This window comes from Bos indicus x Bos taurus, chromosome 23 (genome assembly GCF_003369695.1).
Source record: "Bos indicus x Bos taurus breed Angus x Brahman F1 hybrid chromosome 23, Bos_hybrid_MaternalHap_v2.0, whole genome shotgun sequence".
NCBI classification, from domain to species: domain Eukaryota; kingdom Metazoa; phylum Chordata; class Mammalia; order Artiodactyla; family Bovidae; genus Bos; species Bos indicus x Bos taurus.
Genome location: NC_040098.1, coordinates 21,072,855 through 21,361,212, shown reverse-complemented (window position 1 = coordinate 21,361,212; position 288,358 = coordinate 21,072,855). Strand labels below are relative to the sequence as shown.

The 288,358-nt window shown below is 42.6% G+C and overlaps 3 protein-coding genes and 1 pseudogene across 11 annotated transcripts; 3 read left to right on the top strand and 1 right to left on the bottom strand.

Moving 5' to 3' along the window:
* The first annotated feature begins 49,671 nt into the window (after positions 1–49,671).
* Positions 49,672–95,816, top strand: ADGRF1 (adhesion G protein-coupled receptor F1). Of its 4 annotated transcripts, XM_027525081.1 has the most exons (17): positions 49,672–50,042; positions 51,239–51,314; positions 65,739–65,816; positions 66,293–66,421; positions 67,823–67,880; positions 70,716–70,865; positions 72,219–72,392; positions 76,532–76,632; positions 77,466–77,524; positions 80,532–80,683; positions 82,071–82,234; positions 84,347–84,535; positions 86,268–87,632; positions 89,685–89,726; positions 90,701–90,760; positions 94,870–94,936; positions 95,597–95,816. In XM_027525081.1, the coding sequence occupies exons 3-17, from the start codon at positions 65,787–65,789 to the stop codon at positions 95,683–95,685; spliced, it is 2,829 nt and encodes a 942-aa protein (XP_027380882.1). In that variant the 5' UTR covers positions 49,672–50,042; positions 51,239–51,314; positions 65,739–65,786; the 3' UTR covers positions 95,686–95,816. The 4 variants fall into 4 exon arrangements, with proteins under 4 accessions (XP_027380882.1, XP_027380885.1, XP_027380883.1 ...); XM_027525084.1 differs by lacking the exon at positions 49,672–50,042 and having other exon boundaries at positions 51,184–51,314; positions 66,331–66,421; XM_027525082.1 differs by lacking the exon at positions 49,672–50,042 and having other exon boundaries at positions 51,184–51,314.
* Positions 95,817–135,194: 39,378 nt separating this feature from the next.
* On the top strand, positions 135,195–248,271 carry ADGRF5 (adhesion G protein-coupled receptor F5). Of its 6 annotated transcripts, XM_027523974.1 has the most exons (23): positions 172,682–173,096; positions 190,435–190,560; positions 198,137–198,191; positions 208,358–208,528; positions 210,793–210,969; positions 211,099–211,208; positions 213,781–213,839; positions 215,084–215,229; positions 218,214–218,435; positions 219,419–219,622; positions 225,604–225,774; positions 226,902–227,021; positions 227,173–227,382; positions 230,884–231,096; positions 233,768–233,920; positions 235,838–236,046; positions 236,882–237,061; positions 240,235–241,620; positions 243,023–243,064; positions 243,940–243,999; positions 244,836–244,920; positions 246,331–246,397; positions 247,006–247,720. In XM_027523974.1, exons 2-22 carry the CDS (start codon positions 190,459–190,461, stop codon positions 246,393–246,395), a joined length of 4,140 nt encoding a protein of 1,379 aa, XP_027379775.1. In that variant the 5' UTR covers positions 172,682–173,096; positions 190,435–190,458; the 3' UTR covers positions 246,396–246,397; positions 247,006–247,720. The 6 variants fall into 6 exon arrangements, with proteins under 6 accessions (XP_027379773.1, XP_027379775.1, XP_027379772.1 ...); XM_027523972.1 differs by lacking the exons at positions 172,682–173,096; positions 246,331–246,397 and adding an exon at positions 135,195–135,674 and having other exon boundaries at positions 247,006–248,271; XM_027523971.1 differs by lacking the exon at positions 246,331–246,397 and having other exon boundaries at positions 247,006–248,271.
* LOC113882334 lies at positions 183,899–184,071 on the top strand (annotated as a pseudogene).
* Positions 248,272–259,743: 11,472 nt separating the features above from the next.
* On the bottom strand, positions 259,744–286,434 carry MEP1A (meprin A subunit alpha). Its single transcript, XM_027525041.1, is given in 15 exon segments — positions 259,744–260,601; positions 261,939–262,239; positions 263,159–263,332; positions 264,791–265,264; positions 267,062–267,277; positions 270,919–271,068; positions 271,835–272,056; positions 277,449–277,624; positions 281,006–281,123; positions 283,927–284,002; positions 285,049–285,089; positions 286,116–286,166; positions 286,255–286,285; positions 286,287–286,343; positions 286,345–286,434. Coding segments are annotated over 15 exon segments (2,334 nt in total). The 3' UTR covers positions 259,744–260,444.
* Between the last annotated feature and the right edge of the window lie 1,924 nt (positions 286,435–288,358).

The window sequence follows — 288,358 nt, the reverse complement described above, 5'->3', positions numbered from 1 at the left end:
ACTGGCTCCTGGGCCAAGAAGTTTCTTTCAGCTTCTGATGTTGTTACTCACTGTGACCAGGAAATGTTGGGTTCTTTGCAGAGAAAGCCTGCGAGACACCTGGACCTAACACTGAGGAGGTAAGTGACCCTAAAAGGCAGACATGAAACCATGGTGTTGTGATTTCCTTCTATTATTTGGGGGAAGACAGGTAAGTGCTAATAAAACCTCTGTTTCAATCTCACCAATATCAGTTATTCACAGAGAATTAACCACTGCTGGGGCTCTTCCTTTCCTGTAGGGAGCACAGCTGGTGATCTATAGAACCTGGCCTCTGTGTTGTGCTTTAGTCCTTTGATTATCAGTGCCCTCTGGAGGTTGAACTCAGAGAAGCAAAGGTGAGAGGGAAGCACAGTTGGAGTTTTCTGCCCCTGCTCCTTATCGAAGTCCCTGCCTCCAAGCGCAAAGGCTGGGGGACTTTGAAGGAATGTCTTTCCTGGTGTGACCCTCAAGTGTGAAACATCAAGGAACCACTGGGCTAGTAGGAAATCACTTGGTTCCTCAGATCCATGTCCAAGGTTCTGGTTTGTCCCCCATGATGGATCTTCCTGCATGGTCTATCCTGTTTACCTGTCTCAAGGTAAAGGGTTTCCAGCAACACCTTTCACCAAGAGGGAGGGATTCCCAGTGAGAAGACAGTATCACTATACACACAGTGTGTCCGCATAAAGGGTCACTGTCTGTGTTTTCTTGGTTAAGATACAAGCAGGCCCAGAGAGCACATGTGGATTCTCTCTATGGCTCTGTTCCTGCCTGGCAGTCCTAAGGCTGTGATGGTAGGGGCTGGAAAGAAACCAGCCTAATGTTTGTTGAGCACCTACTGTGTGCCGGCCCCTACTTTAACTTGCTGATTTTCTTAAGAAGACTATCCTTTCCTTTGGTTCTTCTTCTTCTTTTAAATTTTCTGACCACAGTGACATGTGGGATCTTTTAGTTTCCTGAGCAAGGATCCAACCCACATCCCTTGCATTGGAAGCTCAGAGTTTTAACCAATGGACCACCAGGGAAGTCTTTCCTTTGGTTCTTTTAAAGCCCTAGGTTGAGTTTATTTTTAAATGATAGACTTGTCCCTTAGATAGGATGCCCATAGTAGGGTTGCTCAGATGACAGCCAGCAGCAAGGAAATAAGGCGATACTACAGTCTCAACAGGGTGAGCCTGGTGAATCTCATGCCTGTGGTTAGGACTGATGAAGAGAAAGGGGATTCCTAGACTCTAAGCTTCCTCTTTTTACCCCAGAAAGTGTGATTTGGGAAGTTTAGGCCTAAGAAGTCTTTGCTATAGTCTGTATTTGATTTGTTTGGATAGCTGGGCTTGGACTGTGTTCCTAAGTGTCAGAAACCAGCTTGTAGTAATGATTCTGTGTCTTTCTGCTGTGGCCAAGGCCTTGACTTGGTAACGCACCCACATCCTCTCAACCCATATCATTACTGAGCTCACTGGTTCAACTTGCATCCATCCTCAGGCACCTGTGTCCACCAGCAGCTGTCTTTCTTTGGAGGTAGGAACCCACTCTGGCCACATGCAAAGCAAGCCAGAAATGCCAGGGAATTGATGTCTATCTCATCAGTAGCCTTCAACCTTTAACTGTAAGAAATTCAATATATCATCTACAGAACATAAGGATAACGTGAACCCTATAATGTAAGATCATGCTCAGAGGTGATGCCCAGAAGATTCTTCCTTTAGAATGCCCACAAGTCTCTTAAAGGCAAAGACTAGGACTTTATTAGGATTCTAAAACCCAGTGCCAATTTCAGTCAATGTGTGTGTGCTCCATTGCTCAGTCTTGTCTGACTCTCTGTGACTCCATGTACTGTAGCCCACTGGGCTCCTCTGTCCATGGAATTTTCCAGGCAAGGATACTGGAGTAGGTTGCTATTCCTTCTCCAGAGGATCTTCCAGATGCCGGGATTGAACTCACATCTCTTGTGTCTCCTGCATTGGCAGGTGGGTTCTTTACCATTAGAGGCACCAACTTCAATTTCAGTGAATAATTCTCTAAAAATCACTGGTGTGGTGCTGGGCAAGATGGGACAGCATTTATCAGAATTTAGTGCTCAATCTAAAGAGATTTCAGTCTGGTGGGTTTAGCAGACTGTAGTCTTTTCCATTCAATCCTAGTACTTTAGAATAACTTTTGTATTAGTTATCTCTTGTTTTGTAACAGATTGCCCCAAACTTAATAGCTCAAAACAAGAATCATGTATTATCTCTTACAGTGAGTGTGGATCAGGAATTCAGGATTGGCTTCTCTGGGTCTCTCACGAGGTTGCAGGGCTGTAGTCACTGGAAGGCTCCACTGGGGGTGAGGATCCACTTCCAAGGTTCCTTACTCACTTGCCTGGCTATGAGTGCAATGCTGTAGCTGCTTTTCACGTGAGCCTCGCTGCAGAGCTGCATGAGTATCTCTATGGCATGGTGGCTTAGGGGGCCATCCAAGGAGTCAAGCTGTAATGCCTTTTCTGACCTAGTGTTAGTCGCTCAGTCGTGTCTGGCTCTTTACAATTCCACAGCCCACAGCCCACCCAGGCTTCTCTGTCCAAGGGAGTCTCTAGGCAAGAATACTGGAGTGGATTGCCATTCCCTTCTCTAGAGGATCTTCCCGACCCAGGGATCGAACCCAGGTCTCCTACGTTGCAGGCAGATCCTTTACCGTTTGAGCTACAGGGAAGACCTTTTTCTGACCTGGCCTCTGAAATTACATACTGTCGTTTTTACTTTATCTCATTGGTCACACCAGTCAGTCCTGGTTCATTGTGGAGGAGGCCACACAGGGAGTGACTAGCAGGTGGTGGTCATCTTGGAGGCTGGTTACTGTGGGTTTCTACAGAAAAGTTCATGCCCTGTAGGGGTTTATGGGAAAAATGCATAGAAAAACAATAGTTTCAAATTACACTGGGAAGCACCTATTGATGGGACAAGCAGAAATGTTTAAAATGTTCTTATTTGGCAATTTCCCATAATGCTCTCTATGGGTAGTGGTCTGTAACCTTTTTGTCAAACATTCTCCAACCCACAGGAAAGCTTTGCTTTGATATTGAGGTGGAAACTCCTTACAAATGTGTAAATCAAGTCACACTTGAGCACCACATTTGAGAGCTCTGCTTTTGATGTGGAAGAGTCAGCTCTCAGATGACTGGTTTTCTTCTAAAACCTAAAATCCCCCAACTTCTGAGAGATGTAAGTCAGAACCTTAATCCCCAGAGTCAGGTCAGGCCACAGTGTGGGTATGGCTACTTGCCGGTGTTCTCTGATCCGGGATAAGACTACACAGAGGAGCCCTTTGTTGAGCTCCGGGCAGAGGGCGTCCCTTGGCCCGATTGCTTTGGGGCTTGTTTCCTGACCGGGAAGGTTTCACCACCTGGAGGACAGATCGCTCCAAAACAAACAGGCCTCCCCGCCTCCCAGATTTGAGCTCTGTGCTGAGCCCTGAACTTCAGGCAAAAGAAATGAACTGTGGACTTATCATCAGTAGCAGTAAATACCAGTGCTCCAAAGAAGTTTTTACATTTTTTTAGGTCCTTGCTACAGAGGTCAAGTTCCCACTGCAGCAATGGTGGGGTCGGGGGTTGGGGAGGGAGCAAATCTGAGGAGATGGCATTGAAAGAAACCAGGAGAAAGGAAACGGAAGCAACCGACATGCTGAACTTTATTTCTCATAGCCCGGGAACCCCACTCTTATCTTATGGGAAGTAGTTCTTTTAGCCATTCAAAAAAAAAAAAAAAAAGAAATAAAATTACAGTGCTATGGTATGTTCAAAAATACCAGTGCTATGCACAGGGAACTCTGCTCAATGTTATGTGGCAGCCTGGATGGGAAGAGAGTTTGGGGGAGAATGGATTCATATACACATATGGCTGAGTCTGTTTGCTGTCCACCTGAAATAATCACAGCATTGTTAATTGGCTATGCTGCTGGTGCTGCTAAGTTGTTTCCGTCATGTCAGACTCTTTGTGATCCAATGACTGCAACCTGCTAGGCTCCTCTGTCCATGGGATTCTCCAGGCAAGAATACTGGAGTAGGTAGCCATTCCCTCCTCTGAGTTCGGTTCAGTTCAATTGCTCAGTTGTGTCCGACTGTTTGCAACCCAATGGACTGCACCACGTCAGGCCTCCCTGTCCATCACCAGCTCCTGGAGTTTACTCAAACTCTTGTCCATTGAGTCGGTGATGCCATCCAACCATCTCATCCTCTGTCGTCCCCTTCTCCTCCCGCCTTCAGTCTTTCCCCACATCAGGGTTTTTCAAATGAGTCAGTTCTTCGCATCAGGTGGCCAACGTATTGGAGTTTCAACTTCAACATCAGTCCTCCCAATGAATATTCAGGACTGATTTCCTTTAGGACGGACTGGTTGGATCTCCTTGCAGTCCAAGCATCAATTCTTTGGCACTCAGCTTTATTTATAGTCCAACTCTCACGTCCATACATGACTACTGGAAAAACCATAGCCTGACTAGATGGACCTTTGTTGGCAAAGTAATGTCTCTGCTTTTTAATATGCTGTCTAGGTTGGTCATAACTTTCCTTCCAAGGAGTAAGCGCCTTTTACTTCCCTCCTCTAATCGGGTATTTTACATTTTTTTATATTTTAAAGTTGCTCAGTCATGTCTGACTCTTTGCAACCCCATGGACTATACAGTTCATGGAATCCTCCAGGCAAGAATACTGGAGTGGGTAGCCTTTCCCTTCTCCAGGGGATTTTCCCAACCCAGGGATCCAACACAGGTCTCCTGCATTACAGGGGGATTCTTTACCAACTGAGCTATCAGGAAAGCCAAAAATATGACACCTGTAGCTTGTTTCCTCCTGCCCCTTAAGAGAGAAATAAAAACGTCTGACACTTGCAGCCTCCATTTGGAGACCTCTAACCTTCCTGCCTGTTACCCTCTCATTCTTCGCTTTTCTTTTAGGAGAATTATGCTGCCTAGGGAAAGGGGCTTCGTTTTCATTCCATAACTGATTCTGAGCTGATAAGGGGAGTCGTCTCTAAATTTGTGAAGCAGCATATTCTCCTAACCCTCGTATTGAGGGTCTCTGATCCAGGGGGCCCAAGTAGTAGTTGGAAGAAGCTGCCACAGTGGCAGGAATTTGAGCAACCATTTGTGACTTAAAAGCTTTCATGTGGCTAGAAACAAATCCAGTTACACAGTTACAGATGCAGGGAGCAAACAGCAAAAACAGAACAATCAGCAAGGTTAAAAGTCACATTATGTCCACAGTTAAGGTACAAAGTGTTGCACCAGTCCATTTTAGGATTATTAGATGTCATCGGCTATACTCAATTGGCTATACTCCAACATGAAATTAAAAGTAAAAAGAAAAAAATCATACACTAGTAAAAAAAAAATAGCAATGCTATGGTATGTTTGCTTCATGATAGAATATGTTAATATACATTCTCTTTTAGCTTTCTCACAATAACTGTTTGAGGTTGGTGTTTTTGCCTCTAGCCATTCTAATGAAAATGGCAAAACCTCCCCTCTTTATCCTGCTTTATTTTTTCCATAGAGCTTATTACTCTCTGGCATTATATCCCATATCTTTATATTTATTTACTTTCCTATTATCTAGCTGCTTCTCTTAACAGGTAAGGTCCATCAAAACCTTACCTTCCTAGAAGGGAATGGGTTTGTTTCACTCTTTGCCACATTCCCAGAGCCTGGTTAATGCTCCGTACACAATTATTGGCAAATAATTTTGCCCTGACTCAGCTATGAGAGATTAAATAACTTCCTACAGGCCTTCGGAGTCTAAATTTGATGCCCTTTTCATGCCTGTGTTTTCTGTATCAAGAATCCAAGGAAACTGAGGCCAGAAAGTTGCAAAGCTGCAGAATGGAAGTTCTCGCATCACAGCCCAGGGCTTCGGGAATTTACTCAGCCTTGTTCTTGCTGCAATAGTGTGTTAGTTGCTCAGTCGTGGCCGACTCTTTGCGACCCCATGGACTGCAGCCCACCAGGCTCCACTGTCCATGAGATTTTCCGGACAAGGATACTGGAGTGGGTTGTCATTTCCTTTTCCAATCTTGTGCTTGCAATAGGCAAGCACAAGATTTTGCCCCAGGATATAAGATTAATGCTTAAGCTGGTAAACATTCTTCCTGTGCTCTCCAGCGTGGTTCACTGGCCTCCTGGTTCCTGGGCCTGGAAATGCACTTTGGGTGAAACTCAGCACAATTACCTCCCACCCCCATGCCCATTCCACCCTTATTATCAAAATGGCCCATAAGAAAATGGCTTGAACACAGTTACACATGGCAACTCAGATGTATATATGTAAATTTCTACATGGGAAGAGCTTGTGTCCAAAGCTCTGAGCAAAACATCTGAATCAGTACTAGGGTGAAGCCCCATGGAAGTTCAGAAGAGATTTTGTCATGATTATGTATTTTTAGGGTCATTGTACAATTCCTTCTCCATCTTCCGCTTGAAATAGGTTTTCTTCTTTGCTTGCCACCTGGCCTTCCTCTCTGCTTCTCTGCCTTTATCTCTCCTGAGAGGTGAAAGAGGCTGTCAGGATTGAACATGCCCAGTAAATGACCGAGGAGCTGTGGTTGCCAAGCTGGGGAAGCCGCAGCAACCACTCCCTTATGGCCATGTGCTTGGAGAGCCAAGAACAACCAAAATACATCAGCTGGGAGTCGACCCTCACAAGCAAACAGATTGGTCCAGCTTCCATCACTAAAACAGCTTGTTGGAGGAGTCTGGTTCTACTGAGCGGAACCACATGTTTATACCCAATGACTCAGTTCAGTGTGTTCCTCCTGAAAATAGGATTGGTGCCCATGAGCCATTGGCCCCGGTTTGGTGGATTTGTTACACAAGACCTACCTTGCCCATTACTCCTGGGGTGAACTGCCTTTCCAAGCCCACTCTCTTCTTTGCATCTCAGGGGTAGACAAAAACAGCACTGCTTGATAAACTACTTGCAAACTACAGCAATCAGGCAGGAAAAAAAATTTTTTTTTGTTCCTGAATACATCGCATCATGGGCTTTCCTGGTAGCTCAGCTGGTAAAGAATCCACCTGCAATGCAGAAGACCCCAGTTCAATTCCTGGATTGAGAAGATCTACTGGAGAAGGGATAGGCTACCCACTCTAGTATTCTTGGACTTTCTTTGTGGCTCAGCTGGTAAAAAATCCGCCTGCAATGTGGGAGACCTGGGTTCAATCTGTGGGTTTGGAAGATCCCCTGGAGAAGGGAAAGGCTACCCACTCCAGTATTCTGGCCTGGAGAATTCCATGGATTGTATAGTCCATGGGGTTGCAAAGAGTTGGACACAACTGAGTGACTTTCACTCACATCACATCAAGTGGTTGCACAGTGTAAAAATTTCCCAATAATTTGTCGTGTATCAGCAGTATTTTTTCCTTTGGAAAGATAGCATAAAGGGAAAAGAACCAGTGGAAAGATGACAGGTATTGTGGTGTGGGTTCAAATTCCAGACCTGCCATTTATGGTCTGTAGGCCCTGGATTGAGTGAGCTAACTTTTCAAAATATCCTGTTTGTTGTTTCCATCTATAAACCAAGTACAGGGTGCAGGGTTATTGTTAATGCTTGGAGTATAGAAATTGTCAGAGCCTGGCAGATAGTAGCGTCTTCATGGCACGGAATATTATTACTATCATTTGTTAAATATCTACTGTGGGTCAGGATTTGGGCAGTCACAGTCTGAGAGGTGGTGAAGAGGAAGTAAGGGGGCATTTTTGTCACTGCCAAGTTTTGAGTTCCTTGGACAAATGGGGCCTTTGCTTTCACATCTTAAAAAATAGGAGAAAATGCTATTCTCATGGACAGAAGAGCCTGGCAGGCTACAGTCCATGGGGTCGCAAAAGTCGGACACGACTTAGCGACCAAACCGCCACCACCGCCGCCTCACTTAAAAACCAACAAATTCTTATTTTGAAGAGCATGCTATACACAGACACTGTACTAGGTTTTCCTTAAAATGTACCTTTGCTTTTCCCAACCCTTGATTATTGCTTGCTCAGACTATGCATAAGAAAACGGAACCCCAGAGGGGTGAGGAAATTTGGCCCAAATCCTGACATTAGTGAGTGGCAGAGTTGTCATCCTGAACCTGAATTTTTTGCCATTTGTTTATACACCATGTATGGAATGAGATATTGTATTGAAACTTGTAAACATGAGGTTTATTATGATTATTATTTTTGTCAAGGGCTGATTACATTATAAATACACAGCTGGATGATTGGGAAACAGAGAAAATAGTGGGAAACCATCCCTGACATTGAGGGACGAGAATCTTTTTGGGATCTTATGTTCTTTGGCATATAAAAATTGTCTTCCTAAAATAGAAACAATGTTCTGGTTTTTAAAAAAGACATTAAAAAATGTAATTAGAAGTCTTTCCCTTGGAAAAGGAGAAAGGGAAATGGGAGGGTAACTCCAAAGTACTGTGTGGATCAAATGCAATAATGACTCAAAAAGAAGCCTGGAAAGTAAAAGACACACTTTAGATGTAAGGCATTTTTGTTATGCGTATTATTTATTTGTTATTATTAGAAACCATTGGTCATATAGGTTGCTTCAATCCTTGCAGAGAGAAAACTGAAAGATCACGCATCCTCAAAGGCAGTGGGTGAGAAATATTGAGTAAGGGGTAGGGTAGGAATCACAGGAGTTCAAGGACACCACCAAAGGTAATGTTTGTAGATGGTCTGGAACTCAGAGATGTCTAGATTAAAATCAGATACCTTGGAGGTGATTCATGCTGAAGTATTTGAAATGTTGTTGCTTAGTCGCTAAGTCATGTCTGACTCTGCGACCTCCTAGACTCTAGCCCACCAGGCTCCTCTGTCCATGGGATTTCCCAGGCAAAAATTCTGGAATGGGTTGCCATTTCCTTCACCAGGGAATCTTCCTGACCCAGGGATCAAACCTGCATCTCTTGCATCTCCGGCATTGGCAGGTGGATTCCTTACCACTGAGCTACGAGGGAAGCCCAGCTGAAGTGTAGACCTGAGTGATTGAAGGGTCCTTAAATCATCTGACTGGTCTTCGTATTTGGTGCCAAGAGCACATGTGCATTTTATCTTTACAGACAAGTAATCCAAAGTTTCCTGATGTGTTCGGACAAATGGAAAGAGTGCGGTAGAGACCAGGTATTTCCAAATTTGGTTAAGGGAAGTAGAAAGAAACCAGAACTTGGAGCCAATTCCTCCCTTATCCTGTGATGTGAATTCAGACAAGTTACACTGAAACTTTCAGAACCTCATTTTTTTTTCCCCATCTGTAAGAGAAAGGCAAAGAACAAAACAACAACGACATCATTGGGGTTAGGATGGGACAAAATTGAACAGCACAGGTGAGCATACAGCTGGTACAGAAATGTATTCCTCTCTACCCATCTCCGTCAGTCGTTGTAATGAATTTAACCCCTTTCTTTTCCCAGCAGAATCCAATAGAGAGCTCACATTTTCCAGGCCAGTAGGAAAGGATGGTTTACTACCCCCTTAACTGAAATGAAAGTGTAAACTGCTTCAAAAGCAGGGTTAGTGGACTTTATTTTTGTATTCTCAGTCACTGTTACAGTGCCTAGAACTTGGAAGGCACCCCAAAAATGTTTACGAAGCTGAAAATATCACCAGGTTGTTAATAAAACTTCAGATTATCCCTCCTCCTCCCCCAGCCCATTTTTACCTTAGAAGAAACATCATGTGAGACAGTTCTGATTTTGGCTGAGTCAAATAGTCCCCATTGAGCCAACCCTCTTAAAGTGTGTATAAAATGTGGATAAAACCTACTGAAATATCCAATTACTTGAAGGCAGTAGAAAGTGAATAAAAGCAGATACTAGAGGAAAGTTGATTTGTGCACAAAATGGATGGCACTGGGTACACTTCCCTTTATTTTTCTATTTTTATTTTTTTAAATATTTATTTTTATTTATTTATTTGGCTCTGCCAGTTCTTAGTAGTGGCATGTGGGATCTAGTTCCCCGACCAGTGATCCAACCTGGACCCCCTACATTGAGAGCACAGAGTTTTAGCCACTGAACTGCCAGGGAAGTCTCACCCTTTATTTTCTTGAAATATTTACAGCTTTCAACCTGAGGACAGGCCCCAAATTGTGGTCTGGGAAGGTTAATAAAGCAAGTGGAAAATTGTATCCTTTTGGCTTAAAGAGTCAAAAGATGGAATCCAGGGAAACCAAAGCTGCTGGAAAGTGAAGAGAAAATCCTGAAAAGGAAAGAATCAGAGAGGAAAAGCCTCAGACTCTGTTTCTAGACTCTGCCTAAACTGCTAAATCATCTCTGAATCATGCATGCCCCAGAAATTGACCTTTTAAAAAAATCAATATTCTTCAGTGAAACATAACAGAATCTAGAGTTTCTATAAAATATTCTTCATAATGACTGAAATAAAATCCAAAATTGATTGATGTATGAAGAAATAGGAAAACATCATCTACAAATGTGTGTTGTGCTTACATGTCCATTTCTTTGGTGACCCCATGGACTGCAGCCCACCAGGCTCCTCTGTCCATGGGGATTCTCCAGGCAAGAATACTGCAGTGGGTTGCTATTTCCTCCTCCAGGGTATCTTCCTGACCCAGGAATCAAACCCAGGTCTCCTGCTTCTCCTGCCTTGGCAGGCAGGTTCTTTTACCACTGAGCTACCTGAGAAACCCTAAGTACAGCTTGTGTGTGTGTGAAAGTCCCTCAGTCGTGTCTCTTTGTGACCTCAAGGACTGTAGCCCACCAGGCTCCTCTATCCATGGGGATTCTCCAGGCAATAATACTGGAGTGGGTTGCCATGCCCTCCTCCAAGAGATCTTCCCAACCCAGGGGACTGAATCCAGGTCTCCCACCTTGCAGGTGGATTCTTTACCATCTGAGCCACCAGGGACGTTAATAAATAAAATTCCAAATTATCTTCGTTTGATTCCTGCCTCTCAGCTATGCTTTCCATTGCAGATTTTCAGGCCCACCCAACAGCAGTCTAAAATCTTAGACAGCAAAACGAAAAGGGGCCCCCCAGTGACCTGACCCCTTCCAGCCTCCCTGAGTACAAGAAGGAATGAAATAGAATTCAGAAGGGACATCCCAGATTTAGGAATGAGCAAGGCTAGGGGCCCGTAAACAAAAAGTACAGAGTCACTGGAGTGGAAGGATGGGAGATGTGTAAGAAGCTTAGGGCGCTTTTGTTTCGAGCCGGCTTCCTGCAGCTAGTTGCCCCAGGCCTGAGAGAGGGAGGTGAGTACCAGCCACAACCAACCACAGCCAGCCCTTTGGATGAATTGGAGTAAACAAGTGGCTAAGTAGGTTGCTAACTATACTTCCAAGATATTGCAGAAGGAAGGGAAAGAGCGAAACAACATGTTGTCTCTTCAACCTGGTGTTTTTGCACCTGTCTTGGTGTGTCACCGTGTAGGGGAAATTGTAGAACTCAGTCGCCATCCATCCATCCATCTGTCCGAGTATCGAATACTCCCTTGGGATACGATTTCCAAGTCGGTGTTGGCTCTTTCAAAATCAACAGCTGTGGGGGAAGGAAAGTATCAGAGAAGTCCATACTAAGCCAGTCCCTGATTCTACATTGCTGCTGCTGCTGCTGCTAAGTTGCTTCAGTCGTGTCCGACTCTGTGTGACCCCATAGATGGCAGCCCACCAGGCCCTGCCATCCCTGGGATTCTCCAGGCAAGAACACTGGAGTGGGTTGCCATTTCCTCTTCCAATGCATGAAAGTGAAAAGTGAAAATGAAGTCACTCAGTCGTGTCCGACTCTTAGTGACCCCACTGACTGCAGCCTACCAGGCTCTTCCATCCATGGGATTTTCCAGGCAAGAGTACTGGAGTGGGTTGCCATTGCCTCCTCTGTGATTCTACATTACTTTTGTCTAAATGAGGAATTACAAAGAAGGAAGAAACTTAGGGATACAAGTTAAATAGGAAAATGCCAACCCATCTACGAATGTACTGGATATGTCTTCGTATGGTTTTCTGGAATCTGCAGGTCTGACTTAGTTCTAATGATAACCAAGTCTGGCCCTGGTTCTGATTCAGTATCCATAGGAAAAGGAGTTGAGAGAATGAATAAAAGTAGGTCCCTCTCTAAAGGGAATTATTATTTAAAAGAGAATTCTTGATGTGAACCTGATGGAGGGAGAAGGCTGAGATAAATAGTAAAGTAACGTGGGTCTTTGGGATTTTTAAGGGGGACGCAAGAGGTAAAATACTTGCTGGCCATATAGGTATTATATTTTGGGGTTCTGTAAATGACTGGGAAGCCCTGCAGTGAGGAGGAGTTGCCAGGCTACACAAGTGAATGGTGGCACTGGGAGTAGGGTCAGGCAAGTGAGGGAGAAAATTTAAGGGAGCACCAAAAAACCCTCGGTAATCAAGAACCAAGCAATCAAGATTTTTTTCCATCAAAAATAAGCATTGAATGCCATACTTAATAAAAATTCATGTAAAAATCCATATGAACAAAATATCAAACTTTTACATAAAAATAAGCTGCTACGAGTTGGTTTTCTTTTTAAATGATCTTACTACTGTGCAGTGGATTCCCCTGGTGGCTCAGAGGTATAAAAATCTGCCTGCCAAGGCAGGAGACGGGTTCAAGTCGTGAGTCAGGGAGATCCCCTGGAGAAGGGAAAGGCTACCCACTCCAGAATTCTTGCCGGGAGAAACCCATGGACAGAGGAGCTTGGCGGGCTACAGTCTGTGGGGTCACAAAGATTTGGACACAACTGAGTGACTAAACAACAGCAACTGTGCAGAAGGGACAATCTGCCCTTGGTTCCTCGGTCTATATGGCTGTTGCATCCACTTGGGTTCATAATGGTGAGCAAACCAACTGGCTAGCCTAAGCTATCCTTATATACAGATAAGTTTTTTTTAATTGTAGCACTTTCACTAATGTTTTCCAGTGGTTCAAAATCTGGGAGCAGATTTTGGTAAGTATACATAGGTGCATACCATTTTCCTTTGCCTCAGGATCCAACAGAGCTCAAACTGGTACTCAACGGAGCAAGATGTGCCATGAGTTGGACTGAGTAGAGAAAAGCCTGAAAGCTTGCTTCTCAGAATGGCTTTTGAGAATCTTGGGTGTGTTGATTCACAACTGAGGGGCTGGGGAATAGCTGGCTGCAAATTCATAGGAATAAGAGCCCAGAACAAAGGAGACAGGAGGACTCAGGGTGGTGATGGAGCCCAGATAGCGGGGAGAGCTTTGGCCCAGGAACCAGCTGCTCAGCCCAGACTTCCCTATAACTGACCACGGTCTGGCCTCAGCAAACACTTTGTGAGCCTCAGTTTCTATACCAGTAAAAGTGGTTTTCCAACTTGTTGTAGCTGGAAGCCCTGCAAATAAATGTAACGTGGCAGCTACAGTTAGAACTCTGGTCTATGTGGTTGAACTTGGGGTGTGAAACCAAGACCCTGACTTGTTCAGCTTTTCCTGGTCCCCCAAGAGGCCCCTGTGGAGACCTCCTCGGCCATTTCAGGGCTCCTCAGAACACAATCTGAAATAGTGTGTTAGGTGGGTTTTTTAAAAAATATACATAAGCTTTTTTTTATTAGAGTATAATTGCTCTATAATGTTGTGTTAGTTTCTGCTGCTCGACAACGTGAATCTGCTGTGCATGCTCAGCCGCTCCAGTCGTGTCTGATTTTTTGTGACCCTATAGACTGTAGCCCGCCAGGCTCTTCTGTCCATGGGATTCTCTTCTCTCTTGAGGCTCCCTCCCACCCTACCCTCATCTCACCCTTCCAGGTCATCACAGAGCAGCAAGCTGAGTTCCCTGTGCTATACAGCAGGTTCTCACTATTTCACACATGGTAGTATATATGTGTCAATGCCACCCTCTCAAATTGTCCCACCCTCTCCTTCCCACCTTGTATCCACAAGTCTGTTCCCTACATCTGTGTCTCTATTCCTGGCCTGCAAACAGGTTACTTAGTACTGTTTTTCTAGATTCCGTGTACAGGTGATCATTGATGTCAGTTTCAGTCCTAGCATTCCATTCAAGCCTAAAACCCTGCCTGTAATTTGCAAGATGACATTTTGACAATGTAAGTTCACTTACATTAAAAAAAAAAAAATACTGAGGAGCCTCCAGCCTTTGGATTGCACCTCTGGGCGAGCCGTGTTCTGTTTCCAGGCTCATCAAGCCTGCAGGGCTCATAGAATTAGCAGAAGCATCAAGAGAATTTAGTCAGCCTTCCCATGGCCAGTGCAATTATACAGGGGAAAGAGGCATACCGCCAGGATTTTAACATGAAGCAGGCACCCTTGGGGAACATTGACAAGTGACCAGCGATTGTCTACATGTGGCCAGAAGCCAGAGGCAGCCAGCTGGGCTTGACTAGAATTCTGATAAATATGACAGTTCCAGACCTGTAAATATTCCAGGACTGGAGGAGAATGAATTCTAGTGGTATTCAAAACAAGGTCCTTGTCATCTTTTTAACAATTGTCATCCTCTAAATTACTGTGGCTGTTATTCAATTGCTATGGGTCTTCAAGGATGTAACAGCCTGCTTTTAAGACATAGATGGGAGACTTCCGTGGTGATCCAGTGGTCGAGAATCCTCCTTGCAATGCAGATTCAATTCCTGGTTGGGGAACTAAGATCCCATGAACAATGGCATGGCCAGAAAAAAAAAAAAAAGTAGGTGGCAAGGAGGCAACAGGAGCTGTAGAAACAGAAGGAACTTCAGGGTCTGAGAGATCCAAGCTGGAACTCTCCAATTAGTAGCTGTGTGATTTTTTTTTTTTTTTTTTTTGACTTGTCTAAGCGTCAAGTTTCTTAGTGCTACATCAGCAATAAAGTGCCAGCAGAACTGCAGTTCACTCTACCAATTGAAAAAACATGCACAACCCAAAGTTTGAAGTTAAGTTTTATTTAGGGAGCTTACTGAGGACCATAGCCCAGGAGACAGTCTATCAGATAGCTCTGAGGATCTGTTCCAAAGGGGAAAAGGAAGAACCAGGGTATATAGGAGTTTTTGCTGGGAAAAAAACACACACAAAAACCAAAAACCAAGAAATTACCCACGTAATCAAACATCAAAAGACAACTGTTAATAAAAAAACGCCAGGCATAGCTCAGCGCTCTGTGATGACTTAGAGGGTGGGGATGGGGGTGGGGGCACTGGGCAGTGGGAGGGAGACTCAGAGAGAAGGGATATATGTATACTTATGGATGATTCATGTCGTGGTACAGCAGAAACCAACACAACATTGTAAAGCAATTATCCTCCAATTAAAAGTAAATTAAATAAAAATGGCAGGTACTTTCTCCTTTCCTCTTGGGATGCTTACTCTTGGAATCCAGACTGAGGAGGAAGTCCAGCAGCCTCACAGAGAAGCCAAAGGGCAGGTCGTTCCAGGCAACAGCCAGTACCAATTGCCAGTCAGGATGAGACTACAGATGGCTCTGGCCCCTAGTCAGGTCACTTCGTTTCCTGGCTACCCCAGCTGATACCATGTAACCCAAACTGTTCCAGAGAAACCCTGCTCAGACTGTAGATTTGTCAGAGAAATAAATGTTTTCTGCTACTAGGTTTGGGGCAGTTTGTTACATGAAGCCTGAATTCCCCTCCCTGGCTATGGTGGTATCCCCAGCTGGAGGTAGCTTCCTCCAGCTACGGTGAGGGTGTGCTGCCAACAGTCTACGACCCTTCCCTTCCACCCAGAATTGCCCTGGGCTGGCTGAAGCCACAGGAAGGTTATGTCCAGCATCCCCACTCTGCAGCCAAAGACTGTCACGGAAGGTGGTCCCCTGTCTTTTGGACTCTGTGGGAGAGGGCGAGGGTGGTATGGTTAGGGAGAATGGCATTGAAACATATATATTATCATATGTGAAACGAATCGCCAGTCCGGGTTCAATGCATGATACAGGATGCTCGGGGCTGGTGCACTGGGATGACCCAGAGGGTTGGTACAGGGAGGGACGTGGGAGGGGGATTCAGGATAGGGAACACATATACACCCGTGGCAGATTCATGCTGATGTATGGCAAAACCAATATAATATTGTAAAGTAATTAGCCTTCAATTAAAATAAATAAATTTATATTAAAAAAAAAGAAGGTGGTCCCCTGGCCTCAAGGCAGGATTGGACCTCTGGTACAGTTCACATTCCAGCGCCCCTTGTGGGATTAGGCTAAGGCTAGAATAGTCATTGGAAGGACTGATGCTGAAGTTCCAATACTTTGGCCACGTCACGCAAAAAGCGAACTCATTGGAAAAGACCCTGATGCTGGGAAAGATTGAGGGCAGGAGGAGAAGGGGGTGACAGAGAATGAGATGGTTGAATGGCATCATTGACTCAAAGGACATGAATTTCAGCAAACTCCAGGAGACAGCAAAGTATAAGGAAGCTTGGTGTGCTGCAGTCTATGCGGTCGCAGAGTCAGACACAACTGAGTGACTGAAAAACAGGTCCCCAGTGAGGCCACATCCTAGTCTAGCTCTTTCCCTGCCCCAGCCCCTTCTCTCTGTCCCTTTTTCCTGGGGGTTCCTCAAGATTTCACATGTGTTAGAATTTCTGTCTCAAGCACTGTATCCAGGTACCTGACGGAGAACAGGCACTAATGGATGTTTCAAGTAGTCTGGGGAGAAATCTACCTACTTCATGTGTAACTCTGTCTTCACAACAATCCTATCTAGTGGACACTACCGTGAAAAATGAAGCGAGTGATTATAAATCAACTCCCCAGGGATCGAACCCAGGTCTCCCACATTGCAAGCAGAGTCTTTACCAGCTGAGCCACAAGGGAAGCCCTTGCTTCAATAAAGAAAAGTCAATATTAAAAACAAAACAAAATGAGGCAACTGAGGCTCAGAGAGGTTGACTAACTGATCCAAAGATACACAGCAAATACACGACCAAGCTGGATGAGTGCTCTGTCTGCCTTGTATTTTAATGATCGTATCTGTGATTACCTCTTGGTGGTGGATTGCTTCAGTGTGAGGCTGGAGCTGCGCCTTTGCTGCATTGTAAAGGATGTAAGTATGCATAGTAATTCACCCCAGCACTGACTCTCTCCTCCTTGTCCTGGGAAGTACTCTGCTTGTCAAATCAGATGGGTCTTCGTTCCTGGAATGGTCGCACCTCTTCTCTTTATTTTATTTTTTTTTTAAATTTTATTTTATTTTTAAACTTTACATAATTGTATTAGTTTTGCCATATATCAAAATGAATCCATCACAGGTATACATGTGCTCCCCATCCTGAACCTTCCTCCCTCCTCCCTCCCCATACCATCCCTCTGGGTCGTCCCAGTGCACCAGCCCCAAGCATCCAGTATCATGCATCGAACCTGGACTGGCATCTCGTTTCATACATGATATTTTACATGTTTCAATGCCATTTTCCCAAATCTTCCCACCCTCTCCCTCTCCCACAGAGTCCATAAGACTGTTCCATACATCAGTGTCTCTTTTGCTGTCTCGTACACAGGGTTATTGTTATCATCTTTCTAAATTCCATATATATGCGTTAGTATACTGTATTGGTGTTTTTCCTTCTGGCTTACTTCACTCTGTATAATAGGCTCCAGTTTCATCCACCTCATTAGAACTGATTCAAATGTATTCTTTTTAATGGCTGAGTAATACTCCATTGTGTATATGTACCACTGCTTTCTTATCCATTCATCTGCTGATGGACATCTAGGTTGCTTCCATGTCCTGGCTATTATAAACAGTGCTGCGATGAACATTGGGGTACACGTGTCTCTTTCCCTTCTGGTTTCCTCAGTGTGTATGCCCAGCAGTGGGATTGCTGGATCATAAGGCAGTTCTATTTCCAGTTTTTTAAGGAATCTCCACACTGTTCTCCATAGTGGCTGTACTAGTTTGCATTCCCACCAACAGTGTAAGAGGGTTCCCTTTTCTCCACACCCTCTCCAGCATTTATTATTTGTAGACTTTTGGATTGCAGCCATTCTGACTGGTGTGAAATGGTACCTCATAGTGGTCTTGATTTGCATTTCTCTGATAATGAGTGATGTTGAGCATCTTTTCATGTGTTTGTTAGCCATCTGTATGTCTTCTTTGGAGAAATGTCTATTTAGTTCTTTGGCCCATTTTTTGATTGGGTCATTTATTTTTCTGGAGTTGAGCTGTAGGAGTTGCTTGTATATTTTTGAGATTAGTTGTTTGTCAGTTGCTTCATTTGCTATTATTTTCTCCCATTCTGAAGGCTGTCTTTTCACCTTGCTTATAGTTTCCTTTGATGTGCAGAAGCTTTTAAGGTTAATTAGGTCCCATTTGTTTATTTTTGATTTTATTTCCAATATTCTGGGAGGTGGGTCATAGAGGATCCTGCTGTGATGTATGTCAGAGAGTGTTTTGCCTATGTTCTCCTCTAGGAGTTTTATAGTTTCTGGTCTTATGTTTAGATCTTTAATCCATTTTGAGTTTATTTTTGTGTATGGTGTTAGAAAATGTTCTAGTTTCATTCTTTTACAAGTGGTTGACCAGATTTCCCAGCACCACTTGTTAAAGAGATTGTCTTTAATTCATTGTATATTCTTGCCTCCTTTGTCAAAGATAAGGTGTCCATATGTGCATGGATTTATCTCTGGGGTTTCTATTTTGTTCCATTGATCTATATTTCTGTCTTTGTGCCAGTACCATACTGTCTTGGTAACTGTGGCTTTGTAGTAGAGCCTGAAGTCAGGTAGGTTGATTCCTCCAGTTCCATTCTTCTTTCTCAAGATCGCTCTGGCTATTCGAGGTTTTTTGTATTTCCATACAAATTGTGAAATTATTTGTTCTAGCTCTGTGAAGAATACTGTTGGTAGCTTGATAGGGATTGCATTGAATCTATAAATTGCTTTGGGTAGTATACTCATTTTCACTCTTCCAATCCATGAACATGGTATATTTCTCCATCTATTAGTATCCTCTTTGATTTCTTTCACCAGTGTTTTATAGTTTTCTATATATAGGTCTTTAGTTTCTTTAGGTAGATATATTCCTAAGTATTTTATTCTTTCCGTTGCAATGGTGAATGGAATTGTTTCCTTAATTTCTCTTTCTGTTTTCTCATTATTAGTGTATAGGAATGCAAGGGATTTCTGTGTGTTGATTTTATATCCTGCAACTTTACTATAGTCATTGATTAGTTCTAGTAATTTTCTGGTGGAGTCTTTCGGGTTTTCTATGTAGAGGATCATGTCATCTGCAAACAGTGAGAGTTTTACTTCTTCTTTTCCAATTTGGATTCCTTTTATTTCTTTTTCTTCTCTGATTGATGTGGCCAAAACTTCCAAAACTATATTGAATAGTAATGGTGAAAGTGGGCACCCTTGTCTTGTTCCTGACTTTAGAGGAAATGCTTTCAATTTTTCACCATTGAGGATAATGTTTGCTGTGGGTTTGTCATATATAGCTTTTATTATGTTGAGGTATGTTCCTTCTATTCCTGCTTTCTGGAGAGTTTTTATCATAAATGGGTGTTGAATTTTGTCAAAGGCTTTCTCTGCATCTATTGAGATAATCATATGGTTTTTATTTTTCAATTTGTTAATGTGGTGTATTACATTGATTGATTTGCGGATATTGAAGAATCCTTGCATCCCTGGGATAAAGCCTACTTGGTCATGGTGTATGATCTTTTTAATGTGTTGTTGGATTTGGATTGCTAGAATTTTGTTAAGGATTTTTGCATGTATGTTCATCAGTGATATTGGCCTGTAGTTTTCTTTTTTTGTGGGATCTTTGTCAGGTTTTGGTATTAGGGTGATGGTGGCCTCATAGAATGAGTTTGGAAGTTTACCTTCCTCTGCAATTTTCTGGAAGAGTTTGAGCAGGATAGGTGTTAGCTCTTCTCTAAATTTTTGGTAGAATTCAGCTGTGAAGCCATCTGGACCTGGGCTTTTGTTTGCTGGAAGATTTTTGATTACAGTTTCAATTTCCGTGCTTGTGATGGGTCTGTTAAGGTTTTCTATTTCTTCCTGGTCGAGTTTTGGAAAGTTGTACTTTTCTAAGAATTTGTCCATTTCTTCCACGTTGTCCATTTTATTGGCATATAATTGTTGATAGTAGTCTCTTATGATCCTTTGTATTTCTGTGTTGTCTGTTGTGATCTCTCCATTTTCATTTCTAATTTTATTGATTTGATTTTTCTCCCTTTGTTTCTTGATGAGTCTGGCTAATGGTTTGTCAATTTTATTTATCCTTTCAAAGAACCAGCTTTTGGTTTTGTTGATTTTTGCTATGGTCTCTTTTGTTTCTTTTGCATTTATTTCTGCTCTAATTTTTAAGATTTCTTTCTTTCTACTAACCCTGGGGTTCTTCATTTCTTCCTTTTCTAGTTGCTTTAGGTGTAGAGTTAGGTTATTTATTTGACTTTTTTCTTGTTTCTTGAGGTGTGCCTGTATTGCTATGAACTTTCCCCTTAGGACTGCTTTTACCGTGTCCCACAGGTTTTGAGTTGTTGTGTTTTCATTTTCATTCGTTTCTATGCAAATTTTGATTTCTTTTTTGATTTCTTCTGTGATTTGTTGGTTATTCAGCAGCGTGTTGTTCAGCCTCCATATGTTGGAATTTTTAATAGTTTTTCTCCTGTAATTGAGATCTAATCTTACTGCATTGTGGTCAGAAAAGATGCTTGGAATGATTTCTATTTATTTGAATTTACCAAGGCTAGCTTTATGGCCCAGGATGTGATCTATCCTGGAGAAGGTTCCATGTGTGCTTGAGAAAAAGGTGAAATTCATTGTTTTGGGATGAAATGTCCTATAGATATCAATTAGGTCTAACTGGTCTATTGTATCATTTAAAGTTTGTGTTTCCTTGTTAATTTTCTGTTTAGTTGATCTATCCATAGGTGTGAGTGGGGTATTAAAGTCTCCCACTATTATTGTGTTATTGTTAATTTCTCCTTTCATACTTGTTAGCATTTGTCTTACATACTGCGGTGCTCCCGTGTTGGATGCATATATATTTATAATTGTTATATCTTCTTCTTGGATTGATCCTTTGATCATTATGTAGTGACCTTCTTTGTCTCTTTTCACAGCCTTTGTTTTAAAGCCTATTTTATCTGATATGAGTATTGCTACTCCTGCTTTCTTTTGGTCCCTATTTGCATGGAAAATCTTTTTCCAGCCCTTCACTTTCAGTCTGTATGTGTCCCCTGTTTTGAGGTGGGTCTCTTGTAGACAACATATGTAGGGGTCTTGTTTTTTTTTTTTTTAGAGTTGCAAATTAAGCTTTATTTGGGGCAAAATGAAGACTGCAGCCTAGGAGACAGAGCCTCAGATAGCTCTGAGAAACTGCTCTGAAGAGGTAGAGAGGGAAGAACAGTATATATGTGATTTTGGTGAAGGGAGAGTACATGTAGTCAAGCACATATTTTTCCAGAAGCTTCTGCTGTGCATGAAAGAGAATCACCACCGTGAAGGATTTTGGTGTTTTTCTAGATATGAAGTGATACAAGAATTGCACTCATAAATTGACTCTTGAAATTATCTTGCTATCTGAAGACATGTTTTGCCAGTTCCCCCACCCCCAGCACAGAGTGCCTCATTTCTGCTCTCCATCCTGAGCTCCTTTCAGGGAGTGTTGAAAATCAGCAGTTGCAGCAGCACATAATTTAATTTTTGTAGAAGTAAGTGGCAAGTGCCAGTTTGTTGTTCAGTTGCTGAGTCATGTCTGATTCTTTGTGACCCCATGGACTATAGCATGCCAGGCTCCTCTGTCTTTCACATCCATATCCTGGAGTGTGCACAAATACTTGTCCATTCAGTCAGTAATGCTGTCTAACCATGTCATCCTCTGCCACCCCCTTCTCCTTTAGCCTTCGAGCATTAGGGTCTTTTCCAATGAGTCTGCTCTCCCCATCAGATGGCCAAAATATTGGAGCTTCAGCTTTAGCATCAGTTCTTCCAATGACTTTTCCAGTTCAACTTTGAATTGATTTCTTAAAGGAAACCAATATTGATTTCCTTTAAGATTGACTGATTTGTTCTCCTTGCAGTCCAAGGGACTCTCAGGAATCTTTTCCAACACCCCAATTTGAAAGCATCAGTTCTTCAGCATTCAGTCTTATTTATGGTCCAACTGTCACATTCGTACATGACTAGTGGAAAAACCATAGCTTTGACTATATGGACCTTTATCGGCAAAGTGATGCCTCTGCTTTTTAATATCTTGTCTAGGTTTGTCAAAGCTTTCCTTCCAAGGAGTATCTTTTAAATTCATGGCTGCACTTACCATCTGTGGTGATTTTATGTGCTCAGTTGTTCAGTCATGTCTGACTCTGTGACCCCATGGGCCATAGCCTGCCAGGCTCATCTGTCCACAGGATTTTCCTGGCAGGAATACTGAAGTTGGTTGCCATGCCGTCCTCCAGGGGATCTTGCTGACCCAGGAATCAATGGATGTCTCCTGCATAGCAGGCTGATTATTTACTGCTAAGCCTCCAGGGAAGCCTTCTAGTGATTTTGGACCCCGAGAAAATAAAATGTCACTGTTTCCACTTTTACTTCTTCTATTTGCCATTGTTTTTGTATCCATTCTGCCAGTCTTTGTCTTTTGGTTGGGGCATTCAACCCATTTACGTTTAAGGTAATTACTGATAAGTATGATCCCGTTGCCACTTACTTTATTGTTTTGGGTTCGAACTTATACACCGTTTTTGTGTTTCCTGTCTAGAGAATATCCTTTAGTATTTGTTGGAGAGCTGGTTTGGTGGTGCTGAATTCTCTCAGCTTTTCTTGTCTGTAAAGCTTTTGATTTCTCCTTCATACTTGAATGAAATCCTTGCTGGGTACAATAATCTGGGCTGTAGGTTATTTTCTTTCATCACTTTAAGTATGTCTTGCCATTCCCTCCTGGCTTGAAGAGTTTCTATTGAAAGATCAGCTGTTATCCTTATGGGAATTCCCTTGTGTGTTATTTGTTTTTCCCTTGCTGCGTTTAATATTTGTTCTTTGTGTTTGATCTTTGTTAATTTGATTAATATGTGTCTTGGGGTGTTTCGCCTTGGGTTTATCCTGTTTAGGACTCTCTGGGTTTCTTGGACTTGGGTGATTATTTCCTTCCCCATTTTAGGGAAGTTTTCAACTATTATCTCCTCAAGTATTTTCTCATGGTCTTTCTTTTTGTCTTCTTCTGGAACCCCTATGATTCGAATGTTGTAGCGTTTAATATTGTCCTGGAGGTCTCTGAGATTGTCCTCATTTCTTTTAATTCATTTTTATTTTATTCTCTCTGATTCATTTATTTCTACCATTCTATCTTCTAATTCACTAATCCTATCTTCTGCCTCTGTTATTTTACTATTTGTTGCCTCCAGAGTGTTTTTAATTTCATTTATTGCATTATTCATTATATATTGACTCTTTTTTATTTCTTCTAGGTCCTTGTTAAACCTTTCTTGCATCTTCTCAATCCTTGTCTCCAGGCTATTTATCTGTGATTCCATTTTAATTTCAAGATTTTGGATCAATTTCACTATCATTATTCGGAATTCTTTATCAGGTAGATTCCCTATCTCCTCCTCTTTTGTTTGGTTTTGTGGGCATTTATCCTGTTCCTTTATCTGCTGGGTATTCCTCTGTCTCTTCATCTTGTTTAAATTGCTGATTTTGGGGTGTCCTTTCTGTATTCTGGCAGTTTGTGGAGTTCTCTTTATTGTGGCATTTTCTTGCTGTGTGTGGGTTTGTACAGGTGGCTTGTCAAGGTTTCCTGGTTAGGGAAGCTTGTGTCGGTGTTCTGGTAGGTGGAGCTGTATTTCTTCTCTCTGGAGTGCAATGAAATGTCCAGTAATGAGTTATGAGATGTCTATGGTTTTGGGGTGACTTCGGGCAGCTTGTATCTTGAAGCTCAGCGCTGTGCTCCTTTGTTGCTGGAGAATTTGCTTGGTATGTCTTGCCCTGGAACTTGTTGGCCCTTGTGTGGTGCTTGGTTTCAGTGTCGGTATGGAGGCGTTTGATGAGGTCCTGTCAATTAATGTTCCTTGGAGTCAGGAGTTCCCTGGAGTCAGGGTTTGGACTTAAGCCTCCTGCTTCCAGTTGTCGGTCTTATTTTTACAGTAGTTTCAAAACTTCTCCTTCTATACAGCACCATTGATAAAACATCTACGTTAAAGATGAAAAGTTTCTCTACTGTGAGGGTCACTCAGAGAGGTTCACAGCGTTACATGGAAAAGAGAAGAGGGAGGAGGGAGTTAGAGGTGACCCAAATGAGATGAGGTGGAATCAATAGTGGAGAGAGTGGGGTAGCCAGTAGTCACTTCCTTATGTGCACTCCACAACTGGACCACTCAGAGATGTTCACGGAGTTATACAGAGAAGAGAAGAAGAAGAAGAAAGGAGACAGAGGTGGCCAGAGGGATAATAGGGGGGAATGAAAAGGAGGGAGACAGATCCAGCCAGTAATCAGTTCCCTAAGTGTTCTCCACCATCTGGAACACACATAAACTCACAGAGTTGGGTAGAGTAGAGAGGGGTTAGGGAGGAGACACAGGCGACCTGGTGGAGAAAAAGGAGAGTCCAAAGGGAGAGAGAGCAGTCAAGCCAGTAATCTCGCTCCCTAGTGAAAAATGGGTCCTGAAGATTGGGTTCTTAAAGGTACAAAATTGGTAACAAATACATAAAAGCAAAAATTAAAGATCTAGAGTAGAGTTTGGAATTTCAAAAATACAATGTTAAAGAAAAGAAGAAGGAAAAGAAAGAGAGAAAAAACGAACAAAGAAGAACAAACAAGGTTGCGAAAATTATAAAGAAAATACAGGTACAAAATTGATAACTAATACCAAAAAGCAAAAATTAAAAATCTAGAGTAGAGTTTGGAATTTCAAAAATACAATGTTAAAAAAAAGGAAGAAGAAACATAAAGAGAGAAAACAAACAAACAAAAACAAACAGTGTCACAAAAATTGTAAAGAAAATACAGGTACAAATTTGATATCAAATACCAAAAAGCATAAATTAAAAATCTAGAGTAGAGTTTGGAATTTCAGATATACAATGTTATATAAAAGAAGAAGAGAATGAAACAGAAAAAAAAAAAGTCACAGAAATTATAAAAAAAAATTGTAGGTACAAAATTGATAACATATACCAAAAAGCTAAAATTAAAAAACTAGAGTAGAGTTTGGAATTTCAAAAATACAATGTTAAAGAAAAGAAGAAGAAAAAACAAAACAAAACAAAACAAGGTCAAAAAATTATAAAATATATATATATGAAGTTTGCTGAAGAAGAAAAAAATAGGATCTTTTTTTTTTTTGCAAAGTAATAGGTTATAAAAGTAAAAATTAAAGGAACAATAGCGGACTTAAAAAAAATTTTTTTTTAATTAAAAAAAAAAGAAAGAAAGAATGATCGTAAAAATAGTAAAAATATATCTAGGACTTTCTCTGGTTTTGTTGTATTGTGGGTTCAGTTCATTTTTGGCTAGTTCCTTGGTCCGACTTATATTTCTCAAGATGTATAGGCCCCTTCCTATGTAGTCTGTAGTAACCACGGGGTTTTAATCTATTGCCCGTAGCTTCCAAGGCATTTCCCTCTGTTATAACTTCTTCTGTTTGCTGGTCTCTTCAGTGTCTGGCTTCCGCCCTGACACAAAGGGGATGGTGGGGGAAACTTTTTTTTTTTTAGGCTCACTTGTTCACACTGGCGTGCGCTCGCAGTGCCTCAGCCACACTGGGTCTGCCCCCACTCATGGCGCGTGTAGCCTCCCTGCCCACACTGCTCGGGCTCTAGGTTCCGCCTGGAACAATCCGAGGCCGGCCCTGGGCTGCATGCACCTCCCAGGTCCAAGCCGCTCAGGTTCAGGCACTCGGGTAGTCCTCAGAGGCGCAGACTCAGTTGGGCCTGCATTTTGTGCTCTTCCCAGGTCCAAGCAGCTCAGGTGATGAGGTGTTTGGTGAACGCCAATGTTGCAACTTATCGCCTCCCTGCCACTCGGTTATCTGGGTGTAAAACCGGCGCACCTTGTCAGGCAGATGTTGACCGTCCAGACCCCCAAGAAGTTTTAGTTAGCAAAGAAGCCTGCTTACAGTTTTATAGATAATGTCTCTCTGGGGCTGCGATTGCCCCCTTCCGGCTCTGGCTGCCTGTCAACGGAGGGGGAAGGTCTGCAGCCGGCTCTGTTCAGTCCTTTGTTCCGTGCGCGGGCCTGGCGGTGTCTTAGGTTAGGGCTGGCTTTTCACGTGGTAGATATCCCACAGTCTGGTTTGCTAGCCCAAATTATTTCGCTCAGATAGCGCTCAGGGTATTCAGGCCAGATTCTTACTCTAAGCGATCCAGCCGGTGCCGCGCCTCCCTGCCCAGCCCCCACTTGCTAATGGCGTGTGCAGGCGTCTGCGCTGCTTCTCCGCTGGGGGAGTTACCATAGGGCTCGCAATCTGCGAGTTTTAATTGTTTATTTTTTCTCCCTGTTATGTTGCCCTCTGTGCTTCCAAAGCTCAGCACAGATTCGGCAGTGAGAAGGTTTCCTGGTGTTTGGAAACTTCTCTCTTTTTAAGACTCCCTTCCCAGGACAGAACTCCGTCCCTCCCTCTTTTGTCTCTTTTTTTGTCTTTTATATTTTTTCCTACCTCCTTTCGAAGAGTTGGGTTGCTTTTCTGGGTGCCTGATGTCCTCTGTCGGCATTCAGAAGTTGTTTTGTGGAATTTACTCGACGTTTAAATGCTCTTTTGATGAATTTGTGGGGGAGAAAGTGTTCTCCCCGTCCTACTCCTCTGCCATCTTGGCTCCTCCTCCTCTCACCTCTTCTCTTTAATAATCCAGATTCTAGCCATCCTTTGAGAGCATGGAGCCTTATACTAGGACAGGCGTGGAGCCCTGTACCAAGGTCACAGAACAAAAATCTCTGAAACTGACTGAGCCTCAGAACAGCTGTTGCCATGAGCCTCTGGGTCTAAACCGACCAATTCCCTGACCCCGTATTAGGTAAAATGCTCTTCCTATTACCCACCCTGCAGTTAACTCCCTACTGCTGCTACTACTGCTAAGTCTCTTCAGTCGTGTCGTGTCCGACCCTGTGTGACCCCATAGACGGCAGCCCACCAGGCTCTCCTGCCCCTGGGATTCTACAGGCAGGAACACTGGAGTGGGTTTCCATTTCCTTCTCCAATGTGTGAAAGTGAAAAAATGAAAGTGAAGTCGCTCAGTCGTGTCCTACTCTTAGCGACCCCATGGACTGCCGCCCACCAGGCTCCTCCATCCATGGGATTTTCCAGGCAAGAGTACTGGAGTGGGGTGCCATTGCCTTCTCCAATTATCAGGTTGATACGAAGTCAAATGCAGTATGGAAGACGATTTGAATAATCATGTACCCCCCTAACCAAATACCTAATACTACCCTTCCAGTTGAAATTCTCTGTGACTTGAGAAAACTGGCTATCAGTTCATGAAAGGGGTTGGCTCTTCCTTGAGCTGGCCAGCTGTTCTAAGAGTGTCTCCAACTCTAATAAATTTTATTCTCCTTTCATTCTGTCTCAAGTCTGGAAATTCTTTTCCACCCCGTGCACCGACCACGACAGAGTGATATCAAATCTAATCTCTCCATGTAGTTTTTCCTAATCTCTTGCTATCCTTCACCACTTCAGGAACAAATTCCTACAGCTTTTATTGTATGACCAAGTCATTTCAGCCCCTAACAATTTCCTGCCACCACAGGCCCTGACACATTTCCTTTCAACAGAGGTTATATTTACAGATAGGTCTGTTTTCATCAGCTACACTGTAAGCCTTTTAACGACAGAATCAAGACTTATTTGCGCTTTCACTAATATCTTGTGTAGTGTCTGGCTCAAAGGAGATTCTTCACAGAAATCTGTTGATTGGATGAATGAATCAACAAACTAGTTTGGGTGTGAGTGTGCTTTCTGTCTTTTTGTCTGGATTGTAAGGTCCGTAAGACCCAGATCTGGTTTCCCAGTTCTTTTAAGATCCTCATCTTTAGCAAATGGTAGAATCAGCACAGAAATATTCATGGAACTGAATCGTAATGGTCTGTCCTAAAAGACGGGTCACACTATGTCCTTGTTCTGAGAAGAGGCAGCCCTCTATCAAAGGGAAGCAGTCCCATGTGAAATCTCACATGAAAATTAGAGAAATTTTTAATCTCTGAGTTTGTTGCTTGTCCAACCCTCTGTGTGCTGTTTTCCATAACTCTGCATGTGACCAAACGTCCTTGACTTGACCTTATGGGAATATGTAAACCGTGAGTTTCAAGTGGGGGTGTTCGTGGGAGGAGGGTATCATAGGATGTGGAGCAAATTTTATTTGCAGTTCCCTGACTCAGGAGTGACTTCTGGTAAGTAACAAGAGGTGACTCCACAAGGAGTCTTGTCTGCTTCTTTAAACACGAGACTTTTTATTGGGATGGCACCCTGCCAATCTGACAGGAAGTACGCAACAAAGAGGCAGCTGCCTCTAGGTCCCATACTGACCAGCACTAACTTTTTTGAGGCTAGTTTTTAGCATGAAGTTTCTCCTTCAGGAGGGAAAAGCTGAACTCAAAGAATACAGGTGACGTGTCCCTTTGTCCTGGTAGAGCAAATGCATTTACTTCTATAAACAAAAAATAATTTTTAAAATGCATCAAAGAGCTTGCAACTCTAAGTACCCCATACTTTTCTGACATGAATCATCTGACCATCCCCACTTCCCAAGTTTACCTATTTTGCAAGCATGCATGATCTATATTGGGGCTTTTTCAAAGACATATAAATTTATCCAGAGAACAGGGGGAAGGCAGTGAAGTACAGGAGGTTAGGAAAACTCATTACACTTTGGAACATGTTTTAAACTTGACCTCAAAGCAGTGACCCGAAAGCTTGCAGTTCAACCTCAAGGTCACTCTGTGTCCCACGCCGCTGTCAGCCAGGAAAGGCGAGAGTTCCTCAGGTTGGGGTCAGGGTGGGGATAGGGTCAGGGTGGGGATAGGGTCAGGAGAAGTTCTGGGCATTCACAACCTTAGGAAGTGCTTGTTCTCTCTTCATTGTGTTTGCTTAAGAAGAGAAAAGAAGCCCACACGTCTCTTTGAAGCCCCGTGGGGCTGTTTTCACTGTGAGAGCAAAGCTCATGATTGTTCCTGGAATGCTGGTCCTACCATTTATTGTCCTTGGATTTAATGCCTGCCTTGCATTTGGAATAAAGATCCATTCATTCCTGTGCCAAGAAATAAAGAATTCTATTGTTTCCCTGCCCGAATTGTTCCAAGACCATCTTTTTTTTTTTTTTCTGAGGCTAACAGGCCAGATAGCATCTCGTTTGGCCCCATGATCTGGTCTCCAGAGGAGATGTTGTGCTCATTTTTGGTCTGAGCTTCTCAGCCACAATACTGTCACACAGAGCAGTTCTGTCCCCTTGGTACCAGGAACTTCGCCCCTTTCACAAGGACCCTTAGCAACCTCTGTGGATTGCCAAACCAGACTTACTCTAATTCTCCACGATAAGGACGGTTGTGTCACTCAAATTAGCCGAACCTTGGGTGGCTGCTAATTCCATCCCTGGGGAGAAATGAGTATAGCTGATTTGCATTCTGTGACATGCTCCATCCCAGAATATTCCTTGATGATTCACCAGAATAAAGGGCAATTTAATTAAAACAAACACAAAAGTGTGAAAAAACAAAGGGCAAAAGAAGTTCAAAGGAAGTTGGTTATCACTTCAGAGGAAAACTACCTCCAGGGGCTGTAGTCTAAACAGTTCCTAACAGAAGGTTCTTATTCATTTAGGAGGTTTACTTCCAGCACATCTGCCCTCCTAAAGCTTCCGCTTTCCTCTTCAGCCTCCTTTGCCAGCAGACCTCCTGGCCTCCAGCCTGGGAGAGAAGATGAATCCCCTCCCCACCTTATACTTGTTTCCTCTAGTTTCAGACAAAGGCGACCTTTCTCCAATTTACTGCTTGTCCTTCCTGTTGAGTTCTTCATCCAAATGTCTTCTTCCGGAGCTGGTTCCAAGTTATGTCTGCTCTGCATTGTAGCGTCCTTTTTCTTACTTAGCTGACTCCATTGCTTAGCCTATAAAAATGCTCAAGTGTCTTTAATCTTTTGAAAACATCCTCTCTTAACCTGTGTCTTTCTGCCCATCTCCCCTCCAATCACTTCCCTTTCTCTTTTCTTCCCAGATAAGATCCTTCAAAGCATAGCGTATATTTAACATCTCCACTTCTATCTGCACTTGGCCTGCTTCACTTTTCATCACTGTGGTTTCCTCTTTTTTTTTTTTTTTTAATTTGCTTATTTATTTTTGGCTGCGCTGGGTCTTCATGGCTACATGGGCTTTCTCTAGTGCGGTCCGCAAGCTTCTCTTTGAGGCGCCTCCTCTTGTTGAGGAGTGGTGGCTCTGGGGCGCACAGGCTCAGTAGTTGTGGCTCACGGGCTTTCTTGCTCCATGGCATGTGGTATCTTCCCAGATCAGGGATCGAACTAGTGTCCCCTTGTCTTGCATTGGCAGACAAGTTATCAATCAATGAACCACCAAGGAAGTCCCTTTGATTTCCTCTTTAAGCTCTCTACCTCCCTGACAGCAACTTTACTATTTCCAGCCGCCAAAGCCAGGAAAATGATTGAAATAAGACATGAAGGACCTACTTGTCAGAGGCAAAGGACTCTATGCTCAACTTGTTTGACTTTTATGTAGCACTTGCCTCCGTGGTCAGTCCTTGCTTCTTGAGATTCTATTCTGGATTTTTAAGAAACCGCCCCCTCTTAATTCTCCTTCTTCTCTCTCTGCTAATTCCTCTCCACCTCCACCCTCAAATGCTGATGTTCCTCGAGGCCCTTGGATCTTGTCCCTCTTGCTTTCTCCTGGTAATTTCTCCCTTGTCCATGGTTCTTACCTGTGTACTGCTGGTGCCTATATTTGTATTTCCATTCCATGTTTTCCCCTAAGTTCCAACTGCTTCTTTCCAGATCTCTTCTCCCGGACACCACATAGGCAACTCAAACTCAACATACTCAAAATTGCATATATCTTTCCTGTAGAACCTGGTCTTCCTCCTGTATCCCATCCAGGAAATAATGTTACCATTCATCTACTCACCCAAGTCAGAAACCTGGGTGGTTATCCTAACTTTCTCTCTTTCCCTCAGCTCCTACGCCCCATCTGTTACCATGTCTTGTAGACCCGACCACCACAGCATCTCTGATATGTATCTACTCCCCTCTTTTTCCCCATCCCTGACTTTTCTCCTAGATTATTAAAATACTCCTCTTACCTCCAGTTTTTTCATCTGCAGTCTACCTCCCACAAAGCAGCTAGAATGACCTGCCTTCAGTGGTGCCCTCTTGCTTGTGAGATGAGGCCCATACTCTTTAGTGGGATCCGTAAATCGAGCAGCCCCAGCCTGCCTTTCAGTTCACCGGTTTCATCTCTCACCTAAACCTCACACACTCTACACCCCACAGAGACACAAATTAATCATGCTCCCTCTTTTCACCTTTCCAAGAATGGTGCTTTTCCTTTTCTGACTTTCTTTACTTGCTATTGCTCCATTTTCCTTCAAACTAAAGCCACTGCAGCATCACATAATCTATATATCTGTTTTAAGACCCAATTCTAGAGTTATTTCACTTCTAATCACTAGGAGACTTTTCCTGAATAATAACCCATCCCTTACCTCCAGGTACAACCACAAGTCTATTCCTCTGAGTCTCATGGTAGTCTGTACTTTCTTTAACACGGACTTGATAGCCCTTTATTACCATTGTAGTTGCTCATTTTTGTTTAGCATTTATCACAGTGCCAAAACTGAATAAATTTTTCTCTGAGTAAATGAATGACTAGGCTCTCAACCGTTTGCAAATGTAACTTGCAAATCGCAAGTATTAACCACTGAGGAATTTTGCTCCTAGAGGACATCTGCTATGAGAAAGGAGATAAAGCCATTTTGCTTTCCCAATGTTTTTAATAATCGAGAATATGATGGTGATTAATACCATTTTAAAAATAATAAAATAGCATCTTTTTTGTATTACCTTTTATTTTTATCTTATTTTATTTCAATTTTTTCCCCTTCGGCTATACCATGTAGCATGTGGGATCTTAGTTCCCTGACCAGGGATAGAACCTGCACCCCCTGCAGTGGAAGTATAGTTTCTTAAGCACTGGACCAAAGAGAATTCCCTGATTAACATCATTCTCTTTGTGATAGATTGTATTTCCCAAATATATCTCCCCTTCCACACACTTTTTTTAATGTGACCTTGTGATGCCCCCATCCACACATGGAATCTACTCCCCCTCTCTTTGAGTGTGGAATAGTGTTATAACTCATTTGGAGCCCACAGAACTGGGTAATAGTCAGTGTGCAAAACTTTTGTTGTTCGTTTTCTTAAAAATTCGATACTACATTTACTTTGCATAGTTGCATGTTATATACACTTGCATTTTTAAATTAACCTCCTTTTTTGAGATAATTATAGGATCATGTAGGTTGTATGAAATAGTACAGAATGATCCAGTATACTGCTGCCCATGCTACCCAAGGGTAACATCTTGCAAAACTATAGTTCAATATCATAACCAAGATATTGATATGGATATAGTCAAAACGTAAAGCACTTCTAGTGCTACAAGGATCACTAATGATCCTTGAAATTGTGTCATTTCAAGTCAGTCGCTTAGTCATGTCTGACTGTTTGCGACCCCATGAATTGCAGCACACCAGGCCTCCCTGTCCATCACCAACTCCCAGAGTTCACCCAAACTCATATCCATCGAGTCAGCGATGCCATCCAGCCATCTCATCCTCTGGCGTCCCCTTCTCCTCCTGCCCCCAATCCCTCCCAGTATCAGTCTTTTCCAATGAGTCAACTCTTCGCATGAGGTGACCAAAGTATTGGAGTTTCAGCTTCAACATCAGTCCTTCCAATGAACACCCAGGACTGACCTCCTTTAGGATGGACTGGTTGGATCTCCTTGCAGTCCAAGGGACTCTCAAGAGTCTTCTCCAACACCACAGTTCAAAAGCATCAATTCTTTGGCATTCAACTTTCTTCACAGTCCAACTCTCACATCCATACATGACTACTGGAAAAACCATAGCCTTGACTAGACGGACCTTTGTTGGCAAAGTAATATCTCTGCTTTTGAATATGCTATCTAGGTTGGTCATAACTTTCCTTCCAAGGAGTAAGCGTCTTTTAATTTCATGGCTGCAATTACCATCTGCAGTGATTTTGGAACCCCTCAAAATAAAGTCTGATATAGTGTGTAATTTTTATTGGCTTTTTTAGCTCAGCATAATTCCTAGAGATTCATTCAGGGATTGTCACATGTTTCAGTAGTTTTTTTCATGGCTGAATAGTATTCCATGATATGGGTATATCAATTTGTTTAACCAGTTACCTATTGAAGGACATTTGACTTGTGTTCAGCTTGAAACTGTTATGAATAAATCTGCTATGAACATTCATACATAGCTTTTTTTTTGACCATGTGATTACATAAGTGTTTAGGGATACAACTGCTAGCATGTGGAAATACAACTGATTTTGCGTGATGATGCTACAACTTGCTAAACTCACTTATAATAAGTGAGTTTAACTGGAGGGGTGTGTGTGTGTGTGTGTGTATTAGCTTCCTTGGGATGATTTTATGTAGACGATCACGTTATCTGCAAAGAGGGACAGTTTTGGTTCTTACTTTCTGATCTGTATACCTTTTATTTCTTTTCTTGCCTTTTTGCATTAGAGAGAACTTCTGGCAACACACTGAATAAGTGTGATAAAGTGGATGTCCTTGCCGTGTTCTGACCACAGGAGAAAAGCATTCAGTCTTACACTACTAAGCATAATATTAGCTGTAGGCAGTTTATCAAGTGGAGGAAGTTCCTCTTTATTCCTAGTTTTCTGAGACACCCTTTAAAAATCATAAATAGATGTTGAATTTTGATGTTTTCTTTACATCAGTTAAAACGATCATATGATTTTTCTTCTTTCAACTTATCAAGGAAAAATTAATCAGTCAATCTAAGAAATAAATGGAAAAGTTTATTTGCACTAGGGTTATAACCCAGGAAGAGCATCTCAGAAAGCTCTGAGAACCATTCTGCCCCTTAGAAGTCAAAGCATATTTCTACAACTTTTTTAAGACAGAAAGCTGTACATCAAATAATCTATAACTGACAGCTTACATCATCCTGATCTAAGTGCCATTGCGGTGGGTCATGTGACCCCTTATGAAATCCAGAAAACATGCTATCTTTAAGGAGTTGTCTTATTGATGCTAGGAGAATGCTGCTTTTCATGGCTGAGCAGGTATTTCTGCTGATGGGGAGGTTTGGTTGATGCCAAATGCAGATGCACAGTGAACTTTAGCGGGGAGAGGAAAGAAGGGCAGAGAAAATTTTTGTTTAAATTTTTCTTGTCTGGCCATAAAAATGTTAATTTTGACTGCTGGTCACTGTCACCATGGACCTTCTCCTGCAGTGTCTAGGGGAGATCTGAAGGCAGATAGAACTTGTCTGGTTATAGATTGGGTAGGGACTCTTTTTAAAAAAAAAATTTTTATTTATTTAGCTTCACTGGGTCTTAGTTGCAACATGTGGGATCTAGTTCCCTGACTGGGGATCGAACCCAGGCCTGCATCAGGGGTGCAGAATGGCCACTGGACCACCAGGGAAGTCCCTGGATCAGGACTCTGATCACAAATCTCCCCCTCTTCCCCATCCCAAAGAACTCTCTGATCACCTCTTCTTACTGTGTCTTATTCCTCCTTGAGAGTTATCACCAGGTCTCCATTAAAGGAAGCAGAGAACCCGGCTGTCTCTCCCAGCATCCTTTCCATTTACAAGAAGTCTAAATGGCAGGGGCTGTTCAGACCTTGCTAGGTATTTCCTTTGAGACATCGGCCAGAGGAAGGGGTGGGAGTCAAGGCAGGCAGGAAGAAAAATGTTGTTGAACACGGCTGGGCTTAGCAGATGAAAGCCTGCAGGCCTTTGGCTGAAGACAGCACACAAAGGGACAGGCAGAGCCAAACTTCAATCATTCCACCTCGGTGTTTACATCAGCCAGCCCTGGGCACTGCCCTGCTGGCAGCCTGGGTGTTAGTAGCTGTTGGCTTCTGGCCTGATTGGAAAGAGAGTCCCGATTTTGGAGGGAGTGGAGGGAAATAAGAACAACATGTCCTGTTTATTCAGAGGATGTGGAGGCCTCAAGAGTGGCTGGATGCACAGGGCACCTGGCTGCAGGGTGATACCCCTCTGCCCTCCATGCAAGGCCACACACCTTGGGAGAATCCCAGATCTGAAGCTGGAGGAGGTCTTACATTAAGAAGTGGTTCAACTCTCTGATCTCAGCATGGGAAAATGGGAACCCACCCAGCTGACAGATAAAGCAACCAAGGCCTGGCCTTATCTTAGGATACGCAGCTAGTAGGTGGATTGAGTGGGGAGAGGGGCAAAGTAGAAATGCAATCTCTGGTCCCCTCTGTCTCATCCCCTCTTGGGGACACTCTGGCAGCCTAGCCAACCTGGGCCACCATGAGTGACATTTTGCTAACAGTGCTTTCCTGTTTGCTGAATACTTACCCCAACCCATCCACAAGCCACCACTTCCTTTCTGGGAGTTGCTAGCATCTGATCAGCCTATTATCCAAGGCTTAAGTGTGTGGTGTGGTTTATTTAAAGGGATTCCCAGGTGGCTTAGCAGTAAAGAATCTGCCTGCTAATGCAGGAGATGCAGTTCAGTCCTTGAGTTGGGAAGATCCCCTGAAGGAAAAAATGGCAACACACTTCAGTATTCTTGCCTGAGAAATCCCATGGACAGAAGAGCCTGGAGGGCTACGGTCTACGGGGTCACAAAGATTTGGACACAATCAAGCATGCACACACATGGGTTTTTTAAGGGAAGTCATTCCCATAAGAGCTGGAGCAGTCAGGGAGTAGAGAACTTGTTTCAAGATTTAAAGTCTCATTTGAAAAAAAAGCTTATAGCCTAAAAGTTGAGAATTATGTTTTATTCGCATACTTGGACTTGCTGAGGACCTAAGCCCTAGAAGCAACCCCTTAGATAGCTCCAAGGGACTGTTCAAAAGAGGTAGGGGAAAAGCCAGGATACACAGGAGTTTTTTGCAACAAAAACCAGATAGTTGGAACATCAAAAATTATTGTTAATGAGAGAAAACCACACATCTCAAGTTAATGAATTTAGCACTTTTCTGTGTACAGGAAAGATATGAGTCTGGGCTTGTTGAGATCATTCCTTTGATATTCGCCTTAATTATCTAAGGTCTGCATCCTGTTTTTCTCCATCCTGAATCCCCTTAGAGTACACAGTCCAGGGTGCCTGCAGTGGCTGATGGCTTGATGGCTGCAACATCCTTTGTTTACTGTCAGGCAATATTAATTTACAAAAGTCTCCATAGGATTTGATGAGACAGAAAAGAGGGAAATGGGCATTTCAGGAAGCCACTTTTTAAAGCGTTTTATTAAATGCTTATTATTGTTGTTCTTTAGTCGCTCAGTTGTGCCCAACTCTTTGTGACCCCATCAACTGTAGCCTACCAGGCTTTTCTGTCCATGGGATTTCCCAGGCAAGAATATTGGAGTGGGTTGCCATTTCCTTCTCCAGGGGATCTTCCCGACCCAGGGACCTCATCTCCAGCACTGCAGGTGGTCTCCCGCATTGCAGAGGTAAAACGCTAGTCATTAGCAAAGCACTCTACCCACATTATCTCATTTAATCTTCACAACAACCCTACAAGGGAGGCATGAAATGCTCTAGGTTTATGGATGAGGCTGAGGGAGGGGGCAGTGAAATACTTCATTCAGTGTCATCTGATGGTTAGCCCAACAGTTGTCTCCCTGAGCCCTTATTCTTAACCCCTGCGCTATATGCTTCTCATGGTGGAGCAGGAGAGACAAGTGGAAAAGAAATGGAGAGTGGAGATTTATTGGCAGAGTGGGTGCAACTGACATGTTTTCTGTGGTCAGGCATGGGTTAGGTGTTCAGTACTGTCTTGAACATCTGCTGATCTAATATTGAGCCATTATATTAATGCTGTAGAAAATCCTGCCATCACAATGTGAATGGCAACCCCCAAATTTGGGTTCCTATAATATAGGATCAATTCATGGGTAGGCTAATGAAATGATCTGGAGGAATCCGTTCATCATCACTCCTACTAGACCCAAATTCCTATTAGTATAGGTGACGTGGTTTCACTCTGACTATATGTCCATGTCCTTTATCAATTTGTATGTTCCCTAAGGATGAGGATTGTTAGTACTTTAATCAGTAAGTCTGTCCGTCAGTAATTGAAGGAACTCTCTCCAATTCCCTTGGTCTTCTCTGTTGGCTTTCTAGTTGAATTAATGAAATTAGATTATTTAGTGATAATCGTTTCACAATATATACATATTGAACACCCTCAACTTACACAATTATATCTCAATAAGATTGCGAAAAAGAAAACTTTTATCTTCAGCCATATGATTCTGAGTAGAGTTACAAAGAAAGCAGATTCAAAGCCTCCATTGCCTCATTCTCAAATGGTTGAACCCTTTTAAGAATCTAAACCAGCAATTTAAATTTATATTCTGGGACCCAAATAAAACCTCTGAAATGACATTTCTTTTAACCAGTAGGTCCAGAAAATGTTATTCATTGCACATATTGGAGGGGAACTTCATCCACTGAAATGTCTCAAGACTTCTTGTAAAGTTTGCTTTTAACCATGTATTTAAGGTCTTGTGATTTCTAAATTTGGACAGAGGGGCACTAAGGCATGATTTCAAGATCAATGATGAATAACTCAGCAACCTAAGATAGACAAATGACTTCCAGATTCAGCTTTTCCATTGATGGTGTGACCTTGGGTGAACTGGCTAGCCTTTCAAAGCCTGAGTTTCATCCTTGTACAGGAGAAGAAAAAATAGAACCCATCATAGATAATTGTTGTGAAATTTAATTGAGTAAATATATCCACAGGATTCCCTGGCACTAGGCAGTGTTCCATAAATGTGAAATTAGAAGGTGAAGTAAATTAGTGGTACTGCCTCAGCTATTTTTGTTCAGAGGCTATTTCTGTCTCTTAGAAAGGAGCAGGTGGTAAAGAGGATGGGTGGGTGGAGGAAGTGTTGTGGCATGTTTGTTGTGGGACAACGGAATGGAAAACCACTTGAACAGGTTGCATGAGTCAGTGCGGGAAATGCACAGGTGTTGTTATGCCTAAAGAAATTCACTGCCTGCCCCCACCCCGACCCCCAGTCTTGGAGAAAGGGAAACACCTCACATTTTTTCTGAAAAGCAATTCTCCTTGTTTCTTAGTATAGAAACCTGTTCTATGAGTCATTACACATTTTTCCCAAAGGCCACCCAAGGTGGCCCACCCTCAGCCAAAAGCTTCTCTTCTTTTCCTTGGATGTTGTTTCTTGTATCTTGTCTGCAAGTCAACGCCTGAAAGCGCTCTAATGATTAGAAGAATTGATATGAGTACCTCTCAGGATATTCCCCATGCCTAAGAGGTCACCCTGATAAGATGTTGCCCTTGAAGACCCCTTGGGATCTTGGGTCACAGTGACCAACACAGTAACGATGCTTGTTGCATGTACATGAAGAGCCCAGAGTTTAACTAGTCAAGAGTTGTTGGGGGTAGTTGGACTTAGTATTGGGCTCTTCATGGGATGTATCCTGGCATCTACTGAGGTTGTAGGTGTCATCTGTGGGATCAGGGTTGCTAAGGTGACTCAACTGAAGTGCCTGAAACTCTCTCTACCATCAACAAAGGATAGCAGGGTCTTGATCTGTGCAATGCCTATAATTCAGTGATTTGATCAATTTCTGATGGGTTAAATACAAGAGTCTCAACAGAAGAGTATACTTTCATGATTTTTAAAGAACGCAATAGAAATTATGTGAGCCTTAAAGAGCAGCATGAAAAATCTAGAATCACAGACTCTAGGCTGGACAGTTCATTTTATGTGTCAAGTCAAAAGAGCCCCCAGATATTTGGTTAAACATTATCCTGGGTGTTAGTGAAGGTGTTTTGGGATGGGATTAACCTTTGAATTGATAGACTAGACAAGGCAGATTGCCCTCCCTAATAAGATATGCAGATATCTTATCAGTTGATCAGTCAAATGAAGATCTAAATAGAATAAAAGGGTAACCCTCCTGTGAACAGAGGGAATCAATCCTGCCTGACTGAGATGGGATGTTGGTCTTTTCCAGCCTTCAGGCTTGGACTGAAACATCTGCTTTTCTGGGATCCTGAGCCTGCTGGATTTCAGATCTTTCATTTCTGATTCTTTGACCTTTGGATTCAGTCTGGAGCTACATGCTCTTGGGTTTCTGGTTTGCCAACAGTCTGTCATGGACTTCTCAGTCTCCATAATCACATGTGGTGAGCTAAATCTTTACAGTAAATTTCTTTCTACCTATATAGATGTACTGTTGTTGTCGTTCAGTTGCTAAGTCATGTCCAACTTTCTGCAACCCCTTGGTTTATAGCCTGCCAGGATCCTCTGTTTCCATGGGGTTTTTCCAGACAAGAATACTGGAGTAGCTTGTCATTTCCTTCTCCAGGGGATCTTCCTGGACCAGGGATTGAATCTGAGTCTCCTGCACTGGCAGGGGGACTCTTTACCACTTAGTCACCAGGAAAGTCCCATATTGATATATATGTATAACCTATTGGTCCTGTTTCTGTGGGGAACTCTATTACACTTGGTAAATTAAACATGTGTTTGTTTGGCTGTTTTAGTATGTTCAGGCTTTCAATGGGCCGCTTAAATTTCCCACATTTAAGTATCTGCACTCCAAACCCTGGCCTGCTGCCTAACAGTGAGCTGCTTTATAAAGATAAATTTAGATCTCCTCCTGAAAGCTTCTAAATTTATGTGGGTTTTTTGGCTGCACTGGGGCTTCCTTGCTGTGTGTGTGCTTTCTCTAGTTTCTGTGAGTAGGCATTATTCTTTAGTTGGGGTGCAAGAGCTTCCCTTTGTGGTGGCTTCCTTGGTTGCTGAGCATGGGCTCTAGGTGTGTGGGATCAGTAGTTGTGGCACACAGGGCTTAGTAGCCCCCAGGTATGTGGGATCTTCCGAGACTAGGGATCGAATCCGTGTCCCCTGGATTGGCAGGTGGATTCTCAACCACTAGACCACCAGGGAAGTCCTCAAGTGGATTTTCTTTTAAGTTTTTGTTACAAAGTTTTACATATGACAAATTACAAATTACGTCCCCAGTTTGTGAAGTGTAAGCTTGAGAATATGTCCAATCAAATATATGAATAAATATATAGAATATATGAAAGAAGCACTAAGTTTGAGCTTACTCTGTATAAGAATGTGCTTTGAGGTCTAAAAATTAAAGTTAAGGCAAATTAAAGGGACTCTTTTAAGAGGGGTTAGAATAACTTCCATGAGATAACTTCAACCACATGCCAAAGACAAATTAAGTTCAACGAAGGGTGAACAATTTCATGTATGATAACACCGTGATGGTTTATTGAAAAGCCAAAAACAGGAAAGCCAAAAGTTAGAGCCTCAGTCCATGGAAAATGATGTCATAAGAAAAATTGGCTGTCCCACCAGTGGAAGTGAGAGAGAATCTGTGAGTGTGGCATAGCTTAAGGTGTTAAGTTTTTATGATACTAAGGTTATTCTTCTGCTTGTTGCTTTTATTGAATGTAAGCAGGTAAGAGGCATTGGAAATGTTTATTGTGATGCCTAATATTGTTCTCAAGTTTTTTTTTTTAATTAATTAGTGCTGTTTCCCATGCAAAACTGTCACCTCCTTTCTTATATCCTGGGACCCAGTTTACTTCTAATTGTGTCTCTGACAGTACTTAGGTATTAGTACTTAGTGCTGGGCTCCGTGCATAGAGGGTCTTGGTATATACTTTTTGAATAGAATGGAAGTTATCATCCACTCAAACAGTCGTGGAAACACTATAATCCAAAGTAGGCAAAGAGTGGTGAAGTTCATCAGGATGAGTACAGTTTAAAACCAAGAAAGGCAACACCTTGTATTTGCCTTTAAAAAAAAAAAAAGGCTTTTTTTTTTTTTTTTTTGGTGGCTGCATTGTGCAGCTTGCAGGATCTTAGTTTCCCAACCAGGGATGGAACCTGTGCCCCCTGCGGTGGAAGCACAGAGTTCTAACCACTAGACAACCAGGGAATTCCCAATATCTTATACCTTATACCTTGTACAGCATTGTTCTTGCACAGAACACAACTTCCTTACTATAGCTTACACACCCAGATATCATGCTAAGAACATTACACATCTTCTGAGTAGTAATCCATTGTATGGCTATGTCTGAATTTGTTTGTCCCTCTGCCTGTTGATAGAAATTTGGATTATTCCCAGATTTGGGCTATTATAAATAAAGCTGCTATGAACATTGCATAGAGCTCTTTGTGTGGATAGATTATTTTCATTTCCCTTGAGTAAGTATCTAGAAGTATATTATGAAGCTATAGCAAATAATGCCAAGCTGGTTTTTGGGTAGATACTGATGAATGAAGAGAATGTGAAGTCCACAAAGAAATAAGGGAATTTCATATTTAATACAGGTGGTATGTCAAATCAATGAGGAAAAATGGATTATTCAATCAACAGTGTTGGAACAAATGGGTAGATAACTGAAAAAAAAAAACAAACCATGCTTTAATTGTTTTGCTGGTTTAGACTACATATTGTAAGAAAAGGATAGCTGTTCTTAAGGAGGAATGAAAAGAAAAAAAGAAGTCCTGAAACTCCAGGACCTGGTCAGACATAAGCTGTAACTAATTCCCGTTTCTAACTAGAAAAAATTAAAACTGAGATGGCCTTTGAGTGATTAAGACCAATTACAACTAAGCCTCATGACAAGGAGCAAGTCAAGAGTATGATGATCAAATCTTTTGCTTAAATATCTGGAATAATTAAAGTGGGTCTAGGTAAATCCTTGCAGTTGGACAAAATTGCTCCAGGATTATAGACCAAAGGTACAGTTCTCCCATCAAAGCCCGATACCTGCTGGGAAAAGAACTGGGGCATAGTGACTGGCACATTGAGCTAATTGGAATAAAATAGATTAAAAGCCAATTATGTTTTGGAGTTACACTGTCTAGAGAGCCAATAGCTGTGTTAAAAGGGATTCTAACTTCTTAACCTAAGACCATGAGCTTATTCAGCATGTTATTATTCTCTAGACAAGTTCTCACAACTATTTCATAGCATTACACGGATTGCCTTTAGTTCAGTCTCCTGGAAACAGTTTCTTTGCTGCACATTAGGCAGACCAGAAGCAAAAGCCATTAATTTTTCAGGTTTCTCTTATGGGTAGCTTTTGTCCCACTCTTGAACTGATTTCTTTACTAGCCAGTGGAATCACATGGTGGTAACAATTTCAGAATTTCAGTTGCTTAAAACAAAAGAGGTTTATATTGTGCGGACGTTTTAAATAAAAACAATCTCCACACCTTACTGGTGGACTTTTATATTGCTTCCAATTGTCACATGTCACAAATAATTCTGCACTGGACATATTTATATCAATATCATTTTGCACATGAGCAAGTATACCTGCAGTTTTTATATCTAGAAAATGGAATTGCTAGGTTAAAGAATATGTGCATTTTAAAATTTGACAGAGACTTACTGATTTATACTCCCACTAGCTATATATGAGACTGCTTATTTCCTCCTACTAGCAACAGTATTATCAACCCTTTTGATCTTTGCCCCACCTGAGAAGGGAAACATAATATTTCATTAACGTTTTGTGTTTCACTTTTCAGATTATGTTAGACTTCTCCTTGCTTTTCATATATTTATGTGAAAAAATAAAATAATAGAATTATTTTAATTTTTGTTTTGTTTTTTTCACATCATTTTGTCCACTTCTCACTCTGGTTGTGGTAAAAATGATTAAAGAACACAATTCAGTTGATACAAACAAGCTTTATTTAACACTTCATGAAGCAGAAAGTCTCCATTCAAAGAAGTGCAAAATGGGGCAGAAGGCAGGAAGCTTTACCAGGTAAAGAACAAGGAATAAGGAAGAGCAAAGAGAAAATATCTGATTGACCCAGGCTGCAGAGTCTGCTTGCCTGCTTGGGGTGAGAAAGAACAAGGAAACGAGTATAGAGCCCAGAGCTGGCTCGCTGTTTGGCTGACCGGATAGACTGCATTTCAGGTCAAGTGGAGCATTTACAAGGACACAAAAGTTACCCGGGTTGGAGTTTGTTAATCAGCGACATCCCAGGCAACAGTGGGCCATCTTGGGCCCAGAAAGTAATTCAACATATGTAACTTTTTCTTACAGGTTTATGAGAACTATTTACATATTCAAGGAAAGAGTCACTTAAGATATACACTGAAAGTATTTTCCCAAATATTTTTATTTCTTTATTTCACTTCTTAAGACTCAGCTTTATTCATTTATTTTTATTTTTGGCCGCCCTGGGTCTTTGCTGTTGCGTGAAGGCTTTCTCTAGTTGCAGTGGGCAGGCTTCTTACTGAGGCGCTTCTCTTGTGGAGCCCAAGCGCTAGGGCGCACAGGCTTCAGTAATTGTGACGCACTGGCTTAGTTGCCCCTCAGCATGTGGGGTCTTCCCAGACCAGGGACTGAACCGGTGGCCCCCTGCATTGCAAGGTGGATTCTTAACCACTAGACCACCAGAGAGGCCCAATTATTTATATGTAGATGCTATTTTTTGTATTTTTTTGCCATGAAGCATCTTCCCCCCGCCCCCGTCCCCATCTTTTTTATATAGTTGAATACCTATTGTTCCTTTGGGTCATGTCTGGGTTAGGGTTTTACTTTGGGAAGATTTTGTCATTAAATCAACAAAGTAAGGGATACAAGAGCAACATCTTCCTTTTTTCTTCTAGTATCTTTATAATTTCATATTTTGTTTTGACATATTTAACCCAGATGAAATGAATTCCAGTGTAAGTTGCAAGGGGGGATACATATTTATACACTGTTTAACTGGTGAGAGTGTGTGCTTTTGTAGATGAGGATCTGTGGGCTGTGAAACACAAGTTGTTGGAAACTAATTTTCCAATGAATATATTTTTCTAAGTTTGAGTTTTTTACCCTGTTCATGCGAAACTTACCAAAAATTCACTGAAACAGTACATTCTCAGCAGTGATGAAAGAAAGCTACAAGAATATGGGCAGCCTGTACTCAGCTCCAATTAAATGTCACCAAGGCAGGAATAGCAAAACAGTATTGTCAGACATGCCCATTTCAAAAAATGCCGGAATTCAAAAATCTGAATTTGCATCTGAAATCCCCTGATGTTTAAATGTTAGCAACTAAATCAATAGTTTTAAAAACATTGCCTGGGCCAAGCAAAACACATCTGTGAGCCAGATGGGGCCCTGAGGGTGCCAGTATGAGACCTGTGGTTTAGACTTGCTTCCTCCTAATTCTCAAAGATGCAAGTACCTCTTCTAGGGGCTGCTGTAGTGTGGGTAGCCCTTATCACAATAGATTTTAATTGATTGTTGGTGGCCTAGTTTTTCTATTAGGCTCAAGCTTTTATATTAAGTGATAAAGTTATAAATAGAAGTATTCACAGATTTTGAGGTCCCCAGAACCACAGCATCTTTCACCTAGTAGACATTTAGTATGAACGTTTGTTGAATGAATTTTAAGTAGATGAATGAGTGAACTCTACTGCAAGTACCTGCTGCTGCAGCTGCTGCTAAGTCGCTTCAGTCGTGTCTGACTCTGTGCAACCCCACAGATGGCAGCCCACCAGGCTCCCCCGTCCCTGGGATTCTCCAGGCAAGAACACTGGGGTGGGTTGTCATTTCCTTCTCCAATGCAGGAAAGTGAAAAGTGAAAGTGAAGTCGCTCAGTCGTGTCCGACTCTTCACAACCCCATGGACTGCAGCCCACCAGGCTCCTCCATCCATGGGATTTTCCAGGCAAGAGTACTGGAGTCGGGTGTCATCGCCTTCTCCGTGCCAAACTTCTGGACAGAACAGCTCAGATTCTCGGAGGTTAGACCACGCCCTCCCCTCCCCTCACCTCCCCTGGGCGCTCCCGCTCCAGGCAACCTGAGCAGTTGTACCGGATTTTGTTAACAGGTGGCTTCTTGCACGTTGTGACTCTTGGCCGCTAGATGTCTCCCTATGCTTAAAGGACATTCTGAAGCCTTGGGGTCAACTTGTGTGCTCAGTAGCTCTGTCGTGTCCGACTGTTTGCGACCCCTTGGACTGTAGCCAGCCAAGCCCCTCTGTCATGGGATTTCCCAGGCAAGAATACTCCAGTGGGTTTCCATCTCCTACTTTAGAGGACCTTCCCAACCCAGGGATTGAACCTGTGTCTCATGCTTCACAGGCAGGTGGCTTCTTTACCACTGAGCCACCTGGGAAGGCCTGGAGTCAACCTATGGTTTGGTAAAAAGAAGCAATTCTTAAGTAAAAAAGAATGCCTTAATCTCAGGTCACAGCTTCTACAGATATTTGTTCTCTTGAGGAAGCCGAAGACAGCCACAATGTCAAAGAAAAAGTCCCCAGGGACAGAATCAGATTTATTTTGTTCTGGGAGAACTTTTCATCCTCAGAAATGCATCCCTGGGGGCAATGAAACGACAGTCTGTTGGATTTTTTGCCTCTAATCTAACAGATTCACAACTGTTCTCCATCTCTGTGGTGTTACTTTACTCTGCTGCTTCAGCGGGTGGAGAAATACATCTTACTGTTAAGGGTTTGAACTCTAGAACCTGTGTAGTAAAAGCAGAATTCAACTTGGAAAATGTATTAAGGCTTCCCAGGTGGAGCTAAAGGCAAAGAAACCACCTGCCAGTGCAGGAGACATAAGAGATGGGGTTTGATCCCTGAGTCAGGAAGATCCCCTGGAGGAGGGCATGGCAACCCACACCAGTATTCTTGCCTGGAGAATCCCATGGAGGAAGGAGCCTGGTGGCTATTGACCATCGGGTCACAGAGACAACTGAAGTGACTTAGCATACACACTTGTGTTAGTAGGAACTTCTTCACTGAGCCTGCCAGGTGCTCGTGTGAATTCCTGAGCATCACATGAACACAAAGGATATGTTTTGGTGCCTGTGGTTGTATTTTTCATGTGCCTCATGAGGGTCTGTGGGGTCCAGTAAGGTGGGAGTACTTTCTTATTTTATTTTATTATTCTTTCTGCTGGCCGCACAGCTTGCCGGATCTTAGTTCCCTGACTAGAGATTGAACCCCGGCCCTGGGAGTGAAAGCCCCAAGTCCTAACCACTGGCCTCTCAGGGAATTCCTTTCTTTTTTTTTTGGTGCTGCATAATTCTCACTGTAAAGACAGGCTGAGTAGGGGGTAAAAAGCTCAATACTTTTACAGTCCATGGCTCTCTCTTCTCAGTGTTATCTCTGACATTCAAATATAGTACATTCTGAACTGATTAAGGGCAGTGGTTAGAAGATTTCCTGACTGTTGAATTTACCCAGGGCCTTGAATTTAATGACTCTTGAAGCTACTTGAATAAAATGAAACTGTGGATTCTGTGGGGTCTTGGTGGCTCTCCAACTGATTGTGGAAAGTTCGGATGGTAAGAACGCTGTGTCTCGTTAGTACCTGAGACAACCTTGCCTTTACCTTTCGTTGGGTTCTTTTGCAAGCGTTGGGCACCTCTCTGTGTATTTCTCGTATGTCTTTAAGAAGCAATAGAGGTTCAGAAAATAGACTCTGAAGTCAGGTTGTGTTCCTCTCGTAGCCCATCATTTCCTTAACTGCTCTGTGCCTCTGTTTCCTCATCTGTAAAATGGGGATGTTAGTGGTTCCTGCCTCACAGAGTGCTGAGGATATAAAAGCACGTGGAAATGACTCAGAAGAGTCCTTGGAATATGATTAGTGTGCAGTAAAAACAGCTGATTCTCAACGCTTGACAGTTCATCTCATTTTCTCCTTTGCTGTCTAGGTCAATTTCCAGGTTTTTGATTGTTACACTTGTCTCTTATGTGATTGGGAGAAGTTCCTATAGTTGTTCAAACTCTTTCCTTGTTTACTTCAATGTTTTTTTTAAAAAAATTGTATTTGTTTGGCTGTGTCCAGTCTTAGTTGCAGCACGTGGGGTCTTCACTGAGTCACTGAAGATCTTTCCATGCAGTGTGCAGGCTCTCTAGTTGTGGCGTGCGGGCGCAGTAGATGTGACTCACAGGCTTAGTTGCTTCAAGGCAAGTGGGATCTTCCCAACCAGGGAAGGAACCCTGGTCCCTTGCACTGCAAGCCAGATTCTTAACTACTGGACCATCAGGGAAGTCCAAATGTCCTTTATATTAATGCTAAATAGCAATACTATTATTTTGCAATAACACCACCTCCCACAACAGTTTCTCATAAGTCACATTGACCAAGTTTTGTCCTCAGACAGTCTAATAAGTCCCCATCTGCCTCTCTTTAAGTCCTAGTTCTGAGTGGTAAGAGACTACATCCGTTTTGATTGTTTTGCCATATTTGTAAGAATTACCATATTACTCACTGTAATTTACATTTTATAATCAACTCTTCCCTTATTTACTCCTCCTTTCAGTTTTTTTTGTATAATTATACCTGAATCTTTTTTTAATTGCATTTAACCCTTTCACAATTATGGAATAAAGCCACGGGAAACAGTTCAGGCCCTCTCCCTCCCTTGAATCACCATATCATTTAAGGTGGCCCATTTAAGCTCTGCCCCTGGATCAGAGCTTCTCAGAAACCAAGTTCAAAGGATATCCAGCATATCAGATGGATGGACGCTGCTTGGCATGGGTTCATATCCTTCGTGGGTCCACCTGCTGATTCAATTAAGATACTGTCTCAGACTCACAACTGCCTCTCCAGGAAGGTTTGTTGAGGTCAGAAGAATTAGATAACTAGTTCTGATAACACGATTCTGTTTGCCATTTCCTTTTTCCCAGACTTCAGGTTTACTGCTGTTTATTCCTGTGACTCTGCTCTTTTGCTGGAAATGAAGCCATCAGACTGTTCAGGAAACCAACACAAATAGATGGAGTTAGAAGGCCTGATGCTCTTCCTCAGCCCCCTGTCTTCCTTCTTGCTCTTCTTCAGCATTTGTAAGATGCTTGAGCCAGCCTCGCCAAGGAAGCTCTGTGGTCAAGACCACCAGAGAAAAGGAAAATGGAGAGTTGACCAAATGGACCAAACCACATTTGTTTAGCTGCCTTTGTAGCATCAGGTGAACAACCTTGTTTCTGCTTCATAGGTTAGTGTGTGAGATTTGGGGGCAGAAGGAGCATTGCAGTCACACCAGAGCAGCAGTGTTTTCATGACTCTGCCTTTGAAGAGGGTGGCTCTTCTTGGGTTCATAACAAAGACGTGTCATACATGTCACCTCAAGGCTCACACTATGCTTCTTCCATTTTCTTTTTGTTCTCTGCAGTGACAGAGGCACCCCATCCCCTAACCAGGAAATATTGAAAAATTCAGCATCGCGTGTGTTAACAAATTATTAGGAGGAAGCTACAAGGGGTGATTAAATGGTTTGGTGGTGAGTCATTGTAGTGAGAAGCACACCCTCTTTTGACATGCCCGAGTGCCCAGTTGCTTAGTCATGTCTAATTCTTTGCGACCCCATGGACTGTAGCCCACCAGACTCCTCTGTTCATGGGATTTTCCAGGCAAGAATACTGGAATGGGTTGCCCTTTCCTCCTCCAGAGGATCCTCCTGACCCAGGGATCAAACTTGAATCTTCTGGAGCTCCTGCGTTGGCTGGCGGATTCTTTTGATACAACCTAAATATTGGGCCTCCTATGATCACCTTCTATCAAATATAGAATTGCCTATTAAACACATTCATTTATTTGGATTCAGAGTTTCACCAGAATCAATGTACTCGTGAAACCACTGGTGTTTACTAGATGCTTAATTTTCTTGAAACAGTAAGCCCCCTGTATAGTGAAGCTTCTACTTGCAGATTTTCAAAGATGCATTGAAATGTAGGTTTCATCAACATCAGATGTGAGTGAAATTACAGCTTGCCCTCTGTTTCCTATTGCTGACGATCCTTCAGCTCTACCATCTCCCACCTCCCCTTCCTCCTCCAGTCAGTAATTCTTCTTGCCCGTTCACTTGACACCAGCCCATGTATGCCAGCTGTTGTTCTGTATTACTGTGTTTTTCCAAGATACAATACTGTAAGACTAAAAGTGTTTTCTTAATTTGTTTTATGCATTATTTGTGTGAAAAGCATTATAAACCTATTACAGCACAGTACTGTATAGTCAGCTGTGTTAGCTGGGGACCTAAGCTAACTTTGTTGGACTTACAAATGCATGCTTGGAATGGAACTCATTCGTATGTAGGAGACTTACTGTATCTGCTAAATGATACCATTTCTTTGCTCTAAGAAACAGTAGGGGTCCTTTTGGTTGTGGGGCTACGCACCAGTGCCTAGGAAGTTGCTGGGCTTCGTGGCACAAAGAGCTGGAGGTGAATAACAGCTGTCATCGGAGCCACCAGCCCTCACCATGCCAAGTTCCATGCTGATTGATCGCTTTTTATCTGTTCACTCTGCCACTGTTTCCTTACCTCTTCCCCTCCCCCTCCACCCAATTCTACTGCTACTTTCTCCCTAAGTAATTAGTAAATATTAGCCTCATTTTATAAACACTGAGATATCAGTGACATAAGTGTGCCTACAAGCTCTTGCATTTTAATACAGACAAAAGGAAAAGGCAGCACTGAACTGAAAAGATGGCATCTGATCCTAGAACGTTAGGCATTGGATTAACCAAAGGAGTGCATACAGGTCTAGAAGACCTTGACTCTTTGTATTCAATGAATATTTGGTCTCCACTTACCATTGATGCATCTCCAAAACAGGCAAAACCCTGCTGAAAAGGCATGTGAAGAGAAGGGGATTAACTTGACTATTATGACATCAGCTCTATTCCACCCAGGCTAGTGGGTGACACAGGAGGGATGGTTGATGCCCTTGAAAAACTGGGGGTTGGCAGAATGGCTTCGTTCTCTTGTCAACTCTTCCACTGGACCAGATCCAGGCCCGGTCATGAAGAGCAAGGATGTGGACCAAGTGGCCAAGCTGTTGTTGGAAACGAGAAGATCACATTGAGGTTCAGCCTGCTTGGCACTGAAGGTCAGTCTTCAACTTGAAATTATGGACCTTGATAATTTGGGGAATATTGTTCTCTCTAAAAAAAAGAGATTTCTATTAGATTTTAGTGCTCCAAAGACCTTTTTGTTCTTCCTGAGAAAGTATATATTTCCTCTCTTCTGATAATAAGAGCAGTCTACCAGACTAGCTTCCTCTTTTCCTTGCTAGGAAGCTCTGTTCATAGAGTTAAGCTTTCAATTTACAAAACACAGCAACTACCTAGTAAGTTTTTATTTACATTCTTTCTCTTAGTTGATGCTCTACTTTTATAGTTTCTCTTTTGAATATTCCATATACATATATATATATATATAGTTTGTGTATAGAACTATTACAGTTTAAATTTCTTTATGTCTATTCTAATGTAATTTTATTTTAAGTGTTAGTATTGTAAGCTGCCTCAAATCATTTGTAAGTTACAGAGTGACTTAGAGTCACCTACCTCAAATTATTGGTAATTGTGAAGTGTTAGTTTTCAACTTGGATGGGAAAAAGAAACTTATGAAAGAAGTTAACAAGGTTTAGCATGAGGTTTTCTAAGGGCAAACAACATACTGAAAGCATTTGCCCTGTGCGTACATGCCAGGGCTCTCCTTTGCCCACCTTCATTCTGTAGTATTTCAAAGAGAAGTCTGAGGTGGCTTCATCTGGGAAAGTAGCAGGCCAATTATTCAGTGTTGCGCAAGAAAATCAGAAAAGGAGAAATAATATCTGTCTCTCTCCATACCCCACTGGTATGACCCACCTCTTCCCACCTGAAATTTACACACGGAGGGCTGCATTCCTTCCGCTTTAAGAGGTATGACCCTGGGTGTCCGGAGGCTGGTTGTGGAAGCTGGACAGAGTGACACTGTGAAACACACCAATCGAGGACAGAAGTGTCCTGCATTGCCCTGGAGCATTTTCCTCCCGTTTCCCCTCCATGATTTCTGTCTGCTGGGAGAATTGTTAGGTCATGGGCTCTGATTTCCTTCCTCTTACCAGGCCTGATAGGGACTCTAAGTGGGAGGAAGAGTCAACAGAAAGGTATTTTTCTCTTCCTTATTGAAGCGGGTGTGTTCTGGGCTTGTCTGCCTACAGGGTAGCAATGTGCTACAGGAGTTACCAGTAAATCAGTGGCCTGTACACATGCCAGCGAGCTGCTGTGGCTCAGCTATTTCGATTGTCTTTCCAAACAGAACAAGAAGTGATCAAGCCACGATTACCCCAGAGGAAGGGCTCCCGGGGGCTGTGATGTGAAGAGTGGAATCACAGGTAAGCCCCAATGCTGTGATTTGATTCCTTAGAACGTGTCTTAGCATCATCCTTACCACCTGTTAATCTGATTAGTTTTCAATAATTGAAACCCATATTTCAATATCCTGTTTCCTGAAGAAGGGTAACTAAAGGAATGGAGAGTGGAGAAAACAAGGAACAGATACAATCGAGTTCAGTTTCTTGGTAACTGTATAAATTGAGATGTTATGTGAGTCTCAGGCTCAAGGTTGTTGATTCAAAGCATAACCTTCTCTCTATCGATTTCAAGACAGTACCCCTTCTTCTTGGGGGGTGGTGTCTGGGAGGTGGATTGACTGAAATAAAGAAAGCTTCACCAAGGGTAATCGTACAAACACAGTCCATTGTGCCATCTAAGAAGATCAAGTTTATTTTCACTTTAGGATGAATTAGTTTAAGATTTGACCTAATTGGTATATTTCCAGGAAGTATTTCCCAATTTAACTTCTTCTTTGGGCCCTGAAAAATCCACAAACTGATGTTTTTAATTACTTCCTGGTCTCTCTCCCTCAAATAAGTACAAAGTGACCCGTTATATTTTCTGACAAGCCTTGAAACGTAGTCATTTTTCTCTTCCTTTTTCTTCTTTTTCATGAAGAATCCATGTATGAAAGCCTGCTAGTCTATGTAATTCATCCATGCCAGAGACTAAATCATGGGAAGTTACCAAAGGAGGTATGGAAGGAAGGTCAGGCTGCAGAGGTGCAGGGAAATGATAACTTTGGCATTTCCATGGACAAATCCATTAAATCAAACCTGGTAATAACACACGGTAGGCTGCAGATTACAGAGTCAAGGGAAGTAACAAAAAAAGATTAAAATACATTTTGTAATTTATCAGAGTACTAACACAAACCTTTTGCTATGTTTTTAATAAAACACCATTAATTACTCAAACATAACCCAAATTTAAAAGGATCGTATGTTATATGACCACATAGAGTACTTTGTTCAACCATCGGTGGTTTAATCACTAAGTTGTGTCTGACTCTTGCAACCCCATATTGTAGCCTGCCAGGCTCTTTTTCCCATGGGATCCTCCAGGCAAGAAAACTGGAGTGGGTTGCCATTACCAAGCGGCATAATCTTGAGCAAATTATTCAGCTTTTCTTGTTCTAGTTATTTAATGTGAAAATAGTAGCCATGAGCATAAAGTGTTAAAATTGGAGCATGAACATGTTGAGTCTAAGAGGCTTGACTTGCACAGACTCCTATTTAATGCATGACCATAAGTTGATGTAAATTTTTGCTGACATGCCTCATAGGTACATATATCTTGCTTCTCTACAAACACAGTGTATTCCTTTACTCTTTTTTAAAAACAGGGGCAGGGTTCTCATGAAAGGTTTATGTCTTGTGCTGAGGGCGAGGGGGCTCGGTACTTTGGTATCTATGTGCCCTCTGATGTCATTCATTCTGCAATTAAAGAGACAGACATATCCTCTTAGGAAAAGTAAATGAACACATTCATTCAAACTAGGGTGTCAGTGACTTTTTTGAGCACTTTCAGTTCAGTCAGTTCAGTTGCTCAGTCGTGTCCGACTCTTTGTGACCCCATGGACTGCAGCACGCCAGGCCTCCCTGTCCATCACCAACTCCTGGAGTTCACCCAAACTCATGTCCATTGAGTTGGTGATGCCATCCAACCATCTCATCCTCTGTTGTCCCCTTCTCCTCCCACCTTCAACCTCTCCCAACATCAGGGTCTTTTCAAATGAGTCAGCCCTTCGCATCAGGTGGCCAAAGTATTGGAGTTTCAGCTTCAACATCAGTCCTTCCAATGAACATTCTCCTTTAGGATGGACTGGTTGGATCTCCTTGCAGTCCAAGGGACTCTCAAGAGTCTTCTCCAACACCACAGTTCAAAAGCATCAATTCTTCAGTGCTCAGCTTTCTTCACAGTCCAACTCTCACATCCATACATGACTACTGGAAAAACCATAGCCTTAACTAGATGGACCTTCGTTGGCAAAGTAATGTCTCTGTTTTTTAATATGCTGTCTAACTTGATCATAACTTTTCTTCCAAGGAGTAAGCATCTTTTAATTTCATGGCTTCAGTAACCATCTGCAGTGATTTTGGAGCCCCCCTCAAAAATAAAGTCTGTCACTGTTTCCACTGTTTACCCTTCTATTTCCCATGAAGTGATGGGACCAGATGCCATGATCTTAGTTTTCTGAATGTTGAGCTTTAAGCCAACTTTTTCACTCTCCTCTTTCACTTTCATCAAAAGGCTCTTTAGTTCTTCTTTGCTTTCTGCTATAAGTATGGTGTCATCTGCATATCTGAGGTTATTGATATTTCTCCTGGCAATCTTGATTCCAGCTGGTGCTTCTTCCAGCCCAATGTTTCTCATGATGTACTCTGCATAGAAGTTAAATAGGCAGGGTGACAATATACAGACTTGACATACTCCTTTCCCTGTTTGGAACCAGTCTGTTGTTCCATGTCCAGTTCTAACTGTTGCTTCCTGACCTGCATACAGATTTCTCAAGAGGCAGGTCAGGTGTTCCCATCTCTTGAAGAATTTTCCACAGTTTGTGGTGATCCACACAGTCAAAGGCTTTGGCATGGTCAATAAAGAAGAAATAGATGTTTTTTCTGGAACTCTCTTGCTTTTTTGATAATCCAACAGATGTTGGCAATTTGACCTCTGGTTCCTCTGCCTTTTCTAAAATGAGCTTAAACATCTGGAAATTCACAATTCACGTATTGCTGAAGCCTGGCTTTGAGAATTTTGAGCATTACTTTACTAGCGTGTGAGGTGAGCGCAATTGTGCGGTAGTTTGAGCATTCTTTGGCAATGTCTTTCTTAGAGATTAGAATGAAAACTGACCATTTCCAGTCCTGTGGCCACTGCTGAGTTTTCCAAATTTGCTGACATATTGAGTGCAGCACTTTCACAGCATCATCTTTTAGGATTTGAAATAGTTCAACTGGAATTCCATCACCTCCACTAGCTTTGTTTGTAGCGATGCTTCCTAAGGTCCAACTAACTTCGCATTCCAGGATGTCTGGCTCTAGGTGAGTGATCATACCATCCTGATTAGCTGGGTTGTGAAGATCTGTTTTGTATATAGTTCTTCTGTGTATTCTTGCCACCTCTTCTTAATATCTTCTGCTTCTGTTAGGTCCATACCATTTCTGTCCTTCATTGAGCCCATCTTTGCATGAAATGTTCCCTTGGTATCTCTAATTTTCTTGAAGAGACCCCAAGTCTATCCCATTATAATGTTTTCCTCTTTCTTTGCACTGATTACTGAGGAAGGCTTTCCGAGCACTTTGGTTTGGTGCAAGCATGAACTGGAAGAAGCAATAGGGTACCGGGTATGGAAGGATGTGAGCCATGGCTGGGGTGTGTCCCCAGGGTGAACAACTCAGAAAGTAGAGGAACGGCTTCTCCACAACAATGTCATTGAATTCACAGTTTTGCATAAGGCCACTCATGTGGGCTTCCCTGGTGACTCAGTGGTAAAGAATCCACTTGCCAATGCAGGAGATGGGGGTTGGATCTGTGAGTTGGGAAGATCCCCTGGAGAAGAAAATGACAACCCATTCCATTATTTTTGCCTGGCATATCCCATGGACAAAGGAACCTATAGTCCATGGAGTCACAAAAGTCCATGGGATCACAAAAGAATCGAATATGACTTAGTGACTAAACAAACGAGAACACCTTATGAAACCACAATCTACCCAATCTAAACATATGTCTTTGCAATTTTCAAAATATTGTTCTCTTTCAAATTATCGTTCTCTTTCTAAAGATTTTTGGCGGGGAATACCCATAGTTACATAGATTGTGTTTGAGCAGAGATGTGCTCACAGGATGTCAAGGCCTTCAAAGTTCTGGACTGGCTACATGTTTTTAATAGCTGTGAAAATAATCTAGGAACCTAGAAGGATGGTGCAAAAGATGTAAAGCATCACCCTCTCTCCCATGCCCAGCTGGTTCTAGTCTTGCTGAATTCCACCACTGCAGTACAGAAAACCAGAGGAAATGTGGGGAAGGGGGCCTCTTACAGCACCCCACTCCCCAGCAAGCCACAGAGAATCTCATAGAAGCTCCAGTTCAGCTTCCACAGACAAAACCTGGGCTCAGGCATATCAGGACAAATATCCATAAGAATTAACAAGTGTGAAATTGCCCTAGCATTTTATAGAGTTATTGTAAATCTCCTGTGCATGGTCAGTTAAGTGAATAAAATCCAAAAAGGCGAACAGACATGAAAAAAATGCAAAATATAGTTAAATTTTGTTGATGAGGATGATCTAGTCCTCATAGTCTCTGGGTTCTCAGTGCAAATGTCAGTTTTTAATCTTCAGAGGCCCACAGACAGTGGAAATTGTTGTTTTGCTTTAAAGAAGGTCTTTTGGAACAAAGACTTTATTTAAATAAAGTCTTGAAAATAATTTCTTTATCATTTGCCTCTTCCTCATAAGATAAAATTTTAAAAAAATCTGGTCATAAGGGTTCCTCTATTATTTAGGGATAAGCAGACATTTACTATAAAAATGTGGTATTAGGACTGGTTCACACCTGCAGCGTTTTGGGTAAAGAGACTTTGGATTAAGCAGATTATATTTTCCATGAAAACCTTTCAGACTTTTTGTTTGTACTTTAGCCCAGTTTTGCTTGATGACATTCCTGTGCTTAATTGCGTAAGAGTATCAGGTTAATTCTTCCTAATAAGACACTTAACGATACAGTTCTTAGGCATATAACATAACACTCTTCTATGCTGTTGACCAAGATGCCAATTAAGCAAGTAACTAGCAAAAGAAAAGACAAAGACAGCATAGAATTTTAAAAATATTCAGGTTAGAGTTTTATGATGACAGTATGTACCTTTAAAACGGATAAAGATTTTTCCAGGTGGTCTTAATAAAGAATGGTTCCGTCGAGAAATGTAGCTGGGATAGCTAACTATTCATTTAGAGGAAAAGGAAAGGAAAGCCCTTGTTGTTGTTTAGTCGCAAAGTCATGTCCGACTCTTTCGTGACCCCATGGATTGTAGCCCACCAGGCTCCTCTGTCCATGGGATTTCCCAGGCAAGAATCTTAGAGTGGGTCACCATTTCCTCTTCATGGGGATCTTCCTGACCCAGGAATTGTACCCTTGTCTTCCACTTGGCAGGCGGATTCTTTACCACTGAGCCACCTGGGAAGCCCCAAAGCCCTATTTTATACCAAAACCTAAAATAACTTCAGGAAGGTTGAAGATGTAAATGTGTATAACAAACAAACAAACGAACTTGCCTAAAGAAGTGTGAGAAGTAAATATAAGAGGATATTTTTTTTTACCATATTTGCATAGAAAAATTTTTTTAGCATGACCCCAGGTTTAAAATCCATAATGGAAGAGATTGACAGATGTGATTCCATGAATGTTTTAAACTTTTGTGCTGAACAGGACAACATAAAAAGTTATGAGACCACAGACAAATGATGGGCAAATGTTTATAACATGAGTGACAAAGAGCTGATATCCATGCTATGATGAGCTCCTAAAAGCAGCTGTTAAGATAAAAGTGAACATTTCAATAGAAACACTTGATATAAAGACTTAAATAGTCAAACCAGAAAAATACATATAAATGGCCAATGAACATCTGAAAAAATGTTTTATTTTATTAATAATCAAAAGCCTAGAAATTAAAACAATTAGAGTAAAATTTGCCAATTAGTTTGGCAAGCATTATAACCATGTTGGGGCCAGTGTGACGAAACAGGCATTTCTACACTGTACCAGGGACTATAACTGGGTACAAATGAGAAGGCTCATTTGGCCATGTCTATCAAAACTCAAAATAATCTGGAATGAAGGATGAACAAGAAAAAGGTTAATAGAAGTGACGTTTAAGACAGATTATAGGAGTCTAAATAACAAATTTACCATGATAATGTGTTTGCTTTTCATCTGTACATAATGTGAAGGTGTTTTAGTTTTGAATTGGCATGGTATTTGCAGGATAGGCAGAATGCCAGGCAACTGGTTTTATTTCTAGAAAAATCATTTGAGGAAATATAATTGTAAAATAGGCTTTTACTTACTAGGAAATTGTGATGAAAATACTGTTAATACGGTTAGGGAAACTTATAGAATGAGTATTTTTTGGTAGATTTGAAACAAGGTTTATCAATGTGAGCACTGAATGAGAAGTCAGATATTGTTTTACTCATTTAAAAACAGATCACACAAGAACAGTTTGTAAAATCTTTAATCTGACCTTTCACCCTTGAAGACCCCACAAAGCCTGTTCTGTAGGTTCTTCCCAGTAGGCCTGATGAATTGTGTTTTCACTCTTGAAGAGTTAGGTTTCCTTGGATACAAAATGACATTCACATTTGTTAGGAACATAGCTTTGAAACATACATTCTTCTTTTTCTTGTACAAAGAGAGCTTAACTGAGCTACCTGTGAAAACAGCACAGTCATCTCTAACAGCCATCTTCAAATTGGTCATCAGTGGTCTGACCAACATCGTCTCAGTTGTTTGGGGTATGGTTAATCTTTAGTTCCAGGTCCATTTGTTTCCATTTCCTTGCAGCCAGTTACTGAAACTGTGGCAGCTCATGTCCTGGGTACAGTCTGGTCATCATGTAGTTAACTTCTCCCACCCCGTGTTTTAATATCTATGAGACAGCTCACAGGATATGCCTCTGAATATTATCTATAGACCTTGAGAAAGAACTAAAGGTCTTTGCCTATGCTTAATGACTGTATTATTATTATTATTTAGTCTCCTTTGACTCTTTTTCTTTGTTTCAGCATTTCTCTCTTTTATGATTATTCTTTGACTAAAGTTTTCCACAGACAAAAAGCAGGCAGAGAACATGCAGGGCAAGGACCATAGGGTCCTGCTCCGTTTCACAGGGAGCTCAGCTCGGTATTCTGTTTTGACCTAGATGAGTGGATGGGGGAGAAACGGAAATGGGTTTCAGGAGGGAGGGGATATATGTGTACATATGGCTGAGTCACTTCGTTGTACAGCAGAAATTAACACAACATTGTAAAGCAATTACACTCAAATTTTAGAAAAACCATGGCCCAAGCAATAAAATGAACCGGGCCCAGAGTCTAAGAGAAATATGAGGTTCTTTAGGGAGAGAAATTTAAGGAAATCAAAGATAGTCTTTTTATTTAGAATTTAGGTTTACTCTTCTCATTTTATACAAGTGTGAAGCCAAAATAATTCCCACTTAATCGCCAAAATAATCAAAGACATACATATGAAAGCTTTTTGTAAATTAGAAAGAATTATCCTTACTTCTTCTTATGTAACTATCCCCTCCCTTGAGTGTTATTCAGGTACTTTTTTTCAAGTAAACAGTCCAAGAGGAAGCTCAAGTTTTCTGGGCTTTACTGATTGTCAGTAGGCAAAATCAAGCGGGAGAAGATGGCAAATAATGACCGGGGGATTCCAGGAGGGCTGGGTCCCCATTGCTAAGCTTAAGTCTTGGCTGCAAGAAAGAGCTTGGCACCTCCTCTGGAATGCCATTAATCATGTTTTAAGGGCTTGGTGGTAACTTGTGCGCTACTGAACCATGAGTGACAGGAGAAAATCTTCAGTTACGGGGGGTTGGAATAGATCCAACCCTTGAGGCTGGCAGTCAGGCTTTTTACAGCAGAATAGAGCTAGACTTGTCTATGAGAAATAAACTAGAAGTATTGGGTGATGAGAACAACAAGTCATTCTGTATCTCTTTGCCAATGCAGGCAATGTAGGAGACTCGGGTTCGATCCCAGTGTTTGGAACATGCCCTGGAGGAGGAAATGGCAACCCACTGCAGTAGTCTTGCCTGGAAAATTCCATGGACAGAGGAGCCTGGTGGGCTACAGTCCATGGGGTCACATAGAGTCTGACAAGACTGAGCACTCTCGCAACTCTTTTAAGATGTAAAGTGGAGACAAATGAATTAAGAAAAACAAAACACCAGAATCCATGTAAGGAGGGAGCAGACAGCTGAGCTATGATGACAGCATCAGCAACAGGAGAAATGCTCTCTGGTCGAAGTTCCAGAGAACTACACAGGGACTTGTAAAAAAAATGTTTCTTAATTTTTGAAGGAACAAGGATCAGGGAAGAAATAGGGTCTTAAGCTGGACTCTGAAAGGAGATCCATTCAGTGAGCCATCGGAAATTTAAATAGGGACGTTGGAGGAGAGAAACTCAAGCGACGCAGCAGCTGTTTTCAAAAGTAGATCTGATCATGGTTCTTGGAGTTTCCCCAAGGGGGTGGAGCTACGATGAGCAAACTCCCTGCCTAGGAAATTGGGGGGAGCGATTGGACAAATTAAAGCTTTGCAGATTGGTGAAGTGTCCCAAGGGAAAGGCCAGCTTAGCTAAGTAGGTTCTTTTATCTCTTCCAGCCTTGGGAGTTCTTAAAACACCCCACTGCTATTCTCATCCTAAGAACTTAATTATAAGTAGATTCTCAGCTCACCTTAAAAGATGTTCAGGAATGATAATAACTAGAGAAAATAGGACTGCTGCTACTGCTGCTGCTAAGTCACTTCAGTCGTGTCAGACTCTGTGTGACCCCATAGACAGCAGCCCACTAGGCTCCTCTGTCCCTGGGATTCTCCAGGCAAGATTACTGGAGTGGGTTGCCATTTCCTTCTCCAATGCATGAAAGTGAAGTCGCTCAGTCGTGCCCGACTCTTAGCGACCCCATGGACTGCAGCCTACCTAGAGTCCAGTAAAAAAAAAAAAATTAATCTCTCCAAGCTCAGATTCAGTTACTGATAGGCACTAATGTAAAGAATAACTACATAAATGGTATATACATAGAAACTGTGAAATGCGCATATAATAATGAAATCTGAATGAGAACAGTTCTGAGTGCATCTTATTTTCTTGCTTACTTTAGGGAAGAGGAAACTGAGTCCAGCAAGAGTTCTTTTTAGCTTGCACAAATTCTAGCAGAAAAAGGACAAAGTTGAGGTTAGGGTCTAATTCATCTAGGTTTTTTCCAACCAAGTTTATTAAATATTAACATACTAAAAACATGCTAATATATAAAATATGTGTTTAAATTGTACTGGGGAGACAACACAGACACTCACTGAAATTTTAAATATCTTTATAGTCCTTCCAGAAGTTAGTCTAGCTCAAAAAAAATGACCAAACCACCAAATATTTTTCCAAGTGTGATGCATTGGTTATCTTTTTTGTTTCCTGCCTATATTTCCACCTGGCTTCTCTACTGTATCTGCCTATTGAAAAACACGAAGACATTCTCAAAGGCAAATGGCTCAGGGATTCCTATACAAAGGCAGATCCCAATGAAAACATGACTGAAAACTCATAAAAAAAGAATAAAATGAAAACAAGGTTTGGCAAGTTCTCACCTATTAACCAGTTCTATTTGAATCATAATTTTTTTCATATCCCAGTTAGAGATCTGCTCTTCCCGTGTGTGTGTGTGTGTGTGTGTGTGTGCACGCGCGTGCACAGGCGCATATGTGTGCATGCACATGAGTTCAAGGCAGAGAGGAGGATGACGATTCTACTGGGAATTCTTTTATTTATAGAGGGAGAAACACAATCCCATAAATACTGATGCCAGGAAAGCCGCCCGAGTTCAGTTCTGCCTAAGAATAGATTATTGCTAAAAATTCTGGAAACTGTAGGTGAGAGCAGTCCCAGTTCAGCACCACTGTTGATAAGGAGACAGCTGTTGACATAAATAAATGAAATCTGATCCATAAATATATAACTGGAAGACTGAGAAGACAATGGGCAGCTGTCTCCAGAAGCATAATAGCAAATGCTAATGATTGTTCTCCAAAAACTGAAGGACAAGGATTATCAGGAATGAATTCAGTTGAATGAATTCAAGGAAGTGAAGGGGGTCCCACTATGGCCAAGCCTTCGCATGGATGCCAGGGCCGACACAGCTGTAGGTCAGGTATCACTGACCCCCAGCGAGGTGTGATGTAAACAAACACATACACGCTGATGACAACAACAGCTCCTCATCTGTGGCAAGGACACGTGGATTCTGAGAACTTTTCTTTTTTTTTAAATAATCAAGACACTTCCAACTGAGAAGGAAGTGCTGAAAATACCATAGGGCTTGCCTCTAGTGAGGGCAAATTTAAGTAGGATTTAAGATTACGCCTCCTCAACACATGGAGAAGGAAATGGCAGCCCACTCCAGTACTCTTGCCTGGGAAAATCCCACAGACAGAGGAGCATGGTGGGCTATAGTCCATGGGATCGCAAAAGAGTCACACACGACTTAGTGACTAAACAACAACTCCTCAACACACACACACACACAATTAAACATCTTTAGAATCAGTTAACTCAGTTATTGTAAACAAGTATTTTTACTTCCTTGAAGCTTGAATCCCTCCATTGATACCGTGCTGGGCATCAGGAGTACCAGGAGTACCTTTTATTTGCTTAGTTAATTTGACTCAGATTGAAGTCAAATTCTGAAATAATCCAACAAGTTACTATGGAAACTGGTGGTGAGATTGAAATGCTAGTTGTGCTAATATTAGCACCTATCAATCACTGAGGCTCACCATCTGCTGGGCATTGCTCTAGGTTTTCTATATGCAATTACTCATTCAATTCTCTAAAGAATCTCTGAATTTTATTCAACTTTCCCCATCTTATAGATGAGCAAACTGAGGCATAGAAAGACTAAGAAAGTGTCAAAGGGCATCCAGTTAATAAATGTCAAAGCCGGGATCTGAATCCTAGGCAGGCTAACCACAGAGCCTGTTTTGACCCATGCACCTTGAGATATCCATATCTACGATTACTTGTCAAATATAGGATGCCCAGTTAAATTTTTAAAAATTTTTATTTATTTTTGGCTGTTCCAAGTCTTAGTTGCAGCACACAAAATCTTGAGTTGCGGGATGTGGGATCTAGTTCCCTGACTAGGGATCACACCTGGGCCCTTGCATTGGGAGTGTGGCGTCTTAACCACTGGACTACCAGGGAAGTCCCTTAGTTAAATTTGAATTTCGAAAAAACAACAGTCATCCTGGACAATGAATAGTGTCCTAAATATTGTGTGGCCCATACCTAATACTAAAAAATTATTCCCTATTTATCTGTAAGTCTTCCAACCCTACCCCAGAGGAAGCTGAGTGTACCAAGGAAGCAAAGAAACCATTTTGGTAAGTTGAAACTTTGGTCTCACACTCCAAAAGGAGAATTCAGATAACAGTATTAGCCTCAATTGTGGTTGTTCAGTCGCTCAGTTGTATCTGACTCTTTGAGACCCCATGAACTGCAGCAGGCCAGGCTTCCCCATCCTTCAATACCTTCCAGAGTTTGCTCAAACTCTTGTCCATTGAGTCGGTAATGCCATCCAACCATCTCATCCTCTGACACCCTCTTCTCCTCCTGCCCTCAATCTTTCCCAGCATCAAGATCTTTTCCAATGAGTCCGGTCTTTGCATCAGCTTCAGCTTCAGTCTTTCCAAATAGCCTTGGAATAGAACCTTTTTTTCTTCTCCTAGAAGTAGTTTAGCAAAACAGCTCTCAGAGCTGCCTAGGGGTCAGCCTCACTTGGGAAGCTTTAATAACACACATGGCAGAGCCTGGTCTGTGTAAGATTTAGTAGATTTATGGTGGAATGGGGGTGCCTGTGTTTTCAAATTGGCCCTGAAGTGTTTCCTTTTCTCCTTCTCAATGCCTCCCTCTCCTTTTCATAGTCTGGCTATTCATGATTGGCCTCTGGACCAGTGACTGGGAATCCCTGGTCTGAAATCCTGATTAAAGTTTCAGTTTACCATTTCTAACAAGTCCAAGGAGACAGAAAGCCCATGTTCCACCCTCCAGTGGGGGAAGAAGAGAGAATAAACAGGCCAAGAGGATAAGAGAGTTTCCTCACAACACTTGGAACTAATAACCCAGGCCTCCTCATGTTGGGTTTGCAGCCTCAGGCCTGGGTGCCATATGCGAGAAAGAGATTTTTCAGAGAGAGAGAGAGAGAAATGGAGAGAAAGAGCCATGTGAGTGCCAAGCCTCCCACATGGAAGCAGGCCCTGGCACAAGAGAACAAGAGGAGATCATGTTAAAAATCATCCCTGGAAGTGGAGAAAAAGTGGGAAAGGAGCTAGAAAGAGCACCAGCTCCCTCTGCAATGTGACTTCACTTCAGGAAGGTACCGGAAAATTGGCTTAGCAGGATGTGGTAAATTGGAACTTAGGATCAGGGTTTCAGTTTAGCACGATGTGGCAGTTCACCAACAAATAAGCAATAACAACATGTGTATAAATAAAAACAAATAGAAAATATCCAAAGGACATAGGAAAAGGAGTTCTGTTTCACAAAACTGTTCAGCTATTTTACATCTATATGAAATTTCATTATGTATGAGTGTGTATATACACATAATACAGATATAGATAGACACGTTTTATTATGTATGTGTGTATCTATGTTAACATCCATATTTTTCTTTCTTTCTTTTTTTTAGTTGCTCAGTATGTCCAACTGCTTGCAATCCCCATAGACAGTAGCCCGCCAGGCTCCTCTGTCCATGGAATTCCCCAGGCAAGAATACTGGAGTGCGTAGACATTCCTTTCTCCAGGGGATCTTCCCGACCTAGGGATCAAACCTGGGTCTCCCGAATTGCAAGTAGATTCTTTACCATCTAAGCCACTGGTGAAGCCCCAATATAAATATGCATGCATGCTGCTGCTGCTGCGACTAAGTCGCTTCAGTTGTGTCCGACTCTGTGCAAGCCTACGGATCATAGCCTGCCAGGCTCCTCAGTCCATGGGATTCTCCAGGCAAGAATACTGGCATGGGTTGCCATGCCATCCTCCAGGGGATATGCCTGACCCAGGGATCGAACCCACGTCTCTTACGTCTCCTGCATTGGCAGGCGGGTTCTTTACCACTAGCGCCACCTGGGGAGCCCCCATGTACATATACTCATGTTATAAAATATGTCTATTTTTATGGAGTCATTTAAAAAAATTTTTTTAATTTCATTTTAAATTTTAATTTTATTTATTTTTTACAAATTGAATTAAAAATTTATTATTGGAATAATTGCTTTACATTGTTGTATTAGTTTGTGATATACAACAACATGAATCAGTTATATATATATACACACACATACACACACACATATATTCCCTTCCTCTTGAGCCTCCCTCTCATCCCCTCCATCCTACCCCTCCGGGTCATCACAGAGCACCAGGTTGAGCTCCCTGTGCTAGACAACAGCTTCCTACTAGCTATCTATTTTACGCATGATGGTGTATATGCATAGTGTATATCTGAAAAAACAACCACCCCAGAGACAAAAACCTATCACTTTCAGAAAGCAAAAAGCATGAGTCAGAGGGACCAGGACTCAGAGCAGATAGGTTTGGGGAAGCAAGATGGAGAAGAATGATCTGGAGTCTGGATTGTTGCCCAAAGAAAGTTAAAGCAGTCTATTTAGGGGGAATCTTGGCAGGCAGGGGATGGGGGCATGTGAGCACCATTCACTAAGGGGAGCAGGTAAATACAAAAGGGGTGTGTGTCCCATGGCTTATTTTTCATGCTGCCCTAGAAAGCCCTAGAAAGACTCTCTACTAACATATAGGCCATATCGGTGGCAGTAGTTGCACTGTCTTTAATGTCTTTTTTCTTTATTTAATCAATATTTTAAGAAACATTTATTCATTTATTTGGCTGCATTGGGTCTTAGTTGCAGAATTCAAATCTTTGATTTTCAATGTGGCATGCAGGATCTTTAGTAGTGGCATGTGGGATCTTAGTTGCTTGACCAGGGATCAAGCCCTGGGCCCCCTCTGTTGGGAGTGTGAAGTCTTGGTCACTGGGAAGCCAAGGAAGTCCCTTAATTGTATTTTTTTTAACTGAAGTATAGCTGATTTGTAATGTTGTATTAATTTCTGCTGAATAAGAAAGTGATTTAGGGATTATACTTATATATACATTCTCTCTTCTTTTCCATTATGCTTTGTCACAGGACAATGAATATAGCTCTCTGCGCTATGCAACGCAGGAGACCCCGGTTTAATTCATGGGTGGGAAAGATCCCCTGGAGAAGGGATAGGCTATTCACTCCAGTACTCTTGGACTTCCCTGGTGGCTCAGATGGTTAAAGAATCTGCCTGCAATGTAGGGGACCTGGGCTTGATCCCTGGGTTGGGAAGATTCCCCTGGAGGAGGGCATGGCAACCCACTCCAGTATTCTTGCCTGGAGAATCCCCGTGGACAGAGGAGCCTGGCGGCTACAGTCCATGAGGTCGCAGAGTTGGACAGGACTAAGTGACCAAGCACACACAGCACAGCCCTGTGCTATACAGTAGGACTTTGTTGTTTATCTACTATCTATATAAAAGCTTACATCTGCTAACTCCAACCTCCTCTTCCATCCCTCCCCAACTGTTCTATTTTCATGTAGATCACAGAGCAAAGCACAGGGCAGTGCTGTTGGGATGACAAAGCGTGCATGAAGTTCAAAGCGCACCCAGAGAGGAAGGTAAGTGCTGGACTGATCTTCTGTGCTGCTGACTCCAGGCACTGATTCCAATGCTGGGGAATCAGCTCTTCATCTTTTCCCATGGAGCTGTAAAGGGCATTTTATCGCCATGACTGTGGGCTGAGTTGTGTCTAAATTATTCTGAGATAACCATGAACTGGAGGACAATTTGTTGCTAACCGCATGAACTATGAAGAAGGAAATCTGATTGGTTCATGACTATTTTAATGCTAAAACACTCTGATTCTATCTTAATATTAGTGTTTCTAGGGTCCTTGGTTATTTGAGTGTTTGTCTTTACTGAGATGAAAAGAAAACTTCAGTGAAATATAAAAGGCTGGATGTTAAATGCGCTCAGTTGCAAAGTGAAGCAAGTCAAGATTTGCTCCCCACCCCCACCCCCACCAATGCATTTTAAAATTTTGGTTTGAATGACTTGTCTTCATGTCTCATCCTTGCATGGCACACACGTCTAGTCACAGACTGTGACTCCAGCTGTTTGTGTCCTGTCCAGGACTAGGAGGGACCAGCAGAAGATGAGATTTCTTCCTCTCTGGCTCTTCTCCTTCCTCACGATCACCGAGGGCCGAGATGGCTTCCTAGAGGTTAGCTGGTGTATGTCCTGTTTTCCTTTCTGTCTTTCTGCCACTATGAGTTCCCATCACTCTCCAGGCAACTGAAATGACATAATTTCATAGACTTGGAATCAGAAGTGCTGGGTTCTTGTCTCAACATTACCTGCCTTAGTTGTGTGGCCTTAGACGAGTCATTTTATCCCCTGGAGCTTAGATGACTTGACAGCAAAACCAGCATCTTGGACTAAGCCATCCTAGAGATCACATCTAACTCAGCACATCCTCTCCTATGGCCTCTTTGATGGAGAAAAAGCATATAAATCCACATTAATCGAGGTTAGCAATCCTTGGACTCTTCCCTATTCTCACTTTGTTTTTTTTCCAATAGTCATTTTAAAAATAAGAAGTCGTCTATTTTTAAAATTTACTTATTTGGCCATGTCAGGTTTTAATTGCAGCTCACAGGCTTAGCTGCCATGCTGCAGGTGGGATCTTAAATCTTCAAGCAGGGATAGAACCTGTGTTCCCCACATTAGAAGATGGCTTTGTAACTGCTGGACTACCAGGGAAGTTCCCATGTTTTTAAATTGAAGTAATAATTTACATATTTTAGTTTAGCTAACATAGTTAATTTACAATTGTGTTAGATTCAGGTATACAGCAAAGTGATTGAGTTGTTTAGTTGCTAAGTCATCTCCAACTCTTTTGCGACTCGATAGACTGTAGCCTGCCGGATTCCTCTGTCCATGGGATTTTCCAGGCAAGAATATAGTGACCCGGTAGACTGTAGCCCACCAGGCTCCTCTGTCCATGGGATTTCCCAGGCAAGAATACTGGAGTGGGTTGCTATTTCCTTCTGCAGGAGTTCTTCCCAATCCAGGGATCGAACCCATGGCTCTTGCATTGCAGGCAGATTCTTTACCACTGAGGCACCAGGAAAGCCCAATATATACACATATGTATTCTTTTTCAGACTCTTTTCCATTATAGGTGATTATAAGACATCGAGTATAGTTCCCTGTCCTGTACACCCCTTGCCACAGCCCAGAAAGATCCACAGGACCTGCCTCCCTAGAGATACTCTCTGACCTCACTTCTGCCCCCTCCCCCACAGCACATAGCTACTCTGGCCTTCACGTGCCAGGCATGTTCTTATCCCGTGGCCTTTGCACGTGCTGTTCCCTCCTCTTGGAAAGTTCTTTCTTGGAGATCCTCACTTTCCCACCTCCTTCAGATCTGTGCTCAAAAGGTGTCTCAGCCATGTCTTGTCTTGTACCCACTCACCATCTCGCTAGGTTTTAGATACATAATTTTAATTTATCTGGGAAATCCAACAACATGAAATACAGCATGTTGTACGAAACAGCTTTATGAAATACAACATGACAAACCCTTGTTGTAATTCTTTTTTTTTTTTTTTCTTTTTAACAGAGGGATGAAGGCATCAAAACAAAACAAGAACTCATTGTGAATAAGGAAAAGCCTCTAGGTAAGACTCTTAGACTGGAAGCATACACTGGAACCAGGAGTGATAGTAAAGGTATTAGTCACCCAATCATGTCTGACTCTTTTAGACCCAAGGACTGTAGCCTGCCAGGCTCCTCCGTCCATGGAATTCTGCAGGCAAGAATACTGAAGTGGGTAGCCATTCCCTTCTCCAGGGGTTCTTCCTGACCCAGGGATCAAACCCAGGCTTCCTGCACTGCAGTCAGATTCTTTACCCTCTGAGTCACTGGAGCCAGGAGAGCAGGGTTTAAGTCCTAGGAGTGCTTCTGATGGGTTGTATGATCTTGGGCATGTCGTTATATACCTCAAATCTGTAGAATGATAATAATAGTAATTCCTTGTGAGGATGAAATAATATAATAGAGGCATAGTATCCTACCCCGTGCCCAGCCAGTAACTGCCCATATTCTTCCTTTCCTTCCTCATCTTGATCCCAATAATGTAATTAAAGGCACAGACTTCAATCTAGAAATGAGTCGTGGTCTGAAATTTGATTTGTAAGTGTGGTGTCTCAAGCATTGTGTATATTTCCCCATGGAAGCAATACACACAGATGGTTGTTAGATTCCTGGGTCAGACCACTAAAGCTTTATTACGGTGCAGTAAATCTTTCACCCCAATCCATCTGGGCCTCCCTCGTAGTTCAGTTGGTAAAGAATCTGCCTGCAGTGCAGGAGACCCGGGTTTGATTCCTGGGTTGGGAAGATCCCTTGGAGAAGGAAATGGAAACCCACTCCAGTATTCTTGCCTGGAGAATCCCATGGACAGAGGAGCCTGGCGGGCTATACAGTCCATGGGGTCGCAAAAGTTGGACACTATTTAGCGACTGAACGATGACAGTAAATTTGCCACCTGACAATATATTCACAGGGCCATAGACCTTCCCACACTGTAGCAAGGCCATAATTCTTTGGGAAAATGAAATCAGAATTTCAACTTGGAATGCTGTAAAATGGTAAATGCACACATACACATTGAACTGCTGCAAATGCCAGGCACTATTTTAGGTGTGTTAGATGAATTAAATTCCCACACGGATCCTATCAGTTAGGTTCAATCACCATCTTTATTTTAGAGAGTGTGAAACTGACACAGCCCAGGGAGGGGCGGCGGCGGGTGGAGGCTTGATTCAACCCCAGTCCGTGTGGTTCCAGAACAAGAAGCATTAACCCCTGACAGTGTGGCCAGGGTCAGCCTTTCCGCAGTTTCCCACCTCTTACCTGTCTGAGCCATGGGAGTGGATATCTCCTTAGCCCTCATCACTGGGGGTAATTCCCAAGGCTGGGATAGAGTTTCCGGCCTGAAGGAGGCAGGGGAGAGGTGAGTAGGTGGCAACCATGACAGACAGGAGTCTCCTGTTAATGTCCCAGGACAGGCTGCAACCTCTGGATTTCCTTCCAAGAAGCCTAGGGATTTTCCTCTGTGTGTGTTCAGTCACTTCAGTCATGTCCCACTCTTTGCCATCCTGTGGACCATAGCCCACCAGGCACCTCTGTCCATGGGATTCTCCAGGCAAGAACACTGGAATGGGTTGTCATGCCCTCCTTGCCTAGGGATTGATTCAGCTGCTTTTCTTCCCTATAAATCTTCCAACTCCCCAGGGCAGTTTCATAGGAGCCCTCTCCATCTCATCTGTGCCCGGAGAAAGCAGGGTGGTGTCCTGAGAAATCTACAGGATTCTTAGAGGTTTCTTTGTCAATGGCAATGAAATGAAACTCGGGGGAAAAAGATACTCATCTTTTGCCTCTTTGTCTCTGAAGTCCTTGACATTCTCAGTCTGGGGTCCACAGAGGATATTAAGACCCCACAGAATTTGATACCAAATTTCATGTGAATGTGTCTAAGTAAATTCTGGGTGGGGTTCCTCTTCTCTCCCAGTGCAAAGCACCTAATGGCCTCTCCTTAAGGAAACGAGAAGTGCTGCTCAGAAACGATAAGGTGGAGGTGAGAGTGCGTTAAGGTTCAAGTAAGGTTTGCTTTGTTTTTTACTTTGGCATTTCATCTCAGTATCAAACTCAGCTAACTAGTGGAACATTTGTGCATAAGAGGGAAAGGCTCTTTGGAGAGGAAAGAGGGGACTGGGGGTTTTATTTATTTATTTATTTTTTAAAGATTTTTCTGGTGTGAATCATTTTTAAAGTCTTTATTGAATTTGCAATATTACTTCTTTTATTTAATTTCAAATTTATTTTTATTAATTGAAGGATGACTACTTTACAGAATTGTGTTGGTTTCTGTGAAACATCAACATGAGTCAGCCATAGGTATACATATTATTGCTTTTTTTTTGGTTTTCTGGCCTGAAGGCATGTGGGATCTCAGCTCCCTGACCAGGGATTGAAACCACGCCTCCTGCATTGGAAAGCGAAGTCTTAACCACTGGACCACCAGAGAAGTCTGAACTGGGGGTTTAGTATCAGAGATGCTTTCAGAAGACCAGAACTGAGGGAGCAGGAGGGGAGAGTGCCTAAGACTTCCTCACCTCTTTTCCCTTCAGTCTTGACCCTGAAGCTTGACTCTAGATGTGACCTGAGAAGTAGGGACAATCAGGACATCGGAGCTGAGCTGGATTGGAGAGCACGGAGCAGCTAATCTGGCAGAAGTCAGAGAAGAGATGTGTCTTGGGCCTGTGTGGGCAGTCTGCATGCTTTACTCTGGAGGTTTATTTTCAGTCCATGACTGGATGAGCGGAAGTGAATACCAAGCAGCGTCCACGAGCCCCACGCTGAACCTGACCTCTCTTCTGCCCTCACTTGCTCTGCAGTATCTCCCTCCCAGCCCGAGAAAGGATGCCTCTGACTGTCTCTCTTTTTCCTAGGCTCAATCCAGGAATATGAGCTGCTGCTTCAGGTGCACTATCGAAATTCCAAGGAGAAAAGAGAGCTGAAGGAATTTCTGAAGTTCTGTGCGCTTTCCTCATTTTTCTTACCTGAGCCAGTGAAGATAATCAGAGCAAAGGCCACCACGTGTGAGTCCATCTCTGTTGACTGGGACTAGAAATGGGGAATATGATGCCTGAGTCGGGTAGAGCTTAGGCTATCCTGTGGAATCCGTCACCCCTACAATAGCTATGACTGAAAAGAATGTTGTTGCTATTGTTTAGTTGCTAAGTTGTGTCCAACTCTTTGTGACCCATGGATGTCACCTGCCAGGCTCCTCTGTCCATGGAATTCTCCAGGCAAGAATACTGGAGTGGGTTGCCATTTCCTTCTTCAGGGGATCTTTCCGACCCAGGGATGGAACTCGCATCTCCTGCTTGGCAGGAGGATTCTTTACCACTGAGCCACCTGGGAAGCCCCACTAACAACCACCACAGTGGGGTTAGGAGAAATTAAGAAATTTTATAAAACAAAAGTTCTCAGGGTGTGGTACCCAGACTGGTGGTAGCAGCAACAGAGAATGTAAAAAAAATGCAAATCCCAGACTTTGCCTCCTAAACTTTGAAATGAGACCCCTCGCAGAAGATTCTGTTGCATGATCAAGTTAGAGAACCACTTCCTGGGCACAGTTGTGTGTAATTTCACAACAGTGTCTGGTGACTTGGCCCCAGGGTTTTGTTTTTGTTTTTGGGTTTTTTTTTTTTTGGTCTGTTAAAAAGGAAGGATTTTTGGTGGGAGTTTTAGGTCAAATAGAAACATACAGGATTGGTTAATAGAATTTTTCCTTATGACTCTCAACAGAAAGGTCCCTCTGTCTTTGCCATATGGCTAACAGGGACTTTGGGGGAGTGATGCTAGGCTGATGAGAGCCTCCAATAAGACAGTGGACAAATACCTTCTAGAATCCTTCAAATAACTCTCAGGTTGACAAACCTTCTTCTGCTTCTTTCTCCATTCAAAGGGTATCAATGAACATACATCCTTCTTTTGGATGCTAGTAGCTCAAATGGTAAAGAATCTGTCTGAAATATGGGAGACCTGGGTTTGATCCCTGGATTGAGAAGATTCCCCTGGGGAAGGGAACAGCTACTCACTCCAGTATTCTTGCCTGGAGAATTCCATGGACAGAGGAACCTGGGGGCTACAGTCTACGGGGTTGAGAAGAGTCAGACATGACTGAGAGACTAACCCTTTCACTTTCACTTTCCAAGATACTTGATTGTTGTTCGCTGGATTTCTGATCCAACCTCAGTATCTATTGAGCAGGATGCTTCCTTAACTTTAAACATGCTTGTTTCCATTTTGGTTTCATTCTTCTAGCTTTTGGAGAGAGATACCTCTAGCTTTTGATTCAGATTCGGTGTCAAAGCCAAGGATGAGAACTCAGCTATAGCCCGTTTATGAAAAAGGCCCGGTAAGACCAAGCTCTGTTTTTCCTGCAGACTGTGGCTACCAGAACAGGGCCCTGCGCTGTGCCTGTGAAGACAGCTACTCCTGGTTTCCTCCCCAGTGCCTCGATCCCCAGAACTGCTCCCTTCTCAAGGCAGGATCACCCCAGACCTGTGACTGTCATTCCAGCAACCTCACCCAGAGCGTCTATTTCTGTGAGAGAACAAGTAAGCATCTACGGATACCCAGAGGGGAGCCAGGGCGCCTCCTGCCTCCACATGTGACAGAGAGAAAAAGGACTCTTAGCTCTGCACCCCGATGTTTCTCTTTGCCTTCCAGAGGAGAGCTAGTGTTTACAGGGAGATGGAAAGGCAGAGATGACATGCCATGTTAGGCTTGGCTGGACACACTGAGAAATTTGGAAGTGCAGAAAATTCAGATATGCAAGTTGGTGTTTGGGTGCCAGTTTATCCTGGAGGTACATCTAGTTCACCTCAACAATTCTATGATTCTTCTGAAATTTAGGGAGATTCCTTGGGAACAGCCTGAGTAAATAATGTTTTCTTTCCACTTCTTGGGCCAACATCAATTTCCAGAAAATAAAAATTCAGAGGGATAAAACAGGGAGGGTTATCTAGTAATTATAGTGAAAGAAATGCTCTAAATTGCCAACAAATACATGTACTGGATGAATTGCCAAAACTAAACGGAAGTTGAAAGTCTAGCTTAGGAAACCAGTGGATGCTGAGGGAGCTACTGCCAGCTTAGGTTGATGTTCAGTGTATGATAAGGTGACCCAGATGATATGGGCCCCCAACAGACTGAATAACTTTAGGAAATGTCCCCAGTGACTAGTCCAGTTGTCTTGAAGCCCCAGAGTTTGGTAAAGTGGAGCAGAGAGTAAAGGAGGACCTGAAATAGCCCAGCTTCCCTGGGTATCCCGTGGTCCCTTTCTCAGGACCACAGCAATTCAGGTTAAGGTGATGCTTATTTATTTACTTTTTTATTTTTAAAACTGTATTGAAATACAGTTGATTTACAATGTTGTGTTTAATTTCTGCTATACAGCAAAGAGATTCAGATACACACACACACACACACACACACACACACACGTATGCATCTGTGCATGCCAAGTTGCTTCAGTTGTGTTTGACTCTTTGCAGCCCAATGGACTGTAGCCCGCCAGGCTCCTCTGTCCATGGGATTCTCCAGGCAAGAATACTGGAGTGGGTTGCTATGCCCTCCTCCAGAGGATCTTCCCAGCCCAAAGAGTGAACCCATGTTTCTTATGTCTCCTGCATTGGCAGGAGTGTTCTTTACCACTAGCACCACCTGGGAAGTCCATATACATATGTATATGTATATATACATGTATTCTTTCAATATTCTTTTCCATTATGGTTTATCAAAGGATATTGGATATAGTTCCCCGTGCTATACAGTAGGACCTATTGATTATCTATCCTATATATCATACTTTGCATCTATTAATCCCAAATGACCAATCCTTTCCTCCCTAAATAACATGTAATTATTAAGCACCATCTTTATACCCAGATCTGGAGCAAATTCTGGGAGGTCACTATAAGGCATTTCTCTTGCTGTTGATGCATTAGCAAGCTGCTTGGGTAGGCCAGATTGTTAACACATGTAAAAAGACAATGTCATATTTTCAATAGATTTTGATGGAATCCTACTCTTTGAAAAGTGATCCATTTCTGATCCATCTTTGGAGGAATACAAGCATGAATCAGAAAGGGATTACATTCACAAGGGTCTTTCCCAAATAGAGTAGGAATGTATATACATGAGGTGTGTTCACAGATAGATGTGTAGATGAAAAGGCTGGAAGGGAGGTATGGATAAAGTACTGTAGGAATTTAAAGGAGGGAAAGACTCTTTTCATATGGGACCTAGGGAAGGCCTTGCAAAAGAGGTGCATTTAACCAAGTCCTGAATGAAAGACACAGGATTTGTCCATCCAGAGGTAGGGAACAGCCTGTCCCAGAGCAGAAAGGCACCAGTGTTAGGTAAGCAAGGGTTAAGTTGGAATTAGCAAATAGTGATTTTTTAAAAAGTTTTTTTTTTTTTTTTTTAATAGGGACAACGTTTAAGCTCAGTGCCTAAATTGAGATATACTTCATTGCTAGTGACTGTTGTTTGTAACCACATATGAGTGCCTACTTGCTTACCTGCTTATAAGGTCATCCCCTTCGTCAGCTTTACCATTGCAAAGGGCTTATGTAACTCAATGAAGTCATGACCCATGCCACTGGAGGAGGAAATAGCACCCCACTCCAGTAAAGGGGGAAGGGAAAAATACACGCATCTGAACAGAGTTCCAAGGAAGAGCAAGGAGAGATAAGAAAGGCTTCTTAAGTGAACAATGCAAAGAAATAGAGAGAAACAATACAATGGGAAAGACTTGGGATCTCTTCAAGAAAATTAGAGATACGAAGGGAACATTTCATGCAAAGATGGATACAATAAAGGACAGAAACACTATGGACCTAACAGAAGCAGAGGTGGTAAGAATACAGAGAAGAACTATACCAAAAAGGTCTTAATGACCCAGATAACCATGATGGTGTGATCACTCACCTAGAGCCAGACATCCTGGAGTGTGAAGTCAAGTGGGACTTAAGTACCATCACTACGAACAAAGTTAGTGGAGGTGATAGAATTGCAGCTGAGCTATGTCAAATCCTAAAAGATGATGTTGTTAAAGTGCTACACTCTACATGCCAGCAAATTTGGAAAGTTTAGCAGTGGTTGGAGGACTGGAAAAGGTCAGTTTTCATTCCAATCCCAAAGAAAGGCAATGCCAAAGAATGTTCAAACTACTCTACTATACAATTGCGCTCAGTTCACTTGCAAGCAAAGTAATGCTCAAAATCCTTCAATCTAAGTTTCAGAAGTATGTGAATGGAGAACTTCCAGCTGGAAGTACAAGCTGGATTTTAAAAAGGCAAAGGAACCAGAGATCAAATTGCCAACATCTGTTAGATCATAGAAAAAGCAAGGGAATTTCAGAAAAGCATCTACTTCATTGACTACACTAACCCCTTTGACTGTGTGGATCACAGTACACTGTGGAAAATTCTTAAAGGGATGAGAACACTAGACCACCTTACCTGTCTCCTGAGAAACCTGTATGCAGGTCAAGAATCAACAGCTAGAACAGGACATGGAACAATGGGCTGGTTCAAAATTGGGAAAGGAGCATGTCAAGTCTGTATATTGTCACCATGCTTATTTAACTTTTATTCAGAGTTTATCACATGAAATGCAGGGCTGGATGAGTTACCAGCTGGAATCAAGATTGCCAGGAGAAATATCAACAACCTCAGATATGTAGATGATGCCCTCTTATGGCAGAAAGTGAAGAGGAACTAAACAGTCTCTTGATAAAGGTGAAAGAGGAGAGTGGAAAAGCTAGCTTGAAACTCAACATTCAAAAAACCAAGTTCATGGCATCTGGTCCCATCACTTTATGGCAAATAGAAAGGGAAAAAGTGGAAACAATGAGAGACTTTATTTTCTTGGGCTCCAAAATCACTGTGGATGGTGACTGCAGCCATGATATTAAAAGATGCTTGCTCCTTGGAAGGAAAGCTATGACAAACTTAGACAGTGTGTTAAAAACTAAAGACATCTCTTTGCTGACAAAGGCCCATAGAGTCAAAGCTAAGTTTTTTCTAGTTGTCATGTACCGATGTGTGATTTGGACCGTAAAGAAGGCTGAGCACCAAAGAATTGAAGCTTTCAAATTGTGTTGCTGGAGGAAACTCTTGAGAGTCCTTTGGACTGCAAGAAGTTCAAACTAATCAATCCTAAGGAATCAACCTTGAACTTTCATTGGACTGATGCTGAAGCTGAAGCTGTAATACTTTGGCCACCTGATGCAAAGAGCTGTCTCATTGGAAAAGTCCCTGAAGCTGAGGAAGATTGAAGGCAAAAGGAGAAGGAGCAGCAGAGGATGAGATGGATAGATAGCACAACTGACTCACTGAACACGAATCTGAGCAAGTTCTAGGAGATAGTGAAGGCCAAGGAAGTCTGAAGTGCTGCGGTCCTTGCAATATCAGAGAGTCAACCGTGACTTAGCCACTGAGCAACAACAAAAGGCAGTCTTGATTACTGCAATTTCCCATATGTTCCAAAACCACAAAAGAGAATTATTTTTCTTCCTGTGTTACTTACTTTAGGGGAACATTCATCATAAAAAGAAATTGACCAAAAAAATAAAAATAAAAAAAATTGAAGTACCACTGTCAAATAGATAGGCTGAATTAGACCTTTGTAATTTTATGCTATATCCAGTGAGTAATTTTTATCTCTGTAAATTTCTTATTTTCCATAGAGGTTTGGGGTACTTTCAAAATTAATGAGAAATTTACAGAAGACCTTTTGGACTCATCTTCTGCCAAGTACGCCAAATATACCACTGGAATTGAAATGCAGGTAAGCATTTTCCTCTTATTACATAAGAACTTGTTGGTTAAACATAACTTCAGATGTTTTCTAATTCAACATGTGTATTTAACACATATTCTTTATTCATTTTTCAATTAGTTCTTACCCAGCAGTTAATCACTCTGCCCACAAGGAATATATTTTAAACATATTCTTTCAAGGAGTGTTAAGCAGCTGACCTCTTCTCATTCCTTTAGTGCTTGGTTTTGCTCATTCATTAGGGTATTATTAAATCAAGCCTTATTATTTTCTGATTTTTATTTGTCTAAAGAAAGTTTTCATGATCTGAGTGCAATTGTTAACATTTGGGATTTTTTTTTTCCTTAAAGAAGCCTCTCTTGTTAGAGGCTAAAGAGAGTACTCTCCAGAATTCTGGACTTCATACTGAAGTCACATAAAACTACCTCTGTCTAGGCTGGTGGTTCACGTGTGGTCGTAACTGAAGACATGCACAAATACTTCACAAGTAGATTCAGTTTAGAAATAAATGGCTTATTTAGGGGAAGGAAAAGATAGGTTTGGGGTGAATTTATTATACTATCTGGCACCAAATTCATCCTCTAATCTAAGCAATTGCTTCTACGTTCTTTATTAGCCACCTCAAGATTAAACTGTATGTGTGTGCACAGGCGTGTGGGTGTCCATTCTCTGCTGTCATTTTAATAGTATTTCTGTAACACACAATTACCTCCTGCCAAGTCTCTTTCCTTTGCTCAGGGCTTCAGTTGGTTTATTTATTGTCTGCATCCATTTTTTTGCTCAAATGTCTTTCTTGTGTGGGGACAAAGATCAACACATTGCCCTTTGCTCTCTTTGTAAAGCTAAAGGAAGCATACAAAGGAATCCAAGGTTTTGAATCTGTTCGAGTCATCCAGTTTCGGTAAGTACCACAGTGGTCTTAGAAGGGCCTCCCCAGAGCCAAGTAGGATGTCTCATGCTGTTTCCAAGTGATCACAACAGAAAATAGGTCAGAACTGGTCTTTGACGTAGGATTCTTACTAAAGCTGGATAAAAGTCTGTGATGCTTGCAAAAGTCTGAAGAAGAAGGCCTATATTCTCACTTAAATGTTTTTGCAAGCATAAATATTAAATGTCATTCTCAAAACTATGGATCAGAAACTAGAATCAGAAACCCAGATGGCAGAGTAGAGCTTGGAAAGAAGCAGGAAGGCATGAATAGGAAGGGGCAAGGAGTGGGGATGAGGCTCGTGGATTGTGAAGGAATGGGTTTGCTCCTCAGCAGAGAGGGTGTAATGTTGTATAACTGGGAGCCAGAAGGGGCTCCTTGGGTAAAATATTAAATTTTTTGTGTAGATATCATTTATGTACCATGCTTCAAAGCCCAGTAGTCATTGTCTACAGCAAATAGAGAGGTATTTAGTAAATTATCCTTTTGTTGATACTTTAATTCAAAAGCTATTTGGTTAGTTATCCATGTGTGTATTGATTACCAGCTATTTATAGTCTGTTAGAGGAAGTAATGACTTAGAGGTCAGAGAATTTAGCTTCTTATATTTTTTTTTCACAGTTAAAGAGTAGTTATAGGAAATTTTCAATAACATTTGTTACAAATATACTGTTTTGAACATTACCCTTTAAGTCTTCTCATGTACTTACAAAAAGGATCACATGTATAATATTCTTTAAAATTTAGTGCTAGGAAAAACTCTGCTTCCTTTTCCTTATATCAAGGTCTATATAATTCATGTAACTTCTGCTTCTGACTATGTCGTTATTAAATTCATAGACAAAATTGAAAATCAGTCAACAGTTTTGTATTCAATATTCACATTTTTCTTTTCCTTGGTCCTGGTTTTCTATTTATATTTCTAATTTATGTTCCATCAAATTATCTATTTATCTTACAAATTGTCCTCAATAATTCATAGACAAAATCACAGTAAAAGTGGACTTGTCTATAAAATGCAACTATTTTGGTCTTGCTCTTTACATATATGACCTAAAGTAAATCTTAATCTTTCACTTTCTCTATTTATCTGTCAGACAGAACTATTAATAGCTATGGAATCTGACTGAAGCTCAATTACATAAAATGAAATAATAGGCAGAAAAATACTTTTCAAACACTATAGAAGAGCCATATCAATGAAACGACATTGTGACCATTACAACCTAAAAAGGTATTTGGGTTTATTTATTGTGAGTTCAGTGTAGCTCAATGTTAGTTCAATGAAGTGATTAAGAATTTGACCTTTGGAATAATCTTTGTTTAAATCTAAAAAAAAGAAAAGAAAAAAAAATTGAGCTTCAGAGAGCCAAAGGTTCTTATCCATCAACTAATAACTTTTAAGAAATATTACTTTATTTGGCTACACCAGGTCTAGTGTGGCCCACAGGATCTTTTTAGCTGTGGCATGGAAACTCTTTGTTGCAGCATATGGGATCTAGTTCCCCAACCAGGGACCAAACGCCAGGCCCCCTACACTGGGAGGCTGGAGTCTTAGCCATCGGACCATCAGGGAAGTCCCCATCAATTAATAATTAATGACCTGACCCAACTTCTCTTTAAGACTTTGTTCCCTTATCTATAAAATGAGAATAACCCTAAAGCCTAACCCTCACTGAATCGCAGGATTAAATTAATATATATTATCTCACTGGCTTTCATAACGTCAAATACCGTCTGTATGCAGGTGGGTTCTAAACATGTTACGTGACTTCAGCCTCTCCCTTAAATTCCAAACTCAAATATCCAATGCCTATTAACATCTCCAGTTGATTTTCTAGCAGACATGTCAAATGTAACATGTCCAAAATGGGGGTCCTCCATCTCCCCCCATCATAACCTTTCACATTCTTTTCCTGCCATCTTCCCCATCTCAGTTCCAGAGATGCTGTTCTCCTAGGACCCAGGGTCCTAAGATCTAGAACCCAGATCTTACAGCTCTCCGTGCTTATTCTAGGGACTTTTTCTGGCTGTGTCATGTCTTAGTTATAGCACATGGGATCTTTCACTGCAGCACACGGATTTTCAAGCTGTGGCACGTGGGCTCCATTGCTCCACAGCATGTGGGATCTTAGTTCTCTGACCAGGGATGGAAACTGCATCCCCTGCGTTGCAGGGTGGGCTCTTAATCCCTGGACCACCAGGGAAGTTCCAATATGCTTTTAAAAAGATCTATATGAAGAAACTTTATTTTGAAATTTTTATAGGATATAGTTGATTTACAATGTTGTCTTAGTTTCAAGTATACAACCAAGTGAATTAGTTCTACATACACATTTATCCACCCTTTTTTAGATTATTTTCCCATATAGGTGATTACAGTGTATGGAGTAGACTTCCCTGTGCTATACAGTAGGTGCTTATTAGTTACTTATTTTATATATCAGTTCAGTTCAGTCACATAGTCCCGTCTGACTTTTTGCAACCCCATGGACCGCAGCACGCCAGGCTTCCCTGTGCATCACCAACTCCCCAAGCTTGCTCAAACTCATGTCCATCAAGTCGGTGATGCCATCCAACCGTCTCATCCTCTGTTGTCCCCTTCTCCTCCAGCCTTCAATCTTTTCCTAAAATCTGGGAAAGATTTTATATATAGTGGTGTGTACATGTCAATTCCAGGCTTCCAATTTATCCCTGCCCTCATGTTAAACCCTGGTAACCATGTTTGTTTTCTATATCTGTAACTCTATCCCTGAGCTTGTCTATCATAACACTTAACAAAATTTAGAATTATATGTATTTATATATAGTGGTTATTTGTTTCTATTTTCCTTGCCTTCTCTATCAGCATGTAAGCTCCATGTAGGCAAAAATCAAATCTGTTTGATCTATTCCTACAGACCTAATGTCACCCCCACAGAGTAAGCTCTGAGTGACTGAACAAATATATCTCATTTTTCTTTCCACATCATCACTGTAGAGATGGAAGCATCGTTGTTGGGTATGAAGTTGTTGGTTCCAGTGGCACATCTGAGCTCCTGTCGGGCATTGAGCAGATGGTTGAGAAAGCTAAGACATATCTGCGCCAGCTGTATACACTTGAAGAAAATTCTTTCAGAGTGTTCGGAGAAGGTAATGCTGAATTCTGTAGAATTAGGTTACCTGTATATGGGCTCAGATCCTCAGTCATGTGGGACTCTTTGTGCCCCAGTGGACTGTAGCCCGCCAGGTCCCTCTGTACATGGGATTTTCCAGGCAAGAATAATGGAATGGGCTGCCATTTCCTCCTCCAGGAGATCTTCCCAGAGCAAGGATTGAACCTGTATCTCCTTCGTCTCCTGTATCAGCAGGTGGATTCTTTATCACTGAGCCACCTGGGAAGCTCCAGGGAAGTAGGTTGTGGGAGCCTAATGAGTAGATTATGTATTGGAGATGTTCCCAAAACAGAATTGTTCTAAGACTGACTTTATCAAGCAGCTGTTCCCTCCCCCGCCCAACTCCCGCCAGGATGAAACTCAATTTCAGCTGACTATTTCAGACTATTTCAGACTCTTGCTCATGGGTGATCTGACCTCTTATTCTTAATGTAAATGTCATGCAAGACTGATTCACTGCAGGCTCTGTTGGAAATGACTCAGCAATAGTTTACTGGTGTCCATGTTGAAAGAGCCCTGGGGCTGATGACATTCCTAAATTATAATCCAAGGGACCCAGGAAAGAATGTTTTTTTTTTTTTTTTCCAGGTCTTTCACATACACAAACACACACAGAAATACACAGGCACACACACCCCACTTCATTTCTTCAAATGTTTGAAAAATTCTTTACATTCAATTTCAATCTCTCTTACCAAGATTTTTGCCACTTTCAACATCTATCTAACAAATATTTACTAAGTGTACAAAGAGCTTAGACACTTACGACAGAACAGTGGGGAAAAGAAACAAAAATCACAGCCCTTGTGGTTCTTTCTTCTCCCAGTCACGATCATGGTAAGAACCTATTATGAAGGGCCTGGTGCAAGGGGAGCTAAGTGGTTGGTCATGATGTGAGGGGAACAGAGTAGGACATGTCACCCCCAAATGGCAACTGCCTATCTTTTAACCTTATCATGCCTACTTTGTCCCATAGTATCTTGAAGCTTATCTGGTATTCTAGCATGCCCTTAAAGAGGGTAAATATTTTCTAGGAGCGATCACACCTTGGCTTGTTTTCAGTGAATACTTACTATTTGATAGCTCACTAAAAGTCAGATTGTTGGCCTAGACTACATACCTGGAGGGAAAGGGGGCCAGCCTTGGGGAGGGCAGAACATCAGGAAAGAAGAAAAGGGACTGATGGGGGTAAAGATGGGCATCAAAAATAAACTTCTTCTACTCCTGAATTTTGCCTAGGTTTGGCTCTGAAAATATGACTTCTAAAGCACTGCTATTAATACATAGTTGATAGAGAGTGTCAAGACATTCTTCTACTGTGTTTCTATTCTTTTCTCTATTTCTCTGTTTCTATTGTTTTCCAGCCCAGTGTAACAGCATTGCCTTTGGATTTGGGTCTGAGAATGACGAGTACACTCTTCCCTGCAGCCTCGGCTACATCGGAAACATCACAGTCAGGTGCCAACCCTCTGGGTGGCATATCCTTGAAGAGATGTGTGTGCTCTCTGAGCTGGAAGAACTGAAGAAGGTAAAACAAAAAAAAGGCATTTCCACTTTGCAGACTTGCCCTGCTTTTGAGTTTCACAGTGGGTGTCTCCAGTGAACCCTCCTGGGGGTAGGTAATATGTATCAGTTTGTCTCATTGGTCAGATGTCGGTGACGTCAGACCCTGGGAAACCCAGGAAGTGTAAGCATGAGTAGTGAGCCTAAGTGGCAGCTGAGAATGTCAGAAATGTCAGACTGGATGGTTTTCAGGGGAGGGTGCTGCAGAGGTGTGAATCAATGTGGTGGAGGGCTACTATAGATGGCAGAACAGCAACTAAATCCAGAAAGCCTGGGAATTAAAGATCTCAGTGAAGGTGTTAAGTCAGAAGCCATAACCTTAGTACAAGTGAAGAGGTACATGTGTTAGAAATGGGGGTAGGGAGTGGGTCAGCAAGAGGTGAACCATATAGAATGAGAGAACTGCAACGGCTCTCCAGGGCCATGCACCTTACCAATTTCCTTCTATAGACTGGAAAAGGAGAGAATAGGGGGCTCATGGTCCCTCAGGTAACAACAATGTTGAACTAGAAATGTGGTCACTGGATTAGGGCTATGACCTTCATATGATGCTCTCTTAGGAAGATTCAAGTACTTAAGACTTGATAAATAGAAAAATGGAAGCAAATGGTGAGGAGTTAAAACTCAGTTAAAAGGGACTCCAAGACCAGTTCACAGATATGGTCCTGCAAATAGACCTTCATAGTGAACAGGGCTTCAGTCCCAGCTAGAGACCCCACTTCAGAAGCAGAGAACCCCCCATGGTATTCACCAAGGGACTGTGGAAGCTTTACCCTCCGTTTCTGGACCTCAGGTTCTTATCTGTAAACTTGGGAGGGAGGTCGGAGCAGATGACTTCTGGGGCTTATCCTTATTCTTGCTGTCTTTGCTTCAGCTCTGGACATAAACCATAGCTGGGACTAGGCCACCCCAGGGTATAAGGACAAGCAGATCCCAGGTGCTGAGGCAGAGTACAGCTCTGTCAACTGAGAAGAGTAAAAATGAAAACAGGGATCTGGGTTCCTGGGTTGACAGGCTTCGAGTAAGGAGAATATCCCTTCTAGGTGCCTTCCAAATTAGCTCAGTGTTGTGGAAGCAGGTAGGAGCCTCAAGGAAAAAGTAAAACCCCAAATCCAGTGACCAAGTGTAGTCAAATCTCCACGTACATCCCTTTAAATCCTCTATAGCAGTGGTCCCTAACCTTTTTGGCACTAGGGACCGATTTGGAAGGCAGTTTTCTCATGAACTGGGAGGTAGAGGAATGGTTTCTGGGTGATTTAAGCACATTACTTTATTGTGCACTTTATTTCTATTATTATTACATCAGCTCCACCTCAGATCACCAGGGATTAGATTCTGGAGGTTGGGGACCCCTGCTCTACAGGGATTTCGCAGCATAGTAAACGGATATAACATTTAGTGCCAAGCAAACCATGCCTTTTCCACTTCCTAGCGGGGTACTGTTTGGAAAGTCACTGACTCTCACTTCAGGTTCTGTATAATTAGGGTAATAATTTATATAAAAATACTTTTTAATGAAACTCTTCAAATTTTAATTTCCTTAATCAAAATGAAAATAATCATGGTACCTCCTTTACAGGGTAGTGTAAGGAAAGCTGAAACTCCAATACTTGGGCCACCTCATGCGAAGAGTTAACTCATTGGAAAAGACTAATGCTGGGAGGGATTGGGGACAGGAGGAGAAGGGGACGACAGAGGATGAGATGGCTGGATGGCATCGCCGACTCGATGGACATGAGTTTGGGTAAACTCCGGGAGTTGATGATGGACAGGGAGGCCTGGCATGCTGCAATTCATGGGGTCGCAAAGAGTCGGACACGACTGAGCGACTGAACTGAACTGAACTGAACTGAAGGATTAAATCAAATCGGTGAATCCCCAGTAAAGCATTTAGAACAGTGTATGGAAAATAGCACTGAATGACAGCCTCCGTAGTGTTAGTGTCATTGTTACATGATTATCCCAGGTTATCATGCACCATACAAATGTTAGTTATATGTGGCCATGAAACTGATGTAAGTCTGATGAAGCACAAGCACTACATTGTTTCCTAGAAGGTAACTGTTTCTGTTGCTAGAATTCACGTGAGCTGGCCCGCAACAGTACTGACGCAGAGGCAGCTGTGTCGTCTCTGGTGCAGAAGCTTTCGATGGTCATCCAGCAAAGCCCATCAACCACAGCTGGGAACCTGGCTTCCGTGGTGTCAATTCTGGGCAATATCTCATCTCTGAGAAAAAGCTTCACGGTGTCCAATTCAACAATGGAGGTAAAGTCTGCGTGAGCTGGAACGGCTCACTTTAAATGCTCGATCGGGTAGGAGGAATGGCAGAAGCCCCAGTTGATGAGATGTTGTTGAAAAGGACCAAAGAGTCATGTAACAGTCTTTGTGTGAGCTTTGCTGCTTCCTCTGCAATGTATAAGAATCCCCAGGATTCAATTGTGTGTGTACAAAGTAAGAGGGAGCTGCCTCCAGGCAGGCCGCCTGGGTGGCACCTGGCTAAGGGAAAGGTGTAAGTCTCTGCCCTACATGACACTGAATGATACAGGTGCCAACTTTTTGATACTTAATATTGAGTCTGTAGTTTTTCCTTCCTGTGGCTATAAACTCTGACTCTAGTATATTATATTTAGTATATTTTAAGAACTCCATTTCTTGAGTGGGGAATTCATGATTTAGTTTGGATATTTTAAAATTAACTTTAAAAAGTCCTCAAATAAGACATGCTCACTATAAGATATGCAAATAAACAAAAAGAAAAATAAGTGATATGTAATCTTGTCACTCTAGAATGGCCAACTGCTTACATTGTAGGTGTTATCTCAGTGCCTAGAAGATTGACAAGGGACGCATAGCAGGTACTCAAGAACTATTTGTTAAATAGGTATCTTTCCAAAAATTTTGGATGTGTGCATTTTATATGTTAAAGCATATAATATTTTACAAAATTGGGTTTTATATTATGTATACTGTTACATAATCACACAATGGTCCTTAACTATATAAGGTGAACATTATATGTCAGAAGTGACATTAAATGTGAATAAGTTAAACTCCCTGAAACAAAGATGCTCAGATTTGTTTTTTTCAAAAAGTCTGACTATGTACTGTTAATGAGACCAAATAAAACAAAATGACACACAAAAAAGCTAAAAATGAAATGAAGGGGAAAATAGAGCTGCAAACACAAACCAAAAGAAAGCAGAGATTGCTGAAAGCAGTAAAAGAAACCCACTATGGGATTTGAGCCAGGAGTCACAGAGGGCTCAGGGTGAGACTCAGCTAGAGTGACAGATGCCCACAGCAGATGCCTGGGGACCAGAGCTGTTAAGAGTGAGTGAGGGTCCTGGGGGAGAAAACATTGCCTTTCAGGGATGTTTGGAAAAGGAATGTCTTAAACTAAGAATGAAAAAAATAAATAAATAAATAAACTAAGAATGACCCTTAAAACCCACAACTCAATTCAAGGCTTCCTTGTTGCATGTCCAGGGTTTAAGAATTTTTGTTTTTTAGTTTCCTCTGTTAATGTCATAAATATACATGAATTAAAGCTTGAACATTTGTGACATGAATTTAGAACTTCTGATGTTAGCAAAATAAACATAATATGGGAAAGGAGTTACAAAGAACGTCTCACTCTTGGACCCTCAGCCTGAGGAGTCGTGCAGTCCTGTTTGCTATCTCAGAAGGAGAAAATGCACATTTTTCAGCCCCCATTGCAGCATTCTCCCCCTTCATGCCTAAACCCTGTTTGGCCTATGCATTCCTGGGAGGTGTTCACCCTGGAACTGACGTGATTCTGTGGATCTTTTTTCCTTAGCCCAAAGCTTTCCCTGTGTGGAGAACCATGCTATATTTCACTGCTAAGTTTTAATGTGTGATCCTTGATTGAGCCAATTCTCTGGGCAATTTTCTTGAGCTTAAGATTAATGACTATTCATCCACAGTCCTCTGACCAGTTTACTCAAAATCCAAATTAACTTTCATCCTTGTATTTTAGAATGTCATCAATATAGCTGATCACATCCTTAATTCAGCTTCGCTAACCAACTGGACAGTGTTACTGAAGAAAGAAAAGAATGCCAGTTCCCAGTTACTAGAATCACTGGAAAACATTAGCACTCTGGTACCTTCGACAGCTCTGCCTCTGCATTTTTCTCGAGACTTCATTAACTGGAAAGGGATTCCAGTATCTGCAAATCTCAGCAATCAAGGTTACAATTATGAAACTGAATTCCCCCCCCAAAATACCCCCAGTCCCATCACAGGCCATGTGTCTATTGGGCCAGGACAATTCAAGAAGCACCTTCCACATACTATCATCAGCATGACCTCCTTGACCCTGGGGAACATTCTACCCATTGCTGAAAATAAAAATGCTCAGGTTAATGGGCCCTTGATATCCATTATTATCCCAAACTCTTCCATCCATGAAATTTCCCTGACTTTTTCTAAGATGAAATTGAATCTGAGTCAACCTCAATGTGTGTTTTGGGATTTCAGTCATTTGCAGTGGACAGATACCGGCTGCCACCTAGAGAATGAAACTGCAAACTTGGTGACATGCCTTTGTACTCACCTGACCTCCTACTCCGTGCTGATGTCCTCTATTGTCCCTCCTGCCATCGTCCCCATTGTGAAATGGATCACCTTTGTGGGACTGGGGGTCTCCATCGGAAGTCTCATCTTATGCCTGACCATCCAAGGTCTGTTTTGGAAGCAGGTCAACAAAAACCAAACCTCACACAGCCGTCACATCTGCATAGTGAACATAGCTCTGTGCCTCCTGATTGCAGACGTCTGGTTTATTGTTGCTGCCACGGTGGACACAAACTCTGGCGTCTGCACAGCTGCCGTGTTCTTTGCACACCTTTTCTACCTCTCCTTGTTCTTCTGGATGCTTCTGCTCGGGTTCCTGCTGGCATATCGGGTGATCTTCGTGTTCCATCACATGGCCACACCTTTGATGGTGGCTGTCGGGTTCTGCTTGGGCTATGGGTGCCCTCTCATTATATCCATCGTCACCTTTCTGGTCACGCAGCCCAGCGATGGCTACAAAAGGAAGGATGCATGTTGGCTTAACTGGTCCGATGGGAGCAAGCCTCTCTTGGCCTTTGCGGTTCCTGCCCTGACTATTGTGGCTGTAAATTTGGCGGTGGTGCTATTAGTTCTCACGAAGCTCTGGAGGCCAGCTGTTGGAGAAAGGCTGGCCCAGGACAACAAGGCCACTGTCAAGCGCATAGGGAGGAGCCTCCTCGTCCTGACCCCTCTTCTGGGGCTCACCTGGGGTTTCGGCATAGTAACAATGGCGGACGGCCAGAATCTGTCTTGGCATGTTATTTTCGCATTTCTCAATGCATTCCAGGTAAGAACAATGAGAATAACCTATTGTATAGTCAGGTAACTGGAGTGAAGAGAATTGAGGATGGGAAGACCACTCTGGAGATGATCTCATCTCCCTGCCTCCAGCAGGACTATTACAAACAAAACCGCCTGCAACAGTGAACAGAATAAAAAGATCCATTTTTTTCCCCAATAGTAAATATTAGGCTTCTTCAGTAATCCATTCCAGTGTTTTAAATGTTTGAATTTGCGTAGCTAACACTCATCCCCCTTGCTGTTGACCCAGTCCTCTTTGTCTTGTGCTGATCTCTGTGAAGGCATACAGGGAAAGGGAAATAAATCTAGAATACTTTTGGAGTCTGAATGGTGTAAAGGAAGTCCCTAGTGTGCCACAGAGCAGTGCCTGGCCAACTGCAGGCAGCACTGTTTTTGTAAATAAAGTTTTATTGGACCACAGCCACACCAGTTCATTTGCATAGGGTCTGTGGCTGTTTCCCTTACATGGACAGAACTGAGCAGTTGTAAGAATCTGGATGACCTGCAAAACCAGAAATATTTACTCTCTGACTCTTTAAAGAAAAGGTTTGTGGACCTCTGCTGTCAAGCACGGGTTTTACACGCCATGATCAAGGAGTGTTCAGCAAGTAGGCGGGCAAAGTATTCCTTAGATTTGGAGAATCTGGAAGAGAGCCCTCAATCCTGGTTCAAGGAACATTGGCTGGGTCTCTTAACGCTGAACAATGTCTCAGGGTAGTGGCGGTTAAATGTTTGTAGGCTCATATATGTCGTGTTATCCAACTGTGTGACTGCTAACAAGTCATTTAATTTTTCTATCCTCAATTCTTTTATCTGGTAAGTGAAGTGAAGTGAAGTCGCTCAGTCGTGTCTGACTCTTTGCAACCCCATGGACTCTAGCCCACCAGGCTCCTTGGTCCATGGGATTTTCCAGGCATGAATACTGGAGTGGGTTTTCATTTCCTTCTCCAGGGGATCTTCCCAACCCAGGGATCGAACCCAGGTCTCCTGCACTGTAGGCAGACACTTAACCGTCTGAGCTACCAGGAAAGCCCCTGGTAAACAGGGATAATATTATCATCTGTGTGCTCTGGTGCTGGTGCTGAGTTGTGTCCAGCTCTTGAGACCCTGTGGACTGTAGCCTGCCAGTCTCCTCTGTCCATGGGATTCTCCAGGTGAGAATACTGGAGTAGGTTGCCATTTCCTACTCCAGGGGGTCTTCCCCACCCAGGGATGGAACCCAGGTCTCCTATGTCTCCTGAATGGGCAGGTGGATTGTTTACCACTCTGCCACCTGGGAAACCCAATTATTACCTGTATCTTAGAGTAAATACGAGGGTTCAGTGAGATCATTCAGCATTTAGCACTGTGCCTGGCACAGAGTAAGTGGTCAGTAAAGGCCTCCAGAAAGCAGTTGGTTCTCCACCTACTTCAGCAAACCAGGATATGTTTAGTGGTGGCACAAGGACTGTCATGGAGAGCACACACCTCATGGTGACAGGGTTAGGGAGCTTTCGTCCAGGGCCCTTGGTGACGTGCTGTCTGAACAGGCAGCAGCTGAGGGTGCTCCAACCAGGAGGAGGACTTCAGGGTCCAAGAAAGACGCTGCCGAGGATTCCCCAGGGGCTGGACTTCATGGGAAGCGTGCTGATACAGTCAATTTCCTCCACTTGGCCTTGGACTTCAGAGCCGGCTGACATCATAAGATGCTGAGTTGGCATTTCTTTAATGTCTAAAAAGACACAAAAGCAAATGGAAGTTCTTTATTTGGGGTTTAGGATGACACAAAGGGGAACATGAAGCTCCATGTGTGTTTCAAACTTTATTTACTCAATAATTTAATTAGCAACAACAACAAAAATGTTTGAGTACTTTGTGTTAATTCAGGCACTGTGGAGGTTTCATCGTATCCTTGTTTTCAGGGAACCCACAGCCAATAGGGGGACAGACAAGGAAATAATTTCAATGTTGGAGAATAGAATAGAATAGTAATAATATGAAAACTTTCTTTTCTGGAAATGGAAGAGATAATACATGTGCTTTATTCCTTCATTTAAAGGGTCTTTTCATCTTGTGTTTTGGAATTCTCTTGGATAGTAAGGTATGTGTATTCATTTCTCTCTTCCTCCTTTAACCCAGGAATCTAATCCCTTCCCTTCAGTTCTAAGGTCCTTATTCATATATATAAGAGGTTAGACCATGAAAAACTTTTTTTTCATAAAAAAGTTCTATAATTTTACAAAAGGCAGGTTCAGTCAGCATACAAAGAAACTGAACACTCTTTGCTGATAATGGAGCTATAGTGAATCAACCACAGCATATAATGTGACCACTGTAGAAAAAAGGGGGAAACTTGATTTTACTTTCAAATTTTGACTTGGCATAATTAGCCTGCAAAAAAACTTTCCATATGCTGGAAAAGCCTATTTATTTCTATGTTTCTAGAATTTAATATAGTAAATATTTTGTAGCCTCTAACATGAAATAGAATTCTTAATGAAGGATGACTAATGCAAGTAAAAGATAGTAGAAAAAAACTTATACTACTTTTATTATTTTTCCAAGCTTTTAGCAATTCTGCCGAGAGAAGTAAAGATAGTAAGTTAATAAATGTAGCCTTTGTTTCAATAAGAAGATAAGGATATTTTATAATTATTATAATTGTTGTTGTACATGCCCCCAAATCCCTGTTTACAAAGAAGTAATTTACTTTCTTCTGGATTGGAAGGAAATAATTAAATAAAAATAAATAATTCCGTGGTTTTCACCATTTAGTCAGTGAGGAGACTCTTCACTTCAAAGATAAACTTCAAGTCAGCAATTATTGCCAATTACTAATGTCTAGAATCTGAATTATTATAGCTTTTGGTACTGTTATTTTTTGTTTCATTCTAGATTTTTTTATAAGAAAAGACATAAAAGAAAAATCCTTTCATCAGGTCCCTATGCTTATAGTCTATTAAATACCACTGGGAAATACTATTACTAAATAACAATTTTACTAGTTTTGTATTTGATATGTCTATGTATGACTGCATATGGGTAGCTCCTCAATATATCTTTTTTGCCCTATAGCTGCGACAGCTGCTGCTCAACAAGTTGTCTCCTTTAAGCTGTTGGGACCAGACATCAAAGGTAATTATCTCCTGCTACCATGGAGGCAATTTGTGAAGTTCTGTACTTTTTACACAGTCCCACAACAGGCCCAGTTTTGTGTAAACCCACTTAAGTTTCTGTTGCCATTATATTCCTGGTATCTGGCATGATGTCCAGCAAACAGTTAATATTCACCAGAAAGTTTTTCAGTGAGTGAGTGAATGAATGAATTCAAATGTGTGGAAAGCTTCAAAGATGCTCAGGCATGGGGGTCTGCAGTGTTCTTGTGAGCAAATTCATTTGAAGCATATCACTTGCTGTAGTCTGACTTGTTTTCCAACATCTAGAATCAGTAGGGTCCTTTTCTCTGCCTAACTTTCTGCCTAATCTCCTGTAGACCTGTTTTCCTTCTCCAGAAAAGCAGAGTGGAAAGTCTTCATTAACTTCTAATATAAAAAATTCTCTCTTTGAATTTTCTCTCTTATGCTGGTATAACAAACTTTGTCCCTTGCAATTTTAGCTCTTTAGTCCACAAACTGCCAAGTTTGTATGGAGACAGGATTTCTGTTTTCATTCTTTGCCACAAAAGTGCAAGCCATGTAAGGAACCGTACAGTTAGAAACAAAAGTACTTGCCTCCCTATTTTGTATTTTTGACATTACCTCATACTTTTATCTTTCAGTAAGACATGGAGGGTCTTTCAGAAAGGATTCTAAAGTAGAAATTTCTGTGTCTGATAAAAATCAACTGACCTAAGTGTGTGAAAAAAATACATAGATATTTAGAGGGTTTTTTTTTTTAATATGGGATAATATAAACTTTTGAAATAAAGAAACAGTGAGGCAATCCCATCACTTCATGGCAAATAGATGGGGAAACAGTGTCAGGCTTTATTTTTGGGGCTCCAAAATCATTGCAGATGGTTATTGCAGCCATGAAATTAAAAGATGCTTACTCCCTGGAAGGAAAGTTATGACCAACCTAGATAGCATATTCAAAAGCAGAGGCATTACTTTGCCAACAAAGGTCCATCTAGTCAAGGCTATGGTTTTTCCAGTGGTCACGTATGGATGTGAGAGTTGGACTGTGAAGAAAGCTGAGCGCCGAAGAATTGATGTTTTTGAACTGTGGTGTTGGAGAAGACTCTTGAGAGTCCCTTGGACTGCAAGGAGATCCAACCAGTCCATTCTGAAGGAGATCAGCCCTGGGTGTTCTTTGAAAGGAATGATGCTGAAGCTGAAACTCCAGTACTTTGGCCACCTCATGTGAAGAGCTGACTCATTGGAAAAGACTCTGATGCTGGGAGGGATTGGGGGCAGGAGGAGAAGGGGACGACAGAGGATGAGATGGCTGGATGGCATCACTGACTCGATGGACGTGAGTCTGAGTGAACTCCGGGAGTTGGTGATGGACAGGGAGGCCTGGCGTGCTGCAATTCATGGGGTCACAAAGAGTCGGACACGACTGAGTGGCTGAACTGAACTGAACTGAACTGAGGCAATTAGTTTCTGGCATTAAAGTAACTTTCCTAGGTCTGCATTTCATTGGAGAGTGCTGTGAATTAGGATCCATGACTCAGGAATTGAGAGACCTGCTCTGTATTTCTGACTCTGTAGCCAACTGATTGTGTGATCATAGGAAAGTCACTTAGTACATTTTGGTCTCATATTCTCAAACTGTAAAAATTCAGTGTTGGACTAGTTGCTCAAAGCAGAAGTTCTAATGCTCTGTGATTTTAATTGTATGTCTTGATAATTGTATTGTCTTGAAGAACTAACATGCCTTGAGCCAGAAAATGTGAAATTAATGAATCATCCTCTGCTATTAAGAAAAGAAGGTTCATTATTAGAGAAATACAAATCAAAACTACAATGACGTACCATCTCACACCAGACAGAATGGCCATCATTGAAAAATCTGCAAACAATAAATGCTGGAGAAGGTGTAGAGAAAAGGGAATTCTCTTGCACTATCGGTCAGAATGTAAATTAATACTGTGGAGAACAGTATGGAGATTCCTTTAAAAACTAAGAATAAAACTACCATGGCTTCCACGGTGGCTCAAACTAAAAAATTTGCCTGCCAATATGGGACATCCAGGTTCCATCCTTGGGTCAGAAAGATCCACTGGAGAAGGGAATGGCAACCCACTCCAGTATTCTTGCCTGGAGAATGCCATGGACAGAGGAACCTGGCATGCTATACTCCATGGGGTCACAAAGAGTCAGATACGACTAAGTGACTAACACTTACACTTTTCTAAACTACCATATGACTGAACAATCCCACTAGTGACCTGAGAAAACCATAATTGAAAAAGACAAATGTACCCCAAAGTTCATCGCAGCACTATTTACAATACCTAGGACATGGAAGCAATCTAGATGTCAATCAACAGATGAGTGGATAAAAAACATGTGGTACATAGGTACAATGGATTATTCAGTCAGTTCAGTTGCTCAGTTGTGTCCGACTCTTTGCAACCCCATGGACTACAGCACGCCAGGCCTCCATGTCCATCACCAACTTCTGGAATTTACTCAAACTCACGTCCACTGAGTCGGTGATGCCATCCAACCATCTCATCCTCTGTCGTCCCCTTCTCCTCCTGCTCTCAATCTTTCCCAGCATCAGAGTCTTTTCGAATGAGTCAGTTCTTTGCATCCGGTGGCCTAAGTATTGGAGTTTCAGCTTCAACATCAGTCCTTCCAATGAATATTCAGGACTGATTTCCTTTAGGATGGACTGGTTGGATCTCCTTGCAGTCCAAGGGACTCTCAAGAGTCTTCAACACCACAGTTCAAAAGCATCAATTCTTCGGCACTCAGCTTTCTTTATAGTCCAGCTCTCACATCCATACATGACCACTGGAAAAACCATAGCCTTGACTAGATAGATGGACGTTTGTTGGCAAAGTAATGTCTCTGTTTTTTAATATGCTGTCTATGTTGGTCATAACTTTTCTTCCAAGGAGTAAGCGTCTTTTAATTTCATGGCTGCAGTCACCATCACAATGTCACAGTGGAATATTTTTCAGCCAGAAAAGGAATATGTTTGAGTCAGTTCTAATGAGGTGGATGAACCTAGAGCCTATTACACAGAGTGAAGTAAGTCAGAAAGAGAAAAACAAATATCAAATATTAACACATATATATGGAATCTAGGAAGATGGTACTGATGAATTTATTTTCAGGGCAGTGATGGAGTCATAGATGTAGAGAACAGACTTGTAGACACAGTGGGGGAAGGAGAGGGTGGGGTGAATTGAGACAGTAGCCTTGAAACATACACATTGCCGTATGTAAAATAGAAAGCCAGAGGAAATTTGCTGTATGATACAGGGAGCCCAAACGCAGTGCTCTGTGACAAGCTAGAGGGGTGGGATGGAGTGGGAGGGAGGCTCAAGAAGGAGGAGACATGTGTATGTTATGTATACCCATGGATAATTTCAGGTTGATGTATGGCAAAAAACAACACAGTATTTTATAATATATCCTCCAATTATCCTCAAATCAAAAGTAAGTTAAAAAAAAGAAAAGGAAGGAGTTATAGACTGTGTGACTGCATTAAAGACAATCCTTTAGTAAAGTAAGACAGGACACCCCCACCCTACAAAGCAGGGAGTCAGAATTTTCCTCACTGGATAATCAAAGAAAGAAAAACATTCAAAAGTAGAATAAAGCAAACCCCAAAGTAAAGATTCCCAACAGTGTTTTTTTCTCCCTGTTTCTAATATAAAATGTTCACTTTTCAGAAGGCAGCCATGGTCAGTGAGGGCTTTGCATCTTCTCCATTTGTATTCCTCCAGTTTCACTTTCTGGAGAAGGCAATGGCAATGCACTCCAGTATCTCTTGCCTGGAAAATCTCATGGATGGAGGAGCCTGGTGGGCTGCCGTCTATGGGGTCGTACAGAGTCAGACATGGCTGAAGCGACTTAGCAGCAGCAGCAGTTTCACTTTAAAATTAGGTGACAAAAATAAGATTTTTGTCTTCTGAGTAGGTGACAAAAATGAGATTTTCATCTTCTAAGAACATTTGGTAGAAGAAAAGATGAGCATTTGTAATTTTTTGAGGGAATCTGAATAAATAAGGAAGCACGTGAAAGAATACTTTGAATGCCTAAGTAACTTGGTTTCCTTTGGTGCAGCAGAAGTTATCAGATTCATCTGTCACACTCAGATTCGAAAAGCCTTTCAACCCATTCCAGCAGAAAGGTGAGTAAAAACAGACCAACGTTTCCAAAGGGTAGGAAGAAAGAATATGCATCTGTCATGGGTAATTCACTTTAGATTCTGATCAAAATTCTTTGAATTTCAGATAAAGTTCAAGTGTCTTAACTTGAAAAAGCATTTCCCACCCCAAATGCTCAATGTGCTCATCCAAAAGCTTTGGGTCCTACTATCACTGCCACCAACCAGTCTGAGGGCTTTTGTGGGCAGCCCTGGGGGGATAATATGTTATTTGTGTAATTAAAGGTCTTAGGGTTAAAATAAAGGAATGCGGAGCTATACATGACAAAAGTTGCACCAAAATCAGCCTGAGGGCCTTTAATAAATTTTTTTACCTTTTTGGACATTGATTCCTCATCAGTAAAATGAAAAACTAAGAGACCACTAAGGTTCCTTCCAGCAGTAACATTCAGTGGTCTCAAACCTTTATCTCATACCCCAGGATCTGAAAATGTGGGGTTTCTCTTCTCAAATGAGAGAAATATGAGAGATGTAAGCTTACAAGCATTAATAAAATGCTGTCTACCCTAAGTTGTTCATGAGACTGTCCAGAATTGTAAAGAATTGCATAGGCTTACTCTAATTTTGATCTTAGCTTGTTCCAACATAACAGCAATAATTCTTATCCTCTTTTTCCTCTTTTAGGCTGCTATGTATTTTCATATACTAGCGAATCCTCACATGACATCATGCTAACTCAGTTTTCATCAGCTGAACAAAGCGGGGAATCCTAAAATCAAGGATAATTTTTTTTTTTTTTTAGTAAATCGACACTCAGAGCTCAATGTCAGTGAAGACATGATATTCAATGGAATTTTCTGATTTAAAAATCTGGGAATAAAATAAAGAGCTTTTAGCAGCTTCATGACCACCATCTTTTATCTTCAATTAAATGGAGAGATTGACTTCTGTAAGGTTTGATTTAAAGGAATTGCTTCATAAATGTAGAAGATTAATTTTGTGTCAGAAATTTTGTCAGTTGTACTAGCTTCTCACTGCCACAAACTGTGGTTTCCTTTTTCATAAATTAGCATTATGCATGTGACATTTCCAGTTATCTGATTTGGAATAAGGAAATGTCATGAAATCACTTTAAATACATTGATGGACCATGTTTACTTTCTTATAAAAAAATCACTGGTGAAATTTCCTACAGAAAAGGCATTTTCTTCCTCAATTTCTAGTCAAATTTTATGCTTGTTAATTGTTTTTTAGATTCAGTCACTGAAGTTTGAAGGTTAATCAGAAGCAAAATGGAAAGTGTCCATTTCAGATAGCTTTGCAGCCCTGACTTAGAAACTATAACAATGTGAGTTTATATATATATAAATTATATATATATAAATTTATATATATATAAATTATATATATATAAATTTATATATATTTATATATATATAAAATGCAGTATTTGTCAATTTACAAAGAACTTTCATCTGGTCCCCGTCCAGTGACGTGAGGTGTCTGGGCAGACAGAATGAAGGGATGAGGAAATTTAGGCTTGGACAGGTCAAGTGACTTCCCAAGCATTGCAATGACGCTAAAAGGGTATTGGGCACTTCTAGGACTTTGGTTCCTAGTCCATTTCTACAGCCCCCTAACAGCCTTGAAAATTACCTGCAATCCTAATCAAGCCTTGTGAGGTTAAGTTCTTCATTTCTTCCTCCCAGAATTCTCTCTGTGTCAGAGGCAAAGTGAGAGAGAGTTTGATTGTCGGTGTTCGGGAAAACCGTAAAGCACCCGGGTGTTCTTTCATAATACAGCAGGCATTTACTGGAAGTTACTTACATGTATAGTTGGTGCTACTTTTGGATGAGATAACAAGGCAGCAAGTGAAGACCCTCTAGGACGTGACATTTCCCTTCCATACTGCCATCACTTTGGGCTCACCTGAATTTCAGCCCTGACCACAGGGCCCAGAAGAACTAAGCCCTTTGATTCATCCTTGCTTCCAGAGTTTCCTAAAAAGTCTGCAGCGGTATTTCTTAAAGCAAGTATCCGCTCCTTTCAGCAGCAGTAGCGATGATAATGATGCTGACGGTGATGGTAAGAAATTAAAAAAGAAGACACAAGATTTATATGCACTCACGATGTGTCAGGCTCTACTCTGTATTTATTTTTTATTTATTTATTTTAAATAACTTTTTAATTTTGTGTTGGGATGGAGCCAATTAAAAAATAATGTCATGACAGTTTCAGGTGAACAGCAAAGGGACTCAGCCATACATATACATGTATCTGTTTTGTGTTTATTATCTCATGTAATCTTCACAATAAGTTTGAGAGGGGGGGATATTATTATCCCTGTTTTATAGCAGCTGAAACTAAGGCACAGAGAGGTGAGATCATGTGAGCAGGGCAACATGGATGGCAAATGGCTGTGCCAAGATAGAAGTTATAGAAGTTGAATTACAGTAAGAGAGGGGTTATGTAAGTCAGTCTAGCCAGATTGACGTTGTTTATTTAATTGTAATTAGAATCCTAGACTGCTTGGTCTGCAAGGGAGCTCAGGTCTCTTCTAGCCACTATTTTACACAGAGCCCTGATGTCCTAAGACCCAGCAGCTTGTGATTATGAAAGCAAATCATGTCCATATTTACGGCTATCTGTAGGAATATATTAGTCAGCTCAGACTGCTGTAATAGAACATCCCAGACTTGTGGTTTAGACAACTGAAATGTATTTTCTCATGGTCCTGGGGCTGGGAAGTCCAAGTTGAACGTGCCATCAGACTTGTCTTCTAGTAAGACTGCTCTTCTGTCTTGTCTGTGTCCTCACATGGCCTCTTCTTCATGCACATGCAAATAGAGCTCTCTGGTGTCTCCTCCTCTTCTTAAAAGGACACTGATCTTATCAGATTAGGGCTCCACCCTTATCAGCTGGTTCCACCTTAATTACTTCCCTACTAACCCTATCTCCAAGTAACCACATTGGAGGTTAGGGCTTCAACATAGGGATTTTGCAGGAACACTATTCAGTCCATAGAAAGTAGCTAGAAATGTTTACTTGCCTGTTTTAACCAAAATTAGGGTCTTTTAAAACCTAGATAGCATATTGAAAAGCAGAGACATTACTTTGCCAACAAAGGTCCGTCTAGTCAAGGCTATGGTTTTTCCAGTGGTCATGTATGGATGTGAGAGTTGGACTGTGAAGAAAGCTGAGCACAGAAGAACTGATGCTTTTGAACTGTGGTGTTGGAGAAGACTCTTGAGAGTCCCTTGGACTGCAAGGAGATCCAACCAGTCCATTCTAGAGGAGATCAGCCCTGGGATTTCTTTGGAAGGAATGATGCTAAAGCTGAAACTCCAGTACTTTGGCCACCTCATGTGAAGAGTTGACTCCTTGGAATAGACTCTGATGCTGGGAGGGATTGGGGGCAGGAGGAGAAGGGGACGACAGAGGATGAGATGGCTGGATGGCATCACTGACTCGATGGAGTGAGTCTGAGTGAACTCCGGGAGTTGATGATGGACAGGGAGGCCTGGCGTGCTGCGATTCATGGAGTCGCAAAGAGTTGGACACGACTGAGTGACTGAACTGAACTGAACTGAAAAGTGTGTCAGGTCACATACCACATGCCATTGTTGTCTAACTCACTGATTACACACACATTCACTTCAGCTTCCTTCCAGGATGCAACTTAAACAATGATAAAAGAACTTAAGGAACTTCCCTGGTGGTCCAGTGGTTAAGAATCTTACCTTCCAATGCAGAGGGCACAAGTTCAGTTCCTGGTTAGGGAACTAAGATCCCACATGCCGTGTGGTACAGCCAAAAAATAAAGAAACTAAAAAAAAAAAAAATTGAATTTAAAAAAGAGAAAGACATTGGAATAGTTTCTATGTATAAAAAACTGCCACAAACTTAGGGGTTTAAATAAACTTGCATTTATGTTCTCAGTCTCCCTGACTTGGGAAACCAGGCACAGTTTAACTGGGTCCTCTGCTCAGGGTCTCACAGATTGTTGTGAAGGAGCTAACTGGTCTTCATTTTCATCTGGATGCTCAACTGGGGAAGAATTCGTTTCTAACTCATTCGGGTTATTGGCAGAATTTATTTCCCAGCAACTGGGTGAATGAGAACATTGACTGTTTGCCAACTATTGGCTAGATGTTATCCTGTGACCCCAGAGGTCACCTAGACATCCCTCCCATGGGGGTTTTCCTACAAGGCCACCTTATATCATTGAGCCTGAAAGGACAGTCTCTTATTCCAAGATGCTTTTAAGACAGAGTCTTGTACAATATAAGTTATCAGGGGAGTGACATCCTATAACTGTTGTCATACTCTATCAGCTAGAAGTGAGTTACAGGTTCTGTCTATACTCAAGGGAAGGGAATTTTTAAAGGTGTAAACAGCAGGAGAAAGGGATTATCTGTGGTCATAGACATGAACTCCCAAGAATAAAGAGTAAGAGAGGAAGGAATAACAATAGAACTTTGGAAAGCAGGTGGGATGAGTGCAAACTGACTTAGCTGGCCTAAGAAAGCTAAATATTAAGCCAGCAGTAGGACTTCCCTTGGAGAAGGCAATGGCACCCCACTCCAGTACTCTTGCTTGGAAAATCCCATGGACGGAGGAGCCTGGTAGGCTGCAGACCATGGGGTCGCAAAGAGTCGGACACGACTGAGCGACTTCACTTTCACTTTTCCCTTTCATACATTGGAGAAGGAAATGGCAACCCACTCCAGTATTCTTGCCTGGAGAACCCCAGGGACAGGGGAGCCTGGTGGGCTGCCGTCTATGGGGTTGCACAGAGTCGGACACGACTGAAGCAACTTAGCAGCAGCAGCAGCAGGACTTCCCTTGTGGTTCAGACAGTAAAGCATCTTCCTACAATGCAGGAGACCCAGGTTTGATCCCTGGGTTGGGAAGATCCTCTGGAGAAGGAAATGGCAACCCACTCCAGTACTCTTGCCTGGAAAATCCCATGGATGGAGGAGCATGGTAGGCTACAGTCCATAGGGTCGCAAAGAGTCGTACACGACTGAGCAACTTCACTTGGTCTTGGAGAAAGCCAAGGGGCAACCTGATTTATCCTGAAAAATTTCTCAAGAGACTCAAGACGTGGCAGCATCAATTTCCTTAAGAAGTGAAGTGAGTCTGGGCCTAAACCATACATGTAGTTCAAAGTCAACTTAGGAAACAGACTCTCAGATGCCTCCCTCACCCCAAGTAGTGAAGTAATCACCTCTTCCTCCATCCTAGCAATAGACTATATGGAGATATTGAGATAGGAGGTAGATGCCCCCTCCACTCCATAAAACAATTCGACATTCATTTCCTATGGACTGAAACTCCAAGGCGAAATAGTAGGACAATTAAAGGAGGAGGCTGGGCCCTGGACAGACCACATATTTCTCATTCCCAGAGTCAGGAGACCTCCCCAACCACATGTGCGCAGAAAGGCTCCTTGGAGGTCAAACGGGAAGTAATGTCAAGGGATGCTCTACCCATATGCCTTTGTGGTAGAATCTATCCTGGCTAAGAGATATGTGCCCACTAGTTGACAGCCCACTAGGCTGTCTAGGAAAGCCCCCAATATTAAATGCAGAAACAAACAAAAAGACTATAGAAAGAGTCAGTATGGTGTCACTTAGAACCCAGTCTACGGACTTGACTAGAAGATGAAGGAGAAAACTAAGAAAGGCAACTTGGGAGAAAAAACACAACTAGGAAGAGAGGAAAGGCAGGGATCAATACTACCCTCCAACAGAACATTGCATTTATGAGTAGGATGCCATAAGAAGGAATATCGGGGCCACAAAAAGAATCTTTGGAACTAAAGATAGAATAATATAACTACTGATATATTTCAATTGAGGTGATGGAAGATAAAGTTGAGGCAATGACTTGGAAAATAGAAATAATAGAAAAAGATGCAAAATGAAAGAGAAAAAAATTAGAGGACTAGACCCAAAGTTTCACCATTTAAATAACTGGATTTTCAGAAAGAAAGTGTCGAGGAACAAAAGGAAGGGTATCATTAGAGAAGCTAATAGAGAACAGCTTTTTCTCACTTAGGGACATGAGTTTCTCTACTGGAATGGCTGAATGAATGCCCAGCATGATAAATGAAAATAGACCAAATAAATTCAGAAAGAGGCAATAAACCCAGAAAGAGGAAGACTTAGAATACAAGATTCAGTAGAAGAGAGAGAGAAGGAACCTCCAGGGTTGGGGTAAAGAGAGTCGCTAGCCAGACAACAGCTGGGGGGACAGGTCCAGGCTGGACCTTCAGGGGAAATGGCTCAACAGGGTGAAAATGGTAGGGTACCTGATACACCTGAGTGGTTATTTATTTAGAAGAGACTTACATATCGTGAGATGGGCTGGGGATGGATTTTTCATAAGAACACATAAATCCAAGCAACTAAAAAAAGTCACATCTAAGAGAGATTAAAATATTGTGCATAAAAAGGAAAAACAATAACATACTACCTGCCTCAGCTATAAATAGAGCACGCACAGTGCCAATAAAGTGAAACGATTTTGATATAACCAAAATGATAACAATATCCTGGGAAGGTGGAGAATAGGAGGTATATTAGGGAGGATGGGGAAAGAGATCTACATTTTAATTCTTTGTTTCTGGAAATCAATAAAACTGAGAAACCAAGGAATAACAATGCAAGCGCATTATTTAGAAACACAGAAATAAACAGCAAAAGAATCAAGTAAATGAGTTAAAAGAGTTGATCTCAGGGACTTCCCTGGTAATTCAGTGGTTAAGAATCCGTCTGCCAATTCAGGGGACACGGGTTCAATCCCTGGTCCAAGAAGATTCCACATGCTGTGAGGCAACTAGACCCATGTGGCACAACTACTGAACTTCTGAAGCCCACACGCTCTTGAGCCTGTGCTCCGCAACGAGAGAAGCCACCACAGTGAGAGGCCTGTGCACCATAACTAGAGAAAGCCTACGCTTGCCACAGCTGGAGAAAGCCCGAGCACAGCAATGAAGAAACACTTAATTTAAAAAAGAGTTGGTCTCTGAGAATCAGGAAATTATAGAGTTATTTGACTCTTGAAACCATATCATATGACTTTGGTTAAATGCAAGTGTGTATGTGTGTGTGTCTGTGTGTGTGTGTCTGTGTGTGTGTGATTAGAGATAGCGTGGTGACTTCTGAAGTTAGAAGTCACCTTGATTGACTTGCTTGGCCACAAGCTTATGTAGCCTTGGTCAGCTACTTCAGGTCTTGGAGATGCCTATGAGAGCTTCAGTTTGTCCAGTAGGTCACTTGGTATACCAGCGTATGGTTCAGGGGAGGGTCTGGGCTAGAAATGCACTCTTAGAGTCCTCAGCCTAGAGATGATGGTTAAAGCCATGGGACCAGAGGAGATCAACTAGCAGGTGTGGGGAAAGAAGTGACGAGGTCCAGGCATTGAGCTCTGAAGGTGCTCCATCATTTACAAGTAGGGAGAGGAAGAGGATTCAGTAAAGAGGAAGGAGAAGGGTAGCCTGTGCAATAGGAGGGAAACCAAGAGGATGAGATCCAGAAGCAAAGAAAAGCATTTCAAGAGAATATTGAGGAAGCAATGGGGTTAACTACTGCCCAGAGTCAAGAAAGATAAAGAGCCTGACTTGCCTATTCCAGTTTGAATATGAAGATTATTAATACATGAATATAATGAGCATTTCGAGTAAGAAACTTCACTAGTGAAAAGTTTCACATTGAATACAGAGAATGGAATTGTGTTTAGATGTTGTCATGCCTCATGCTGGATAAGCTCTTTACAGATCTGCAACTAGTTATTTTAGAAAGATGAATTTTCCCCCCTGTTTTTCTGATGCTTCCAAACAAATGAAGGGGCTGAAGGATGGTCATTTTGTCGAACCTTTCCAGATCCCAGCCAGATATAGATTTTCAAAAGCCCCAAATCTATTTCTTTCTAAATGGTTCTTATGGGGAAAGACAATTTGCCTTTTGTTAAGAAGGCGGCAGAACTGTGCTGTACTTACCTTCATTAAACTTCAGGGGGCGGGCTCTGACCAAGAAATAAGCTCTGGACAAATGGCTCAATGCTTAAATGCACCTGAGAGCCAGCCTGGAATCTGGGGAGATGAAAGGCATTTTAATCCAACTACTCTAATTAGGAACAATTTTCAGTGTTGCTGCTGTGTTTTGTCTAGTAAAAGAGATTAGGGAACTAAGAGCATAATAGCTCCATTTGGGACTGGGAAACAAAACCTCTGTTTCCTGGGTTTATGCCCAAGGGTGCTGGCGAAGAGAAGTTGCTTTTAAGCAAAAGGAGAAATTAGCCATGATTGGCAGGTGATTTTCACTTGCTAGAAAACCAGTGTTTTATTTAAATGTGAGTTGTCTCAAAGGATATACATTGGGTAACTTAGGAAAAGGAGAGGTCCTTGTGCTCAGTCGACTCTTCGCAACACCACGGACTGTAGCCCACCAGGCTCCTCTGTCCATGCAATTTTCCAGGCAAGAATACTGGAGTGGGCTGCCATTTCCTACTCCAGGGGATCATCCTGACCCAGGGATCGAACCCACATATCCTGTGTCTCCTGTATTAGCAAGTGGATTCTTTGCCACTGAGCCACTGGGGAAGCCCTAACTTAGGAAAATGCAGAGTTAATTCAAATGCGTGTTGCCAAATTGATTGCGAATATTCCTGGACTTTCACATTCACGGTTTACTTTGGGAGAAAACGGGTTGGCAGATTTTCTGCAGTCCTGTCACACGTGAACTTCCATGGACAAATTACCCCAACTCTTCACAGATTCCATTTTGTACCCAAGGTCATAGGAGCAGAGTAAACAAAACAAAACAAACATAAAATAGTGACTTCATTCAGAGCAAAGATTTGCTAAGTCCTCAAAGATTTATCAAGAAAGATCAATGTGCTCTTACAATGTGCTCTTCAGCCCTGCACTGGCTGCCAGGGCTTGCTTTTGTGTCACCCCGTCCAAGCACCATGCTTGTCCCATGACAGGCCAGTAAATCCGGAAATGAAGTGCTGGGGTAAGCAACGGAGACTGTATTTGGATGCCAGCAGATGAAGACGGTGGACTAGTGTTCCGAAACACCACCTTGCCCAGATTCGGATGCTAGTTTCTTTTAAGGAGCCAAGACAAGAACATGAAGATGTCAAGTGAAAAAGGTGGTGTGTGTGTGTGTGTGTGTGTGTGTGTGTGTGTGCGCTCTAGTCGATCAGTCGTGTCCAACGCTTTGTGACCCCATGGATTGTAGCCCATCAGGTTCCTCTGTCCATGGGATTCTCCGGGCAAGAATACTGGAGTGGGTTGCCATTTCCTTCTCCAGGGGATCTTTCAACCCAGGGATCGAACCCAGGTGTTCTGCATTGCGTCAGATGCTTTACTGTCTGAGCTACTAGGGAAACCGTAAAAAAGGTGGTACGTTGTAAATATTTCCTGGTTCCAATCAGACTTCAGGAGATGTGTTCATTTCTTTTTTTCTGCAACTATTTGTAAGTGGGCTAAGGGCTTCCCTGGTGTCTCAGATAGTAAAGAATCTGTCTGCAGTGTAGGAGACCTGTGTTCAATCCTTGGGTTGGAAGATCCCCTGGAGAAGGAAATGGCATCCCACTCCAGTATTCTTGCCTAGGAAATCCCATGACAGAGAAGCTGGCAGGCTACAGTCCATGGGGTCTCAAAGAGTTGAACAGGACTGAACAACTAACACTTTCTTTCACTGGTCAAGAAGTTTCTTGTTAGCTAAACAAAGGCATTTTAGCTTAATGCTCAGGCAGGGGAGGCAGGGTTCCGCTAGACGGGCCATTATATATACTTTAAGTCTTAGGCAACAACCCATCAGTGATTAGCTTGTAGCAAAAGCAATAGCTTTCTCTGTCCACTCCATGCATCAATCTGGTATTGCAGTACCTCCAGAAATGTTGCACCTCCTCTGGGAAAAGAAGAAAAAGCAATAGAATACAAAATTTAAAGTAAAAGAAGCAGATCCAATGTGGAGTCACATTTATTCTTCCCAATTACACTAGCACACAATGGGTTTTGAAAGAAAGGATAGGAGAGGGAATAGAAGGGACCAAGGCCCTTGGGATTCCAGTTTCTGTGCTAGACTCAGCATAGATCACACCCTTTGATCCTAAAAATGACACAGTAAGTTGCATATTATTTTCCCCCTTCTACAGATGAAGCTGGGACTTAGAGAGTTTAGGTAAGTTGCATGCCTAAGGAGGGATATAGAGCACTCCACTCTTTGCAACCCCTGGGGCCCACCAGGCTCCTCTGTCCATGGGATTCTCCAGGCAAGAATACTGGAGTGGGTTGTTATTTCCATATTCAGAAAGCCTCTCAGCTTCGCTCCATGCGAGCAGCAACCATTCCTAATATTCTGAGAATCAAGATTTATTGCTTTGGGATAAATACTGGACTCTTAGGCTGTACCATGAAGTAATTTTTCCAGACTTGACTCCAGATTCTCCAGATAACCCAGGCAAGGTCAGGGAAGGGGTAGAACTTGAGAAGAGGACAAATGATGGGGGAAGAACCCCACTGATGACCACAAATTCTTTTGTAATTGGTCCCCATTTCACCTGGCTTGATCCTAAAAAAATGTGCCCAGGTACATATCCTTAAAGGGCTCTGTGCGGCTAATCTAGAGAATTCCCTTTCGGATGGAGTCCTTTGGCTCAACCTCAGGTGGTGCAGTGGTAAAGAACTCGCCTGCCAATGCAGGAGATACAGGAGACTCGAGTTCAGTCCCTGGGTGGGGAAGAGCTCCTGGAGTAGGAAATAGAAAGGCGCTCCAGTATTATTGCCTGGAGAATCCCATGGACAGAGGAGCCTGGCGGGCTACAGTCTGTGGGGTTGCAAAGAGTCGGACACGATTAAGCATGCACGCATGCACACTAGTTTGCCTCCATCATTTCTCTGCAGGTCAATTTCCCATGGGTAAAACCACAGTTCTGCATTCATGAGATAAGCTCAGAGATCCCATCCAGTCCTGACTTTCTCTGATTCTGTGCCTCTGCATAGGTAACACCTTGGGAGAAAAGAAATTTATCACCAAAGAATACCATGTGGGTTTGGCATGACTTTATCTTGCTGGCTAGGAATCACAGATAAAGCATTGCCAACAGCTACATTTATGCCAACCAGATGGGAGGCAACACCCCTCTGGAATTCTGACCTGATACTTGAAACCAGAGCAGAGGAGCGCCCCAGTGTGATGTGTTGCCAAGGGACACATTGCTTTCGTGGATAAGGTTTCCTGGTTCTTAGATCTCAGCCATGTCCCGCAGCAGGGCATGGCGAGGTGGCTGTGGATTCCATGACAACACACGGCCAGGCACTGCCAAGGACAACTCTTCGTGGCATAAAAGATTTGCCTGCTGCTGGTGATAACGTGACTTTGTTTTCCTGAAGTAGCCTGGGTGGGAGCAGCAAGCCCTGCCTGTCCTCTACATCACCTGATGACGGGAATGTTATACAGCCCTTCCTCATCAAGCTTTATTTAAAAATAAGAAGCTGTATTCATGAAATCACTTCCAGAATTTATGTTAACAACAGTTTACGTATTAAATTCTGCAAACATGCTGTGTACCTGCCCAGTTTCATTTAGACTAGAGCAATGATGCCCAAACTATAGTCCCAACCAGCAACATCAGCATGTCTGGAGATTGTCAGAAATGACAATTTGTAGGCCCTACTCCAGACCTCCTAAATCAGAAACTCTGGAGTGGATCCCAGGGACCTCTGTTGTAAGAAGGCCTCCTGGGGAAAAGAACCTGATGCTGGGAAAGATTAAGGGCAGAAGGAGAAGGGTTTGGCAGAGGATGAGATGGTTGGATGGCATCACTGACTCATGGACATGAGTTTGAGCAGGCTCTGGAAGATAGTGAAGGACAAAGAAGTCTGGTGTGCTACTGTCCATGAGGTCACAAAGAGTTGGACACGACTTAGTGACTGAACAACAAATTCGGGGACTCTGATGCACACTCAAATTTGGGAACCACTGACTTAGAGAACTCCGAGAGGGAATGTTCCAGACTGAGGGCAGGAGATTAGGATCTGAATAAACCTTGCCCTGTTCAGGAGATTAGCGTGGGAGTTTTCTGTTTCATTTTCTTGTCGATGCTTTCATGAGCCTCAGGAATCAATTCAGTGTTGGTACTGGTGTGAACAGGTGTTAGTGCCAGATGGCCATATTCCGCACAACAATCCATAACTGTTAAGAAAGAAAAAGGGGGTTGAGGCCTGGCTCCAACACTTACTGTGTTAACTTGGTTCCATTACCAAACACCACGTACTTCATCTGCAAGCAAAGGATAACCACGCTTTGCAAAGCTGTTGTTAGGAGTTCACGAGAGAAACATGAAAACTCTCAGCATACTGTCTGGTGTTTGGTAAACCTTCAACAAATATTGGTTATTACTAACATTTATAATGCTGATGCTAATAAAGCAGCATGAATTATATATGATATCGTCATTGCCCCCAGAGCAGTGCGTGTAGGGGATAGCTACAGTCTTCAGGGACCAGAGACAAGGGTTCATATCTCAGTCCTGGTCCTCACCACATTGGATAGGCAGTCAGTATCAATATCTTTTCTCTAATTATTTGTTTAAAATGGGAAAGATGATAATCGCCTATTGTAAGTAAATGAAAGCAGCTTATGTAATTCCTGAATGCTATAGGAAGGAGGTCAATACGTTTTCTTTTGTCTTCTTCCTTTTCATTGGGAAAATAAACCCAATTTTCAAGGGTATGAAGGTCAGTGTGCCAGAGATTTAGTCAAGTAGAGCATTCATATTGGAGTATTCAATCGAGGTAGCTTTGAAAATACCTGTTTAAAGCTGAGAAGAAAGGCTATGGCCAGTTATGAAGGAGAAAGGGACCCTGGATGTATATTTCTCTTTCTTATTCATTATCCTGTAGAAAAGTTTAAGGATCCTGACAATTAGGAAGAAAAATAGCCCAGGCCAAAGAAGGCTTTTACAAGGAAGACTCCTGAAGGCTCACTAACCAAAAGAAATGTTGAATTATATTTCCCTTGTTAATAAAAAAAAAATGGACTTTAAGCATATAAAAAGCATTACCACAACTTCTGCTTAGGGCATCTCCAAATGAACAGGATACTCAGGTTCCTCAATTACAATCCCTTGCCAGTGCATCTCCCTTGGCCTTTTGTTTTTCACTTAAAGAAGACTGGCCACCGGGCTCAGATGTCTTTTTCTGGCCTCTCTTCCTTTCTGCTTCCACTCCCCGCCAATGCGTATACATTTTCCTCATCCTGTTGTTGCAGGTGCTGGGAGCAGTTATGTAATACAGTCATAGACATTTGGTGTGTCTAACGGAACCAAAGTGTACGTTTCCAGTACAAAGCATAAGAAATAAAGGAGGCGTGGCTATAAGACAGTAAGATTGAGTCTTCGATTCCAAAAATGAAATCTTAACTTTTATTTATTTGAGGAAGTTGAGTATGATGACTAGAAGTACGGAATCTGGTCTCTGAGTTTACACTATGCTTCTTTAAAAAAAAAAAAAAAAAGCTTATTTGGTCACACGAGGTCTTAGTTGAGGCATGTGGAATCTAGTTCCCTGACCAGGGACTGAACCTGGGCCCTCTGCATTGGAAACACAGAATCTTAACCACTGGGCCACCAGGGAAGTCCCAGGACTGTAGCTCTTGCACTTAGCCCTGTGTCCTCTGGCAAGCGATTTTCATTCCTTTAAGGCCTCGGTGTTTTCAATGGTAAAATTGAAGCAGTGATAGTATCTGCCTACAGGGTTGTTATGGGAATTAAATGAAATAACACATGAAGCAAAATTCCTGGAACATAGTATGTACTCCATAAATATTAGCTATAATTACTTTCAGGGCTTCCCAGTTATGCTTAGTTTCTCAGTCGTGTCCGACTCTTTGTGATCTCATGGACTGTAACCTGCCAGGCTCTTCTATCCATGAGGATTCCCCAGGCAAGAATACTGGAGTGGGTTCCCATACCCTCCTCCAAGGGATCTTCGCAACCCAGGAATCGAACCCAGATTGAGCCACCAAGGAAGCCCAAGAACACTGGGATGGGTAGCTGGGGAACTTCCCAATTCAGGAACTGAACCAGGGTCTCCTGAATAACGGGTGGATTCTTTACCGGCTGAGCTACCCAGAAAGCCCAAAGGGGACGCTATGGCTGCATGGGCCTGGAATCCAACTCCAGCCTCCCATGTGGCAGGTGGCTCAGTGGTGAAGAATCTGCCTGCCAAGCAGGATACGCAAGTTTGATCCTTACGTCAGGAAAATCTCCTGGAGAAGGAAATGGCAACCCATTCCAGTATTCTTGCCTGGGAAATCGCATAGACAGAGAAAACTGGAGGGCTACAGTCAGTGGAGTCACAGAAGAGTCAAACACAACTCTTAGTTAGCAACTAAACATCAACACTGGCAATTGCTTTTAGCTCTTTTTTAATACAAATATAAACGTTCATAAGATAGAATATAAAAATTCCTTTCTATATTTTATTTTTGACTCCCCAGTACCCTGGGCCCTTGCACCCCTCTGGCCCCTCACCTATAAGACATTACCATTGCTTTTGGAATACATCTTTCAAGCTTTAGTCTTCCACCCCAAAGGGATCCACTTGATATATGTATGTATTCTCTCTTGTCAGCTTATGTTTATTTCAAGAATTCACAGAAGAAATTTGGAAAATTTCTATGAGACTGAACCAGGCATGAAATACAGAGTGAATAGATTAAAAATTGCCTTGTTCTACATGGCTGCTTATATCCACAAAAAAGGGTCTGGATGAATGTTATTTTCTCAAAAAATTCATACCTTTCTCAAAGCTGCTGATATTGTCATGACAGCAAATATTCAGAAGATTGTGCTGGTGGCCCTGAAGGGGGCTGGAATGATAATTCTGTGTACACACACACCTTTTCTTTCCCATCTTCCTGCCAGCGAATTCATCTTTTTATTTGCTAATTTAAAAGCTTTTCACAACATTGTAAATCAACTCTGCTTAATAAAATACATTGTTTTTAATCATTTAATAATTGAGTTATGTTCTGAGTTACTCATACATTTATAAATTTATTTAACATATTCTGAATTCCTATTATGCCCCAGCAATGATGTGCTGAGAAGGATGGAAAGGAAGTTGAACACAAAACATATACCCTTAAGGGTTTACATTTTCCTAAATGAGCCAAGAAATGTTAAGAAAGGATTAAACAATCGTAAAATTAAAAATAAACCCATGCTGTAATTCCTGGTTTCAGTAACCAGAAATTGGTTGTGTATACGTATGGGTGTGAGTGTGCATTCATGAGTGTGTGTGGTGTGTGTTACATTTGGCTGATAAGAGGGAAGGTCAGCTTTGCCTTTTTTTTTAGAGAACTTTTATGCTATGTTTAAATTTCCTACAGGAAAACCAGGTGATCAGATAAAAGCTAGAAAAATATTTAATTGATTACGCAGATGTCAAAAACACAGAGAAGAAACCACCAGAAGACTGACCTGCATTTTCTCAGTATGTGTGTGTTAATTGCTCAGTTGTGCCCAACTCTTGGGGACCTCATGGACTGTAGACCTCCAGACTCCTCTGTCCATGAAATTCTCCAAGCGAGAATACTGGTGTGGTTTGCCATTTCCTTCTGCAGGGGATCTTTCCGACCCAGGAATGGAAGCCGAGTCTCCTGCATTGCATGCAGATTCTTTACCATCTGAGCATTTTCTTGGTACTAACCTACTAACTCATAAACTAGCCTTAAGCCATTGTTTGTAGACAGACATCTCATTCTTCATGCAATTTGAGTAATGGGCCTCACTCTGGCCCAAACAGTTGTTTGTTTGTTTTCAAATTTTATTTATTTATTTATGGCTGTGTTGGGTCTTTGTTTCTACGCACGGGCTTTCTTTAGTTCCGGCCAGCAAACTGCTTGTTGCAGTGGCTTCTCTTGTTGCAGAGCCCAGGCTCTAGGCACATGGACTTCAGTAGCTGTGGCTCATAGGCTTAGTTGCCCCACAGCGTGTGGAATCTTCCTGGATCAGGGATTGATTCTACGTCCCCTGCCTTGGCAGGTGGATTCTCAATCACTGGACTACCAAAGAAGTCACTGGCCAAAAGAATTTTGTCTTCTGTATTATTCATGTGTAAATCAGGAGTAAGAAGAAAGTAGCTCTGAATGTGGGAAAAAAAATATGGCTGGAGGAGATGAGGAGAGTAAAGCTCATCCATCGAATGTGACTGTTTATTCACCTCAACCCACCAGGATCCAGAGCCACTCACATCTCCCTGTTTTTTTTTTTCTTTAAGCACACACATCAACACTTCAGGCTGCATTTTGGTATTTTCCCATCTCAGTTCTCTCCATTGTTTGCCAAGCCCTTCTGGACTAGGCAAAACGAAACGTATTTCCTTCTTGCTGATTGTTTGGCCTGTAGACCTGTGTGTGTGTGTGTGTGTGTGTGTGCACTGCCCAGCTGGTAGGTAGACAGATTTCCCCCACACCCTTGGGCTTTGAATGGAGCAGAAAGGTGGAGATTGTTTTTTAACTTAGCAATAACAATGATGTTATGAAAATAATTGAGACAATACCTAAGGCAACATCAAAAACAACTAATGTAGATATGACACATAGCAGCTGTGACTGTCATTAAAGACAAGGCCGAAGACAATTCTTTTAGGTCCTCAGACCAAAAATCATTGAGGCAGATTTTGTGTATGAGGGAAAGTGGGAAGTGATATCTTATTTCCCCAAGTAGGATATCCCAGGTCTATATCTGTATTTTTACAGTCTTTTTTTCAGATGCTATGATATTTTCCGCTTGGTGTACATGTATGTATACCTGTATTTATTTTAAAAAGCTGTAATTTATCCTTTCAGTCAATCATTATTTTGAAGGAAAATAAACTTGTGTTTTATATTTTATTTTGTTTCATTTTATCTATTTGTTTTCCTCTCCAACAAATAGCAAAACCAGAAACAGTCCCAGGTGAATGACCGTGAAACTGTTGGAGGAGTGTGTAACTTCCTCTGTTCTGTCTCATTGCAAGAAAAATTTGGAGTGATGGATGGACCGGTGTTACAGCCTTTGGATGGACCAGTGTTATAGCTCCATGTTACAGCTCAATTTTATTTAGAAAGTAAAAGAAAATACATCCTTGAGGCATGAGGGCATGCCAACCCAAAAGATGCGAAGAGAGGCCCCTCGTCCAATTTTGGTTCCTCTTTTTATATGTTTTTTTTTCCTCCCCCTGGGCCTTCCTTATGTAAATTGGGCTAGCCAGGAGTGCTGTTTGTTTTACCCGAGATCCTCTCTCAGGCCCTCAGACCTTTCTTTGTTCTATTTTTGAGGGCTTTTCCCTTCCTTATCATTTAGCCACCGCCATTCTGGACTCCTTTTTCCTATTCTAACTACCTAACATTCTCCCCTCAAGAGATGGGAGGCCCAATTCTTTGGGAATAGGGGCATCGAAGTCTTTCTGGCTACTTCCTGCTGAACTGGGATGGCAAGGGGCAGTGGGCCTCCCCCTCTTGCTAGTCTCAAGCCTCAGAGTCCTTATAGCAGTGTCCACCTAAGGGTGAGTGATATTTTCCATGGTCAGTCTTAGTTTTGTATATCCTTGTTGAATTGGCACTGCATGTTGTAGCTTGTTGACCTGGGCAGCGACAAAATGGGTTAGACAATTGATAATACAGGGCAATCATAAGCAGCATCAATATGGTGATAACAAGGACTGGTAGGGGCATTAGCCAACTCCAAATTCCCCATTGCCAGGAGAATCCCCCAAAGAGAGATTATAGCCACCCCAAGAACTCTCCAGCTCATTCTTTGAGATCCTGTAGGGTCTGAATGTTTTTCTTGAGGACTGTGAGACTTTCTTTAACTTAGCTGGAGGTATTTACACAGAAGCAACACATCTCATTCAAGATGGCTCAAGTCACTCCTTGTTCAGGGATCAAGAGATCTATCTCCTGTCTGTTTTGGAGTACAACCCCTGCCAAGCTGTGCTGGTTCTTTAGAGCTGTCCTGAGAAATCTTATCCCTAGAAATTTAATTTTGGGGTTGTTCATTAGAATGACACTCATTTGTAGTTCTGAATAGGTATCTGAGATTTCCCAGGGGCTCACTGGTGTATTGAGTACCCTCTGTTGTCTTCCACAGCTTGACTCGTGAGTAATGAATCCAGAAGTCATGTCCTGGTACCTTGACTGCTGTGGGGATAGACAGGATTACAAGGTAGGGGCCCTTCCATGTGGATGGCCCAATTTTGGCTTCTCTTTTTATATGTTTTTCCTCCTCCCCCGGGCCTTCCCTATGTAAATTGGGCTAGCCGGGAGTGCTCTTTGTTTTACCTGAGGTCCTCTCTCTGGTCCTCAGACCTTCCTTTGTTCTATTTTCATGGGTTTTTCCCTTCCTCATCTTTTAGCCACTGCCATTCTGGGCTCCTTTTTCCTATTCTAACTACCTAACACAATCAATGAAGATTAGGCCTGGGAACCTTGATGTCGCTGGAGGTGCCTCCTTTAGGTATCGATCCTGCTATTCTAATGACTTGAATAGCAATGCAATGTGCCTTTTGAGTATGAGAGTTGGATGGGAAGCAAGTGGTCAAGCTACAAAGTAAATAGAAGAAAAGAAAGATAATTGTGACTCTGGGTCCATACGGTGGCAGATGCCTGTGTCTCCATCTTAATACTGCATTCTGAGATCTGTTTATGGCCTGAAAGGTACAGGATCTATGGAAAGAGATGAATTCCTTGTGGTTGCCCTACTTCTACAGCTCCAGCTAGATTAAACTCCCATTTATTTTGTAAGTTTCTAGACTGGAACATGCTGGGGCACTTTGAGTTTTCAGGAGGCAGAGGACACCCTTGTCACACATGCTGGTTTGGTCTCTATATGTCTCCCTCTGTGACCAGATTCCTAGTGCTTTGAGTGTACGAACACATGGCTCATGTGTCTCTATAGCCCCAGCCTTGCACATATTCTATGAGCTTTGTTCAATGAAAGAAGGAATGAAGAACAGATTTAACAGGCAGAGAAACTTCTTACTGAGAAATTCTCTTCTCTCTACAACTGACTTTGTGAAGTGACTTTCTATTCGTTGACTTTGTATACATGGCCCCAAGACCTGATTTGGGGCTAAAGGTGATCAGAAAAAAATGGAGAAACTTCTATTATTCTATAAGAAAACCAGAACTTAAATTGGGGAATAAAAAATACATTTCATGGAAACTAAATTTATGGACAATTGGAAAAAATCATTAAAGCATAAGGATGTAAATATGTCACTGGTTAGCTGAAAGATCTTTCTCTCTCTCTCACACGCACACATACCCACAGAGTTTAGAAGATGTACAAGGACTGTGTGTGTACACGTGTGTGCTAAGTCACTTCGGTTACTGACTCTTTGCGACCTTACCCGCAAAGGCTCCTCTGTCTGTGGGGATTCTGTCCATGGGCAAGAATACTGAATCGGGTTGCCATGCCCTCCTCCAGGGATCTTCCCAACCCAAGGTTTGAACCTGCCTTTCTTATGTCTCCTGTATTGGCAGGTGTGTTCTTTACCTCTAGCACTCCCCTGTCTTCTATACAGGATAATGCTCTACAAATTTCCACATGTCCTAAGTAAGTTTCAAAACATTTTTAGTGAGCTGCACACTACTCCATCATGTTGTACTAGATTTAATTTAACCAGCACCCCACCCCCAACTTGGGGGGCTTTGTAGTAAAGAATTAATCTCACCCAAAGAGAGGTCTGGTCTCTGACCTTGGCTGCAGGGAAGTATTCTTTTGGCCATTGAAATGTCCTGCCTGATAAGAGAGTTTTTGTTTACCTTGGGGTCTTGTACCGAACCGGACAGTCTAACAGTGTAATTTATGATGGGGTCCTTTGGCTACACAGCACCTGTTTCATCTGCAGAGGAGCTGGAGACTAAGCAGGATACATAACACGGTGATACAGGGAGTCACTCAAGTCTACAAGATTGAACCCGGTAGACACTGGGATAGCCAAGGACCAGGAGGCCTTCTTTGGGTGGCAATACTCTGTGTATAATGTCACACACTGTTTTGAGGGGACTTCACACTGTCCATGACTCTACGGAGAGAGGACAAATGGAAGCTCCACCTTTAGAATTTTCTTGGGACTCTACTCTATCACATCTGTCCTTGGCTGATTTTAACCTGTAGTCATTCTTTGTAATAGACCATAACTATGAGTATAATAACTTACATTGAGTTCCATGAACCCTTCTGCTGGATAATCAAGTCAGAGGGTGACCTTGACAACCAACCTCACCTCTGCAGTTGGCGTCAGACGTGAGGGTGGTTTTGCGGACTCTACTTCCTAATTGTACTCCCTCCAGCAGACAGTGGAGGACAGGGAAGCCTGATGTGCTGCAATTCTTGGGGTCACAAAGAGTCAAACATGTCTTAGTGACTGAACAACAACCAAAACTCCCTAACTTCACCAGAGCTTTACTATTTCCCTTTGTACTAAGTTGTCAAAGACTTTTAAATGAAACATGAGTTTAACATTTTGTAGACTAAAAAAGATTACCTTAAGTATACATCATTTGTAATATGCATTAGAAAGGATAAATGTGTTAAGGTATGGCTCTTAGAATTAAGAAAATAAATCAAGATGTTTTGGGTTTTTGTAATATATAATAAAATAGTAATATATAGAATGCCAATGGATATGGATCTTTGATCATTTCCTCATATTGGGTTTGTAAAAGTAGAAGTAATGGGTTGAAAGACCTGGACATAAAGCTTGAAGGATGTGGAGCTTTGAAAGTGTAGCACAAGATAGGGAAGGAGGGGAAAAGCCTTCCAGGTGGGTCAATGAGAGGAGGCCAATGAATGGAGGCAAGGAGGCCAGGAGAAAATGTATTTCATCACACTCTTCCATTTGGATAATTAGACCTTTTTTTTTTTTTTTTGCACTAACATTATGAAAGAGAAAAAGCTTATTCAAATGAATTTTCCATTGAAATGACTTATATTTCCCTACTTAATGGGAAAAGAATAAAAATGTCATCAGCAGACTGTATTCTTAGAAGTTGCAACCCTGAATTCCAAAAAGAGACAGTTGGAATTACATTTGGAACCAAGGTCAGGTTTAAAGTGTGTCTATTTTGTGCTCCTGAGTATCCAGGGAGAAATTCATTCTCTTCTTAAGCATTTGAGTTGCTTAACCAAGTCTCATCAGAAGGCTGTCTCCTCTCCAGTTTTCATGCTGAGCTCTAAGTTGCTTTTTTGCTATATTTCAAAGGGATTGAGAAGTGATAGCTATGTGACAGCTGTGTGCAGACTGCAAGGGCATTGTGTAAGAGAGTGAGATAGCCCTGTGGTTCCCCATTTGCAGAGGAGTGACAGCTTGATTCAAATACTGGCACCATCACTTACTCTGTGGCTGACTTTGGCCAAATACTTAACCTCTTCAAGCCTCCATTAAAATGTACCTATTCACACCAACTGTGCCAATGGCACATAGCTGAGTCAGTTTAATTGTTAAATGTTCTATGAACACCTATCTGGCTAAGCTCAGGGCACAAGTAGAGATGCAGATGGAATGTGAGGCATAGGGAGCCTTCTCTAATCTAACTGGGAGATGGCCAGATTCTTCTTATTTCCAGAAGCTATGCTAATGCCTCCACCTAGGGTGGAAGACTTTGGTAGTGAGTACAAGCAAGTCACGACTTTTTCTGATCTTCAACACCAAACAGGATCCTCCTCTTATATTCCCTGTCTCAGAAAATGTCCCCATCACTGATCTCCTCGGTCTTTCACCACCCTTGGCATTGTCTTGGCTCCTTCAACTTCTCACCGTGCCCTCTATCAACCAGTCTACTAGAAAATCCTTTCTGCCTCTTAACTACTTCTGCCTCATCTTTCTCCTCACTGCACCCACTAATTCAGAGAAGAGCCCTGGAAACAAAAGTACCAAGCCTGGCATAGTTTAAGCCCCAGGCTTTCAAGGCCATGTCTGGGGATCACTGGAAGTCCCCACAGTGGTCAAGGACTGAAGAAGCGTTCAAGGTTGTAATGTTCTCACTTTGCTTCATTGCCCTTTTCAGGCATGCTATACTGTTGTTTCTGCAAATATTTTGTATTATATCAGGACTGTGTGATGAAGTCACGTATAAATCACACAAGCTAATAATTGACTGTAGGCATTTAAGATTTTTCACTTTATATTTAAAATTATATACCATGCTGTTTGAAATCCCTCTCCCCTCAAACTAGGAATGTTTGTGTACAGAAAAAATAGCTTTTCTTTCCAAATTTTTACAAAGTTCCCAGTAGACCTGTGAATCTATTCTTTTATAATTTACCTTTCTGAGATTGACATGTTTGTGAAAAATTAATTTTGTGTTGATTGAAGCCATATTTCCTGATGGCTTGGATAAATATTTGCCTTAAAGTTTCAGAGAGATAGGAGCAAAGTGTTGAAATAAAGGTATCATTTGTCTTCAATGTGAATTGCCCTAGTAAATCTCAAAATGTTTGTTTTCTTGAGGGAGGGACTTGTCAGTTTCGTCAGGCAATCCACATCTTATCAGGAGTTGTCTGTACTTTTGGGTCAAATAAGAGCACTGGAGAAAATAGCTGCATTGGTGAAACAAGAATGATATCTATGAAGAATGAATTAATTACCCTCCATTAATAACATGTCATATTTATGGCTTTGCAAAACGATTAGCTTCAGGGAAAGCGATTACTTCCACTTTTCCCAGGCTCAAGTTTTGTTCTTTCCTTTCTCCTTCCAGAGGACAGAATGTCCCTCAGCATGGAAGCAAGCAGACCAGGTAGCCAAAATATCTTAGCAGTTTCTGGTTGAAACAAACAGGAACAAACGTGCTTGGAGAGTTTCTCTTGTTTGATGTTATGGTTCCGGCTGAGATTTTTCAAACCAGAAGTTTTGAAAACAAGTGTGTTCCACAGTCTCCCACCTCTGAGAAGCAGTTATTTATTCCTTTTCGTACAGGTGTTTTTATTCCCATAAAAACTGAGATCTTTTTCTGAATCAGCAACTAGATTGGTTATCCTTGTATCGAAACTACAGTGAGGAACCAACTCACATGGGTCAAAGTGGCCATGATTTAAAAGTCTACAAATAACCAATGTAGAAAACAAGTTTATGGTTATCAGGGGGAAAGGGGAGGGGCAAGATGAATTGGGAGATTGAAACTGACATATACTCAGTACTATTCATAAAATAGATAACAAACAAGAACCTACTGTATTGAACTCAACTTAATGTTCTGTAATGACCTATATGAGAATAGAATCTAATAGAATTTAGAATAGAATAGAATCTAAAAGAGTGGATATATGTATAACTGATTCACTTTGTTGTACAGCAGAAACTAACACAACATTGTAAATCAACTCCAAAAAATTAATTTTAAAAAAGTCTACCAGAAAAATAAAAAAAATGTCTACAAATAATGAATGCTGGAGAAGGTATGGAGAAAATGGAACCCTTGTACACTGTTGGTGGGAATGTAAACTGGTCTGCCACTATGGAAATAGTATGAAAGCTCCTTTAAAAAGTACAAATAGAGTTGCCATATGATCCCACAACTACACTCTTGGGCATATGTCCAGAGAAAACTCTAATTTGAAAAGATGCATGCTCTCGCAAGATCTATACAGATCTGAAGAACCAAGGAATCCTGTTAGAGTAAATCAGTAATATGTTATTTGTTTCTTTACCCCCCTTTTTTTTAATGCCAAAGGAAAGGCAACTCCATGTCATTTATTTCTGCTTTCTGATGCTTTCTAACCCTTTCAGCGACCCTAATACAATAGACTAAAAAGAGTTTGTCTACACATCTGAAATCTGAATCATTACTCACACAATGGGAAGCTGTTAAGAAAAATTATACTTAACTCCTCAAAAGACGTTCTATTAGAGCCATACATTTCTCAATGTTCAAGACAAAGAAAAAATATTTAATGAAAAATTCAGCCTGAAGAGATGTTAAAATTGGCTCATTTAGAAGAGCAGGCTTCCATCAATCCCTGTTTAAGTGTATTCAGCAAATTTTTAGTGATGTTGTCTATATATAGGGGATCATATTAGGAAGATGGAGGAGATAAGAATAGAGAGATCAAGACTTTGACTTCAAGAAGCTCATAGTTTATAAGGGGAAAGAGACAAGGAATCAACCAACAGCAAAACAAGAAGAACGTTCTTCCCAGAGGAGACCAGGATATTCTGAGAGGGAGGTATCCTTTGGTTGGGAGGACCAGCTAAAGCTTCATGAAAGAGGAAAAAACTGATATTGATTTTGAAGGATGCATAAGATATCTGCAAAGGGAAATCCGGAAGAATGAATGTGTACAGCGAGCAGCTTGACTTGAGCATGAGAGAGCCTGGTAGAAGGGCATCCAAATTAGAAGCCTATTTGAAAGTCTGGACATGTTGTAATGATGGCCCAGCCCATGAGGCTCCCCCGTCCCTGGGATTCTCCAGGCAAGAGCACTGGAGTGGGTTGCCATTTCCTTCTCCAATGCATGAAAGTGAAAAGTGAAAGTGAAGTTGCTCAGTCGTGTCCGACTCTTTGTGACCCCATGGACTGCAGCCTTCCAGGCTCCTCTGTCCATGGGATTTTCCAGGCAAGAGTACTGGAGTGGGGTGCCATCGCCTTCTCCTAAGGAAGTGCTAGTAGAGCCCCAAAATGGTGGACCGATAGAAGAGACATTGCTGAGATAAAACCGCTGGGACTGACAGATGACATTAATCATGGGGTAAAGGAGAGGAATGAGTGTCCAGCCCGAGGGACTGAAGGAACGACTTCAGAAGGCTAAATGTGGAGAAAATGGCTTCATTAACACATTCGAAATACACTGAAATTCCAATATGGCAGGCAGAATAGTTTTAAAGGAGAGCATTTTGTCTTTGTGAATGAATAAACTATCCCTGAAAAGCTTGTAACTTTTGCCTTAGTCCTTCTTAATAATTTGAATGGTATGATAAAATGGCCTTGTCTTCCAAACATATTTATTTACAGATATAAATAGTAGGCTGGGTCCTAAAAGCACCCAATTAGAGATGTCCTTTAAATTATTTTCCTTTTTAAATTCATGGGCATCTTTGTATGAAAGTTCTGGGCATTTTAATAAAAACAGAGCCTATGCCTTCTAACTAGGCAACTGATTTTTATTTTATATTCAGAGTATTTTGACACTATTGGTCCAAGTTTCATAATCCACCTTCAAGATCAGCTTTGGCCAATGAAATTATTTGTGACTGTAAACTCCTGCTGCTACTGCTGCTGCTAAGTTGCTTCAGTCGTGTCCAACTCTGTGTGACCCCATAGACAACAGCCCACCAGGCTCCCCCGTCCCTGGGACTCTCCAGGCAAGAACAATGGAGTGGGTTGCCATTTCCTTCTCCAATGCATGAAAGTAAAAAGTGAAAGTGAAGTCGCTCAGTTGTGTCTGACTCTTCGCGACCCCATGGACTGCAGCCCACCAGGCTCCTCCATCCATGGGATTCTCCTAGACTCTCAATAAAGGAACCAAAATGATATACACAGAAAAAATAGCATTTATTGGAACTGGAAAATAAAGGCTGAATAAATGGAAAACAATTCACAGTTTTTAATCACTAAAATAGCCCATTGGGCTCTGGGTGATATTATTAAAGGAATAATATTATGTTCAATGTTTATCCAAGCATAATGATGCTTTTGTGGCAATAACAGAATAGTATTTACAGAAAACATTGGCAAATTTCTAGGTTAAGCAGGAATGATTTCGAAATTTGATGCTAAAGTGGCCAAACACAGATAAAATCACAGATTAAAAAATAATGAAACAAGTGATCGGTATCTGGAATGGAAAAATTTTAAAGGGATTTTAAATCAAGAGTCCTAAGATAAGAATACTGCTACTGCTAAGTCACTTCAGTCGTGTCCGACCCCATAGACAACAGCCCACCAGGCTCCCCCGTCCCTGGGATTCTCCAGGCAAGAACACTGGAGCGGGTTGCCATTTCCTTCTCCAATGCATGGAAGTGAAGTCGCTCAGTCGTGTCCAACTCCTAGAGACCCCATGGACTGCAGCCTACCAGGCTCCTCCATCCATGGGATTTGCTAGGCAAGAGTACTGGAGTGGGTTGCCATTGCCTTCTCAAGATAAGAATACTTAATACATAAAAGTTTTAAGTATGCATATCTCAAGTCAACTGAATTATATTAGTAATAAAAGTCTACTTGTATGCCTACATTTATTATACAAATTATTAAAAACTGCTAGATGAAGAAATAAAGAGGTGAACATTTACAAATGTTTTGTAGGCTTTTGCATTCTTTGTAAAGCTAAGAGTTTTGGCTTATATGAAAAGCTGACAAAAACAAAACTTTTCATTTTAGGCATTGATTTAAAGTTTGCTAAGAATTTTGCTCAGATGAAGAAAAAACACATAAACCAGAAATGAACTCAACATACTTTAAATTTGTTCCCAAGAGACAAGATTTCAACTTGAGGATAGTAATGGCATTCTATGGACAAATGTAAAGATTACTCTGTCTGAAACATTGAATAAACCAATGTAAAATTCAAGCTTGCAACCATCATTAAACATGTCATGGCAATGTTAACTGAACACTAGTAAAGCAATAAAATTTAATTTAGACAAGATGTCAATGTATAGCAGATTTAAGTCAAACAACAACAGACGTTCAGATATACACCAACTATGGTCTTCAGCAGAAAATTAAAATTCATTTTGAATGTGAGTTTCCCATGCTATTTTGTTGGTTGGAATGAACTTTATTTGGTATGAACATTTAAGCAAAACCTTGTAGAAAGAAAAGATTAGAGTTCAACCATTTCATTTTAAAAGGGTTAAGGATTTTTTTAAGGAAAAAATATTTTTATGAATCAAACGAAACTGCATATAACCTGCACAGTAAAGTGATATTCCAATAAAGTATTAAAACAAGGAAACAAAAATGTGTCAGATTAGATCAGTCGCTCATTCGTGTCCGACTCTTTGCCACCCCATGAATCGCAGCACACCAGGCCTCCCTGTCCATCACCAACTCCCAGAGTTCACTGAGACTCATGTCCATTGAGTCAGTGATGCCATACAGCCATCTCATCCTCTGTCATCCCCTTCTCCTCCTGCCCCCAATCCCTCCCAGCATCCAGAGTCTTTTCCAATGAGTCAACTCTTTGCATGAGGTGGCCAAAGTACTGGAGTTTCAGCTTTAGCATCATTCCTTCTAAAGAAATCCCAGGGCTGATCTCCTTCAGAATGGACTGGTTGGATCTCCTTGCAGTCCAAGGGACTCTCAAGAGTCTTCTCCAACACCACAGTTCAAAAGCATCAATTCTTCAGCGCTCAGCCTTCTTCACAGTCCAACTCTCACACCCATACATGACCACAGGAAAAACCATAGCCTTTACTAGACAGACCTTTGTTGGCAAAGTAATGTCTCTGCTTTTGAACATGCTATCTAGGTTGGTCATAACTTTCCTTCCAAGGAGTAAGCGTCTTTTAATTTCATGGCTGCAGTCACCACCTGTAGTGATTTTGGAGCCCAGAAAAATAAAGTCTGACACTGTTTCCACTGTTTCCCCATCTATATCCCATGAAGTGGTGGGACCGGATGTCATGATCTTCATTTTCTGAATGTTGAGCTTTAAGCCAACTTTTTCACTTTCCTCTTTCAATTTCATCAAAAGGCTCTTTAGTTCTTCTTTGCTTTCTGCTATAAGTATGGTGTCATCTGCATATCTGAGGTTATTGATATTTCTCCTGCCAATCTTGATTCCAGCTTGTGTTTCTTCCAGTCCAGTGTTTCTCATGATGTACTCTGCATATAAGTTAAATAAACAGGGTGACAATATACAGCCTTGACGAACTCCTTTTCCTATTTGGAACCAGTCTGTTGTTCCATGTCCAGTTCTTCTTTTTTTTTTTTTTTTTTCTTTTTCTTTTCATGTCCAGTTCTAACTGTTGCTTCCTGACCTGCATACAAATTTCTCAAGAGGCAGATCAGGTGGTCTGGTATTCCCATCTCTTTCAGAATTTTCCACAGTTTATTGTGATCCACACAGTCAAAGGCTTTGGCATAGTCAATAAAGCAGAAATAGATGTTTTTCTGGAACTCTCTTGCTTTTTCTATGGTCCAGCGGATGTTGGCAATTTGATCTCTGGTTCCTCTGCCTTTTCTAAAACCAGCTTGAACATCAGGAAGTTCACGGTTCACATATTGCTGAAGCCTGGCTTGGAGAATTTTGAGCATTACTTTACTAGCATGTGAGATGAGTGCAATTGTGCAGTAGTTTGAGCATTCTTTGGCATTGCCTTTCTTTGGGATTGGAATGAAAACTGACCTTTTCCAGTCCTGTGGCCACTGCTGAGTTTTCCAAATTTGCTGGCATATTGAGTGCAGCACGTACATGAATGTAAAGAAGATTCATGTACAAATAATCCCCAAACATAATTGGTAAGGATGATTTTCAGTTTTTTATGGATCGGTGTGTTCTCTATTAGAGATTTGGGCAAATGCAACAACACAATACTATTTTCAACTTTCTTGTTACTAATGCTGCATTAAAAACTTCAAAAAAAAAGAGGAAATTTTAAAACATCATACATGTCTAAATTTTGCTTTAAGAAATGGTTAAAATCACAATATGTGACAGCAATTTATATGATAAAACATCTCACAGAATTTCTATAATAATGTTAATTTATCATATGTGATTTTATTATTTGAACAAAACATATAAATTCTTGGTTATTTCTCAATCTAAATATTTAAGACATTTATTGGGAATTCTAGTTGTCCCTTCCCCATAAATTTTTCAAATTTAAATCGATATATAAAACTACCTAGATGGGAATGCAAACTGGTACAGCCACTATGGAGAGCAGTGTGGAAATTTCTTAAAAAACTGGAAATAGAACTGCTATATGACCCAGCAATCCCACTCCTGGGCATACACCCTGAGGAAACCAGAATTGAAAGAGACACATGTACCCCAATGTTCATTGCAGCACTATTCACAATAGCTGGGACTTGGAAGCAACCTAGATGTCCATCGGCAGATGAATGGATAAGGAAGTTGTGGTGCATATACACAATGGAATTTTACTCAGCTATAAAAAGAAACGCATTTGAGTCAGTCCTAATGAGGTGGATAAAACTGCAGCCTATTACACAGAGGAAAGTAAGTCAGAAAGAGAAAGACAAATACTGTATATTAGTGCATATACATAAATATATGGAATTTAGAGAGATGGTAACAACGACCCTATATGCAAGACAGCAAAAGAGAACCAGATGTAAAGAACAGACTTTTGGACTCTGTGGGAGAAGGCGAGGATAGGATGATTTGAGAGAATAGCACTGAAACACTTATATTACCACATGTGAAATAGACGACAAGTGCAAGTTTGATGCATGAAGCAGGGCACCCAAAGCCAGTGCTCTGGGACAACCCAGAGGGATACGCTGGGGAGGAGATGGGAGGGGGATTCGGGATAGGGGGACACTTGTATACCTGTGGCTGATTCATGTTGATGTATGGCAAAATCCATAACAATATTGTAAAGTAATTATCTTTCAATTAAAATAAATAAATAAATTAGAAAAATAAAGCTATCTAGAAATGATAATGACCCAAGAAAGATTGTCTGAGTTGAATTATTATTAACATAACAAAATCTTGATAACAACATAACTTGCGATTTTGTTGCAGTTAAGACAAGAAAAATAATTTTTATGAAATAAATACATAATTGGAAAGCTGCATATATCTTTATTTTATGAGGCATCCAAACTTTATTGACTGGTCAAGAGAACACCCAGCAGTGGATAATAATAACTTTGAGCCATCTTTGATACTTTGCTGGTTTATCACTCATTTAAAAACCACTGCTTAGTATGTATTTTTAATATTATCATGATGACTAGAATTATCTCCCCAAAATGTTCATCTCCCTCCTCTGTTTAGACCAGTTTCTTTCAAACTTCAGTGTTCAATATTTAAATCTTTTTTATCCAAAATATTTAAATTTCTGCATAATTTTATTACTAAGATTGTACTTATTTTTTGTGCTTATTTTTTTTTGCATAAGGACAATTACATAGCTTGCATGGTTGGTTTCAGGAAGCCACTGGTTCATTTATTTCTTTTCTTAATTTATTTATGCAGTATTTACTATGAGAATCAAATAGTAACTCTGTATTTATAAAGTAGAGCTAAGTGTCCATGAGTAAGTTACACAATCTCTCTGAGCTTTAATTTTCTAGCAAAGATGAAAGGCCTCATATCCACCTTTCAGAATTATTATTAGAATTGAATGAAATGTCTTTCAAACTAGTATAGTATCTGGTACATTATAAGTACTCAGTGCGTATGGGCTAAGTTGCTTAAAAAGCCATGTCTGACTCTTTGCGACCCTATGGACTGTAGCTCACCTGCCCCTCTGTCCATGGGCTTCTCTAGGCAAGAATACTGGAGTAGGTTTCCATGTCTTATTCTGGGAGATCTTCCCAATCCAGGGATAGAACCAACGTCTCTAACGTCTCCTGCATTACTAATCTGCACTGGTAGGCAGATTATTTACCACTAGAATCACCTAGGAAGCCCAAGTATTCAGTAAATGGTAAAAATTTTTGTTGTTGTTAATTTTAGAAATTTTGTCTTTGTTAAATTTACATTCTGCCTTCCCAAATAAATGACTATGTTTTGGTGTAGAACATTTTTGGTGACTTCTAAACTACCTTATCCTCATTTCTACCCTATTTCCATCAGATATGGAAATATGAGGGGAACAATTGAAATAATATATATATATTTTTGGATGTGAGAGTTGGACTATAAAGAAAGCTGAGTGCTGAAGAATTGATGTTTTTGAACTGTGGTGTTGGAGAAGACTCTTAAGAGTCCCTTGGACTGCAAAGAGATCCAACCAGTCCATCCTAAAGGAGATCAGCCCTGGGTGTTCATTGGAAGGACTGATGCTGAAGCTGAAACTCCAAAAGTTTGGCCACCTCATGTGAAGAGTTGACTCATTGGAAAAGACTCTGGTGCTGGGAGGAATTGGGGGCAGGAGGAGAAGGGGACGACAGAGGATGAGATGTCTGGATGGCATCACCGACTCAATGGACATGAGTTTGAGTGAACTCTGGGAGTAGGTGATGGACAGGGACGCCTGGCATGCTGTGGTTCATGGGGTCACAAAGAGTCAGACACAACTGAGCGACTGAACTGAACTGAATAATTTTTTTCCAAATGACATTAAAGTTCTATTCAAACTCTCAGTGAGGTTAACATTCTGAGGTTAAAGTGTTTCTAAACTTAAATAGTTATAAAATTACTTAATTGCTCAGACTGTGAGCTTCTTGGTTCTTTATTCTTAGGAACAAAACCTGACTTGGAGAGACCCTGGGTTGGAATTGTCACATCTTGGGTGGTGTTGGCAGATTTTTCTCCCTAAGGTAGCTGGGGATGATTAGGAACAAAGCATGTTAAATGAAGAAGATTCTTTGTGATTCTCAGTGAGGAATCAGGAACATGTTTCTATAAATTCCAGCTGATGCGAAGAATTAAGAACTGAGAACATTGCCATTTCTGTGAGAAGAAATGACAGCTTATTGAGGCAGACAGATGGAAGTTATCCCCTGGGAATGCACTGAATCACTAGCTCTGGGGCCATTTCAACAATGATAAACCAGAGGAAGTGGTTTCAATTCAGGGCTGCCCACGCCCTGGTGTGAGGGTTCAGCGCAGGGAATCCCTGATGGCTACTTAGTTTTCCTCCATTTCTCATTCCAGAACTCAAAGGACATGAGGGTACTGAGACCTCAGTATTCTGTCTTTACAGAATACATTTTTTCCTTGTTATCTTGGCCCTAGTAAGAGGCAGTGTATTGTGGAAATCGTACAGAACTCTTAAGACCTAGTGAATTTTTCTTTGTACTTTCTATCTCACAGCTTTGGATTATCTGCAACCGTGAAAATGAGGCTTTCTAAGTTTTCCTAGTCTTTGATAGAAACCATTGTCCCTTCTCTTTATCCATCCTAAAAGCCATATGTCCTCATGCTTTTTCTTTCTCTTATTCATTATTTATTCAAACAAGTACATGACATACAGGAATATACAAAGCTGTTTAAAAGATGCAGCCAACGGATTCATGTCAATGTATGGCAAAACCAGTACAATATAGTAAAGTAATCAGCCTCCAAAAAAAAAAAAAAAACACAAAGACTGTCAAAATATTCTGACTTTTTAAATGGTCAATCCATCAATAAATTTACTAATAGGAAAAAAAAAAAGATGCAGCCAAGATGCTTACAATATAGAATAAAAGATAAGCCAGGAATATGCCAGGAAGCTACCATATACACTGGTGAGGAAAAAAAAGAAAATGTTACTGTTTAAATTGAGAAAAGTACAGCATCCTTCTAAGGGAGTAGCATAAACAGGGAAACTTATTTCAGAAGGTACTTCATTTGGGTCATTTTGGAGGTTGAAGCTGAAACTTGCTGGGCATTTGGATGTGAGAGTGCAAAACAGGAAGAGAGATGAGTTGCTTTGCATCATGCCGGTGAGAAGAATTAGAAATTGACGTGGCAGTGAGAGCATGGGAGGAGGCAGATGTCAGAGGCTCTGGAAAGGAAGGAGAGCCCAGGCATATGAGATAAAGACTTCAGGAGAATACCATCCAGGAAAATTCCCTGTGGAGTGGTACAGAGGGAGTTTACGACAGGAATTCCAATGATCAGTGCAAGTTGTTTTCTCGATTTTGATGTAATTACCCTCTTCCTTTTTGCAGACTGTCAGCAAAGTAAACTTTTCCCCAGTAGCCTCAAAGCTAATGAGGCTTTGGGGAAATGAAGTCTTTAGGGTTCAAAGGCAGGAACCAAGCGCTATATCCTGGCAACAAGCCATTTTGTGCTGCTTCCAGTGTAGCCTCCAGTGAGGACAGCTCACAGGAACTCAACTCCTTCCCCCACCTCCTTCTTTGAGGATCCCAGAGGAACAGAGGGTGGGAAGCCTGGTGAAGGATTTCCCACAATACATTGAACGGAAACTCCTGCCATTCCTTTGGTTATCATATAGGAAAGGCTGAAATCATCCCAGAAGATTGTGTGTTGGAAGAATCAAATAGGCTAATATGTCAAGGACTTGGCATATAGTAAACACTCAGTGGGTTTTGGGTGTCATTATTTTTATTATTATTTGAACTTCTGAGTTATGAAATCATAAATAGATAATATACAAGACCAAAAAGAGTTACAAACCATAAGAGTACAAACAATATGTATTCTAGAATTTTGTTCACGGGAGAGCTTACCTCTGGCATCATTTATCAGAGAAAGGCTTCTGGAAGACCTAGATTTCTTGCTGCATGAATGGACTTATGTGAGACTGAAGGATGACCTCACCTGATGCTCCATTGGCAGGGAAAAGCTCAAGGAGGTTAGAGATCAGGGTCTTGAGTGTAGGGATGCAGAAATCCTAGAGAACATTGCAGAGGAAAGAGTGAAAGCATGAGCCAGATGCCAGTGATCAAGGAACAGTGGAAGAGCAAGGGAGTGATGGCTAAGTACGAGGAGGATGGAGTGGGGAGGGAAGGGGAAGGACTTGTGCCTGAACGTACAGGGTGGGGCAGGTGTGGTGACCAGAATAGGACACCCATCTTCTGAGAAGGGAGAAGGCTTTAAACCCAGAGCCACGTTGTGTACACTGGTGGAGTGCAGAGATGCCTCAGGGTAACAATCTAGGATGCAGAGACCGAGGAAGCCCTGCATTACTAGGGGCTGTAACATCATCACAGTACCTTCTCCTGGACTGAGTGGTTTCCCTCTCACATCTTTAAAGAGATATGGTCTTTGTTTATTTACTTTTACATCTGAGATGTTGACTCGCAAGGCTGGATGTGAGTCTGAGACTCACCTACCTCTCATCCGTTATCCACTAGGAAAGTCAGAGTTCAGAGAAGTTTAGAAACATCTTACAAAGCCGCAATTTCTTCCTCTATCACTACAACAAGAAAAATTCTTCAACCCACACTAGTTTGCTGCTAAAATTCCATCAATCAAACCAACCAAACAAAACAGGATTTATGCTCAGAGGCAGAATACCTAAGTTTAGTTTTTAAAAACAAGTATCTCCTTACATCATTCAAATAAAATTATCTTTTCTTAAACTTCCTAAAGTACATATATTTTTAGTCTCTGGGAAGTTTTTAAATGTATTCATGGAGGTTTTGCTGGTTCTCTGGTGAACTGTATCAAAGAGTAGGTGGAGTAGATGATGCTGAGCTGTCAGTAAACATGCGGGTCGCTGTGTACCTGAAGGGCCCCTGAGGACGCAAGGTTTCATTTCACATGGAAAGAGTGAGTGAATCTGAGATCCAGCCACAGATAGTAATGCCATTCCATCAAGGACTGAAGACAATGATCACTTTCCCAGAGTTCTTTTCCTGATTTTTTTTTCTACCACAGTTGCAGGTGAAGGATATGAAAAGAATGTGTCTAATCTATGACTCAACATATCTCTGTTTTTTAAAATAATATTTTAGTGACTTTGATCTTTTCTTTTTAAAAAGATAAACTATAGTGAAAAACCAGCATCTCTATGACATGCTAGACAAATTTAAAGTATTAGTGTTTTGCCATTTTTCTCTTTTACACCAAAGACATAGAACAAAATGTAAAATTTTATATTGTCTGCTTAGTCCTGTTCCATATTTTCCTTTGCCTGGATTGTATTGTGCATTTTTTTCAATATATATATCATTGTGTATAATTTTTGAAACTGGCTTTTTTCACCTGGCCTTTTTTTTTCAGTTAAAAAAATTATCCATCCATGTTGACACTTAGAGATCTGGTTTACTATTCCTGTAATAATATTAAAATATTTTATTTATTTCCCTATTGATAGACATATATGTTTCTTCAGATTTTAACTATTAATAATAGTAATGAAACTAAACACCCGTATTTTCTCCTTGTATATACAGGCAAGCATTTCTCTCAGATACACAGTAGTCAGTGGAATTTTGAACTCTCCTAGACACACCAGATTGCCCTCACAAGTGATTTAACACTTACTGGTTTGAATTTCTAATTCCCCTCAAAATGCTCAGAAGTATATGAGAATTCCTAGTTTTCCAAAACACCTGGATTTATGTCTTCCTTCTTCCCTTCCTTCCCCTATCCCCCACCTCTTTCTTTTATTTTTTATTTCTCTCTTCTTTCCTCCCCTTTCTCTTTTCTTTCTTTCTTCCTTTCTCTCTCTCTCCCCCTCCCTCCCTCCCTCCAGCTCTTTCTGTCTTTCTCTCCCCTCTCTTTATCTTCCCTCCCTCCTTCCTTCTTCTGTCCCTCCCTATCTCTTTATCTTTCTGTCTTAATTTTTCCTAACACCTTTATTTTCCATGGGAGCATATGACTATGGTCTTATTTAAGGCAAACATTCACTTTCCAAGAACAACCCTACTGATCTTTCTTATATGTGTTCTCTCCTTGACAGTGTTGATATTATGGAACACACACTTCGTCTTTACCCCTCAGTGACACAATGAAAGTCAGAGAACTCCTAAGTAGTCCCCTCTCAGCGTTCCATCTTCAATGACAAATGTGATATTAGTATTTGACAATGACTTAAAAAAGGCTAATGGAACATGACTAATCTCACCTCCAGTGTAGGTGGAGCCAAAGCTGGTTGGACTGACTTTCTATTCAGGAGACTTTTTTGAGCTCATGCAGAAGGAGCCCTGTGTTTCCAGGAAGTGATCTCTGAGTATCCAGTAGATCACACCTGTTCTGTTACTTGCCATGATTGTTTGTGTCTCCCAAATCAGGAACCATTCTTCCCAGGAAAACATCCAAACTTCCACATTGAGCTCTTAGGTGTGTTATTCTTTTCCTTCAAAAAATGGAATCAATGACAAATTAACTCAAAAGTGAAAAACAAAACAAAACATAAAAGCCTTTATGTAGACCTGCTTATCTGGCACCAAGAGCTTTAGGGAGCAGACTAGATTGATTGCCTAGAACATTCCTTACATATAAATCATGTTATGTCTTTAATATTAAAAACCCTAAACTAAAAACACAACAGGTATCAAAATTAAAGAAAAAACAAACCACACAAGTATACTGATAGCAAGATATTTCTGAATGGTTGTATGTGTGATTGCAGTCTCTGAAAATAGTGTGTTAAAAATTGTCAAATACCTGAAATATATGCCCTTTGCTTTTCAAGGTCATCTTGCCTCCAAGTAACTAGTTTCATTAGGTCCAGGCATCAGTGCTTTTCTCCTGCCCAGAAGACCCGCATCCAGTTATGTTTTGTAATATCTCACTTTGAGCTTCCCAAAATTCTGCCCTTCCTGGAGCTCTGTACCCTCCTAATGGTTCCACTGAAGCAGTTTTGTCATTTACTATCATAGTCAACTTCATTCATGCTTCATTCATAGTCAACTTCATGCTTCATTCTTCCTCTGTTTTTATTTTGCATACTCAGGGAACATACAAAATTAAGCAAAATATTGAAGAAAACAGAGTTCTGCCCCTGTAAATTCCTAACATGACTTACTTCCCTGATTATCACCTGACTTTTGTTAAAAGATCATTTTCAAAAGGTGAACTCGTCAGTCTCATACAAATATAAAGCACATGACAAAGGTTTTATTTAGCTCATCTATTAATGAAGGGATGGTAAGACCTTAAAGCTCTTTCAAAAACAAATCTCAAGAGTAGGCCTGTTAGTGCAGGCAAATCAGGAACACTAAACTGAATTGGCTCATAGATGCAAAATTGACTCATATCCTATAGAACATTTGTATTTCTAGAGACAAGAATCATCTGTGTTACTATCAGTTTCTGCACCTTTCAGAATTAAAAAACAGCCAAAATAATCAAAGGTATAGACCCCCTATAGATTTGAGACCTCACATAGGGTCTGCAACAATACTTAGTGTTCTGTTGACAGGACCCTCAGTCATCTTTTAACCTTTTCACATCTTTCACTATGTTTCTCAACTATTCCACTTTCAGTGAAAGTAACACCCATTAATTAGAAACAAAATTGAGAATCCATGAAGAAAATTCAACCTGTTGGTTTAAGGAATATCTTTGCTTTATTATAGATCTCTGTTGCTTTTGTTTAGTCACTAAGTCATGTCTGAATATTTTGTGACACCATGGACTGTAGCATGGCGGACTCCTCTGTCCATGGGATTTTTCAGGCAAGAATCCTGGAATGGGTTGCCATTTCCCCCTCCAGGGAATCTTCCCAACCCAGGGATCAAACCCGCGACTCATGTGTCTCCTGCATTGACAGGTGGGTTCTTTACCACTGAGCCACCTGGGAAGCCCCTTATAAGTCTCTACATATACTGAATTACAGTTAACTGCACAAAACTAGATATTCAGAATAATACACCTTTACCTTATCTTTATAAGTATTATGTTATACATCTCTGCTACTACAGCTTTGTTCTCCAATCCAACAGCCTCAGCTGAGGCTTCTTAAACACGGCCCTTATATTTACACGAAGTGATCTTTTGGTTCAGAGAAACCATGAGAAGTAACCAGAATATACAAATACAGGCTCAGAAATTCTAGCAGGAACATTGTCACGAAGTATTCACAATTGTGAAAAGAAAAATAATTCTGTGACTTTCAAAAAGTTCCCAGACCCAAGCCAAAAACAGAAGGTAATTTCTGTGTCCTAACAGCTACTCAGTGGCACATTCCGGACTCTCTTCTGCCCTTTGGGTTTTAGAAAACATGGGTTTGACTTATTTGCGAGCACAGGAAAGGCACTGGGGAGTCATGCAGGAAACAAGGAGTTCTAGATACTTCGAGAGGAGACGACAACCTGGATAGTCACCCCTCCCCCACCCCCATCCCCCATTCCTCCATCCCCATTGTTTTGCAGCCTTCATTGGACTCTCCTGTTTCTTCCTGCCCCTCCATCTTTAGCTTTCTTCCCTCCCTTCCTTCCACCATCCTCCTGCTTCTTCCCTCTTTCCTTTCCTCTCTCCCATTTGGCATCACCTCACGCCTTCTCACCTCCAACCTCTTCCCATTTTCCTTCACCCTTTCTTACTAACTTCAGTCCTCTCTCCTCTTGGCATGTCCAAAGCTTCATTTTCTGAATAGGGATCATTTCCTACTCCTAACACAGTCCCTGTGTGAACGGGGATGGACAGCCCATGGCAAACTGTGGCATTTCAGTAACTGTTCAGCAACAGCCCTGCCATAGTGCCCGTGAAACCGCTCTACTCTGTTTGCCCGAATTTAAACAGTAAAACCATAACAACGATCTTATGTTTTCCTCTGAGTCATATGTTTTCCCCTTTTCAAAAAGTGGAGATTTGTAATGAATAATGCTCCTCCTGCTAAATCTCATCTTACACAAATCATGCCTTTCCGGGTCCTAGGCCTAGGGTAGATGCTGAAACAGACACGTTCATGATTTTATCAAGATTACAAGCGGGAGATGGCACAAGTGACAGACCTTCAGTGCCTTAAGCTCTCTTCGGAGAGAGAGAAGCATGGTCACCTAAGGACAAACAACGAAGGGGCCCAGCAATCTGAAAAGGACTTTCTAGAGGATTTGAGATTTGAAGGTGTAGGGGTGGGTAGAGGGCATCCTTCATAAGGAGATTTCTAGGAGAGGAGAGGGGTGGAGAGAGAGGGAAGGAGAAGGGTGTGAGGAGAGAGAAGAGGATTTGGGGCTCCAAGGTCAAGTGGGAGAGGACAGCCAGTGCTGGTCCTGATGGCATTGTGAGCCCTGTTCAAGCATTTGACCTTTCTCCTTAGGCTGCTGAAAGATTTTAAGCTTCAGATCGTTTCACGAAGACAGCAATTGAGAGGTTGCTCTGACTTCGGGAGGGCTTCCCCTGAAGCGACTTAACATGCACGCACTGACTTCAGGGAAGAGAATGGATGAAGGCAAGGTGGTGGACCAAAGAACACCAGGAAACCACTGGTGGGATTTTAACTCAGGGATGTGTTTGTGGTCTGTGCCTGCTCACACCTGCAACCCAGCCTCTGCCGCTTTGCACCAGCTTCTGAGTGCCCTGCCCTTCAAAGTCTGGCTGTCATTCCTCAGAATGAAATAGGCAGAGTCCAGCCTTTTGATGACAGAGCTTATTAGACCCAACATGCCCATGGTTCCAACCTTCCAGCTGGACATTATGGGATCTTTCCAAGGAGAACCCCTCCCCTACATCCTCTGCTTTAGTTCCTCTCCACAGTGCCCAGATAATTGTATTTCATGCATATTTCCTGAGTTTTTCAGATGTTAAAAACCACCACCAAATAGAGGAAATGAACTGCATGTTGATCATGAGCAGTAGCCCTGGGACCTTCCGGCTCCTAAGAATAATGTTAACCCCTGTGACCCTGTCCTGTTACCTCATCACCAGCCAATCAGAGAACTATTCTCCAGTCATCACACATCCTTCAACCTCACTCCTCATCTGGCCTTTAGAAATGCTTTGCTGAAACCCTTTGGGGAATGTGGGATTTGGGGGGGTGTACGCCCCTTGTTCTCCTTGCACGGCCCTACAATAAAACCTTTCTCTGCTCTCAAGTCCAGTGTTTCAGTTTGGTTGGCCTTAGTGTGTTTCAAGCAAACGAACTTGTGATTGGTGACTCTAAGGTCAATGGGCTTCGTGGAGATACTACCTACTCAAGCCACAAATGACTCCCGTCCTCAGAAGGGTCTCGCACTTGGTTTAAAGTTCTGCTGTTACCTTCTCAAAATTCTTTTTTTCCCCTTGATTTTTTATTATTTTGGACCTGCCACATAACATCTTAGTTCTCCAACCAGATTGAACCCATACCCCCTGCAGTGAAAGCAGAGTTTTAACCACTAAACCACCAGGGAAGTTTTTCCATTTCAAAATCCTTAATTTTTGAAGGAGTGGCCTCACATTTTCATTTTGCACTGAACCCCACCAGCTATGTAGAGAGGAGTCCTGTTGCTAGCAATCTGTAGATATTAGCCCTCAGAGAATTCTTTAAACCCTAGGGGAACATGGCCAGAGAGTTTGAGGAAGTGTTCCAGAATTAGACACAGACTGTCATCAGCGTTTCCAGGGTCAGAGCTAAGGGGGTCTGTCCCTCACTGGCAAGCCAACCCTTCCCAGGCCTGTTTCCGCCTGCCTCTGACCAATGGCTCCACGTCACGGCATCTGGAGTGCGGCCAGAAAATTCTTCAGCTCCCTACAAGAGGATGAGGACGTTCTTGACTTTTGCAGAGTTAAACACTTGGAGAAACTTCAGGAAGAAAGCACTTGGTGCAAGGTTAAGCTAGCTGGCCCACCAGTTCTGCAAATTCTCATTTCCACGATTCTTAGCATGTTTATTCTCTTCTTGCCAGTGGCCAAAGGACACGTTTCAATGTCTTATTTCCTCTAGGGAGCCTGGAGAGAAGCAACCAGCACCTAATTCAGGAAATTGTGAAGAGATTTAACACGGGCTCCTGTATAACTTCCCTCCCCCCAGCCTCCGCCCCCACCTCCAGCCACACTGAGTCCGTCGGCTTCTTCCTGCAGCAGAGACTAGATGGCAGTTCACCTCTGCTCCCTGAGGTCCCTGTGACTCCAAGGAGCTGGAGTCTGGTCTTGGGAAAACCCCACCCTCCCACGGCTGATATTGAACTGGAGGCACTTCAGTTCCACCTTCCCAAAGTGGTTCTCTGGGGGCTTTCCAATACAGGATTAAATTTCAGAAGCCTGCAAAGCACAGAAGAGAAAGGTGGGTTCCTGTAAGGATTTTCTTTTGTCTTGTTGACTGTGAACCAGGTTGTTCTGAATTGCGTGTCCACATGGCTTTTCTTGTAGGCTGTGTGTTTTCAACCTGTGTATCTGGTTGAGGCTTATTTATTTATAGGAATGTGGAAGGAAAAGAGTGAGAGGGGAGAAGACCTTTGGGGATTTTGAATTTGTGCATCTTTGGATAAAGAATGCTGACCAGCAGAGTACCTAGAACACGAAGTTGAGTCTTCTTCCCTTTGGAGGGAAATCTCATGAAAAGTTGCATTTGGAGGCTTCAGTATAAAGTAAAAAAGTTTACCACCTGCCTTTCCTTTTCAGCAATATAAGCCCCTCCTTAGATTTTTCTTTCTTTCTTTTTTTTTTTTTTTTAGTCCTTTCTGAGTTTTTTTCCTTTCAGTTAAAGATGTCCTAAGCGGATTTTCTTACACAAATATAAATAGGTGTTTCTAATTTGGGGTGCTGTTGAGTTATAAGAAATGAATAAGCACTGTGTTCAGGATCTGGTGGAGTGCCGTGTTATTTTCCAGAACTTGCTGGAAATCAATTGTTCTTCCTGAAGCTTCCTGAAGCTAGATGCAAGTGCCTCTCAAGTGATGGCTGAGAAAGCTAATTTTATTTGCTCTCTTGTGATTATCGTCTACAGGATTCTGCTTCCCTTGTTGTTTAGTCACTAAGTTGTGTCCAACTCTTTGCCACCCCGTGGACAGTAGCCTGCCGGGCTCCTATGTCCATGGGATTTCCCAGGAAAGAATACTGGAGTGGGTTGCCATTTCCCTCTCTAGAGGATCTTCCCGACCCAGGGATTGAACTCTTGTCTCCTGCATTGGCAGGCAGATTCTTTACCATTGAGCCACCTGGGAAGCCTTGCTCCCTTTAGCTGGTTGCTTTTTCAGTCCTTACTGGAGCTTGAGATGATGTGTCTACTGAGACCCAAAGCGGGGGTCAGTGGGTGGGGGGCGGTTGGTCAAGGTTTATTCAGATAACACTACACACAGCATGTTTCTATGATTTTTTTTTTTTGCCTCTTATGTTTTTATTGTTTCATTTTTGTCCTCATAAGCAACTCTTTCTCTAGGAGAAATATTTTATAGTAAGTCCATAAAATATCAGTCAACACCTGTTTATTTGAATGTTGACAGTTCTTTCCTTTACTGCTCTTTTCTTCCCTGAACTTTATTTCTTTCAGATGCTGAAAATTTCTTGCCACTTCTGTATTTCACCGCAGCCACAGTCTCCCTCCATTCTGTTCTCCATACTCTGCTATAGGGTTCTTGGGAAAATGCAATTCTGATAATGTCACTTTTCAGTGAAATACTTCCATTGCACTCCACTGCTTATAGCCTTGCTTCCTGTAAGGTTGTCCAGGGACCGGCTGCCTCAGGACAAGCTGCAGGGGCAGCTTGTTAGAGATGCTAGTTTTCCATCCCTTCCCGGATTGACAGAATCTGCATTTTAACCAGGTCCCTGTGTAGTTCACATGCACTAAAGTTTGTGAAGCCCCAGCTTAAACTCTGATCGTTATCATCCTGCCAGCCTCACGTCTCACTCCTGACTTTCCAGCTGTATCCAGTACCTTCCAAATACATGAGAGCTCTGCTGCCTGCCAGTGTCCAGGTGTGCTGTTCTCTCTGTCCCCAATAACTTCATTCATCTTTGCCACCCAACTGCCTACTGCAGGCTGATTCTCCACCTGCCTCATCCAGTCCACCTTACACTAAGTGCGCCTCAAGTCTGCGATTTTATGGCACTTAGCAGAATGCTGCTGCCATAGCCCTTAGTACATTAAATGATGGTTGCTAGGTTTATTTTCATCCTTGAGGAGTTCCTGGTCATTGATTTCTGAATGCATAATCCTTGAACCAATGCCAGGTACATAGCTTGTACTCAGTGTTTTTGAATTCATGAATGAATGAATGGATGGACCCATGAATGGATACATTGTCCCAAGAACCCCGCGTCTTCAGACTGAGATCTTGAGTTTGGAGTTTTCCAAGGAGATTGCCAACCTCTATAACATTTCCCCACACTCTCCTTTATGAAATTTGCTGGATTCTTTTCTTCACCACGTATTTTGAGTATCTCCCATGTGCCATACCTTTTTGAATAATTTTTTTTTTACTATGAATAGCTTCTCCCGGGAGGTGTTTCTCTATCCATGCCCCCCATTCTCCACCACTCCGAGACAGAGACTCACTCATTTTTCAGCAAATATGTATCGAACACCTTTCCCACACCAGTTCCAGTGTTACTCTCAAGGAATATGATGGCCGAAGACAGAGATGTGAGTCCTGCCTCCACGCAGTTGCCCATAGAGAGGGTGTGGTTTTTTATTCTCCTTGATCCTGCTGCTTCTTAAAAAGCCTGAAGGAAAACTGAAAGCCTTATCTCTAACCAAAGCTGGCACATCCAAGTAGAGACGGCAGGAGTTCGAAGGCAGAGTGATTTAGTAGAAAGAAAGGTGGGCTGTGTTTCAGCATCTGATTTAGTCCAATACCAGCAACTCCCTTGCCAAGTGAACTTGGGTGGGGCCACATCCATCTTGTAGACCTGGATTTTCTCAACTGGTGAACAAGACAGAGAGCGATAAGGAAAAGAAGCCCCCGTCTTCATGAGAGAACAGAGAAGATACTATCCAGGGACCCTATGTACTCAGGTTTGTTATGTCACCAGAGGACTTGAAAGGCAGTGCTCGGTTGTTCCCTGGGTCAGACTGGCAAAGAGGAGATCTTAAGGGAGTCATTTCATATGCCCGGGGCTTAGCCATTACATTGTCCTTGTCACCTTCCATGGAATACAATGAGGCAGTGGCTTCCAGGGAGCAGCACCCTGCAGCTTTGAGGAGTCCACTTGCATTCGCTGTTGAGTGGAGAGCTGGTTTGAAGTAGGGCAGCTGAGGAGGGAGGCAGTGTCATCCTCAGGCAATCTCTGCTTTTGGAAAGCAGCCAGAAGGGAAGGAAGTAGCTCCACCAAGTAGTGCACAAAGAATCCAGGAACCTATAAGACATCCCGGACCCCGACTGTGTGCGGCACGGCTGCAAGGACTCCCTTCCTGATTACATTGGGTTTTTTCTAATTCTTGTTCATTTCACTTAGAATCAGAGGTTGGGAGCCAGCCACGGTATCCTTTGTCCCCAAGCTTTGTACCGGCATGGAGTGCATACACAGCTGGGAGGAAACAAATACTTTCTATTTGTTCTCCAGACACAACAACTAGGCTTAGGCTGCAGCAGACTCTTTAGGCTTTTGCAAGGGACCACCCTTCCCCTGTCTGAGTCTTCCCTTCCTGCTCCATCATTGTGTGAAGCTTCCAAATGAAATGCCTTCAAGACATCCTGAGTTCCTTCTTGATTCCTATTCCTTGAGCATCTCTTTGCCTCAACATTTCCTGCACAACCACCTTGCCACCTAGCAGGCAAAGCATTTTCTGCCGGTCATTTCCTAGCTTCTCAAGTTAGCATTAATTTTTATCAGTAAGCACACCTTGTAGCAACAGAAAAAAGAGGTTCACCCGTGTGAGGTGTCATGGGTCTGTCATGGGTCTGTTGTGGGTCTGTCGTGGGTCTCGGGATGTGTCTGAGATCAAGCTTGCCTATACCGGATGAACAATTTTTTTTTTCATCAAAGGCATAGAGTGGGCTTAGAAAGAGGCAGACCCACTTCTGAATCCTCCATCTGCCGCTTCCTTTAATAAGTGGTTATATATCGAGTCTTAGATTTCTTTCTGAAACTTCAGATAATATTTACCAAGCAAGGTTGTAAATAAGATTAGTTATTTATAAAGTACCGAATATGTTGCCTCAAAAAATACATCAGATCTCAAAAAAGGAAGCTAACCAAGATGGTGAAAATGATAAAAAAAAAAAAAAAAAAAGGTCATGTGCAGAATAGTTGAAGGAACCAGGGGATATTTGAAGTAAGAAGTAACTCTTGTAGTCCACGAAAGTTAAAGTGTTAGCCACTTAGTTGTGTCCATCTCTTTGTGACCCCACTGACTGTAGCCCACCAGACTCCTCTGTCCATGGAATTCTCCAGGCAAGAACACTGGAGTGGGTTGCCGTTCCCTCCTCCAAGGGATCATCTTGACCCAGGGATCAAACCCAGGTCTTCTGCATTGCAGGTAGATTCTTTACCAGCTGAGTCACCGGGGAAGCCCCGTAGCCCATGAATGCTGCCTTCAAATATTTAAAGATGGTTGTGTGTGGGAAAAGAGGTCAACATGAGTGGAAATTATACGGTAAAAAGTCTTAGCTCAATGTACAGAAGGACTTACCCACCATCAGAATTGTTTAAGCTGGGTGAGCTGCCTTGTGGCAGGGTGAACACCCTGTTCTGGGCAGTATTCCAGGACCCTGGAAGCATGGCCGGGATGTTCCCAAAGGGATGCCTGCACTGGGTGGAGTGTGGGTGATGACCTCAAGGTCTTTCCCGCTCAAATTTACTAAGAGCCTTATGATGTCAGGGATCAAGTCCAAGCCACCAATAAAGGTATACGAAAAAAAAATTTATCAGGCTACAGAGTGCCTGAGGCTGCCTTTTGACTAGCTAGCCCTACCCATCATCTGTGATGCTTTTTAAATAGTGTCTTTGCAGCAACAATCAAAAGGTTGGACTTCCAGGAAAAAGAAAAAAAGAAACGAGAACAATGAGATGGGAAAAGTTCACTCCAAACCGCTCTTCTTGGGTTACTCTTCAACTAGATTGTGGGTTACTCCTTGTGTTACAAACAGGTTCCTATTTGATGGAAAATTGCCACAGTTGGGGATATTTTCAACTGCACTGGGGTCAGGCAAGTAATAGCAAGACTCAAATCTTTGTCCTCGATTTCTGCTCTATCTGTAAAACAAAAGCACAGCAATATGACTATGTATTCTTTGTCATCCAGAAATCTAATTTAAAAAATTTTTTCATTTTTAATTGGAGGATAATTACTTTACAACACTGGGTTGGTTTCTGCCATACAACAAGGTGAACCCGCTGGAAGTATGAATATGAATGTATCCCCTCCCGTTTGAGCCTCCCTCCCACCCCTCTAAGTCATCACGGAGCACCGCTGAGCTCCATGCACTACACAGCAGCTTCCCACTAGCTATCCATTTTACACACAGCACTGCTGCTCTCTCAATTCAGCCCACCCTCTCTTTCCCCCTACTGGGTCCACAAGTCCGTTCTCTATGCCAGAAATCTAATTTTAAGAAGTGCAAAATAAAGTAATGCCATCTTCTAAATTGCAGGGATTGTGAGTGAAGTGTTTCCCTTTGCGGGGAAGAGGAGAGCTGGCTGTAGCTGGCTGCCTGCTCTAAGTTCACCAACCATTGTTTTCCACCCACCTTTCCTTTTCTGCTAAGTGAGCCGCATGATAACAGCCTTTCTGCCAGCTAAGGACCTGGAGGCTTTTATAAAAAGGAGAATTTAGCTTAGGCAGAGAGGGACCTGTACTCAGCATCCACTGCTCCCTAGGATGTTTTTCTCATACTTCATCCTTCCAGGACTCAGAAGAACTTTCTGGTCTTGTCATTTTTATCCCTCACATCTTTCCGCAGTCGCTTGGGCAGCATCTTCGCATGCTTTTTATTTCCGCAGTCTTTGTTTTGAAATCTCAGGGAAAAGAAACTGTTGTTCTTTCTACAGAAGCGGACATCAACGGGTGATGTGTTTTGTCAAGTCAAAACAAAACTACAGTATATTTTATTTTCCAGGTTTACCTAGGTTTCTTGAAAACAATTAAACAAAAACCCTTTTGAAATATAATCAACTATGCAGGACAAAAATCAGAGCAATCCATGCAGAGCAGCATGTTTATTTTTAGATGCACATCAGCAGCACAGCATAGCAAAGCAACTGTCTAATGTCCAAGCTAAGGCCCTGGGAATTTCCTCTTAACAAGCCTGCGCTTCCGCGCATTGTTACATTACAAAGGGCCGTGCAGGGCCCGAGTGCAGGGCTCCGGGTGACCCCGCCCACCGTGAAATCTGGAACCTGTCACTCCTTAAGTCTACATGGTCCTCAGGGCCGGGGTCACTGTGCAGGTCACCCCGGCAGCTCTGGGCACATTCAAATGAGTAGGTGTGTATGATTATTTCATCTAAAAATATCTCAGAGACCACTGATGGCGTTCCAGGAACAAAGGTTCAGCTTTCTATTTGTGGCTGTGGATCTCCTCAATCCTCACCCTTGTTGTGAAGTGGACTCTGGTCTAGCCCAGAAATGGGGCTAACTCTGGGTTAGATTACAATTAACAAAGTGGTTTTAAAGCATATTTTATATATATATATATATATATATATATATATATATATATGTTGTTTTTTAAAGCTTAGACGCCTATACACACAGCCCCAACACACACACACACACACACACACACACACACACACGAAAAGGAATCTGACACCTGACCCACCTAGAGCTTTCATATTATCCTAGTTTCTGGTTCTTGATTTATCTGCGAAATGGATGCAACAAACCTCACATCCTATTAGTTTGAAGAGAAATAACATGCAGTATTACAAATACACTGACCCAAACTAGACTTCCACTTAAAGTTTTGTATTTTGGTCCTAATATGCTTTAAGCCGGCTCTAAGAACCTATTGTAACAATGTCGGTTAGTGCTGGGTTAGTCGGTGGAAAGTCTTTCCTCTCTCTAAAGTGACATACAATTTGTTGTGTTTAGTTGCTAAGTCATGTCCAACTCTTTTGCCACCCCATGGACTGTAGCCCACCAGGCTCCTCTGTGCATGGAATTCTCCAGGCGGGTTCCCATTTCCTCCTCCAGGGGGTCTTCCCTACCCAGGGATGGAATACACGTCTCCCGCATTGGCAAGCAGATTCTTTACCACTGTGCCACCTGGATAGCCCTTTGGTAAGAATATTTGCCATCAAGTCTCCGGGGGTTTTTGTTGTTTGGAGGGTTTGTGTTTTTTGCTTTTGTTTTGGTTTGGCTTTTTGCCCTTGCAGAGGAAGAGTCCTCATTTGTTACTAAATGAACACACTATGCTAGGAGAGTTTTCAGGCCTTTGTCAATCTCTGCCCACCCTGGGGAAGGTCAAGGCTGCCAAGCTCAGGGCTGTGTCAGGGATTACCAGGGAAGAGGAAGAGTGGGTCTCAGATCTGCAAGCAGGGGTCCATACCTGCCCTGTGGGGTCGACTGTCTGCACCCCAGCAGCCGCCTGTGAGGATGGGGTCCAGCATGATCAGACACCCCAGGGGACCTGCACAGAGAAACGCCAGCCCTGAGCCTGGATGAGATGGTTGGGCTTTGTCAGCAGGTGGATGGCCGGCTGCCCCTGGGCCCACAGATGCAGGAAAAGGTGTTCTAGTCCTTTGGTGAAAAATGTGCAAATGTTAGTAAAAACACCTTTATGGATTGTTTTGTTTGCAAGTGTTTATTATCAGACACTCCTCAGGGGTTCACAGGGCAGGTCGCGAATGTCCGAAGTAGGGCCTGGGAATTTCCTTCCACCAAGGCTGTGCTTCCTCTCTTTGTTACTCCTCAAAGGACAAGTGGAAGCATTGCTCGAGAGCCTTACTTAACCCTTTCTTCTGTCCGCCTGCCCCATCACAGACAAATCCATCTATCAGCCTTTGAAGATGCAGAAAGATTGCAGACTTGGGTTGTGTGGGGACACCCACAGGTGCATATGCAGACAGGCTTGTATATATGTGTGTGTATATGTGTGTATATATGTATATGTATTTGTGTGTATATATGTGTGTATATGTTTGTATATATGTGTGTATATGTGTATATGTGTATGTACGTGTATATGTACATGTGTGTGTATATACGTGTATATGTTTGTATATATGTGTGTGTTTGTATATGTGTGTGTATGTGTGTATGCATATGTATGTGTATATACATGTGTGTGTGTTAGTGGAGAGGAGATAGATAATACAGCATAAAACTTATTTTTTTTAAACTTTTTCTTTTATATTGGAGTATAGCCGATCAACAGTGTTGTGTTAGTTTCAGGTGGACAGCAAAGGGACTCAGCCATCATATACATATATCTGTTCTCCCATCATATACATATATCTATTCTCCCCTCCCATTCAGGCTGCCACATAACACTGAGGAGAGTTCCCTATGCTGTACACTAGGTCCTTGTTGGTTATCCATTTTAAATATAGCACTGTGTACTGTCCATCCCAAACTCCCTAATTACCTCTTCCCCCAACCTCCCCCCTCCACCCATAATAAAGCTTGCTTCTTTTTTAAAGTTCTCTTTCAGTATTTCTACATACACCCAGTCATTGTTCAGACCAGACAAAATTTCTACTTTATTTACCAAAACATATTTTCATAGTAAAAATGCTCACCCAATTTTAGTTCCCTGTCCCCATTCCCTGTTCCCAGAGCAGGCCCTTCCTAGGATGATAGTTGTTATTCCCCTTTGGAGTCGGTAAAATGAGTGGAAAGATCTGTCATGAACCAAGTTCTTTATGGAGCATAGGCCACCTGCCTGAACTCCACTAGGGACCAAGGGAAAGCAGAAGTTCTGCCTGTGAGAAAGTTCAAGATGTATTTATACCTGTATGCCGACACATACACTCATGCCTTGTAGTGAGAGTACAAAGCAGTCAGGGAACTGTGTGATCCAAGTCCAGGAAGATCAGAAGAGGAACCTGAGCCCTTGTGCAGCCAGAGATGCTATTATGATACCCAGACACATTTTTCTCGTGACTGTAGTGTCCTCAGCTCTCCAAGCACCAACACAGCTAAGTACATGCATACACACACACACACACACACACACACACAGGGGGACACACAATTCACTCTCAAGAGACAGCTCTGCCATCTCAGAGGAAATTGCCTCTCGACCCCAGCTCCACAAAAGTTTCTTCTTCCACACCCATCTCTTCTCATTCTTTTCCTGCCTCCAAGGAAGAGACAGGCCTTTGCTGCATCCAAAGCTTGGCTTTAATCCCATCTCATTTCCCAATAGGCTTCTCAGATGGCACAGTGGTAAAGAACCTGCCTGCCAAGGCACGGAACACAGGAGATAAGGGTTTGATCCCTGAAATGGGAAGATCCCCTGGAGAAGGAAATGGCAACCCACTTTAGTACTCTTGCATGAAGAACCCCATGGACAGAGGAGCCTGGTGAGCTATAGTCCGTGGGGTCACAAAGAGTCGGACACGACTGAGAACACACACACACACTCACCCTCTCAGTGGCGTCACTACCTCACTACACTCTCCTCTGATTGGCTCTTCCCACTGTCATTTAAACCTGCGTAGGACCATCTCGTGGCAGAACCTTTACTGACCACGCAGCTACTCTTCATCTTCCTTTCCTCCTCACCGTGAAATGCAAGAAAGAATTGTTGATGTTCACGTCCTGTGTCATAAGTAACTACTCACCCAGCAAATGACTCTGTTCTGTCTCCTCATCTCCCTGACTTCCAAGACTCTCTGTGACCTCCATGACCCCAAGCCCACCTCGCTTCCTTGTCTACAGCATGTGCCCTGTGGACTACCACCATCTGTGCTCTCCTCCTGCCTTCTGGGGTTCCAGAGTCTCCTAGCTTTCTAACTACTCGGTTTTCTTTGCAGGTTCCTTTCACCTACTGTTCCTGCCACTTCCCAATGGCCACGATCTGGACCACCTTCCCTTCTCCATCTCCATCACCTCCCTGCTGAAATTCACCTCTCTGTCCAGAGTTCTCTTTTCTCCCTTCTCTGTTAAGTAAACTATTGATCATCCAAGTGCTCAGGCACTCAGTCACGTTCGACTCTTTGTGACACCATGGACTGTAGCCCGCCAGGCTTCTCAGTCCATGGAATTCTCTAGGCAAGAATACTGGAGTGGGTTCCCATTTCCTACTCCAGGTGGTCTTCCCGACCCAGGAATCAGACCTGCGTGTCTTGTGTTTCCTGCCTTAGAAGGCAGATTCTGTACCACTAGCGCCACCTGGGAAGCCCCCATTGATCATCCAAAGTCTGTCTGAAATGCCACCAGATTACTTCCTTTTTACATGTCTCTCCATCCATGAGCTGACTTGTCTTCCAGGCATCCTCGCAACCCTTCCTTATAGTGCCTTTCATATTTGTATTCTCAGTAATTGTTCCCATACACTTATTTCCTAGAACATAGAGATGCTTCCTCATTCATCTTTGTATTCCTCACCCCCAGCACAGCTCCTGGCACATGGGGTTTTTCACTAAATTATAAAGAGTTGAGAATGTCAAAGTGTCATTTAACAGACACTTTAGTGAACTTGTCCCTAAGCGTAAATAACAGTAAACAATAAATGGCTTTACTGTTTGGGGATAAATGATATTAGTAAATTTTTATTTAGATATATATTTAAATTTTTAAAATGCAAAAATTATATCTGAATATACTTTTTAAAGTTAACTCACATTTACACTGCTAACAATATTTCACTTTTCTTCAAGATGGAAGTTAGAGTCCTGAGCACTTCCTATTTGCGTGTTCAGTCTCTGTTTAAAAGCAGAAAGGAATGACAACTTGGATTTCATGTCGAATTAAATTTTCCCTCAGGGAGAATGTCTGAATGTGTCATGAATGACGCTGAATTTTCGTGCACCTGAAGTGGGGTTGCCATGGTGGAACAGGGCTAATATTTTGCCAAGGTTTTGCCACTTCACTATGCAGCTGGCATTACGTAAAATTTCCCCAGCTGCACCTGCAGGTCTTTTGAAGCCACAGAGATGGATTTGCTGAATTGTTTGAAGGAGAACCAGGGGCAGCCCAGGAGAATCAGCCTTATCACTGAGTCAGTACCAAATCCACTCAAGGTCCTGTCTCCCAGGAGCTCAAACGGCAGAGGTGGGTCTCAGAAGGTGGGGCCAGAGGCTCACCCAACTCTGGGTGGTGACAGTATTCTACCTCCTCCCTGGGGCTATGAAGAGAAAGCATAGGAACTATTTATGTTGAAAAATGCCATTCCTTTAAATCTCTACATTAGGTTTTTGTAATAATGCATGTAAAATATTAGTACAAAAGAGCAGGAAATGGCATGTAAAATATGAGCCATAGGTAGCATGGTTTGTCCTAGTATGGTTGAGAGGTGGCTGGAGCACTGGTCAATATGCAGATTGCCAGGCTCTACCTAGATCTATGAAATCAAGGAGGAATGTGGGGCAGGAAGCAGGAAGGAGAGCTGAGCTGGGGAATCCACATTTTTTTAACCAGCACTTTAGATGGTTCCTCTGAAGTCTGATGGACATTTTATTATGCATCAATAACAATAGGAAACACCTGACAACCTGTGTTTAGAAAAGTGTCTACATTGGGCAGGTGGTGCAGTGGTAAAGCATCTGCCTGCCAATTCAGGAAATGCAAGAGATGCTGGTTCCATCCTTGGGTCAGGAAAATCCCCTGGAGGAGGGCATGGCAACCCGCTCTAGTATTCTTGCCTGGAGAATCCCACGGACAGAGAAGCCTGGCGGGCTACAGTCCACGGGGCCGGAAAGAGTCAGATGCGTCTGAGAGCACATACGCATGCACGGTCCACTGGGCACCCCTACCTTCTGTGCGCCCCACTGGGGAGCTTAATGATTTCGCCATCTGGGCTCATCTTTGATGCGATAGCCTTCCTGCTGAATTTGTAGCCCTTTCGTGGGCTCCAGGTGTGGAAGAGAATCCTGTACCGTTTTGTAGCATCCTTCACACTGTCATTTTTAACAATTTGTGTGTTTATGTCTTGGCAGTTTGTCTCAGCACGATATATTATAAAAGCAAGAGCTGGGTTTAGGATTTGGATCTACCCCAGACTCTTCAGTTTCTTTGATCACCAATCTATGTCATTTTTAAATGAGACTTGGCAAGTTGATTAACCTTTCCAAGCTTCCCTTTCTCGAGCGGGAATAGCTAACCAGCTCCTAGCTTATCGTGAAAATTAAACATCATGCACACAGTGTTTTTTTAAAGGCACTCAGCACAGACCCTGTGACAGAGTGGATTCTCAGCAAGAGAGAGCAATTAAAAATAACAACAAATAAACAAACTCCCTCTGCATAGCACAGAAGACTATATTCAATATCCTATGATAAACTATAATGGAAAAGCATATTTTAAAAAAGAATGTATATGTATATATGTAAATATATGTATAACTGAATCACTTTGCTGTACAACAGAAATTAACATAAAGTTATAAATCAACTATATTTCAGTAAAAAAATAACAACAAAAGTTTCATCAACACCAATCACTGAGGAAAAGAGATTAAGTAATTTGTCCAAATTTACTTAGCCAGTAAGTGATAGAACAAGGACATAAACCAAGGTTGTCAGGTGCCACAGCCCATGTTCTCAACATTTTATAGTAATTCTAATAATGTGCAACCTGGGGAGCCATTATTAACAAACAGGAATTGAGCACCAGACTACAGTGTGTTATGTGCCCGGACATAGCAGTAGACAAACAAGGCCCTTCCTTGGACATGAGGGTGGAGACTAGGAAAATCAAAGGATAGAAGAAGAGCTCACAGATCTTTTTAATGCAGTTCAGGACATGCCTTGATGGAGGCAAGTGAGAGGCAGAGGTGTACACACGACTAGAAGGAGTTAAAGCAGCTTCTTGCCTGGAATGACCTTGACTTGGGCCTTGAAAGACAATGGGCATTAGACCAGTGGAAATAGGGGAAGAAGGCAGTTCTAGGCAAAGGCTGGAGAACACACTGCTGGCAGGGCACAGAGGAGGGTCAGAGAGGGGAGAGTAAGAAGAGAAGGATGTGATGGAGAAGAGTGAAGCTGGGAGGGTAGGCAGAAGCCCTAATGATTCAGGGTTTTAGCTGAAGACAATCGTATGTCAAGCTTCCCCGGGGGCTCAGCGGTAAAGAATCTGCCTGCCAATGCAGGAGATGCCGGTCAACCCTGGGTCAGGAAGATCCCCAGAGAGGGAAATGACAGTGCACTCCAGTATTCTTACCTGGGAGATCTCATGGACAGAGGGGCCTGATGGGCTGCTGTTCGTGGGGTCACAAAAGAGTCAAACACAACTGACATAATTAAACAGCAACAGCAAATTGTATGTCACTTTAGAGAAAGGAGAGACTTTTCGTCAACTAACCCAGCAGCTGTCTATCTGCCAGTGTTTCTCCAAATTTAGGCACAGCTTCTGATTCTACTGGCCTGGACCTGGAGACCAGATACCAGTATTTTCACAAACTGAGAAGCACCATGGTAAAATAATCAATTTATATCTCAGTGATTATGAAGCTTTCTTGTGCCTCAGAATCACCCCCTGAACATTTGTTTAAGCACTGATATCTGGGTCTACTCCCTGAGTTTTAGATTCTGCAGGTCTGGAGTGGGCTCAAAAATTTCCATTTTTAGGGAATTCCCTGGCAGTCCAGTGGTTAGGACCCTGCACAAAAAAGAGTTTGCATTTCAAGCAAGTACCTAGGGAGTGTTAAAGCTGCCAATCTTCAGCACTTTACAGAGGGGAATCTCGGGGTGTGAAGCCAGGAACTTAGGCAACAGTACTTAGGTGATTCTTAAGCTGCTGATTTGAAAATTCCTGGGAGCAGGAATGATTGAAATCTCTTGTCTTCTTTGCTCTAATGCTTCTTTAACTTTTAAATATTTCCATAGTGTAAGAAAATCAAAGCCAAGTATTCCTGATATTCTGGGTCATTTTGCCCTATGCTGCTGTGCTGTGCTCAGTTGTGCCTGACTCTTTGTGACTCCATGGACCATAGGCCACCAGGCTCCTCTGTCCATTGGATTCTCTAGGCAAAGAATACTGGAATGGGTTGCTGTTCCATTCTTCAGGGGATCTTCCCTCTCCAGGGATCAAACCTGTGACTCCTGCATTGAAGGCAGGTTCTTTACTACTGAGCCACCTAAGAAGCCCTCGCTTATGCTCTGTAAGTGGTCAAAATATGGTGACTTGGAGGGTTCTTTGGAATTTTAAAAATCCAAAATTTGAAACGTTTGTTTGCCAAGCAGGAAGTTTGTTTGCAAAGCAGGAAGTCACTTGCTGCGCAGAGCAAACACTCAGGTGGAGGGCATGCCCGCTCGGAGACTTTAGACGTGCGACTTTTGAGCAAGTTTCTCTCCATTTTTAGAACAGCTTGAATCTGAGTCTCCGTGGAAAGGGGGCTGTGAATGTGGAAACGTGAGATGGGTGTCTTTGTATGTGGTTAACCAGCTAAGGCAGGAAGAGGCTGGGAAATCCAAAGGCAATGAGAACAAGAAAAGTGAGGGCTTCCCTGGTGACTCAGATGGTAAAGAATCTGCCTGCTAATGCAGGAGACTCAGATTTGATCCCTGGGTCAGGAAGATCCCCTGGAGAAGGGAATGGCAACCTACTCCAGTATTCTTGTCTGGAGAATTCCATGGACAGAGGAGCCTGGCGGGCTATGGTCTGTGGAGTCACAAAGAGTCGGACATGACTGAGCGACTAACACTTTACTTTTAAAAACCAAACCCTACCCAAACTACCTTTTTTAAATGTCATGGTCACAAATTAATTTCTCACACCAAAGATTTGAAGAAAAATATTCGTGTGCAAAATAGCTAGTGGCCAAATTAAAAATCTTTAATACCAGTGAGTAATGAATCAAAACGAGGCTCCCAGGAACAGAAATAATTACAAATCATAAAAAAGGGTTTTATTACCAATCTGGTGTCTTAAGTTCCTCTCTCTGGAGTATTGAAATGCAAACACTCTTCTCAATATCTGGAAGCATCTGGAAATCTTCATTCGTCCAAAGAAGATTCAGCTCCATTAACTATCTCTATTTCATAAAGAACAAATGGACTAACTGTATGCTTTAAGATTTTCCAACAATGCAATTTTCCAAATTTTGACCTTTGTTTACTAGGAAAATGAATTAATGGAGTTCCCCCATTCCTTGGGGGCTTCCCTTGTAGCTCAGCTGGTAAAGCATCTGCCTGCAATGCAGGAGACCCTGGTTTGATTCCTGGGTCCAGAAGATCCCCTGGAGAAGGGACACACTACCCACCCAGTATTCTTGGGCTTCTTTGGTGGCTCAGATGGTAAAGAATCCACCTGCAATGTGTGAGACCTGGGTTTGACCCCTGGGTTAGGAAGATCCTCTGGAGGGGGGCATGGCAACCCACTCCAGTATTCTTGCATGGAGAATCCTCATGGATAGAGGAGCATGGCAGGCTACAGTCCATGGGGTCACAAAGAGTCAGACATGATGGAGCTAGTAAGCACAGCACCCATTTCTTATCCTCACAATATATTCAACCTCTGATGCAAGTTACTTATGAGTTTTAAAACAATGAGTTCAAAGGGAAGTTACTAAAAATAACTGAAGTGGACTATGATTGTATGAAAAGGAAATAAACAGAAAACTACTTTCATTGAGTCCGAGAAACAATAAATTATTGACTCGCTGTTTCCCCTCATTTGTTTAATTTGCACATAGGGATTTTAGTAGAAACCCCCAGGTACACCAATTTGGTTGCCTAGTTACTTTGTGCCTCTGTGAGCTCATATGCAGTGGGGTGCCTTCACATTTCCTGATGTTCCCCCCCCAACACTTTTGAACCCACCTGGGTTCCAGTCCCAGCTCAGCCCTCAGTTCAGTTAGTTCAGTTCAGTTCAGTTGCTCAATTGTGTCCGACTCTTTGCGACCCCATGGACTGCAGCACGCCAGGCCTCCCTGTCCTTCACCAACTCCCTGAGTTTACTCAAACTCATGTCCACTGAGTTGGTGATGCCATCCAACCATCTCATTCTCTGTCATCCCCTTCTCCTCCTGCCTTCAATCTTTCCCAGCATGAGGGTCTTTTCAAATCAGTTAATTCTTCATATCATGTGGCCAAAGTATTGGAGTTTCAGCTTCAGCATCAGTCCTCCCAATGAATATTCAGGACTGATTTCCTTTAGGATGGACTGGTTGGATCTCCTTGCTGTCCAAGAGACTCTCAAGAGTCTTCTCCAACACCACAGTTCAAAAACATCAATTCTTTGGCACTCAGCTCTATAGTCCAACTCTCACATCCATACATGACTATTGGAAAAACCATAGCTTTGACTGGATGGACCTTTGTTGGCAAAGTAATGTCTCTGCTTTTTAATATGCTGTCTAGGTCGGTCACAAGTTTTCTTCCAAGAGTAAGCATCTTTTAATTTAATTCAGCCCTGCTGGTGTTCAATCCAGATGCCTTGAGCTTGGCCATATAGCTGACCCTGTTTATTCATGATTCCTACCCATAGGAAAGAATCACTAGTTAAAGGAGGAAACAGTGAGTCTCTTTTGCTTTGATGATGTCTGAAAAAAAAGGTGAATCACAGGGGGTAAGATAAGGGCCCCTGTGAAGACCTTTGTGGTGGAACATGGCAGGTGGTCTCTAGGATGGTACTTCACAGAGTGTAATTTGCACAAGACTCACCTAGAGAGTTTTTTTAAATGATTCTGGACTCCACCCTGAGATTCTGGTGAGAAGGCTTGAGAGTCCCCATCACTGAACCTCATGAGCTTATTAAGTATTCTCCCCATGAGGATCATCCAGTCCAGGTGCTGATCGGTACCCACCAGGATGTTCCCTCATACGGTGTGAAGAGCAGTGGGCCCCAAGGTCTCACCACTGGCTTTGAGGTGAAGGAGAGGAGAAAGCTTTCTTCGAGCTCTTAGAGTCACTGGCTCCGTCTGAAACTTGGACTGACAAAGGCAGGTGAACAGGAGGAAAGTATACACATTTATTTAATACGTTTCCCATGACGATGACTCCTTTATGAAGAAATGAAGACCTAAAGAGACAGTTAAACCTGAGTGCTTCTTCTGTGGTAGGGCTGGTGAAGAGTGGCGAGTGGAGGAAGGCTAAGGAAGGACAGAGTGTGAGGAAGTGTAGGGAATGGAGAAAGCTTAGCAAGTCCTCTTTGCTCAGATTCTTCTCAGCATCCCTGGGGCAGAGAGAGGGCACCTCTCACATGAAGGTCTTATGATCTGCTTCAGAGTGGAAGGGCAAGGGAAGATCAGAGAGACTTTCCTGCTTCTGCCATTTTCCCAAACTCTCAAACTCCAAACCATAAGATGCTGTATCTGGGGGGACAGTGTCCTGAACTCCGTCAGAGAGCAACCCACCTCCCGTGGCCTCATCCCACCACTTCCCTTTTTGATGGCAGCCTCCAAAGTGGCTCATTGTCACTGGCCACCTAGATGCCTGATAGAACAGAAATTACAAAAATATACAAGCACCAGTCAACAGATGGTAGGGTCTAAGGCCAGCAGAATGCAAGGCAAGAGAGGAAGATGCTTTGAAGACATGCTGAGTATAGTCTTTCTAGTAAGAAGTTTCAAGAACAAGCGTTGGAATTAGTTCTGCAGGGAGCAAAGTGGCTGGGCTTCCCAAACACACAAAATTTAATTATAAATCACATTGACTCACAAACTACATGACATAGAAAACATGTCTGGTTGTTGATAATGGAGGATCACCTTGGAACTAGGATGGCAACTGGAGGAGTGCATTTCGCTTGGGAAGTTGGGATACACATTTGAAGCGAGGAAGTATGATAGACCGACCTGCTTTGATTAATACAGATAAGAAAAAATTGAGGATCCAGTGGAAAACTCAATAATAAGAGATTTGAATCAGAGAGGCTGGGGAGGGATGGCACAAGGGTTGGAAAGGGGATTTGGGGAAACATGTTAGAAAAAGTAGTGTGATGCCACACACATACTCTTTATTACTTTTATGTTTCTACATAGCATGTTTGCCCATCTGATAGATAACTTATTTGTTTATTGTCAATATTACTGTATCTGTCAAGGCCACACCAGAAAAAGAAACCACACTCTCAAAGGTTCATTGGAAAGGTGTAGGCTTTTAGTCAATAGGGGACTTGCAGCACCAGGAAGCTCTTGATCACCTCCTGTAGGGCAGGAAAGGGTCAGAAGTTGGGGTGGGGTGTCAGAGAAGCCTGGCAAGACCTCTGGATGTGGAAGAGGGGGTTCCCCAGAATCTGTGGCTGAGGATGGAGCAATGCAGCCACTGCCAAACTGTAGCCCAGTGAGGAGGGAGGGCAGCAGATCCCCGGCTCCGCTTTCCTCCCATCCTACCATCTCCTGCTGGGATCTCCTGCTCTCCCAGATGACAAGGTGCTACAGGGTGTGGGGTGGATCCCTTGGTGCACAAAGCCAGGCAGAGAAGGGTGGCGATGGACCGGGAGCCCAGCCAGCATGCTCTTTCAGCTGGAATGAAGCTCTTCGGGGACAGCTGTGTTTATTACCGCTTATCTCTAGGGTCTCCGTTAGTGTCTGGTGTGCAGGTATTTAACAACATGTGGTGAAGGAATGAATGATGCATGGCTTGGAAGAAGAGGCCTGGCATCTGATTATACACATTATACTAGTAAGTTATCCAGAAGCCCGCTTTGCCCACTTCTAAGTCTTTCTCTGTGAGCAGACAGGCGTGATTCACAGTACCCCATGGGTCCCAATGCTATACATCCAGCAGCACAACCGCAGGGGTCTCAAGGTTCACGCTCCAGTGTCTACAGATGCTAGGGGCACAGGAGGGCCTCACCACCCAGCTAACTACCCCCAGACAGGACAGAAAGGCTTTTGGACATGGGCTGCTCTGGTTCTTCCATTCTCACAGAGTCAGAGGCTCTGAGACCAAGCATTCCAGACTGGCAGTAAAATGGGGATGAAAATCATTCACCCCTCCCAGAAACATGAGACTTGGCTGGGCGCTGACCCACCGTCTGGCATGGTGTAAACAGCAGTAGCTGTAAGGATTGTTTCCTGTCTCTGCTCCTGAGAGAGGCGTGGGACCTGAGGCAGAGGCTCTGTTTTCTGCACTGGATCCTTGATCAGGCAGAGGGGCAGGGAGAAGAACAGGACAGCCCGTCCCAGAGGAGACTCCACCCCATTCCCATGCAGAGCTTCCTGCTTCCTTCCTTCAGAGTTAAGTGGAGCGAAACTGGTTACCCTTCTGACTTCCGGGTCAGTGCCACACACACACTTTTTTTTCTCCAGGTGGCCTGGGGATGCTTAGAAGAGTACTGAGAAAGAGACTGTGCCATTCTTCCTTCCTCAGGGTCAGGGAGATGTTTCCAGATGGAGCCGAGGTGAGAAGCAGGTCGGGGACTCCTGGAAGATGAGCTTCCCTGGGAGAAGATGGGCATTGCCTTAGAGTCTGGGGACTCAAGTGGTCTTCCTTTGCCAGAGGGTCTCCTCCACTTCTGTTTGCTGGTGCCAAGTCCTTCCTCCAGCCCTTTGGGTCTGTATTTCTAATAGCACCACTCCAGGCTAAAACAGAAGAGGCTAATAAAGACAGGATAGGTGACCCTCTAACACCAGTCTCCTGTAGTTGCGAGACAAGTTTACAAGACGCTCTGGAATCCAGGGCACAAAGGTGGGTGGCGGGGAGAGGTTCCTCTGGGTTTCAGGCAATAAGGTGGTACATGTCTGGGGAGAATTTAAGATCAATAATGAAACAAACTAAATGCCTTTAAAAAGCAAAAATGATCACTGTTCAGTGGCAATTCCAAACAACGTCTGACAAAATGCTCTTCCTAAACAAATCTTTTGTTGGTCTAAGTTCTATATAATTACTGTTATCACAGGCAAGTTTCAGTAATAGAATGAATCTAAGCTCCTAGCTACCATATTTGTATTACTTATCTTTTGATGAAGCTTGTGTTCTGCATAGAAGTTAATTCAGAAAACTGTCATATGCTGGCTCCTGGCACACAGGGACCTCGCTACACACGCTGGTTCCAAGAATAAGTTCCCGATGGTTTGTAACTGTCCGAGGTTGCTCCAGGTGTGTCTGTGTGTGTGTTAGTCACTCAGTCATGTCCAACTCCTTGTGACCCCGTGGACGGTAGACCACCAGGCTCCCCTGTCCATGGGATTTCCCAGACAAGAATACTGGAGTGGGTTGCCATTTCCTTCTCCAGAGGACCTTTGCATCTCCTGCATTGCAAGCAGATTCTTTATCATCTGAGCCACCAGAGAAGCGCCCCCCCACCCGCAAGTGTTTCTGTCTCCCTGCATTTGTACAGTACACTGCCCTGTGTACTGCCATGTGCAATCTGCCCCTACATTTGAACAGCAGCCTACAAATAAGCCAAATTAGCATGGTAATTGTATACACAAATAAACTGGACAACTGTTACTTCAATTCTGTCATTCTGTGGGACTTCACAGAATTTTTATTTGTGTTTAAAATTTAAAACAGCGAAGGAGAGTACTACTTGCATAGTGTACTCATTTTGTTTGATAAATACAGGTGTTAGCTCATACCGAAATGTTTTACTGAGAATTAATATTTCAGTGAAATTTTTTTTCTTTTTTAGTTGTTCTAAATCTAAAGAATTAACCAAGAAAATAAGGATTATTACTGAAAATAATGTTCTCATATAAAAGAGGGAAAAGTTAATAAAAGATCTGGTCCAGATGTCAAATATACTAGAGGCTTCCATGGTCCAGAATTATGAGTGCTGGTTGCTGCCTTATTCGATCAGAATTTACAATGCAGAGGAGTGTGTGTATGTGTGTGTGATAAAGGTGTACATATGCATGTCTGTACCTGTGTGTCCGTGTGTATTCATGGGTTTAGGGAATACACACATGTATTTTCTTTGTATTACATAATTCTTGGGAAATTTTATGTCAATCATAAAAAGATACTTAAATATTGCTCTTAGTACACATAAATATCCCTAGACAGGCATTTGATGTATAAGGTGATTCTGGCACTTAGGAAGGGACAATATGGGAGAATTACTGATGGAGGTCACCAACCCAAGGGCCGGAGGTCACTGATAAGAGTTCCCTTAGTCACTCAGTCATGTCCAACTCTTTGCAATCCCATGGACTGTATGTAGCCTGCCAGGCTTCTCTGTCCATGGTGATTCTTCAGGCAAGAATACTGGAGTGGGTACTCTATCCCATCTCCAGGGGATCTTCCTGACTCAGGAATCAAACCGGGGTCTCCTGCATTGCAGGCAGAACAGCTGAGCTACCAAGGAAGCCCTTAGTGAGAATAAAGAACCCCAGGAGAAGTTATGTATGTGAAACTCCCACTGGATAAAACACAAAGACCAGATCCTTCTGGCCATAAATAAGAAGGAAAAGGGAACAACACTTGAGGAATTCAAGAAAACACTAAAAATATATGTGGTTTTCCCCCAGTTAAAGTTCCAGGTCAGACAAGGCAAACGGAAGGGGTGGGTCCTGGAGTAATCATATAATTGTTCAAAGGTAGCTGTGTTTTGTGTACTATGCATCAACTCTAAAAATAGTTCAGTGATCCCAAGAGGCTGGCTTTGAATTATAGAGGGTGATGTAGTTAGGAAAGGTCTTGAACTTGGAAACTTGGACTCATTGTTCTGACCTAGGTCGTGGAGTTGGAGGGGGCTGGACAACCTCCATGCAGTGCAGCAACCCCTTGCTCCATGCTGGATCATTGCCAAGGGCCATAGCAGCCACCATAAACACCATCTCTTAACTCCATCTGTCCCTGAAACACTCAAAAAGTACAGGCTAGAACCCAGGACAACTAAACTTTGGGTTTGCCAACCTGATCACCAAGCACACTGATAGGTCAGACAGACTCTCAGAGTTTGCCATCATGGCATGAAATGGAACAGAGGAGTTTCCAAAGAGATGGCTTATGCATGACTTAGATTTCAGGAGTCAGAGAATTCCCTCAACCTCTGGATAGAGCACTCAAAAAACTAATGCTTTTCCCAATATTAAAACAAGTAAGTTGCTTTGAACAGGAGCTAGTTTATTGAGTAATATGCATAATATCTGGTATGTGCCCTTCCATTTTCTTCAGAAGCGATTCACTTCCGGTAAAATAACAAGTGGTGTTCGCGGTCTGATGATGGACTAATCGCGCTAATGATAGACTAGCTTGTTTCCCCAAGGCTCAGTCATGAGCCTGCGCTCCACATCTCTGGGCTTTTAAAAGCACATTCTTCCTGCTCCCCAAGGAGCTGAACTTCAGAAACGTTGATGGATGACCATTTGTGCTTCATTTTCCATCTTCATCACTCTTCCCCCCATTTTATGCTTCTCCTCCTGGAGCTTATTTTAGGCCCCTTCTTGGGGCTGGATTTGAGAGCCATTGTTGTTCACAGACACAGGCATCAGCCCAACCTTTTCCGATTTCTTTCAGAAACAAATGTTGTCATTGTGCCTGACATAATATGTATTCTTGAAAGAGCATTTTAAAAAGAATATATCATGGCTCCGAAGAACTGAGGGAAGTGGAGGTGGAGAGACCCGACTGTCAGATGTGAAGCAACCTTGGAGCAGGGACTCAGATGGAAGGCAAGAGGTGTCCCTGGGGGGCGGCCAGCTTACCACAGGGATGGCCTTCGCTGGTTGACCAGAAGGTGATGCTGACCTAGTGATGTTACCCTTGTATTGTAGGTCTTGGGAAATTTATTGAGTGTCTCCTATGTGCTGAGGATTTCTAACTCTACCTTAAAAGTTATTTTCTCTCTTTGGCTAAGATGGTGGACTGTCTCCTGCCCACCACCAACTGTCCCCTGCTCCCCGTGTACCCCGGTCCACATAGGGGGACTCCTGTAGCCTTATAAATAAGTGGGGGAGCTTGGTGGGTTCAGTGTATTAGAAGTCAAAACCACTCCGTGTCTACGCCCTTGAAAATTCTGGATTCTCCTGACAGTGTATAATCCTAGTCCTTGGAAAGGGATGAACCCATAAAATAAAATCTCCCCTTGATTCATTTAGTGATCAGAAAAGTATTCATTGAATACATACTATTTTCCTTGTCACAGTTACTTATTATTTTGGTACATATTTTCTTTTATAAGCCCACCTTCAAATTAATCATTTTTAACTAACAATTTTCTAAAAATCTAATAGTTAAAATGCAGATTTTAAAGGATCAGTTCTCAAGAATTCAATTTTCTTTCTTAAATACATTGTTTCATGGGTACCACTTGAATGAAATTCAGGGGTGGTGTCCACAAAATTGAAAGAGAAAAAAATCTTTATTTTTTATTAACACCTAATTACTATATAGGATTTCCTTTAATTAGGAACCTAAGTGACAACCCATAGCCATATTAACAGTACATATGACTCTGTCACCAAGAGATATCGTTACTATGTTGCAGACCTTCAAAAATCTAGTTTATTCCCATCTCTTCATAAAGTGTGTGATAGTTATTAAACCCGTCTCATTAAAACTTTTAATTCAATAGATTAAGAAAGAAGCAAATATATTACTGAGTCACATTATTTTAATATTTTGATAACTATTTTCAGTGTTATTATTTTGCCTTGTAATACTATGTATTTGTTTTATGCATTTAAAAGCATTATTCTGAGAAGGAATCATAGACTTCACCAGATAGCCAAAAGGGTCCGGGGCACATACTCTGATTTTGAATCTTATTTTAATAGTCCTTTCATTTTTTGTGTGTGTGTATTCCTTGCTTTAATCCTTATCTCACCCCCAGAGATAAGTAAACAAAAAATACAGTTCTGTGATTTTTTTTTTTTTTTTGTGGCCAGTGTGGTGGTGGTTTAGTTGTTCATTCGTGTCCAACTCATTGTGACCCCGTGGACTGCAGCCTGCCAGGTTCCTTGTCCGTGGAATTTTCCAGGCAAGAATGCTGGAGTGGGTTGCTATTTCCTTCTCCAGGAGATCTTCCCAACCCAGGGATCAAACCCAGGTTCCTGCATTGCAGGTGGGTTCTTTGCCAACTGAGCCACAAAGGAAGCCCAGACAGTGTACACTTTATTCCAAGTAGTACCTGCACAGCATTGCACTGTATGTCTGATGCATAGTTCATTTAACCTGGTCCTTTCAGCCAGGGCCAGGGAGATACAAGCTTTTTTAGTCTATGTCTAGAGATATCTTTTTTTAAGATTTTTTTTTACATGAACCATTTAAAAATTATTTAGTGAACTTGTTACAATACTGCTTCTATTTTATATTTTGGTTTTTTGCCATGAGGCATGTGGGACCTAAGCTCCCTGACCAGGGATTGAACCCGCACCCCCTGCATTGGAAGGGCAAGTCTTAAACACTGGACCACCTAGATATATCTTTATTTTTCCCTCACCTATGAATGTTTTTTCAAGTGTAGAGCCAGGTGAGGCTACCCTGTAAGAAAACATAGGTGGAAAAGAATGCTGGGACCAGGGACCAGGCTAAATTTAGAGGGTAAATAGAGGAAGAAAGGCCACCAAGGGGATGGAGAAGGAGAAGAGACCCTTGGGTAGGAGGACGATCTGAAGACTGGATGCTGCAGAAGCCTGAACAAAATGGGGTTTCAAGGAGGAGGGAACAGCCAACTCTGTGACATGCTGGATCAAGGACAATAAAAACAGCAAATGCACCACTGGCCGTGGAGACGTGGAAATGATGGTGACTGTCATGAGAGCCACTAGCGCAGCACTAGGGAAGGAAGATGGATTTGACTGACATAGAGGTCAGAGAAGAGACATGAGGAAGTGGAGAGAAACGCTGATGTTTTCAACTCTTTGGTCAAGAGTTGCTGTGAAAGGAGCATAAAAATATTGCAGTCAGTGAGGAAAGATATGTCAAAGCAAGGCTTTTCAAGAGAGATTCTAGAACATGTTTGTGTGCTTCTGGGACTGATCAGTGCTGAGGATGAAAGAGGAAATGGGCTTCAGAGCCAAGAGACGAAAGAGGCAGGTCTTTGGGAAGAGCAGGGCTGAGTCATCCTCTTACACCAGACAGAGGGATGATTTTAATGCATAAGCTGTTTGTCAGCCCTCAGGCACAGTTAAGAACTGCTCTCTGATTACATGGTTCTCCACTTCTCTCTAACCCCACTACTCTCTTTAAAAAAATTTTTTTATTAAGGTATAGTTGATTTACAGTGTTGGGCTTATTTCGGGTATACTGCAAAGGGAATCAGTTGTATGTATATCCTCTCTTTTTAAGACTCTTTTTCCATGTAGATTATTATGGAGTATTGAGTAAAGTTCAAAGTTCCCTGTGCTGTGCAGTAGGTTCCTATTAGTTATCTATTTAATATATAGCAGTACGCATATGTCAATCCCAGTCTCCTAGCTTATCCCTCCTCCCTTATCCCATTGCCCTCTTGCTATCTCTGTGAATGAAAATCGCTCAGTTGAGTCCAACTCTTGGTGACTTCATGGACTATATAGTCCATGGAATTCTCCAGGCCAGAATACTGGAGTGGGTAGCCTTTCCCTTCAGGGGATCTTCCCAGCCCAGGGATCAAACCCAGGTCTCCCGCATTGCAGGCGGGTTCTTTACCAGCTGAGCCACCAGGCCATTTCCATATTAAAACCTCATTGAAGACTTAAACTATTTCAAGCTTATATGCAGCTCATTGGAAATGGACATGTCCACCTTTCAAAGGCATTTGAGTCAGAGCAGAGGTTGTTCCTTTGCTTAAAGCAATTTGTCTCTGAAAGTATAAGTTTAGGAATTAGGGGCAGAAGACATAGGTTTTTCTGTTGCTTTTCAAATCCTCCCGCGGAGGTGATAGTCTATACTGCTAATGTCACCTGGCACCATCTTTTTTCAGACCACCGTGGTGCCCTTCACTACACTTCCAATTCAGCTGTATCCTAATATGATAGAAAGAACCATTTAACATTCTTTCTTGAAAGAATATAGGCACTGAAAAAATTGGGGTGATTTATTTAGAGCTTCATTTCTAGTACTAGTTAAATTGTGGACCAAGCATCATAAAGAAAAGACTAAAAGCTTAACACAAGGTTAACACTGTCTCTATCTACTCAGAAATCATCACTTTATTTTGGGCATTAGGCTTAGGGATCAATCCCTTACCTGTACCTGGAGAATTGTCACGATTTAGGTGAAAAGAAAATGTATCTGAGTATCTGGAGAGGATCGGGGCAGGCTCCAGGGCACAATGTTAAGAGTCCCGTCTGGGAAGATGGAAGATCTCGATTCTAAATCTGTCTCTGACACTAATGGGTTCTATGACCTTGGTGAAGCCTCTTAATTCCCTCTAGCATGGTCCCTGGGAAGAATGATCACTAGGTCGCCTTGGCTCTAAAATTCTTTGATTCTGATTTCTCTCCTATCATGGATGATTCTTCAGTCCATATTTGTCTGGTGGTTTTGGCATCATGGCTGTTCACTCATCAACTTGATAAATTTGGAGGTAGTTATTTCTCCAGTCAAAGGCAAAAACGGGGGAACCTCTGTTTTGGTGTCAAAGGAAGTGCCGAGGCCCTGAAAACAGTAAAGAGCCCTGGTGTCTTCATGGGAGGCATCTTAGGGGAACGGAGACTTGCAGCCCCAAACTATGGTCTGCTAAATGTTAGCAGGTGCCCTCACTGCTGCTGCAGGTACGTGAAAACTGCTGACACAGGTTTCTGCACCCCAGACACACAATAGAAGAGCAGAAATTATAGGAGGAATGACCGCCCAGTGTTCATGAGCAAAGGAATTTGCACGCTTGAGACCAAATGCAACTTCCTTCAAAATCGCTTCCTTCCCAGACCAAGACAAAAGGGCATACCCATGTCCCCCAGTACTCAGCTTTTCTCCATGAGACTCACATGGCAGGGGGAGGAGGAGTCAATGACAAGTGTGGTCAGTCCATAAGTCTGACATCATCCGCATCATGACTGGAGCATGTGGGTGATATATGTCATGTCATGGGCATCAGTGAGCACTTTTTGCTATGTGGTATGTCACCTCTAAGAGCTAAAGGTGGAATCTGAGGGCCAGACATGGTTCCAGGCCATCGCTGGTAAACCCTCCATAAGAAAAGGTCAAGAGAGAAGGTCAACAAAGTTCAAGAGAAGGCTGTTGATGGCACCTCTATGGAGCTGTGTCCTGAATCTGCCTCCATTTCCACTCTATGCTGTCTCTCTCTCTTTCAAGAAAAGGCAGGAAAGGTAGTCTTGGCAGTGATCCAAAACAGGGCTTCGCTTGGAGGGTACTTTGGATTTCTAGCCAAAGTTGGTGCCATCACTGGAGACATAAGGTGGGTAGAATATGGCTGTCAACTGTATCCAATTGGTCCAAAAGATGGACAGCTCTACAGCCAAGCTTCTACAGGAAAGCTCCTACAGCAAAGTAAGTCTCTGAAAGATATGCACCAAGAATGCGTAATAAATCTGTCCATTAGTGGAATGGGTCCAGTAACAGCAAGTGCAAATAAAACCTAAAAGTCGCAGCTGAGCACAAATATGAACAAGTCCAATTAGCAGAGACTCTGCCAAGATATACACACAAAAGATAAGAATGAGCCCATTTGTATACTATAAAACTGCCCAATTATTTGTCGGTTCCTTCCTTGTGTAAGGACAAGTCAGTGCCAGAAGGGAATTTTCCTGGCCTCACTATAGTAAATACCAAAAGAGAGCGGACCCTGGGCCACATTGGGTCAAAAGGGTTACCAACATCTGGTTGTGAATTAAAAGGAAAAAAAAAGGCTCCTCTGTCAAAATGTGGAAGTATATTTTGCAAGTGGAGGCTTCGTGGACTTTCGTATACCCTTCTGCTGGGTATATACTAATATTGTGGCTTTCTTAACTTTGCTTGCATGTTAAACTTTCAAATACACTTCTTTAATGAAACAAATAGATGTCTCTGCCTTCAGGGAGCTCCCACAGTAGTGGAGGATTGGAAGGTGGAGACAACCAGTAAAATATTAATAAATAAGTACATTATAGGTTATTGTAGGGCTTCCCAGGTGATGCTAATGGTAAAGAACCCACTTGCCAATGCAGAAGAAATAAGAGACCTGGGTTTGATCCCTGGGTTGGGAAGATCCCCTGGAGGAGGGCATAGAAACCTACTCCAGTATTCTTGCCTGGAGAATCCCCATGGAGGAGCCTGGTGGGATACAGTCCATGGGGTCGAGAAGAGTGGGACATGACTGATGTGACTTGGCACACATGCACAGTGTTTTAGAAGTGATATATGATATGGAAAAAATTCATCAGAGAAGGGGGTTGGGAGGGCTAAAATGTGACATATGGTGGTCCGGGAAGCCCTCACTAAGAAAACAGTGTTTGGAGCAAGGTAGGAATGAGGTGAGGAGTGAGACAGGAGGATATCTGAGCTAAGAGCATCCAGGCAGAGGGAACAGCCAGTGCCAAGACTCTGGGATGGAACATGGTGGCTCACAGGGAGGCCAGCACAGCTGGAGCAACGTGGAAAGAAGAAGAGGAATTAAGTGAGGTATACTCTGTTCGTTTCCAAGGCAAACCATTCAATATCATGGTAATCCAAGCCTATGCCCCAACCAGTAAAGGTGAAGAAGCTGAAGTTGAATGGTTCTATGAAGACCTACAAGACCTTTTAGAATTAACACCCAAAAAAGATGTCCTTTTCATTATAGAGGACTGGAATGCAAAAGTAGGAAGTCAAGAAACACCTGGAGTAACAGGCAAATTTGGCCTTGGAATATGGAATGAAGCAGGGCAAAGACTAAGAGTTTTGCCAAGAGAAAGCACTGGTCATAGCAAACACCCTCTTCCAACAACACAAGAGAAGACTCTACACATGGACATCAGAAGATGGTCAGCACTGAAATCAAATTGATTATATTCTTTGCAGCCAAAGATGGAGAAGCTCTATACAGTCAGCAAAAACAAGACCAGGAGCTGACTGTGGCTGAGATCATGAACTCCTTATTGCCAAATTCAGACTTAAATTGAAGAAAGTAGGGAAAACCAATATACCATTCAGGTAGGACCTAAATCAAATCCCTTATGATTATACAGTGGAAGTGAGAAATAGATTTAAGGGACTAGATTTGATAGAGTGCCTGAGGAACTATGGAATAAGTTTCGTGACATTGTACAGGAGACACGGATCAAGACCATTCCCATGGAAAAGAAATGCAAAAAAGCAAAATGGCTGTCTGAGGAGGCCTTACAAATAGCTGTGAAAAGAGAAGCAAAAAGCAAAGGAAAAAAGGAAAGATATAAGCATCTGAGTGCAGAGTTCCAAAGAATAGCCAGGAGAGATAAGAAAGCCTTCCTCAGCAATCAATGCAAAGAAATAGAGGAAAACAACAGAATGGGAAAGACTAGAGATCTCTTCAAGAAAATTAGAGATACCAAGGGAACATTTCAGGCAAAGATGGGCTTGATAAAGGACAGAAATGGTATGGACCTAACAGAAGCAGAAGATATTAAGACGAGGTGGCAAGAATACACAGAAGAACTATACAGAAAAGATCTTCACGACCCAGATAATCATGATGGCATGATCACTGACCTAGAACCAGACATCCTGGAATGTGAAGTCAAGTGGGCCTTAGAAAGCATCACTACGAACAAAGCTGGTGGAGGTGATGGAATTCCAGTTGAGCTCTTTCAAATCCTGAAAGATGATGCTGTGAAAGTACTACACTCAATATGCCAGCAAATTTGGAAAGCTTAGTAGTGGCCACAGGACTGGAAAAGGTCAGTTTTCATTCCAATCCCAAATAAAGGCAATGTCAAAGAATGCTCAAACTACCGCACAATTGCACTCATCTCACGCGCTAGTAAAGTAATGCTCAAAATTCTCCAAGCCAGGCTTCAGCAGCATGTGAACCGTGAACTTCCAAATGTTCAAGCTGGTTTTAGAAAAGGCAGAGGAACCGGAGATCAAATTGCCAACATCCGCTGGATCATGGAAAAAGCAAGAGAGTTCCAGAAAACATCTATTTCTGCTTTATTGACTATGCCAAAGCCTTTGACTGTGTGGATCACAATAAACTGTGGAAAATTCTGAAGGAGATGGGAATACCAGACCACCTGACCTGCCTCTTGAGAAACCTATATGCAGGTCAGGAAGCAACAGTTAGAACTGGACATGTAACAACAGACTGGTTCCAAATAGGAAAAGGAGTACATCAAGGCTATATATTGTCACCATGCTTATTTAACTTCTATGCAGAGTACATTATGAGAAACGCTGGACTGGAAGAAACACAAACTGGAATCAAGATTGCCGGGAGAAATATCAATAACCTCAGATATGCAGATGACACCACCCTTATGGCACAAAGTGAAGAGGAACTAAAGAGCCTCTTGATGAAAGTGAAAGAGGAGAGTGAAAAAGATGGCTTAAAGCTCAACATTCAGAAAACGAAGATCATGGCATCTGGTCCCATCACTTCATGGGAAATAGATGGGAAAACAGAGGAAACAGTGTCAGCCTTTATTTTTCTGGGCTCCAAAATCACTGCAGATGATGACTGCAGCCATGAAATTAAAAGATGCTTACTCCTTGGAAGGAAAGTTATGACCAACCTAGATAGCATATTCAAAAGCAGAGACATTACTTTGCCAACAAAGGTCCATCTAGTCAAAGCTATGGTTTTTCCAGTGGTCATGTACAGGTGTGAGAGTTGGACTGTGAAGAAAGCTGAGCACCGAAGAATTGATGCTTTTGAACTATGGTGTTGGAGAAGACTCTTGAGAGTCCCTTGGGCTGCAAGGAGATCCAACCAGTCCATTCCAAAGGAGATCACAGTCCTGGGTGTTCATTGGAAGGACTGGTGCTGAAGCTAAAACTCCAATACTTTGGCCACCTCATGGGAAGAGTTGACTCACTGGAAAAGACTCTGATGCTGGGAGGGATTGGGGGCAGGAGGAGAAGGGGACGACAGAGGATGAGATGGCTGGATGGCATCACTGACTCGATGGACATGAGTTTGGGTGAACTCCAGGAGTTGGTGATGGACAGGGAGGCCTGGTGTGCTGCGATTCATGGGGTCACAAAGAGCCAGACACAACTGAGCCACTGAATTGAACTGAACTGAACTGAACTGATACACATATTCGGGGCTTCCCTGATGGCTCAGCAGGTAAAGAATTCACCTGCGATGCAGGAGACACAGGAGATGCGGGTTCAATCCCTGGATCAGGAAGATCCCCTAGAGGAAGGACATGGCAACCCACTCCAGTATTCTTGCCTGGAGAATCCCATGGACTGAGCAGTCTGGTGGGCTACAGTCCAAAGGGTCACAAAGAGTCAGACACAACTGAGAGATTGAGCACACACATGCATATACATAGTCATTCTTTTTCAGACTCTTTTCTCAAATAGGTTATAATAGACTATTGAGTAGGGGTCCCTGTGCTATACAGTAAGTGCTTGCTGGTTATCTATTTTATATATAGCAGTGTGTGTATATTAATGACTCCTAATTTATCCCTCCCCCCACATTTCCCCTTTGGCAACGAAATTTTTGGTTTTCGAAATAAGAGAGTTTGTTTCTGTTCTGTAAATAAGTTAATTTATATCATTCTTAAAATTAGATTCCACGCATGAGTGATATCATGTATTTGCTATTACCTGGCTTACTTCACTTACTATGATAATCTATAGGTCCATCCAAGTTGCTGCAGGTGGCATTATTTCATTGTTTTTTTATGGCTGAGTTGTATTCTACTACATATATGTACTATATCTTCTTTATCCATTCATCTGTTGATGGACATTTAGATTGCTTCCCTGTCTTGGCTACTTGTAAATAGTGCTGCTAAGAACAGTGGGGTGCATGTATCTTTTCAAATTATGGTTTTCTTTGGATGTATATCCAGGAGTCGCATTGCTGGATCATGGGGTAGTCCTTTTGTTTGCTTTTCTGGATCACCTAGGACGTGCCAACACTGAACAAGGATCTGGGTATACAATACATAAGACAAGGTCCAGCCCTCAAAGCACTTACAGTCAATTCATTAAAATGATCATTTGAGTGTAGTGTGGTACCTGCAGAAACACACATACCTCCTCATTTGAGGTCAGGGAGAAAAAATACTTGACTCAGCCTGGGAAGGGTGGGAAAGTCTTTGGAAGAAATAACATCTGCTACTTAATTGAAGATTAAAAGTTAGCCAGATGAAGAAGGGGGAAGGGCAAAAGCATGACACAGCCTGGAATGTTCCAGGAAAGACACATTTACTCGGTGCTTACATTTCTGCCTGAGCAAATAACTCTATCTCCAATGAGGCTAACCCCTCAAGTCATAAGTGATGCCTCATACTAACACAAATGTCGATAACATGACTAGTTGAATTAGTTACTCAAGCTGCACCATCGCAATCAGGCAAAAGTCTGGTTTCAACTTGCCACCAACTCCAACATCTTAGAACTCAGACAAGGGCTCTTTCCCAGCGAACAGCAGCTGTAGCTGTGACAGGGCAAAGTCTTCCCATCAGCACTGGCCTCTGGGTTGCAGCCGAGACCATATGGTGGTTCCATTTTTTATTGGTCTTTGTTTTCATTGTGAAGAGAGTGCCACAAGCACGGAGTGTTCCTAGCAACAAACAGGACGGTGGGTGAGAGAGGAATTGCTCCTCAGGGAGGCAAATGGACAGCCACCTTGACGACGCCCAGTCTGATGTCGGAGTCGACGGCGCCCCACAACCCAAGGCAAACAGGAAAAAGACAGCATTTCCAAAGTGTGAACCCAGGATCTGACTCAGACAGCAGGGTGTTTTTTAAGGCAAGACGTATCCAAGTCAAGGTCCCCCGCATTGTTACTCTTACTTTATTGAAGACAGTTGCTTTACTTGTTGTGTTAGTGTCTGCTGTACAACAAAGAAGATCAGTTATACATGTACATATATCCCCTCCCTCTTGGACCTCCCTCCCACCTCCCCCCCTCCCCATCACCCCTCTAGGGAGCTCTGAGTTGAGCTCCCTGTGTTGTACAGCAGCTTCCCACTAGCTATCTGTTTTACACTTGTATACATGGGGCTTCCCTGATAGCTCAGTAGGTAAAGAATCCTCCTGCAATGCAGGAGACCTGGGTTCGATCCCTGGAGGAGGGCATGGCACCCCACTCCAGTATTGTTGCCTGGAGAATCCCCATGGACAGAGCAGCCTGGAGGGCTGAAGCCTATACAGTCGCACAGAGTCCGACCCAATTGAAGTGAGTAGGCAGCGATGTATACACGTCATTCCCAATCTCCCAGTTTATCACACTCTCCCTTTCCCACCCTGCGTCCACATGTCCATTACTCTGTGTCTCTATTCCTGCCCTGCAAATAAGCTTTATCATTTTTTTTTTAGATTCCACATACATGTGTTAATATAAAGTATTTCTCTCTTTCTGATTTACTTCATTCTGTATGACAGACTCAAGGTTCATCCACATCTCTATGAATGACCCTCTTTTCTGAAGGTCTTTGAGCTTTCCTCTCCCGGACTGGGTAAACTCCGCTATCAGACATTCAATCCTCTCTTGCAATTGCTTTCCAAAGCTCTGAGCCTGCAACATTCTTTTAGTGACCGCCCCTCCTCTTTTTTTGGAGTATAATTGCTTTACAATGTTGTGTTAGTTTCTGCTGAACAAGGAAGTGTATCAGCTATATGTATACATACATCCCCTTTTTCTTGAACCTCCCTTTCACCACCACCCCCAATTCCATCCATCTAGGTCATCACAGAGCACTGAGCTGAGCTCCCTATGCTATACAACTGGTTTTCCTCCTATGTTTTCTTCATTCCTTCCAGCACAGCTGGTGTCATTCATCTACACTTACACTAATCCACTCAGTTCAGTTCAGTCAGTTCAGTCACTCAGTCGTGTCCGACTCTTTGCGATCCCATGAATCGCAGCACGCCAGGCCTCCCTGTCCATCACCAACTCCCGGAGTTCACTCAGACTCACGTCCATAGAGTCAGTGATGCCATCCAGCCATCTCATCCTCTGTCGTCCCCTTCTCCTCCTGCCCCCAGCATCAGAGGCTTTTCCAATGAGTCAACTCTTCCCATGAGGTGGACAAAGTACTGGATTTTCAGCTTTAGCATCATTCCTTCCAAAGAAATCCCAGGGCTGATCTCTTTCAGAATGGACTGGTTGGATCTCCTTGCAGTCCAAGGGACTCTCAAGAGTCTTCTCCAACACCACAGTTCAAAAGCATCAATTCTTCGGCACTCAGCCTTCTTCACAGTCCAACTCTCACATCCATACATGACCACTGGAAAAACCATAGCCTAGACTAGATGGACCTTTGTTGGCAAAGTAATGTCTCTGCTTTTGAATATGCTATCTAGGTTGGTCATAACTTTCCTTCCAAGGAGTAAGCGTCTTTTAACTTCATGGCTACAGTCAACATCTGCAGTGATTTTGGAGCCCCCAAAAATAAAGTCTGACACTATTTCCACTGTTTCCCCATCTATTTCCCATGAAGTGATGGGACCAGATGCCATGATCTTCGTTTTCTGAATGTTGAGCTTTAAGCCAACTTTTCAAGCTACCCCCAAAGGAACCAAATCTCATGACAGAGACAAGAAGATATATTTTGAAGGCATTTTCAAAGTGCCAGTCTTTGTGGAACCAGAGGCAAAGCCAGCAGAAAGCAAAAGGCAAAGGCAGTACCAAATCCCTCCATGTTATTACAACAAAAATCTCTTTCCTGCAGAAATAACATTTTTATTGTTCCGTCACTAAGTCATGTTCGACTACTTGTGACCCCATGGACTGGAGGCTCCTCTGTCCTCCACTATCTTCCAGAATTTGCTCAAATTCATGTCCATGGAATTGGTGATGCTATAATAACAATAACAATAGCCAACACTTAACACATGCTTACTAAGTGCCAGGCACTTTCATAAGCATTTTTACAGGTGTGGAACTCATGCAATCTTCCCTACAACCCTGAGGTAGTTCTTATTATTACTCTGATTTTGCAGATGAGAAAACCGAGGCCCGGAAAGATGAAATAACCAAGTAAGTTTCTGAGGAACTATGAGTGGGCAGATCTGGTGTCCACACGATTCACCCCAGGTTACTCTGGGTTTTCAAGACCCAGGTGTTTTCTACGACCTATATTTAATATTATAGGTGTTTAGTGTAAAAATGAATCTGGAATATCTTTGTCCATTTTGTATAGGAAAAGTCAGTACTGCAAATATTTAGCACAAGAAATTTAGAATACAGTAGACCCTTGAACAACACAGGTTTAAGGATAATCACTTCTGCATAGCTGAAAATCTGCACCTAGCTTTACAATTGTTACTCTGTATCCTGGTTTCAGATACAAGGAGTCATCCAAGCAACTGTGGGTCATGTCACACAGTTGTATGCATTTAAGTGAAAAAAAAAAAATCAGCATGCAAGTAGACCCATACACATTGTCCAAGGATTGACTATATTCTAAAATATGATTTAAGCTTTTTTGATTCTGTATCTATGTGTCTTACTATTTATTTACTGGCCAAGGGTAGTATTTTATTTATTTTTATAGAATTATTTTTTAATTGAAGTATATTTGACTTACTGTGTCATGAGTGTTTTCTATAGAAAGAAAAGATTTATTTTTCATAATGATTCACCACTTTATTACAGGTAGGGCAGTTAGTACTGGATTAAATAATAAGGCCCTTTATTGTGCCAGGTGGCTCAAGGGTAAAGAATCCGCCTGTCAATGATCCCTGGGTTGGGAAGATCCCCTGGAGGAGAAAATGGAAACCTACTCTAATATTCTTGCCTGGGAAATTCCGTGGGTAGAGGAGCCTGGAGGGCTACAGTCCATGGGGTCACAAAAGACTCGGACATGAGCATGCACACACATTTTGCCATTGATAGTAAATCCAGAGGTGACATACATCCACATCTGGCCATATGTCTAAGCATATCCCAGGGTCTAGCAAGGAGAATGATGTCACTGCACTTTAAACCTATCACAGTGCACCCCTGAGCGCATAACCAGGCCCAGGCTGGCAGCAGAGAAGAGGTGAGGGTCAGCTGTTGGGGGCAGCCACCACCATCTCCCATGCTGGTGTGGAATGGGCTGGAGAATACAACTGAGAATCAGTACCAAGAAGTGGAATAATAATGTTGACTTGGCCAAAAATTCATTTGGGTTCTTCCATAAGAGGTTGCAGAAAAACTCGAACAAAATGTTTGCCAATCCAATATTTTGAAGGTTCATCCTCATTTCGCCAAACACTTCACCCTTGTCCCCAGCCTGAATATGACAAGTAGTTACTGACATGCCTACAGGATGGGAGCTCTGGCTGGAAGGGAAGGCTGGCCAGGAGGAAGGGAGACGATGTGGGAGAGGGAAGATCCAAGAGCTTGGAGGATTCGAGCCCAGGTCTCCAGTTCTGGAGTTCATCCTCCATGCCAGGCTTTTATCAGAGCCTTCACAGCCTCAGCAGTATTATTATTCCACTTTCACACATAATAAAACTGAGTGTCAGTGAGGTCTCATAACATCTCCAAGGCCACATAAATAGGAATCAGTGGCCCTATGGTTTGAATCCCTGCAGTCTGACTCTGGTGTCCTTGCACTGTCCTGACATTAGGAGGGTATCTCTCAGTGCAGTCTGGGGATGCCCTTTTTACTGGGGCACTTACAATGCAGATTCCTGGGCCCTAGGCGAGGGCCCATTCATCAGGCTTTCTGTGGGAAGGGCTTCAGAGTAGGAAGTTGAAGAGTATTCCACACAGAGAGATGTTTAAGAACAATGAGGTGACCATTTGTCACTTCCCATCTGTGTTCTGACCTTGGGAAAGTCACTGTTTCTCCCTGGATCTTGGTTTCCTTGCTTGTAAAATGAGGACGGATAGGTCACTTTCATCTCAAGAACTCTAATTCTAATTCATCTTTTTTTTTTACTGCAGTATAATTGCTTCATCTCATTCATCTTTAAACCCAACAAATCAACCGCAGCCTGCCTTTTTCCATGTATCTCCTTATCTTTAAACATTAGTGTTAACTGAGACAATAGGTTAAATGTTACAGAATTTGTAATTTGATGCACAAATATTCACAAATATTTCAGACTTTCCCTGGAAAATCTGGAAGAACTACATACCTCTGAATGTGGTGAATTTGAAGGGCAGCCCTCCCAAAAACCCAGGGCTAGCACCAAATGATTTCACTAGGTTTTTCCATGTCCAGGACTTCTAAAATCTCTGATTTCTTGGTGCTGCTAGAAATGACGCTCATTGATCATTTTAATTTTCTTTCCACTCTGAAAACACAGTCTCATTTAGTGGGCATCTTTCAAAGGTTTAAACCAGGCATCCTACACTGGCCATAAGCTCAACCCCATTTGCGGACTCTCTTTGGTTTCGTTTTCTGAAGTTTTTTCTCTAAAGAAAGGAAAGCGAGGATTAGGGGCTTTGGCCAAACAAGTCTGGCTACTCAGTGAATAGGTTTCCAGATAAGAAGGATCTGAAGGACTTCCCATGGGCGTGAGGGAAATAGCACACACCATCTGGGGAAGAGGACCAGGAAATCACTTCTTGTTTTCAAACAGCGGCGAGCCGTTGGGGATGGCTGTGTGAGGCTGGGAGGACCACGGCAGGGAGGCACCGGTCCGAGAGGAGGCTGAGCTTGGCTCGGAGCTCCCAGTCCTGCCTGAGCCCTCCTCATGAGCCCAGCTTGGCTCGCCCTTCGTCGAGCATGAGGCTGCGGGGCAAGTGGCCTCATAGCAGAGAGCTGGAACTTTGTTAGACGTCTGATCGGAGCCAGAGCCGGCCTGGGAACGACGGTGCTGGGCAGGTAACAGGCATTTCTCCTACTGGCGTTTGTCTCTTTTGGTAGTAAGAACTCAGGGGCACCTAGGTCACTCTGAGGCTCCTATTATGGCACTTTTCAGTTACAATCCTCTTTTCTGTAGCTGTGACTTGCATGTTGCAAGCACAAAGCACGGCTGGCCAGGACATCGGGCGTGCGGCTGTTGGTCAAGTCGATGAGATTGTGTTTAGGAAGATGGAGTGTCCAGCAGTGAGCTGGGGTGCTTTTAGGATTTCCTCTATAATATAAAGAGCTTTCCGTTTTCTATCTTTTTAATGAGTTTCCCCATCCCTGAGCCAGAAAATACCATAGAGACCAGAAGGTTCGTGAATTGCTTGCTGTGGATTTCCACGCCAGGCAGCCGGGGAGGCTACCCTGCATGTAGCAGGAAGTGTGCAGGTATTCTCGGGTCCTAGGCAGTCCGGAAACGTAAAATGTAAGCTACCCCCTTCCTTACCCAGCTACTGAATGGAATGGGGTTTGCGAGTCAGCTCTGGGAAGGAGGTCAGATAAAGCACTGGGATCAAGAGCAGGCAGGCTTGCCTCAAGTGTTCTAGAAAGGAGGAGTTGCCCTGTGGTGTGTGGTTTGCTTCAACTGTGTTTTCTAATACTTTGCAGAAAGCGGGGTCATACCACTTCACCGTGGCTCAGTTTTTCCCTTCATAAAGAGCTAATGTTTCTGGACTTTCATTTTTGAATGATGCATGTAATGCATGGTTATATTCTTACTATAACAGAATATGTCTCACAATTTTTCAAACCCCACATGCCCCATATGTATTAGCTTCCTTCCCTCCCCAATGTTATCCACTCAATTGTTTGCCATCTATCTTACCAGTTAGATGGTGGTTAGATGGTGGTAAGTGACTGATTTTTCTGTCTTCCCAGCTCTTAGGGCAAGCCAGGGCACTTAGGAGTACAAGACATTCTCATTGTCAGATCCATGTATTGGTCTTTAACAATACCTTCCCCTCACTGTAAAGAAAAAAATAATACATGGGGAATGTGAGCAGTTGTTTTAATATTTAGAAAAGCTTGAAATAGTTTTTTTTTTTTTTCATTTTTACCATTGTTATTTATGTGTTGGTTTTGGCTTGGACAATGCATAGTATTTGTAACAACCTCCCATGGATTAAATTCTAGAATTTTCAACTAGTAGTTTGGGCTTCTCTCTTGAAGTCCATCAAAGGTATTCTGTTCTGGAAAATAAAAGAAGAGTAACTGAATAGATGGATGGATTTATAGATATATAAATGACAGCTAGCCAGCTAGATTAAGTAGTTGGCTCTAGGGAAATGGGGGGACAATGGGAGAGATTTCCTTTCTTAATGAATAATAGATGTATTTAAAATGTGGGTTCACTTTCTATTTCTTTTAGCTTTCTGTAAAAAGATGGCCTTTAAGTTTTTTCCTTCTATTCATTATTATGAGACAAGTGAATAAGAAATAAAATACTATGAACAAATGAGTATGGGTCATGGGGAGAGGATCTGCAATGAAGTTACATGAGCAATGCCAAGTCTAAGAATAATCACAAAGTACTTTTCAACTGCTATTAGGCATTTTCTTGCCCTTCCCAAGATTTCTCTACTCCAAACTAGAGGGCCAGTTGGCTCTGATTTTGGACATTCTCTGGTGCTTTCTTGACCATCTTGTTAAATTTGCCCACGTTGATTCTTTCTCTGGGTATTTTGATGAATCATTTCACCCTACTGCACAGTGCTAGCCCCTGACAGAGACCTCCTTCTCTTTCAACTCACTCATCACAGGTAAAGCAGGTAGCTTGTTCCCATTTTATGAAATATGAAACTGAGGAGCTCAGAATTCCAGGGGCACTGGAATGAGAAGAAGCGCAGATCTCTGCCTTTCCAACCAAGAGGTTGATAACATCATGAGGGTGAAAATCATATAGAGTAGAGAATGAATGCGATTGCTGGATTCTATCAGTTTTGGAGCAGCACGGGTTCCCAGTTGTGCTGGAAGTCTGTAGGTAGATTCAGCTATTGCCTGGTCCAGATCTGAGCACATTCTAACACCTGCCGTTTATTGGCATCATCCTCAGCAACTTAGCAAAAGAAAACGGTGCCCAGACACTTCCCTGGAACAACTGAGTGAGAATCTCTAGGGAAATCTCATGCTGTTTTGCTTGGTTGGTTTTGTTTGTAAATCTCCAAAGTGATTCTTTTATGCAGTGAAGGTTGAGAACCACTGAGTCCAAACCGTAAGAGACAAAGTCTAAATAGTGAAGCAGAAGTAATACTGCTTCAGGTCGCCCAGAAGCTGGGGCCAGAAGCGCCAGCAGGGGTGAGCATCCTGTTTTAGGATCCTGGCTGTGGCTGTTTATGAGTGGAACGCCACCCCCCACCGCCCCCGCCCCCCACACACATCTGCAGGTGAGAATGAGGAGGCAACTCCAGCTCCCCAGACATGGCCCTACCTTTCGAGTTTCAACTGAAACAACCCCACTGGCTTCCATGCAGAGTCACTGGCTCCCTGTTACTTGCAGAGTTTACAGAATCTGATGAAATGTTCTAGGTAAACAGGATGTGTTCTTCTGCTGCCAAATGACTATGGTGGGAGGGGGTCATCCTTTTATTCAATGTCACTTTAACATGTGTCTCAATTCCCAGAAAAAGAAATACTAGTTATCTTTTGCCTGATCTGCCACTTTCTGGACTGATCTATATAGATGGGTAGAAAATAAATCAGAGTTGGGTTTTTGTTGTTGTTGTTTTTCAGAGTTTTTTTTTTTTTTAAATCAGAAAATATGCCCCTAGAAAACTTCCCTGCCAACATTCCTCATAGAGTCCAAATTAGTATCGCTCATTGCTGTAATCTTTGTCTCTAAGTGGGATCCCTCTCAGGCTCAGTTTCGCCAGGAGTTTCAACCCAGAGTAGGTGCTTTAGGAAGGCTTGTTGAGTTAAGTATCTGTGTTCACTATGGGGATGCTATGAATTCACACAACTCAGCATTTCAACTCACATTGCCTGATTGTGGTGATGATGGTTAAAATAATTGGAGTCTTGCCCGTTTCCTAAAAGATAATCACAAAAGTGAAACCTTTAAAGTCACAACTTAGTAGAAGCATCTATACTGATAGATGTGCAAAGAGCTGTGGAATTACAAAGACAGAGAATCCTTTCCTTTAATCAGTTAATACTCCTGCTGCTGCTAAGTCACTTCAGTCGTGTCCGACTCTGTGTGACCCCACAGACGGCAGCCCACCAGGCTCCCCCGTCCTTGGGATTCTCCAGGCAAGAACACTGGAGTGGGTTGCCATTTCCTTCTCCAATGCATGAAAGTGGAAAGTGAAAAGTGAAAATGAAGTCGCTCAGTTGTGTCCGACTCTTAGCGACCCCATGGACTGCAGCCCACCAGGCTCCTCCATCCATGGGATTTTCCAGGCAGGAGTACTGGAGTGGGGTGCCATTGCCCTCTCCACTCTTAACAGAAAGCAAAACACTGGCCCTGGGGATTTTAATAATAACAGGTAATGTTTACTGAGTACTTATTTTGTGCTAGGCACTGTGTTCAGTACTTTACAAAGGTGGTTAAGTCATGTAGTTATTTCAATAATCCCATGTCTCAGTTTCTATTATAATACCTAATTTATAGACAAAAGGACACACAATTTTAACTAAGTTGCCCGAGACACAGAAAGCTGGCAAGTAGGCAGTCTGACCAGTCCATATGCCTAATAACTATGCTGTGCTACAAAAACCGCAATAGAGCTACAGAAAAATATTCATGCTACGGCCAGAGAAGTATTGGAGAAGGAAATGGCAACCCACTCCAGTGTTCTTGCCTGGAGAATCCCATGGACGGAGAAGCCTGGTAGGCTGCAGTCCATGGGGGCGCACAGAGTCGGACATGACTAAAGTGACTTGGCAGCAGCAGCAGCACGGCCAGAGAAGTAGCCAGGGAGGGAGATGCAGTCTATTCCACACAAAGGGTAAGAGTTCAGATTTAGCAACAGAATTGGTTATTATTGTGTGACTTGGGGTGTATGATTTAATTTACCCAAGTTTCAGTTTCTTAGTTGGTAAAATGGAGATAACTGATAGTTCTAACAATATAGGGTTTAAGGATTAAAATGAGCCTAGCACATCAGGTACACCGCTCAGTCTAATGACCGGCATATAGCTGGTGGTGGTGGTTTAGTCGCTAAGTCATGTCCGACTCTTGGGACCCCATGGACTGTAGCCCGCCAGGCTCCTCTCTGTCCATGGGATTCTCCAGGCAAGAATACTGGAGTGGATTGCCATTTCCTTCTCCAAGGGATCTTCCTGATCCAGGAATTGAACCCAGGTCTCCTGCATTGCAGGCAGATTCTTTTCTGACTGAGGGAAGCCTGGCATATAGCTAAAGCTTGATAAATGATAGCAATTCTTGTTGCTACTAAAGGAGTACAAAAGACCTGAAATAATGAGTAAATCTCAGAAGGGAGAAATGGGGCATTTCAGGTTGCCAAGAATAGTGTGAGAATAAGTTAAGAGGTAGCAATCACTTCAACCAATACTTAGTGTTAATATTTATGACACATTTTGCAAAAGAAGGTACAATAAATGCTTGTGAGTAGGTCAGCCAGCCAGTTCTGTCTCCAAGTGTTACAGAAGAAAATTGTGTTGGATCTGGGTTTACATTCAGTTGTGGTAACCATGCTTGCCAGGTGAATTAGCCCAGATTTCCTCTGAGCATTTGAGAATGTTTAGGGTATCTGACTGTGGCATAGTAGCAATATATGACAAATAGTGTTCTAGGCAAATGAATTGGCAGATGGTATTGGATATTGGACAGGGAGGGAAAGAGGAAGGTTGCTGCAGTCATTCTGGTGATCATGGTTCTGAGGAGATGATACCATCCACACCAATATGGCAGCCGAGGGAAAGAAAATGCGGGCGCTGGAGGTATTCACAAGACTGAGTGAATGGCTGAATTGCTCCTCTCATTCCTGCCTGCAAGGCTTGTGACCCAGAATACCTGCGGGGTTGTGAGCCTGGGAACCTGGAGAAAGAAGCCAGCAGTTTGTCAATCTGGGAAGAGATGGGTTAGGAGAGAAGAGACGCATTAGTTCCGGATGAGCTGAATTTAGACCCAGGTGGAAATAGTGCATTTGGGACGATGTTAGAAAAGTGACTAAGGTGGAAATAAAGTTTGGGGGATTCTCATACAAGTGGATAGTTAAAGCTATAGACATGGACGAGCTCCCTAAGAGTGTCAAAAGAGATCAGCCAAGGACCCAGGGGAGGTTTGCAAGCCTACACTCAGACAGTGTAGGATGAGGAGGACAGAATCATAGGAGGAGGGAAAGGAGAAAAGGCTGAAGTGAAGAGAGACCCCAAAGTGAAGTGAAGGAGAAAAAGGGGAAGGCATGAAGGAGGAGCAGCTAAGTGTTGTCAGAAACCAACAAGAAACCAGGAAGGACGAGGATTAGTGAAGAATATCACACTTTAGAAAATGCTTTTCATGATAAAGTGAAGTGAAGTGAAGTCGCTCAGTCGTGTCCGACTCTGCGACCCCATGGATTGTAGCCCACCAGGCTCCTTGGTCCATGGGATTTTCCAGGCCTGAATACTGGAGTGGGTTGCCGTTTCCTTCTCCAGGGGATCTTCCTGACCCAGGGATCAAACCTGGGTCTCCTGCGCTATAGGCAGACACTTTACTGTCTGAGCTACCAGGGAAGCCCTTTCATGATGAGATGAGGACAAAAGTCAGACTATCCAGGTTAAGAAAATCTTGGAATGGCCATGACTTCCCAGTGTGCTATATTTGGGGGGAGGGAGTTTTAATCTGTAATATTTAATTAATATGTAATATTTAATCTGTAAGTTTTAATCTGTAATTTTTTTTTCATTTTAAGTAGCACACACATCTTTTCTTCAAAATAGGCAAATAATTATTTTTATTGAAGTATAGTTGACTTACAATGTTGTGTTAGTTTTTGTTTTACAGCAAAATGATTCAGTTATACATATATATATATTCTTTTCCATTATAAGTTATTACAAATTATTGAATATAGTTCCCTGTCATCCACTATTCTTAAATTCTAACAAAATGCCTAGGGAGGAAAATATAAATTTAAGAGAAGTGAAGTCATTGGCCAAGGACCCCATGACTGATGTCAGGGAGATGGAGGAACTGGGAGGTGGGAAGCGAGGGAATACAAAGATCTAAGAGGGTCCTGCCAATTACTAAAATGTTGGAATAATTTAAACCACATGGTAAAGAAATAAGTGCTACCCTGGGGCCCCTGGAGGGTCTGGAGTGTCGCCTCCAGTCTCTGCCTCCATCACTCCGTTGCTTGCCTTGGGCCCTGGGGCCCAGGACCTCTGTTCTTGCAGTGATCAGAGACTGCTCTGATTGGCCCATTATTGTTGCTATTGGAAGACTCAGTATTATTTCAGATCTTACCTCATAAAGAGTGAGACCACAAAACTGCAAGGCTTGGACCCATGCCCAAGCCCTTGGAGTCTCACAGCCAACCCCAGGGCCACCCTCCGTGGCAGCTGAAAAACACCTCAGGCATTGTCTTGCCAGGGTTTAGGAAAACCCCTCCACGTGGTAAATGAAAGTACCAAGATGGTTGAGACAAGAACAGAGTTAGGAACTTACTGGTTTCGTGGAGATGGCAATCTCCTGCTCAGAGGTTTCATGGAGATGGCAATCTCCTGTTGTAAAACCCTCCAGTGATTTACAACAAGAAGGATGAAAGGTTATCAACGCCGCACACATGTGTGTGTGTTTTGGAAAACTTGACCCCATTGTGTACAAACAAATGTTCCTCTCTAATCTGATAGGACTGAGTTACCCTGACACAATGCTTCTCCTGAACCTTATTTTAAGGCAAAGGAAAATGAAACTGGAAAAAAAAAATTTTCAAGGCAGTTCTTTTATTGGTATTGTGTTTCGTGTTTGTGTTAAATAAATATTTAGTTTATAGTTCTGCATGTGCAAGGGAGATTCATCTCATTAGATAAGGTCAGCAAAGGCAAGCCATCACCTTTTGCTGTTGAAAACACAGATTTGTGAAGGCGGGCTGTTAGAGGAGCCCTTGAGGGTTTTTAATCTGTACTTCTGCACTCCAGGAGGGAGGTTATTGATGCCATCCTGTCTTTATTGCAGTCTTGAGCAAAGAATAATATGCTCTTTGGTCAGTCACTAATCGTGTCTGACTCTTTGTGACCCCATGGACTGTAACTCACCATGCTCCTCTGTGGGATTTTCCAGGCAAGAACATTGGAGTGGGTAGCCATTTTCTTCTCCAGGGGATCTTCCTGACCCAGGGATCACACTCGTGTCTCCTGAATCTCCTACATCTGCAGGTGGATTCTTTACCAACTGAACCACCTGGGAAGCCCATGTGTGGGTGCTAAGTTGCTTCAGTCATGTCTGACTCTTTGCAACCCCATGGACTATAGTCTACCAGGCTCCTATGTCCCTGGGATTCTATAGGCAAGAATACTGGAATGGATTGCCATGCCCTCCTCCAGGGTATCTTTCCAACCCAGGGATTAAACCCAAGTGTCTTGTGTATCATGCATTGGCAGGCATGTTTTTTATCACTAGCACCAGCTGGGAAGCCCATAAAGAATAATAATGTCAGTCAAATTTTCAATGAAAGTCCTGAAATTTGCTACTACCATCCATCATCTGCATTAAGAAGAACTCTGCTTTGAATTATTCTCTAATAGTAGAATAATATACATGCATATTTATTTTTAGTCTCTCATCTAGTCTCTGTTTTGATCAGAAGTACATGACTCAGGCATATATATATATGTGTATATATAGAACACAACATAAGAAGATATATCTTTGGCTTCTTTCAAAGAATACAATAACCTGTTCAGTTAGTCAGACGCAGGCCAAGATGCATGGCTTACCTTGTTAGCGTCCTAGCATACAATGCCATTCTTCTTTTATTAAAAAGAAAGCCATGTATATAGCATCACCTTCTGTGCATGATCTAAAACCAGGAAGTTTACCTATGGGAAGAATTGCCACTCTTTCTCTTCTACTTTTTAACGAGATTTCTTGTGTTCAATATACCTGACCTCCCATTTATAGCTGAACAAAGCAGAGAATCTCCAACCAGGATGTAGTCATTTTCCTGAGCACTGAAGGGTGGGTAGAACTGAATATGCAGCAACAATGTTGAGGCAAAGGGGCAGGGAAAAAACGGAGATTAAGAAACCAAGTAAATCACAGGATTACTTTGGTTTTGCCAAAGAGTGAAAAATAGTTTGAGCAAATAATTATTCTTACATCTCAAAAGATTAATTTTCATGTTTTTACCTTTGAATGGACAATGGAAAATCTCGTTCACTATTTTATTTATTTATTTTACTTATTATTTAATTCTCAACAATCCATTTTGCAAACGAGTAAGCCAAGTTTCAGAAAGGCTAAAAAAGAAACTTTTAATTCAGATTCATATCTGAAGGCAAAGTCCCTGCTTCTCTATTCACTATTGCCTGTGGGGCTGGTGGAGTCAGTGAATAAAACATCAACTGTGAAGGTTTGACCACAGTGTTTTTCTTTTAATGTTTATTTAAGTATCTGCTTGCATTTTCTGTCCCCCTCCCTTTTTTAAATAGTCTTTTTGTTGTTGTTTTATTTTTATTTATTTATTTATCTTTAGGACATGCTATGTGGCATGTGAAATCTTAGTTCCTCAGCCAGCTATCGAACCCCTGCCCCCTGCTTCGGGAGCTCAGAGTCTTAACCACTGGACTGCCAGGAAAGTCCCAGACCATAGTCTTAATTTTAAAAGCAAAACTACTCCTAGCTCAAGATCTGTCTTGCACTATTTTAAATGATGAAAAAGTTACCAGCTTTAGTTGTGAAAATGTGATAGATGCTTATTAAATATGCCAGATCTGAAAAATAAGATCCAGGTCATGGAGGGCCTCCAGCATCAGCAAACACCATTGCTTTTGTTCTGGAAGCAGTGGAGAGCTGAACAGAGGTAACAGGTGTGAAGAGTGCTTGCAGAAGGTCAGTCTTGTATCTATGAAGATGGTAGGGTAGAGAGGAAAAGAAGGGAAGCCATCGCAGTGGTGCCTGTGTGGGGCAGTGAAGGCTTAGCTAGCATAGTCAATCAGAGGTGGAGTAGACAAATGCAAGAGATAGCTATGATTAGCCTTGGAAACCTCAGTGAGGTTACAATGGATTTGAAATAACTGTGAGAAATTTTAGACTCTTTGAACAGCAATGGGACCATCAGACTCCATGTCTTTCACCTCAATTTTGAAATTGCCAAGGGCCATCAACTCCTTGGCTTTGCCAAAAAGAAAATTGAGATGCAGAGAGGTGAAGTGACTTGCCCCAGATCATGAATGAATCAGTAGCAAGGTGAGGCTGGAACTCAGTTGGCTGGACTAGGGTTCACATAGATAAAGCTTTTCATTTATTCTTGTTGATAACCCCAAAAAGATCCCTAACCCAAATGGTACCATTTTCCCAAAGGAATAGATGGCTACGTTTATAATTTTGCCACCACTACGTATCAGCTGATTGACCTTGGTGAGTTACTCATCCTTCTAACCTTCCATTTCCATATTTGAATATGGAATAATTAAGGATAATTTAGTGATATTATAGGATTAATTGAGAGGGTTAAATGACATAATTCTTGAAGAGAGCTTCTATGCCTCTTACAGCATTAGGCCTGAGACAGATGTAATAGCACTATGAATACTGAAATAGCTCTATGCCTGAAACAGATCTAATATCAGTGATCTGTAACCACCACCATCACCGCCATCCCCATCACCATCATCATCTTTGCTGATAATTATTCTCCACCATTATATGACAAATGACTTGTCCACTATAGGTCAATATCATTATCTAGAATTTTTGAAATCCTTAATTAACCTCTTCAGTCCTGACTAGTTCAGCTCCCAGCTGCCTTTGAGACACACAGCCATTGCCAGGTCTTAGTTATGTCATCTAAAAAAATTAGATGTGTGTGTGTGTGTGTGTATGTGTGTGTGTGGAGGGCTGGGGGTAGTGTTTGAACGAAAGGCAAATTCTTTTTCTTTTTTCCTTAGCAGATCATTTTCTTTAAATTTGTTTTTAGTTGCAGGATAATTACTTTACAATGTTGTGTTGGTTTGTGCCATGCAGCGATATGAATCAGCTATATATAGACATAGATCCCCTTCTTCTTGAGCCCCCCTCTACCAAGACCCCATCCCACCCCTCTAGGTCATCACAAGCACCAGGCTGAGCTCCCTGTGTTACACAGCACGTCCCACTAGCTATCTGTTCTACACATGGTCGTGTATATATGTCAATGCTACTGTCTCAATTCATCCCACCCCTTCCTTCCCCCACTGTGCCCACCAAGAGAGGCAGTCTCTACCTCTGCATAAAGATTAATTCTAATCTGTCTTTCAGTTTTAACTGTGTATGTTTTGTCCTATAGTCAGATAACCCATTTTTTGATTTTCATAAAAACATTCACAGTATAAATAATAAATATTGGGTAGCAGACGAGAGGGTCAGACTCACACTTTTTGGGTGATAAAAAATAAAAAGAAGTATCATTTTTATTGAATTCTGTATTAGTTTTCTCAGAGTGCCATAATAAAGACCTGCAGACTGGGTGACTAAAATAACAGAAATTTATTTTCTCACAATTCTGGAGCTTGGAGGTCAGAAATCAAGGTGTCAGCAGAGTTGGTTTTTTCAGAGGCTTGGAGATGCTGTCTTCCTCCTGTGTCTTCACGTGGTTCTCCCTCTGTGTAGGTCTCTTCCTCTTATAAGATCACTGTTCATCACTTCTCAGCCTTTGGGCTAAGACCGAATATAGTATCTGTTCTTATAAGGTCACTGCTCATATTGGATAAGGGCCCCACCCATATGACCTCGTTTTAACTCAGTGACCTCGTTAAAGACCTGGTCTCCAAATAAGGTCACATTCTGAGCTGCTGGGGGCTGGAATTCAACATATTAATTTTAGAGGGCACAAATCAGACCTTAACAAATGCAACCATGACCAGGCTTTTTCGAGCTTCATGGGTACAAGTCTCTAATCTCCACAACAATGCTGCAAGGCCAGTACTGTGATCCCCATTACTCACATCAGGAAACTGAGCCTCTGTGGGGTTAAGTGTCTCACCCACAATTAATAAGTGGTGAAGCTGCAATCAGAACACAGGCCTGTTTTGCATCAAAGCTGGTATTCTTTCCACTATAGTCTATTACAGGAAAGAGGGAATCACTGGGGCCCTAAAGCCATTACATTCATTTTTTTTTCCGAGGCAGAGCAGAAAATAGCTCTGCCTTCCCTTGTTGATGGTGACTGTTCAGGAGAACAATGTGCTCTCAGGGATGGTGGCCGAGCCTTCATCACAGTGGTTGGACAAGCTACCCTTGGCAACATCCACCAAGGGCTCAAGGGACAGCTAAACATCACCCTTTGGGATGTTTTGTTCCCTTTAAACAGGGATAAGGCTCTCCACCTATGGTCTTCTCCTTTGCCTGAAATTCTCTTTTCTTTCCCCCATCACATGTTTAAGCATTGCCAATCCTTCAGGGTCTGATCAGTGACCCTGGTCACTCCAAAATCCACCCAACTCCCCCAGGCCAACTTTTTCTAGTCATCTTATTACTTCACACTGCAGCTCACTTTCCCCACCAGGCTCATCTGTCCATGGAATTCTCCATGCAAGAATACTAGAGTGGGTTGCCGTTCCCTTTCCCAAGGGATCTTCCTGATCCTGGGATTGAAGCCAGGTCTCCTGCATTGCAGGTGGTTTCTTTACTGATTGAGCCACCAGTGAAGCCCCGGAGACAGGCCAAAATGGGGGCAATTCTTACTGTTACTTACTAGCTGGGCAACCTGAATAAGTCTAGTAACCTCTCTGAAAGCCTTAATTTTCTCATGCATGAATTAGGAGGAAACACCTACCTCCTAGTCTTATTGTGAGGCAAATTAAGTGAATGAACATACTTATAATTACATTTAGGGCAGTGTTTGGTTCCTAGTAGACATTTAGTAAATAGCATCTTTTAAACTCATATTTTTCTTTCAGTCTCTGTTTCATGCCTTCCTGATATGATTGAGAGCTTTTTCGAGCCAAGGACCATAACTGAGTTCATTTCGTGCATGCAAGTTAAGCATAACTTAGCACGATTTTAGGCCTATGGAACGTTCTGTGTTGTGTTGTAACTGTGCACCACATTTGATACTACGTGAAATATATGACACAACCTCAAATAACAGCCTTGGCTGCTGAATTGCATCAACTATTGGGTAAATCACCTCTGAGTCTATACTCCCATGAATCCATTCATTCATCCACCATTGATTGATTGCCTCCTAAATGCATTCCCCCTAAGATTCTGTTTCTACATAATTTCTTTAGTGGAGAGAGGACTATAGGGTTGTGATGGAAAGTGCCAGGAGTGTGGCTAGGGCAATGGGAAGCTGAAAGCTTGGACCTGCATACCTCAAACCTCCCTCGGCATCATAAACAGCTGGGGCGGATACAGACACACCCCCTCACTCCTGCCCCCACCAGAAATGCTAATTTAGTTGGTCTGACATGATGTTAAAACAACAAACAAATGAAGAGAGGAAACAAAGAAGTTCCCCAGGAGCTTATTCTGATGCGCAGGCAAGGATAAGAACCGTTTAAGCAGATGATGCTCAAGTACTCCAGGGAGCTTCCTTCTAGGGTGGTGCTACCCAGGGTGATGTTAAGGGGAGCAGTTGTGCTTGGACCCAAGCCAGGAGCGGAGACCTGAACTGGAGGAAGGAGGAGGAGGCACCTGGGCAGAGGGTAATCAAATGTGGGCTTTCCTTTACCTCCTGCCTTCTTTCTCCCCAGGAGGAACCAAGAAGAGTGTTAAGGCTGGGGTCCCCAGGGAAGAGGGGCTGAGGACACCTGAGAGCACAGGAGGGCAGAGCTGTGTAGAGCTTAGGAAATCATTTCCAGAACAAGCTTAACTATTACCCTCTATACACCAAGCTTGGAATCACAACTTGATCAGACCCCATAGATCTGGCCATTTCATGAACAGTCTTCTTAACTTGCAAGGTGTACAACCTCCTTGACCTCCTCCCACCCCTTCAATCAAAATTGGGCTGCTCAGGGCTGATGAAGGGATAGAGACCAGTTTATTTGAAGCCCTGGTTGTTTAGAAGATTTAGGAGAGCAGTTCCCTGATGTGTTTCAGGTCCGTTTCACAATGAATGTTCCTGGTGCATAATCCCTCTGAGAGAGAATGTGGTTTAAGACTGCTTCAAGTAATCTAGACCTTTGTCCTCCAAGAGCAGTAATGCTGAGAATCACGCCACTTCTTCCCGGCATATGATGTCAGGGTGCTTGGTTTCCCTCCCACATCTTCTAACTTCACAGACAGGAAAATAGAGTCTGAGGAACCAGGAAGTTGCTCATCCATCACAAGGTTACTGCTGAGCATGAGGTCATATCTCTCAGCTTTTTCTAAGACACAGCAGGCTCATATAGGTTGGTGAGTTTTAGTAGACTGTGCCCAGAATTTATAATTTCAAAGGATAAAGAAATTGGGAATGACATAAGATAATTCTCTTTTTCTGTCTCTGCTCATCGCTGAGTCTTTTAGTTGTTGTCTGCCATTTATGCTGGAGAAGGAAATGCCAACCCACTCCAGTACTCTTGCCTGGAAAATCCTGTGGACAGAGGAGCCTGGTGGGCTTCAGTCCATGGTGTCGCAAAGAGCCTGACATGACTGAGCACATTTATTCTAGGAATTTGGAATAAATAGGAACGTCTTGGGGATTTACAAAAAAAGGGGGAGCCCTACTCAAGATATATCACCTTGACGGTGAAATTCTACTCTGGGCTTTTCGTTGGATGGATTGGGAATTTTTTCCCATTAGCCAAGTTAAACAGCCTCCACTAGCTTCCTCACTGATAAAAACAGCTGGAGGGTTACTGAGACATTATTGATGTAGGTGAGAAAAGTTCACTTTCAGAACTCCTCCCAAACATAGCAGGAACCCTGAAAGTGGGACTGAGCTTCAGCTGGTATCCTTGTTCATATGGGTCAGGCTCATGCCATATTTGCTGTCAAATATTTTTAATATTACCTCTCTCTCAAAACAATGGCCTTCTTTCTTTAAGTGGAAGACCTTCCCTTTACCCTTATTATGTAACTGATGACTTATTTTGGGGGGCTCCAAAATCACTGCAGATGGTGATTGCAGCCATGAAATTAAAGGACGCTTACTCCTTGGAAGGAAAGTTATGACCAACCTAGATAGCATATTCAAAAGCAGAGACATTACTTTGCCAACAAAGGTCCATCTAGTCAAGGCTATGGTTTTTCCAGCGGTCATGTATGGATGTGAGAGTTGGACTGTGAAGAAAGCTGAGTGCCGAAGAATTGATGCTTTTGAACTGTGGTGTTGGAGAAGACTCTTGAGAGTCCCTTGGACTGCAAGGAGATCCAACCAGTCCATTCTGAAGGAGATCAGTCCTGGGTGTTCTTTGGAAGGACTGATGCTAAAGCTGAAACTCCAATACTTTGGCCACCTCATGGGAAGAGTTGATTCATTGGAAAAGACTCTGATGCTGGGAGGGATTGGGGGCAGGAGGAGAAGGGGACGACAGAGGATGAGATGGCTGGATGGCATCACCGACTTGATGGACATGAGTCTGAGTGAACTCTGGGAGTTGGTGATGGACAGGGAGGCCTGGCGTGCTGTGATTCATGGGGTCGCAAAGAGTCGGACACAACTGAGCAACTAAACTGAACTGAACTGAACTGATTCTACGCAGCTGTTATCTTTTTTCTGCATCCGGAGAACACCCACTTCCCCACAGTGTGGTCCTTTCTATAATTGTATTTCTGTTGAATTGTGATTCTGTGGCTACAAAATAGGTCAACAGAGAAAAAGATGTCAATTTAATCAAGAACTAAGTCCAAGGATGGTGGGGGAAGTTGGGGACGGCAGAAAGCATTGGCCAGTGGCTATTATACAAAGGGACCAGACATGACCATTTGAGGGGGGGGAGGTGTGACCATTTGGTCATTATCATGATCAAGGTAATCCTTGCTAGCTGTCAAAGGCCAATATTACAAAGTGATGAAAAGATGTGCAGTCAACTCCAATCCCTTTAATACCTCAGTCCCTTCCTGGCTCTCAAGTATTAAGGGAGACTCATTAACTATTCAGCTACTAAATTTTCTGTCCTTGATTAACTGCTTCAAAATGGAACCAGTTAGTACAGGCAGAAAGTGGATGCCTAAAAAGATTAAATTGCTTCTGAAATACTTGATTCGTCCCCCAGACAGTTGTTACCCCCAGGCTAAATCAGCCTGCTTCATACCCACCAAAGCCTACTGCTTTTCAACAAGGAATGAGTTGCTGCTTTCTCTATGGTAGATGCATCTGGCCTTAAATTTCTATTCCTGTAACCTAAATTGCGAAGCATTTTCCAAAAGCCATTGAGTTGCAGAATTAAAAAAATGTATTTCATTGCCAGATCTGCAAACTGGGTCAGTTTTCCAGGGCCTTATGCTTCCTTCTTTCCCCTTGGGGAAGAGGAAAAGGAGGCAGCCAACAACTGGTGATTGAAACATGATCCTTGCTGGCGTGTAAGTCTTGGCTGTCTCTCCGTGTGCCATCCTGTCCAAGTCCTCTGATGCTCATGGCAATGCCTGGGCCAATGCCTGCCCTTCCTGATGGCTGCCCTCTGGATTCCGCTAACTGTCACGGTGGTTCCACTGCAGCTGGCATCACTGAAGCTCTGCATGACTTTTAATTACATTTGAGCCTCAGAAAAGTCTGTGAGAGAGTTAGAGGAGGTCTAAGTATCCCTATTTCATAGATGGACAAACTGGATTCAGAGAAGATAAATGACTTATTCAAGGATACAATTAGATTAGGTTTTTTTTTCTATAATTTTGTTTATTTATTTATGGCTCTGTTGGGTCTTCATGCTGTACGGGCTTTTCTCTAGCTGTGGTGAGTGGGGCTACTCTTTAGTTGCAGCTTTCAGGCTTCTCATTGTGTGGCTTCCCTTGCTGCGAAGCACGGGCTTTGGTAGTTGCGGCACATGGGCTCCGTAGTTGTGGCTCCCAGGCTCCAGAGCACCAGCTCAACAGCTGTGGCCCACAGGCTTAGTTGCTCCATGCCACATGCGATCTTCCTGGACCAGGGATCAAACCCATGTCTCCTGCAGTTGGCAGGAGGATTCTTTACCACTGAACCATCAGGGAAGCCCCTGATGCAATTAGTTTGGTTCCTATCTCCTACCTCTTTGTCAAGTATTCTTTTCACAAAAATATGAATTTTAGAAAGTCACTAAGAAAAGAAAAGTAGTTTGTCCTGGTCCCTAGACGCATAGGATCTGGGATTATTCCATGTGATTCTCTACTTTTCAAATGCAACCGTGATTAATCTGGTCATCAAAAAAACCTTGTTATCATCACCAGCGTTGTAAAGAGATAGCAATCAAGAATCAATATATGATATAGTCTCTATTAATATTCTATGTTATATAGTCTAAAAATCTGTAAAATATATCTTGTATTTTTGTGACCAGTTCCAGGATTTTTCATACTAATAGGGCATAGCCCATTAACATGGGTCTTAAAGTCTATTTAGGGGCCTCCCTGGTGACTCAGTAGTAAAGAATCCACGGGCAATACAGGAGATGCGAGTTCAATCCCTGGGTCAAGAATATCCCCTGGAGAAGGGAATGGCAACCCATTCCAGTATTCTTGCCTGGGAAATCCCGTGGACAGATAAGCGTGGCGGGCTTTAGTCCATGGAGTTGCAGAAGAGTCAGACAGGACTTAGCGATGAAACGCACACAGAAAAGTCAGTTTAATAGATTGCTGCCAGGCTTAAAAGAAGACATAGGGTAAGAGAATAGAACAGCATTGAAATCGTCAGAGTGTGTTGCATGTAGCCAAAGGAAAGGACTGTTCTCTGAATCCTTTTGTTGATATGTACTGAACCATAATGTTAAAAGTATTTCATACTGAGTAGTCTTTCCTCTTTCTCTTTTCTCTTTCCTCTTCTCTCTCCTTCTCTCTGTCTCTAGGAAAGCTACCTAAAGATCTGCTATCTTTGATCCATTCGCAGGTACCATCCCCGGTCTTCCCCAGCCACCATCTCTCCTGATATTATCCTTTCATCAGGGTCTGGAGTGGACACTGTTTTCCACAGTTGATGTCTTTAAGCTCTTTCCTTTCTCCCCTCCCCTGAAAATGCCCATTTGCAGTGTGACCTTGGAGTCAGCATTTCCTAGTCCTTTTCTAAGTTTGATAAATAAACAACTCTATCTCTAAACCATCTTATTTCCATTTCAGGCAAGGCAACTCAAACTTGAAGACATGAAGTCCCCAAGGAGAACCACTTTGTGCTTTGTGATTATTGCCATTTATTCTTCCCAAGCTACACTGAGTTTGAATTTAGAGTCTATTGTTTATCATTCGGTGAGTAAATCCATGTCTGCTATATTTCCCTGTCACATTTTTTTCTGATTTCCTGGGAAAGTCATGGGCAGAAACTGCTTTACATAAATGTTCAGGGCCTTTGAGAACATGTTGCAAATGGGGGGAGGGAGTGGTGGGCCATAAATGGTATTCATCCGATAATAACACCCTGGGTACAACACGTCATACTCTGGAATCAGTGGTGATGTCAAGGGCTTCCCTCCTTAATGAATTTACCACTTCTAGGCTTGGAGCTCCACCCTATGAAACTGACAGCCCATTGATAAAGCAGATTTTGAGGGCTGAGCAGGACATGTGTCCTCAAAGGAATTTTTTTTTTAACCAGGAGCATCAGACTAAAACACATTTCAAGAGGTGTTAATTTGTGTCGTGTTATAATCACAGATCCATATACTTGAAAGGGCCATGGGTGATCACCCAAGCTTTTGTAAAACACATTAGCCTGGTTGTTTGGTCCTTGGGAAGTTAATGGGAGTTTAGCTCACCCCCTTGTTCCTTGTGGGAATCACTGGGATCTTCTTTCCTTAGGCTACTCCATGCACCAAAGCGGGACATATTACTGGTTATGAAATCTCATGGGACAGATGTGATTCTCTCTGTCAGCTTTTTCGTCTGTAAAATAATGAAAATAATAGTATTGATTTACTGCTTGCTACGAGAATTAAATTAGTTAATATTTACAAAATGCTTTAGACTAGTGCCTTACACATGTAAAAAGGCCTTATCAGTGTTCGCTATTATCATTTCTCTTCTTGTATTTTTTTCTACTGGCTTTTCAAAAAGATATTTCAGTGCTACTTCATTCGATCTGTCACGACTGTTAGAGTTTTTCATTGATAGATTTTAGCATCAGAAAACGTCTCCTCTCTTCCTGGTTGGAGATTTTCAATTTTAATTCTCTGTCCTCTATTCATTCCAGTTGTCGGTTCTGTTTTTGCGTTTGTGTTTGCGTGATCTTTATTCTCTATTTTTTGTGTAGCTTTTAGTATATTCCTTTGCTTTACTGGTTCTTTTATAAACAATGCACGTTTGAGATTCTTTTCTTTTAACCTGTGGAGAAGGCAATGGCACCCCACTCCAGTACTCTTGCTTGGAAAATCCCATGGACGGAGGAACCTGGTAGGCTACAGTCCTTGGGGTCGCAAAGAGTCGGACACAACTGAGCGACTTCACTTTCTGTCTTTCTTTTAATCTGACTGTGATTGGGGAGTATAATTTATTCACATTTGATGTCATTTAAAATTCTTGCTCTTACTTTCAGGATTTTTTATGGGTTTATGCATTTCTTTCCTCTTTTTCGTTTCTGTATGTTTCTTTGTTTGACCTAGGTCTTGTCTTTTTATTTATTTCTCTCATAATTTGGGAAGTATACTTTGTGTCTCTTCTTCCAAATTGCAATATGCCGGATACAACCCTTGTGATTCTATGCAGCAGCTTGCTCTTATAAATAGAAGATGGAAACATTACTTTTCCCGAGGATGTGCATGGTCAGTACAGAAGTCTACTTACCCCATGCATATGGGGAGAAAGCCAGAGACTGACCTGATCAATGGGGTCAGCCTTGTCTCTGTTCTGGAGATTCCCAGCATTCCTGGCTACAGCGATGCCCTTCCACTGTGCCAGCTCTACCTTCGCAAGCATCCATAACAAAGCTCCTCCGTCAGCCTGGTGGACCAGGATATCTTCCTGGATATTCCCACCACCATCCTAAAGGGCCCCACTTTCCTCCTTTAGATATGCCTTCAAGATATAATATTTTCATCCAGTTCGGAGGCTGAAGAACTCCATTGGAGACATGCCCTTGAAACTGCCTTATCAGCTTATACGGCCCTAGGCTGCCACTCAGCTCCCACTTCTACTATTGTAACAGTACACACGGATTGTCACCATTTTTAAGTGTACATTTCAGTAGTGTTAAATACATTCACACTGTCACACAATCCATCTGCAAAACCATCTTGCAAAACTGAAACTCTGTATCTATTAAACAAACCCCCCTCAGCCCCCCGACATGACCCCAGCTCCTAGAACTCACTGTTCTACTTTCCAACTCCATGATTTTGATGACTCTTGAGTACGTCATACAAGTGGAATCATACAGTATTTGTCTTTTTGTGACTGGCTTATTCACTTAGGGTAAAGTGCTAAAAACGTATCTGTTGTATTAATAGTATGCATCAGAATTTCCTTCCTTTCTTAAGTCTGAATAAGGATCCATTGTATGTATATCCTACGTTTTGTTAATCTGTTTATCTATCAATGCACATTTGGGTTCCTCTCACCTCCTGGCTGCTGTGAACAATGCTGCTCTGAATATGGGGGAGCAAATACAGTGTGAAAGCTTTTTGAAGTGTGATTGATGATGTAGCTTCTCAAACTTCAATGTGTGCATGAATCCAGCTGGGAACCTTCTTAAAGTGCAAATTTCAGCTCAGGAAGTCTGAGGGTGGGGCTCTGGGTGTTGCCTTCTGACTAGTTACTCTTGTTCCCGTCCCAGTGGTCACACTGGGAGCAGCAAGTCTGCAGATTCTCAAAGCTGGGATCAACCCTGAGTCCAAAGCCCCGCTCTGACGCTCACTAACTTCGGAAATTTCATCTCCTTTTTTCATCTCCCTGAACCTGTTTTCTCACATAATATGAGAAATAAATAGTGTCTCATTCTTCAGCTTCTTCAGGATTACATGTTCTCAGATATACATGGCTTAGCATCATGATTGGCACACAGCAAATGCATAAGATTTGGTGGTTATTTTTACTATTCTGGTACAAATAAACCTGGGTTCACATGCCCAGGGAGAAGATATTTTAACGGGATCCTTGCTGAGACAATTGAGGCAAAGATGCAAAACTGGGTGAGATCTGTGACTATTTATTTGTCATCTGGCTCCCTGGTTTTTTGGGGTTTTTTTTTTGCACTTCTAAAAATGCCATCTCTCATTCCTGACTGTCTGCTCCCTCTTCAGGCCACTCCCCCACCCTCCCATTACTTGTAAAGTTCAACAAGTGGGGCATTTCCTGGAATCGGTGACCTTGTATCTTCTGACTGAAGCTTGGCAAACAGGAAATCCTTTCTGGGCAGAGCTGGTCATTGTCCTCCCATACCCATCTGAGTACCTTTCCATGGACAGGCAGAGGCTGTGGTTTTTGTCTGAAATAGTACTCAGCATTAAGAGACGCTGGCAGGATCTGTGTGCAGCCTCATAGTTCCCCGAACTGGGGTGACATGAGACTCAGGCAGGCAAGACTGTACCCCAGTGAGCCCAGGCCAGATGGGCACATGGGCTGTCAGCACTGCCAGAGATGCATCACGTTTTTCACATTCCTTGTTTTTCAAAATGTGAGAAACCAAGGCTTGGAATGAATGAATGACTTTTCCAGTTAGAGAGAAGAAAAGGCAGAGGGATCAGTTCTTGGTGTGACTCCAACACCTGCCTTCTTGAAATCCAGGCCCCATGACCTGGCAGTCTAACTCTCGGTGCTTAGTCAAATCTGGGTGGCTGAGGGTCTTTGCCCCCACCCGCATCACCAGTGAACAACAGCTCAGAGGCTTCAGTGCTTTTAGATGTTTTCCCTCCCTCTTTTCCCAATGATTGTTGTTCAGTCACTAAGTCGTGTCTGACTTTTTGCAACCCCATGGACTGCAGCACGTCAGGCCTCCCTGTCCCCCACTGTCTCCTGGAGTTTGTCCATTGAATCGATGATGCTATCCAACCATCTCATCCTCTGCTGCCCTCTTCTCCTTTTGCCTTCAAACTTTCCCAGCCTCAGGGTCTTTTCCAGTGAGTTGGCTCTTTGGCCAACAGGAGGCCAAAGTATTGGAGTTTCAGCTTCAGCATCAGTCCTTCCAATGAATATTCAGGATTGATTTCCTTTAGGATTGACTGGTTTGATCTCATTGTTGTCCAAGGGACTCTCAAGAATCTTCTCCAGTACCACAATTCAAAAGCATCAATTTTTTGGCACTCAGCCTTCTTTATTGTTCAACTCCTACATCTATACATGACTACTGGAAAGATCATAGCTTTGACTGTACGGACCTTTGTCAGCAAAGTGATATCTTTGCTTTTTAATACACTGTCTAGGTTTGTCATAGCTTTCCTTCCAAAAAGCAAGCAACTCAATGATTACAGGGTTTAAAATCAAAAGTCAGTTATTCTCATAAAAAGTTGTGAGAAATAAAAAGTTATTCCTCACTGAACAGCGGAGCCAGTAGGCGATAGCTATGTGGAAGCAGTACTTAATAGAGGTGTTCCATGAAAGTTTCAGATAATCACCATGAAGATTCAAGAAGTAGTTAAAGAGCAGAGGTTCTAAAAAACTGGCCTCCTGTCCAGGGATGCGCCGGTTAAAAAAGCAGTTTTCTTTACCCTATTTGAGACCTGCTAAATCTGATTGGGGGAGGGAAGGGAGAGGACTCTCACGCTCATGAAGATTAGAAGTGCTCTACAAGAGAGGACTGAAATGTACCTTGATTTTAACCCACAGTTGCCAGTGGCAAGTCATTAATTCTCTAGCGACCCCTGGAAAATGGAGGAAATGAAACCTTGGCCTGCTTCCCAAAGGTGACCTCTGGTAGTCACCTTCTCCTGGGCTGAGTCCCCCTGCAGCAAGCCCACAAACAGTGAACAGAGAAAGCTTCCTGGTGGCTCCCCCTACCTCCCCCGAATCCCAGGGAGGATGGAGGCAGGAAGACAGCCAAAGAACCTTTCTTTCTACCCAGGCTCAGCGCCAGAGCAGACTCCTGGGCAAGCCGGGCAGGAACCAGCCCTATACATCAACTTTGTTATTTCTTGGTCCGTTCACATCTCGGTAGAGCTGAGATAACCTCACGGCAAAGGAGGCAGCACCTGAACTTGCACATTCCAAACATCAGTCATCATTCCTCTGTTCACTTCTTCAAGAACATTTGCGGACTCTCAGGTCCCTTCACATTTCCTGTGGACATTAATACTAGTCGCTGAAAAGAAGGCAGGGGTGGAAGAGGCAATAGAGAAGAGACAAAGTACTGGTTAAGAGAGACGGGGTCACCGAGAGGAACCCAGTTTCCCCGTGCTTTCCCAGGATATCGCTTGGCAAGATGCTGCTGTGCCTGTGTGGATAAGTGCAGACTTAGGAGGAAGGTTAGCTGGGTTTGAGTACCGATTCTGCCATTTCAAGGCCATGTGACCTTAGGCAAGTTATTTGACCTCTCCGCACCTGTGTTTTCTCATCTGTGAAATGCAGATGATAACAGTATCTACACCTTAGATTGTCATGAGGATAAAATAAACAAGCACACACCAAGCACTTAACAGTGCCTGGCACCGGGTGTTGAAGACGTTTTCGGAACCATTCTTCTTGATATCGTTAAGATGGGAGATAACTAGAAAAAAATGGCAGAGACCATGGAGGGCAAAACAAGCTCTGTCTCAGGTGGTGCTCTCTGGTAAGGGGCGGCGGGGGTGAGGGGAGGGAGTTCAAGGTAAACTACACACCCTGGAGGGCGGGGGTTATCTGGCTCCTCTACTGAGACTTAAAAGAAGTTTGGGATGGGAAACTCATTGTAGGAAAACTCACTTGGAGGCAGGGATGAACTAGGAGCCCCATATCAGGTCAGATCAGATCAGATCAGTCGCTCAGTCGTGTCCGACTCTTTGCGACCCCATGAATCACAGCACGCCAGGCCTCCCTGTCCCTTACCAACTCCCGGAGTTCACTCAGACTCACGTCCATCGAGTCAGTGATGCCATCCAGCCATCTCATCCTCTGTCATCCCCTTCTCCTCCTGCCCCCAATCCCTCCCAGCATCAGAATCTTTTCCAATGAGTCAACTCTTCACATGAGGTGGCCAAAGTACTGGAGTTTCAGCTTTAGTATCATTCCTTCCAAAGAAATCCCAGGGCTGATCTCCTTCAGAATGGATTGGTTGGATCTCCTTGCAGTCCAAGGGACTCTCAACAGTCTTCTCCAACACCACATCAAAAGCATCAATTCTTCGGCACTCAGCCTTCTTCACAGTCCAACTCTCACATCCATACATGACCACTGGAAAAACCATAGCCTTGACTAGACGAACCTTTGTTGGCAAAGTAATGTCTCTGCTTTTGAATATGCTATCTAGGTTAGTCATAATTTTCCTTCCAAGGAGTAAGTGTCTTTTAATTTCATGGCTGCAGTCACCATCTGTAGTGATTTTGGAGCCCAGAAAAATAAAGTCTGACACTGTTTCCACTGTTTCCCCATCTATTTCCCATGAAGTGGTGGGACCAGATGCCATGATCTTCGTTTTCTGAATGTTGAGCTTTAAGCCAACTTTTTCACTCTCCACTTTCACTTTCATCAAGAGGCTTTTGAGTTCCTCTTCACTTTCTGCCATAAGGGTGGTGTCATCTGCATATCTGAGGTTATTGATATATCAGGTCAAGGTGAGGTTATAAGCTTCAGAGCTGGCAGTGAGCCCAGCAGCAAAGCCAATCAATGTCAGTTCTTAAAGAAGCCACGTGTTGACAGTAGATGAGCTTTATGGAGATGAAGCAAGTGGTTTATGCAGTCGGGGGGGCAGGGGTGTTCTGTGTGAATGGTGCCCCCAGAACAGTGTGATGCCGTGCCCCAGAATAGCACTTACTATGTCTCTAAAGCTATTCTAGTGTTCTACATTGATTAATCATTTGCTCCTCACAACAACCTCAGGAGGCAAGCTATTTGTATCTGTATACTACAGGTGAGTGCTGAGGCACAGAAAGGTTAAGTAACTTGCTCACGGTCACACAGCCATTTTATGGAAGAGCTAGGATTTGAATCAATGTCTGCAGAGTACTTAATTCTTAACTATCATACTATATGATATAACTAATGCTTTTAAGAGCTTAGTATATTCCACATTGCAGTTGGCTTAATTCTCGTAACAGTTCTATGAGGTCGGCACTATTATTCCATTTTACAGAAAAGAAAACTGAGGCTCAAAGAGACTAAGTAACTTCCTCAAAGTCGCAGGCGAGTAAGGGGCACAGCTCTGTACCCTAACAGTCTGGCTCTAGAGCTGGGTCTCAAAGGCCTTGCCCCAGAAAGCAACCATAAGACCATCTAGGAGTAAAAGGGCTAGAGAAGGAGAAAATAATTTCTAAACATGCATAACCTAAATAGTCCCAAGGCCACAGAAATACTGGGGTGGGGACAGGCTGAGTGAGTGCAGAGGAGAGGTCGTGAGACTCGTCTGAAATGCCGCCCGAATGACTCAGGATTCAAGCCCCAGTGCAATGGAGAACAGCATAATTTATACTTCTTGACAGGCCTCAAGCTGCAGGAACTCTGAGACTCAGATAGGCTGATTTCTTCCGCTTCTGGATCTAGTGACTGGTCTATAAAAAGTCAATGCCAAGGTCATATCCCAGAGGCCAATCCATCGCGTCTTCCCTACCCTCCCATTGCTGGTGGCCCGCCATTCACAGGGCATGAGGTATTGACCCAGAGCCAGCAGCCCTACGCTCAGCTTGAACATTCCCGGGCCTGTGAGCAGAAAACCATCATGAAAAGACATTGATAACACTCACTGACTATTTTTAAAATGTTCTTTCAGCTTCTCCATGAACATGAACTAATGGAGGAGGATCCAGTAAGACAAAAACGAGCTGGTATGTAAACATTTCCTTGACTGTCTTTTCTAGTAAGTCCCATCAAACAGCATGTGTTGTAACTTTTTGAAACACTGGTATCTACATGATTCGGTCTCCAAGCGCCTCAGGGTTCAATTTCTAGAAGTAACTGCGAAGGCGCTCCATTCTCTGTCAAATGATATTAAAGGGATCTTATCAATACCCTCCATCCAAGTGTCCTGTCCCATCACCACTCCTCAGATCCCGAAGATTACCCCATGGCCCTTCCCCCAGCAGCCCTGTACCACCACCAAAAAGCCACTTCTCTCCTCTCAACCCAGCAGCATTGCCTCTTTTCTTTTTCCTTTTTCTTTTAATCTTGGCTCCTTTCACTCCTCACTTAGTCTCAGGGATCAATTTAACCACTAGACCCAAGTCCTCTGTTTCCCATTCCAATTTCCTCACTAAATTCCAAAGAAGAGGTCTGGGAAACACAGGGCTCTGCCTTTTGGAGGGTCGGGGGCAGGTGAGAGCTGTGAACACCTGCATGATGAGCCTCAGTGTCCCCTCTCCCATGTGAGACCTGGGGCAGGTGGGTCTGTCTGGAGGCTACATTTTCCAAGGACCAGATCCTCCTTCCATCACAACAATCTTGCTATAGCATCAACTGGATGCTGTTATTTCCCTGCATAAATCCGATCATCCTCTCACATATCTCTGTATCTGCGAGAGTCACAGAGTCAGCATCCCACCCACCATGCCCCCTTTGCTTGTCTGGGGAATCAATTCACATGGATTCGTGTCTTAGAAGCTCTTCCATCAATTTCCCCAGACAGGGAGGGGCTGTTTTCCTGGGTTCCCATTATCCGTGACACATCCTCATGGCCCAACATCTATCCCAAAGCACTGCAATTCTTTAGCTTCCTGTTTGCCACTCACAGGGGACATGAGCCCCCTTGAACCCTCTTCCTCTCTGTAGCCTGGCCAGTAGCCCAATGTCTCAACAGACCAGTGAACAAATAAAGAGAGGGCGTGTCTCTGTCATAGCCACTTGTGTGAATTCAGAGGCTGTGTCCCTTTTCGCTAAGAGTCTGCTGGCTTTGCGGCTAGACCAACCATCTAGAAACTTCTTAACTTGTAGCACTAGGATTAAATCATGACTTGTTCTTTTCAGTCTTGCGGTAGGAAAGAGACATTAGGCTGACAGGGAGAGCAAGCTTGCCCAGAGCGCAGGATAGAGGTATCTGGTGGACCCTTCACAGGCCATAACCAGATCCGACTGTTACCCAGTGCCTGAAATGAGAATTCGATTACATTGTTAATAAACTATCAAAATGCTCACTGAAAGTTTATACTGTTGTTCTTCTCTCCTTCCCTTTCTTTTCTGTTTTAGCCTGGTTTTATACCCCTATGGGATTCTCACTCACCCTCCTCCTTGCGTTCCCTGAAGTGATCCACAGCAGGGGTCTCCAGCCTCCAGGATCTAATGCCTGATGATCTGAGGTGGAGCTGATGTAACAATAATAGAAATCAAGAAAAAAGTGAAAGTGTTAGTTATTCAGTCGTGTCCAACTCTTTGCGACCCCATGGACTGTAAACACCCAGGCTCCTCTGTCCATGGGATTCTCCAGGCATGAAGATTGGAGTGGGCTGCCATTCCCTTCTCCAGAGGATCTTCCCAACCCAGAGCGAACCCAGGTTTCCTGCTTTGCACACAGATTCTTTACCATCTGAGCCATCAGGGAAGTCAAGTGCACAATAAATCATTCCAAAACCAACCCCCACCCCCCGACCCCAGTCCGTGGAAAACTTGTCTTCCAAGAAACCAATCCCTGGTGCCCAAAAGGGTGGGGACCACTGGTCTACAGCGCAGACTGCACTTCCTGTGCTTTAAAACAAGTACCATCATCTCTACTCCATCCCTGACAGCCCCTTGAACCCTCCCGTCCCCGTGACAGCAACAGGCCAACGAGGTCCCCAGTCAAATATTTTGAAAGACTTCTCTTCCTAAAATCAAACCACTTGCGTTAAGTCCCAGCTCCAGTCCCTGCCAGCTTCCTCAGGGATGGTTGGTGACCCCACAGCTGGAAAAGTAACATCTTCCTGCACTTCCAACTATTTGTGACCCTTGGTGATAGCCTGAGAGATCAGCCGTCAGGGAGGAAACCACTTCCACGTCTAGGAATTTGACATTCCACAGTTTTTCCAGACACGCTTTCATTAAAAACGATCACGGCAATGATAAATCACCAGGAGAACATGTTTTCTGTTTTTTTAAATATGTGGTCCTGTGCTCTTGGGTCTCTGGAGTCATTTTGGAAGTGTTAATGACTCAGCTCATCACCTGCAACAGATGGTTTGGCTTTGGTACTTTTACAAATCACTGAAGCAAGAACGGATCATGGAAAGTCCCAGGCACTAGGTCACGGATACTCAGGATGTAAGCTGCAGTTAAGAGCATCGCACCCCCGGAAAACTAGGAAAGCAACAGGAATGTTAAATCCAACAAAGGCCACACAGGAATGTCTGTGTTCTGGAGGCTTAATACCAACAGAGGCAAACAGAGGTTTCAAGAGAAAGAATTCTTAAAAGGAATTTTCTTTTGAGGCACTGGAACAAATATTTAGAGCTTTAAGTTTTGAGATAGAAATCACCTTTCAAGAGAGGATCAATACTCATATTTCTTCTGAGCTATAGACTTCTTCCTCCATCACTTATTATGTGTCAAAAATCTATCACACATACCCAAACCCACATATAGATACATACATACAAATATGTGCGTATGCATGCTTTGTCATCCAATCGTGTCCAACTCTTTGCAATCCCATGGACTGTAGCCCACTAGGCTCCTCTGTCCATGGAATTTCCCAGGCAGGAATACTGGAGCAGGTTACTTTTCCTACTCCAGGGGATCTTCCCGACCCAGGAATGAAATTGCATCTCTTGTGTCTCTTGCATTGTCAAGCAGATTCTTTACCAACTGCGCCACCTTGGAAACCCACATACAAATCTCCAGATATATTATTACTATACAGGAGTTGAGAGAATTAAATAATATTTAGTACATATTGTTCAATATTAATAACATTATCTAGAGGGTACTTGTTTTGTTTGTTTTAATGTTTCTTTAATTAAAACAAATGTAACTGACTTTTAATAAAAATGTTGTGTCTGAAAGAGCCCAAACTATACTTGGTGCAGAGAAGATTTCATATAACTCCTGAAAGCAGAAGGATGGATGCCATGATATTATCATTTTAGGAAAATTCTTTCAAAACTCTGTTAAGGAAAAGAAGCCTGAACAAAAACCCAGAGGCCAGAGACAAGAATAGCAGAATACTTCCTGTTAGAGCAGAGTGGTTCTTGGGGAGCAGAGAAAAAAAAACACTGGTCAGAGTATTCAGAATTCTGCCTCAGTTCAACCAGGACGTGGATTCCATACCAGCTGAGAGGCTCGCAGAGAGAGAACTGGTGGAAGCCATTGGAATTTGCCAGATGGTTATGGCTGAAGGAATTAGGTGAAGTCAGCGCTGGGAGACCAGCGAGGATGCTCAGCAGTGCTGAACATCATGGGCCAGGTCTCTGGAATGACCTAGGAAAGGGACAAAGGGAACACTTGTGTAAGACATTTTGAGAAATGAGTCCAAAGGACCTGGGGACAGGCTTGACATAGGGGTAACAGGGAATACACAGACCTGGGTAACTGGGAAGGTGGAGGCAATAAGCAGAAGCCAGAGCTGGAATGAAAATCTTATTTTGGAAACATGCCAGTCAGCTGGAAACTTAGTCTTTATGCGGATTGAAAGCAGAAGTTTTTGGGACTTCCCTGGGGGCCTAGTGGTTAGGGCTTCATGCTTCCACTGTGGCAGTGTGGGTTCCATCCCCGGTTGGGAACTAAGATCCCACATGCAGCCAAAAACAAACAAATAACTAAAGTGCCTGGATGGCCTGACTTAAAAGTATTTGCTAAAAAAAAGTTTCTTGTTGGTTGGAAATAATACAAATGTATCCTCCACATCAGCTGTCAAGTTCCCCAAGCCAGATTTTTGAGGTTAACTGGGAACGTGTCTCGGGTCCTAGACTGAAGAGTCCACATTGGTTCTTCTTTGGCTTCAGAAGAAACGGCTGGTGGGAGAAGACACTGGGAGAAAGGGAGCCCCAGGATGTCCTGACCCTGAGCTGGAGGCGCTTCTGTCTTCGTGCCTGTTCAGGGAGAGTGAGGTTCCTACCAGGTTGGGTTGCCAGCTGCCAGCCTGGAAATCCTGAACTTTCTGTAGATCTGCAGTCCAGGTGTGGCTGGCTCTTTTTGATCTGGGTTCAGGAAATGCAGTGCCTTCTCCAGGCTGGGGAAGAGATTTGCAGGTTCTCCTGACACTCATCTTCCGTATGATAACTTGTGGCGTTTCAGGCTCTGAGCCGGCAGTGGTGGTGGCAGAGTAAGGAGAAAGCAGCGCTGGTGTGCTCTGCCTGTTTGTTTGCTTCCCTAACTCAAAAGGGAGACCTGGTTAGAACAGAATCAGAGGTTTTGTTGACCTGCCAGCAGACATGTGCATAAATGATAATCCTCATTATGATCAGTATTATTATTTCTACACGCTGTTTCAAAGTGGCTACTATATGCCAGGCTGTTTGTTAGGGGTCTTCATACCTCAGCTCCTTAGCAACAATTGAGCAGAGAAAATAGTGCTCTGTTTATAAACAACCAAAACTTGGCTCACAGAGTTCAGTAGCCTCCCAGGTAAGAGGACATTTATCTCAGCCCTGGCTCCAAGTCCAAGTTCATAGTTACAAGTCATAGTTTTCAACTTGTGTTTCTGGCTCTTGCCTGTGAGATTCCACGCCATGGCTTGTTTTGTTTTTTTAACAAAAAATTCTCTCCAACATGTATTTAGTATGTATTTATCGAATGCCTTTTGGGCACCAAGAACATAAAACTCACTGCCTGCCTGCTGTCAACTTTTAATCTGGTTATGAGGATAGGGTATAAAGTTTGTAATATGGAAAGCAGAGTCATCACACAATGGGAGTCTGCAAAAGGCAAAGCTACTGCCAAGGAAGTAGTAGCAGCTACAGAGAAATAGGTCTGAACTAGATGTAAGTTACTAACAGAACTGACTAATGATGGGCTGGGCCACTTACACCAAGGCGAGTTTGATGTCATGCGAAGTATTCAAGCCAATCTAATAAGTACTTGACAGGAATGTTTATAGAGGGCATCTGAAGAGTGGTTATCCAAAATGATCCTTAAAATACTCAAACAACTTCACAATGCCTTGATTCTGTGAGTCCTCGGGTCAGTGAGCACCCGTGGGCTCAAAGAGTGACCAGGTTGAGGCCTGGAAGAAGGAGCAACTATGGGACGGAAGAAGGGAGGGAGGAGGGAGCTCCAGGCAGAGGGAATTCCAGGAGACTGATGGTGGTCTGGGGCTTCTTCTTGTGCATATATTGCAGGAGGAAACTGAGATCTCGCTAGCATATTTAGAGGAAGGTTATGTAGCTGTGATTCTCAGAGCAGCTTTATTGAGTAAGGGGCACTATACCACTGTATATGGTGCTGACTTTGATTATTCGGGTGTATAACAAGCGACCAGAATTGACTCTTTTCTTTAGACCGCACAGCCCAATGTTTTAAGCCATAGTGCTGCCCACCCCCCCCACCCCACCCATCCGCAACTGCCCCTGGGGTTCTGGCAGTTTTCCCCTGTGTGAACAAACCTTTCTAAAGGCTAAAGGGAGAACCAGGATCTTTGATTCTCCACTGACAATGCTTTAGTAGAGCCAGACGATGCTGCCAGACTGCCACCTACTAGACCATGTTAGGAAACAAGCAGAACAGGTAGCTTTTAATATTTACCTGCTACAGGACTAAGGGGGAGAAACCAGAGAGCCAAATCTTCCATAATAAAAAGGCGTGGTCCCTGTTGGTCAAGAGAAAACCAGAGTGAACCCATTTTTCCTGGGCAAAGTCAGCAGGCTCGTTCTATTGCAGGTGGGAAATTGATATATGCATTGACTTAGTCTCTGACTTCTGAAGGAGCCATAATTCCCAGTGAAGTGGTCAGGCGAAAATCGCATCATTGGCTTAAACAGCTGTGATTAAGACCCAGAACTGTGTGTCACAGTTTGTGGCCAGCTTTCCAGAAATGTCTCTTTAAGATAAGTGCTGTGTGGCGGGCAGTGATTTATGGGAAAGGAGAGGGGAAATCCTGGCTGGTTTGTGCTTTCCAGGGCCAATGAGAGGCCTGCATCTGTGACACTGATGATCTGCCTTCCACTGGGGTATCCGTGAGTCCATGAGAATTCAGACAAACAATACCAGGATGAAGGAGCTCAAGACAAAACACACTGAACTGTCTGGAATCAGGTGGCCCAGAGGCAGGCGAGGAGCACAGAAGGGCATCTAAAATGTACACTTAGTGTGGAGGCATGGTCGTGTTCCTTCTGGGTCCCTTGTAGCCTTGGCAGGACCACCAGCTTCGCTGTCCCAAGCTCGGAAGCCCTTAGGTTTGGAGGAGGCAAAGAGGACAGAGAGTGGTCTTTCGACCGCAAAGCATGCCCCCTGACCCCACCCTCTGCAGTCATGCTGATCCTGAGCATCTGGGCTTTGTCCCTTAAATTCAGGTACTCTCCCTGGGGCATTACAGGGGCTGGAGGCCCAGTGGTGTTTCTGTGTTCTGTTTGCCCATGGCACCATGATACTCTATACGGGGAGAAATGACCCAAATCAGGACGGGCATCTTCTTCAGCCCAGGCTACAGATTTCTGGACCTAACTGATAAAGATTCTACCTTGACTCACCTGAGTTGAGGCTCCAAAGTATTTGTGTGTAGAATTCCCTACCTGTGGTGATCATCAGCCAGGGGTGGGGACCACTGGAATAGATGATTCTCAAGGACCAGCCTGTACACAGCTTTCTGAGTTACTATGCCTGAGTTCTTGAGCCTGTTTGAAGAACTGACCATTTTCAAGAAGACATTTCTCTATTAAAATTTCCCCATCCTTAGTCTCTGGAGAATCACTGCTCAGGCTGAGGGTTATTCTGAAACTCCCTTAGAAGTTGTCAAGAACATAAAACATGGATGAGGAGAAGAGGGTTTCAGAGGCTGGTGCTTTAGTGATTACTTGCACAGGGACTTCCCTGGCAGTCCAGTGGTTAAAACATCGTGCTCCCACTGCAGGGGGCATGGGTTCAATCTCTGTTCAGGGAACTAAGATCCTATATGCTGCTCAGCAAGGCAAAAAAGAAAACGGACACAGATGCCATAGACTATAACTCACTAGAGTCACAGGAACAGTCCTCATTGGAATATACTTTCAGAGAGCTATTTTATTATTCGTTTATTTTCATATTTATGTATTTAAATATTTATTTATTTGTCTGTGTCGAGTCTTAGTTGTGGCACATGGGATCTTCTTGAGTCATGTAGGATCTTTCTAGGTGGCACACAGACTCTCTAACTGTGGCACAGGCTTGGTTACTCTGTGGCATGTGGGATCTTAGTTCCCAGACCAGGAATCGAACCCCCATCCTCTGCATTGCAAGGCAGATTCTTAACCACTTGACCATCAGGAAAGTCCCCTCTTAGTAGTATTTTAGGCTTTTGGCTCAGCTTCTTGTAGGGTCTCAGCAGAAGAACTACCTTGGTTTCAGTGGGGAATGATGACGTCCAGGAATTACCATGTGCTTTTCAAGTACATGCTTGTTCTCTGAGCATGTAGAGAAAGGTGGGCTCAGGGATGAATTACACTAACTGCCTTTAGGCAGGCACTGAAATCATGCTGGGATTAGACCCTGGGAGACAAAGATGCAGGTGATGAAGTGGGTGATGTGGGATTGTTACTGACCTCACTTATCAGAAAAGCAGCTACTGTCCAGGAAATCCTGTTTACATTCATTCATGGGAGGGGAGTAGACTGACCACAGCAAAGAGGATCCTGGAGCTTCTGAATCCTCTGGAAAGCATAAACATGGCTGCATTACCTTTCAGGAAAAGAATGTGCTCTCAAACAGACCTTGCAAATATCATGCAGCCACCATTGCAAATGTTCCTAGCAGACAACATACAGGTTAGGATCGCTCAGGAGAAGACTAGCAGTCCTTCCAGGAAGCTTGCTTTTCATCATAGAATCATTTGCAAATCAGAAAGAAAACAGGAAACTTCAAGATATGCCGTAGTATCATGACAGACTGAGATTCCATTCTAGGTTTTAAAAGTCACTGTGTTCTACTTGTAAATACATGTTTATATGGAAGAAACAGCTTAAGAGGCATTTGTAATTTTAAGAAAATGTGCACAGACATTTTTAAAGGGTTGAGTTAGTTATAGCAAGTTGATGAATGCCAAAAAGAAATAATTCTCAACAAGGTTGATAAGTAAAACCAAACTCCTAGAAAAACAGAGTTTACACCTCTAAGTGGACAAATACTACCATTTTCTGCAATAAACATTTATCAGTTGGAGTTTCCCATAGTAAATGTATTTCATTTTAGGTTTGCACATAAATAATCCTTGGAATATTTAAAACAAATCTTACAATATTATGAGAGACATTCTTTGCCCTTTTAGAAAACAGATATAGAATTTTAATGTTAAGGTTTTAGATTTATATATAACATATCATGTATATTTATATATTATCATTTTATATATCATATATATTATTTTAAATATATATAGTCATATATATGATATATCATACTTCCAGATTTTACATTTTTGCAGATTTTACTTATATTTTAAAAGGAAAAATTTTACAAGTATTCATTAATCTTTTCCTTACTTGACCAGCAAAATAAAATAAGCCACAACTTGTCTTCTCAAGGCATCTGTATAAAAAGATTCTCCTATTCTCTAAAGGCTCTGCATTAGCTACCAACCAAGCCCATGGCTTCTGTTCCAGTTATGTATTTCAGCCAAGAGTGAACCACAGGTTCTGTCTATGACAAAAAGGTGAATCTGAGACTCAACTCAGAAGTCACAGGTTTAACAAGAATCTACTGGACATGAATTTATTACGTGCTGGGCTCCATGCCAGATGGAGTGGGTAAGGCCATGAGAAGTGAAAGAAGCAGTTTCTGCCCCTAAGAAGCTTACAGCCAGTGTTCCAGATGTGATGCAATAGTGGAAACCACGAAGGCACCTTCCGGTAGATCTATTGTCTGGCTTGCCTGGTGTGGGAAGCAGACGCATCTAGAATGCCTTCCAGGCAACCAGTTTGGAGACAATTTGAAAAAACAATGAATTGCTGAAGGTCTCTTTTATTTTACTTTCCAATTTGCCAATTTTGCTTTTGTTGAGTGTCTATCATGTTCTGGACAAGGGAGATACAGAGTGAGAACAAAGAGTCCACAGTGCGTGCACAGGCTAAGAACAAAGGGAATTAACTAGTGGCTTTTTCCAGAGGTCTTCAAACCATGCATCCTTGAGCTCTCAAAACACGTGCATGACCGTTGAGCGATGTCAGAAATGTACTGACTCATTCTGGTGAGTCAGGACTCTGGCTTTGATTGTCTAGACAGTTGCCAAGTTCCCCTGCTGGGTCTCCCTGCTTCTATTCTTGTCTCATTAGAGTCTGTTCTCACACAGCCTTGGACATCAAAGAGGGGTTATGAGAATGGAGAGGACGGACAAGTTCTCATCTTGGTCTGTGAAGCTCTCAAATGCCTGGAGACCACAGTGCTGATACCAGTTAGATCTATTTCATTTCTCCTCTAAATAGCAAAATCATAGAGAGGAAGCCCATGAAGGGAGGACTTGGTGGTGATTAGTAAACAAACTTCTCTTTCTCAGTAAACAAACATAAAATAAAAATGTTTATTAGAAATTCTTAAAGGGTGATGAGTTCTTAAAGGCATCCACGTGTCTCCATCATTGGTTTTTTAAAAATGTTTTATGTTGGTGTATAGTTGACCTTCAGTGTTGTGTTAATTTCAGGTGTACAGCAGAGTGATTCAGTTATACATATACATATATCCATTCTTTTTCAGACTCTTTCCCCCTATATGTTATTACAGAGTATTGAGTAGAGTTCCCCGTGCTATATGGTAGAGTCCTTGTTGGTTATCTACTTTATACATAGTAGTGTGTATATGCTCATCCTAAACTCCTAAGTTTCATTGGCTTTAAGTTCTAAAATGTCAGTGTGTTCTCTCTCCTCCCCACATGGTATGTGCTCACAGCCTTTGTCTGCTTTCTTTCCAGTTGCCATAAGCAGCCCTGCAGCTCAAGAGTTCACCGTCGATGTTGAGATCAGTTTTGAAAATGCCTCCTTCCTGGAACCTATTAAAGCTTATTTGAACAACCTCAGTTTTCCAATTCAAGGGAATGACACTGACCTAGCTACTGACATTTTGAGCATCGAGGTGTCAACAGGTGAGTAAAAGGCCTATTGCTTGAAAGAGGAGGATTGAACTAATCAGAAGAAACTACTCTGGGCTGCTTGGGAATGTGGGGTGTGGAGGGGAGCAGCCTGGGAAGAGTGAACCTCAGACAGGAGGCAATGGATGGGTGGGTGAGGAGACTTACTGACCCAATATTCATATCTTAGCATCCCAAATTTCCTCCCCCCTTTTCTATGTCTCCCCCTTCCTCTCTTCCAACAGCTTATGTTATGATCCTTTCAAGAAAGGTATTTCTAATTAATTTTTTATTGAAGTATGGTTGATTTGCAATATTGTGTTAGTTCCCACCATACAACAAAGTGAATCAGTTATATATACACATGTATCTATTCATTTTTAGATTCTTCTCCCACATAGATCACGAAAGAGTATTGAATAGAGTTCCTTGTGCTATTCAGTAGGTTCTTATCAGTTATCTGAAAGGCATTTTAAATCCTAGTACACAAAACAGAGTATTTTTAAGGCTGGACAATGTGTGTCAAATACTAAACAATACCTGGAATGTGGTAGATGGTCTGGGGATGGTCACTTTTGCCATCCTTAAGGCACATTCATTTTTCACGTGGGAGTCCAAAGTTATTCAAATCCCACCCCTACATCTATCTCAAAAACAAGCAAATGAAAACAGCACCAAAAAAACAAAACAACCAAAAAGGTTTTAGCAGTGGGATTTCAGGTCAGTAAGAGAGAGATTTTTGACCAAAAGGGTCTCGTTGGTTTCCTTCGAATTACCAGTGCCCACCACACTCACTAGCAGCCTTGACTTCCCTGTTTCTGCTTCACCCTCTCCTACTACTGGCGCACAGGACAGCAGCGGTGTCCAGGGATTCCGGGGGGCCTGGGTGTCCCTTCTATTTCAGCAACAGTTCTTTGATGACTTTGCTTTGGAAAGTCATCCTGTGGGCCTTTGCCTAGATGCCCGCCTGCAGAATTCCCAGGAATATGGTGTTAGTGCAGTTTTAGATATAACTTCAAAGTCTTCAGAGCATTTTTCAATGTCAGTTTTCAGTGGGATTAGGTTCTGCTTGGGCTGGTCACATCTGGCTTGATTATAAAAGGCACAAGTTTAGAATTATATTCTATATTTGTTATCTATTGCTTCTCCGAAACTTAGCATCTTAAAACAACAAACTCAGGATTCCCTGGCAGTCCAGTGGTTAGGACTCTGCGTTTTCACTGCCAAGAGCCTGGATTTGATCCCTGGTTGGGAAACTAAGATCCCATAAGCCACATGGTGCAGCCAAAGCAAACAAACAAAAGCAACAAACATTTATCATGTTACACAGTTTCTGAAGGCCAGAAATCCAGGAAGAGTTTAGCTGGATGTCTCTGGCTTAGGGTCTCTTGTGAGGCTGTAGTCAAGCCATTAGCCTGAGTTGCAGTCATCTGAAGGCTCAACTGGGGCTGGAAAACCTGCTTCCACGCTCACACACATGGTTGCTGGTAGATCCTCAGCTCCTCCATAGCTATTGGCTGGAGACCTCAGTTCCTAATCATGTAGGCCTCTCTGTGACATGTCCTCATCAATGCAGCTGGCTTCCCCCAGACCAAGTGATCAGAGGGAGAGAGAGAGAGAGAGAGAGAGAGAGAGCACATGTAACCAAGAGGGAATCCACATTGTCTTCTATAACCCAACCTCAGAAGTAATATAGCACCACTTCTGCTGGATTCTGTTGGTCATCCAGAACAATCCTAGTATAATATGAGTTATTGTTGCTGCTTAGTCACTAAGTCATGTCCAACTCTTCTGCAACCCCATGGACTATAGCCCCCCAGGCTCCTCTGCCCATGGGATTTCTCAGGTAAGAATACTAGAGTGGGTAACCTTTTCCTTCTCTAGGGAATCTTCCCAACCCAGGGGTTGAACCTGTGTCTCCTGCATTGGCAGGTGGATTCTTTAACACTGAGCCAGCAGGAATCTATAACAGGGTGTTAGTACCCAGAGGCAAGGATGGCTGGGGCCATTTTAGAAGTTTGCTGCCATATACTCAAAGTCTGAGAATCTGTTTACCATCTTATCATTGTAGGCAGTGGCTGGGATAGTTAGCATTGCCTTCTTTTAGATGGCCATGCCTCACAAAAGGTGATATGTATGGGAATTACGAGAACCTCATGCAAATCCACTGAACTTCCCAGAAGGGCAATGTGGAGTGGCGTTAGGATTTCCTACAAGCATAAGAACTTGTAATCTATAAATTACACCTTTTTTCTCCTCACTGTTCTGGTTGATGACAGTCTGCAGGCCTACTGGAAATGAAATCTGGTGCTCCTGTGAGACAGGCTATGAGTGGCCTCAGGAAAGTTGCCTCCACAATCTCACTTGTCAGGGACATGATGGTTCCTCTGCAGGGCATCACTGCAGTTGCCTTAAGGGACTGCCTCCCAAGGGACCTTTTTGCCAGCTCCAGGGAGGTAAGTAACTGGTCACTGAATGTTTGTTTGTTGAGTGCCCATTTGATATCAACTCAAGAAAATGTTTCTCTGTCTTGTGTGTACTCAATGCTAACATGGGATTCTAAAAATATGGTCCTGTGTTCTCAGCAGATATTATCCTGAGAATGTCGGTCAGACTCAATGTGGGCTTTCAAGAAGACCTCAAGAACTCTTCCTCTGCCCTCTATAAGTCCTACAAGACTGACCTGGAAACAGCGGTGGGTTATGGTTCCAGGCATTTCTTCACCAACAAACTCTGAGCTGAGCTGAATCTATTGCATTTACAGTGGGTTGTTTGCTTGAATCTGTCAGAATTCATGAAGTTTATGTTGAAATTATTTCTATACCTCTGGGATGATGATTTAAGAACTGCTCGAATCATACTGTGTTCAGAAGATGTTTTGACATCTTGACCTGATGTCATTTTGACCTGATATCATCTTGACCCATGACATTATCTTGACTTTTGACATCATTTTGACCTCTTTGGCTTCATCTTGACTTTTGGCATCATCTTGAGCATTTTGACACCATCTTGACCTTGACATCATCTTGATCTACCATCTTTGACATCATCTTGACATATAGGTGGAAATTCTTCCCAGAATAGAATTGATTCAGATAAAATTTGGTGGCATTAACTCACTAAAACCTGTTCAAAGGTCCAAAACCTTGGTCTAGAAGTATCAGATGGTGCATTTCTATTCATCTTTACACTCCACACTGATGAAACCCCTAACATCTTTTGTGCAGAACAGTTAAGTCTGACATAGAGGATTCCACACCACTTGATACTAGAGGTCCTTAAGCATTCACACTTAAGGCAGATTTAAATTTACTCATGTAGATAGATTCATCTGTGTCATACTTCAGATTCCACATACCAGAAATAGACTCGCAGATCCGGAGCACAGACTTGCTATCAAAGGGGAGTGGAGGAAAGGACTGGGAGTTTGGGGTCAGCAGATGTAAACTATTGTACATAGAATGGATAAAAAATGGGATTGTTTTTTGGGGGGGATGTCTCTAGTTTCAGTTTCATTTTAATCCCATAAAATGGATTATACATAAATGGATAGCATAGGGAACTATATTCAGTATCCTGTGATCAACCATAATAGAAAAGAATATGAAAAAGTATGTATGCATGTGAAAATCTGCTCATGTTAAATTAAAGAGTATTCCCTCAATGTAAAATGTGTGCCAAACACTGTTCTAAGTGCTTTACATTGGATTAATTCATCTAAACCTAAATACTTTGGTTGAATAAACTCACTTGGAATAGAGCTTCTCAACTGGTGTGGGACAAATTGCTATAGGTAGATGTAATGACTCCCCTTAACTCTCCAGGCAGCCAACCGCCTGCTCAAACCAGGAGCAGCCTCCCGCTTACCCTAGTCAAGTAGGGGTTAATATTTGTAATCGGTGCCATGATGCAATGCTGATACAGGAGAGTTCTTGGATATCCGATTTGCATATCAGGCATGTAATAGTTCTGCACAGCATGAGACTCCTCCTCATGCACGCAAGTCACACTACACATATCACACGACATTGTATACTTTTGAGGAAAAAAGATAGTAACATATTAATTGTTTGATCCCGCCCATCCAGCTCCCTAACACAGCACTTTGCAGGTGTAATCTACCCTGTAAATGTAACTTGATTCAAATTGAATCTCCTGCAGAGTTGGAATTCAGGGAAACAAAGTGGAGTTAAAAACATCAGTAAAAACCACATTGGCTCAACCAAAACTGTGATATGTTTAGTGAGGAATCAGGCACTGTATTGGTCACAAGAAGACACCTGGTAGATTTCCAACTGCAGGAAATGTAAATTGACCGTGGGTCCCAACTGCTGCCCACTACCAGTGAATGAGCAGGGCAGATCTGTCTAACAAATGCCTGACTCCTTTGAAGGCTGCACTGTGCTTCTAGGCTCAGTCTAGATGATTTCATCTCACCTCCCTTCCTGTTCAGTTGCGCTCGGGTCTGATGGCTCTCTCTGCCTTCTCTGATGCCTCCTCATTGCTTTCCTCTAGGCATTTCCTAAGTCTTTTTTTTTTTTTTTAATTTAACTTGTTTATGGCTGTGCTGGGTCTTCACTGCTGTGTGAGCTTGCTCTAGTTTCAGTGAGTGGGGCTGCTCTTCCTGGTGATGCGTGGGCTTCTAATTGCAGTGGCTTCTCTTGTTCCAGAGCAGAGACTCTAGGGCAAGTGGGCTTCAGTACTTGCAGCATGTCAGCTCAGTAGTTGTGGGTCTCGGGCTTGGTTTCCCTGAGGTATGTGGGATCTTCCCAGACCAGGGATTGAATCCGTGTCTCCTGAACTGGCAGGTGGATTACTACTGAGCCACCAGGGAGCCTCCCTAAGTCAATATTTTTGCACATTTACTCTGGCGTTTGCTTCCTGGAGAACCCAGAATGACCCAGGTAAATAGGAATTACTTCTCCAAAGATCTGACAAAGCTAGCGCTTGTTCGGCCACTTAACAAAATATACAGAGAGCATTTTACCCAAGAAGATAAGTAATATGGGCTTCTTTGGTGGCTCAGTGGGTAAAAAATCCACCTTCAATGCATTAGACACAGGAGACACGTGTTCAATCCCTGGGATGGGAAGATCTCCTGAAGGAGGGCGTGGCAACCCACTCCAGTATGCTTGCCTGGACACGTCAGAAGTGACTGAGCACGCACACACGATAAGAAATACACACTTTTTACTCTTTCAAATCATTTGACATATCTTTCAGTGGACCTTGATTAATGGTACTCGTCTTGCTTTATTTTCCAGTTCTGGAAGGGTTACAGTATTTTACCAGGCTTCAAATTGGTGACGGTGACAGGGTTCAGGTAAGAATGCTATAACAGGGTAATTTTATCCAATGGCGGGCTCAGTGGTAAAGAATCTGCCTGCAAGGCAGGAGCCGCAGGCGACATGGGTTTGATCCCTGGGTGGGAAAATCCTCTGGAGGAGGGCTTGGCAACTCACTCCAGTAGTCTCACCTGGAGAATCCCACAGACAAAGTAGCCTGGCAGGCTACCATTCATAGGGTCGCAAAGAGTCGGACACGACTGAAGCGACTTAGCATACATGCACGCTTCCATTGGCAGATACCAAAAGGTTAATGAAAAAGCAAAAGCCTGTTAGAGGAGCACCATCTGGGATGCCCAATGGGAACAGTTTGATAGAGGTGAAGACAAAGCCAGATTTCTGGGGCTTAAAGGGGAAGGAAATAATGAACAGTAGTTCACTCCTTAGAGATGTACCTATCTAGGGGGAATGTGAGAAAAAGATTTGTGTTATTCTATGCATGCATGAATTATGCAAACAAAGATGTGGCATCTAGAAGGTCAGAAATACAAAAATGAAATAATGTCATGCAATGATGCCCTTATTTTATTTTATTTTTTAACATTTATTTATTTGGCTGTGCCAGGTCTTAGTTGCCGCACATGGAATCTTTAGTTGCAGCATGTGGGATCTAGTTCCCTGACCAGGGAGCAAATCCAGGCCCCCTGCATTGGGAGCACAGAGTCTCAGCCACTGGACACCAGGAAAGTCCCAAATATGCCTTTACTTTAGAAAATTAGCCAGTCAGCCATGGCTATAATGTTGTACAACACCATGTAATGCCTCCCCGTGGAGTTAGGTGCCCTGACAGCCCTGAGTGTGTTCGCCCAGTGTTTCAAAAATTCACTTGCCAATTGAAAAATTAAGAATGTTTCCAGAAGCACTGAGGATTCTGACTTCACTGGATATTCAGCATAGCTGGTAACCCTGGGTCAGCATGACTGTGTGACAACAGTCTCTACCTTGTACTTAATACCCTTGGACTACTTGTGGGATTCAATTCACTCCACCCCATCTGGCTATTCTGGCCATTTATGTTACCTGTCTGCAGACATTTGAGTGTTTGAACCCTGCCTCAGGCTTTTAACTAGAGCTTAGAAATAAGTGGATTTCAGTGAACCCTCAAAGAAAAAGGTCCCCAGGCTCTTCCTGCCATTTTGCTTTCTTATGCAAACAAACCATAAGGATCTAGACTCTTCCAGGTCACTTACTGCTTTTACTGAACTGAGTGGTCTCCATCCAGGCCTGGAAGTGTGGTTGTGACGTACGAAATCACAACAACAACAACAGCATCACCTGCGTTAATGCGTAAAGCGAACGAGAAAGTCACACAGAACCTCAATCAGACCTACAAGATGGAGAGCAGTTCCTATCAGGTTACTTACAGCAGTAAGTAGACGATCGCTGCATCCTTCCTATGAGTACATTCTACTTAGATATGGTAACAGTATTTATCATGATGTGTAAGCCTGAGAAGTCACATGACGACTTCCTCTGTGGAGAGAAACTCTCCAGTTCCTGGCATACAGGTTTTGTGCCTTCTCCCCACCATCGGCCACTTTGGCACCTCCTTTGGGTGGCGGCAGGCGTGGAGGGTCCCAGCAGGGAGAGATTTTACAGGGCCACAGAGCCATCTGGGTTTACGGATTTTTTTTTTTTTTTAATTAACAGACTCAAAACATTCAAAAAGGAGAACTAACATTGCGATGGTTGTTGCTGTTCAGTCACTCAGTCATGTCTGACTCTTTGTGACCCCATGGACTATAGCACACCAGGCTTTCCCATCCTTCACTATCTCCCAGAGCTCGCTCAAACTCATGTCCATTGAGTCAGTGATACCATCCAACCATCACATCCTCTGTCTCCCGCTTCTCCTTCTGCCCTCAATCTTTCCTGGCATCAGGGTCTTTTCCAATGAGCTGACTCTTCTCATCAGGTGGCCAAAGTATTGGAGCTTCAGCTTTAGCATCAGTTCTTCCAATGAATATTAGGGTTGACAGGCCCAAAACCTCCCCAGAAGTAGAACTAACATTGTGATGGGGGGCGGGTATTTATGAGATGCACTGATATTGACCAGGGGTCCATTGTTACTCTGGAGCAGTAGTTCTCAAAAGTGTGGCCCCTCCAGCAGCATCTGGGAACTTGTTAGAAAAGCAAATTCTGGAAGTCACCCCAGACCAACCTGGGCCAACCTGTATTTTGGCAAGCCCTCCAGGTGATTCTGCTGCAGGGGAGATTTGAGAACCACTGCTTTGGATCACATACAGCAGTGGCAAGAGTCCTGGCATTTTACATGCTCTCCCTCATTTTCCAAATGGGGTATAGAGTTGGGCTCTGTGTGTAATTAGGTGGGTGGCTCTATTGTTGCCTGGGGGAAAGCAAGGGGAGTCAACTGAGCAGAGATGTGATGAGCAAGCGATGACTGGCAGCTGTTGTGTGTAACTCAGGCCCACGGTTCACGACTGAAGGGGACTCCTCTTTGGAACAACACAGCCCACCATGGGGACGGCACTGAACGGGCTGTTGCAGGCACAGGGGAAGGAAAGGCACCTCTTCTCAGGAGGAGTGAGACCATCCTGACAATGGATTCATACTCTACCTCTTTACATTCACTGCTAATATTTTTAGACATCCTATCATTCAGGAAGGAGAGGGTGGGACAAATTGAGAGCAAATCACCCTCAGGGTAAATGACTTGCTCAAGGCCACATGGTAAGTAACATCATTTTGCATGCCTCAGGTCACTACATGAAATGTGCACAGGAGGCTTTGCTTCTGAATAGTTGAATGTGATGCTCTGAAATCTTATTTTATTCAGGAGCCTGAAAAATGTGGCAAGAGATATTTAGATAACTGGATATTTTGAACATAGCACCCCAAATTAATTCTATGGTATTTTAGTCCCATGTTTACACTATGACAGGCTTCCCTTGTGGCTCAGCTGGTTAAGAATCTGCCTGCAATGCGGGAGGCCTGGGTTCAATCCCTGGGTTGGGAAGATCCCCTGGAGAAGGGAAAGGCTACCCACTCCAGTATTCCGCCCTGGAGAATTCCATGGACTGTATAGTCCATGAGGTCGCAAACAGTCGCACATGACTGACTGACTTTCACTTTCACTTTACAGTAAGAACAGGGTGTGGCCTGAGCGTAAAGAACCATCCAAAAGATGCCTCCCAGAACCTTATTCCTCAGCGCCTTAGATTTTCTCAATACATGGAATTCATGAATACTATACCTCAGCTTAGAGGGAAAACCTGTATATTATATAAGCCAGAAAAACCCCAAAATAGAGAATACTGTGTTTTTCTTTATGTCTGTGAAATGACTTAATGCCACTTTTCTCAAGAAGTTTACTGTGAAACCAATAAGAATAGCTACTATCCCTCCAAGTCACCCCCCAAGATAGCTCTCACTGCTCCTATTTTCCAGACAAGGAAGCCAAGGTTCAGAGATACTCAGCAAGCTCCCCAGTGCCACACAGCTATGCCTGGCTCAGAACCGGAATTCAAATTCAGATCTGTGTGTCTATAAAGCCGCCACTTTTATAGGCCCATAGGTGTTAAGTCTTTAAAAAATGTCTTATTTCCCAAGCACACTTTATTGTAAAAAATTAATTGGTTTTTCCATTTTTAATTTATCAAAGGCACGAGACAGAGCTTTCAGTCAGCTTGAGGTATCAATTATCAGTAACAAACAGTTGATATTTCTCAAATCAGGGGCAAAGGAACTTGATGTTTAAGTTAGTTGGTGTGACTTTTTCATAAGCAAATGTGCAATTTTCTACCAGACTATTAGAATTTTTTTTTGCGTTTTTATTGTATAAATTTTATTGAAGTATAGTTGATTTACAATGCTGTGTTAATTTCTGCTGTACAGCAAAGTGGTTCAATTATCTATATTTATATTTGTATGTTCTTTTCCATATTCTTCTTGACTGTGGTTTACAGTTCCCTGTGCTGTACGATAAAATCTTGCTGTTTAGCCAACCTATATATAATAGTTTGTATCTGCTAATCCCAACCTACCAATCCATCCCTCCCCTATTCTCCTTCCCCTTGGCAACCACAAGTCTGTTGTTTGTATCTGTGACTGATTATTTGAAACACTGAAAATAGATTTGGGATCCCCATTAGCATCATTGACAACTCTTAAGTGTGCAAAGATCCCAAGCTAGAAACCACGTCCCTAATAGCTGGCTCAGTCACTCCGGGGCCCTCAGGTCCCAGCTGTCCAGGGAAGGAGTGTGGGGAACACGATGCATCATTCATCACCACGGACACATCTTGAGAACACCTGTGGTGGTGGCATTGGGGAGGATCATTAATTCCATTCATTTGCTTTGGGATCCTAATAGCTTTTGTTTGGGTTTCCAGATGAAACGAAATTCTCCATCACACCAGAAATCATCTTTGAAGGAGATACAGTAACCCTGATGTGTGAGAATGAAGTTTTTTCCACCAATGTGTCCTGGACGCAGGGGGAAACGGGCCTCGACATCCAGAACAGCACTGAAGTCTCCATCTACACCTCTGTGCTCAACAACATGACCTCCGTGTCGCGCCTTATTATCCACAACATCACTCGGGGTTTCATGGGTGGGTTGCCATGGAATGAAGGGCTAAGAAAGAATCAAACTGTGGTAGTGTGTGTAGACAGACTTTTCCTCTTCAAAAAGAAGCTCAAATGTTCACAACTGAAAATTAATCCCATGGTGAATGAGCCAAGCAAATTTAGCCTGGGGAGAGATAGAATTTTCCACATTTACCAAAGCTTATGAGCTGGAACCTAAGACAAAAAGCAGGTTTATTTTTTTTTTAACATTTTTAAAAAATGTGAGAAGAGCTTTGTTGAGGTAGAAGTGACATGGAATAAACTGTACATATGTAAAGTTAGTATGCTTACATTTATAATTTAAATTATAACTTACACATATAATTTTGCACATATAGTTTAATAAGTTTTGGCATGTGGATACACCTGTGCAAATATCACCGTGATCAAGATAGTGAACATATTCATCACTGCTCTCCCCAGGTTTTCTTCTTCTCTGTTGGAATCCCTCCGACCTGTTCGTCCCCAGCAACCACAGAAGCATAACTCTTATACCTGACATTCTAAAATTTAATAGCATCACTGCAATCCAGATGTCAACAGAGGCATCTCATTTTCTCTCAAAGAGAAACTGGACTGCAGACACATGGATTCTATCGGGTGTTTGTTGACTCTGACTTTGCCACAGAGTTAAATAGGATGCCAAAATGATCCATGGGTTTCCCATCTTCCCTTTGTACCTCTGAAGCATCCCCACACTTTTTTTCCTTACCAACAAGGACTCAGATTTCTGCCTTTTCCTTAGAACATCTCTCTACTCCTCACCTCGTGGCATTAGAAATATCTCCCTCAACCTTCAATACCTCCTGAATATTCCTTTAGGGTTGCTTATAAGAAGTCTCATATGCTTTTGAAAATGATGTTTCATGAAGTACCACCATGACACATAAGATGAGGCCATCCTTCTTCTAGGGAACTAGATATATGTAATAGTAATAATCCATGTCTTTTTGTGTATTTGCTACAGGTGAATACATCTGCAAGCTGACATTAGATATTTTTGAATATGCGTCCAAAAGAAAAGTGGAAGTTATACCCATCCAGATACTGGCAAGCGAAGCCACGGAGGTGATGTGTGACAACAATCCTGTGTCTTTGCACTGCTGCAGTGAGGTGAACGTGAATTGGAGTCAAATTGAATGGAAGCAGGAAGGGAGTATAAGCGTTCCAGGTGAGCCTGTTAGAAACCCTTTCGCAAATAGGTTTTTTGCATTTTGGCCAAGGAAAAATAGAGATGCAGTGGGTAAAAGAGCAAATGTCAGGTAGCTGGGTTTTTTCTAGACCTCAGACTGTGGAAGAAGTACTAGGTTTGAGGCCAGCTCCAGCTAAGCCATGCTAGAACAAAATTCCCAAAATATGTACATATAAGTGTCGCGTGTGCTCTGTGCTCAGTCATGGCCAGCTCCTTGTGACCCCATGCACTGTAGCCCAGCAGGAATACTGGAGTAGGTTGCCATTTTCTCCTCTACTGGATCTTCCCAGTCCAGGGATTGAACCTGAGTCTCCTGTGGCTCCTTGAATAGCAAGTGGATTCTTTACCTGCTGAGCCATTGGGGAAATCCATAAGTGTCATACCTGGGATGTAAACTAGATTCTGGCAGAGAAGATTCAAGAGGGAGTGATGGGATGACATAGGTTTATCGCATCTTCCCTGCAGAAAATCTTGTCCCCACTTCCCTTTCCTTTCCCTCTTCAGCAAAGAGACAAAGATGAGGTCATGGGTTTTGCTTTGAAGTCTGACTTGGAGAGTCGAATTCCTGAGTCTCTCCTCCTGGTGTCTGTCCTTCCCACTAATTATCTGACTCTGTGTCTTTGGTTCTATATCTTTCTCTATCAACCTGTTTGTCTCTCAACCAATGTCAATTTCTGATCCTGTTGGTTATCTGAGATCACGCTTGAAATTCCCCACCTTTCAGTTTGTACTGATGAATAATAATAAGTAGAAGAAATTAAAATAGCAATAGTGCTCTTTTTGTGTAATAATTTATGATCATTTTTTAAAAAACATGTTCTCACTTGAAAAAAATTTTTATTTTTTTATTTTTATTTATTTTTTTTTCCGCCACAGGTATACATGTGTTCCCCATCCTGGACCCTCCTCCCTCCTCCCTCCCCATACCATCCCTCTGGGTCGTCCCAGTGCACTAGCCCCAAGCATCCAGTATCGTGCATCGAACCTGGACTGGCATCTCGTTTCTTACATGATATTTTATGTGTTTCAATGTCAGTCTCCCAAATCTTCCCACCCTCTCCCTCTCCCACAGAGTCCATAAGACTGTTCTATACATCAGGGTCTCTTTTGCTGTCTCGTACACCGGGTTACTGTTACCATCATCTTTCTAAATTCCATATATATGCGTTAGTATACTGTATTTATGTTTTTCCTTCTGGCTTACTTCACTCTGTATAATAGGCTCCAGTTTCATCCACCTCATTAGAACTCATTCAAATGTATTCTTTTTAATGGCTGAGTAATACTCCATTGTGTATATGTACCACCGCTTTCTTATCCATTCATCTGCTGATGGACATCTAGGTTGCTTCCATGTCCTGGCTATTATAAACAGTGCTGCGATGAACATTGGGGTACACGTGTCTCTTTCCCTTCTGGTTTCCTCAATGTGTATGCCCAGCAGTGGGATTGCTGGATCATAAGGCAGTTCTATTTCCAGTTTTTTAAGGAATCTCCACACTGTTCTCCATAGTGGCTGTACTAATTTGCATTCCCACCAACAGTGTAAGAGGGTTCCCTTTTCTCCACACCCTCTCCAGCATTTATTATTTGTAGACTTTTGGATTGCAGCCATTCTGACTGGTGTGAAATGGTACCTCATAGTGGTTTTGATTTGCATTTCTCTGATAATGAGTGATGTTGAGCATCTTTGCATGTGTTTGTTAGCCATCTGTATGTCTTCTTTGGAGAAATGTCTATTTAGTTCTTTGGCCCATTTTTTAATTGGGTCATTTATTTTTCTGGAGTTGAGCTGTAGGAGTTGCTTGTATATTTTTGAGATTAGTTGTTTGTCAGTTGCTTCATTTGCTATTATTTTCTTATAAATTTTTATATTCTTATAAATAAAATAAATTTTTATTTATTTTAATTGGAAGATAATTGCTTTACAATGTTATGTTGGTTTCTGCTGTACAGTATGAACCAGTTATAAGTATGCACATATTGTTATCACTTTAATCACATTTAACTTTGACCACAAGTTTGAAGCAGACATTTTTTTTTGCCTTCCATTTTCAAATAAGGAAATTGAGGTTCAAATTCAATGACTTATCCGAGGATGTCACAATAGAAAAAGAAAATAATTCACCTTGCTTCACAGTCTTTGTCTTGGCCAAACTATATCACACATGCCTGGTGAGTCAGCCTTGGCATGAGCTGATCCAGCAGAAATTGTACTGTGAAACAGAAAACTGTTCTCTGCCTATAAACCTCACATAGGCAATTCTTCTCTTAAGAAATGACAGTATTATGTGCTCATCTTTCAAGTTAAAAAAAAAAATCATTAAAGCAATTGTAGCTTTAGCCATGAAATCCATCATTGTGGTGGAACTTTTACAAAGCCTTCCCTATTGGATAATATTAAATCATAAATAAAATAAGGATCAATTGAGATGTAACGTTTTCTGAGCACATCTAGTTTTCAAAGCACATTTGTTTCCACCTTAAAGTACTCCACAGAATGGTAAAGGCATCTGGTAACTGTTGAACAAGTTGACATATGGTCCATTTAGCCACTTCCTTGATTCTTAAATAAGAGGGGGTGTAGACATCCTAAAGGAACTGCCAGATGGGAGAAAGACCTTGCACAGTTCCCGTGTTGCTGACTTAGAGGCTTTTAACTGTGAGTGGTGAAAGGCCTTGCCCTCTGGCAAAGGAACCAGGAAGTCTACAGTACAGATGCTCAGGGACCTCTCTGTGGCCATCCCTGCTACAGACATTCTTAATGCCCCGGGCAGGCTCAACTAACAACAGAACAATGGATTTCCTGCCACCCTGGCTGGGGCAGGCCACTTGGGGACCCTTACAAGGGATTCTCTGATGAATTTAACCTCTGCTCTCTCTCGACACCTGTCCTCTTTCCTTCTCCTTTGCCCTCCCCTCGCTGGGGCCCTCTTTTTCCAAATTCCACAAGTTCTCTTAGCAGCCATTTTTCTAGATCAGGAGAAAGCCATCTAGCTAAATAATTCACCCCAGTGTGTTGGAACTGAACGTATCGCCTCATCTCAGAAACAGTTGCACTGGATTTTCAAAGCACTTCCAGCAAGGGATAAGATGGAAAGGAAGTAATCCATAGTGTCAGAATTTCTAACTTTAAGAAGATGAAGGTGGTCTTTTTCAAGCAGGTTGGGCTTTCTGGGGTTTTGGGGTATTTTCAGGGCTTGTGGAATCTTAGAGATTGAACTCGGCAGGGACAGCGAAAGTGCCAAATCCTAACCAGTAGATCGCTAAGGAGCTCCCAGATTTTCATCTTTTAAATAGAGACAATGGCACCCATTTTGTGAGACTTTTGAAAGAAGAGACAAGAGATAATGAATGTCAATATTTAAAACAGAGTTGAATACATTGAATCTGCCACAATAACTGCTTTCTGATAATGATGATAGCTTTGAAAACCATGCCTTCACTTATCCTCAATGTCCTGGGAACTCTTCATTGGGTATTATTTAATCTTGAGCAACAAACTTGGAACTGCCTACCACCTGTACTCTGGAAAGCAGAGTGCCAACTTACAGGCTGCATTTAGTACCTTCCATTGTTCTGCAGCCAAGGGAGAGGGATGGAGTGAGAGGTCCTGGAGGAAGTGGAGGAAGTAGGTTTTCCAAAAATGAGTGGAGGTATGAGCCTTGGAGATGAATGGACCTTTGTACCTATGAACCAGGAGGTATTAATAATATACCCAAGGTGGTAAATCAGTTTGGTGTTCTGAATTATCATTTTGGAGACTGGGGAGAAAAGCTGGTTCCTTTTCAATCAGAATATTTTAAATATCATTGATCCTCCAGCTAAGGCTGTAAAAGATGCATTTATGTTAGAGTTCATCAGAAGGGTTTTTTCTTTTTCTTTAATTTTTGGAAGATTGTCAGTGTTTGAGGAATGTCTTCAGGGTACATGGCAGAAGGCAAGGATGGAGGGGAGGGATGAAGGAACCGAAGTAGAAAAAGGTGTCCAAGAGAGCATCATAGAGACACAGGCAGGAAGTGAGATGGTGTGGAGGGCAGAGCATCTTGGGAACGGAGAGGAAGACAGGAAGGAGCAGCTATTCTGAAGGGTGAACTGCTGGTAACCGAAGAAAACACAAAGGTAAAGCTTCGACTAAAACATATGACTAATAGGAAGGAATAAGTTACAAAAACAGGTCTCAAGTGAGACGAGTATCAGAGGCCTGAGTCCTGTTTCTTCCTCCTTTTAATAATAAAAATAGTCAAAATAATCTATCATCTTTTCCTCTTCCAATTGAAATCATATCCAAAAACATGACTTCTCTTTTTAAATTTTTCACACTTCAGCAATCATCATGGTCTTGGTAAGGGGCTGGCCTCAGCCAGCCACTATCCTAAGTGTTCACATAATAACTCCTTTTACCTGACTACAATCCTAGGTCATAGCTGTTATATATCCCCATTTTACATCTGGAGAAACTGAGATAGAGCGTGGCTTAGTGACTTTCCCAACAACACCCTGCCGGTAGGTACTAGAGTGCTGGGGACTTCCCTGGTGGTCCAGTGGTTTAGACTTTGTCTTCCAAAGCAGGGAGTGCGGGTTTGAGCCCTGATCAGGGAGCCAAAACCCCACACGCCTCGCGCCCAAAAAACCAAAACACAAAGAACAGAAGCAATATTGTAACCAGCTCTGCTGCTGCTGCTAAGTCACTTCAGTCGTGTCCGATTCTGTGCGACCCCATAGACGGCAGCCCACCAGGCTCCCCCGTCCCTGGGATTCTCCAAGGCAAGAACACTGGAGTGGGTTTCCATTTCCTTCTCCAATGCAGGAAAGTGAAAAGTAAAAGTGAAGTCACTCAGTCATGTCTGACTCTTAGTGACCCCATGGACTGCAGCCTACCAGGCTTCTCCATCTATGGGATTTTCCAGGCAAGAGTTCTGGAGTGGGGTGCCATTGCCTTCTCTGGTAACCAGTTCAACAAAGACTTTTTAAAAAAAGTCCACATTAAAAAAAAAATTTAAAAAGATAATAATACAGTTTGGAAACTGCAGCCAGGCCACCTGGATCCTAAAGTGGCAGGACTAACCATTATACCATCCTGCCTCTCCATTCAACAGAAGGCAATGGCACCCCACTCCAGTACTCTTGCCTGGAAAATCCCATGGATGGAGGAGCCTGGTGGGCTGCCGTCTATGGGGTCGCACAGAGTCGGACACGACTGAAGCAACTTAGCAGCAATAGCAGCAGCAGCCTCTCCATTCAAAGAGAAAACTGGATGGGAGCCCACCAGTCCATGGGGTTGCTAAGAGTCGGACACAACTGAGCAACTTCACTTTCACTTTTCACTTTCATGCACTGGAGAAGGAAATGGCAACCCACTCCAGTGTTCTTGCCTGGAGAATCCCAGGGACTGGGGAGCCTGGTGGGCTGCCGTCTATGGGGTCGCACAGAGTCGGACACGACTGAAGCGACTTAGCAGCAGTAGCAGCAGCAGCCTCTCCATTCAAAGAGAAAACTGGATGTAAATAAGGAGTCATGTTAGCTGATTTGGCTTCTTGTTTTTGTAAATAACTTTATTCATTTATTTTTGGCTGTGTGTGGTCTTCATTGCTGCTTGCCAGTTGTGGCAAGTGGCAATTACTCTGTAGTTGTGGTGCAAAAGCTGCTCATTGCAGTGGTTTCTCTTGATGCAGAGCATAAGCTCTAGGACCCTTGGGCCTCCTTACTTGTGGCATATGGGCTCACTAGTTGTGACTCCCAGACTCTAGAGCACAGGCTCAATAGTTGTGGTGCACGGGCTTGGTTGCTTTGCAGCATGTGGGATCTTCCAAGATCAGGAATCAAACCCATGTCTCCTGTATTGGCAGGCAGATTCTTTACCACTGAGCCACCAGGGAAGCCCACGATTTGGCTTCTTTGCTACCAAACCAGAGAGTCAGATAACCTTGACAGCAAGAGAACCTCTTATGTTGTTGCAGGAAACGCTGAAATAGACACGGACAGTGGCTGCAGCAGATACACCCTCGTGGCCAATGGGACTCAGTGTCCGAGCGGGTCGTCTGGAACGACAGTGGTCTACACGTGTGAGTTCATCAGTGCCCACGGAGCCAGAGGCAGAAAGGACATAGAAGTGACATTCATGTCTGTGGGTAAGGACTCTTTCACTAGCATTTTTGGGCTTGCCCCTCAAACCAGGGGCTGCCAGTAAACTGGGAACATCCGTGAGCAGTGAAGCCGGGCCTTCCCTGGTTGTGAGAGGGTGGTTGGGGTAAATCACACAGTGGGATTTGCATCTCTGCCAGTTAAATTCACAGGAATTCCTTACAAGGAAGGGTAAGAGTAGGAAGCAGTGGTTGCAGGGAAGGAACCGCCTACGTTGTACTGAGAAGGCAAAAAGCTGAAGTAGGTTTCACACTCAGATTAGTCACTGAATAAGGAAGGAATCCCATGGTCTAAGAGTCGGACACAATGGAGCGACTTTCACTTCACAAGGATAATGCCCCTTATATCCTACTTTTTCTCCCATAATCCCATTCTCCCTCTCTTGAATTGCAATAGCTTGGCTCACTCCCCACCATCCTTCATTCCCCCCTTTTCTCTCCCATTTTATCTTTTTCAGAGAGAATGCAGCAGAAAGCTTTAGGAGTCTGGTATTTCCTGGTTATCTTACAGTTGTAACAAGTGTGTTTGTTTTCAATTAATTCTAGGACTCTTAAAAGTATCGTTTCTACTGCTTATATCTTAAAGCATTCTAACTTCACCCCTGTATCAGACATTTAAAACTTTCTGCTGCATTCTCTGCAAAAATTGGGCAGGCAAACATGTTTTTGTGCCCATCATACAAAAACAATTTAGATAAATCATCAGTCCCCACTTCTGAACAATTTGGGTGTCTCTACTTCTCAGTCTAGATATAATTATTTGGGCAGTGTAACTGCTGTGATCCCTCTGCTTCACAAGTCATTCCAGAAACCACTCATCTGCTTGGTAAGCACCGACTGGGTAGTGGACCCAGTGCTGACGCTGGCGATGTGAACGAGGACACGCATGAGAGGGTCCTGCTCTTAAGGAGCTCACATTTTCATGGAGAAGAGATACAAAAGAGAGAAATTAAAATACACCATGGCATTTTAAGTTATTTCGAAAGAATAGAAAATGATACGGTCATAGGAACTGAGCCATTGAGTTTCCCTTGAGGTACCTGGAAGAGGTTGGAGGGGAGTTGAGTTAAGTCAACACTCTTAAGTTTGCAACCTTTTGCCCTGCTGATCATTAGGAGATAATTCCAGCCACAAAGGGGAAGTGCGCGAATCCCAAAGGCTTGTGATGGAAATGAGTACAGTTCAGAGCACCACCAAGAACAGCCTAGAGACAAGTAAAGCCCGGGAGCAGCAAGGTACCAATGCCGCGTTGACCCCAGTAGAGTCAGGACCGCTCATGCTTTCTGTCTCCATGTGAAATTTCACTCTATGTGGACGTCACCAGAAAGACTAAACATTATACTTGTTGTTGGTTTTCTTTTGTCTGTTTTATTTGCATTCTTTTAGCCAAGCTAAACATAACCCCGGACCTAATTTCTGTTTCTGAGGGACAAAGCTTTTTTATAAAGTGCATCAGCGATATGAGTAACTATGATGAGATGTACTGGAACACTTCTGCTGGAACTAAAATATACAAAAGGTTTTATACCACGAGGAGGTATCCTGACAGAGCAGAGTCGGTGCTGACAGTCAAGACCTCAACCAGGGAGTGGAATGGTGAGTGAAAGCCCAGATACCCTGCACCCTGGTTCTGGGACCCCTAGAAATACACTGGAATCATTGCCATCCATGGAGGGCCTGGCCCGAGCCATGCCTGTGCCAGCCACTCTGCACGTCATACGTCATCACTCAATGCAACAGCCCTTTGGGGGAAGATGTCACTATTACCATTTTACAGATGCAGAAAATGAGGTTCAGCGAGGATAATAAATGTGCCTAAGTTTCCACAACTTAAGTTGTAGAGGAAGAATTAAAACTGGTCTCTGATTCTAGAGCCAGTGCTTTGCCGTTGAGAAGATTTTTTGTTTTAATTTAACTATAGTTAATTTACGATGTTGTGTTTAGTTTCAAGTGTATGGCAAAGTGATTCAGTTTTGTATATTTATATGCTGCTGCTGCTGCTAAGTCACTTCAGTCGTGTCCGACTCTGTGTGACCCCATAGACAGCAGCCCACCAGGCTCCCCTGTCCCTGGGATTCTCCAGGCAAGAACACTGGAGTGGGTTGCCATTTCCTTCTCCAATGCATGAAAGGGAAAAGTGAAAGTGAAGTCGCTCAGTCGTGTCCAACCCTCAGCGACCCCATGGACTGCAGCCCACCAGGTTCCTCCATCCATGGGATTTTGCAAGCAACTGGAGTTGGGTGCCATTGCCTTCTCCGTGTATATATATATATATATATATATATATATATATATATATATTTACACACACATATATGAAGATATCATGTATATGTGATATATATAATCCTCATGTAATCACATATAATCACTTATATATGTGATTCAGTTTTAAATATAAAGCAATTCAGTTTTTGTATATGTATGTGATTCAGTTTTTTATATGAAATGATTCAGTTATATATATATATATATATACATACATATGTTCTTTTTTAGATTCTTTCCCATTATATGTTATTATAAGATATTGCACATAGTTCCCTGTGCTATACACCAGGTTCTTGTAATTGATCTATTTTATGCATTAGTGGTATGCATATAATTCCAAACTCCTAAGAGGATTTTTTTTTCAAGTATTTTTACCACACTCTTGTTTCACCCAACTGAGGTATAAAAATTCTTCCTAAAGGTTTTATATGCCTGGTTCCAAAAGAGGAAAGAAAAACATTTTTGTTTTCTACTTATCGCTGCTGCTAAGTCTCTTCAGTCGTGTCCGACTCTGTGCGACCCCATAGATGGCAGCCCACCAGGCTCCCCTGTCCCTGGGATTCTCCAGGCAAGAACACTGGAGTGGGTTGCCATTTCCTTCTCCAATGCAGGAAGGTGAAAAGTGAAAGTGAAGTCGTTCAGTCGTGTCTGACTCTGATCTACCCCATGGACTGCAGCCTACCGGGCTCCTCGGTCCATGGGATTTTCCTGGCAAGAGTACTGGAGTGGGGTGCCATCACCTTCTCCAATACTTATCCCTAGATACTGTTTAAGTTGAGAGAAAATGCAAATTTTTGGAAGAAAAAGAAATTTGATAGGATCCCTTCAATAATAATTGACATTTCTTGAGCTTCTGCTGTGTGATAGACATTGTGCTAAGTATTTAAGTACATGAATTAATTTAAAACAATAAACCTAGAGGAGAGTGTCATTATCATCTCCATTCCACAGATGAGGACACTGGGGCCCAGAGAGGGTAAGAAACTGCCTGAGATTATGCATGCATCTGCTGAATGGCAGAGCCGAAGGGAAAAGGTGACTGGCTCGAGGCCAAGAGTTCTGTTTTTTGGGGGGGTGGGGAGGCTGCACTTTGGGATCTTAGTTCCCGGACCAGGGATTGAACTAAGCGTGGCGTCTTAAACACTGGACCACTAGGCAAGTCCCCAGAAGCCAATTATTAACTACTTTGTTCTAAAGCTTTTCATGAATGATAGGCTTAATCAGTCCAGATCCTGTGAGTTCCAGGTTGTCTTGATTTTTTCCTGTAAGGAAGGCTTAGGCAACACTGTAGAAATAACTGCTTCTCGTCTGGTTGGACTTGATGGATACCATCAGGAATGGGAAATATTCCCATTTCTCCTATGCCAAGCTCATACTTGCTCTGCCCAATAGCCCTTTCCGACTATCAGACAATATTGAACTATTAAACAGTCCCACTCAGGTTCTAAAAAGCATCTGTTCTGATCAAAATTGACTACACTTTTCTATTCAGTGTAAAGTTTCTTTCCCTCCCTCCCAATGGGAATTGGAAGGCATTTTCTCTCTGGTCTTTTTCTACTTGTTTTTTCTCTGCCCAGCAGCTGCTCTGACTCCCCCAAAGTTAGGACAAAGAGAAGCAATGTCAGCAACACTGAAAGGTCCTACTTAACTGTAGATGCTGTGATAAACTTCCGGCTGTCCCCACAGCAGCTGACCCAGCGGCGGCTCATCCCCTGATGGGCTCTGGTGTGAAGTCCAGTGGGAAAGGTGGCTTTCATGAAGGTCAACCCAAGCCCTGTCCGTAGTCCGCTCTGCTTCACCAAGCACTGGGCGTGCAGGCAACTCCCGCTGCAGCCTTCTCTTTTCACTCCTGCAAAGTTGAGTCGGCCCATTGTCATCTTCAGACTTTTTTAGATAAGCGTCAGACATCTAATCCCAGAGTCCACAGGTCAGACTCTCCCAAGAGTTCACAATCCACTTCTCCCTCCTTCCCCCTTCCCTCTGCACTCCTTAGCGGTGCAATGATGTGCCAGAACCAGAGGCATCTACTCCCTTAGAGATGGTGTCACAAGACCCCAGGGCTCTGGCTCCATCTCACAGACAACTTTCTTCAAAGAACTCCCCAGCCCAGCACATACCAAAATTCTCATTTTTTCCCTCCTGGTTAAAGAAAGAGCCTTGGAGGAGGTCTTGGGAACCTGATTTGAAACTCGATCCCACTACAACAGGCTGTTTGACTCTGGATAAGCCACTACATTGTATTCAAAAGTAAGTGAATATTTCCATGAGGATGGGTTCAAATGGACAGAGAGCCCAGGAGGGGACTCAACGGAGCGTTTTCTCATCTAGGGCCCAGGAGGGGTCACTGTGCACTTGTCCCAGCTTGACAAGGAAACCCAATCCTCTTCTTAACTTTTTCAGCCAATGCCTTCCTGTTTGTTTGTTTGTTTGATTTTGCAATTGCTTTATTAAATAAAATTCATGCACTATAGAATTGATTCATTCAAAGGATACAGTTCAGTGGCTTTTAGTGTACTGGAATTGTGCAAACTTTACTGTAGTCGATTTGAGAACATTTTCATCACTCCCCACACCCACCAAGAGAAATTCCATATGCTTTACAAGTCACCTCATTTTCTCCCAAACCCCCAGCCCTAGGCAACCACTACTCTATTTTCTGTTCCTGTGTATTTGTCTACTGTAGACGTTTCATAGAACTGGGATCATACGATATGTGGCCTTTTGCGTCTGGCTTCTGTCACTCAGCATGATGTTTTTGAGGTTCAGCTAATGCCTTTCTGGAGCGATGACTTTTGTTCCATCTCTTCTTGGCTTCCTTCCACTCAGGAACCTATCACTGTGTATTTCGATACAAGAATTTGTACAGGGTCATGGCCAAAGATGTCATCGTGTACCCGCTGCCTCTAGAGTCCAACATCATGGTTGATCCTGTGGAAGCTGCAATTCCATGCCATAGCTCCCATCACATCAGATGCTGCATTGAGGAAGATTCAGACTACAGGGTTATTTTTCAAGTGGGTTCCTCGTCCTTTCCTGCTGGTAAGATGCCCACTGCTGAATTGTTAGGACATAAGATTCCATATACATGGAGTCTACATATTTACTCTTAAAGTAGGGGTAAAGAGACGTAAGGATTCCATCAGACAGAATATAACAGAGGAGTCCATGAGGCTTTACTGCCTTCTATTTTGCTATGTGGCCAGTGGCTCGTTGAAATGTGAAAATGTTAATTGCTCAGTCATGTCGGACTCTTTGAGACCCCATGGACTGTAGCCCACCATATAATTCTCCATATAATTCTCCAGACAAGAATACTGGAGTGGGTACCCATTCCCTTCTCCAGGACATCTTCCCGACCCAGGGATCGAACCTGGGCCTCCTGCATTGTAGGCCAATTCTTTACCATCTGAGCAAGTGGTTTGTGACAAAATCTTGAGAGTCTGTGAGAGTGGAGCCCATTGTTTCTAGTGATGGCTGTTGAAGACCATATTAAGTTACCGTCACGAGCCTTCTACATGTTCCATATAGTAGACTAGATATTCTGATCATTCCTCCCTCTGTGCAGGAGTTAGCATGCAATCATAGTACCACAAGAATCCTGTAAATGCACAGCTGAGCAGCCCAAAGAGTAACAGAAACAATGGAGCCTATTATACAGAGTGAAGTAAGCCAGAAAGAAAAACACCAATACAGTGTACTAACGCATATATGTGGAATTTAGTAAAATGGTAACGACAACCCTGTATGCGAGACAATAAAGAGACACAGATGTATAGAACAGTCTTTTGGACTCTGTGGGAGAGGGAGTGGGGGATGATTTGGGAGAATGGCATTAAAACATGTATAATATCATATAAGAAATGAATCGCCAGTCCAGGTTCGATGCAGGATACAGGAAGCTTGGGGCTGGTGCACTGGGATGACCCAGAGGGATGGTATGGGGAGCGAGGTGGGAGGGGGTTCAGGATGGGGAACACGTGTACACCCGTGGTGGATGCATGTTGATGTATGGCAAAACCAATACAATATTATAAAGTAAAAATAATAATTAAAAAATAAAAATAAATAAAAATTAAAAAAAAGAAGAATTATAGGAAATGTTTTTGCTAATGATGGGATGCCCTGAAGGCATTTGCCAAAATCAGAAACCCAGAATCTTGAATTTGAGTTTGAAAGCTCTGAAGTGTATTAGAGAGAAGGCCTTGATCCCAAGGCAGTAACTAAGGCACCCCACCCACCAGCACAACGTCAGGACCCTCAGATAATGACGTGCTTAGTAAAAGAAGAAGAATCTAGGAAAAAACTAAAATTCATCTGCAAGAGTTAAGAGCTTGGCCTCATTGCTGATAAAAGGTAAAAATTTCACCTGAGAATTATGATTGTCCTGCCTAGGTTTAGGGCTTGAATTTATACTACCTATGTGGTCCAGGAACTCCAAGCTGAGGAATAATTAACTTAAGAGACTCCATTGGTAGCACTCAATGGTACCTGACCAAAAAAAAAAAAAATTCAAGTCCTGTCTGGTTGAAGGTACCTTCCACCCAGATCCCTCAGGATTCATTCAGATAAAGATCAACCAAATATGACTTCACAATCCCAAATCTTAACTCACTGACACCATCACCAGGGATTTAGGAGCTCATTCATACTTTCAAGAATGGTTCTTGGGGACCTCCTGCTTAATATAGAACACAAAGAATACAGGAGGCAATGAAAGGGAGATCAAAGAAGTGGGGCATGTAGATTAATATCCAGAAGAGCATATGTCCTAAAAGGCAATATATAGAATATTAAATACCCCAAAATGAGCATTAACAGATGGAAAGAACAATGGAAGTTCAGAAAAGTGGGGAATCCCATAAAAACTAGACAATTTAGAGAAGGATGTGTAGCAGGGGGATATGAAATCAATCTGGGTACGGAAATATTTAAGCATTTCAACATTCTGTGGTAAACACGCATGTGTTCAGGGTTTTCTGTGTGCCAAACACTGACCTAGGCACTAGGAGATGCAAAGATAAGTATGACCAGGTACCTACCCGCTAAAACCTTAGGGTCTGGTAGGAGTTGTTGTTGTTCAGCCACCCAGTCGTGTCCAATTCTTTGTGACCCCATATGCTGCAGCATGCCAGGCCTCCCTGTCCCTCACCATCTCCTAGAATCTGCCCAAGTTCATATTCATTGCATCGGTGATGCTGTCCAGCCAGCCGTCTCATCCTCTGACACCCTCTTTTCCTTTAGTGAAGTGTGAAAGTCGCTCAGTCATGTCCAACTCTATGTGACCCCATGGACTATACAGTCTGTGAAATTTTCCAGGCCAGAATACTGGAGGAGGTAACTGATTCCTTCTCCAGGTCTTCTCCTTTGGTGACCTCTAAGCAAATGCGATGAAAGCAGGATAGGATAAAAGTGCAGAGCATGATGGGGTTTCAGTAGATAGAAGGATGCTGAGAAAGCATTCTGATGGTCCGAAACTGGGTGGGCATAGACTTGGAGCCATGAATGGTGGAGGTAAGGTTTTGGCCAGCATGCATGCCAGTGCAGGCTTAGTTACTTCTAGGCTAGTGGCATTTTGCGAACCACATAAAAGATGAATGTGGCACATAATCTTGAAAACAGTTTGAACAAGTTTATCCACGTTGGATGATTTTTAACAAAATCCGTGCTTTGAATACTTATGTTGTGACTTCGTTCTTTGATTTTATTTTAGTAAAAGAAGTTAATGAAAAGCAAGTGTGCTACAAACACCATTTCGTGGCAGACTCGGTTTCCTGTCCAGAAAATGTGGATGTGTTCTGTCACTTTGCCAATGCCGCTAATAATTCAGTCCAGAGCCCGTCTATGAAGCTTAACCTGGTTCCTGGTGAGAGCACTTTTAATTATTTTAAAATGTTACAGTCATGGGCAGAGATTCATTTATTGATTCACTCCCTCATTCATCCATCAATAAATGTGTGTTAATCTCTTTCATGTGGCAAGACTTGAGCTAAGCATGGGGGATTGAAAAGAAATAAGCTATGTTTCTTGGCCTCACATCTAAGAGAGAGATACATGTGATTTTAAAATGTTATCACATGTAATGGGGTAAGTTCTGCTCTAGAGACGGTTGTGGGTGGCTAGAAGAGGCTATCTGATTAACTCTGGTAGTGATTAGGTGGGAAGAAATTAACAAAGCTCCGCAGATAAAGCCATATACCCATTGATTCTGAGAGTTGAAGCCCTGCCCTCACCAGTTAAGAGTGGATGGTGTTTGTATGGGGCTGAAGCCACTTTGAACTTTCAGCAAAGTTACAGACTTTCAACAAAGTTCAAATATCCAGTCTACTATATGCCCCCATCAGCACTGTTTCCCAGAGCTACAGAAAAAGAATCAGAGGGACTTCCCTGGCAGTCCAATGGGTAAGACTTCACCTTCCAATGTAGGGGGTGTGGGTTCCATCCCTGGTTGAGAAGCTAGGATCCCACATGCCTCAGGGTCAAAAAACCAAAATATGAGACAGAATCAATACCATAATAAATTTATGTTCCACATCGAAATATCTTAAAAATAATAAAACATCAGAAACTGTCTTTCCCATCCTTTGTTATCGCTGAGCCAATACCACCTCATATACTATTTTTTAAGGTAAAAAGATACTCCTGGGCCTGCATCATAAGCAATCCCCTGGCCCCATAAATCGTCTCTATAAAAAACCCCATGATGTCTGAAGGATCTATGCCTCTGTTACCAAGCCTGTTTGAGTTTATTGAGGGATTTTTGGTCCTTCTCATAGGTGTTGGTATCTGAGGCCCAGACACCAAAGTAGGAAGCAATGAAGAGCTCCCTGTATCTCTGAGTCACCATCCCTTGACCCCACCAAGCACACCTTTTCCAGAGGGCAGCCAAGGTCACTTCTCCTCTGTCCTCCCGTCTTAGCCCAGGTGCCATCATGTTTTATTCACTTACCTTTGTTCTCCTCTTTGTTCTTCTTGCAAAGTCTGATTCCTCAGCCTTTTCCCAATAGAAAATTACCTAGGTGTTTTATGATTTTTCTACAGTGGCTGGGAACTCAATAAATGCTAAAAGATGATGGGGAGGTGTTTCTGCTCATCAGAGAGTCCCAAGTTCCCTGGAGATGGAGATTCTGCAACAAATGCCATTTTCCAATGAAGTCTGGTCTTAGGTAGAGGAAAAGTGAAGTCTTCCTTAAGGGAAACCAGAAGGAATAAATGCTTATAAATATTGTCTAGAATATTCAGGTCATGGGTGCCTAGAATTCCTACTGCTAATTATAGCTTTAGATTAAAATGGTGCCTCTTATCCTTGGCTGCACCCAGGAATCACAAGCATGCTTTAAAAACTGTTGAAGCTTGAATTTCAGCCTGAGAGGTTCTGATCTACTTGGACTGGAGTGAGCCTGGACATTGGTATTTCCAAGGCTCCTCTAGTGATTCTTAAGCATCAGAGTTGAGAATCCCATGCATGAAGATCCCATGCATCCCTAACACTCATGGTCACCTGCATATCTTTTATCTGGATGAGTACACATTAAGCTCTTGTTATTTTCATCGCTTAGATTTTACAGGCAGCAAAGAGAAAATTCCTGGAGATTGGAGGTGGGAATGAGGCTTAGAGGAAAAGCCAGTGCAAATTAGAATCAGATCTGTGTGGAAACTCGGAAAAGGTCACTGAAAGTGAAGATGAGTTCAAATATCAAAACGCCACCTAAGCCTGGTCCTGTTTCAACTATCTTTTCTCCTCTTTTCAACTGTGCCTTTTATATCCACGTTTCCAATGCAGGGGAGAGCATCACTTGCCAGGATCCTATCCTAGGTGTTGGGGAGCCTGGGAAAGTCATCCAGAAACTTTGCCGGTTCTCGAACATTACCAGAAGCCGTGAGAGTCCTATTGGAGGGATCATAACTTATAGATGCGTGGGCTCCCAGTGGCAGATTGAGAGAAATGACTGCATCTCTGCTCCAATAAATGCTCTGCTCCAGCTGGCCAAGGTGATCCTTAAACCCTTGACTCTGAGCTCTTGGTGGGGAGCTATGTTTAGCTGAGCCTATTTCTCTGCACTTAGGAAAATGGACTTTGAGCTGCTTTGTGTTGCTCTCAAAGCTACACTTGTTTATTTCTGAATAAGATGCAACCCTAGACATGCTTAATATTTTGCGTGAATACCAATAGAGAGGCAACACAATGTGCGTTCTGCCCTAGGACCAGCTGGGCACCTTCACCTTGGTTTCTGTTAGCTCAATGATAAAAGTCATGGTGGTGAAGTCATCCCCTCTAAATGTGCTCCTTTGAAGAATTTTTATATCAAGCTAATAGTTCTAATCTTTTCAGAAAGAAAGCAAAATAAAAAGTAAGATCTATGGACTTCCCTGGTGGTTCAGTGGTTAAGAATCCTCCTTCCAATGCAGGGGACGCAGGCTCAATCCCTGGTCGGGGGAACTAAGATCCCACACGCCACTAGGCAACTAAGCCCATACACTGCAATGAAGACCCAGCACAGCCGAAAAAAATAAATTAATTTTTTTAAAAGTAAGGTTCATCAATAGGAAAAAAAAAATTGGGCTTTATGCTTTTACAGGTCTGAGACTTCCTTTATCCTTACAAGTCATCTATAGTCCTAGAAGGGGCTAGCTGACCTCTCTTACCTAGAGTAGAAGTGAGTGCCATGTGGCGAGGACATATGTTTCATTTCATCAAAATAAATACTTTCACCTCTCATGCTTATGTTGCTGAGAATTCAAGAGTCCTCAAATTCCATAAGTTACAATAAATGAGTTGCAATTTTTTTTTTTTTTTGTCTGATTGTGTTGGCTTTTTTGTTCTTAGGCTTTGGTTAAGAGCCCCACCCAGGACGAGAAGCTCCCGTCCTACCTAGGGAATCTTTCCATTAGCACAAAGCAAGTGAAACTTGAAGTCGACTCATTTTCTGGGACCCTGGGAGCTATTATTAACATCCTGGACCTGTTCTCAACAGTTCCAACCCAAGTGAATTCAGAAATGATGACGGTGAGTTTGTTCGTCTTACAGGAGTCTGGCTTCTCATCTCGTCATCCCTCAGCACTTGGGGTCAAGAAACATAAGTTCTCTCCACTGCAAATTCTCTCTTTTCCTAAGCAGCGCCTTGCCAGCTCTGGCTTTTAGCATGTGCGTGTATATCTTGGGATCTTAAGATGACTTTTTAAAGAATCTCATTAGTTTCTTCATTAATAGAGAATGAATTCTTACCTGCTTTCTAAGAAAACTAGGAATGAAAGGTTTTCAGAATATGTACAAGGTGGGATTCTCAACAGTCTCTCACCAAACGTGACCTTTGAAGCAATCAGTGTTCTTTATTTTTTTTAATTGGAGTATAGTTGCTTTACAGTGTTGTGTTCATTTCTGCTGCACAGCAGAGTAAAGCAGCTATACATATACATATATCCCCTCTTTTTTGGATTTCCTTCCCACTTCAGTTGGGGCTTCCCTTGTGGCTCAGCTGGGAAAGAATCCACCTGCAATGTGGGAGACCTGGGTTCCATCCCTGGGTTGGGAGATGCCCTGGAGAAGGGAAAGGCTGCCCACTCCAGTATTCTGGCCTGGAGAATTCCATAGGCTATATAGTCCATGGGGTCACAAAGAGTCAGACATGACTGAGCGACTTTCACTTTCACTTTCCCCACTTCTGTTACCACAGAGCACTGAGTAGGGTTCCCTGGGCTGTACAATAGGTCTAATTAGCCATCTGTTTTACATGTACTAGTGTATGTATGTCAATCTCAATCTCCCAATTCATCCCATTCCCCTTTTACCCCTTGGTATCCATATGTTTGTTCTCTGTTTCTGCTTTGAAAATAAGATTATCTATACCATTTTTCTGTATTCCACATATATGCATTAATGTACAATATTTGTTTTTCTCTTTCTGACTTACTTCACTTTTGTGACAGTCTTTGAGTCCCATCCACATTTCTTCAAATGACACAATTACCTTTCTTTTTATGGCTGAGTAATATTCTATTGAATATATATACTACATATTTATCTGTTCCTCTGTTGATGGACATTTAGATTGCTTCCATGTCTTGGCTATTGTAAATAGTGTTGCAATTAACATTGAGGTGTATTTATCTTTTTGAATGATGGTTTTGTCTGGGTATATGCCCAGGAGTGGAATTGCTGGATCAAATGATAGTTCTATTCTTAGTGTTTGAAGGAACCTCCATACTACTTTCCATTCTGCCTATATCAATCTACATTCCCAACAACAGTGTAAGAAGGTTCCTTTTTTTTTTCTTCCAGTAATCAGTGTTCTAAGAGTAAAGAATTCACCCACCCGAGTTCAAATGAAGATACTTTAGCGAAGGGATACTTACAGAGGTAAAACTAGGAATTTTTTAAAAAGTGTGAGGCAACCAGAGACCAGAAACATTTAGAAACCTTTACTACCTTGAGGATTAACAGGGAAAGCAGGGAAATAGTGCACCCATAACCCTGGAGGAGGGATCACTGAGCAGGAGCTGTAGTATGGGAAGGACATAACTATACCAAAGATATGCTGACAGAAGAAATGAGGATGCAGGAAAAACAGATCTCAGCTTCTTTCTTCTCTCATCATCCCACCTCCTGCTGATGTTTCTCACTGGACAAACCCAACCAGAGGCAACCGGCAAGCAGCCTGGGTTACAAGAGTCCAAGGAGCTTATACAGATCTGCAAGGGCTGTTCTAACAAACCGCTGTAAACTGGGTGGCTTACAATGACAGAAATGTCCTCTCTCACACTCCTTGAGGCTAGAAGCCTGAAATCAAGGTGTCTGGGGACCATGTTTCCTCTGAAGGCTCTAGGGAAGAATCTTTGATCACCTCTTCTAGCTTCTAGTGAGCTTTCCTGGTGGCTCAGATGGTAAAAAAATCAGCCTGCCAATGCAGGAGACCCAGGTGCAATCCCTGGGTCAGGAAGATCCCTGGAGAAGGGAATGACTACCCACTGCAGTATTCTTGTCTGGAGAATCCCATGGACAGAGGAGCGGGCAGGCGACAGTCCGTGGGGCTGTACAGAGTCAGGCAAGTCTGAATGACTATCACGTTCACTTCCCAGCTTCTAGTAGCTCCAGGCATTCTTTGACTTGTGGCTGCCTCATTCCAACCTCCGACTTTGTCCTCACATGACTTATTTTCTCCATTTAGCTCCTCCTCTTCTGTCTCTTTTAAGGATACTTGTCACTGGATTTAGGGCCTACCCAAGTAATCCAGGGTGATTTTTCTCTCAAGATCCTTAATAACATCTACCAAGACCCTTTCTCCAAATCAGGTCACATTCACAGAGTTTGGGAATTAAAACAAGTCATTTTGGGGCCATTGTTCAACTAACTCCAGGGCTCATCATTTCAGAGAAGAGAACCACACGAAGAAGGGCAGAGAGAAGCTACTTCTCTCCATGGAGATAAGCCACAAATGACAATTCCCAGTGTATGGGAGAGAGAATCAAAATGTCGAGCAAAAAAGAAAGGTGCCTTTAACAACACTCACGTGTCTTATTTGATGCTCAACATTTGAGAGGGTCTTCCAAGACTCCCTCACCCTTGCTGGTGAAATACCACCCATCCCAAAAGCCTTTACTGGCTTGAGATTTAAAATAAAATAAAACATAAAGCAATTAATAAACATCTCTGCCAGCCTACTGAGTCGACTTTAGTGAGTTTTAAGGGTGGTTCTCACCATCACGACTGCTAAACATTTCACAAAGTCTTGAAGTTGGGGGGTCCATCCTCTGCTAATTTTTCCCATAAGAAGGTGGATCATTGTCCCCTCAGCCTGTGATGCTGCACTTTCCCCTTCTCTTTTCTTTTTCCCTGTACCCACTTAGAGCTTCCCAGGTGGCTCAGTGGTAAAGAATCCACCTGCCAGTGCAGGAGACACTGGAGACTTGGTTTCCATTCCTAGGTCAGAAAGATCCTCTGGAGGAGGAAATGGCAATCCACTCCAGTTCTCTTGTCTGGGAAATCCCATGGACAGAGGAGCCTGGTGGCCTGCAGTCCATGGGGTTGCAAAAGAGTCTGACATGACTTAGCAAATGAGCATGCACGCCTGCATGTACCCACTTAACCAGTTTCCAAGGAGATGTTCTTTTTTTTTTTTCTCTCTCTCTCTTTTATGATTGAAAACATTCAGTTGGTTTGATCCCATGCCTTGTCAATTACAGCACGTCCTCTCCACGGTCAATATCATCCTTGGCAAGTCTGCCTTGAATACCTGGAAGATGTCACAGCAGCAAAAAACCAATTATAGCTCACAGCTATTGGATTCAGTGGAAAGATTTTCCCGAGTTTTACGGGCAGAAGACAGCACCATCTCCCAACCTAACGTGCAGATGAAGAGCATGGTCATAAAACCTGGCCACCCCCAATCGTACAGGCAGAGTTTTATTTTCTTGGACTCTGACCTCTGGGGCAACGTGACCATCAATGGATGCCAGCTGGAACACCTGCAGCCAGATTCATTTGTTGTTACTGTGGCTTTCCCAACTCTCAAAACCATCCTCGACCGGGATGTTCCGGGACAGAACTTTGCCAACAGCTTGGTGATGACCACCACCGTCAGCCGCAGCATAACCACGCCATTCAGGGTTCTGATGACTTTCAAAAACAACCACCCTTTGGGCGGGATACCGCAGTGTGTCTTCTGGAACTTCGACCTCGCCAACCACACCGGGGGGTGGGACAGCAGTGGGTGCTATGTGAAAGAGGTCACTGAGGAGAGCGTGTCCTGCAGCTGTGAACACCTCACCTCTTTCTCCATCCTCATGTCCCCCGACTCCCCAGACCCCGATTCTCTCCTGAAAATCCTGCTGGATATCATTTCCTACATCGGGCTGTGCTTTTCCATCTTGAGCTTAGCAGCCTGCCTCGTCGTGGAGGCCGTGGTATGGAAATCGGTGACCAAGAACCGGACCTCCTCCATGCGCCACATCTGCATCGTCAACATCACTGCTTCCCTGCTGGTGGCCGACGTCTGGTTCATCGTGGCCGCCGCCATCCACGACCATCGTTTCCCGCTCAATGAGACGGCCTGTGTGGCTGCCACCTTCTTCGTCCACTTCTTCTACCTCAGTGTCTTCTTCTGGATGCTGACCCTGGGGCTCATGCTCTTCTACCGCCTGGTTTTCATTCTACACGACACGAGCAAGTCCATTCAGAAGACGATCGCCTTTTCTCTGGGGTACGGCTGCCCTCTGGTCATCTCCATCATCACAGTGGGGGCCACCCAGCCCCGGGAGGTCTACATGAGGAAGAACGCCTGCTGGCTCAACTGGGAGGACACCAAAGCCCTGCTGGCCTTCGTCATCCCGGCCCTGATCATCGTGGTGGTAAACATGACCATCACGGTCGTGGTCATCACCAAGATCCTGAGGCCTTCCGTCGGGGACAAGCCGAGCAAGCAGGAGAAGAGCAGCCTGTTCCAGGTCGCCAAGAGCATTGGGGTCCTCACGCCGCTCTTGGGGCTCACCTGGGGTTTCGGGCTGGCCACCGTGTTCCAGGGGAGCAACGCTGTGTTCCACATTGTGTTCACCCTCCTCAATGCCTTCCAGGTATGCTCTGCAGGGCAGCGCTCTCAGCCAGGATCTGCAATGGTAGAAACACAAACAAGGGGAGGAATGAGGAAGGGTTTGAGTTCAGAGGCAGCCCTGGCCCTAAAGAACAGTAATGGCAAGAACTCAGTGCAAGAGAAAAGGCACGTTCCTCTGCTCCCATGGAACCTCACACCTCTTATCACCTGCATTATAGTCTAGTTGCATATGTGCCTCCTGCTAAGTGCCTTGATGATGTACATGGGAGGAAAGTCCCTCCCCTACACTGGATTCTGCTATTTATCCAATGTTATCTTGATGCCATCTATTATATCCTAAACGCAAATACCACCGTTAAACCAAACAGCCTTTCCAGTTAATTTCCACAAGCATTAAATGCGCTCTGCCTTGGTGAGGTGGAAGCACCTCTCTTACTTAGCAGTACCTCCCTAGTTCCAGCAAAGACCTTGGAACAGGCTAGAAGTTGGGTAACCTCGACAAATGAAGTAAATGCTTGATACCACATAGTAGGTTCTCAGGTAACATTTGCTGAAGGCTGAAAGAATTCTGCTCCATTCATTATATGAATGGGCTTCCTTGGTAGCTTAGATGGTAAGTCTGCCTGCATTGCAGCAGACCTGGGTTTGATCCCTGGGTCAGGAAGATCCCCTGAAGAAGGAAATGGCAACCCACTCCAGTATTCTTGCCGGGACAATCCCATGGGCAGAGGAGCCTGGCAGGCTACAGTTCATGGGGTCGCAAAGAGTTGGACACGACTGAGCAACTTCACTTTCATTATATGAAAATGTAAAAGACATTCCCTTTGCTCTCCAGCAGTGCAAAACTAATTATAATACAAGTCACATTGTTGGGAGAGCTTTAACAAGCCTTTGGAGCACAAGGAGAGGATGCTTGATTGTGATTTGACCAATAGATGAATGGTAACCCTAGGCTCCCATGTGCTGGTGAGTAGGCAGGGCATCTGGAGGTCATGCTGAGACATCACCCTAGATGCTCATGCCAAGACCACGCAAATCCTGCTACTCCAAACTCTAAGGCTCACGTCTAATGATGACTTGACTAGGAGGTACTGATTATTCTACCTCATGCCCTATGTTCCCATTACAACTATGAGGGCTACTGTAGACATAAGAGGCATGTTTAATAACATAACCAGCAGGACCTCCAGCTTATAATTGGGTGGAAATAGGGAAATGGAAAATATCCTTATAACGTTATAACATTGAAGGTCCCTTGGTGTGAACCTGCTACATCATTGTCATCTACTTGACCATAAATGCAGCTGTAGAAAGAAGTAGCTTACAAATCCTATGCTATGTGAACAATACTTCCTATTTTGCTAGACAAGAATATGATTAGTAAATAATATGATTAAAATGCACTTCTTTCTAATTCTTTTCAGGGATTATTCATTTTACTCTTCGGATGCCTCTGGGATCAGAAGGTAAGAACCATAACAGTCATGCTCCTAGAAAAGTCTAACGAACCATGACATGTTAGGTTGACAATGGCCTCTTTTTTTTAACCTTTTCATTTTATATCGGAATAGAGCTGATTAACAATGTTGTGATGGTTTCAGGTGAACAGTGAAGGACTCAGCCCTACATGTGCATATATCCATTCTCCCCCAAACTCCCCTCCCATCCAGGCTGCTACATAACATTGAGCAGAGTTCCCTGTGCTATAGAGTAGGACCCTGTCGGTTATTCATTTTAAACACAGCAGTGTATACATGTTGATCCCAAACTTCCTAACTATCCCTTCCCCCCACTCTCCCCTCCTGACAACCGTAAGTTCTTTCTTTAAATCTGTGAGTCTGTTTCTGTTTTGTGAATAAGTTCATTTGATCATTTCTTTTTAGATTCCACATATGAGAGATGCCACACAGTACTTCTCCTTCTCTGACTTACTTCGCTCAGTATGACCATCTCTAGGTCCATTCACGTTACTTCAAATGGCATTATTTCACTATCTTTAATGGCTGAGTAATATTCCATTGTATATATGTGCCACATCTTCTTTATCCATTCCTCTATCGATGGACATTTAGATTGCTTCCATGTCTTGGCTATTGTAAACAGTGCTACAGTGAACACTGGTGTGCATGTATCCTTTTGGACCGTACTGCTCTCTGGGTATATGCCCAGGAGGGGGATTGCAGGGTCATACGGTAGCTCTGTTCTTAGTTTTTTAAGGGACCTCCACACTGGTCCCCACAGTGGCTGTTACCAATTTACATTCCCACCAACAGTATAGAAAGCTTCCTTTCTCTCCAAACCCTTCTCAGCATTTGACAGTGGCTTCTCTTAAACTCTGCAGGTGCAGGAAGCCTTGCTGAATAAGTATTCACGGTCAAAATGGTCTTCACAGCACTCAAAGGTAAATAGTTTCTTTGTAGAGACTCTGAAAAACCCCTCTCTCTCCACTACCAATTGTAGTGTAGTGTAATAATTCCAGATTATTCCACCGTGTTTGCTTTGTACCTGATTCTGCCTTTTAATAAAAAACCATGGCAATGAACTAGCATTTAGATGCTGTCCCCACATCTTAAAATAGGGGTTATAGGAGCCAATAGCTTGGATAGTATCAACTGGAAGTTAAGACCAAATTTCCATGAGAAGCAATCTTCTGGGGAAACTCAAGGCCATTTATGAGCCTTGAGAACACAATTTGAAGAATAATGATGAATTTTGTGTAGTTCTTCTTGGAAAATAACTATTTGTTTTCACATGTCAGAAGACAATAAACCTTATCAAACAGTAAAATACATATTTGGAAGTCAGTTGCCTAATACCTATGACGAGACTCCGGTGTTTCAAAAGGTGGCTTTCCTGCTTAAATTGAAAGTGGTATTCACTCAGTCGTGTCCAGCTCTTTGGCACCCAAGAACTTTAAGCCCACCAGGCCCCTCTGTCCATGGAATTCTCCAGGCAAGAACACTGGAGGGGGTTGCCGTTCCTTTCTCCAGGGGATCTTTCTGATCCAGGGATTGAAGCCAGGCCTCCTGCATTGCAGGCAGATTCTTAACGGCCACCAGTAGGCTTTCCGGCTTAATTTGTCTGAAATAGAAATTCAGGTTCATCCAGGCCCTCTCCTTAGGTGAGATGAAAATGCAGGCAGTGACCACGAGAGGGCAGCAAACAAATCATCTTACAGATTCACACAGGACCTTGGACTAACATGTTTACTTTGTAATTCTTTTTTTTCTTCTCTAGTCAACGTCCATAGGTTCATCTACACCTGTATTTTCAATGAGTTCTCCAATATCAAGAAGATTTAACAATTTGTTTGGTAAAACAGGTACGTAGCGTCCTCTAGATGTTTCCTGGGTTGACCTAAACATATTTGCCCCGGGGGGAAATCTCACCCCTAGTGTCTAACTGTCTACTTCATAACATTGACCCACAGTGGCCTTATTTGGAGCAGAGGTTAAATACTGCTTATATTTTCCCAAACTACCGGGAGGTTGGTACAGAGGGCAACTGCCTTCAGCCTGCAGAGAACTCTACATCAAAACCATATCCACCATAAAAATGGGAACTGTATGTTAATTGCTATCCTGATCAAACACAAAGTTCTATTCATGTTATATAAGAGTAGGTAGGTCATAGTTCTGGGTTCTGGTACAGTGAAGAAAATAATTAGAGGATCCTACCATAGCATCCCACGCTGTGAGTTTCATTTCTTTTTTTTTTTCCTTCTTTTTTTGGAGTGTTCTTGTTTTACACATGGGCATTTTTAAATCCTTGCACACATATGAGGGGTCACCCGAGTTAGCTATTCTATTAGGGATATGTGCAATGAACATTTTCTCCCTTTAGACATAAGATGAAGGATGTGAATGACTTTGGGCAGTGGGCCTCAGCTGTTCTGGCAAGCTGAAACTCCTGTCCCATGTCACCCCAACTCCTCACCTCCTGCCAGGGAAAACAGGCACTAGAATTCCTTCCAGCTCCTCCAAACTGAACAGATCTCACAAACGAAGAAATGTATGAAATGTGTCGAAAGCCTTCCAGACTATGGCTCTCTGGATAAGAATGAATTTGGGGAATGCCTAACTTATTAAAGCTCAGGAGAACTTGGCATTTGGGGCTTCAGCTTGATGTTTTACTCATGAAACTGGAGGACCTTCACTTTTTGTTGGATCTGTTGTGAAATCATCCGAGATCCAGGATATGTTAGAACATTTCCCCTCGGCGGGCATTGTCCCTGGATCGTGTTTGTGGTGCTAAGTCGCTTCACTGTGTCCAACTCTTTGGGACTGCATGGACTGTAGCTCACCAGGCTCCTCTGTCCATGGGATTCTCCAGGCAAGAATACCGGAGTGGGTTGCCATTTCCTCCCGCAGGGGATCTTCCTGATCCAGGGATCAAACCAGTATCTCTTATGTCTCCTGCATTGGCAGGCAGGTCTTTGTCATTAGTGCCACCTGGGAAGCCCCGGATGGTGTTTAGCATTTGCATTAAAGCGAGAACAGTGAAAACTCTATGAAATGATTCCACAGAATCTGAGTTACACATTATGTAAGGCCAGTGAAGTGTGTTCCCTGTTTCTGAACCAGTCACATCAAGAGCTGGGGCCCAGATCCCGAGGTCCTAGGGCCCGAGTCTCCCGGCCGCTGCCACTCAGCCTTTCAGGGTCATTCATGCTGATCCAAGGTGGCCTATTCGAGGGCTCCATAATCACTATAACTTTGGTTTATGTTGTCAGCAGCCCCAAGGGCTCCCCCAGGCAATGATGGAAACCCTGTTAGCCGTGGCAGTCCGCCCATCTGATGGTAGGGTGGGCACTGTGTCACTTCCCCTGCCCAACACACAGCCCCTACTGTTTGCCTGCTCTGTCCTCCCCCCGCCCCACGCTGGCATCAGTCTGTGCCGTTGCTCCCGGGCCGTTCTCCCTGCTACCCCTGTTGTTATCCCGACTCCTGCTGCTTTCCTGGTCCTGCCTCTTCTTCCCCTGCAATTTCCTCTTTTTTTACTTTCCTCCCTTTCCCCGGCTCAGACCCCTCCTGAGAGCTTCCCCAAGTCACACCAACCCAAGGGGACCAGGGAAGTTCCTCCATATGGATGTCCCCTAGGCTGTTGCATGAGGCAGCATGCAGAGGGCTGCCCGTGTCAAGATCTCCCTGTCCTCTGTAGAAATCTGGCTGCTGGTGTGATGTGAAGTAGTTAGTGCTTGTCTTATCTGCTGCCACGCATGCTTGAGAACAGCTTGGTTTGTTCTCCAGGACTTCTGGGTCTGGGGAGGAGGGCAGGCATGGGTTCATTTCCAGGCATGGCTTAGCTGGCTCCTGGAGTAGAGCGCCCCCTGGGCGAGCAGCAGAGATTCACACCCCAGTGATCATGAAGCGGTGACCTTCAGCTGAGCTGCTGTTGTGTTTTTCAGGAACATACAATGTTTCCACCCCGGAAACAACCAGTTCATCCCTGGAAAACACATCCAGTGCTTATTCATTGCTCAACTAAGGACGGGAAAATCCAGCCCATGGGACCTCTTGGGAAACAGTGGATGTGCTCTGCAAAAGAGATCCTTTCCAAGCCGTGGGTAACATGTTTTTTCCACAGGCCTCTGGGAGCAGATGCTGAAGAGACTTTTTTTTATGAGGGAAGAGGCTTTCTTTTGTAAAGACAGACCAAAGGAAATTGTTGCATTTATGTTGCTGCCCCACCCCTGTCTCTTGTGTGATACCAAATGTGTATAGTATTTAATTGAAACTCAAGCCAACTTCTCTGTCTATATTGTAAAATAGAATTTCAGGGACATTTTTCCTTTTCACACCCTGGGCCCAAAGATAAGCTTTGATTAAAATAATAAGTAAAAGGCCAGGACTTAGGAAACTCTTCAGTGAATTCTAGGAAGGAAGGATGGAAGAGAGGAAGAAAGAAAGAAGAGAGGGATGGAGGAAACTACAAGGAAAAAATATAGAGAATAACGGAAGGACGACATGTTAAGATTTCTATGTTAATGACCCAATACTTTTACTGCAACACTGAAAAATGACTCCAAAATGAAAACTGAAAATTAGCCATGGAGAAAGTTCAATATTTTCCTGGTGTTTTCTTAGCTAAGAGAGATCAAAAAAGGGAAAAAAAAAAAAAAAGGCAATGAAAAAATAGGGAGGAAACTATATCATCAAGATGCTTTTAAGTGAATGATGATATTTACAAGAATTTCACAGAAGACATGACTCTGCTGATGCTAAACACATACATACGTGTTACTGTGTGTTAAGGTTGGAGCTAAGAGGAATGAATGGACAGAGGAAGTGTGATTAGATGATTAGATCCCAGCTGACCACCTGCTGATTACATTTTTAATATTAGTAGTTTAGTAGAACAGCCTTGAGTTTTGGTTTGTTCCACTTTTTATAAGCAAAAATATACATATTTGTCTATCCATTCATTTCCAAATGTGATATATTGCACTGAAAACAGACCCTCCCAACTGTCATGAATTATATTTAACAGCTTTAACCAGGTACTTTTCTGTGCATGCTAGAAAAGATTTGAATGATCTTACAGTGTTGTATATTATTATTTTTGTAGTTACTATGGATTGAGAGGCCCTGGATGTGCTGTATAGGTCTCTCTGTGTTAATTCTTCCAGTTCCTAAGTTCCCAGACCAATATACATTCAGAGTTTTCTACTGTCTAATTGGTATTTATTCTAACTACTTAGAAATCTTCTGGAAAAAGCTCTCCAGCTGGCTAGTCTGTGCTCCTAATGACACTTTACCTTGATGAACAGATGGTGCAGATTGTTTGTGAACTATGTGGCTGTGTGTGTTTCACCTGTGTGTGTGTGTGTGTGTGTGTGCATTTCATAAAAATATAATATAAATATTTATTAAAATCACATCCATAGCAAAGTTTACCATGTGCTGTAGCTACAGCAACCAAATATTCCAAATCACAGTCTGACCCTGGGGCCATAATGAAATAAAAAATGTGGGACTTCTCTGAAAATATGGGCAGTGTGGTCTTCATAAGGATGGCTCTAACAGGTCCAACCATCAGGAAGAAAGGACCAAAGAGGCTGAGACTCAATTACCATTTATTCGCTGAGGTTTGAAAGAGTTTTCTTTTAATAGTTTTACTGTTTAAAATCACTTCCTTTTATTTTTAATTAAATTCTACCTCTATCTCTCTTTTCTTTATGAGAAGGGAGAGATCGGACAGACAGAAATCCCAATCACGTTTCAAGGAAACGAACTCTTTTTTTTTCCCTTTTCCTACATACTCACAAGTGACATATATATCTATGCCCACATTTGCCAGCAAATTGTCACATCATTATCCCAACTGAAGAGTTCATTATTTAAAATCCCTGAAGGAAATGATTATAAAGCTCAAAATTCTCCAGGGGATGATCAACTTTGGGCAGAAGTTGGTACTGAGAAGACAAAGCCAGAGGTTAGGCTGGATGATCAACTGAATTTGATTTAGACATCAGGAAAAGAATGGCTTTACTGATTTGGTTTCTGGAGTTCTATCCATGAAAACTGAGACAGGGTTAGGCAGTATTGATGTGATCAGCCAGGGAAAGCATTGCATTCAGAAGGCTGTGGTTCTCCTGTTCGAAATCACAGAACTATAAGAAACGCTGACCTTCCACTGACCTTCCCAGGGATCCTCTGGGAATTGTTGTCCTGAATTTTGTGAAGGGGACCTCTATAATGACAGGAATCTCCAGTGGGGCTCCCCAGGATGGGGATCTGGTTCTTTGCCAACATTCATTAATGGAGGCACGTTCCCTCACCTCCAGTGCACACACACACACACACTCGAGGTGTGCCTGTACTTCCCTCCTTTCAAGTCAGAGTACTGGATCCACATTCCGGAAAAGCTGTACAAACAAAACATTGGAGAAGTACAGTACATGCTGGTTTTCTGCTCAACTCCAAGAGGCATAGTTCAGTCACTGCTCTTTGCCAAGAATACCCTGAAATAAGCAACAGAATTCAACATTGTAAAAAAGAGTGATCTATGAATCTGTTAATTACAACAGGAGCCATGCTTGGCCCTGGGGTCACTGGTTTTCAATCAACAATGATTTCAGGGCTCTGGGCAGCAGATTTCCGAGGGAAGGAAGAACGGGAATGCTAGTGTTGGCACAAAGTGAGATGTGGCACCTACCTCACCTGGAAAGTGCCCACTACTTTCCCACGTCCCTGAAATCTCTCAGTGTATAAAGCCGGTTCCACCAGGCAAAACCTTCTTGCATTAAGGGACCTTCTGGTAAGTCAGTTTCTTGCAATGGAGTCTGTACTGATGCTTCAGAGGGTATGAGGTCAGAGCATCCACCACTGAGCAGTGGATACAAACTACAGAGGTCGTCTCAGCCCAGAATAACATTCTGAGCGCAGTGCAACGCATCCTCTCCTGGATGAGTCATGCATCTGCCACCCTCCCGTCCGAGTCATGCTGTTTACTTGGAGAAAGAGGTAAATACAAGTCCGTGGGGATTTCAGGATCTAGTTGCTAAGGCCAGAAATTAAGAAACACCGTGGGAAGACATAGCCCTTTGTGGTTCGTGTAGGGAACTTCACAGAGGTTGAAAGACTAAAAAATAAAGTTTTGTGGGGATGAGAAAGATTATAGCAACCAGCAAGCACAGAGGTGGCAGAAGACATTATTCTGAGTCACAAGTCACAACCATTTTAGAAGACAAAGGAAACAAGTGAGGTCATAGAAGTGGCCTGTAGGAAGAACACGTATTATTTGTGGCAGGAGAAGGTGCTGTCAAATGGGGCTCTACATCCCCTAGAGAAAGTCAGTGACGCGGGCCAGCAGAAGTCTGATTCCCCAAGTGTCCAAAATAAAGGAGGGGCTTTGTGTTTTTTGAACACCCATGAAAAGAGTGTCTCATCATTTCAGGGCTATTAGCTTTGAAGTGCGGAGAAGGCAATGGCACCCCACTCCAGTACTCTCGCCTGGAAAATCCCATGGACTGAAGGGTCTTGTAGGCTGCAGTCCATGGCGTCACGAAGTGTCGGACATGACTGAGCGACTTCACTTTCACTTTTCACTTTCATGCATTGGAGAAGGAAATGGCAACCCACTCCAGTGTTCTTGCCTGGAGAATCCCAGGGATGGGGGAGCCTGGTGGGCTGCCATCTATGGGGTCGCACAGAGTCGGACATGACTGAAGAGGCTTAGCAGCAGCAGTAGCAGCAGCTTTGAAGTGAGATGCTATAGGTTTCTAAAGTTATGACTTGGGATTTTCAATCATGTCTTAATAATAGCATTCCAGCATACAGCTCTGTCCATGGGGTTCTCAACTAAGTGGACATGAATCTGAGCAAACTCTGGGAGATAGTGAAGGACAGGGAAACCTGGCATTCCGCAGTCCATGGGATCACAGAGTCGGACATGACTTAGCGACTCAACAACAACATATAGTTCTATGTCTTTCCCCTGATTAAAATAATAAAATATCTAAAAAGATGGTGTGAAGCTTTTTTTTAATATAAATTGTCTCCACTTTTGCAATAGGCTACTGCCGCTGTTTCAGACTTCTCCACGTCCACCAGAATTTAACTCCTTCTCCAGCAAATGGTCACTTCTCTTCTCCAGGGGTGGGGACGTGGGTGGGGGTGTCTGAAGCTCACAAGCTGAGGGCTAACATCTTTCCTCACACAATTCACATTCCCACTCAGCATATAGAGCCCAAAAACTTAAGAGGCTTTAAACAGGAGACCTGGAGGTAAAGTCTTCAGTACCTGACTGTCGGGGAATCAAAAAAAAAAAAAAAAAAGTCTGTTCTGACATTTGGATGTGGCTTGGTTGGCATTTTCATGGACAGCTGAAAACAGAGCCCTGTGGCTTCTGTTAGCAATAGATATTTCTGCAACAGGTCCTGTATTTCCCATATTAGTCTTATATGGCTGTGTGACATATTACCACAAAGTTAGAGGTTGAAAACCATATCCGGTAGTTATCACACAGTTGCTGGGCATGGTTAACGCCACCTTCGGCTCAAAGTTTTACCAGGCTGAACTCAAGCTGTCAGCTAGGGCTGCAGTCTCATCTGAAAGCTAGGGTCCTCCTCCAAGCTCAGCAGTTGCTTGGCAGATTTCTACTCTTTAGTTACAGGACTGAGGTCATCTTAGTTCCTGGAGGTGTCTTACCATCCCCTGCCCTATGGTCTTCTCCCAGCAGGGCAGTTGGCTTCTTCAAAGTCAACAGAAGAGCTTCTGTGGCCACTTTGAATCTCTGGTACTTCTTCAGTCTCTGATCTCCAGACACACTTCTGAAGGACTCACCTGATTAGGTCAGGCCCACCTGGGATATTCTCCCTTGAGATGAACTCAAAGCCAGATGATTAGGGACCTTAATTACACTGGTAAGACCCCTTCATCTTTTCCCTGTCATGTAATCTACTCATGGGAGTGATATCTCATCAGAGACACAGGTCCTGCTCACAGTCCAGGGGAGAAGATGACACAAGTTTTACCTTCAGATTATTTTTTAAAAAGAAGTTAAGGACCCCACACTGCTCTGTAGAATCTGTATGAGGTCTGAGGGGTAGACATGGTGACCTGCAAACTCTCCTTTATCTTTAGGAGTAATCACTCTGAGAAGGGTCTCTCTGGATAGTATCAGTAATACGGCTTGCGTGCTGCAAATATGTCCATCCTATTCTGTCTGCTGAATACGCAAATACAACCAAAGTCACCTTTCCCAAAGGCATGGCTTCCAGGTGTGTGGACAATTCAGGGAAAGGGTGTCATGTGGGAAAGCCTAATTTGTCCAGATGAAAAGAGGCTCACAGCTCTGCAGTCGACAACCTTCCCCACACTGTGTGTCTGGTGTGGCAGGTAGAGTGAGCCCAGGAGCTAGTATACCACTGACGTTTAGGCCAACAGGGCAGAGATCTGAACACACAGGTGCTGGCCTGTCCTCTAAGCTTTTGTTCATCTGACCTCTCACTCCTTAAAAACCAAACCAAAATGCGTCTGCAGTGCTGGGCACGTCGCCTTCAACTCCCCACCACCGGTGAAGTACTGCCACCTGCAGGTCATATTTGGAACTGCAAACGCTTTCATACCTCGAGACTCGTGTGTGTGTGTGTGTGTATGTGTGTGTGTGTGTGTGTGTGTGTGTGTGTGTGTCTGTCTGTCTGTCTGTCTGTCTGTCTGATAGTTGCTTAGTCGTGTCCGACTCTTTGCAGCTCCACAGACCGCAGCCCACCAGGCCCCTCTGTCTATGGGATTCTCCAGGCAAGAACACTGGAGTGGGTTGCCATTTCCTTCTCCAAAAGGAACTATAGAAAGAAAGAAACTGAAGTCACTCAGTCATGTCCAACTCTGCAACCCCATGAACTGGATGTGGCCTACCAGGCTCCCCCATCCATGGAATTTTCCAGGCAAGAGTACTGGAGAAGAGACTCACGGAGGGACTGAATTCGCAATGCTGGGGTCCCAGGTTCCATCTCTGGTCAGGGAACTAGATCCCACGTGTTGCAACAGAGTTTGCATGCTGCAACTAAGACCCAGCACAAGCAAGTAAACAGATGAATATTCTGAAAAAAGATCCATCGACCTCTCATGGGGTAAGCTGCCATCACATGACTACGTGGGTCACAGGACTTTGGAATTTTCTGGTCGTTTGCCCTGATGTCTTTTTTTACTTTGTGTGTGTGTGTGTGTGAATATTTTTATTTATTTATTTTTGGCTGTGCTACATGGCAGGTAGGATCTTAGTTCCCCAACAAGGGATGGAGCCTGTGCCCCCTGCAATGGATGCTTGGAGCCATAACCACTGGACCTAGAAAGTCCCTGTCCTGATGTTTTTCTTTGTAAAATAATGTATACATCATTCAGAAAGGAAGGCATTTAGTTTTGTATTTTGAAGACTTCCTCCCCAACCCTGACTTTATGAAGTTTATACTTTATTCATATAAATAGGAAGAAAAGCATGCTTCCTAAAATCCTTTATGTGAAAAGGAACACATTTTGAACTATTGAGAAATGCGAGGAGGGCAGAATGGTCTGGTTGGACTATAAGGTCAGTCACGTGTATTTTTTTTTTAATTGGCTGAACCTCACAGCATGTGGGATCTTAGTTCCCCAACCAGGAATCAAACCTGAGCCCCTTGCATTGGAAGCACAGAGTTTCAACCACTGGGCCACCAGGGAAGTCCCACGTGTATTTTAAATTTTGTAGGAGCCACTTTACAAAAAGTCAGGAGGTAAAATTGCAGTAATATATATATTGCTGAATTTCAGTAATATATTTGATTTAACCCAACAGATCCCAAATCTTGGCATTTCAGGGTGTAATTTGTGTAAACTTCTTAATTAGCTATTTTATATTCCTTCTTGTTTTAACACCAAGTGTTCATAACCTAGTGCGTGCTTTACACCACAGGTGCCCAGCAGATTTCCAGTGCTAAGGCCCCACATGTATCTAGAAGCTGCTGTACCGGGGAGCACAGCTGAGAGCATAAACCAGGGACAGCTTCCGCTGTTCTGTTTCCTTTCTCTGTAGGAGCACCAGGGTAGGAAAATGAATTTTAAACAGGCCTTGCCACATCATTCAGGCCGGTCTCTGCAGAGATGCTACACATATGGGAGCTGGAGGGACCAGAAATCCATAAGACTCCAAATATTGGGGGTGGCCATGAAGTTCGTAGGCGTTCGTTTTCATTTACATTCATTCGTAACAGCTTCTGGAAAAACCCGAATGAAATTTTGGGCCACCCCCAATACTACTCTTCCATACGACTCCTGCCCCTCCAAGCTGGCTTGAAAGCCACCCTCTTATACCCTGTCCTTGGAGATCGCTGACAAGCATGGGGTATCAGCCCTGAAAAATGGCAGCTTCATGTCTTTCCCAGGAAGAAGTAAGGGCCCGAAGATCCCCATCGCCTTCTTTGTTGAAGGGAAAGCTTGAGGTCTCATTGGCGGGATGTAGCAGAAAGCACATGGCTCCTGGAACAGAAGACACCTTTCCTCATTCTTCTGGACACTTCACTAAAGCTCTCTGGCCCTTGGTTTACCCATCTGAAAAATGGGAATCATTTTAATTCCCTCTCAAGTCTATTCTTAAGCCCCCAAAGCATAGTTTATAGGAGTATGTTTTGGAAGTGTCAAGTATCATGCAAATAAAAGATCATTTTCAGGACTTTCTTGGTGGCCCAGAGGTTAAGAATCTGCCTGCCAATGCAGGGAACACAGGTTCGAGCCCTGGTCTGGGAAGATTCCGCATGCTGCGGGGCAACTAAGCCCGTGCACCACAACTACTGAGCCTGTGCTCTAGAGCTCGTGAGCTGCAGCTACTAAAGCCCGTGTGACCTTGGGCCTGAGCGCCACAGCAAGAGAAGCCACCACAATGAGAAACCCGCGCGTGACAATGAAGGGCCCCTGCTCGCCACAAATAGAGAAAGCCTGCGCAAAGCAGCAAAGATCCAGCGCAGCCAGAAATAAATAAATAGAATAAAAATAACTTGCTTAAAGCAAAAGATCATTTCCAGTATCACTTTGAAATGCAGGGAGAGGCTGACCACAGGGGAGCTTTGAAGAGGGGACAGTAAGCTCTGGTGACCCTAGTGAGAGTCCAGGGGAGTTCTAAGCCTGGGTGTCAAGGGTCATCAGGAGAGACACAGGGGTCATCAGCATAGATAGGGTACTTTTCATCAGATGCCCGTGGGGGCGTGAGGAAACACGCAACAAATGACTGACTTTGAAGATTTCCCCCAAGGAAATCATCCCGCAGGTGACAAGATGACTTTTCTCACAAGGACCCAAAGCACACAGGCAGGTTGGCAATCTTTGGGCAATGTTGCTCCAAGACATGCCTTTACATTGGTCTTCTGTGCTTCCCACAAGGGTCCAGTCTGTCTTCCTGGAGTCCTAGGCATGACCCTGCCCCAGGCACACACAGCCCAGTGGGCATATACCGGACCCCTGTCACCCACCAGTGTAGGGAGAGCCATCAAAGGCCCAGACCAGCCCCAGGTACCTTCAGAACCCTCCTGCAGGTGGGGACCTCTAGAGATCGACTTCCAGCAGTGACTACCTCAGGGCCCTTTGAACTCAGGTTGGAGGGCCTGTCCCAGGGGATGAAAGCCCGGGGAAGCAGGAAAGCCTATGAAGCCATGATGAGTGGGTTCCCAGGGGAGGCCTGCTCTGAGTTCGGCCTCCCCAGCATCAGATGGACCCCGGGTGTTCTCCCAGGAGCAGCAGCATCACTCACAGGCCACCTGTCCCTCTGGGGGCTCATTGCGAATCATCCTTTATCTCCGCCAGTGTCAAGCAGTGGCCAAGAGCAGAGAACAGACTTGCCCCCTGGGCCAGGCCTGACACAGCCCCCCGTCTCTCTGTTCCCATCCCGGGTCCTAAAGGAAGTGGGGTGGGGATGAAGCCCCTGATTGTTTCCATTTACCAACCTCACCACGCCATCTTTCCTTATGTCCTGGTGAACAGATGTCGAAGTTTATCCTCTTACACGCTCTCGAGAGGAAACAATTTTCATGACTCTACAATTAAGTGAATATGGAGCAGACAGGGGAAAAAAAAGAAGAAAGGTGGGCACAATTACTGAAGCCAGCCCTGTGCCAGACTCTTATTATTTATCTCCAAATACTAGTTTCCATGTGGTGTGGGTTTGATCTAGATACAAGCATCTTGTCTATTTTAAAAATAATTATCTAGACATCTATTCTTTCCTTTTCACCTGAAAACTTTGAGGTGACGAACTGAAAGGTCATGAGTGTTCCCCCTGCACGAATGGGCCAACTTTGGGGATTACTCCAGCCCGTTCTCATCCCAAGGTTTTTATTTTTTCATGCAGAGCCAAGTCCCAAACGAAGTAGGCTAATGACTATTAGAAACTACACAGCAAATTCAGAAGTCCAGAAAAAAGCAAACAAAAACAACAAGAAAAACAAACAAACAAACAAAAAAACCACCAGGCTCTTTCCTCATCATGAAAAGAAACAGGAACTGATCGGGCAAGTCCTGAGCAGATGGCTGCCACTTCCCACTTCCCATGTTCCAAGGTTGACTTAGGACCCCGCCTTTTTGGGAACCACTTTTGATGGGTATCATCCCAGGTCCTCCATCCTGCCAAACAGCCCACCCCGACCCCCTACCTCACCAAATGCAAGAGGCGTTTGATTTTGATTAATCGAGGAAATTCGTACATCCCTTTACTGCTTTTCTGGAACTGTGAGTGTTTCCCATGCCCAGAGGCGCTCAGTTCACAGCCGTCCTGGTCAGGGCAATTCTGATGGACGGCGGGTTGGGCTGACGAGTGACAGTTGTCCTCCACGCTGGGGCTCCTTCCACAACAGCCCGCCGGCTTTCCCTGAGGCTTGATCGCCACCTGCTGGCTATTAGAGGAAGCGCCTCCTCTGAGCCCCTTGGCAGGACCTCGAAGGTGTGCAGCTTACTCTTGGCAGGGGGGGTGAGAGCCCGGAGGGCGGCGGGCAGAGGACAAGTAACTTGGGACGTATAAAAAGAATGATAGAAACCAGGCACGAAGAATGACTCTCGATGCCCTCCTCCTAACACGTTTATATTATCATCCTCGCAAGGAGAAAAAGAAATGATGCAGAGAGGGATGTCAGAGTATAGGCACGCAATCGCACTGGGTGTGATGGGTTTGCAGGCAGGTGTGCATTTCTGAGAGATACTAGCCGGGATCACTCCCTCCTTCTGTCTTTTATCCTCCTTCATGGACAGAGTCTTATTTATGGATCTAAAAGCAAAGCTAAAAGCAGCTCCGGAAATCACCTGGTCCCCTCATTTCAGACAGGAGTGTAGAAGGCAACTTGAGGAAGTAAAACCGGTGCCTTCCGCGCTTCTAGGGACCTTCCCACTTTCCCCTCTACGCGCCTTCTAGAGGATGAACCAGGACGGTCTTATTCCCCCCTCCCTTTTTTTTTCATTCACCCACAGAAACCTACTGCTGGGCTGGGCTTTCGTCTTCAGTCTGTTGAATCTGCAGCTGTCCCAGGGCTAGTGACACATCAGCCAGCAGCCACGGCCGGCTGGTAAGGTTTTAGTCTAGTCTCTGGGACACACAATGAAGAGCGGGCCGCTGACTCTGCAGCCAAAGTGTGATCCAAGAAGATTTAGAAGTAAACAGTACAGCTGCCGAAAGGGCCGGCCCTTGGGGCAGGGGGACAAGCTGACCTGGCCTTGCATGAGAGGCAGATGACTTCTGACTGCAGGGGACTGTCATATGCCTGGGGTATTACTCATAGCCCTCAGGATAGCTCTTCTCCCTTGTGCGGGACATCCCTTTAACAAAAAAATCACAAGGAGAGATGAGGCTTAACACGGACCAACCTCCAGGAGAGGGACACAACAAATCACAGGAAATGTACCCTCCATGGAAACGGCTGGTAACTCTCTATGTTAACCAACATTTATTGAGTTCTTACTATTTATTTGGTGCTGTCCTAGAATCTAATTTAAGCCTGAGAACAACCCCTGACAGGGTGGAGGAAGTATTCTTTTTCTCTTCATTTTACAGATGAATGAACTAAGCACAGAGAGGTTAATCACTTTCCCAGAGTCACACAGCTCAAGAATGATACCGAATGCAGTGTCTGACCTAGAACATGAGCACATCACCACCTCGCTTGTTGCTTTTCTGTGATGCAGGCAGACGCCCATGGCGGGGAGTGTTCTGAACACAGGAAACGAGAGAGGGAGAACTAGGTGACACAAAGGGTGGAGAAGTTAAGACATCTCCAACCTTAATTCCACTTTATAATTTCATCTTGGGGCAGCCCATGCTAGTGTTCTGTGCAAACATGGAACCACTTCCTTTTCCAGTCTCTGATGGAGCCTGAAAGGATGACAGCTTTACTGAAGGAGATCTCTCCAATCTGAAAGTTCGACAGTACTCTGCACATATTCTAACTCTACGTTCTTCTCTATCATCCCATTTTAATACTCTGTAACCCTGTAGATGTTAAAATGGGCTTAGAGACATCACTGGTGGTCCAGTGGCTAAGATTCTATGCTCCCGATGCAGCAGGCTGGGGTTTGATCCCTGGTCAGGGAAGCTGATCTCACATGCCACAGCTAAAGATGCTGCAACAAGGATCCCATATGGTACAGCTAAGACCCAGTACAACCAAATAAATAAATAGTTTTTAAATAAAAAAGTGAGCTGGGAGGAGGTAGACAGCTATTACTTCCATTTGAAAGATTAGTAAAGGAAGACCAAGTGTATGAGTGATTTTATGACAATTGCAGAGCAAGTTATTAATAGATGGCCCATTCAAGCCTGTAGCCAGGGACCCTAAAGTTCAGGCCTCTTTTCTGTCCACTAAAGCAGCAGTTCTCGCATCAGCATCACCTGGGAATCTGCTAGATGTGCAAATTCTTAGACTCTATCCCAGAGCTACTGAATGAGAAATTCTGGGGGCAGTGCCTGTGATCTGTGTTTTAACCAATCGTCCTGGGGATGCTGACTCACCTCTGGCTGGAGAGTCGGTGTTGGGTGCGGAGGTTGCACCTGCTACAGACTCTTCTCACACCTTTGCATGAAAGGGACTCTTCTTAACCCCTTATGTTTATTTCCAGAATGGCCATGAGGTATATACTTAGAAGGCTGATAATGTAATGCCTTCCCAGGTGGCGCAGTATGGTGCACTACTGAAGAATCCACCTGCCAATGTAGGAGATGCAGAAGACTCAGGTTTGATCCCTGGGTCAGGAAGATCCCCTGGAGGAGGAAATGGCAACCCACTCCAGTATTCTTGCCTGGAGAATCCCATGATCAGAGGAGCCTGGCGGGCTACAGTCCATGGGGTCACAAAGAGTTGGACACTACTGAGCAGCTGAGCAAACACACACACAAGAGATAGCCTGGACTACTCAGGCTCCGTTAAGTACTGATATTTTCTTTTAGGAAACTTCTGGAGCCAGCTTTTTCTGGGGCTTGTGTTGACTGAGGACGGGAACCTCCGCTCTCCTTATTTGATCTCTCTTGCAGCTTTCTCCCCCCGGGAAGTTTTGTCTCCTTAGGAACTGTGGAAAGAAAGTATGTCTACAAATACCTTCTTCACCTGATACTTTTAATTTGTTAATAAGATAATTTTATACAGGAATATAGATCAAATATACTTTAAAACTTACAAAGAACTGAGGAATACCTTTTGAATGATTATCCCCCCCACCTCCACATGGACACACACACAAATTCACATACAATTCTGGACGTTTTGAAGGTACTGACAAAATAGCTATTTGAATTTATTAAAGATTTCCCCCTAGAATCGGAGGAGGAAAGCAAATGCTGTTGCTAGGAGAAATCTTTATTTAAAATTCTTTAACACACAAGATCCTCAAAGAATAATAACACTATTGTGTCCAATGGAAAAACGGGTATTTGAGAATTGGATTCTGGTACAAAAAGAAGTGTGCATTTCATTGTCCATGTCTTACCTGCAGTAGAAAGCAGAGAGTTTCTACAGCTTAGTTATTCATTCAGTTATTGGCCCATTCATTTGTTTTGTTAAGTGATCCCCTGAGCTGGGCCGGGCAGGCTCCCAGCATTGGGCTAACATGGTAAAGGAGGGTCTGCTCACATGGAGCTTACTGTCTATGAGAAAGACAGTCTATTAAAGAAAGAATTTACAATCAAGGGATATGAGTGCTGTCACAGGACACCCTGGGTACATTGGGAGCACAGAGCAGGGTAACAGAACCATGTGGGGGCAGGGGTATAGAAGACAGAAGGGTCACACAGGAGGCTGGAGGCAAAGCAAGGCTGAAAGAAAACAGCCCCAAACTACACTGAGCAGCGGAAGCAAAGGGAGGGTCCAAGGGCATTTCTGCTTCTGGCTGACATCCTTGGGCATCACTGCCTTGACCTTTGGTAAAGGATGGAGATGACGGTGAAGGTCAAGAAGACCACGCCGGCCACGCCTCCGATCAGCAGGCCCAGGACGCTGCTGTGCACCTGCAGGGCCTGACATCGCTCCCCCGTGTAGAAGAAGGCGTGACCCGAGGTGCACCTGGGGAGATAGGACGGAGGGCACAGTGGGAACCACACAAGCCCCCAGGGCTTCCTGACCAAGAGCCAGCTCCGCAACTATGGCCTTGTTAAGAGCATTTGCATTCGTTAATGCTCATTTCTTCGCGTTGCTGATCGGAATTTGGTTACCGAAGATGTTGACTCTAGGTACTGGGAATTCTGTAGTATTGTGTCAGTGTATCTGCACATCTGGAATTATCTCAAAATAAAAGTTTAACAAAGAAGAAACAAAGTGGAGATCAAAAAATGCTGAGAAGGGAACTTCCCTGGTAATCCAGTGGTTAGGATTCTGCACTTTCACTGCAGAACGGGTTCTGCATTGGGTTGGATCCCTGGTCAGAGAATTAAGATCCCACATGCCACAGGGCGTGGCCAAGAAAAAAAATTCAATAATTAAAGAAAATTTCCTTTACTATTAAAAAAAAGAAAAAGGATATAAAAATCCATGATGAATAAAAAAGTAAAAGTTTAAAGAAAAAAAAAGAGGTGAGAAGAAATGTTGATATTTTGAACCAATCAGACCAGCTCCCACATCTGCTACTATTCTGTCAAATGAAAGTGATGCTTCTGTCATCCCACACATCCTTTTATGAAATATTTTATACAAGTAGCAAGCATTATAAAAAGAACTATTAAATGTAACAGACAGTCAGACCTGGATGCAGATCCCAGCTCCAACATTCACAGACAAATTACTTATGTCTCTAAGTTTCTTATGCCCTACTTATGTGTCTAAGTTTCAAATTTCTTATGCCATAAAGGAAGGGCCTTTATGTTACAGGAAGGCTGTGAGGAATAATTTAGATCATGCATACATACTGCTTGGGGAAGCAGATGACATACAGTAAGCAGCCCCCAAATATCAGATATTTTTATTACTAGTATTGAAAACATAACTGTGATTATAGGACAATGATCTAATGGACAATAGAAATAATCATAATTAATAACTCATACTAATATCTGTAGTCAGGGAAGATTTAAGCTTGGTCCTCAGTCTCACCATGATGGAGCATGGAAGCTAAAAGCTCTGAGTCACTTTCAAGCCCTGTAGTAGAGTTCAAAATTCCAACAACATTCAAGCTGTTATTGACGATGCCCCGGAGGAGATTCAGGACTCTTCTGCTCTGGCAGGACCCTTGCTCTGCCCGTCGATTCGGGGCACAGCCTCATGGAGTCAAGGACAGCCACAGTTGACCATCTGATGCTACGGATGCCTGACCTGAGACTGTGCTTTCTAGCAGGGTAAGAAGACCTGGGGCTCCTCTCTGCCACCCCTCACCTGTGCCCCACCCCCGCCCCGACCACAGAGCCTACCTGCAGCTCACCATCCCCTTCACGTTCACGCAGATGCCCTCATTTTGACAAGGGTTTGGGTCACACGGGTCTCTGAAGTACTGTGGCCAGTTGTGGTTCTCCAAGGGGCCCGTGTTGTCCACTGACCGCTTCTGTCGGCTGCTCTGCCCCCGGGCCAGGCTGCTCGGGAGGGCTGTCTCTAAGGGGGCCTTTCTCGAATCTTCTTCTGAGGTCTGCTGCTCCTGGCCATGGAGAACAAGGCCTTGGGGGGTCAGCCTGCTGTTTTGAACTTGAACTTCAGTCTGATTAAGATGGGTGATATCTTGAGGAAATAGACAAAGAGACATGAGGGCAACAATGCACTTCCGCTCCCGGAGAAAGTTCCCTGGGCCGCGTCGACCTCTCTTGGACATCACCTTTAGTGGCACAGGAAAGTGGCTTTGAATCCAGTAGATTTTTATAATATCAGCTATTTATTATTTTTTATTTTTATTGATGTATATAGCTGACTTAAATATTATATTAGTTTTAAGCTGTTTAACATGTAATTTGACATTTTTATAGATTACAGTCCCCATAAAGTTATTATAAATATTGACTATATTCCCTGGATTGCACGTCACGCCCTTGTAATTTATTTCATTCTAGTAGTTTGTACCTCTTAATCCTCTCCCCCTAATTTGTCCCTCACTCTGCTACTCTGGTTCTTTATATCTGTGAGTTTGTTTTATTATATTCATTCGTTTTATTTATCAGATTTCACATATAGGTGAAAACACAGAATGTTTGGCTTTCTCTGTCTGACTGATTTCACTAAGCATAATACTCTCCACGTCCATCCATGTTATCACACATGGCAAGACTTCAGTCTTATTTTGCTGTGTTTATTTTTAAAAGTAGTCCAATTATGGTTTTATTTATTCCAACTTAAAAAAAGAAGCATAACGTGAGCATGGATAGGCTGATTGAGACTACACTGAAGTCAGTCTGAAAACTGTCACATTGGATAAATTATGCAAAAAGATGGCACTAAAATTGTAGTTTCTCCCAAGGGCAGTTAAAATCAAGATAGAAGTCTTCGAGAAAGAGAGTAAAACGTTGTTCCCTTAGGGCACATCTATTTTTTAACCTTGTTGCCTCCCAGAATATCCCCACCTTTCATGAGATGCTTAAAAATCCATGTAAAATCAGTAGAACGCCCAGAACATAGGATTACATATTCAGGAAAGCCAGCAAAATACCTTCAAAGTCCACAAAAATTATAAGGTCATCATTTTTAAGGAAGCTTCTCCTCTTCAGCATTTGGTGGGAGATGACAGCACTCCAACCCCAGTCAATGCTTCTGAAACATTCACAACTGTTGTCATAAGATCCCACGACCGAGGGCCTGTCCCAGATGACAGAGCCATTTATAGCTGCAAAGTTACAGATAACAGAAAATCACATTATCGCTTTAGCTTTCACTTTCCATTTGTCTTTGATGAGTATAGAGAGTTTTGTGGGATTTTTTTTTAATTAAAGTATAATTGACTTACAAAGGTGTGTTAATTTCTACTGGACAGCCAAGTGATTCAGTTATACATGTATGCATATATACATTTTTTAAACAATCTTTTCTATCATGGTTTATCATAGGATACTGAATATAGTTCTCTGTACTATACAATAGAACCTTGTTTATCCATAAGGGCTTTGTTAATCAGAAAAAAAAATGTGTTGGAAAAAAATCAGGTTATTTACTTTTTCCAGGAGAATTAAAACTGAGAATTGGGAGAGGGAGAAGCAGAGAACCACTGCTCTGAGGGGTCACGGCCCCTTACTGAGTGACTTCCTCAACGAAGGGGAAGAGACAGCTATAGAATCTTCCTTTCAAGGCTTACGTCTCTTCTTTGAAAAAAAAAAAAAACAATAATAATAACTTGTCCATTCCTTTGTTATGCAAATTTGCTTCCTAGACATACTGACAATCAGTAATATTTTAAGAGTCAGTGCATCAGTTCAGCACAGAGCCTCACAAATTCTGAGTATTTAATAAATGACTAGCAGGATGCGTCTTCTCGGACTGAGCTCAGTGAAGCAGAATCTGCATGATTTGCTTGTATTCTAAGAAACTGGCACAGAATTTGGCACATTGCAAATCGTGACTAGATGCGCGATGGATGAATTTATGAACACGAGAGAAGATGACATTGAAAATTTTAATTTACATAGAAAAACAAAGTTGTTACTAAAGGGGAAAGGGAGTGGGGGGATAAATTGGGAGTTTGGGATCCGCAGCTACAAACTACTGTATATAAAATAGATAAACAGCAAAGTCCTACTGGATGGCACATGGAACTAAATTCAACAGCCTGTAATAAACCATCAGAGAAAAGAATATGAAAAAGAATATATATGTATGAGTGAATCACTCTGCTGTACACCGGAAACTAGCACAACATTGTAAATAAGCTATGCATCAATTAAAGAAAAAAGAAAAATTTAACTTAATGCTCCAACATGATGGTATTTTTTAAATTTATTTTAAATTGGAGGATAATTGCTTTACAATGTAAATTGCTTTACAATGTTGTGTTGGTTTCCGCTGTACAACGTGAATCAGCTGTAAGTATACATATATCCCCTCTCTCCCAATCCCCAAACCCACCCCTCCAGGCCATCACAGAGCTCCTGGCTGAGCTCCCTGGGCTATACAGCAGCTTCCCACTAGCTATCTATTTTAGGCATGGTAGTCTTAGCAGCAGCAGCATCAGTGGATATACCAATATGTGCCCAAGGAGGAAGTGTGAGAAGAAAGTTAATTTCTCCTACACAGATGGGAACTGTATCTGTTGGCCCTTCCAGGTGGAGGGGCAGTTCTTCCAACCACCTACCTGTAGATGTCTGGGTCTTGGAGGTAGTAAACACCATGCTGGAGGACATTCTCTTCCTGACATCAGTTTCTTGGTCGAGTATTGTCATGATCACCTGTCTGTTCTCCACTGGCCACTCGAGGACAGCATCGTTCTCTCCACTGCACAGGTGAAAGGTAAGTCCCAAGTACCCAGAACTCCCGGAGCTCGTTCTGCCCTGAGGGTACAAGGTCAACCCCAGACCATAGCCCTCTGAATTATAGAATCGAGGGCTATGGAGTTTGTCCCCTTTCACCGTGTTCTGCAGGACCTGGGAGAAATTCCGGACTGTCCAAACCCCTGCGGGGCATGGGGTTTCCGTCAGAGTGATGTCATCTAAGTAAATTCCCCCACTCGAGTTCTGGGGGTCACCTTTTGTGCCCTGGAAAAGGTAGCGAAACTTCTTTTCCTCTCTGAGTGTCACATGGGCAATTTTCCAATTGTGGTCAAAATCTCCTGAGGATAGAGAATAAAATTGGTGACAACTGTGGCCAACATTTTTGGAGCAGTCTTTTGAGCCTGGTACTGTGGCAAGTGCTTTACATGAATGATCTCATGTAATCTTCACAAACGAACACAGGAGAGATCTGCTATAAACTTCTTAAGGAATGTTTCCAAAGTCACATATCGGATATGGGAAAACAGCTAAACAAGAAAACAAGCAAAAAAAACACCCACTCTGTTTATCATAAAAATTTTAATTATGAATTTTTTTCTATTATTATTTCATTCTGCAGGTTCTGGGTTTTCCCTTGGTATAAACGCACCACATCCCTTAATATTAGCACTGCATGGTCCAAACAGACATTTGATAAGACAAAAGTCAAAAGATGGCAATTTCCGTATTTACAATTTATGTCCATATTTACAATACTTGTAACACAGCAAATTCTCGCCTCTTAAAGGGCACCTAGCTGTCATCCCTCCATTTAATAAAGATGCTCTGTAAATTTCAGCCAGAAAAGTGAACTCCTCAAAACCATTATTTGTAGCATTTTCTACTCACAGAGTGGCCTGGGTAGAGACGATTTGGGCCCCTGTTCTTCTGAGTAGTCTTTTACAAAGGAAGCCTCCTCCCTTCAAGAGCAGCGGCTTATGGGGACTTTTCTTGTGGTCCAGTGGTTAAAACTCCATGCTTCCACTACAGAGGACGTGGGTTCAATCCCTGGTCGGGGAAGTAAGATCCCACATACTTGGAGGCATGGCCAAAATATTAAAAAATATATTAAAAAACCCAACATTGACTGGCTTTTGGGACTTCCCTGGCAGTCCAACAGTTAAGATTCCACTCTTCTAATAAAGGAGGCATGAGTTTGATCTCTTTTCAGAGAAATAAGATCCCATAAGTCCCATGGCACAGCCAGAAAAAAATTTTTTTGAAAAAAGACCGGCCACTTCTTCTGGAAGTACAGAGAATGCTTCCTTTACCTGGAATCCTCATTTTAATTGAGAAATTCTTTGCTGAATGAAAAAATAGAAAAACACATTTTTCCCTCTCTGTTTATGAATGAACCACCACCACAATAAAAAAAATGCAAGTACTTAGCTTTTATAACCCTGGATCCTGATTTTCGGTCAGATTGCTCTCACATGCCCCTAACTACCTTGGCATTTTATTAATGTGATTTTCATGATCTTCTCACAGAAATACACAAAATATCACTTAGGAATATATAAATGATTTTTAATGAAGTTAATGTATATGAATGGCTTACTTTCCACCAAATTCATAAGTAGGTTTCAAGGTACTTCAGTGTATTAAATAATGGTATCCTTCACTTTGCTGAAACAGATGCAGAAATGGTTGTGGTCCACTGTCTAACCACATTCTTTCCCTCAGCATCAATTCCTGCTTCCTTTAACCTTCCAGTCTCCACCCTTGAATCACCAGTTCTCTCTGTCCTGGCTTTCTCCAAAGTTCCAGAGAAAACTGGATTTTTATATTCCAATTATTTCCTTTATTCTTTCCCTGATTGGCTCTTACAATCGTATATTTCAGCCTCACCTGAAACCGCAGCTTTTGAATGGTTAAAGCATCCATTGAGTGGTTAAAGCATGCCAGGCATTATGCATTTGGAAGACAAGAAGGGAGGCCAAGGAAAAGGAGGAGGAGGCAGAGGAGGGGAAGGTTGGGAGGATGTGGAGGAATGGAGACGGGCAGGAGGGTGAAAAGGGCGGGGGAGGGGGAGGAGGGCAAAGAGCACAGTCCTGGGTGTGAAGCCCAATCAGTCCCCGCAGGACGCCTCCACGTACCTTGAAAGGTCTTCAGCTTGACCAGCTTGCGCACGTTGCCAGTACTGTCGTCCCTCCTGATCCAGACGACCAGTCTATCTGAAGGGCTGCCTGACATTTTATAAAAAAACTGCAGGCATTGCTGCTTCCTCTTCGGGTAAAGAATCCGAGACTCCAACATGGCCGCCTCCTCCGCTGCCCCGAAGCTGGTGTTCAAGTACATGAAGTAGCCGGCGCCTACGGAGAGAGGACCCCGAAGTCCCATCTCTGCCCATCCACACCCCAGGCTTCCCTCAGCCCAGGTAAGGTGACAACAGTGAGCACCGGCCCTTATCCAGGCAGCAAAGGCTAGAGCTCTTCCGGGAAAATTGAAAGGTTGTTTGTCAGTAAACACTCTGTCTCCATAGACAGAGTTGCTGGTGGAAGCCATAGCACTCCACTGTCTCTTTTTGAGTACCTTTGTTCCCAAAGTTGGGAAATGTACACCTTTGACTTAAGGAAATACAGGGTTTAAGCAAAGTTTGATGGAATTTAGTGTCTATGAGATGAATTCCATCTTCTTCATTAACTTTGTTATTAAAGATTCATTCCAAGGAAAAGAGCTGGCCTCCTAGTTACGTCAGAAACTATGGGATTCAAAGTTTTAAGGGTTGGATTTTACATATTCACAATGATAAGGATTCAGTTTCAACCTTTTGTAGCCTAATAACTGGGTGTAGATCAGTAGTAAAGAATCACCTTTTCTATGTCCAAAGAAGAGGCATTCAAGGCATGTTAGGGACCAATTGAAGGTTTCTCCTGAATGAAAAGAAAGCCTTGGAAGGACACTTAAAATAGGAGGTAAAGGGTCTATATTTGTGCCAGAGGTTGGGTTCACCCAACTCAGGTATCTCAAAATTCTCTCCCTTCAAACAGGCAAGTGGCTAAACATATACATCACTTGGAAAACCAGCTCCCTTCTTCAAAGTCAAGGGCAATGAACAAGTCTCACATATAAAGAAGTCATTTAAACTTACTCCAGTAGTCATGTATGAATGTGAGAGTTGGACTATAAAGAAAGGTGAGTGCCAAAGAATTGATGCTTTTGAACTGTGGCCTTGGAGAAGACTGTTGAGAGTCCATTGGACTGCAAGGAGATCCAACCAGTCCATCCTAAAGGAAATCAGTCCTGAATATTCATTGAAAGGACTGATGCTGAAGCTGAAACTCCAATACTTTGGCCACCTGATGCAAAGAACTGACTCACTGGAAAAGACCCTGATGCTGTGGGAAAGATTGAAGGCAGGAGAAGGGGACAACAGAGGATGAGATGATTGGATGGCATCAGCGACTTGATGGACATGAGTTTAAGTAAGCTCTGGGAATTGGTGATGGACAGGAAAGCCTGGAGTGCTGCAGTCCATGGGGTCACAAAGAGCTGGACATGACTGAGTGACTGAACTGAACCGAACTGAACTGAATACTCAACCTCTTACCAAATGCTCCACTCAAAACATTTCACCCAGTAAAAAGGAAGTGAACATCTGGTACAGTTCTGCGTTCTGTGACACTACAAATCCCTGCTTCATCCTGCCTCATACATGGGGCACATGCCTTCCTCATTGACTGCAAGCAATGATGTTTAAATAAGCTTTCCACAAAGCTGAAAAATACAGTAATGGCTTTACTATTTCATCAGGGAAAATTATATTTTCCTGTATGTTCTTCTCAATACTTGATCTTACAAGCCCGAGACTTAGGTGTTGTGAATAGCCAAGGGCTTGGGTTAAGGTAAATAAGAGCTCACAGGTCTAAGGAGGTCTCTAGGTGGTCCTTGATCAGGAATTCCACCAGATATAGTCAGAAGTGTGAAGTGCAAATTCAATAACTCAGATCGGGGAGTTAGGAGACCTGAATTCTTGCCCTGATGCTGCCACTGACTGGATGTGCACTCATCTCTCTGGGGTTCAAGTGGGAAGTGGCTTCTATCCTTCAAGCTCTTTGAGTCTATGCATCTACCCAAATAATGCAGTGCTCTCAGCAGAGGAAACCCGGTCTCATTAAGTGCCTCCTGTGGAAGAAGCATAGTGGCTGGTCATGTTAACCTGATAAAGTTTTTCAAGATCCTCCTTCTGGGTCGTGGTCCATTCCTTTCCTACTAAAGTGCTAGAATAGTCAGTCAGCAGATTCTTCTCACACAGAGATCACGTTTCTGTTTAGCTGGAACTTGCACGTTAACCTAGTAGCAAGCCTACAGGAGAGATTAGATTAGAGGCTACAATGGGGATTAAGAGAGAACCTCGGGTATAAACCACCCTTTGGACACTGGAGATTATACATTTAATAATCTGATATGTGACAGAGACTTTCACCCTCTATCAAGGCGGAAGGAAGAGGAGCCATGGTTTACGACCTCTGACAATCCCCCTGGTGGCCTGGTATCTTGGTGATAAGCTAGGTCCCTTCTGTGAAGGAACTCTAACCAACAGTCACACGGGTATGGACTAAGGGACTTGATAACAGCCCAGAATTTAAAGGGCAATTATAATCTATGACCCCACCTGCTTGCAAATAGGGTTGACATGATTTTGATACCAAGCACATAATAAAAGGGTCTTAAGATAGAAATTTAAAAATAAATAGAACCTCCAGAGAAAAGGGAAAGATGGGAGGAAAAAGTAATAGGGAGTGAAGTGGCTGGTCTGCCCTGTAAGGCTCTGTATGCTTTATTTCCTTCCATGCTCACGATAAAGTATCAATAGCTTGATGGCTTGTTATTGTTACTTAGTCGCTCAGTCATGTCCAGCTCTTTGTGACCCCATGGACTGTAGCTGCCAGGCTCCTCTGTCCATGGGATTCTCCAGGCAAGAATACTGGAGTGGGTTGCCACTTCCTTCTCCAAGCTTGATGGCTTACAAAAGCCAAAAGACTTAACAGCAGCAACAAAACAACTTCTTGTGGTCACAATTAGCCAGATGGAGCCAGATTTTAAACCCAGTTCTCCCCAGACTTTGTGGCTTTTTTTTCACTGCACAAATCAGGTGTAGGAACTATCTGAAGTTATGCCAGTCATTATGGTGGCTACCAAACATGCATGCTGATCGATCATTTGAACTGTGGTCAGTCCAAAGTGAAATGTGCTTTAAGGATAAAACAATACCAGATTTCAAATACTCACTACAAAAAAGGGTGAAGTACCTCATTAATAGCTTCTATGTTGATTACACATTGAAATGCTAAGATTTTGGATATATTGGATTAAATAAAATATATTAAAATATATTATTGTTTCTTTTTTTATGTGACTGTTAGAAAATTTTACATTGCATATGTGATTCGAACTGTAGTTCTATTAGAGGGCACTGCTCTAGAGACATTACCTTAATTTACAAACTTTCATCCTTTTTTTTAATTAAAAATTTTTTATTGAACTATAGTTGATTTACAATGTCATAATAGTTTTAGGTATGCAGCATGATGATTCAGTTATATATATATAAACTGAATTTAGTGATTCAGTTTTATGTATATATATATATATGTATATTTATATATATACTACAACTCTCCCTTATAAGTTATTACAAAATAATGAGTATAGTACCCTGCACTACACACTACTGTATATAAAATAGACAATCTGTAAGTACAAAGTTGTATCTTATCAACCATCTGTCTGTATCAGTTTTGTTATTGCTTAAATTTATCTTTCTTTTGCATGTCCAGAACCTGGATGCTTTTTATTGCATTAATAATAAAGATATGAGAAATGCTTTTTGTCCTCATTTAGAGTGTCAGGTTTGATAACAAACATTCCTACTTAAGCAAAACCTGCGGCTGCCATCACCCCTCAAATCTGGTGGCCCACCTCAGTGTAGTTCCTCGCTGCCTTTACTGACCTGTGCATTGTCCCGCCAAGGTGTGATCCGCTTGTCCAGGCTGAGCGTTGTCCTCGTGGACCCAGTCAGTATCATCTCTGGTACCCTGAATCATCCCACAGATGTTTGCCTTCTCAAAATCACAGTGGTCCAAAAAGGTATGAGTTGTGGCTGCAAATGATATTTTTGTCACCTGGTTAAAAACTTGAGGCATGTCATTTCAAATGCCTAAAGTCTTAGACTACTAAGGCCTCACTATTTAGCAGGATCATGAAACTTTTGTTGCCTGGATTTTTCTCAAATACAACTCTTACTGTCGCCCATTAGATCAAGGAACCTGCGAACATAGATGTGGCCCTGCACACCTCAGAGTCAAAGGATAAAAAGGCTTACCATCATGCTTTGCTGTAGTTGCCAACCGTCAACTCCCTTCAATTAAGAAAGAGGTACAACTATGCTGAGCTTGCCCTTAGTAGGTCTTCTCTATGTACATACTGAACAGAATTAAAGAATGTGTCTCAGAAGACTAGTGAAGCCATTTTAGACAACAACCCATCTCTGAGGATTAGATGACTCTAGGAGCCACTAAGCCCGACAAAGAATTTTGCAAGATGCAAAATACTTTCAAGCCTGTAACTATCTTGAGCTTTACATGATGATGCATCCTTCAGAAGGAAGCCAAAGAAGTAGGACAATTCCAGCTCCTTTCATTGGTCCAATACTCTCAGTTTCATAAAATGCAACTACATAATTGATTTTCATAACCATTCTGTGAGGTAGGTGTTGTATTTTTTTCTAAGGAGAGAGAAACTAAGTTTATGTAGTCTGTCCATTTCCCAATGGACAGGAAATCAGCAAAAATTAACACAAAGGAAAATGTACGGAAAACCTATAAGGTCAATGAGGGTACCCAGTCCTCAGACTCAGAGGTACTCACTGCAGTTGTACATTCGGTTCAGCCTCTCCAGATCAATGGCACTGAAATCCATACGCTGCCCAATGATGGAGTTAAACTCAGGGATCTTGGCCGTGATGGTAGGGATACTATCATTCTTGTTAAACGACAGAGGCCGGTAGTGCATCAGAGACTCGTAATCATAGGGTGTGTTGAGGTCTGTGATGAAGTTGTCATCATAGGTGTTAAAGTTGTGCTGGTAACCTGTCAGGAAGGGAGTCCACAGGTCCTGAGTAGTCATGCTATTTCCCTGTCCTTCCCTCTGACTAGATACTCAGGCAGAGACCAAAAAGGGGAGGGGGCAGAATAAAATTTCTTTAAGTACATATACACATTTAACATATTTTATAATTATATAATATATATAATTATTATGTATTTATTAATATGTACTAATAATATTGCAATGTACTGTTGTTGTTTAGCCGCTAAGTCACATCTGACTCTTTACAGCCTCATGGACTATAGCTCACCAGGCTCCTCTGTCCATGGGATTTCCAGGCAAGACTACTGAGGTAAGTAGCCATTTCCTTCTCCAGGGGATCTTCCTGACCCAGGGATCAAACCCACATCTCCTACATTGGCAGATGGATTCTTTACCAGTGAACCACCAGGGAAGCCCTATTATAATGTATTAGTATGCTATATAATAGTATATAAAATTATTATAATGAATATTAAAGTACATGTTATATTAATAACAAATATACACATAGAATTGATGCTTTTAAACTGTGGTGTTGGAGAAGACTCTTGAAAGTCCCTTGGACTGCAAAGAGATCCAACCAGTCCATCCTAAAGGAGATCAGTCCTGAGTGTTCATTGGAAGGACTGATGTTGAAGCTGAAACTCCAGTACTTTGGCCACCTGATGTGAAGAACTGACTCATTTGAAAAGACCCTGATGCTGGGAAAGATTGAAGGCAGGAGGAGAAGGGGAAGACAGAGGATGAGATGGTTGGATGGCATCACCGACTCAATGGACATGAGTTTGAGTAAACTTCAGGAGTTGGTGATGGACAGGGAGGCCTGGTGTGCTACGGTCCATGGGGTTGAAAAGACTTGGACACGACTGAGTGACTGAACTGACTGATACACATATATAATAGTATATAATACAAAATGCATGTTGTTAAATGTATATTTAAATCAAAGTTTCATTTTTATACATACAAATAAATAATGTGTGTGTATGCATAAGACTTTAAGAAAGAGAAGATAAACTATCAAAGTGGAGGCAGATATTCCTTATGGCAGAAGAAAGGAATTTTTTAATTCAGAAAAATATTCAGGATTGATTCATCTCACTAACAGCCTAGTACCTCATCCACCAAGAGTTATACCTGGACAACTCTCCAGCAAGTTAGGAAAAAGAAACCTGAGGGGCAAAGGGAAAGGTTAGCAGCTAACAAGAACATCGCATCCTGTAAATCAAGGCTCACACTCTCCTTTTCCATAAAATTCCCCATGATGAAAAAAATAAAATAGGAAGAAAACGGACTTTCCTTTCAAAATAGAAGAGGAAAATATTTTTGATGAGATTAGGTCATGGAAGAGAATATGCACTGTAAAGTGAAATGCCAAAATGAGATACCACTCAGATGTCCTTTTAATCCAGCAGCCACGAGTAATTTACTGTTGAAGCTGTAGGAATGGCAAGTTTACAGATGTTTCACTGTCTTCGTAGGGAGTGATAGGAAAACTGAATGAGAATGCTCAACTCTCCCAATCATAGCTTTCCACTTCATCTCCTTCTGCCTTTTTAGCTTCCCATCCAACTGTATTTAGTAATTAGAAGAAAATGTGATCACCTTTCAAAGATATCAATGCAGGAACACTCAGGATTGGAGAACTCTGGCAGGTGGTCTCCAAATACTTTTGGAAAAGTCCATGATCAAAAACTTGTTTTAACTATAAAACGAGAATACTGATGTTTCATCCTTCCAATTCACAAGGGTTTTGTGGGGACTTAACCCAAGAGGGATCAAACGTAGGACTGATTGCAAGCAATAAATGACCCAAATAGGGAAGGAAGAAAGTCATTCCTTCTAGAGTAGGAAATGGCAACCCACTCCAGTATTCTTGCCTAGAAAATCCAATGGATAGAAAATCATTCCTTCGATGGCAGTTAAGAGGATAACATGATAAAAAGCATCAAAGTGGTGTGAGGACTAGGGTCTGGGATCTCCTGGTGACTCTCAGCAGCATCTTAGGCAAGGCACTTTCAATTCACCGGCTGCTTTCCTTAACTTTCAATAAAATCATTGGATTAGAACAGATGACTTTATTCTTCATTATTCAAGGAGACTTATCAGAATGCTTTACCCAATAAATGTTTTTAATACATTTTAAAATTTAATTCAACACAGTTTTGTCATGCCTACTATTTACTGGGAGCTGTGCTAGGGGGGTGGTGGCCCCTGGAAGTGATTACGACAGGCATGGTCCTGCCTTCAAGGAACTCATAACCGAGGGCTTGAAAAGGAGAGATCTTGTAAAGATCTTGTAAAAGAGACCTTGTAAAGCAGAGATTATGGGCAAGCCTTTTATGTAAAAGGTCAGGTAGAAAATACTTTTGGCTTTGCAAGCTATATGGTATCTGTCACAACTACTAAACTCTGCTGATATAGCTGAAAACCAACCATAGGTAATACATAAATAAATGGGTGTGGCTGTGTTTCCATAAAGCTTTATTTACAAAGGCAGATATGGCCCATGGGCTGTATGTAGTTCTGTAGTTTGCAGATCCCTGCTAAACCTCAGAAGTGTTCTCCTTAATGGAAAAAAACATTCAGAAAACACAATTCTGACTTCAGAAACAGAGATGGATTTAGGGAGAGAATTGTATTGCCAATAGTCTCTAAGGTAAGGTAAGTTAAGGTGAAGTGGCTCAGTCGTGTCCAACTCTTTGCAACCCCACGGACTATAGCTTACCAGGCTCCTCTGTCCATGGGATTTTCCAGGCAAGAGTACTGGAGTGGGTTGCCATTTCCTTCTCCAGAGGATATTCCTGACCCAGGGATCGAACCCAGGTATCCCACATTGTAGGCAGAGGCTTTACCATCTGAGCCACCAGGGAAGTCTCTTCCTAGGTTAAGTAATGAGACTGCTGTCAACTGAAGACAAGATGCAGCAAAAGTCATAAATTCCCCTGAGTGATAATACTGCCATTGCTTATGATCTTAATTGGACTGAATGTCTCGCTTGAGAAAATTTCTCCAGTGATTGCCGGCAATTTAGGTATAAGGAATTACACCTGATGAAAACATAGACCGGAGATGAGCAAACATGGTGAGTCATACACGCTCAACCCAGAGCTGAGCACATCTGCAAATTCTCCTGGCAATCCCTCAAGAAAGGGGATTTCCTATAGCCTTTGTTGTTGTTGCTTACTCACTAAGTCATGTCTGACTTTTGCTACCCCATGGACTGTAGCCCACCAGGTGCTTCTATCCATTGGATTTTCTAGGCAAGAATACTGGAGTGGGTTACCATTTCCTACTCTAGGGGATCTTCCCAACCCAGGGATGAAACCAGTGTCTCCCACATTGCAGCCAGTTTCTTTACCACTGAGCCACCAGGGAAGATCCTTTATATAGCCTGCATGCATGCTAACTCGCTTCAGCTTTGTCCGACTCTTTGCAACCCTATGGACTGTAGCCTACCAGGCTCCTCTGTCCATGGGATTCTCCAGGCAAGAATACTGGAGTGGGTTGCCATGCCCTCCCCCCGGGGATCTTCCCATCCAGGGATCAAATCCACGACTCCTGCATTGCAGGTGGATTCTTTACCACTGAGCCACCAGGGAAGCCCTCATATAGCCTAAAACCATCTTAAAAGCTCTGAGCATCATGTTCTTGAAGACTTAAAAATGCACATATTTTCTGCTTCCTCATGTACTTTTCGGCAGAGTTAAATATACAGAGGAGAAAGTGAGAAATTTAGGCCTCTAGCAAACACAAAGTCTACAAACCCCCTGAGCCTCATAGTCAGAGATTTGTTTCTTTGACTTTTGACCTGCCCTCTCTGTCCCCTCTACACAGACCTAGATATAAAGCAATTAGGCCTGGGAGACAAGCATATGTTTTTGATCTATTATTTCCTACCTGGTAATGGATTAGGGTTTTTTGGTTAAGTTTTTATTGACATTGTTACAATATTGCTTATTTTTTATGTTTCAGTTTTTTGGCCACAGGCGTGTGGGATCTCAGCTCCCTAACCAGGGGTCAGGCCCACACTCCCTGTATTGGAAGGTGAAGTTCCAACCCCTGGACCGCCAGGGAAGTCCTTGGATTAGGATTTTACAAACCACATACTTTCTTCTCCTCCCACCAGCACTCCACATTCATAAAATATCAGAATAGGAGGTGTCCAGAGGGACACGTACTGTAAACCCCGTAGGTGCTTTTGATAGAATTAGCCAGCGGTACCCCCTCCTCCTGTGAGAACCAGTGATGCGGCTTCCTCCCAAGGAGCTAGTTCTGGCAGAAGTCTTTTGGGGATTCACACTTTATTTTAAAGTATGGCCAGTTCTTCCAAGTCCATAAAATTATTAGAGATGCACTACCATCCATGAACTCATACGTGAAACTGATATCTAAATGAAACAGATAATTACAAGGCCATGATTTGCCTCATGAAAACCATGTGTGGTCATCGCTAAGGCATTTCCAATCCATTAAGGTTCCACTAAGCTATCACTGCCAAAAATAATGCTTTTCCACCTCCTGGACTAATTCCTGTTTAAAAACTAGGTGTTTTCAGAAACACAGCATGGAATTTCCCCCCACCCATTGGGCAACTCTTTGATAATAATATTTTCATGTACTCAAAAGCATTCAGCTTAGTTGTCTCAAACAAAGAAGGTAGGTAGTGTTGAAGGAAATCCAACAAAACTAAAGAACATCAGAATTGTTAGAATAACTGCATAATAATATGTGAAATAAAACTGTGTTATCCTTTACAAAGTATGGGCTGGGGACACACACACAAAAAAGAGGCACTTAGAAAGGAGAAAGAAAAGATTTATATGTTTTGGTTAATCAAAACTCCAAACTATTAGCTACAGTTAACAAAATTGGGAGTATAATTTCAACTAAAAGAACTTTTTTTTTCCTAATGTAGTTGTTGTTCTGTTTTTAAACATCTATCGTTGATTTGGTAAAGCACGAAAATCCTCAAGTGTCTCAAGGTTATTATACAGTTTCTACTTTCCTAAAGTTACATGAGATTTCACATCCAGAAAAAAAGGACCCTGACATCCTCAAGGATCTAGTTCATTTTACACACTAAGACAGGAAGTAGAATTTTAAATAGAGTTTCAACAATAACACTGAAGCAAAACAAAAGCATCTGATTAACTTTTCAACCCCGCATTGAGATGAGCAAGATTCCTCATTTCCTGAGACCCTTATCTGGGATCAATTATGGTCAGATCAACTCAGCCCAGAGGAGAGGTCATAGTCTGCGTTCCTCCTGGAGAAACTGAAGCTCCTGTTCACACATAGGTTTGGCCTGGTCATCCCGGGGTTGATCCCAGCAAGTGATAAAGGTAATAGCAAATCCCACCCAACCGGTTACCTTGGGTTCATACACACCTGGAAGAATTTCATCCCACCAGATATTCACATAATCATCTCGGTCCGTCCTTGACTGCTCATGGTAAAACCCCAGAGCGTGCAAAATCTCATGTTCCACGATGGCCTTATAGTCACATCCCTGACCAATGGAGAGGTTCTGTCCCACGTGTTGGTCACCAACCTCAGACCAGCACCTTTAGAAAGGAGAGAAATTTTCTTCTAGAGAATTTTCAAGTGGCTGTAATTCCTAAGTTTCCAGAATACAAATTTGAAGGTTAGGTTTGATTTTAAGAAGTTATTATTAGCCTTTTCATAAGCTAGTTGTTCAACCTACATGACTGGTTAAAAAAGCAACATTTCCTGGAGGGATTATTATGTAGGCTTTACAAGTGACAGACCATTATAAAAGTGGTATCTACTTAGAAGCAAATCAAACCTAATAATGCATTAGGTAAAAAGAAGGGAAAATTGGCTATTTTCTTCACCTTCACAAACCCATGGGGCATTCCAAAAAATAATGTTATTGCAGTTATACCACAACGGTGTCTCTGAGTGGTGACTGTGGTTGATTTATACTTTCTCCTTTACATTTTAATGACTTTTCAAATTTCCTTTAATGAGAAGGTATGTGTTTATGATTATGAAAAACACCCTTATTAAAACTGCAAGTTCATCAAGTTCATATTTTGGGATTTTTCCCAATCTGCAGCATTATGACAGCACACAGCAGGCTGCCTAACTTATGTGTAAAAGGCTGCAGGCAAAAAGGACCCATAAATTCCCTCAGAAAATAGTGGACTCAGGAACTGCTGGCAGATACTCTAAATTCCTCATACGCAGGCTCTTTCCCTCTTTTTCCCAATTATTTTTGTTTTTGTTCAGAAATCTGATTTTCCATCTCTATTAGCAAACCAGGAGCTGTATACAAATTGTCTCCTTGCCCCCTTTGAGTTGAGGAACAAGGCTCTATACACTGACCAGGGCTCAACAGAATGAGAGATTTACCAATTATTTTAAATGCTATCAATGAAGTGTGAGTTCCTTGGTGACAATCACATTAAATTACCTGCTATTGCTTTCCCCAAATTGCTAACATCATATATGTTCAAATGCTAATAGACTTGAATTCTACTCAAAAACGAATCTTAGTTATTTTCTAACAACTTATTAAGGTGTAATTTACATACCATAAAATTCACCAATTTTAGGGGTACAATTCAACGATCTTTAGTAAATGTATTGAGCTGTGCAAATATCACCATGTTCACCTTGCCTCTTAGATAGTAGCATTTCATTACCAAGTCAGAATTTACTCTGCAAAATATCCACAATCCAGAAGAAGCATATATTATTTATCATTTTTAACATCCCTCCCCCAAAGAAAGGTATACATTGTAAAATACCATAGCATTACCACTCTGAAATTTTGACCTTATCTTTCTGGAAGAGCCCCGTTAACCTCCAGCTTCAGAGCATCAGGATCTCCAAGGGTTTGGGGTGCTTTGGGCCAGTCATTTCTTGGAGTTACTTCCTCCCTTTTCCTCTCCCTCTAACTTAAATGTAAGAGACATCCCAACCACAGAGTCCCTAGATTGATTTTTTTTTTCTATGAAAGAATTTTATTTTCAAAAAACTTTAAAATTCACTATTTGCTTATCTTTTATTGAAGTATAATGTCTTTATAATGTTAATGTTCGTTTACATCATAATGTTGTTTCTGTTATAATGTCATAATGTTAGTTTCTGCTGTCCAACACCACAAATCAGCTATATGTATATATTTCCCTTCCCCCTTGGACCTCCCTCTCACCCTCCCCCGATTCCACCCATCTCGGTCACCACAGAGCACGGAGCTGAGCTTCCTGTGTTATACAGGATTTTACCTCTCTTCCCAGTCTCTATTTGTTCTTCCATCTCCTCTGCCTCTCCAGTGTTCTCCCTCCTGCATCTCTCTTGACACTCTATGCTGCTCCCCTGACCCTTCGATTCTCACTGTGTTAGAGATCCTGCGTCTGCACTCACCCCAGCGTATTAGAGCTTTTCACTTGCTTTTACCCCATGGTCCCTCCTGCCAAGTGCGCACCTTGTGAGGTCTAAGACTCTTTTCTTTAGAAGCTAAAACGAATGCTAACTTCCTTCTTTACCTTTGTTAGTCATCCACGATAAACAAAATCCCCACCTTCACAACTAGACAACCAAGTCCAGGCAATACCTGGAGGCCGTGATGGGAACTGCAATATGAAGAGAAACCTCCAGGTAGGTCTTTTCGGAGAAGGCAATGGCACCCCACTCCACTACTCTTGCCTGGAAAATCCCATGGACGGAGGAGCCTGGTGGGCTGCAGTCCATGGGGTCGCTAGAGTAGGACACGACTGAGCAACTTCACTTTCACTCTTCACTTTTATGCATTGGAGAAGGAAATGGCAACCCACTCCAGTGTTCTTGCCTGGAGAATCCCAGGGACGGAGAAGCCTGGTGGGCTGCCGTCTATGGGGTCGCACAGAGTCGGACACGACTGAAGCGACTTAGCAGCAGTAGCAGCAGCAGGTCTTTTTGTTTTTAGTTTTTATTGGACTATAGTTGTTTTACAATGTTCTGTTAGTTTCTGCTGTACAGCAAAGTGAATCGGCTATAGTGAAAGTGAAGTTGCTCAGTCGTGTCCGACTCTGCGACCCCATGGACTGTAGCCTACCAGGTTCCACCATCCATGGGAGTTTCCAGGCAAGAATACTGGAGTGGGTTGCCATTTCCTTCTCCAGGAGATCTTCCCTACCCAGGGATTGAACCCGGGTCTCCTGCATTGTAGGCAGACGCTTTACCGTCTGAGCCACCAGGAAAGTCCATGAATCGGCTATATGTATACATATATCCCCTCCCTTTTTTTGATTTCCTTCCCATTTAGGTCACCATAGAGCACTGAGTAGAGCTTCCTGTGCTCTACAGTAGGTTCTCATTAGTTACGTATTTTATGCATAGTATCAGTAGTGTATATATGTCAATCCCAATCTTCCCATTCATCCCATCCCCTTTTCCCCTCCTTGATATCCCTATGTTTGTTCTCTACGCCTGAGGTACATATATAATGTATGAAATGTAATGAAATATTACTCCGCCATTAAAAAGAATGAAATTGTGCCATTTGCAGAGGTGTAGATGGACCTAGAGACTTTCAAACATAGTGAAGTAAATCAGAGAAAAGCAAATATATAATATCACTTACATTGATAGAACTTTTCAGAAAAGTCTAGCCAATGGAGTACTAATAATCGAAAACAGTACCATCAAGAGAATGCAGCTTTAATAAACTTGATTTTTTTTTTAAAGGCTGTAATTTAAAACATGACCTCAACCCAGAAAAGAACTGAGATGAGTCTCCCTGGTTCCTAGAGGTATCCAAACAATGCATTCTTTATAGAGCACAATAAAAATGTGATGCCACTTTAAAAAATTCACAGTGAAATATTTGATTTTGCTTTTAGTTTCTTTCCAATTTCTTTGTTTAGTCTTTGAAAGGGATGTGTCACTTTTTATAAATCAGAGGATGGATTTCACACTCTGTAACATTTCATGCTCACCCACTAAACTCCTGAAAGATGATGTATGAGCTCTCGCCTTCATAGGGCTTGAAATCCACACAGGACTTGAGGCGGAACATTTCAAAGGCATAGAGAATGGCTCCTTTGGCATTCAGTGCTGTAGAAATCAATAAAACTATCAATGAGCCTTAGCTAGATCTTAGATAATATATATAACCTAGAAACATAGAAACTCATGCTGCTGTATGAAATCTACTGAAGTCCATGATAAATTTTTTGATAGTAAATGTAGCCCTTGGAAACTAAACCTGACAAACCATTTGTATATATAAACATGCTAAATGTTAAATACATAATGTGTGTGTATATATATATATTTATCTACAAAATAGGAATACACTTATGGTATGTGTGGCTGAACAAAATCATAAAATAATTTCCCCACTTTCTCCCTTTCATTTTCCCTCATTTAAGCAAAAATTCTGAGCACATTGCCTCAAGAGACCAATATGGCCGAGCAGAAGACAGAAGTGACGTCACTTCTGTCTTCTGGAAAAACAGATAAATTACCTTGGAGAGAAGCAGTGAGAGTGGGGTTCCTTCCCCCAATCTAAAGAGACTGTCCCTCTTGCAGGAGAAAGACAGCTGAGAGAGGTTTGAGGGTTCTAAAAGCATAAGAAGTTAAGTGTAATATTTATGTGGCTTCCCTATAGGATCCCCATGCAATGACAAGGCTAGACAGGGAGTTCTGCAGACAACCTTAGAAAAGATTTCTGTAACCCAAGGTTGGAACCAAGGCAGCAAAAACCTATGTACCTGAGTCAGCAAGAAAAATAGATGCCTGTTAGTAACTTTTGTGGCTTGATGACCAAAGATCAAATGTCACTCCTCTTGCTTAACCTGCGCGCGTGCCTACCTTGGTATTGCATGAGACAAGGATGAGGTGGAGGAGAAAGAGACACCAGAGGAAAGGCAGGTTTCCCACTTTGTGTGTGTGTGGATTTTAACCCCATCAACTCGTTGGTTGTAGGTCTCTAAGTTAAAAATTAAGCTAAGTTCTATAAAACTAAATTGTATTCTTGCATACTTGATTTTTGGGGATTCTCCCAAAGAGTTTATCATTCTTGGCGCTTTACCGTGTACTTATCTCACATTTTTATGGGCTTTATTTCAGGAACTCCTGAGTTGGAGACTCTACACTCAGATGTCATAAAATCATATTAAGGTCATTAAAGGAAGTCATTGGAATAACCAGTAAATAAATTATGAAACATCACACACAACAACAGCAAGAGCATGCATTAAACCTGTTTGAAGGTTTTCATGAACTTTTATGTATTCTCACCGAGTAACATCTTTAAATTGAAGATATGTACCCCAGACAGCTTGGTTGCCACAAAATATAAGAAAGAAGTTTGATTATAATTAAAGTCATGCTGTCTGTAAGATTGTGTTGCTTTTGTTATCTTCAACTCAAATGGTGGAAACACTGAGAGTGGTGGATTTAAAAATCCCATCTCATCTGTTTGCAGGGTAGGAATAGAGATGCAGATGTAGAGAGTGGACTTATGGACTCAGTGAGGAAAAGGTTGGACAAATTGGGAGATTACGACTGACATACATACACTACCATGTGTAAAATAGATAGCTAGTGAAAACCAACGGTATATAGCACAGGGAGCTCAGCTCGGTGCTCTGTGATGACCTGGAACGGTGGGATCGGGAGGGGAGGAGGAAGGGAAGTTTAAGAGGGAGGAGATATACGTAGTCACACAGCAGATTCACTTTGCTGTACAGCAGAAATTAACACAACATTGTAAAGCAATTATACTCCAATGAAGAACATAACTGAGAACAATAACATTTGTTTCTATGTAACTCTTCTCCAGAAAAGACGCTGGAAGCAACACTGATAAAAGTGATGGAAAATCTTGAAACACAATCTACGTCTCCTGAGAGCGGGAGCAGCCTAGCAGCTCATCAAGATTGAGCAACACTGTCCTAGCTTCCCCTCTGCTCTGGAGTCTTCCCATCCACAGAGGAAGGGCCTCCCAGACAGGCATCGCGTCATCGTGGCTGTTGAGCTGTCATTCAGCTGCTTGAGGTCAGCCAGTGTCCACACGTGGCTTCTAATATTTATTTTACTTCCACCAGCTATTATTTCTGACAATGAGCAAAATCTAACTTATATTGTCCTTTCTCTTGAGACAGAGAAGAATAGAAAATTTTCATATCAAGGAATGAGAATGATGAACATATGAAATATAGCCTTTTCTAGTTCTCAAAAGTGTGACATGTTTGTTTTGCAACAGAAAGGGAAGAAATCACTATGCTGAAATTGGTATCCTGGTACCATATTTGCTGCTGCTGCTGCTGCTAAGTCGCTTCAGTCATGTCTGACTCTGTGTGACCCCATAGACGGCAGCCCACCAGGCTCCCCCATCCCTGGGATTCTCCAGGCAAGAACACTGGAGTGGGTTGCCATTTCCTTCTCCAATGCATGAAAGTGAAGAGTGAAAGTGAAGTCGCTCAGTCGTGTCCGACTCTGTGTGACCCCATGGACTGTAGCCCACCAGGCTCCTCCGTCCATGGGTTTTCCAGGCAAGAGTACTGGAGTTGGGTGCCATTGCCTTCTCCATATTTAGAGTCACTTAAACAAACTCTTATTTCAGGTGCGCATTTTTCATTGCTATGATGTCAAACTGTATTTCATTTTGTCCTTCGTGTTGCTCTCTTGGTCTAATTAACATGTTAGTGTGTTCTGCATTTCAAAAAGTACTATTTGACATTCTGTATCTTAGACTGGTTAAGCAGCATGGGTTTCAACGAGATAAAGAATCCTCAGAGCTTAGAGACTCCCTTAGATGTTGGCAGTTACTCAACTTTGAAGCTGATGCAGGAAGAGAGGGGAGAGAGAAGAGTTCAACTCAAGGCTTCCAATGAAAAACAATTAATGTTACCCAGATTGTCGGCCAGGATGTAAGGAATGGGGAACTTCCACCTGGAGCTCGGGTCTCTCAGGCCATTTCTGGAATTCTGCAGAAACAAAAGGCAAAGCTGACTGGATGGCTGGTCTCTTTGGCTTCTTTTCCCCTTCTGTAAACTCTCACATCACAAACAATCTGTCACACTATTCAAATAGTCAAGTTGTCTTCCAATTATAAAAACAATAAATGTTCATTATAGACAATATAGAAATTTCCAGAGAAATTTTTAAGACCAAATAAAGGATGCTTGCTCCTTGAAAGAAAAGCTATGACTAACCTAGACAGCATATTAAAAAGCAGAGATATTACTTTGCTGACAAAGATCCATATAGTCAAAGTTATGTTTTTTCCAGTAGTCATGTATGGATGTGAGAGTTGGACCATGAAGAAGACTGAGGGCCAAAGAATTGATGCTTCCTAACTGGTGGTGAAGATTCCTGAGAGTCCCTTGGACTGCAAGTGGGTCAAACCAGTCAGTCCTAATGAAAACCAACCCTGAATAGTCATTGGAAGGACTGATGCTGAAGCTGAAGCTCCAATACTTTGGTCACCTGAAGAAGAGCCTGCTCATTGGAAAAGACCCTGATACAGGGAAAGATTGAAGGCAAGAGGAGAAGGGGGTGAGAGAGGATGAGATGGTTGGATGGCATCACCGACTCAATGGACATGAGTTTGAGCACACTCTGGGAGTTGGTGAAAGACAGGGAAGCCTGGCGTGCTGCAGTCCATGGGACTGCAAAGAGTCGGACGTGACTCAGCGATTGAACAACAACGAGAAAGACCTACATTTCTTCAAAACTGAAATAGTCACTTTCAGTATGGTGGTGGATTTCCTTCTCTCTCATTCTTCACTTCTTAGGAAAATTGGGTGGACAAGAAATTTAATAATTATAGACTCTTTCTGGTCGCTAATGTTTTCGTCTTTTTTTTTTTTTTAACCAGCAACCACAGCGGAAGTCTTTGTGCGTACAAATTATGGCTGAGATTCTTTCATCTTCATAACGGTCATCTCAGGGCTGGACACAGAGCAGAGGCCCACTGTACTGTCACAGCCGGTCCTGTGGGAATGCTCTGGTGTCACTGGAAGGTACTCACCTGCAGGAGGATGTCCCCTTCAAAGAGGTCCAAGCCTGCAGCTAGATGTGGATTTAAAAAGAGAAATATTTGAACAAGAAGTGCTAAAATGCATCTCTGATAAAATGAGTCTTTTCCATTGTTGTCTTTAGTTGTTCTTTATGTGGTTAAATTCTTTTTAAAATGATACAAAAATTCATTATAATTGAACAAATGTAAATAGCTAATAAATATCATATATTGTCACATCCACTGTTGCCATTTTTTGGAACAAGAAAACTTAGAGGGTATTCTGCTTAGTAAAATAATTCAGACAGAGAAAGACATCTGAAAGATGTCTTTTAAAAAGACATTTATCACTTACATGTGAAATCTAAAAAATAAAACAAACTAGTGAATAATAAAAGACAAACATAGACACCGAGAACAAACTGTTTACTAGTGAAGATTGAAAAGGAGGTTGGGAAGGGCAAGAGAGGGTAGGGGATAAAGAAGTACAGACTACTGTTTATAAAATAAATGTCACAAAGACACGGTGTACAGCACAGGAAATAGATCCAATATCTCACAGTAACTATGAATGGAGTATTACCTATAAAAATATTTGATCATGATGTTGTACATCTGAAAGGAATATAATAGGGTAAATCAACTACACTTCAATGAAAAAAAAGAAACCTTGTCCAAGAATCTTAAAAAGTGAGAGGTGAATTAGAAGGAAACTTTTTGGTTATTGGAATCAAAACTCTTGCACTCGAGGGATCGAAATGGGACTTCTGAAATAGGAAGTGAGGTACTAGGTGATCGTGTCAAACTGCAAACTGGAAAAACGAATTTTTTTATAAACAAAAATCTTGTTATTTATTTCTAGAGCCACTGAATACTCACTAGAAAATTCAATCTAACCATTATTCTCTTCTCATGTTTCCATTTTTCAGAAATGCTGCAAATTCTAATGAGGCACCAATGAATAGTTCTCTCCTAAAGTTACTCAGTATCATACTCTGAAAATTAAGAGATTTACAGCAATTCTATCGCAGGGTTTTAAATTATTTGAAGACATTAATAATGGCAGAAATTATACCCACCTAAGTTGATTTCTGAAATATCCTTCTGTTCGTCAAAGTCTCCATCATATACTGTTAAAAGTGGGGAGAAAATTGTTATCAGTCTTGCTGAGCAAATGAAAGTTCAGAAAACTCTCTGTGAATTTCAATTAGTTCTTACCATTTCCTTTAGAAAGATGGTTAATCTGAAAAGAAATAAATATACAGAAAAAGGATAACATATACTAGAATTAATATTTCTAAATACCCTGAAGAGCAGAACTCTACTTACCGATACAGCTGCTATGTGGGCAAAAAACAAGATGAAAGGAATAATGCAAGCCAATCTCGTCCAAATCATTGTGGCAAGTGAACAGATTTTAGCAAAGACACCTTGTAATAAGCAAAGACACCTTGGACCTTGCTCTGGCTGTCAGATTAGAAACTTTGACCCTTACATATGTTCTGTAGCATTGAAGTCACAAGAGAAAATATCTTTGCTGATTTGAGGACAGATACAAAGTTTCACAGAAAAGCTCAAGTTCCAGAGACTAGAGAAGTTTGAAAAAGTTAATACTGAGATGAACATATAAAAATAGGTAACATTCCTACATACCAGCAATAACCATTCATATACATAGCATAATATAACAGGTAAAAGGTCCATTTCATAATAGAAATAAAAGCTATCTATAAAATGATAGCAAATTACTTAAATAAAAATGAATTAGAGTTGTATGTAAATATAAAGTAATTATTGAAGAACATAAAGAGCTATCTATACACACTGCTGCTAAGTCACTTCAGTCGTGTCTGACTCTGTGCGACCCCATGGACGGCAGCCCACCAGGCTCCTCCATCCATGGGGTTTTCCAGGCAAGAGTACTGGAGTGGGGTGCCATCGCCTTCTCCCATACACACACATATATATTTATTTAATATATAAAATATTCATGGACAGGAGGACTCAGTATAATAAAGATGGCCATTAATTTGATATTAGTCTATAAACTCAATGTTATTTCAATAAAAATCTTTTTTTAATTTTTAATTGAAGTATAGTTGATTTGCAATGTTGTATTAGTTTTGGGTGTACAGAACAGTGATTCAGTTATACATATGTATATATGCATATATTTTAGATTCTTTTCCTACATAGTGTATTACAAAATATTGAGTAGAGTTTCCTGTGCTATACCGTAGGTCCTTGTTGGTTATCCACTTTATATATTTTATATATAGTAACGTGGATATGTTAGTCTCAACCTCCTAATTTTCCCTCCTTGCCCCTTTCCCCTTTGGTAGCCATAGTTTGTTTCCTATGTCTGTGAGCCTCTTTCTGCTTTGTAAATAAGCTAAATATATCTTTTTTTTATTCCACACATAAGTGATATCATATGATATTTGTCTTTCTCTGTTTGCTTTATTTCACTTAGTATGATAATATCTGTGTCCATCCATGTGGCCCCAAACAGTATTATTTCATTCTTTGTTATTGTTGAGTGATATTCCATTGTATATTTGTACCACATCTTCTTTGTCTGTTCCTCTGTTGATGGATATTTAGGTTGCTATCAGCCGAATGAGATTTTATCTTTCCCTGTCTTCTTAGACTTATTTGCACAACTTACTCTAGTGGTGAACTTGGAATCAGATGAATAGAAAAATTGAATCCTACATCTGCCACTGGGCAGGTGTCGCATTTTGAGCATTTGCTTTCCATGTGTCAAAAAAAAGAGGGGCACCTATTTCGTGGGTGTAATGTTGAGATTCAAAGACAACCTATGTAAACCACAAGTACCAGGAACATAGGAAACACTCAGCAAACTATAACACTTTTATCCATGTACACACCTCCTGGCAAAGGACAGGCATCCTCTTTGCTCAGCAGAACCTCTGGGTAGGAACTTATGTCTTCAGCAGATACAGCTTCTCCCTGGTGAGTTTCTTTTTATGATCTCGATTGCAGGTGTTAATTAGTTACCAGTTATTTGTAGTCCCAGGCACTTCTGGCCCCAGGGTGTCAAGTGAGCAAGACTGGAGCCTCAAGCCTTAGGTTTGAAGGGGCCTATACCTTTGCAGTTAAAAGGCAGATTATGCAATCCTTGGGGCAAGGTCCGTGTTTTATTTTCTGTACCTGCCCTGATGTTTGGCACACAGTAGGTTGTTGGTGATCATGTTGAATGAAATACAGTAAAAATACCATTTTTTAAAATGTTTTAGATGTAGTGATATGCTCTGGGTTCAGTGAGGGCATTTTACGAATCAACCAGTTGAGAAAGCAG

What these genes read in the sequence shown, in the direction of transcription:
- ADGRF5 (XM_027523972.1), top strand. Translation starts at nt 190,459, where the DNA reads ATGAAGTCCCCAAGGAGAACCACTTTGTGCTTTGTGATTATTGCCATT. An exon ending in AGTAAGACAAAAACGAGCTG is followed by an intron (nt 198,192 to 208,357) that starts GTATGTAAACAT and finishes CTTTCTTTCCAG; the next exon opens with TTGCCATAAGCAGCCCTGCA. An exon ending in GAAGCTTAACCTGGTTCCTG is followed by an intron (nt 233,921 to 235,837) that starts GTGAGAGCACTT and finishes TTTCCAATGCAG; the next exon opens with GGGAGAGCATCACTTGCCAG.
- ADGRF1 (XM_027525081.1), top strand. Translation starts at nt 65,787, where the DNA reads ATGAAGTTCAAAGCGCACCCAGAGAGGAAG. An exon ending in AAGCGCACCCAGAGAGGAAG is followed by an intron (nt 65,817 to 66,292) that starts GTAAGTGCTGGA and finishes ACACACGTCTAG; the next exon opens with TCACAGACTGTGACTCCAGC. An exon ending in TGTCCAATTCAACAATGGAG is followed by an intron (nt 84,536 to 86,267) that starts GTAAAGTCTGCG and finishes CTTGTATTTTAG; the next exon opens with AATGTCATCAATATAGCTGA.